The sequence below is a fragment of the Desmodus rotundus genome, chromosome 2, assembly GCF_022682495.2.
Source record: "Desmodus rotundus isolate HL8 chromosome 2, HLdesRot8A.1, whole genome shotgun sequence".
NCBI classification, from domain to species: domain Eukaryota; kingdom Metazoa; phylum Chordata; class Mammalia; order Chiroptera; family Phyllostomidae; genus Desmodus; species Desmodus rotundus.
The window spans coordinates 161,021,028-161,309,385 of NC_071388.1; the positions used below are offsets into that span (position 1 = coordinate 161,021,028).

At 39.5% G+C, this 288,358-nt stretch overlaps 4 protein-coding genes and 1 long non-coding RNA gene across 12 annotated transcripts in view; 2 read left to right on the top strand and 3 right to left on the bottom strand.

Annotated features, from left to right (window-relative positions):
* Positions 1-1,898: 1,898 nt before the first annotated feature.
* CIR1 (corepressor interacting with RBPJ, CIR1) lies at positions 1,899-46,087 on the bottom strand. The gene is made up of 10 exons (XM_024561464.4): positions 45,840-46,087; positions 40,081-40,175; positions 36,873-36,946; positions 35,589-35,599; positions 35,435-35,499; positions 32,764-32,812; positions 31,808-31,925; positions 5,313-5,419; positions 4,091-4,176; positions 1,899-2,923 (listed from the first exon to the last, which is right to left on the bottom strand). The coding sequence occupies exons 1-10, from the start codon at positions 45,909-45,911 to the stop codon at positions 2,236-2,238; spliced, it is 1,365 nt and encodes a 454-aa protein (XP_024417232.2). The 5' UTR covers positions 45,912-46,087; the 3' UTR covers positions 1,899-2,235.
* On the top strand, positions 46,006-79,433 carry SCRN3 (secernin 3). 2 transcript variants are annotated; one of them, XM_024561465.4, is made up of 8 exons: positions 46,006-46,103; positions 48,431-48,596; positions 50,002-50,183; positions 50,629-50,828; positions 52,921-53,133; positions 73,002-73,164; positions 74,143-74,323; positions 77,082-79,433. In XM_024561465.4, the coding sequence occupies exons 2-8, from the start codon at positions 48,438-48,440 to the stop codon at positions 77,250-77,252; spliced, it is 1,269 nt and encodes a 422-aa protein (XP_024417233.1). In that variant the 5' UTR covers positions 46,006-46,103; positions 48,431-48,437; the 3' UTR covers positions 77,253-79,433. The 2 variants fall into 2 exon arrangements, with proteins under 2 accessions (XP_024417233.1, XP_045052210.1); XM_045196275.3 differs by having other exon boundaries at positions 46,025-46,108.
* GPR155 (G protein-coupled receptor 155) lies at positions 71,099-130,575 on the bottom strand. Of its 4 annotated transcripts, none has more exons than XM_045196272.3 (17): positions 130,367-130,575; positions 128,327-128,406; positions 125,981-126,477; positions 117,816-118,215; positions 115,861-116,026; positions 114,788-114,943; positions 113,174-113,257; positions 112,480-112,597; positions 109,169-109,253; positions 108,416-108,506; positions 107,281-107,491; positions 103,204-103,308; positions 98,319-98,455; positions 96,747-96,842; positions 94,367-94,431; positions 92,736-92,873; positions 71,099-72,285 (listed from the first exon to the last, which is right to left on the bottom strand). In XM_045196272.3, the coding sequence occupies exons 3-17, from the start codon at positions 126,444-126,446 to the stop codon at positions 72,210-72,212; spliced, it is 2,394 nt and encodes a 797-aa protein (XP_045052207.2). In that variant the 5' UTR covers positions 126,447-126,477; positions 128,327-128,406; positions 130,367-130,575; the 3' UTR covers positions 71,099-72,209. The 4 variants fall into 4 exon arrangements, with proteins under 4 accessions (XP_045052207.2, XP_045052209.2, XP_045052208.2 ...); XM_045196274.3 differs by lacking the exon at positions 71,099-72,285 and adding an exon at positions 74,318-75,815; XM_045196273.3 differs by lacking the exon at positions 71,099-72,285 and adding an exon at positions 77,213-77,298.
* A 22,580-nt stretch (positions 130,576-153,155) lies between these two features.
* LOC123479826 (uncharacterized) lies at positions 153,156-165,000 on the top strand. Its single transcript, XR_006655581.2, has 3 exons — positions 153,156-153,269; positions 163,557-163,687; positions 164,573-165,000. It is a non-coding gene; the product is annotated as an uncharacterized lncRNA (long non-coding RNA).
* Positions 165,001-182,773: 17,773 nt separating this feature from the next.
* WIPF1 (WAS/WASL interacting protein family member 1) overlaps positions 182,774-288,358 on the bottom strand; it is a 118,824-nt gene continuing 13,239 nt past the window's right edge. Inside the window, exons 1-9 of one of the 4 annotated variants that reach the window (XM_045196282.3) lie at positions 256,992-257,127; positions 239,616-239,800; positions 207,944-208,032; positions 200,204-200,333; positions 195,515-195,712; positions 192,831-193,592; positions 188,728-188,940; positions 187,657-187,770; positions 182,774-183,879 (exon numbers count right to left, since the gene is read on the bottom strand). In XM_045196282.3, coding sequence (XP_045052217.1) covers positions 183,824-183,879; positions 187,657-187,770; positions 188,728-188,940; positions 192,831-193,592; positions 195,515-195,712; positions 200,204-200,333; positions 207,944-207,994 — 1,524 coding nt within the window. In that variant the 5' untranslated portion in view covers positions 207,995-208,032; positions 239,616-239,800; positions 256,992-257,127 and the 3' untranslated portion in view covers positions 182,774-183,823. Of the gene's footprint in view, positions 183,880-187,656; positions 187,771-188,727; positions 188,941-192,830; positions 193,593-195,514; positions 195,713-200,203; positions 200,334-207,943; positions 208,033-219,707; positions 219,929-239,615; positions 239,801-256,991; positions 257,128-288,358 lie in introns of those variants that run through there. The other 3 variants (XM_045196284.3, XM_045196281.3, XM_053918790.2) reach the window with 3 other exon arrangements.

Genomic DNA, 288,358 nt, shown 5'->3' on the forward strand with positions numbered 1-288,358 from the left:
TTAAAGTTCACTTTAAATTACAGGATGCACTTCAACATTGCTCTTCATTAACACTGTACTGGTTCAGAAATCTTACTTTAAAGATTTTATTTATTTATTTTTAGAGAGAGAGGGAGGGAAACAGAGAGGGAAACATTGGTCACACCCTCAGCCCAGGCATGTGCTGCCCTGGCTGGGAATCGAACTGGCAACCTTTCAGTTTGCAGGCCCATGCTCAACCCACTGAGCCACATCAACCTCTCAGGAAATCTTTTAAGGCAGTAGATACTGCATAGGTTTTGACATTATAAAAATTATAAAGTCTAAAAAGGTATAAGATAGAAAATAATTAATGCAACACTGATGAACTCAAGGTGTAAATTAGCCTTTATCAATTTCAAATGCATGTTTTTTATTTTAAATGAAGGAATCTTTTAGGTGCACTGTAAGTTATTAAAGAATACTGTAAAAGGAATTCAAATTCTTCCACACTAATTCTCTGAAAAATCTAAATAATCAAAGAGTTGCTTACACCTTTCCCTCTAAATCAAGAGGGTGTTTGTGTGCATATATGAGACAAAGACATACATATCCTATATGGAGTGCTTTTGTTTACTTCTTCTTTTACTTATTTACTTTCTTACAGAATTTACAAAATTACGACTGCCAACCCTCAAAACAATCTAATCGATATTTGTACTGTAGCCCTGGCTGGTGTGGCTCAGTGAATTGAGTTCCGGACTGCAAAGATGTCATGGGTTCGATTCCCAATCAGGGCAAATACCTGGGTTTTGGGCCAGGTCTCCAACTAGGGAGCGTGCAAGAGGCAACCACACATTGATGTTTTTCTCCCTCTCTCCCCTCCCCCAAAATAAATAGATGAATAATCTCAAAAATATTTGTACTGTATTACATAACAGATGTTTAAAAAATGTGGAACCCTGATAAAAATACTTGTGTCCATGATGTTCAGTACATAGTTTTTGGCATTGAATGTTACTTGTAATTTGTACTGATTTTTTCTATAGTTTCTTATTACCAGATCCTTTGAAACACAAGGGAAAAATTTGCAGCTAAGTTTAAATATGCTTTATATACTTATACTCATGAAATATATGAGTAATTTATATTGGTCTATTTGTGACATTACATAAATGCTTACCCTTTAGAAGTAAATTCTTTAATAGCTGTAGGCCAGTAGTAGAAAGACCATCTGTGGTAGGTAGAATAATGGTTCTTTAAAGATATACACATCTTAATCCTTGGAACCTGTGAACATGTTAGATTACATGGCAAAAGGGACTTAAGGTTACAAATCAGCTGATTTTAAAATAGGGTGATTCTCCTGGTGGGACCATTATAATCACAAGGGTCCTTACAAGTAGAAGAGGAATGCAGAATGTCAGTGATTATAGATGTGAGGCTTGACTTGCCTTTGTTAGCTTTGAAGATGGACGGGGCCAGGAGCCAAGCAACGCAGGCAGCCTCTGGAAGCTGGAAGAGGTGAGCAAATGGTTTTTCTTTAGGGCTTCCAGAAAGAACCAACCCTGCCGACACCTTGATCTTACTCTGGTGAGAATAATTTTAGACTTCTGATCTCTAGGAACTGTAGAATATTTTTTTGTATTGTTGTAAGTTTGAGGTAATTTGTTATGGTGGCATAGAAAATTAGTATTTCACCCACATGTAAAGAGCTTACTCTGTAGAACAAAACACCTGAAAGGTGCTCAGGTGACTGGAGCGCCAGTTCCAATTCGCCAAGGTTGCAGGTTTGAACTGTAGTCAGGGCACATACAAGAATCAACCAATGAATGCATAAATAAGTGGAACAACAAATGGATGTTTTTCTCTTTTTCTCTAAAATCAGTAACTAAAAAATAAAAACTTTAAAAAAGTTTTAAAGAAATAAATTATACCCATTCAACTGTACTACCATTCTTTTAATGATGTTTCAGAACAAAGAAAAGGTCACAGAGTTATATGGGGTTTTTATCTGGTATAGAGGGCACAAGAAACACTTATGAGCAGAAAATATTTTTATAGCTCCAAAATAATTACTTACACATATTTGCAAAGTTCATTCTTATGAGATTCATGTAGTTTTGTACTTGATATGACAGTTCACAGACATGGAGAATTAAAATAGAGCTTTTTTTTATTAGGAAGACAATAGTACATATTAGCCCTTGCTAAAGGTATTGAATAAGGAAGTGGAGATATTTTTATTCCCAGGTAATTGTCACATGCAGTCTCTCTTTACTCTCTACTCCTGCTTCGTTCTCTCTGCATTTTCCCTTTTCTGTGTGTATCTGTGCTGTGGCTTCTGGTGTCATCTCTTCTATTCCGCTCTTCACCGGGACTTCGCTGTGGCCGTTTTCTTATTTCCCTCTGCTTGTAACTACTGTGACTTCTGCTCCGGCTTCTCCTGCTCCTCTCATCTCTGCTCCGGCTTCTCCTGCTCCTCTCATCTCTGTTCTGGCTCCTGCTGCTCCTCTCATTTCTTTCAGACCCTCTCTTCTCTGGGCTGTGGTTATGGCTTCTGGACTTTCTGTCAAAATCAGAATGACTCCATTTGCTAGTCTCCCTAGAACTCTGTTGTTTTAAAAATCTAGGCTCTTCCTTGGCTTTTTCCTTGTTACAGTGATTGCTAGAAAGTTCTTCACAAAGTTTTCTCTTCCTCGGCTTGTCCTTTTCTTCTATATCACTGTTGTTATTCCTTGAACATTTGTTTTTCTTTCTTTTCTTTTGTATTTTTTTTTCTTTGTTATCACTCTCACTGCTGCTTTCTGAAGTCTCATTGCAGGAAGAGGAGGAAGAGGAGGAGGAAGAGGAGGAGGAGGAGGATTTTTTATGTTTTTTGTGTTTATTTCTGCTCTTCTGAAGCTTTTTCTTTTTTCTATCTTTTTTCTTTTTCTTTTTTTTCTTCTCAAGTCGATCCAATTTCCTGTTATTGGGAAAAACAGTAAAATATAGTCCTTTCATAGACTAGCGTAAAATTTTGAATAGACAATATATTTTCTTAGTAGCTATTAAAGTGGTATTAAATATAAACACAAATAACTTTTTAAACTATTCATGTCACATATACATTAAATTTAAATTAAAAAATCAAATGCATCAGGCCAATTCTCTCACTATACTTTGCTTAACAGTAATGTCTATTTAAAAAAAATTCTTACGGAATCAGAATTTAAAATTATATAGCAATTTAAATAAATGGTCATCATGACTTAAAGAAGGTTTGGAACATGCATTAATTGTATATACTGCAAATTCAAGTATAGAGCTATAATCAGATGAAAAATTAATTTCTTGTATGTACTATTTTAAACTATGTAAATACTAATCAATATTACATGATCAAAATTCAAGAGCGTATTCTCCAGAAATTCTGAATGAGAACACCCTTTACATTTTTTATGCTGTTGTTTAGTTATATAAAATTAAATAATCACATACTGGTTTTCAACAATTGTTTAGATTTATAAATAATGGAATAATTTTATTAAGGCATTCTAAATTTCTAAAGAGTACTTCACATCCTCAGAAGAGTAGCTCGTTTACATGATTTGTCTGAATTACTCTGAAATAAAAATGTCTTTCACTGGGTTCTGTCCAGCCGTTCTTAAAACTCCACATACAGAAACATCATGAGCTCCCTCTATTGGACTCAGCAGACACTTCTTGGATTCTTTAATCCAGACGTAGCATGATTAACAAGATTCATTTTTAACTTAAATTTAAGCATTTTTTTAGCATTCCTTATAAAATCTTACAAAATATAAAAAGAGAAATACATGGCCAAAAATATTTTCTAAGAATAACCTGCAGATATATACAAATCTATTAATAACAAGTAAAACCTACAAATAAATCTATTTCCAAATTAAATGTTTTGGAAAGTGCCATGTTTTCTCTGTGGTACAATCTGAGTATATAATCTTAGATTCATTTTCATATTATTGAAAGAAAGAATTATGTTACTATAGCTGAATGTGATACATGGTTTCAGTACCTTCATAAGCTCTTAGGTCAGAGTTAAATATGACACTAAGATGAAACAAGGAAAAAAACTGTAACTGAATCCATTAAGTATATACTTTTTTATTACCTGAGAAGTTTCTGTTTTTGTTTGGTTGTTAGTGACTTTAAAAATTCGACTTCTGGATCTTCTTCACCCTCACTTGCAACATATTCCTGAGTCAACAAAGATCATTAAATTGCTAGATTGTAAGAGAAGTTAGTTCTTGGACAGGAAAGAAAACATTTACAAATAAGAAATTCTGTACTGGGGACATGCTGTAGACAAGCGTGGCCTTTTGGACCGGAATGTGGGGAGGGAGTAAGTTAAGGAGTATCATCAGACACTGAGAGGTTAGGACGACAGCTTTGCCAGCATTAACAAACTGTACTCAGGAAGAGTATGTCACAGAAACAGATCAAACATTTATAACATGGCTTCTCCTTTCTATCTCTTGAGTTTGAGTGTAAATATCAATATTTATGAGTTTAAATGTTTTGTTTTAAATTTAATGAAATATTAAAACCAAGATCATTAACATTTGGGGAACATGAAAACATCCATAATTTCAGCCTTTGTAAATTCAACAGTACATTATCAAATATATGATTAGCAAATTCAAATCAAATATATCAAACAATACAAATATATAATTAAAAAACAAAAAACATAATTATTTAGGTTATGTGAACAATCCCTAGTAACGTTTGAAAAGTAATGGGCCTCTTTTCAGAACAGCACAAGTTTACGCCAGTGGGAGGCTGGGTTTTGGTTTCAGCTCTGTCTCCAAACAGACACATGACTTTAGAGAAACCACTTTATTTCTATGGGCTCCAGTTTCCTCATTAAATAAAATAAATGGTTCGCATTAGGATATATATCTACAACTCTTTAAACTCAACCATTTTCTGGATCTATGTACAGTTAAATAAATTAATGTTTAAAATATTTTCTGTAATTTTTTGGAGTTTTCTTTTATACACTTCTTCCCATTGGTTCTATTTAATGCCACTTGAGGAGTAAGTTAGCAGGAAGGAAAAAATAGCAACCCTTATCACCAGTTTAGTTAGATATTTCATCCACATAAACCCAGAGGAGCAGTTTCATTTATTAAAATATAGGTTTAAAAACAATTTCTCATTTAAGTTAAAATAATAAAGAAGCAAAATCAAAAATACATTTTAGGCATTTTCTTTGCTCTATCTTGCTTTCCTATGGATATATGCATATTGGAAAACATTAAGAAGCAATTCACAAGCAATCATATTTAGACTTATAGACATTTTCAGCTTACTGATAAAAAGATCATTACCTGTGATGGATCATTTGCGGTCAAGTTTCTCCCCAGTACATTTCGTTTCAGTGCAAACCCACTGTTTCTCATCTCCGCTATTAGCTCCGAGGGGTGCATCGACGGCCCTGTTCACAAAAATCACAGTTTGAATGTGTCATTTATCTCTCTCTACCTTTTTCGGACTCCACAGTAGGAATGCAGTTGAAGCTTTGTTAAGTAAAATCACAGCTAAATCAACTCAATAATCTTCTGCTGAGCAAATAATCAGATATGATTTTCTAAAACAGCAGTCTGGAGATTCAGAATAGAAAATAATTGCATTTTTCTTTACGTGCTAGGGGATTCTCTTATGTAACTTTGTCAGAGAGAAAAAGATACATTTAGATGCTATCTGTGTGGTAGTTTTTAGTATAAAATTAAAGCAAAATAACAAAAACTGCAATTAAACTTTTAATAATTATTTTAGTAAGAACTCAATTTAAAAGAGATACTTTTAAAGGTACATGACCAATTTATTATTCTGTCCAATTCAAAGCTCCTCACCATTATTTATCAAGTATCGATACTGAGAACATTGCCCCGTGGTTGCTAACAAAACACATTCTCTCTCTCTCTCTCACGCAAGCACTATGGGTATGGTTTCTATTTCAGTTAATCCCACGTGTGTACTTGTGTGTGTGCACTCACACCTGTGTGTATACGTCCAGAGCTGGAAATTTCTAGTTATTAGTGTGGTGTTGGTGACAAGCAGTTTTAGACGGGCTATAGGTTTGTATGTGTCATATTTTTCACAGGCTGCCTTTTCCACCATTGCAACATCCCAAACTGAAAAGTAAGTTTCTTTTTGGTCACATAATATATACTAAAGATAAATAATATGGAATAAATGTAGATACAATTAAAAACCAAAAAATTTTAAACATCTGAGACCTTCCCTCAAACATTACTAGGTTTACATAAGGTAGATGAGACTCTTTCCAGTTTCATTTTGTTTTCCCTGCAGGTGGTATGTAACGACAATAGTTCACGGAAGCTAGTAAAGTTTCTGGCGTCAATAAACGATACTGAGAGATGTATCTGGAATACAAGCAAGAATAAGACAATTTCTGCAAACAAGAAATTCATGAAGGAGGTGGGGAATAGAGAAACATCCAGAAACTGATTCTCTAGTTTGAATTAAGTACTTCATCTATTTGTCTTTTTACTGCTTTATTGAGGTTAAACTGCTTTACTGTTTTATTGAGGTTACTAGAGGTTACTAATTTCATCAGAAGATGGGTGATTTTAATAAGATGATTTAGAAAACATGCTTTTTTACATTTTTTGTTTATTGTTGGCTTTTTATCTTGTTTTACATTTTCATTACAGTGCTTTCAATTACTTCAAGAAATTTATCTCTTTTCCCGATCTGATAGAGTACACAGATACGAAAGAAACACCTGTCTCCTAGCATTTGTATTTCTTCAAAACCTCAACTGATGTCTGTGTAGTACATACGCTTAGCATAGACATCCACATTGTAAGACTGTAAAATACCGTGCTTATTGAAATACCTGGCAAATAGTACTCAACAAATAGTAACCATTAGTTTTGCCAGTAGCTATAGAACTTTTATGATTATCTTACAATATATCCTTCATAATTAAAAAATACTCTTGGTGGTAACATTTTTAAAAAAGATTTTATTTATTCTTAGCGAGAGGGGACGGGAAGGATAGAGTGAAGGGGAGAACATCAATATGTGAGAGAAACACCATTTGCTTGCCCCTTTCATGTGCCCAGACTGGGGACCAGGCTGCAACCCAGGCATGTGCCCGGACCAGGAATTGAACTGGCGCTGTGCAAGACGATACCCAACCAAATGAGCCATACTGGTCAGGGCAGTAGTAACATTTCTCAAAATCCTGTCTTATTGACATACATTACTTTTGTACTGAAAACTTCTCCTATCATCAAAATTTCTGGATTTAGAAGATGTGACAAGTCAGATTTAATTAAGATATATTTAGTAAGATGTCTTTATATTTCCGTGTTATTGCGACAGTGGCTAGGTAGAGTTAATTTGGTAAAAATGACTCCTAAAGAACTAAAAATTGCTTGATATAATAGATTATATAGATATACTGAAAAAACATTTTACAAACATGTTTAAATGCAAAACCACTACTTTTATGTATTATACTCAATACTTTACATTACAGCTGGAGTTTGGACTCAGGAATGTTTGGTTTGCTCTTAAATTTGCTATGGCAGGATAATTCTAAGTAATCCAGAAAAAGGACACTTATTTTAAAATGTTGACTTTGCGAGGGCTCCTTTCTAGATCCTGTAAGCCAGGACAAGTTAAGCCTCTTTACCATGAAAAGTAATGTTTCAACTTACAAAATCAGGCCCACTGAAGAAAATGTTTTCAACGCTCATGAATTTTGCAAACTTTCTTTGCTGTGATCTGGGTAAGCACCAAAGTACTGATTGTGACTATGGTATCCAGTTCTGTGTCCTGATTAATCCAACTATCTTCTGATAGAAAAATGCCAAGAAGTCAGTGTTTCAGGGGAAAAAAATTCCCCAAAAGGTGAATTATGTTGTACAAAATTATGTTTGTAAAGGCTTTAATCTACTCATTGAGAGAATTCACTTTTATAGAACTAAGCAACAGCAACTGAAGGTAAAAAAAGGTTCTGTAGTAAAACAGGTGTTTATCTAAGGATAAATGGGAGGTTTTGGCCATCAGGCCATATCACTGACTTCGCAATTAAGAGGATAGCAGCCCCACGTTAATCCCACAAATAGCACAGGAGGAAGACTAACGCTACGGGCAAAGGTGCTTTCTGTGTCTCAGTGCAAGCACAAGGACAGATGTGTCTTCCACTCAAAGTTTATCACTCCTTTCAAATGCAGAACTACCTTCCACAATTTTACGGTGTTCAGTGGGAGAAGAGAGGGCACTGAGTTGTAGGTGAGGTAAGGCTGCATAAGAAATGACTTTCCCTCCTTCATCAAATTTAAAACATTAATTTATAGGACGGGTACTGTTTGCTGAAACTAAATGGCTACCCCTAAAATGAATATAGTTTTGTTTGCTATTACAGTGGTGATCAATTTTTGCTTCTCATTGTGAATGTGTGTGTATATGTACTTTAATAACTTTATATTATGAAAAATTTCCAACCTAGAGAAGACAATGTAATGAGCCTTATGCACTCATCACACATCGTCAACAATTATCAATATGTTGCCATTCTCATTTTTTATCTATTAACCCCAACTTTCTATTTCCTTTCTGATTAGAGTATTTTTAATAAATGTGAGATATATAAATCACTAACAAATAAGGATTATGTCTTAAAGAATAAAACCCCAACATCTTTAATACACCTATCAATAGTTTTAAAATACCATCAAATATCCAGTCAACATTCAGATTCCCCTCATAGTCTCAAAAGTATTTTTTTTTTTTTAATCTTCACCTGAGGACATGTTTATTGATTTTTAGAGAGAGGGAGAAACATCGATGTGAGAGAAAAACATCAATCCCATACGCGCCTGCGCCAGGGATCAACCTTGCAACCTTTTGGTGTACAGGATGGTGCTCCAACCAACCAAGCCACCTGGCCTGGGCTCAAAAGCATCTTTTTATAAATGTTCAGATTAGGATCCAAACAAGGTCCATATGCTGCTTCATGTATCTTTTAAGTCTCTCTCTTTTTTATTGATGTATAACTTACACACACTTTAGGTCTCTATTAATTTAAAAAATTTAGCCACCTTTCCCTCTCTCCCCCATTACTATTGCACTATTTATTTGTTGAAGAATCTAGGTCATTTATCCTGTAGAATTCCCAAAATTCTGAATAGTAACACCATTTAATGTGTTCTTCTAGCACTTGTATTTTCTGTAAATTTATAGTTAGATCTAGAGGCTTATTACTAAATTGTTGTGGTATTTATACCACATATTTTGGGGGAATATATAGGAAGTCCTCTGAAGTTTGAATTCAGGAAACTATACGTGAAAATGCATACGCTTCTGGCTAATGGACCAAACTATGGAAAACAGGCTGAGACTTCAACCTGCTAGGCTGCGGCTTTCACCATGTATTACTTATAAGTATTACTATACTTATAAGAACAGTGGTATAAGCTTAAAAATGTGTTTGAAAAGAAACACCTCAGCATTCCCAAATAAAATGCATTACAATTCTGATCACCACGAGAGTGCAACCTTCGTTCCTAACCCTAAAGCTGAACTGGCTGAATTTAGTCAAAAAGCCACTCCTTGTCCCTAAGTGTAGAAAGGACACTGAAGAGACACTAGTCCTAGTACATGATCAAGCAAGAGATCTGTGTCTAGTAGGAATTATCAATAATTATCTTATATTATCTTACAATATCCTAATGTTACCTAACCTTTTTGCTTTTAAGAAAGCTTAGAGAAAGTTATCTTTCAAAAAAGACTAAAAAAGGGGGCACAGTAGGAACATGCAGCACAAGTCCCAGGGAAAAAGTGAACAAAGCTATTAATAAAGTGTGTGGGTGATTTTTATTTATATAGATGAGAATGTTTTATGTATGATTTTCTAAAGGTTATGCAAGAACCAATTGTACTGAATTGTAATAAAACTGCTCCATACTGGGAATTTTCCTGACACACTGCCAGTTCATCTCAGTGGAGGCTGGAAGCAATAGGGTTTCTTAGTGCCCTTATCCCAAGTTCATACTGAAGACAGCTAATTTGATCTGTATTAAAACATACAATGTAAAAGAAAAATTAAACATTTCATTTAGTCTCTGTGTCTGGAAAATACACCAAAGCAAGGAAAGATAAAACTGCTCTTACTGTATGCTAATAGAAAACACTGTTTATTAAAAATGATATTGCTTTACAGAATAAATACAGTTAAAGATATATGACTTATATTTGATTATGTCTTTAAACTCATATTTCAACTTAATTTATATGCAGATATTTTAGTGATGATACATCCAGCAATAATAAAGTGAATTTACAGCCCTAGAAGACTCACAAAAATCATTTGTTACATGATGACAGAGGGACACTAGACTTTGGGTGGTGAGCAAACACCACAACATACAAATGATGTATCATAGAATTGTGTATGTGAAACTTTTATTTATCCACTTTTATAGAGAGGGGGAAAGGGAGAGAGAAAGAGAGGAAGAAGGACATCGACATGCGAGAGAAACACTGGCTGTACCCCCCGCAGGACCCTCAACCAGGGACATGCCCCAACCGGGAATCGAACTGGCAACCTCTTGGTTTGCAGGCTGGTGCTCAACCCACTGAACCATACCATCCAGGGCAGCACTATGTTTAAATAAGTTACGAGAAATATTTATGAGAATATTAATGCTCTTGAAAAGTTATGCATCTACAGACCTCAAAAACAGTATGTTAAGTCACAGAAGTCAGGCACAAAAGAATATATACTGTATGACTCCATTTACACAAAGATCATGAACAAGGAAAACTAATACATGGGATCAAATATTAGAATAGTGGTTGTGGATGCAGGAGGCCAACTGGGAAGGGATATGGGTGTTTTCTAGGGTGACCGTAGTGCTCTCTATCTTGTCAGAGACATTGGTTACATGGGTGCATACATTTGTCTTACTCAAACTCTACACAAAGACCAGTGTGTTTTATGTAAAAAAGAAAAAGTTACACATGATATTTTAAATCAGTCACGAATAATTACTGATTATAAGACAAAGAATCCAAGATGGCAGAGGAGGAAGTAAAAGCTACATTAACTTCCTCCTGGGACCAATCTGGAATTACAACTAAATTGTACAGTAATCATCCTGAATAACCAACTGAACACTAGCTGGAGAGAAGGCTTATAACCAGGACAGACAGAAGATACCACTTCAACACAACCAGACCAGTAGGGAGTATGAAGGAGGAGCGAGGGCTGGCTGGGCTTGGAGGGCGGCAGCTGAAGTCCTGGAAGGATATTATCAGCTGCTGAGGGGTTTCCCCTGAAAAGTGGGAGGTCTAAACCCCAAGCTGGGCTCCCCATCCTATGGCACCAGAGCTGGAAAGGAACCCAGGTAGCAACCAGCTGTGAAAAGCAGCAAGGTTTCTGTCTGCCAGGGAGAGACTGCTGGAGATGCAGAGAGCCTCAAAATTTTGTTTGCAGTCATTTATCCTGGGCTCTGAGAGAGGGAGAGCAGAGTGGACTAGAGATGCTTGAGGAGAGAGTCTGGGGATGGTGGCTCTGGAGAGAGAACTGAAGGGACAGCTGCCAGGATCCCTATGCTGAGTCATTCCCTGTACTGCAGGAACCATCTTTCTTAGGCAGAGCACTTCCCTCCAAGTGGCACTAGCCTGAGGGGTAGCAATGGCCCCCGCTCACAGGAATTACTCTGCCCCACCCAGTGAAGCTTAAACCAGGCTGGAGATTACAGCCTGAGGCTGTATCAAGGTTTGGTGTGACAATTAAGGTGGAAAATACAAAGAAGCAGCCAAAATGGGAAGACAATGAAACAGACCCCATATGAAAGAACAGGAGAATTCTCCAGAAGAAGAACTAGATGAAATGGAGGCAAACAATTTATCAGATAGATAACTTAGAGTAATGATTATAAGGATACTCAACAGCATGAAAAAGGACACAGAAATCATAAAAAAGGACCAGTCAGAAATAAAGGATGCAATATCTAAAATAAATAATACACTGGAAGGAATAAAATGTAGCTTAGATGAAGGAGATGATCAAATTAGTTATTTGGAAGATGAGGTAGAAAAAAACACTCAGCAGAGGAGCAAAAAGAATTTTAAAAAGATAAGGAGAGCTTAAGAAACATTTTGGACAACATGAAGCATAACAATATCCACATCATGGGAGACCAGATGGAGAAGAGAGCAAACAAGGAATCATGAACTTTTGAAGATATAATGACTGAAAACTTCCCTAATCTGGTGAGGGAAAAAGACATACAAGTTAAGGAAGCTCAGAGGGTCCCAAACAAGTCAGACTCAAAAAGGCCCACACTGAGACACATCATAATTAAAATGACAAGGCTTAAAGACAAGGAGAGAATCCGAAAAGTCACAGCAGAAAAGTTACATACAAGGGAGCAGCAACTAGACTGTCATCTTATTTCTCAACAGAAACATTTCAGGCCAGAAGGGAGTGGCATGAAATAGTCAAGGTAGTGAAAAGCAAGGGCCTACAACCAAGCCTACTTTACCCAGCAAGACTATCATTCAAAATTGAATGAGATATAAAGAGTTTCCAAGAGAAGAAAAAGCTTAAGGAGTTTGTTAACACCAAACCAGTACTGAAACAAATATTAAAGGGCTGGCTTTAAGAAGAAGAAAATGAGAAAGAAAGAAAGAAAAAAACACAGAGGAAACTAGTCTTACAATAAAATGGCACTAAATATGTATCTATCAATACTCACCTTAAATGTAAATGGTTTAAATGCTCCAAGAAAAAGACATATGATAGCTGAATGGATAAGAAAACAAGTACCATATATATCTGCCTCCAAGAGACCCATCTCAGATGGAAACATACACACAGATTAAAAGTAAAGGGATGGAAAAAGATATTTCTTGCAAATGGAAAAGAAGGAAAAGCTGGGGTAGCATATTTATATCTGACAAAACAAACTTTAAAACCGAGGCTATAGTAAGAGACAAAGGAGGACACTACATAATGATAAAGTGAACAATACAACAAGAGGACATAACCATAGCAAACATTATGCACCCAACATAGGAGCACCTAAATATGTGAAGCAAATCTTGATGGACATAAAGGGAGAGATCGACAGAAATTCAATCACAGTTGGGGATTTCAACAGCCCATTGACTTCAATGGATAGATCCTCCAGACTGAAAATCAATGATGAGACGGCAGCCTTAAACAACATGCTAGATGAAATGGACTTGATATCTTCAGAGCATTTCACCCCAAAGCAGCAGAAAATACATACTTTTCAAGGGCACATGGAACGTTTTCTAAGCTAGACCACATGTTAGGACACAAAACAAATCTCAATAAATTTAAGAAGACTGAAACCATATCAAGCATCTTCTCTGACCACAGTGCCACAAAACTAGAAATCAATCACAAGAAGAACACTGAAAAACACACAAAGACATGAAAGCTAAATACCATGTTATTAAACAGTGAATGGGTCAACGAGATCAAGGAAGAAATTAAAAGATACCTTGAAACAAATGAAAACGAGGACACAACAATCCAAAATCTATGGGTCAATGGGAAAGCAATTCTAAGAGGGGAATTCATAGCATTATAGGCCTGTCTCAAAAAAAAAAACAAGAAAAAGCTCCAATAAACAATCCAACTTCACACTAAAGGAATTTGAAAAAGAAAAAAACACCAAAGTTCAAAGTGAGTAGAAGAAAGGAGATAATAAAGATATAAGCAGAAATAAATGAAACAGAGTCTAAAGAAAGGTACAGAAGATCAATGAATCCAAGAACTGGCTTTTTAAAAAGATAAACAAGGTTGACAAACCTTTAACCAGACTCATCAAGAAAAAATAAGAAAGGACCCAAATAAATAAAATCACAAATGAAAGAGGAGAAATAACAACTGACACCAAAGAAATGTAAAGGATTTTAAGAAAATATTATGAACTACATGCCACCAAAATGGACAACCTGAACAAAATGGATAAATTCCTAGAAACATACAATCTTCAATTGGGAAGAATCATAGATTCTGAATAGACAGATTACACCTAATGAAACTGAAGCAGTAATCAAAAACTCCCAACAAACAATAGCCCTGGACCAGATGGCTTCACAGGTGAATTTTACCACACATTCTGAGAAGAACTAACACCTCTCCTTCTCAAACTATTTCATAAAATTCAAGAGGAGGGAAGGCTCCCACACTTATTTTACGAGACCAGTATTATCCTAATTCCAAAACCAGATAAAGACACTACAAAGAAAAAAATTATAGACCAATATCGCCGATGAACACAGAAGCTAAAACCCTGAACAAAATATTAGCAAACTGAATACGGCAATGCATCAAAAAGATCATACACAATGATTAAGTGGGATTTATTCTGGGACTGTAAGGTTGGTACAACATTTGTAAATCAATAAATGTGATTCACCACATACGAAATGAAGGATAAAAACCACACGATAATAATAATAGATGCAGAAAAAACATTCCATAAAATCCAGTACCCACTTATGATAAAAACTCTCAGCAAATTGGGATTAGAGAGAATATACTTAAACATAATAAAGGCCATATATAACAAACCCACTGCCAGCATCATACTCAATGGACAAAAACTACAAGCATTCCCCTTAAGATAGATCAAGAACAAGATAGGGATGTTCACTTTTACCTCTTATTCAACATAGTACTGGAAGTCCTAGCCACAGCATTCAAACAAGAAGAAAAAATAAAAGACATCCAAATTAAAAGGAAGAAGTAAAACTGTCATTATTTGCAGATGACATGAAATTGTACATAGAGAAACACAAATATTCCACCAAGAAACTAGTAGAACTGATAAATGAATTCAGCAAAGTAGCAGGGTACAAAACTAATATCCAGAAATCAGTTGCATTTTTATATACCAATAATGAACAGAAAAGGAAATTAGGAAAACAATCCCATTCACAATTGCTACAAAAAGAATAAAATACCTACAAATAAACCTAACCAAGGATGTAAAAGACCTTTACTCAGAAAATTAAAAGACACTGAAGAAATTGAAGAAGATACAAGTAAGTGGAAGCATGTACCATGTTCATGGACAGGAAGAATCAACCTCATTAAAATGTCCATACTACCCAAAGTAATCTATAGATGCAATACCATTCCTCTTAAGATTCCAATGACATATTTCACAGAGCTAGAACAAATATTTCAAAAATTTATATGGAACCACAAAAGGCTTGGCATAGCCACAGAAGAAAGAAGAACAAAGTTGGAGGAATCATGCTACTTAATATCAAACTATACTATAAGGCCATAGTAATCAAAACATCATGGTACTGGCATAAAAACAGACACATAGATCAATGGAGCAGAATAGAGAGCCCAGAAATAAACCCACACCTTTACAGTCAATTAATATTCAACAGAGAAAGCAAGCACATACAATGGGCTAAAAATAGTCTATTCAATAAATGGCGTTGGGAAAATTGGACAGATACATGTAGAAAAATGAAACTAGACCACATTCCTACACCACACACTAGAATAAAATCAACATGGATCAAAGGCTTAAATGTTAGACCCGAAACTGTAAAAATCCTAGAATAAAACACAGGCAGCAAAATCTCGGATATTGCTTGTAGCAATATTTTATTGTATGTATCTTCCCAGGCAAAGGAAACAAAAGAAAAAAATAAACAAATGAGACTACATCAAACTAAAAAGTTTTTGCACAGCATAGGAAATCACCAACAAAATAAAAAGACAACCCACAGAACAGAAGAACATATTCACTGATACATCTGATAAGGGGTTTATATCCAGAATTCATAATGAACTTACAAAACTCAACACAAAACTCCAAACAACTCAACTAAAAAATGGGCAAAGGATCTGAACAGACACTTCTCCAAAGTGGACACACAGATGGCTAATAGACATATGAAAAGATGTTCAATGTCACCAATCACCAGAGAAATGCAAATTAAAACCACAATGAGATATAATCTCACACCTGTCACAATGGCTATCATCAATAAATCAACAAACAACAAGTGCTGGTCAGGATGTGGAGAAAGGGGAACCCTTTTGAGCTGCTAGTGGGAATGCATATTGGTGCAGCCACTTTGGAAAGCAGTGTGGAGATACTTTAAAAAATTAAAAATGGATCTGCCTTTTGACCTAGTGATCCCAATGCTGGGATATATTTGAAGGATCCCAAAGCATTTAACTAAGTGACTTTGAAAGGACATAAGAACCCCTATGTTCACTGCCGTGTTACTTACAATCACCAATATATGGAAGCAGCCCAAGTGTCCATCAGTAGATGAGTGGATAAAACTACCACAGGACATTTACATAATGGAATAGTACTTGGCCTTAAAAAAGAAAGTTTTACCCTTTGAGACAGTATATACTAAGTGAAATAAGCCAGTCAGAGAAAGACAAATACCCTATGATTTCACTCATATGTGGAATCTAATGAACTGAACTAACAAGAAAATGGGGACAGACTCGTAGATTGAGAGCAGGATGACAGCTAGTGGTGGGGAGGAGAAGGCGGTGGAGGGATTGAGCAAAAAGGAAAAGGACTCATAGAAATGGACAACAGTGTGGTGATTGCTGGGGGGGAGGGGGACATAAGGGGGCTAAATGGTAATAGAAAAAATACAATAAATATTAAATTAAAAATAATGACTATGTTAGGGATAGTCATTATAATGACTATGTTACAGACTCTCACATTTCTATTATATCTGTAACTATGGAGAGGGTCCTGCATAGGAAATTCTAACTTATTTGCCCCTAGAACATAACACAGAAAGTGATTTTAAAACTCAGTATGTATTACTGAAGGCTTACTATTGTATCTCACGAGGTACTTGAGAGATAAGGAATAGAGAGATCTTGGTTTCTGCCTTTAAGGTGATAATCTTTTTTTGGAAAATTAGTTTATATGAAAGAACAGGAAAAATGTAAATTATAAATCTGTGTTATAAGACATATGCAGAAAAGTTGGTAAACAGTGATGTTTAGAATAGTTAGCAAAGCTTTTCTATTTAGTCACTTACTAAGCATGTAGACCAGGGTGTCTAACCTGTGGGCTGCATGTGGCCCAGGATGGCTATGAATGCGGCCCAACACAAAATCATAAATTTACTTAAAACATTATATTTAATTTTATTACTAAGTTTTATTACTTAAATATGTGCATTTTCTATATGAGTGATAATAAACTTGGGACCTGCTTGATGATTTTAAAAGGTTATTGAAAGGACCGCTGCATAATAAGGGGTATTATGTGAGGACTTTCTTGCTTATCTGTGGCGGCAGATATCACGAAAATTATGCAGAGACCTATTTTTTTGCTCATAGGTTTTCGTTAGTGTTTGTATATTTAGTGTGTGGTCCAAGACAAGTCTTCTTCCCTTGTGGCCCAGAGACACCAAAAGGTTGGACACCCCTGTACAAGATGTTGTGGATACAAAGGTAAATAAGACACAGTCCCTATCTCAGAAAAGCTTATATATGCCAGGAAAGAACTAGAAACTGAATGTGATTTTCAAACTCTCATAGGATTTAGGGAAAGGTAAAAAGTAGGGCATTCTGAGTGAGTGGGACATGATGAGGCTCATGTTAACTTCATTAGTTTGATTTGAATAGAAGAATTAATATTTACTAGACAGACTACATTTCATTCACTCTCCTTTTCCTAGGTAATCACTGGCTAATTTCCTTTGCTTGAAGCTGGCAGACCTTGAGTAGATGAACGATGTTAATATGAAAAAAGAGAGTCATGTAAAAGAGAGTTATGGCTGTGATCTGAGAATCATAATACCCCTTTGAGATTATGGGAGGTGTAGCTTCTGCTAGTCCCCCACATGCCTTTAAGACAGAGCAGTCATTTACTGATAGAACAGGATTGCAATTAGTTTGTTAATGTCAATGGAATTTCAAGGCATAGCCACTCTAACAAATTTAATCACTGAATTATAATAGTGCTTATAGTTTGAAATGACTTAATCATTGGTAATCACTTAAAATAAAACAGCCAAAATATAAAACACCAATCAAGAGCATCATTTTGACCTTTGAAGCACTATGACTTAATAAGTTTACTAAATAATAATCTCTTTTATAAGTCAAAATTTCTTTTCGGTTAATTAGCTTCCTCATGCATTAAAAAAAAAATTGGGTTCCTGAATGATCAACTACATGTTATAAAGGACAGAAATGGTGCCTAACTTCACTTAGTTACTTTATTTATTAGTTTTAATATCTGCTTATTTTAAATTTTTATTTATTTACAAGGGGGGCCCCGATAAACGCAGAATTTACTCATTAAAAATTGTGTATTTATTCTTACATGTTTAAACTTTAGTCACCTTCAAAACACTCTCCATTGGATGCAATACAACTACTGAGACGTTATTTCCACGGTTCAAAACAGTTTTGAACTTGTTGAATTTGATGACTTTTAGCACTTCTGCAATATTTTGTTTCACCCTTTTGACATTGGCAAAGCATTTCCCTTTGAGGACTTTTTTCATCCAGGGAGGTAAACAAAAAAAAAGTCGCTTGGGGTGAGATCAGGTGAATAGAAAGGTGAGGCATGGGGGAAGACATGCTGCTTTTGGTCAAAAACGGGTGAATGGTATGGGCAGGTGTGCTTGTAGATCACCCATCATGAAATGAGCAAATGTGTTGAGCCTTCAAAAAATTTCACTGAAGCTGAACGTTGCTTCACAACAATGCCAGCCGGTACTCTGATACAGATGGGTTTCTAGAACACTCACCTTGCAGGGGAAGCCTGCATTTCAAGGGGCCCACTCTCCAGAAGATAATTCTGGTTTTTGAGTGGGGTCCCCTGTATGTATTTATTTAATGAGAGGGAGAGAGGTGAAACATCGATTGGTTGCCTCCTGTACACACCCCAACTGAGGACCGATCCCTGCAACCTGTGTGTGCCCTGACTGGGAGTCGAACTTGTGACCAACTGAGACATACTGACCACCAGGGCCATATCTGCTTATTTTAGGAGTTAAGCTTTAAGGACATTCTGGTAACACAAATACTTCTTCTGCAGTAAAATTACATTGGAGGATTTATATTTTTATTTCATCTTTTACTTTTTTTAGTTTTATTTTTTTATTGTATTTTTTTTCCCAACACTGAAGGATTTTTTAAAAATTCTGCCATCAGATATAGGCAGTAGCTATGCTGGTAGAATTGAACTTCTTCAAGGATTTGCGTAAGAAAATCTATGACAGATTCAGAGGGATCTGCCAGAAGGGCAACCGAGTTTACCATCTTTCTTTCTACAGAAAGTCCTTCCAGTATGCTCCTATGTGTCTTTCTAGCAAAGCTTGTGATCTGACAGTTACTTTGTTAAATTTCCCAAACATATTCTCAAGTAACAAAAATGCCTTCAACATGAAAGGCTGATGAAAAGACAGAGAAGCAGCATGTGGGAGCTCTGCTGCAGAATACTTCTATCAGTTTTATGGCTTAGTGTAAAATTCTTCAAGAAAAATTAGACCAAGAGTTAGGGAAAATTAACAAGGGAAAGAACACTGATATGCAAATATTTCAACAAGAGTAGAATAATACCTTCCTTAATTTAGCTATTTATTCCTTTTCATATTGTTTAAACACACTAAAAACTAAGATGTAAACAAGACTGGATAGAGACACTTGAAATATTAAGTACCTACTGATATCATTTTACCATTTATGGTGTTACTGGATCTAACACTGAGGCATTATAAAGAAAAAGAAATATTGTACATGGTCACGAATATCCAATAACATCATTTGGAACCTGAAATTTACTTTTATTAAAAATGTGAAACTTTCCATGTTACCATGAGACAATTCCAAATATTTAAAAAATTATAGCTAAATTGAAAAAAATAGCAAAATAATTTTAAGCATATAGTAACTTAAGCCTGAAAAACCTTAAGTCAAATAATTAGTACAAAGTGAAACTGATGTTAACAAATTTGACTCAATGTTTATTCACTTTTATGTTGCTTGTACAACTTTCGGGCTTCAATGCAATACACACGGCACTTGAAAGTCCTTCTATCCTCACAACAAGAAAAAAGCTGAAAATATTGAAAATCAACAAATTCTCTTAGATCTATCACAGAATTGAGGTCACAGGGCAAATTACTACCCCCAAAATGGGAAAGGAGAGTGACAGAGCACCAGTTTACCAGAACCAGAAACCACCAATGGAGCCAGCACCTGGTAGGATCACTGAAAAGATAACTGACTATTGTTGGAAACTGAGCAAGAATTAGCTAACTAATTAGCCAATTTCATTAGGAGAAATGAAAACTCCTGAAGGCCCAACCTTAATGGGACTCCCACTGGTTTGTGAGTTTTGCCTCCAGGAGCCCCACCAGGTTTTCACTATGAACAACAAAGAACAATCCCCTTCTACTTCCCTTCCAACAGTAAAAAGGAAAAAGTAACCATTTGGAAATAAACCCAGAGCATTCTGTTGTCCTGAACAAATGCTTACCCTTAATGGAAGCTACTTTATCAGAGCCTAACCTACAGGGGGAGAAAACGCAGAGGAGCACTTGTGAAGGTTACAGCCCAGGAGAACAGGCTCAGTAAAAGAGTGAGACCTGCGCAGAGCATTATAGAATGCTTTGCTTCCCCCCATATCTTACCACCACATCAGTAGGGCTCCTGTATACTATCAAGGGATTACAATCGAAAGAAGGCTCAGACTCTATTAAAGAAGGAGTCTTGAGACAAAAACAAGAACACTTGAGGAAATGTTAGCCTCTGACATCTAGCTACAACAGAGAGTAAACCCAACCTAACAGCTAGCCAGATAAACATACAACCTCACACTAAAGGCATATTTACCTCAGTTCTGTCTACCTGATACATGATGTCTGGCTTTCAACAAAATTTTGCAAGCACACTAAAAGGCAAAACCACAGTCTGGAGAGACAAAACAAGCATCAGAATCGGACAGCATGATGGAGATTCTGGAATTATCATACTTGGAATTTAAAATAGCTACGATTATATGTTAAGGGCTTTACTGGAAAAAGTGAACATGAAAGAACAGAAGGATAATGTAAGCAGAGAGATGGGAACTCTAAGAAAGAATCTAAAGAAAATGCTAGAAATATGAAACACTAATGGAAATGAAGAATGCCTCTGATGAACTCATTAGTAGACTAGACATGGCTAAAGAAAGAATCAGTGAGCTTTCAGGTATGTCGATATAACATTCCCAAACGAAAAACAAAGGGAAAGAAAATGGAAAAAAATAAAAATAAAAGGATATCAGAATATCCAAGAACTGTTGGACAATTATAAAAGGTGTAGCATATGTACAACAGGAATACCGGAAGAAAAGAACAGAAGAAATATTTGAAATAATAATGCCTGAGATTTCTCAAGACTAATGATAGACACCAAGCCACAGATCCAGGAAGCTCAGAGATCACCAAGCAGAAAAATACAAAACACACACACACCCCTGGATATATCATATTCAAACAGCAGAAAATCAAAGATGAAGACAAAATCTTGAAAGATGCTGAGGGTAGGGAAGTGGGGAAATCCATTACCTAGAGAGGGCCAAGGATAAGAATTAAATCGGACTTCTCTTAAACCATGCAAGAGGAGAGTGGAATGAAATATTTAAACTATTAAAGAAAAAATCACCAACATAGAATTTTGTATCCAGTGAAATGATCCTTCAAAAATGAAGGAGAAATAAAGACTTTCTCAAAAAAAACTGAGGAATCTGTCACCAGTAAATCTATCTTATAAGGAATATTGACAGAAGTTCTTCAGAGAAAAGGAAAATGATGTTGATCAAAAACTCAGATTACCCTGGCTGGTGTGGCTCCGTTGGAATGTTGTCCCATGAACTAAAAGGTCTGGGGCTCAATTCCTGGTCAGGGCACATGCCTTGGTTGGGGGTTCGATCCCCAGTTGGGGCATGTGTAAGAGGCAGCTGATCATTGTTTCTCTCCCCACCTTTCCTTCTCTCTACAATAAGCATGTCCTCCAGTGAGGATTAAAAAAAACAAAACTCAGATTTACATAAAGAGCATTTGAGAAGGAATAAATGAAAGTAAAATAAAATAGTTTATTTTCCTTACTCTTCACTAATCTAACAGGTAACATCTTGTTCCAAATGACAATAGTAACAACATATTGGATGATTGTTGCTTATGGTAAATGAAATGCATGACAGCAAAGGGACAGGAGGGAGGAACTGGTTTATGTAAAAGGAACTGGTTTACTCCGTTTTAAGATACTGGCATAGTGTTATCTGAAAGTGAACTTAGACTCGCTGTAAATTTCTACTGCAATTTCTAGGGTAACCAGTAAATTAAAAATAGGTATAACTGATATGCTAAGAGAAAAAAGAAAGTGGAAACATATAAAATACTCAATTAAAATCAGAGAAAGCAGAAGAGTGGAAGACCAAAAGCAAAGAATGAAGGCAAAAAATAAAAACAATTGTAAATATGGAAGGTCTTAATCCAGTTACATCAACAGTAGACTAAAAAAATAAGATCCAACTGCATGTGGTATATAATAAAGCCACTTTAAATATAAAGACAGATGAAGTAAAAGTAAAGGATGGAGAAAGAGATACCATGCTAACAGTAATCAAACAAAGCTGGAGTATCTATATTAATTAATTTCAGACAAGGCAGATTTCAGATCAAGGAAATTTTATCAAGGATTTAAAGAGAGCCAATTACATAATGAAAAGAGATTCATTCTCCAAGAAGACACAACAATCTCATATGTCTATGGACATAACAAAATATGTGAAGCAAGAACTGATAGAAATGTTTTTAGAAGTAGACAAATACACTATTATGGCTGAGACTTTAATGCCCCTCTAACAGAAATGGACAGATCCAGGAGACAGAAAATCAACAGGACAGAGTTAAACTGAAGAGCACCATCCATCAACTGGATCTACCTGACATTTATAAGGTACTTCATCCAACAACAGCATAATACACTTTCTTCTCAAGCTCATATTCACCAAGACAGACCACATTCTGGGCCATATAATACAATTTAACAAACGTAGAAGAAGAGAAACCACACAAAGAATGGTCTCAGACCATAATGTAATTGAACTAGAAATCAGTAACAGAAAGATAGCCAGAACAATCCTAAAATATTTGGAGATGAAACAATATACTTCGAAACAACATGTATTGAAGGAGTCTCAAGAGAAATTTAAAAATATTTAAACTAAGTGAAATCGAAAATACAACTGCTGTGTAATAAAAAATTTGGCAGGCCTGTGTCCCCAGTTTCTGGGAATGAGCCTCTAAGTCCTCAAAATTGCCTGAGGGACAGGAGTATCTTTGTTATTCATGGTGGGATCTAATAGTTTATATTAACAAGGTGACTCACGGTGAGCCCGTAGATAGGTCATATTAAGGAGATGACTCAGGATGGCAGTGGCTATACCAGAAAGGCCAACCATGTGATTCTAGAGGGCTGGTCCTTTGAGCCACATGATTACCAGTCTGACCTGCAGGAAAGGCACAGGGACTAGAGACTGAGTTCACCCACACGGCCAAAGATCCCATCATTCATGCCTATATAATTAAACCCTAATAAAAGCTCTGGACAGCTTGAGTGAAGTTCCCTGGTTAACAATACATAGTCTGTGCATATTGTTGCACATCAGTGTCCAGATTCCACGGGAAGAAAGAGGATGCTGGGAAGTATGTATTTTGGGTGTGGGTCGGGGAGAAGCAATGCAATTTTCATTGTGTTAAAGGGTAAAATTTAAAGGCAAAGAAAGAGATATTAAAACAACTTTCTTTACAATATACTGTATGATTCCATTTATATAAAATGTCCCAATAGGGGCATTTTATAGGGAGACTAGGGAGTGTGAAGTTTCCTACTGGAGCAATGAAAATGTTCTAAAACTGTGGTGATGAACATACGATTCTGTGAATATACAAACTAAAAGCCACTGAATTCAAAGCTACTGAATTGTACACTTTAAACAGGTGAACTGTATGGTGTATAAACTATAACTTAATAAAGCTGTTTTAAAAACACTTGCTCAAGAAAAAAGATCTAACAGCCTTAACAGACACCTCACCAAGAAGATATACAGATGGCAAATAAGCATATGAAAAGATGAGCTGTCAATGGTATACTACTTGGCTGCAAAAAAGAAGAAACTTTTACCCTTTGCAACAACATGGATGGAACTGGAAACTATTATGCTAAGTGAAATAAGCCAGTCAGACAAAGACAATTACCATATGATTTCACTCATATGTGGAACCTAATGAACAAACTGAACAAACAAGCAAAATAGAGACAAGATTTGCCTTGATCAGTGTGGCTCAGGGGGTTGGGTGTCATTCTGAAAGGTGAACAGTTACTGGTTCAACTCCCAGTCAGGGTACATGCATGGGTTGTGGGCCTTGTCCCCAGTTGGGGCACATGGGAGAGGCAATGGATTGATGTTTCTCTCACACATCAGTGTTCCTCTCCCTCTCTTTCTCCCTCCCTTCTTCTCTCTCTAAAAATAATAGAGACACGCTCATAGAGAGCAGGCTAACAGCTGGAGGCCTGTTAGGGGGAATGGAGGGACTGAGCAAAAAAGAGAAAAAAAGAGAAAGAACTCATGGAACTGACAGCAGTGTGGTGACTGCAGTGGGAAGAGGGGTGAGTGGAAGTAGAAGAGGGTATGGGGGGATAAATGGTAATGGAAAAATAAATTTAAAAAAAGATGTGCTTCATCATGTCATCGGGGAAATGCAAAATGGGATACCACTACAGATCTATTAGCCAAAATTCCTAACGCTGACAATGCAAAATGCTGGCGAGGATGTACAGGAGCAATGGGAACTCCCATTCATTGCTGGTGGGCATGCAAAATGGTATAGCCATTTTGGAAGACAGTCTGCAATTTCTTATAAAACTAAACATACTCTTACCACACAATCCAGAAATCATACTCATTGGTATTGACCCAAAGGAGCTGAAAACTTATGACCACATGAAAACCTGCATATAGCAGTTTTATTCATAATTGCCAAAACTTGAAAGTAACTAAGATGCTCTTCAGTAGGTGAATGGATCAATAAACTGTAACACATCCAGACAATGAAATTCAGCACTGAGAAAAAATGACTTATGAAGCCATGAAAAACATGGAGGAAACTTAAATGCATATAGCTAAGTGAAAGAAGCCAATATGAAAAGGCCACACACTATATTATTCCAACTATATGACTTTCAAGAAAAGGCAAAACTATGGAGACAGGAAAAAGATCAATTGTTGGTGGGGAGAGAAGGATAAACAGGCAGAACAAAGAGGATTTTTAGGGCAGTGAAACCACTCTGTATGGTACTATAGTGGTGGATACATGTCATCATACATTTGTCCAAACCCATAGAACGCACAACACAAAGAGTGAGCCCTTAGGTGGACTAGGCACTTTGGGTCACAATAATGTGTCAATGTAGGTTCACCAACTGTAACAAAGATACTACTCTCTTAGGTTGATAATGAGGGAGGCTATGCATTTGTGGGGTGTAGGGTATATAGGAAATCTCTGTACTTTCCTCTCAATATTGTTGTGAACCTAAAACTGCTGTAAAAAAAAGTACTAAGAAAAAACACAAACAAGATTAAAACAAAAAGATTAGAAGTATACAGACATATGTAACTATGAAATCTATGAAGAAAGCAAAAATACAAACAACCCCCCTCCCCAAAGAAACCCACTTGCTTTGTTGAAAACCCCACTGCAAATTTAAAAATGTTTAACTTTGACATACATTGAAAACATGAATCACAATGGTAACAGTCTATGATAAGAATAAGGGCCGCAGAAAAAAGCCAGGTGGGAGGGCCATTTAATTATGTTATAATATAAAAATATTTCATAAAAATTCAGTCACCACTGAAGCTTGCAAGTTTTGCATATAATTTGGATGTATCTAGAATGGATGAAAACTTACAAAGTTCAGATGATCTTGTCAATAGAAGAGATTCTAAACCAGCTTAGCCAAAAGAAGCATTTTGATTGCCTAATTTTACTTTGTAAAGGAGAAGGAAATCTTATAGCTGGTCTCTGTAAACCTCACAGCTGGAACATTCTAACAGCACCTTGCCGTTTCCAGTGATCAAAGTAAGTTACTTTATACACTAAACTAAGAATTTCATAATAGAAATAATGCAACACCAGGGGGTATGGTTATCATGAAATAATTACACTCCTGGGAGATTACAGGCAAAAGGCTATATACCCCAGGGGTGTGATTATCCCATGATAACCACGTCCACTGAAATTGCCTTATTGCAAAAATAATCTCTCTTCACTGGTGAGACATTATTCAATAGGTGATTTTTTTTAAATGAAAAGATTTTTTTTTTAGCTTGAATCAGCAAGTGGATTAGAAAATTGGGAGTTTGTTTTTAACTGCAAACTCAGAATACAACATCATTATTATCTGCTTTCCTATTTGATATAGTAGAATTTTTATTTTGTTTTTGAGAAACCTTTAAGAGTTTCTGTTAGAGTTAAGTGACCCTATTAAATTCAGGTCAAACTTTAAAGGTATTAATTGAGCAATACAATTTAAAATAACATATTTCTATCTATAATTTTAAATTCTTCTAAAATAACATTCACTGAAAAATTATAAATGTACAACTGCTGTTAATATTTTGGGAAATCACCTTCCAGGCATTTTTCTAAAAGTATCTGTCTATATGTTACCTAAAGATAAAAAAAAGAAACTCCAATGGATAACTACTTTGTTTTAAAATCTGCTTTTTTAAGCTTCTGCATGGCTAAAGAAAACAGCATTAAAATAAAAAGAGAACCAACCGTATGGGAAAACATATTTGCCATGATACATCAGACAAGGGCCCGATCTCCAAAATATATAAAGAACTCACACGATGCCACTCCAGGAAGACAAACAACCCAATTAAAAAATGGGCAAAGGACTCAAAACAGACACTTCTCCAAGGAGAACACACAGAGGGCCCAGAGACACATGGAAAGATGCTCAGCTTCACTAGCCATCAGAGAGATGCAAATTGAAACCACAATGAGGTACCATCTCACACCAGTCAGAGTGGCCAACATAAACAAATCAACAAACAAATGTTGGAGAGGATGCAGAGAAAAGGGAACCCTAGTACATTGTTGGTGGGAATGCAGACTGGTGAGGCCACTGTGGAAAACAGTATGGAATTTCCTCAGAAAACTAAAAATGGAACTGCCTTTTGACCCAGCAATTCTGCTGCCGGGATGATAGCCTAAGAATCCTGAAACACCAATCCAAAAGAACCTATGCACCCCAATGTTCATAGCAGCACAATTTACAATAGCCAAGTGCTGGAAGCAACCTAAGTGCCCATCAGCAAATGAGTGGATCCAAAAACTATGGTACATTTACACAATGGAATTCTGTGCAGCAGAGAGAAAGAAGGAGCTTATACCCTTTGCAACAGCATGGATGGAACTGGAGAGCATTATGCTAAGTGAAATAAGCCAGGCAGTGAGGGACAAATACCATATGATCTCACCTTTAACTGGAACATAATCAACAGAAGAAAAAAGCAAACAAAATATAACCAGAGACATTGAAGTTAAGAACAATCTAACAATAGCCAGAGGGGAGTGGGGAGGGGACAGTGAGGAGAAGGGTTTTCAGGAACTACTCTAAAGGACACATGGACAAAACCAAGGGGGAGGGTGGAAGCAGGGGAGGGAGGTGGGTTTGGATGGGGTGGGGGGGGGGAGAAAATGCAGACAACTGTAATTGAACAACAATAAAATAATTTAAAAAATAAAAATAAAAAAAGATTAAATAAAATCTGTTTTTAATTTGACCAATGTTAAAAACAACATGCATACCATTAAGCAGTCTTCATATCATTTTTAATGGCTGCACAGTAGCATTCCTTTGTTAACATCTCGTAATTATTCACCTAATATCCTTTTATTAGGTATTTAGGTTCTCTCTTTCTTTTACTATTAGACTCATACTTTGCATAAAATCTTTGGGCATATCCATGATTATTCTTTTAGGATAAATTCATGACTGTGTAATATTAATAAAACACAATTTAAACAAATAAAAGAACAGATAAATAAAAGTACTGTTTCCCATATATTCAATTGTTCCTACATAAAGCTGAAGCTGATGGGTCTCAACTGTGATGGTACATCAGAAATACATGGTACATCGTCTTACATGGTATCAGCGACGGTAAAAGTTACTGATTTGTTTTTATCATAATTTTATCATACAGTTCAGTGCTTTTCAGATATTCTCAGATATTTACCAGTACCTGTTCTCACACTTACACCTCACAGAGTGGTTAAGCAGTCTGTTTAAAGTTACATGGCTGCTAAGCAGCAGATCAGGGGTTCTAGATCAGGCATTTAGTACCTCCATTGCTCCACAGTCTGTGCTCTTAGCCACTAAGTACACTACTTCTCTGAATTTATGGTTCCCTGTGTGTGGAAGGCTGTTCTTTCTGTCTGAGATGCCACATGCTCTCCTCTCAGATCTTGCATAGCTGCATTTTTCCTGTCATTTAGAGATCTCAGTTTAATGTCACTTACTCCAAAAAGGCCTTCCTGACCACTTAATCAAACGTTACTCCCCACTGCCCTGACTAGTGTGGCTCAGTTGGTTGGGCATTGCCCCATGAAGTGGAAGGTCACCAGCTAATTTCTGCCCAGGGCACATGCCTGGGTTGTGGGCTGGGTCTCTGGTTGGGGTGTGTATGAGAGTCAATGGATAGATGCTTCTCTCTCACATCGATGTTTCTTTTTTTTTTAAATTATTTTATTGTTCAATTACAGTTGTCTGAATCTACCCCCCCACTCACATCGATGTTTCTTTCCCTCTTTTTCCCTCCCTTCCCCTCTCTCTAAAAATAAAATCTTTTAAAAAATCCTTCCTAGGATTTTAGAAAAAAATTTGTGTCATTTCCCATATAATGAAAGTAAGGGCCTTTTCTGTCTTGACATTGTTTTCCCAGAGCCTAGAAAAATACCTGCCACAGAGTTAAGTGCGCCATAAATAACTGTTGAACAAGGGAGTTTATTTTACCTTCACTGATGAACATTTAGGGTTGTTTCTAACATTTCATCACTATAAACCTTTGAGCATCTGCTTTACCACTTTCTTATTATAAATCCCTGGAAGTGGAATTTGTAGGTAAAAATATGCATGTTTTTAAGGCTTTTGATACATATCATCAAATGACTCTTGGGCTGCTTCAATTTATCAACAGCGGATTAAAATGTTAATTTTACCATATTTGCTTTAACACTGGACATATAGTTGTTTTAAATCTTTACCAATTTGATGGGCAAAAAGATAATATATTACTTTAGTTTTCATTTCTTTGGTTATTAATGTTGTTGAAAATATTGTCATAGATTTTATGACTACTTGGATTCCTCCTTTTATAAACCACCAATATTTATGTCCTTTGCTATTTTGCTCTCTTTCATATTGACTTGAAAGGACATTTTATGTATGCCCTTTCAAGTCAGTATGTAAAATGTCCTTTCAAGGACATATGTGAGGGCTAAGTCTGGAGTCTATCTTCCTCATTCTCTCGGAGTAGGATCCAAGATGAGGCCAAGGAACAGACAGCTACCACCACTGCCCGCCCCTCGCCAACACAGGAGTCATGCAATTGAAAGGGCACCACGAGGTTGGAGTGAAGGAAAAAATGAGAAAGACACAACTCCTTCCAGAAAACAGAACATAACTTTCATATGTAATAACAGATCCCTGTGACTAAAACTAATGGTCGGAAATATCTGAGCCAATGGGTTCTTCATATATGACCTACTCCACCCCTATGTCCTTTGGGGCTTTATTTCTTTAAAGCCTCTCACCCTTCTTTCACCAACTGGGTAGTAGCAGGGGAGTAAGGATCATAGTATGTGGGCTTGGAGGTACTGCATTGTGGCATCCATGGGATGTTCTTTTTGTCAGAGGTGGTCAGACCAAGGTCTGTATCAATACTCTCTCACCACTGAGTAAATAGTTTTCTCTTACTTAAAATGTGGCTTCTATGTTTTTTTAGAGCAATAAGGATTTAAAAAACTCAATGTAATATTCTATTTGTGTACTTCCTCTACTCATTCTGACATCTATTAACACTATTAAAGAAATAATGTCAAACGTGATAATGGATCAAATTGTTAAACTCCTAATAAGAGAACTGGCATCTTGAATCCTACAGCTTGGATTTGGCTTGCTGGAAGGAAGCAGGATCTCTAGCTACAGAAGAGAGGCTGGAAGTCATATGCTGACTGAGGGTGACCCTTGGGCTCAGAGGTGGCAGTGGATGGATGACACAGGGAGTGTAAAGAGGTGCATCAGAGGCCTAGATGAACTGAGGATTGGGCTCATGACCAGAATATTTGCTTAAATAGAGCAGCTCTGCCTTTATATGTTCTATATACTGGGTTTCAAATTAGATTATCTTAAAAAAAAAGTTAAAGACAGAAAAAATACTGGGTTTCAAATTACATATCTTTAAAAAAAAATTAAAGACACACACACAAAAAATGTTTTATAGCTGTTTAAAAAATGCTAAAAACCCCTAGTTATACTATCAAATCCCTATTTAAAATTTTTTATTTATTAATTTTAGAGAGAAAGCAAGGGAGAGACAGAGAAACATTGATTTATTGTTTCACCTATCCGTGCATTCATTGGTTGCTTCTTGTATGTGCCCCAAGCAGGGATTGAACCCACAACCTTAGCATATTGGGACGATACTCTAACCAACTGAGATGCCCAGCTAGGGCTCAAATCTTCATGTTACAATGAAGAGTTGAAGCTGATAAAAGTGAAATAACTTGTGTAATATTATAGGGTTAAGCAGGTTATTTCTACTATACTTTATCATGAGTTATGGTTGGACTAGTGTGGCTGTCGCAGTAATATACTAACAAGGCACTGATAAATTTAACTTAAACTTCTCAGTTTTAATATCTTTTTATAAAGAGAACCCAAATAATACAAACCAAATTAGACCAATTTTTCTTAGATACATAATAATATGCAGGAAGGTAAATAATTTTCAAGTAAACATCAATTTTAACATAGTTAACATCTTTTATTTATTTTTTAATATACTCTTTTTTTTTTAAAGATTTTATTTATTTACTTTTAGAGGGAGGAGAAGGGAGGGGAAAAAGGGAGGAAGAGAAACATCAATATGAAAGAGATACATGGATCGGTTGCCTCTCACCTGCCTTCAACTGGGGACCTGGCTGACAACCCAGGCATGTACCCGGACTGGGAATCGAACCAGTTATGTATCGGTTCACAGGCTGGCGTTCAATCCACTGTGCCACACCACCCAGGGCTAGTTAACATCTTTAAAACTCAATTTTCATTTTATCTCTGAACTAAAGAGTGGTGATTTCTGAGGCTTCTAGATCAACCTACTTTTACAATTCAGGAGGACATAAAAATGAGAACCATTTCTTCCTGCTATATTTAGGCTAGTAGCCTAATAAACTATGTTTAATATATCTTGCATAGGGGCCGTTGGCTAGAAACATTAAACTTAATTCTGATATACTGCCTTTCAGATTCAAAACATGATCAGAGTTTCCCATTGACTATATTTTGAGAATGTGCCTTAGTCCAAAAAACCCAACCCAACCCTACTGAAACAATACCCAGAGAGATTAGAGGAAAATGTTATTTTATTTTTCCTTATTTTTCGTTGATGTATATTCTAAAACACACAAATAAATTGTGTCTAGTGCCTACCTGAGCCATCAGTAGGAACTGAACTTGCATTGATTCCAGAAAGGCCAAACAAAGGACATTCTCGATCTGTGTTGACATGACCCCATTTGTGACACTTAATGCACCTCACATTTCGAACCTGAGAAACAGTGAAAGTGATTTTGGTTATTAAAATACTAAGAATCTAACCAATGTTCAATTCTCTACTCCTTGACAGAATTTAAGTTAAATTATTCTAATTTTTAAAAGATCTCCAGAGAAAGACACTTCATAACCATATTTTATAATTTAATACAAATACAAAAATCTTTTACTATAAATTCTGCCTAAAAGCTAAGCTAAATTATATCTATTTCTTTTTGACTCTTATTTTACGGCAATAAAATAATGTCATCCAAAAAGAAATGGTAAAATTCCAAAAAAGAATTATGTTATGGCTTAATCTTAAATTCTCTAATTTTAAAAAGTTTCCTTTGAAATTTCAATTTCTTGAACCAGGGGTTGGCAAACTTTTCATAAAGGGCTAGGTAGTAAATACTTTAAGCTTTATGAGCCAGAGGTCTCTGTTGCAACTATTCAACTGCCACTGTAGCTGGAAAGCAGCCACAAGACAATCAGTAAACGAGTATGGCAGCGTTCCAAAAAATGTTATCTGTAACGAGGATATAGTCCTCTGATGACAGCTTGTCCCAGTTCAAGACAAACAGTTTTGCATCTTTTCTGGACCTTGAGCTAATTTTCCAAATTCCTTGAAAACTGCAGAAACCATTTCATTACAAACTTTACTACAAAACTTGGATTTCTATCTTTCAAGAATGTGTCTACTACATTTAACATTTTCTCCCCTAGTCCTCCTATTGTCTGATACAAAGAGAAACCACAGAGCCCCTGCGCATCTTCAATACCTTTCGGGCAACAACATAAAGAAGTACTTATTAAATAAAAATTATTTTTAGAGTAAAATATGTGTCACTTGCCTGAATGCCAAAGGGCTGATCTCGGATGTTCATGTCATCTTTGGCATATCTATTAAGTAGAGAAATATGTACAAACACAATATTAAGAATAACTTAATAAACAGCAGTTATTCTGAAAAAGTTTTATAGTTCTAGATACATTACAAAAAATGTAACTGAAATATATAGAATTAAAAAAATTATTTAGTATTTTCAAATACCACTTAGTTATTAAGTGTCCAGGCTAATGATAATAATTTTAAAAAATGAAAAAATAAAACTAATACTATATCAAGAAAATTGTGTAAGACAAATTATTGAAAATACTTTCATATTAGATGCCTTTTTGTAAAAATATGTTATTGATTATGCTATTACATTGTTCCCAATTTTCCTCCCTTTGCCCCCCTCCACCCAGTAACCCCCATTCCCTCTGGCAATCCCCCCCCTTAGTTCATGATCATGGGTCATGCATATAAGTTCCTTGGCTACTCCATTTCCTATACTGTTCTTAACATCCCCATCTATTCTGTGCCTATCAGTTAATACTGCTTAATCCTTTTACCTTTCCCCCATTCTCCTTCCCACTCCCAACTGATAACCCTCCAAATGATCTCCATATCTATGACTCTCTTTCTGTGGTTTGCTTAGTTTGTTTTTTAGACTCAAATGTTGATAGTTGTGAATTTGTTGCCATTTAAATGTTCATAGTTTTGATCTTCTTTTTCTTAAGTAAGTCCCTTTAACATTTCATGGAATAATGGCTTCGTGATGAGGAACTCCTTTAGCTTTATCTTGTCTAGGAAGCACTTTATGTGTCCTTCCATTCTAAATGATAGCTTTGCTGGATAGAGTAATCTTGGATGTAGGTCCTTGGTTTTCATCACTTTGAATATTTCTTGCCAGTCCCTTCTTGTCTGCAAAGTTTCTTTTGAGAAATCTGCTGATAATCTTATGGGAACTCCTTTGTAGGTAACTCTGCTTTTTTCTTGCTGCTTTTAAGATTCTTAATCTTTAACCTTTGGCATTTTAATTTTGATATGTCTTGGTGGTGCTCTGTGTCCACTTTGTTTGAGACTCGGTGTGCTTCCTGTACTTGCATGTCTATTTCCTTCACTAAATTAGGGAAGTTTTCTTTCATTATTTTTCAAATAAGTTTTCCATTTCTTGCTCTTTCTCTTCTCCTTCCAGCATCCCTATGATTCAAATGTTAGTATGTTTGAAGTTGTCCCAGAGGTTCCTTAGCCAAACCTTGTGTTTTTGGACTCTTTTTTTCTTTTTGTTTTTCTGATTTAATGTTTTTTTCCTCCTTCTGTTCCAAATAATCAGTTTTATTCTCAGCTTCATCCACTCCACTGTGATTCCCTATAAATTTTTATTTCACTTAGCATAACCTTCATTTCAGACTGGGTCTTTTTTATGCTGTTGAAGTGCCCATGAGTTCCTTGAGCATCCTAATAACTAGTGTTTTAAACTCTGCATCTGATATCTTATCTCCATTTTGTTTACTTTTTTTTCTGGAGTTTTGTTCTATTCTTTCATTTGGGCCATATTTCTTTGCCTCCTTGTTTTGGTAGCTTCCCTTGTGTTTGTTTTTATGTATTAGGTAGAGCTGCTTTGACTCCGTCTTAGTAAAGCGCTCTACTGTAGAAAAGTGGACCAGTAAGTTGGATGGGGTGGAGCCTTAGGTAATTGCCAGGGCACGGAAACCCACATGAACCAGGCTGATGGAGTCTCTGATATGGTGTTGCTGCTCTGTGGCTCTGTGTGGGGGTGGCCTCGGAAAAGGGACAGTGGTTGCTGCCTGGCCTCTGGAATTTTTTTCTGGGGTGGAGCTGTCCACCAGCATTCACCCTGATGGCAGACACTTCGGTTTCTCCCCATATATTTCTGGTGCCCTTCAAGCTGCTGCCCTGGTGCTGGAGCTCTGAGAGAGTGAATCTGCCTAAGTCCACTGTGGGTCCCTTAAAAAAGACGCCTGAGAATCCTGCAGTTTCTTCTGCCACCCCAACCCCCAGTGACTTTTACAGTCAGAAGTTATGGGGACTTATCTTCCTGGCACTGGAACCCTGGGCTGGGTGGTCTAGTGTGGGGCTAGGATCCCTCATTCCCAAGGTATCCCTCCCAATTTTTATCCACCACATATGGGTGTGGGACCACCCATTCCAAATCTCTGCCCCTTCCACCCATGTGGATGAACGTGACTTCTTTAATTCTTCGGTTGTCGGACTTTCATACAGCTCGATTTTTGACAATTCTGGGTGACAGATGTTTTACAGTTTAGTTGTAATTTTTGCTGTGGTTGTGTAAGGAGGTGAGCGGTGTTTACCTACGCCTCTACCTTGACTGGAAGTCTAGATGCCTTCTTTAGTGAATGAAAAGGCAACACAAGATAGAACATCAGATAAAAAAATTTTTTTTTTAATCTTCACCCAAAGATATGCTTATTGATTTTAGAGAGAGGGGAAGGGTAGGGAGGAAAGAGGGGAAGGAACAACGATTAGTTTCTTTTTGTACGTACCCCAACTAGGGATCAAACCCACAACCTAGGCATGTGTCCTGACCAGGAATCAAACCCTGCAACCTTCTGGTCTACAGACGACATTCTAACCAACTGAGCCACATGGCCAGGGCAGATAGCAGATAAAATTAATCACATATATTTTATTTTAAAAGAAAAAACAGTTCTTACTTTTCTCGTGGGGCTCCTTTCTGCCATTCAAATTTGTATTCAGTCTCTCCTTCTGTTTCTTCTTTCTAAAAACATTCATTAAAAAGTCTTTCAATTTTTTCATAAAATTAAAATCTACTGCAAGTAAACTCAAACATAGAATATAGTGCTTTACCTCTTTGTTTTCTTGATTGCATATCAAAAACATGGGGAAAAAAGGAAGATCAAGTTAGAAACCTCAAAAAAGTCTATCATGTACTATACTATGATATCATGATATTTAATTATTATATGTAAGAATTCATTGGTTTAACTTTTTTCTTCACAAGACAGATTTCAAATCATTGGAGAATAAGATAAAATATTAAATAAGAGATCATATTCAATAAGCATGTAATTCCTAATTTTTAAACTTTTATATTATTCATTGACAGTGAATATTATGCCTTCTATTTCTAAGTTCATTCAGTAAAGAGTAAAAATATATACAAAAATTGTAAAAAAGAAATGCAATTCTGTTGATGTTGAGATTTTTTTTTCCTCCTCAAAGGACAAGTCATGAAATATTACTGTTAGACAAATACTTTTAGTATTTACTCTAGTGATTATAGCACTTTCAAAGGTTATTTTTATAAAACAATAGCAATTTTAAAAGATAAAGAGCAACTTAAAAAAATGTCATGTTTAGTTACCTCAAAGAATTATAAATGGGACTGCCTTATGACTCAGCAATTTCACTTCTGGGAATTTATCTGAAGAAACTCAAAACACGAATTCAAAAGAATATATGCACCCCTATGTTCGTTGCAGCACTATTTACAATAGCTAAGATTTGGAAGTAGCCCACATGTCCATCAGTAGATGAATGGATAAAGAAGCTGTGGTACATTTACACAATGGAATACTACTTGGTCGTAAAAAAGGAGGGAATTTTACCCTTTGCAACAGCATGGATAGACCTGGAGAACATTATGCTAAGTAAAATAAGCCAGTCAGAGAAAGACAAATACCACGTGATCTCACTCGCAAGTGGAATCTAATGAACAAAATGAACTAACAAGCAAAACAGAGACAGACTCATAGACAGAGAGCAGGCTGAAAGCTCAGGGCATGGGTGGGCTGGGTAGGGGGGGTTGGAGGGACTGGGAAAAAGAGAAAAAAAATGAGAAAGAACTCATGGACACTGACAGCAGTGTGGTGACTGACAGGGTAAGAGGGGTGGAAGGGAGATGGAGGAGGGCGTGAGGGAGATAAATGGTGAGAGCCGGAGACCTGACCTGGGTGGTGAGCACACAGTACAGTGCACAGATGTGTTGTAGAACCGTGCACCTAAAACCTGAATAATTTTGGTAACCAGTGTCACCCCAATTAACTCACTTAAAAAAATGTTTGTCATAACAGTTCTTAAACTTTAGTTGCAAACATATCAAAGACTAAAAAATAGAAATAAGGTAAGTACCTTTTTTAGCTCCTGGTGGGGCCTCATACATGAAGTTAAGGCCATTCTTTACACGTTCATCTCCCATAAGCAATCTGCATAAAAAAGACATAAGGTTAACAATTTTATGTAGGAGGAAAAACTTACAGAATAACTGTCCCCCCAACCTCTAAAAACCCTAAGGGAATTAAGGTATTTTTGTCAGAAATAAAGTTCTAAAACTTTACTCCACTCATTAGATGACATCTGAAATATCTGATGAGACCACATTGATAGACATAAATGACTAAATAATAAGTAAATGAGACACAGGGAAAATTTTCTTTCCAGAGGAATTCAAATGAAAAAATGTAGCAGGAACAAGAGAAATAGAAAATCACTGTTAGAAAACCACAGTAGTAACTGATGCGAGTGAGATCCACCAATAAATGGTAAAATTAATGGGCAGAGAAGTTCCAGGAGAAACAGCTTCAATATTTATTAATTATTAAGGCAAAAAAGTAACTCTTTTTAAAAGATAAAGAATAAACACACTACAATGTGTTGCAAACCTACTCTCCCACCTACACTATCTCTTTATCAGTCTAACTCAATTATTGACTGTTTCCTGAATACCCTCTCTACTTCCCCACGGTGCTGATATTTAACAAGCTTTTACTGCATGTAAATCAGGGCTTCTCAATGGTGGTACTACTGACATTTTGGACTAGATCACTCTTTGAGTGGGGCTGTTCTGTGCATTATAAGCTGTTTTTCAGCATCCCTAGTTTTTACCTACTAGATGCTGGTAGCACCCAATCCGAGTTGTGAAAATCAAAAATGTGTCCCAACATTGCCACGTGTCCCCCGTGGGGCAAAAATGGTCCTCAGTTGAGAACCACTAATATAAATCCTTATTATTCTTTATAGTTCAGCTTAAACATCACCTCTTTCTTGAAGTCTTACCTTGTTATATCCCACATGGAATTACTCTGTCCTATATTAGCATGCTATAGTTTTAAAGCAGTGCCTTTTCAATACATCGGTTATGATATTCACCATTGAAAACCACATCCATCCCTTTCTAGGTTTTTTTGAGGCTAGAGAGGAATTATGTTATCACTTTTATAGGCCCTTACAACACCACTTGTTGTCGTCTTGCATAAAGTAGGTACTCAATAAAAGTTAACCAGACTAAATAAAAATAGTGAGAAAAGTAATTAATTGAACTAAGTTTTATTTTTCAAGTTTTGTTCTCAATATACAATATATTTTAAAGAGAGTATTTAGCAGTAATAGTTTAGTACTACTTTGCTTAAGTTCTGTATTTTGATAAAAAGCAGGACAGAGTAGAAGTGAGAGCATGATCCAGGTAACTGAAGCACCACCATTCACTTGCCCCATTAACCAAGAGAAACCAGCTTCAGAGTTAGACTTGCCAATATACATATAAAATGACAACAGCTAAAGGGTAAGTACTTTGCTGGAACAAACCAATGAAGAACCCCAGCCAGGATCCTGCCACTAACAGAACAATGACATACAGGTCAAGTAAAGACACTTCACTTTATTTTCTGAAGTTGTCCTTGCATCTTTTTATTTCAGTGTATTTTAAAGAAATATCTTTGTGAGAGGTCTCAGTAGTCTGTATATACACTTTTCTTGTTCTTCTAAGCTTTGCCTAAGTTGGAACTTGATCATAGACTGTATGTAGAGTCGCATAAATATATTTTATGTAAATTATGAGTAGTGGCCACCTACAAATATAAGAGTAAAGATGGTTCACAGGGAATAGAATCCTATCATCAAGACATTCCATTCAAAAGGCTAATTTAATGTACAAGGTCTGTCTAGAAAAAGTACAGTCATTGTTAATATGATGAGAACGGTCTGTGCACACTGATGTAACCTGGCAGCCAAGGAGCGTGGACTGGAATGTGCATGCGTGAACAATGACGACTTCATTGTACCAGTCAGTGGGGGTGGGAGAACCCATTCAGTGAGCAAGTGTACTGTATGGCCGTCACATTCAAAATGACTGAGCGAGTAGAGAAATGAATCTGTGCCAAATTTTGCGTTAAGCTTGAATATTCCTTTGCAGAAACTATTCAGATGATTCAGAAGACTTTCAGGGACAATGCAATAAGTGCAGTACAAATACAATGTGGCACAAACGCTTCAAAGGTGGTCAAGAATCCATTGAAAGTGATCCATATTCTCGAAGGCCTGCAACATGCAGAACCCGAGAATGCTGAATGTGAACGGGCTGCAATCAACAAAGATTGGCAACTGACAGGGTGAGAATCAGCAGCTGATCTGGGGACTCCAAAATCTACTGTGTCCGAGATTTTGACACAGGATCTTGGCATGAAATGTGTCATGGCAAAATTTGTTACATGGCTTCTACAACCAGAGAAGAAGGAACATTGAGCTGCAGTTGATAATAACTTCATTCAAACCGCTACCAATGAACCAGATTTCCTCAAGAAGGAAATGAGATGATCGTGGGTCTACGGCTATGATTTGGAAATGAAGGCCCAGTAGACCCAATGGAAGTTACCTGGGTTCTCCACGCCTGAAGAAGTGTGGCAAAGTCACAGCAAGATCAAGACCATATTAACCGTGTTTTTTCATTGGGAAGGTGTTGTCCATCTTGGGTATGCCCCTCCAGGCCAAACAATTAAAAAGGAGTACTACCTCAAAGTTCTTTGTTGGTTGAGAGATGCAATAAGACAAAAATGGCTGCAGTTAAGGACAACTGGTGATTGGTAGCTTCATCCCGAAAGGGCACCTGCTCATGAATCACATCTCATGCAGAGTTTTTTAATAAAACATCAAATCACCAAGGTGACTCCGCCTCTCCCGCCATCCCCCAAAGCCCAGATTTGGTACCCTGCAACTTCTGGCTTTTCCCAAAACTTAAATAACCTTTGAAAGGGAAGAGATTTCAGACCATTGATGAGATTCAGGAAAATAAGACAGCACACCTAGTGGTGATTCCAACAAGGGATTTTGCAGAGTTTTGAACAGTGGAAGAGACTCTGGGAGAACTGTGTAAGGTCGTCCCAAAGTGCCTGATTTGAAGGGGACTGAGGCATTATCATCCTGTGTACTATGTTTCTTGTATCTTCTTCAATAAATGTGTCTTTTTCATAGTACGTGGCAGGATACTTTCATAGTATGAGTCAGTTAGGGATCATTCTCATGTAATTGATTATTCTAAAATCACTAGCATAGTGGAATTTCTTACCTATTATCATATGATTCTTGTTCTTTAAGATATTGCTGCATTAATTCTTCCTGCTTCTTCTTATCATATGATATTTTCTGTTCTGCCATCCATACCTAAATTAATGAAGTGAAAAATTCAAATTAAATGGGAGATTTGCTTTCCTTTATAAAACATAAAATGCTATTGTATATAGTTCACAACATAATTCATTTTGGTCAAAATGACACCATCACAGAATACAGCTGAAGCCTGATTTGTGGTTTTTGTACAAGTTGTTCAAGCCAACCACTCAAAAGAGCTACACTTCTAAGCAAAAATGTCAAACTGAGAACCACTCTGAGCACCTGTGGTACAACAGAATTTTGCATTCAGTCCCTGTGTTAACAGAGAACCACCACCTCTCTACATGTAGTAAGTCTAGAGTAGAAAACACACAGGGTACAACCAGTAGAGTCAAATAGTGTCCATGGGTACAAATCGGTGTCACTGACACTGAAGAGAGGACAAATGGGGGACAAGGAAGAGGAAAATAAGGAAAGGAAAAAGAGTTGTATAAAAAAGGGAAGAGACAGAGAGGAAACAAAGAGATGAGAGAGGTGTATCAGATATTTCAAAGGCACCAACACCAGAGGCTGAATGTGTCCCTACGTAAAATTCTCAAAACCATAAATGTGGTGAAGGTAAAAAGCCCACACAACTTATGTAAGGATATTTATCGTGTCACTTCCAGGTTTAAAAGCCTCCCTACCACCTTTAGGATAAAGGACAAAGTATTTGACTTCCATTCAACAAAAACAAGTCAAAACTTTTTCTCTAAACATGCTAAGTTTTAAGAAGGTAAATTGGAGGACATTTACACTGATAAAATTATAATTATTAACTGTGTCCAGATGAGTGTAGGGAGAAGGGTGTGGGACAAGACTGCCATTACTCAATTTCAGAAGCAAAAAAAAAAGGGTAGTTGTTAGTACTTTGGTAGTGCTGAGATAGGAAGGTTCTATGGGGACAGAGTTGAGATGTGGAAAGATTAATATGGAGATAAAAGCAGATATTGAAATGAACAGAGAATGCTCCATAGACAGAAACCAGAAATTTATTTTGGTGTAAGTTCCTGAAAGTTTCTTCCACTGACTTTATACTCACCAATGTAATGTTATAATAGAAGAAAAACCTACACTTGGGATAGGCAATAAAAGGCACCTGTTTGGAATTTTCACTGTAGCTTAAATTACAAACTGTCATAACAGAGAAATGCTTGGCAGAATAATATTAATAACATTCTAATGAATAACATATTACTTCTAACAGAATAACTACCACCTATTTGCTTTAGCTTTTATAAAGTTATTTTACTTGTCTCAATTGCTCGAGAGCTTAAATGCATATTGAATATCACAGACTGGGATAAAAATAAAACATATTCTTGTCTTAAAGTGCTAAGAAATCTGCCGATAGAAAATCATACTAACTTTTCTGTAGTTTTAAGCTATTTGTAATAAAAGAAGAAGGTGTGAATATATAAATAACAATAAAGTTTGATATTTGGATAACAGAAATACATACAACACAACAAAATAAAGCAAGACAGTGATTAACTAACTTTAGGGAACACGATGGAAGGCTGGTATAATGGGATACTTTACAGGAACTTTGGGTTTTAAAAAGTTATTTATTTTTAAAAATTAAGTAACTATATTCACAGTTGCCAATGTTATCCATTTCTTGTGTGTGTGTGTGTGTGTGTGTGTGTGTATATTTTGAAAGGAGATATATATATATCTCCTTTCAAAACTGTTATAATGCATATATACATAAAAGAATATACAGGGTGGGGCAAGAGTAGGTTTACAGTTGTGAGTACATGAAACACAGAGTTTATTCCTGCGTCATTTTTTAATTATTGTATTTTCCATATGAACAAATGTAAACCTACTTTTGCCCCACCCTGTGTAGTAAAACATACACATGTACTCTTTTCTCACTCTTTTCATATATTGGTAACATTTATTGCATACAAATACACATATATCCACACAGAGAACATGTACATGATTCTATACCATGGAGATCATCCCCAGATCACTAAACAAAAAGCCTTCTTGTATTTGGGTAAGGGGGCAGAGAGCTGACTATCATTCTATTGTGGGGCTATAGCATCATTTATTTAACCAATCTCTTGCTGTACTAGTGGGCATTTAAGAAATTTCCAATCTTATGCTATTAAAAACTCCGCTGCAATAAATAACCCTGTACACAAGTAACTTCATACATGTTAAATAAGGTTTTAAAGAGAATCAAAATGTTGCCAAGGAAAAAACAGGGTAAGATATTATCAGTAGAGGGAACAACTCAGTTGAAGGCCCAAAGATATAAAACTGAATTAAGTAGTTTGATATTGCTGGCATATAAAATCTGAGGTGGGAGAATGGCAGTAGGGGATGAAGAAGGAAAAATAAACTGGAGCCAGATTACTTGGACTTAATCCTGTGATATATTAATAAGAAGAGGGAAGAGATCCGATTTGTTCTTTAAAAAGACTACTCTACGGAAACAACCCAAATATTCACCAACTGATGAATGAACAAATAAAATGTGCTATATACACACGATCAAATATTCAACAATAAAAAGAAATGTAGTACTGATACACTGAACATGGATAAACTTTGAAAACATTATGCTAAGCAAATTAAGCTAGTACTTCACAAAAGACCACATATTTTTTCATTTATATGCAATGTCTAGGACAGAAAATCCATAGAAACATAAAGCAGATTAGTGGTTGCCTAGGGCTGAAGAGGAGGGAGGGTTAAAGACAAATTGGGGAGAACTGCTAACAGATACGGGTTTTGGGGTCGGTGGTGATGAAAACCTACACTTGGGTTATATCTCAGCAAAGCTGCTAAATAAAATAGTTATTCTGATAGCTATGTAGAGAACAGATTTGAGAAGGGTCAAGACCGGGAGGCAGAAAACCCAGTTAGAAAACATAACAGTCCAGGTGAAACATGGTGAATCTAAGATAAGACACAGGCAGCAGTGACAAAGAGGAGATAAGGATTCAAGAGATATTTGGGAGGTGAGACCAGTAGAATTTATTTGCCATCTAGATAAAGGGGTGATGGGAAAGGGATGAATCTTGCGAATCTGGCTTGGGTGATTGTTACTGTTAGGTAGCAACTAGGAATGAGCAGCCAGAGGGGAAACAAAGGCAGGGCCCTCACTATTACAATCTAACAGAGAACTTAATACAGGAGGCTGGAAGCAAAAGGAAAACAAGTCTAATCAATTAACTCAGCAGTCCTGAGCTTGGTTTGGTAAGACTGCCAGGTGTCCCAAGTATTGCAAGGAAAATAGCACAGGAGAAGGGGAGAGTCCTTGAGACCATGCTGAGAAAAGGGGCTTCTGTGACAATCTTACCAAGATTGCCAGGCGTTCTGAACATCACAAGTGGGAATTACACAGGAGGAAGATGGGGGCCTATGCTGGGAAAGGGACCTCTGCAACAATTTCACTAAGACAAAAAGCCTTTACTAACTGGGAAAGCAAGCCTTTGTAGTTGTACATTATTCCCAAAGGGGGGAAGGATGGGGGAACCTAGAAGCCAGCAGAGTTGTATAACCCCAGAACCCTAATAGTCGGTGTACTTAGATTAGCTAAGTACTCACTTATAGCCTTGGCTCAAGTGTATAGAATAAATTTACTAACAATTTTATGGGTGCCTGCCTGCAGCTTTGTGCTCGTGTGTTTCATAAATGTACTTGCTATCTCATTTCTACTTGTCTCTCACTTTAATTCATGTCTTGTGAGTGAGGCAAGAACAGAGACGGGGAAAGAGCCCCTTGACTCGGGTCTCTCCCATCCCACCCATAAGATTACTACCTACAGGTCCGGCCGAAGTAATGCTTGCATGAGTGTGGTTGGTAGGGTACTATATGGGTGTACTAATTTATAGTTTTAATTTGAACAAGTCACCTAAAATGTCATATGGTGTGTTTGAGTGTGATATTGTTATGTTACAGAATTACATTCTTATGATTTTGTAAAAAAAAGGGGGTGCTATTTGTGCCAGACTCTATATTTACTACTCATCTTAGACAGTAAGTAAAAAAAGAAGAGCAGATATTGGATGAAAGATAAGTTCCATTTCAGATATGCTGAGTTTGAAATGCCGGTGGGGTATCAAGATGAAACTGTTTAGTATATACTTGTTTATGAGGTGTCCGGAGCTAGAGGGAGAGACCTGGGGCTTTAGCTTTGAGAGTCAATAGTGAAGAAGGGATAATTAAAAATACGAAATTGGATACAATTGCTAGAGAAAACATACAGAGTAAGCAAGACATAGGCCAAGAATGAAACCCTGGGTAACACCAATATTTCGGGAGCAGGCTAAGAATAAGTACACGTGTAGGGGCAACTAACATTTTACTGAGCACCCATGGTGGGCACAGTACTAGGTGGTATGTTGTTTCAAAGCCTTTATCTAACTAGGTGTGTCCAACCTATTGGCCACACTGGAAGAAGAACTGTCTTGGGCCACACATCAAATACACAAACACTAACGAAAACGAAGTTTTAAGTAAATTTATGATATTGTGTTGGGCCGTATTCATAGGCATCCTGGGCCACATGCTGTCTGTAAGCCGCAGGTTGGACACCCCTGCAAGAGTGAACTGTTTCGTTGTTTAAGGAACACCCTGAAATAATTGATGTACAAATACGCAACATTTTTTTTAAAACAGGAAAAGTAGAAAAACTCACAGAAAGCCTCACAGGCATGCCACAGAATCAATGTTGATCTTTATCTCTTAAAGCTATTTTAAAATGCCACTTATTACTACTTAAGGAAATAAGTAACTCATTCTAGGTTAAAAACTGTTATGGTTAGTGGGCTTCAAACACAATGTCCTGTGTAAGCTTATGAAATATAAGCTTACAATATAATATAATCAGATTATATATAAGCCAATATAATCAGAAGCTAACTGCTTGAACTATCACTTAAAACCGTTTATTAAACCATCTTATTTAATCCTCATTTTCACCAATTTCACCAGTCAAGACAGCTGATAGTGATCATCCTTAATTTATAGACTTGGAGATGGGAATACTAACTATTTTGTGCAAGGTATCAGGGCTAAAAGTGACTGTGCGTAATAACTAGAATCCAGGACTGATTCCAACGCTCAGATTCTTCCTATTTCACTTCCACTTTCCACTTCTATAGTATTGAGCACAGTTTTTCTTTACCGAACCTAGTACATATAGACATATAACTGATTACTTAAAAAGCCAAACTAAAGAGGTCATCAGAAAGGCGCTATTTATCGGGTAGAATAAGAAGAGGGAGCAAGGGGGTGATTTTACTTCCGTTTTGAGATTTACCTTATCTTAAATAAACAGGAAGTTTTAGTTTGTACAAAATAGCAGCGCTCCGAAACAGTGATCCCTGGGATTCGAAAAGGCTAACCCAGAAGCTGCAGAGTGAAGTAATGAGGAATCCCTATTACCAGTTTTCCTGTTAGGGACTTAAAATCTTGCTGCCGGAATCGACAGAGCAGACCAGGACCGCCTGTTTCCGGGCTGATGCAGGATGAACGTCGATGACCAGCTTTGTCGACGAGTTTCTCAGTGAGGAAGAAAGTGCGAGAACACTAGGGCTTCAGGCCTGGAGAACAGGCGACTAACTCAGGGATCCTAGAGACACCACCACTCTCATTTCCAGCACCCTTTGGGAACCCAAAGGGCCAGCACCCTCCCCGGCTCCCCTTACTCACTTTTTTGATATTGGATTTGGAGGCGGGATGAAAGTCCTTCTTGCACATGAAATTAGCGAAGGATTTCCCCATCTTGGAGAGTAATACAGAGAAAGCAGCCGCTAAATCTGAGAGCAACGTAAACAAACTCTGCCGCCTAACCGGAACTGCGCCTGCCTTGCCCTGAGGGCTTCCGGTTGAAAGGTAACAGCTTCCGACAGCTAACACCGATACGTGCCTAAGTTCGCCTCTTTCCCTTTTCACTTTGGGTTGCTCTGAGGCCAGGTGAGGTGCGCGCACAGGGGAGGGGTGTGCGTAGTTGAGGTAGGAAAATGGGAAGTGCAGCGCGATCCGACCCAGGGGCCGCTGGGAGGGGTTCCGGGTCACTCCTGCGCGGGCTGCCGTTTGAACGCACCAAATGGGGTGCAGTGTGCGGCCTGGGCATCGGCCCTTCTGCAAGACTTGTTTGAAGTTCGAGCCCTTTACCCTGTGAACTCTGACTCGAGTTACATAAACTGTTCTACACCGATTTTCTCATCTGTGTTATGAAAGTAGCAATTCTCGCAATTGTAGCACGTTTGTGAAGATGTTTATGAAAGCGGTTGGTGATAAAGCATATAAAATAGAATGTCAGCTCTACAAGCGTGAGAGCTTTCCATTTTGTTACCAGCTGTACGGTGCCTGGTGCGGAAAGATGTTCAAACATTTGTGGAATGATAAGTGCACAGTAGGTGTTAGTAAACGCTCTCAAGGCTTCCCCTCCGAAATGGGCTTAGGTACCCTCCTAATCAGGCTGCTTGTTTCCTTTGCTTCCTCTACGACCTGTTAGAGAGGTCAGATCACCTAGTGAAACGTGCGTCCCTGAGACTCCAAGGTTTTGAGTGGACGTGGCTGCTGTAGGAGATCCATCAATCAACTATTGTGTGTGTGTGTGTGTGTGTGGTGCCTTTTGTAAGAAATTTACACCGGCTGCCAAATGATAACAATAGCTTTCATTCGGGTGTCTTCTATGTAATGCAAAACGCTTTACCCATTGTCTTATTAAGTTCTCATAACAGCCCTGTGAGATAATTACCAATGAGGCAGGAGCCAGAGAGAGAATAAATAATCTTCTTTGGAACCCAAATGGAAGGCTATCCAAGAAATAAAGGTTGAAATAAACACACACAAAAAGAACAGAAGTAATTGTGACCTCTCTGTTTCCATCACTGAGGAAAAGAGGAGTTTCAGGCTGAAGTTCTTTCCTATTTGAATCATTTTGTCTTTCTAATGAAACGTTTATTAAATTTACATTTTGTTTTAAGATGTCTGCCTAAAACCATTTTAACTTTTGGGCATTATACAATAAAGGAAGGAAACTATAAAACAATGTGTTCATTCCAGAAGCATAGTAAAAACTATGAGACACTTAAGTGTTCTAAAATTTAGGATTTAAGACTTTTCTGAATTACAAATGAACACATAATCTTTTTCTTAAAAAATATTTTATTGTTATTCTGTTACAGTTGACCCCATTTTCCCCCCTTTGCCCTCCTCTGCCCAGGGCCATCCCCCACAGGAAATCCCTACCCAGTTGTCCATGTCCATGGGTCACTCATACATGTTCCTTGACTAGTCCCTTTCCCTTCTTTCCACCCTTATCACCCTCCACTCTCTCCTCTGGTCATGGTCAGTCTTGAACACATAATCTTGATATTAAATTCTGCAAACAGGGTTTACAAGTTATGGCGGAGAAATTCCTCGTGGAAACTTGAAATTTTATTGACATCTCTTTGTATTTGTCTGATTTAGTGAGTCTGTTTCAAAGTGTCAGCCTTACCAGTTATAATCTGTGTATTCTTCTCCAGTTCAAAAGAAACTCTTGAAAGGAGACCCCTTCCTCCTTCCTTTGAGGAAATAGTGGGTACACAATACTGGGACTTTTCTATAAGTTCCAGTGATGAAAATACAAAGTTAATAAGACATAGTCTCAGCCCTCAAGGATCTCCTAGTTCATTAAGGACTCATATATGTACATAAATATAGTAAAGTCTGGTCTTGACAACAGTAGAACTAGGTATAGTTCTATAGGGATTCCCAAATATGGAAATAGTCAAAGGTGAATCAGGGAAGACTTCAGGAGAAAAAGATCTTAGAGAGTACATTTGACCTATAAATAGATTAGAAGAAGGTACTTGTCAATGCCATTTCCTTTTTTAAATTTTTTTTTAATTTTTAAATTGATTTGAGAGAGAAAGGGAGGGAGGGAAAGGAGAGAGAGAGAGAAAGAGACATCGATTTGTTCCACTTATTTATGTATTCACTGGCTGATTCTTGTATGTGCCCTGACAGGGGATCCAAAGGACAGCCTTGGCCTTTTAGGACAATGCTCTAACCAGCTGATGCATTGGCTAGGCTCAATGCATTTTCTTCTGATTCTTGTGCTACAAGATTCATTCCTGAGTCATTTTCTTGCTGATTTTTGTACTACAGTATATGAAGTCTAAAACGGCAACTAACAGCTTTTACTAGTTTGGTAGTAATATCCCTCAGTCACTAAGTAAACTTTTTGTTTTGTATACACTTAAAAATGCTTTTCTCTTTTTATTTTGAATCTTTTATATGATTTTCAGTTAAATAATGGAACCTTGTTCCTGTGACACTTTCGTGGCATTACCTCCAGCAACTGTTGAAAATAGGATTATTTTTGGAAAAAATTCAGATAGACTCTGTGATGAAGTACAAGAGGTCGTTTATTTTCCTGCAGCAGTTCATGATAACCTGAGAGGACATCTTAAGGTAGGTGAAATACATATTTTGTTAGTAATATGCTTATTTAAAAATATCATAAAGTTTTTTTTCTATTATTAGCTAGCTATTTGGCAGATATAAAAGTTAGAAATTCAAGAATCTAAACTGGAAAAATAATTTAAATTAGAAGTAGACTCTAGTCTTTTATGATTGAGAGGATGGTAAAATGACAATAATAATAATAGTTAGTTCTTTGATCAAATATTTGAATACTTACTATATGTGAGCATGTTAAATAGAGCAGGGTTTAAAAACCGGCAGTCAAGCTTAGAGTTTAGTAGAGGAATTGATGCGAGTGCAGCTAACCCCATTATAAAGTGTGATGGTCTGAATGCGAAATTTCAGAGCAGCAAGCTGAGACAGCAGTGCAGAAGGAAAAATTAGTTCAGACTAGGGATGCAGGAAGGCTTCACCAGGAGTTTGGGTTTCACCTGGGGTTTAGTGGACAAAAAGGATTCTGATTGGTGTAGCATAGAAAAAGTCATTCCAGTTTCTGGAATCACAGTTTTATTATCTGGGAATAAAATTTTTATTGGGCGCAGTGATAACACTATCAACATGAATTTTATGTAGCCATTTGGTAGAATTAAAGAATTCTTTAAATTTTTTAATTAAAATTCCACTTAACATGAAAATTAAAGTTTTGTATTATAGGTTAATTGCTAACATATTTTTTCAGATTTCATTGATATTCTAATATATTAAATACTAGATGTTTTCTGTATACTAGGCCAGTTTTTCTTTGGTTATGACTATTTATTCATCTTAGGTCTCTTTCCACTTTTGTCTCTTTATCTTTAAATCTAGCCTATCCTGAAAAGCAGTGGTTCTCATTCTTTTCACTGTTGTGGACATACCAGATGGATGGGCTTCTGTGACAATACCCTGTGTTTAAGGGCTACCATGTGGAACTGATGTCACTAACCAAGAAATACTGGACTTTGAGATTGAGAACTGCTTCTTTAAGCTTCAACTCACATATATCTTCCTTTACAAAATGTTTCAAAATTTCACAATTAGAAACCATCTCTCTCCTTGAGCTTCTGTTAGCTCATCTGCGTTTTCTTCGTGGCCCTTATACTTTGTTTTGTTGTATCTTAGTTAATGTACAAATGTTAGTTTGTTAAAAGCAAGATCTGTATCTGATTTTATCCCTTAGCAGAGTGCTTTATAATAGGAGATGCTCAGCAAATATTTGACTTGAATAAATGCTTCAGGGTCAATTCTGAGTATGTTTTGTGGGTAATGACTTTATTATTGAAAATTTCACTTTAGTTTTATATTCATTCATCTCTTTCGTAATGGTTATGCTTTCTGATTGATTTTTAAGATTCCAGACTTCGACAACTTTTATTTTTTGGTTTTATGGTTGTTGCTATGACTTTCTTTACAGTGCACTTACATAGAAATTGATCAAGTTCCTGAAACATATGCTGTTGTTCTCAGTCGCCCAGCTTGGTTATGGGGAGCAGAAATGGGAGCCAATGAGCATGGAGTTTGCATTGGGAATGAAGCTGTTTGGGGAAGAGAAGAAGTTTCTGATGCAGAGGCGCTACTGGGCATGGACCTTGTCAGGTTATTTTTCTGTTATGTTTTTTGCACTATAGAACTTATCTAATTTTAAATTTTGGTGTGACTCTCACATATTTCATTTTTCTTTTTTCTTGGACTTTGATACTTTATAGTTTGTGTGAAAAATGCTTGAAAGTACTGGCATGCAATGTAAAGATTTTCAAATATCATTAATTGGGAGAGGCTACCTGAAGGTCAGAGATAAAGTAACTTGCCAATAAATTACCATGTTTGAACTTGAACATTGATCTATTTGGCTCCAAAATCTCTGTTTTCAGTTGCAAACTGACTTCAGGAAGAACAGTTTTGAAGTTGGATTTTAGTTTATCTGTTAACTTGAAGGAATATTTATTTCGAATGTAAATACAAAATCTCGTGTGCATGAAATTATTTAAGCAATATAATGGGAATTTATTTTTAATTGAGAACTTTAATATTTTTATTTTAGACTTGGCCTTGAAAGAGCTGATACAGCTGAAAAAGCCCTTGATGTCATTGTTGATTTATTAGAAAAATACGGCCAGGGTGGAAATTGTTCAGAGGGTGGTATGGCATTTAGCTATCACAACAGTTTCCTGATAGCTGATAGGAATGAGGCCTGGATTCTGGAGACTGCAGGGAAGTACTGGGCAGCAGAAAAAGTACAAGGTATGGACAACTTTCCATCATTTGTTTTATAATTAATAAATACCCCCTTAATTGCAGACATTGCATTTAATTGTCTTTCAAGATTTGTAATTCAGTGTAATGAAGGTTGAGCTACAGGGGAAATGAAAAAATTTTAAAGAACATACAATGAGAGCACTATAAAGAGCTTTCTTGAAAAGGAGGCATTATCTCTTTTTCATATCTTTAATGTAAATTTTAAAAACCTGTATATATTTTCTATACAGTAGCTGTTGGCTGTTTTATAGTGCTTTCCCACTTTTTAATAATTCCTTACCATTTCTTTCTCTTTTTAACTTTGGGCTGACGTGCAAAATTTCATCATGTGTGGGGATGGCAGTAAGAAAGGGGGGTGGTGTTGGGTGGAGATGGATGTTTGTGGGGTTAGTGGTTGGAAACCGTATGTTGATACAGTGGTAAAGCATACAAAATTGGTAATTGGTATGAGAGTAAAATAACACAATTTGATTGTTTTAGAATGCTTTGCTTTGCTTTCCACGGTTTCTTTGTGATCACATATTCCTCTTATTTTTCAAGTGAGAAAATCCATATACGTGAAGTGAGTTACTCAAGGCAGTGAGTGAAAGACTTAGAATTTAAATCTTTCTGTCTTGACTCTCAGTTCCGTGTTCTTTCACTAGAGTGCAGTCTTGTGCTCAAGCACGATCACGTACTTCTTGTACGTGCCTCCTGGGTCTCCTGGTTTCACAAGGGAGATGAGATACACGTGTGAAAATATTAAATGACATGTGAATGATACACATAGATGCTGTAAACATTCGGAGAAGTAAAAGTCATCGTGAGCCAGAGGAATTCAGAAAGGCTTCATGAGGTAGCCTTGAGTTTGGAGGATTCGGATGTTATTTTTCACAAATATTGCCAGTTGTTTTGGTGGACATTTTATATTTTTGCATATATGTTTACTAATATAACGGTAAAAAAATACATTTAATTAAATTTAGACTATTTTTATTATGATTATTGCCCTGCTTGTATCATTAGCACTTTTTGTTTTATGAAATGTGCCACATGTAAGAGAAATGAATGAATGTATTCTTTCAAAAAAGACAGGCCCAATCCTGATGGGAGTTGGTTGGGCATCATTCTGCAAAGTGAGGGGTCAGCATCGTTAACCACTAGGGAAAATCAAACTGAAATCACAATGAGGTGTCACTATACTTCTCTCAGAATGGTTAAGATAAAAAATGACAGCACCAAATGCTTGTAAGAATGTGGAGACTGGATCAGTGATACAAGAGCTGTAACAATGCACAGCTACTCTGATAACAGTTGGGCAATTTTTCAAAAAACTAAACATGCAACTACCATAAAACCTAGCAATTGCAATATTGTGCATTTGCCCCAGAGAAATAAAAGCTTACATTCTCACAAGAATCTGTACATGAATATTTATCGCAGCTTTTTCCATGATGGCCCAAAACTGGAAGCAACTCAGATGTCCTTTAACCTGTGAATGGCTAAACAAACTATTGTACATACATACTATAGAATACTACTCAGCAATAAAAAGGAATGAACTGCTGACACATGTAATAACCTGAATGAATCTTTAGAGAATTATACTGAATGAAAAAAGCCAAAAGGTTATGCACTGCATGATCCTATTTATATAACATTCTTAAATGACAGTTGTAGAAATGGATAACAGATTAGTGGTTGCCTGGGTTTCATAAGGGGCTTGGGGTGGAAGCCAAGTGAGTGTACCTATAAAATGGCAACCTGAATGATTCTACATCTTAACTATATCAACACCAGTATTGCGTTTGTGATATTACACAAGGTGTTACCATTGGAGGGAACTGGGTAGAGTGTACACAAGATCTCTCTATTACTTCTTAAAACTGCATGTGAATCTATATCAAAATAAAGAAGTTTAATTTAAAAAGCAATTCATTTATCTTCTTGAATATGTAAAAGATGCATATGATATACAATTTAGAAGTCTATGTTCACATTTAAATAGTGATCATAATGTACAGAATCATAATGTACAGATAGCTACATTATGTTAAATATCACTTTTCTTCTCCCTTTACCTCTTCTTTGAAAACAGAGGGAGTTCGTAATATTTCTAATCAGCTTTCAATAACAACAAAGATTGATCGGGAACACCCAGACATGAGAAACTATGCTAAACAGAAAGGGTGGTGGGACGGTACAAAGGAGTTTGATTTTGCAGCAACATACTCTTATATCGACACAGCCAAGATGATGATTTCACCAGGCAGATACTGTGAAGGCTACAAACTCCTGAATAAACACAAAGGTAATCATTTAAATAATATCAAAAATGAAAAATTATGTTTTGTGTAGATATAATATGGGTATGGTCAAAGTGTTTTTGAGGAATTATTCTTAGTAAAGACATAGTTTTATTTAAACTGTAAACATTGTGATATTGTAAGCTATTTTTTAAGATGACTGAAGTGCTGTATAATTATGAGAAGGTAATGATTCTTTTTTCAAGGACAAGTTCGAATTTATAATTCTCAGACCCTTTTTCAAATTCTTACTAATGTTCTTAAATCCAAATTGGGATTGCTTTTCTTCTCAAAGTTCATTGGGACATGAAAACAGAGTTCTTGGACTATAGCTGTTGCTTCTTTCATTTATCTTTGATAACACAATTATTGGTTATTTTTTTATAAAAGTTGTATGTAGACCTGGTCAAAAAGGCAAACTGAGCAGATTAAGAATTTCCACTTTCCACTGCAAAACTCTAGAAATGCTCAACAAAATATTTGAACATTGAAGACATATGTAGTTAAGTTCGGACATAAGAGGAAATCACTAGGTAGCAAATGTGAGAACCCATAGTGTTAGCAAGATTTGAGATGTCTTCTTCCCACTCAGTCCTCTTTCTCTGTGTCAGAGTGTGTGCGGGTGGAGGGGAGGTGATTTGGGACCACATATAAGGTTTAGAGGCTCATTTTAAGGCATGTATGAGAATATAGGTGTCTAGGTGAAAGACTCATTTGGGGAGCAGGAACTGGACTCCCTACCAAGATTACAGTATGAAAAATGTTACTCTGCTCCCTGCCCAGAGTTCCAGCCTGGAATTGGGTTGTCTGCTGTCTCAGGCTTTGGGTCCAGAAGTCACTTGTGAGAGACTGACCTCTGAGCTACACATATTTTGTAGGCACAGCTGGGGCCACCCGTGCTTTTCTGAGAAACAACACTGGTTTGGAACCAGTAAACCACATAGGTTCCCAGCATCCCTGCAACCACTATGAGAATATTTGATATGATAAATATGTAGATTTTTTACTCAAACTTTCTATCCAAATAGTAAACATGCTATAATGAATCTGTATGTAACTGCCACTGAAAATATTTAAGTTTCATGGACATTCAGATGAAAGGTTGTAGTTTCTACATTTACTATGGGTAATTTCTACTGTTGTGTTCTGAAGTTAACTGATATTTTCCCTACATTATCTAACATGCTGTTAATCTCACTTAGTGACATTTTCATTTCAGTTATTATAATTTCATTTCTACATGTTTCATTTGGTTCTTTTTATATATCTCCCATTATTTTATTCATTATCTTCAGGTTTTTCTTTAATTCCTTGAACATATTCAGCATATTTAAAATAGCTGTTTTAGCATCTTGGTCTGCAGACTCCTTTATATCTATAATTTCTGGGTCTGTTTCTGTTGTTTTAATTTTCTTCTGTTTTGGGGTCACATTTTCCTGCTTGCTCATGTATCTAATTTCTTTCTTTCTTTATTGTTGTTCAGTTACAGTTGTTCTGTCTTTTTCTGTCTTGTACAGCCCAGCCCAGTCTGTCCCCTGGTGTATCTAATTTTTGATCAGATGGTTGACATTGTAGATTTTATTTGTTGAGTGCTAGATTTTGTTTTATCCCTTTAAACAGTGTTGGACTGTGTTTTATCATTTAGTTAAGTTACTTATAAAACAGTTTCATCTCTCTTGGGCTGGTTTTTAAGCTTTATAGGGTAGCTCTAGAGTAACCTTTACTTTAGGACTGGTTTATTCCCACTATTTAGGAATGTCATCCTTCTGGAATCTCCAATGAATGCCCTGTGTATTAAAGATCTCTGTACTCCACTCCAGCTGATGGGAACTCAATAGATTCCCAGCCCTGTGTTAAATTTATGAGCTTTTTTATTCATAGTTCCTGGTAATTGCTCTTTCCTTAAAATTTGTTTTTTGGCTTTGTGAAGTTTTACTGTGTATGTGTGTGTATGCAAATTGGTATTCAGGCTTATTATACAGATTTTAAAAACTTTTTTGGGGGTAGCTCCTTCCTCTCCAGTGCTGTGCTCTGCAAATTCTAGCCAATAGTGTCTCCCCGAACTTCGATCTTTGTTTCCTCAGCTTAGAGTGATCTTTGGCTAGTCTGCTTTCCTCCTCCCTACACTGTGCTCCGCAAATTGCCTCCAACAACACTGAACTGGATTCAGTATGATGGTGGAGCTTGCCTTGTTTGGTTCCTGTCTTTCAGGAATCATAAATCTTACTCCACCTGTTGTCCAGTGTCCAAAACCAGTTTTCTATATTTTGCCTAGTTTTCCGGTTTTATTTTTCTAGAGTAGGAGGGTAATTCTGGACCCTGTTCTTCCTTCACGGTTGCTAGCAGAAGTCCTGCTTACATTATAGTAAGTGTTTCTTTGCAGTATAGAAGGGAAATACAGTTCTTATCCAGTAATATACATTGTTATTATGAACTGCACATGAGTACAATTACTGTAAAGTCCATTAGAGTTAAATAAATAGGTAATAAGTGTTTTGCATTCTTTCTGTTATACAGATATTCTTTTATATTGTTATATAGGTTTTAAAAGTGTTTTAGTAATATTTGGGGAAATTGAGTTTTTAAATATGGGCTAGTAATACATTATTATTTTTCCCATATAAAACAATAGACTCTAGACTCTTGCTATTTCATGTCTTTACAAATATTTTAGATTTAGGTAAGGAGGATGTATGTTTTATAATAACCACCTATATGGGGCCTCTATTACCTATGGGCTACTGGGACTCTACCAGAAGAAAACTCCCTTTGAAGATGATTACAAAGAAAAATATTATAAGCACATGAGCAAATTCAGTACTAAGAGAAAAACAATTCATAGATCCAAGAAATGTAGGAAATTCACAAACAAGGGACAATTAGAGCTAACAGAAAGAAGTTTAAAACAGTATGGTTAAAATTTTCAAAGCTATTTGATTATATTAAGGAATTATTATTAAAAAGTTCAGGTGTGATCATTGCATTTGGTTGTTTCTAAAGTTTCTTTTTACAGATATATACTGAACTATTATAGATGAAATATATGACTGGGGTTTCCTTCAAAATATTTTGGTGGGAGGGATATTTGATAACTGTTGAAGCAGTGACAATAGATGAGGATTCATTGTATAATTTTGCTAGATTTTTACCTATTTGAAAGTTTCTGTGATAAAAAGTTAAAAATAAAATAAAAATGGTCAAAGACATAAAGAAAGGAATAAAATCTATAAAGCAAAAGTAGATTATGAAAAACACCATATGAACTTAAAAATTCTAAAATGTATAGAAATTCTAAAAATAAAAATGTAATCATTGAAACAAAAGTAACAACTATTAAAAGTTAAGCATTTAGAAACTGCAGGTGACCAAAAAGGAAAAAAAATCACTCCTAATGAGCACTCAGACTCACTTAATATTAAAATTTTTTAATTGCAAAAGTAAAATGTGTCATTGTTAGCAGTTCTTTGTAGCCATATTTTTATAAACATACACAGCTTATTTTTAAAAATAAAAATAGATCAATATTGTATATGTTCTATTTTATTTTACTTGAGTCATTTTTAAAAATTATATTTTATTAATTATGCTATTACAGTTGTCATGATTTTTCCCCCTCTGCCCCCTCCACCCAGCACCCCCCACTCCCTCAGACAATCTCCCGACCATTGTTCATGTCCATGGGTCATGCGTGTAAGTTCTTTGGCTACTCCATTTCCTATACTGTACTTCACATCCCATGGCTATTCTGTAACTACCTATTTGTATTTCTTAATCCCCTTAAAGCCTCCTCATCCATTCTTCTACACCCTCCTCCCATCTGGCAACCATCAAAATGTTCACCGTATCTATGATTCTGTCTCTGTTCATTTTCATTTATAAAAATCTCTGCATCTCCCTTTTATTAATTCTGTCAGGTTTTGCTTCATGTTTTTTGAAGCTCATATATTTAGATGCATATATATTTATAATATTTCTGTTTTAGAGAGAGAGATACAGAGAGAAACACAGACTTGTTTTTCCACTTATTTATGCATTCATTAGTTTACTCTTGCATGTGTCCTGACTGGGGATCAAATCCACAACCTTAGCATATTGCGATGAAGTTCTAACCAACTGAGCTACCCAGCCGGGCCACATTTATAATTGTAATGCCTTTCTGTTGAATTGGCCCTTTTACCATTAGGAAATATTATTTCTCAGTGGTAATACTCTTCATGTTGAAGTCAATTTTAGCATATCCTTCTTCTGCTTATTGTTTACATGATATATGTTTACTGATTCATTTGCTTTCAAACTATCTGTGTCTTTATATTTAAAATGCATTTCTTGTAAAAAGCATATAGTTTGGTCTTTTTGAAAAAAACATTTTGACAAGTTCTGCTTTTAATTATATATAATTCATTAACGTTTAGTGTAAGCTAGTTCTGTTTCTAGATAAGATGGTATAAATACGTTCCATTTTGTCTCTTCCTCTGAATGTAATCAAAAAAAGGGAAATACTCCATGGAGCAGCTATCTGAGGATTCTTGCAAATAAAAGGGAGCAAGAAATAAGAGAAAGAAACCAAAACTCAAAATAGGAATGATCTAACAGTGAATTTCATAGTTTTTCCTTCCATATCACTCAGCCCGGCTTCAAATAGTGTGAATCCTGGAAATGCACACTTGGTGTGAACAGAAAATGGAAACAAAGTCGCATAACATAATGCTGTAATCCAAATGACACAATCCCAAATTAGTCAGTACAGGCTGGGGCAAAAGTAGGCTTACAGTTGTGAGTATGCAAAACAGAGTTTATTCTTGTATTATTATTTATTATTGTATTATTTGGCATGTGAACAGCTGTACACCTACTTTTGCCCCACACTGTATATGAAAAATCAAAACATTAACAACTCATAAGGAAAAAGACTATTAACAAGTACTAACACGTACCAACCAGTTGACCTAGGCGATGAAATCATTAGACAAAGACTTTGGAGCAGCTATTTTTAAGGGTGATATGAATGGAAAGGTAGAGCCTCTCAGTGGAGAAATAAAGCTATAAAAAAGAACTGAGTGGAAATTTTATAATTGAAAGACACAATAACAAGTAAAAAATTCATTGTTGGGTTCAATAGAAGAATTGAGATGATAGAGGACAGAATCAGTGAACCTGAAGGTAGATCAGCAAAGAGAAAAAATGGAAACAAACCAAAACAACAGAGACATGTGGGATATACCCAAATGTCTAAAAATTCACACCATTAGGGCCTCAGAAGGAGAGAAGAGTGTGATACAAATACATTTTTGAATACATAATGGATGAAAACTTCTCAAAATGGCAAAAAATTTAAACTAACAGATTCAGGATAGTTAGTGAACCCCGAACAAGACAAACTCATACCCATGCCTGAATGCGCACACCCCTGAAAGAAAAAGGGAAACAATCTTGAAAGCAGCTAAGAAAACAACACATAATATATAGGTTCATTACAAACCATTATGATGTAGGGCAGTGAAACAATATTTTTAAAGTTCTGAAAGAAAAGATCTATCAACCCAGTATTCTATATCCAGCCAAAATATTCTTCAGGAATGAAGGGGAAAGAAAAATATCCTGACATGTAGGAAAATTAGGTGGCTACTTTGTTGCCAGTAGTCCTGTGCTAAAGGAAACGCTGGAGAAGTGTTTTTTATAGAAGGGATGTGCTACCACAGGAAAACATGGAACTTCAGGAGTGAAAGAACAACAGAAATGGTAAATATTGGGGTAAATATTACTAAGTTTCTCCTCTTAAGATCTTAAAAAATATGTCTGACAGTTATACCAAATTTACATTTCTTTCTTTCTTTTTTACAATTTAACCTACTTTTTAAAAAAGATTTTATTTACTTTTTAGAGAGGGGAAGGGAGGGAAAGAGAGGGAGAGAAAGATCAATGTGTGGTTGCCTCTCGTGCACCCCTGACTGGGAACCTGGCCTGCAACCCAGGCATGTGCCCTAATCTGGGAATCGAACCTGTGACCCCCTGGTTCTCAGGCTGATGCTCAATCCACTGAGCTACACCAGCCAGGTCAGTCTGCATTATTTTTATATCTTTAGTAGTGAACAATAGATTCACCATGTTTTCATTGTTGACTTAACATATCACACAAACACTTGGAAATAAATCTACAGTTGACCCTTGAACAACACAAGTTTGAACTGTGCTCTTTTCCCATTTTTATATTCAGTTACTACTAACTCTTAAAAATAATTTTTAATGTATCTTTGTCCCTTTGTTTCCAAATAATTACAGAAAAAAAAACTTTTATTTAAGAAGATGACTAATTTGCAGATAACTGCTAAAATGGTCAGTCCACTAACAAAAAAATATCACATAACCTCCTTCACTTGAAGGATAAAATAATTCTTTAAATGAATCAGAAAGCAACTACTCAGATCAGTCAATGATTGATACTTGCTTCCCAGGAATTCATTAAACAAATTATGATATGTTAGTTATTTGGTATGGGAGAAAAAAAAGTTTGTGACTGTTTTTAGAATGGCCTAACATCATTGTTTTTGATGTATTTAGCATCTTACTTATATTTTGACTTCCAGAAGAATGTCATATCACTTGAAAAATTTGCTATAAAGTTTTTTAAAGATTTTATTTATTCTTAGAGAGGGGGTAAGGTAAGGAGAAAGAGAGGGAGAGAAACATCAATGTGTGGTTGCCTCTTGTGCAACCCCCAACTGGGGACCTGGCCCACAGCCCAGGCATGTGCCCTGACTGGGAACCCAACCAGCAACCCTTTGGTTCGCAGGCCTGTACTCAGTGCACTGAGCTACACCAGCCAGGGCTCTATAAAGTTTCTTAGTGTTACCCTAGTTTATCATTTTATAAATAGGTTATTTAAACTATATTTTTCTCATGTGGATAGGTATATAAAAAATGCTGAAATATGTTATTCTAAGGATTTTAGTTTTAGACTAATTATTGGAAAAGTAAAGACAGGAGTAGCAGTTGCAGCAATATCTACTTCCATTTATTAAAAGCATGTCAAGGGCTAGACATTGTGTTAAATGATTACATTTCATCTTCAAACAACCATGTGAAGCAGGTGTTATCTTCATTTTACAAATTAGGAAATTGTGCTCTTCATTTACCTCCTCTATGAAACTGAAAAACAAAGTGGACTCTCTTGTCTTTGTATTTCTCTCAGCACCTAGTCTTGCACTAGTGTGTTGTGTGTACTCAATAAGTGTTTTTGATTAAAATTTAAAAGGACTGCTTTAAATTGTAATTTGCTCGCAGTTTAACAAAGATTACTGTTGTGTACTTTTTTTGGCAATAAACTTAAGTCCTCAGGACATAAAATTAGCAGGCCTTCTTAAAAAATGAGAACAACACATAATTAAAGTGGAAGGAAAATGCCAAGAATCCTAAGGTTTATGGTAATTAAACAAAAGGAAGAAAAATAGAAATGATTACAATTTAATTAGGTACTGCATCATAATAATTAATTCTATTTTATTTAACTACAAAATAATTGAATAATATATTTGAAATGCACATATGATTATAGTAATAGATGTACCTGATGAAACTTATTTTTCCCCCAAGTTTAAAGTACATCCAGCTTTTTGTTCTTTGCCAAAAGAATAAATGCCTTTCCAGTACTTTTACAGAAAATTGTCTACTAGTACATTATGGTTAATTTTTTTCTATGATTTTCTAGATGGAAGAGCTTAGCTCTTCCTTCCAACTATCCCTGTCTGATAGCTATTAACTGTGCTGCATGTATATCCAAATTGTATCTATATTCACTCATGTATTTTAAACAACTAGTTTAAATTGCAATGAAATTGCACCCTGTGTTTTGCATTCATTTTAGTAAACCCTGCCACTGCAGTCTCAGTACTTATCCAATGCTTGCGAGTGGATTACTTATAGCTGTCCTCCTCAAGTGATCATATAAATCCTCCTTTCATTTTGAGAATTGTAGGTTTTGAATACAGGAAACATTTTCATAATACCTATATTATTGCAGTGTTATGGTTCTGACACTGTTTTCATTTAAACTTGCCATTTACAGGAATTTAGATTTGAATCATTTTAAAATCTCACTGGGTGCAGAAGCTATGTGTCTGTTAGGTGTGGATGGTAGGCTTTTGCTTTAATGTTTAGTTTTAATATTAAGGCTTGTTTTCAGTTGCACTTTTTTTCCCCTCCTGTATTTTTTTCAAATTTAACAGAAAGATATTACTCCTGTAACAAGCTAGTTATAAATTACTTTTCTTGCATTTGAAGTCATAGCTATACTATGGAGGAAATGAAAATTTGCTGTTAACATAAAACAGTTGATAGCTTGCATGATTAACTGTGGGTGGAACAATAGATTATTTTATATGAAAGTCAATTTTATTTTAATTTGAAATGTCAAAAATTCACTATTTGGGTAGACTTGCTGTAAGCCTTTTTCTTTTAATTTTTCCCACATATCAAGGGAATAGGGGAAATTGTTGCTTTTCACACTCTCTTTGTCTTTGTGAATTATTTTACTTTCTTATTCCTTTACTGTCATTGTAATAGGATTTTGGGAGAGAGGAAGCAAACACCTGTGGTCAACCAGCTATGTTAAATGAAAATTATTTGTTTCTTTAGATTTAATTTTAATGTAATAATTAAACATTTCCACATAAAGTATCTGAAAATATCTGATCACAAGACTATATGGTTTTTTAGAAAACTGTACTTGTTACAGTGTGGGTCTCCTACATGCATTACTGTTACAGGCATACCTTGGGCGCATCACAGGTTTGATTCCATAGCAACTCAAGAAAGTGAATATCGCAGTAAACTGATTCACACCAATTTTTGGTTTCCCAGTACATATAAAAGTTATGTTTACATTATACTGTAGTCTATTAAGTGTGCAATAGCATTATGTCTAAAAATCAATGTATATACTTTAATTAAAAATATTTTATTGCTAAAAAATGTAAGTATCACTTGAGCCTTCAGAGAGTCATAATCTTTTTTTCTGGTGGTTGCCACAAATCTTCAGTCTGTAGAAAAGCAAAACATTTGCAAAGTGCAATAAAACAAGGTATGCCTGTATTAAGAAATTGTTACTACTTGAGGGTAACAATTGATACCTCAAGACTGGAATATTTGATAAATGGGGGGCATAATAGTAAAGTGGTTAAAAGCATAGAGCTGGACTTCTGCTTCTGGTTTTGAAGGAGTTGCTAGTAGTAGTCTAATCCCGCCCCCCAAGAATAACTATAAAAAGTGGAGGAATAAAATCTACTGTTTGAAGGCATGAGTGAACACCCAAAGTAGGACATGAGAGGCCTAGATCCAGGAGATTGAGACAGGACTGTCTCTACGTTGAATAGAGCCTGACTTACTAGTCACAATTTCTCCTTAAAGCAGTCGTTGACTTCTAAATAGCACATATATAGGAGCAGATACTGAGAAACCAAGCAGAAAGCAGTCGGTAAGAGCCTACAAAGCTAAGTAGAGATTTTGGCAGTCTCACAATGCTTTAGGGACAAAAATTGAATTTGATTGCCTACCAAGAAGAGGCCTGGAAATACCCCAGGTTTTTAGACCCCAGAAAGGATACATCTTAGAAATAAGAACAAACAGGGAATAGACCAGTCTTAACTCGATCAATAGGTACTATGCCTATATTCTATCTGCTTGCCAGAAGACAGTTAAATCTGTTGTGGAGGAAAATATCATGCAGAGTCTCTACAATTTTCATATACAGTGTCCAACAACCAATGACAAATTATGAGACATTCCAAGAAACAGTTCCAAATGACTGAAAACCAAGAGAAAGCATACAGTAGAAACTGACCCACGGGTTATCCACACATTAGCTTTATCGAACACAGACTTTCAAATGGGTATGTTTTGTATGTTCAAGAAAATTAGATAAGGAGAACCAAGATGGCGGCGTAGGTGGACACACTGCGCCTCCTCGCACAACCAGAACTGACAGAGAATCGAACGGCAAGGAAGTCCGACACCAAGGAAATAAAAAATAAACATTCATCCACACCAGTAGGAGGGGCGGAGACGGGCACTGGGGCGTAGAGGACTCGCATTGCTGTGGCGGGACCGAGGCTGGCGGAGTGTGGGACAAACGGGGCAGGCAGTCTGACCACTAGCAGACCCTGTGGCCCCACATTCGCGCACAGATAAATTGGACAAACGGTGGGGAGCAAAGCAGACCGTGTAACCCAGGGCTCCAGCTCGGGGAAATAAAGCCTCAGACCTCTGATTGAAAACACCCGTGGGGGTTGGGGCAGCAGCAGGAGAGACTCCCAGACTCATGGGAGAGGTTGCTGGAGAGACCCACAGGGGCCTAGAGTGTGCACAAGCCCACCCACTCGGGAACCAGCACCAGAGGGGCCCAGTTTGATTGTGGGTAGCGGAGTGAAAGATTGAAATCCGGAAGAGAGTGAAGCGGGTGCCATTGCTCCCTTTTGCCCCTTCCCACACGTACAGCGTCACAGCGCAGCAACCAGTGTTACCCCTCCCCCGTGAACACCTAAGGCTCCGCCCCCTAAAGTAACAGAAGCGCCAAGACAAAAAAAAAATGGCCCAAATGACAGAACACTTCAAAGCTCCAGAAAAAATACAACTAAGCGAGGAAGAGACAGCCAACCTATTGGATGCACAGTTCAAAACACTGGTTATTAAGACACTCACGGAATTGGTTGAATTTGTTTGAAAACTAGATGAAAAAATGAAGCCTATGCTAAGAGAAACAAAAGAAAATGTACAGGGAACCAATAGTGATGCGAAGGAAACTGGGACTCAGATCAACGGTGTGGACCAGAAGGAAGAAAGAAACATCCAACCAGAAAAGAATGAAGAAACAAGAACTCGGAAAAATGAGAGGCTTAGGAACCTCCAGGACATCTTGAAACGTTGCAACATCCGAATGATAGGGGTGCCAGAAGGAGAAGAGGAAGAACAAAAAATTGAAAACTTATTTGAACAAATAATGAAGGAGAACTTCCCTCATCTGGCAAAGGAAATAGACTTCCAGGAAGTCCAGGAAGCTCAGAGAGTCCCAAAGAAGCTGGACCCAAGGAGGAACACACCAAGGCACATTATAATTATATTACCCAAGATTAAACGCAAGGACCTACGTCCAAGATTACTGTATCCAGCAAAGCTATCATTTAGAATGGAAGGGAAGATAAAGTGCTTCTCAGATAAGGTCAAGTTAAAGAAGTTCATCATCACCAAGCCCTTATTATAGGAAATGTTAAAGGGAGTTACCTAAGAAAAAGAAGATAAAAAATAGGAACAGTAAAAATGACAGCAAACCCATAGTTATTAACGACCACACCTAAAACAAAAACAAGAGCAAACTAGGCAAACAACTAGAACAGGAACAGAACCATAGAGATGGAGATCACATGGAGGGTTGTCAATAGGGGAGTGGGAGGGGGAGAGGGGGGGAAAGGTACAGAGAATAAGTAGCATAGACGATAGGTGGAAAATAGACAGGGGGAGGGTAAGAATAGTGTAGGAAATGTAGAAGCCAAAGAACTTACAAGTATGACCCATGGACATGAACTATAGGGGGGGAATGTGGGAGGGAGGGGGTGGGCAGGATGGAGTGGAGTGAGGGGGGGGGAAATGGGACAACTGTAATAGCATAATCAATAAATATATTAATAAAAAATTTAAAAAAATTAGATAAAAGATGGAGAATTTCAACAGTAATCTATAAAAGAGAACCAAGTGGAAATAATAGAACTGTAAAATCATAGTAAATGAAATTAGGAACTCAACAGATTGATTTAATAACAGATTAGACATAGCAGAAGAAAAAAAAGAGTGAACCAGAAGATCAGTAGAAAAGATCCTGATTAAAATAGATATATAAAAGTTTAGAGAGCATCGACAAGGGTGTGAGAGGCGTATGGGACTCAGTGCAAAGGCTTCACATGTGTGTAGTTGAAGTCCCAGCAGGAAAGAGAGAGAGAATACAGAGGGGCAAAAGCAATATTTGAAGAGATAGTGGCCAAGAACTTCCCCAAAATAAAAAACATCATTAAGCCACAGCTTCAAGAAGTTCTACAAATCCCAAGAAGGATGAATAAAAAGAAACCATACCTGGTATATCATAGTGAGATTGCTAAAGGGGGAAAAACAGAAAATCTTCAAAACAGCAGAGGAAAAAATGTATCTTCAATGAAGCAAATATGACTGACAGCTAATTTTTCAACAGAAGGTAAGAGAATCCAGGAGACTAAAATGACACTTTTAAAGTGATGGAGAGAAAATAACTATCAATTTAAGATTTTATACCCAGGGTAAACATCCTCCAAAACATGAATTTGAAATATAACTGAGAGAATTCTTCACTAGGTAATTGGCACTAAAATACTAAGGGTCATTTTTCAGGCAGGAGAAATTATCTCAGAAAGAAGCAAGGTAAGCAAGAGTGCATGAAAAGCAACAAAAACAGTAAACCCATGGGTAAAACTAAATGAATATTGACTGTTTAAAATAATAATATTGTCTGACCAATGGTCACAGCTGCAGTGTTCAAAATCTGTTGTGCATGGATTTTATGTAGTACCGAGATTATGCTTCCTACAGGCTGCTCCTGGCCGGTGACGAAGTATCAGGGAGACCAAGGCAGGCCCATTACTGCGATGCACGAGGCTCCTCTGGTGGCTGACTTTGGGTCAAGATCTCTGATAGCCTTGCCAAGCTCTCCTTAGATGGGATGGCAGTCTAGGATATTTCCACCTGACCTTCATTCCCTCTCTACTAAACCCGGGTTCAGACTTGTATCAGTTTCTTGCACAGGCATTTTCCCTAATAAAATCTTTGTTATTTAATAACGTGTGGTGGTATCTGCTTTTCAGAAGACCCAGATGAATACAGTAGAGTTAAGTGTGTGAGAATAGCACAAAAGATAGGTGACGATGATTAAAGTGCTGTAAGATCTTGGTGTTAACTGATGATAAATGGTGAAGAACTGATTTAAGGCAGACTGTAATAAGTTAAGAGAAATTAATGAAACAAATGAATGTATAAATAATAAGCTAAAGCATAGAAATAGAATAATAAATACTTGAAAAATTCAAGGGGAAGAAACGAGAAAAAGGGACAAAGTACAAGTATAGTTGGAATGAATAGCAACTAATAATAAAATGGTTGACCTTGTTCCATGTGGAACTTTTTCTTACACGGTTTCTAGCACTGATATTGTGCTTTTAGAAAGGTCATTTTACTGTACCAGAAATGTATCAACATCTCATATTTATAGTTTTATTTCGTAAATTAAAATGTTGATTCATCTGGAATTATTTTAAAATAATGTATGAATTAGGACTCCAACTTTTTCCCCACCCCTCAAATGATTTGCCAGTGATCTCAGCACCACTTAGTAAATAAATTATCTTTTCCCTACTAATTTGAAATGCCAACCAACTTTATCAAATATGAATACCTAAGTATACCCAAGTATAAATTAGATTACGGTGTTTTGTCCAGTTTTGTTTAGAACAGTATACGTGTACATAGTAAGTGTTCAATGCTTGTTGAGCCAAAGAACAATGAGTGAATTTACAATACTGTTTTTTTATCTTTTGTTTATTTTTTTAAAGATTTTATTTATTTATTTTTAGCGAGGGGGAAAGCAGGGCAAAAGACAAGGAGAGAAACATCTATGTGTGGCTGCCTCTCACGCGCCCCCTATTGGGGACCTGACCTGGCCTGCAACCCATGCACGTATCCTGACCTGGAATCAAACCAGCGGCCCTTCAGTTCTCAGGCTGGCACTCAATCCACTGAGCCACAGCAGCCAGGGCCTGTTTTGTAAAATATGGTGAAACAAATACCTCATATTACTGTTTTTTGTTTGGTTTTGTTTTGTTTCAGACTTTTCCTGGCAATCCTTGAATATTCGTTTTTCCAGATGAACTTTACCATAAATTTTTTCAACTCTTTCCCCCTCCCTCAAATCTTTTTGAAATTTGTTTGGAATTGAATTAAAACTCTAGATTATTTTTACAGAATTGATATGTAGTGATCTGCCTTCCTATTCAAGAATAAGATATGGTTGTTCATTTATTGAAAATTTCCTTTGTGCTCCAGAGTAGACTTTTATAGTTTTATTTATTTAGGTTTTCTATATTGACTTATTTTTCATTAGAGAAATCTTTTTGTGAGAACTTACTCTGTACGAGGCATGGGGCCACACAGCAGCAGACATGTTTGATGTGGTCTGTGGCCTTTTGGAACATATTGACTGGTAGAGGGGAGGACACAGGCAAGTAACAAATGGTATTGTTTGCTATTTAGTTGCTTCTAAGTTTTGCCACTGTAAGTCATGTTGCAGTGAACGTCTTTGCTTGTTAAGTTTGTCTGCATTTCAATGTCTCTAGTAACAATGTTTCTATTTCTCTTCTACAGACCTTAAATAAATTGTTCCTAATGAGGACTTTTTCCAAAATTTCAAATTGTTTTAATTATTTTTTTTGTATGTAGATCTTGTATTCTGTGACCTTGCTAAACTAACTTACTTCTAGAGGGGTTTTTTTGTTGTTGTTGTTTTGGGTTTTTTTGCAGATTCCTTGGGACTTTCTAAGTAGACAATCATGTCGTCTGCAAATAGAGACAGTTTTAGTTCTTCCTATCCAATCTGTGTGGGTTTTTTTCTTGCCTTATTGTGCTGCTATGACTTCTAGTAATATACTAAGAATGGTGAGACCAGGTATCCTTGCCATGTTCTGAGTCTTGGGGGGAAAGCATTTAGTCTTTTACTACTAAGTAGAGTGTTAGCTGTAGCTTTTTGTAGATGCATGTTATCAACTTTATTTAGTTGAAGAAGTTTCCCTCTATTTCTTGTTTGCTCAGAGTTTTTATCATTAATAGATGTTGAAGTTTGTCCAGTGTTTTGTTGTTGTCAATTAATATGATTTTTTTTCTCCTTAAATCTAGTAATGTGTGAGGTTACATTGATCTTTAATACTGAACTAACCTTGCGGTCTTGGAATAAATCCAGCTTGGTCTGGTATATAATTTTTTCTATATTGCTGGGTCCTATTAATAATGTTTTGTTGGGGATTTTATATCTATATTTATGACAGATATAGGTCTGTTGTGTAGGTTTGTTTTGTTTGTATTATCTTTGTTTGGTTTTGGTATCAGGGTAATATTTGCTTCATAAAATGAGTCAAGAACTGTCCCCTCCTTTTTTACTTTCTGGAAGAGATTTGTAAACTGGTTATTATTCCTTAAATGTTTGATAGATCTCTGCAGTGAAACCATCTGGGCCTGCAGGTTTCTTTCCTGGGAATTTTATTTCTTTTTTCTTTTCATTTTTAAATATATTTTATTGATTATGCTATTTCAGTTGTCCCAATTCTTCGCCCTTCCCTCCCTCTCCCCCGTACTTCCCTTCCCTCCAGCAATCTGCCACCCTAGTTTATGTCCAGGGGTATATGTGCATATAAGTTCTTTGGCTTCTCCATTTCCTATACTGTTGTGAACCTCCCCCTGTGTATTTTGTATCTACAAATTATGCTTCTTAATCCCTGCACCATTTCCCCCATTCTCCCCTTCAAATGATGACCCTCCAAATGATATCCACATCTATGATTCTGTTTCTGTTCTGGTTGTTTGCTTAGTTTGTTTTTTTACATTCAGTTGTTGATAGTTGTGAGTTTGTTTTGCCATTTTAATGTTCGTAGTTTTTAACTTCTTTTTCTTAAATAAGTCCCTTTAACATTTCATGTAATAATGGCTTGGTGATGATGTACTTCCTTTAGCTTTACCTTGTCTGGAAAGCACTTTATCTGCCCTTCCATTCTAAATGATAGCTTTGCTAGGTAGAGTAATCTAGGTTGTAGGTCTGCTTTTCATCACTTTGAATACTTCTTGCCAGTCCCTTCTTGCTTGCAAAGTTTCTTTTGAGAAACCAGCTGATAGTCTTATGGGAACTCCTTTGTAGATAAGTCTCTGCTTTTCTCTCGCTGCTTTTAAGATTCTTTATCTTAATCTTTAACCTCTGGCATTTTAATTATGAAGTGTCTTAGTGTGGTCCTCTTTGGGTCCAACTTGTTTGGGACTCTCTGTGCTTCCTGGACTTGTATGTCTGTTTCCTTCACCAGATTGGGGATGTTTTCCTTCATTATTTTTTCAAATAAGTTTTTAATTTCTTGCTTTTCTTCTTCTCTTTCTGGCATCCCTATAATTCAGATGTTGGTACATTTGGAGATGTCCCAGAGGTTCTTTATATTATCCTTGTTTTTTTTTTTTAATTGTTGTTTCTTCTTGCTGTTCTGGTTGAGTGCTTATTTCTTCCTTATATTCCTAATTGTTGATTTGAATCCCAGCTTCCTCCCCTTCACTGTTGCTTCCCTTTAGATTTTTCTTTATTTCATTTAGTGTAACCTTCATTTCTTCTTTTATGTTGTTGCCATACTCAGTGAATTCTTTGAGCATCCTGATCCACCAGTGTTCTGAACTCTGCATCTGATAGGTTAGTTATTGCTGTTCATTTAGTTCTTTTTCTGGGCTTTTATTCTGTTCTTTTCTTTGTAGCATATTTCTTTGTTTCCTGTTGAATGAGTTTTGGTAGTATGTGCTTTTCAAAGAATTGGTGCCTTTCTTCTAAGTTGTCAGTGTATGCGTATGTATAGAGTTCTTTATAGTATTTTCTCATTATGCTTTTAATATCAGCAGGGTCTGTCCTGATATTCCTGATATTGATAATGTAATTTGTGTCTTCTCTGTTTTTCTATTAGTCTATCTAATAGAGGTTTGTCAATTTTATTGATCTCTTCAAAGAACCAGATTTTTGTTTCATTGCTTTTTCTCTATTATTGCTTTCAATTTATTTGATTTATGCTTTTATCTTTATTATTTCCTTTTTCTACTTGCTTTAGGCTTATTTTGCTCTTTTTCTAGTTTATTAAGGTGGGATCTTAGGCTACTGATTTCCACACCGACTTTTAAGTTTTTCCCTGGAGAAATATATATATCTTTTGCTGGTAATGTGAATGGGATATTTTTCTATTAAATTTGTTAATTGGTTGTTTTTGATCTCTGAGAAAACTGTTGAGTGTTTTCATTTACTTAATGAAACACTTTATTGATATCCTGTTGCTTTTATAGTTTTACTATCTATTCTCTTGGGTTTTTCAGATAGGTAATTATGTCTGTGGTCCTGTTAATTTTCTAATAGAATTATACTTTTAGAAATATAAACTTTGCACAAACATATAAAATTAGGCCATATAAGAAAAGTGGGAAAATGTACTTTCTAAAAAATGACCTCATTTTATTCGTATGTCAGCTGGCTAATGAAGCAAAGATTGTAGAAAGCTGTGATGAATAGAAGGAGGGATGTCTGTTTTATCTGAGTTTTCAGTTTGATGCCCCAAAATTACAAGGGTTGCCTAGGAAAGAAAAAGTTCTAAACATAAAGATGATCACTGATGAACTACTTATAAAATTAGTCCTCATTCAAACATCTTACCCTACTTAATACTATTTTTCTTCTACTTCACTGTCTGCACTTTTGTTTGTTAATGATTATTCAGCAATACAAAATAAAATGCAACTGAAAATCTTGTAAAAAAGGCAAGATTTCAAGAAGTCCGTGAAAGTAATTTTGGATAACCACTTAAGTCAAATACAAAGCTATTGACAAAAAACGAGCAGAGTTATACCTAAGAACTGAAGAAAAAACTGAGTACAGTAACATGACAGAGTGCTTCAACATAAAATGATTTGAATATTAAAGAGTTAAGACAGGAACTTGAGAAATGTGATGAAGTCCTCCAATGTTTTTGTAAAAATTATCTTTATGATCATGCTACAATAGTTTTTTTAAAAATTTTTATTGTTATTCAATTATAGTTGTCTGCCTTTTCTCCCTATCCCTCCACCCCACCCCAGCTGAACCCACCTCCCTCCCCCACCTCCACCCTCCCCCTTGATTTTGTCCATGTGTCCTTTATAGTAGTTCCTTAATAGTTAAATCAAGTCACATCCTTTACCATTTTGTTGGAAAAATATACTTGAGCCTTGGCTTGTATGGCTCAGTGGATTGAGTGCTGGCCTGAGAACCAAAGGGTTGCTGGTTCGACTCCCAATCAGGGCACATTCCTGGATTGTAGGCCAGGTCCCCAGTGGGGGGCATGCAAGGGGCAACCACACATTGAGGTTTCTCTGCCTCTCTTCTCCTTCCTTTCCCCTCTCTCTAAAAATAAATAAGTAGAATCTTAAAAAAAAAGAAAAATATACTTGTTTCTTTGTTCTATGACTTAACATATTAAAAATTTAACCTAAATTTTGTCAACTATAAGCTTATATAAATTCATTTTTGTAATATGTTTGTTTCATTTTAAAGACTTCATCCTTTGCCTCCATTATTTACCATGAAATTTTGGTTCTCATTTTAAATATGTTGCTTTAAGTGGCTATTTTCTGGTACCAATTTTTTTTTCTGGTAATGAGAATTTCTTGTATTTATTGAAAGGAAAGCTTTTAAACCTGTTCTGAAACTCTTGAGGAAGGAATCTTTTTGAATTGTTAACTGTACTTACCTCAGCTGAAATTTGAATCAAGGGACCTTCACTCTTTATATTGACAAATCTATAAATCTATGCTTGTGTTTTATCAGTATCTCTCTGTCTGCTTATTTTTCTCTTCATTGCCTAGAACAGTTTCTAGCATTAAAAGGGACTCAATAAATATTTGTTGAATTAATGAAAAGTAAACAGAAAAATCCCATTCTTGTATTTAGAGACTATAATCTAACGGCAGAGCTAGGACCAATAGAGACAAATGATCAGGAATGCCTACAGATGGAGAGGAAAAGGTCATTTAAGGTGCGCTTAGTAGTAAGTTTGCCTCTGAAGGAGTTTTAATTCGATTCAGGAGGAATTGAGAGCCATAAATTTTAGAGAAGATAATTATGACATGAGAAGTTTTGGCTACTTTTGGAGGACTGCATTGTATAGGGGTAAGAGTATTCATATTATCACGATGTAGTTCTACATCTTTGACTACAGATATGAGTAGCGAGGAGCAGACCGTCGGAAGGCTTGAGAGGCTTTCAAATGTTTTTGATAGAAATGTCTTCCAAATACGGAATTCTGAGGCTCTCGGTAACCATGGACATGTTATGTTGGCTAAAGAAAAAAACAGATTTAAAAATTTTTTATTAAAATCTTCTTAAGTATCAAACTTTACTTAGGAAATCAGAAAGCAGAATATAATACTATCTGTTTTTTGATCATACACAATAGATGTAAACTTTTATAGTCTAGCATAATTATACACATACAAATTCCATTAACCATTAACGTCTTTCACAAGTCTCCATTCCTACAACTCACACTTTTAAATAAGAGTGTTAATTTCAGGAACAGAAATAACTACAGGAAAAAAATAATTTTTTTTTTGTGAAGAACATCTTGAATAATAGTACTGGAAACTAAGGGCAATATTCTCTTAATAGTTGGTTCCCAGAATGGATAAACTCATAATATTGGTATCATCAGTTCATTGCCAACTAAATACACCTTAAAATTTTTTGTAAGACAGTGAGACTGAATGTAATTTTGCATTATTGATTCCTTCTTCTTACGAAGTTACATAGATTTTTTATGTGCTATAATGGTTTTGAGAGTGTATATTTCATATTTAAAATAATACTTTTCTTGCAATAGTGGAATAGTCTAACCGAGCAGTTATGATGCCAGGTTTGTTTACAGTCAGTCTCGTAATTTATACCTAGACCAGTATCTCATGTTATATATTACCAGTAGAGAAAGCAGTTCATATTTGCAGGACACTAACTTGTAAATTTATGTATATTTGATGCTTTTAAAAAATATTTCCCTAGGAAACATAACTTTTGAAACAATGATGGAAATTCTCCGAGATAAACCAAGTGGCATTAACATGGAGGGAGAGTTCCTGACCACTGCAAGTATGGTTTCCATTTTACCTCAGGATTCCAGCCTTCCCTGCATTCACTTCTTTACTGGGACTCCTGATCCCGAGAGGTAAAGTCACAAAATACTATAAACCAGCAAGGGGTCAGGAGGTAGTGTTGAGTCTTTAGTCTGTTGATTGTGTCAGGTTAAATTTTTGTCACACAAATACAAAAATAATTTTTGGATGCTTTTTCTGTTCAGGTTTTAGTCTGCCATTTCCATTTATGCATAATTGCCATAACTATTCTTATTTTTGCTGGAAGAAATGTTAATAGTTTCTTGTATCCCTACAAGAAAGTAATCCCTACATCCTCTTTTCCTAAGTATATTTAACATTGTCAAGAAAAGAAAGTAGATAGATTTTCTTATGCAGATTTCTGTATTATATTAGGTGACTAATCAGAGTTAATAAAAAGAGTGAATGATGTGCTAGATTTAGATGTTGCTTATGCATTCATATCTAGAAAATACATGCATGTAAAACTTAAAAATATCAATAGTTCAAGTTTAGTAGGATTTGCATAGACTGTCATGATTTAAGTCATTAGCATCTCACAAAACTTAATGCACATTATATTCAGAAATGATCTTATATGCACTATCTTTCAGTGTTATATTCTTTCATATTATTAAAGACATTTTCAAGAAAATGGAATGAACCCTGTGAACCCCCTATTAATACTGCTGCTGATGTTCATCCAAAATCTTAATCCTCAATCCATAACGTTGAGAACTGTTTTTACCCTCCAATTCTGACGTTTGCAGCAGAAAATGATGAACTATAATTTCACTTGACACTGTTTATATGCCAGGCCTTTTGTTAGGTTGGTGGAAATACAAGGCTTAATAAAGCGTGGTTTCCTGCCCCAAAGGAGATTCCAGTGTACCGGGGAAGACAGGCATGTCTATAACTAGTATGACAGAAACGTGTTAGTATGTAACAATTAATAGAAACTTCTAACTAGAGGGAACCTTACAAGATTTAGAATAATGTTGAATATTTGTATACCCCCACATGACAATCTAATAAAAGATGTTTTCTTCTAGATCTGTTTTTAAGCCTTTCATATTTGTGCCAAATATTTCACAACTATTGGATACAAGTTCACCAACAATTGAATTTGAAGATCCAGTTAAAAAGAAGCCACATTTTAAGACTAAACCTGACAGAAGACACCCACTTTACCAAGAACAGCAACAGGCATTGAAAGTAATAGATAATAAAGAGGTATGATTACATCCTATGTTTTATCATTAGAATAGTTTAAAATGTGAATCAATCCATATTTTGAATTTTAGTTTTCTTTCCCTCCACATACAAATAGGTTAAAAAATAGTTTAGATGCTTAGACTACGGTAGAGCTCTATTATTTCTTATCTTTACTTTAGAAATGGTTAAGAATATGTTGTGAATCTTCTAGAGGGATGTAGTATATTAAACATAGTATCAATAGCTTCTTGTTACTGAGCATTTATCATACACCGAGCACCATGGTACTATTACATGGAATATTTCATTCCTCTTATGAGGTAGGTACTACTATCATCTCCATTTCACTGATAAGGAATCTGAGACTTGGGGAGTTTAAGTAGCTTGCTTAATATATATCTCACACCAAAAATTACAGAGCCGCTGGAGGGCAGTTGACCTGGTCTCTTACACAATGTTCTTAAACATGCAGCTTCAACGTAATTTAATTGAAAGTACTTTAAGAATTCACCTTCTTAAAATAATGAGTTGGAGTTTTAAAAAAGTATGAATACTTATCATTTAAAAATGTAAGCATTATAGAAGATTAATATATCACCCAGAATCTGATCTCCAGAAATAAGGAGAGGTACTTAGGGGGTGCAGATAGATAGATGGATAGACAAATAATTTTGTACGATCCACACCTCTTCTGCCCTCTTCCCTCTCTTCCCCAGAGATAAAAAATAGATTAGAAGGAAATGAAAGGGCTGCCTAAAGGCTTTTGACAGAACCATCACCCGATTCCCTGCAATAAAGGAAAAGATGGGCCATTTCACACATTTTCTCACCTGTTTCTACCAACTTCTCACTTTTATTGCCTATAATATCTTTCACTTCATCACGGCATATGCATTTACATTCTATCTACATTAAATGATCACATGCTTTTTCCTCTGGGGAGTTGGGCGTTTACTTTTGTCTTCAGTATGTTTGCAGAGTTGACATCCCTCCCCCGCCTCATTCTTGCTTATGCTTAAAGTGGCGAGCTCTCTCCAGACCTCCTATTTGCTATGAATTCTTGCTTTATCCGGGCCCAGTTTGTTTTCACTCCTGATCTACAGTATAAACACTTTCTGGAGCCTGGTGGCATGGAGTGAGCGGCAGGTGTTTTGTTGCAAGAGTCCACTATGTGCTGACAAGGGCCCAGGCTATTGGGCCAGAGAGGTGCCATCCACTCCCTGGGCTTGGTTTGTCCTCCAGGCTCAGCATAGTGCTATGAAACAGGTGAGCTCCCTGGTTCTTCTTGCCTTTGCTCCAGTTCCTCGGCGATGTGTTTCTAGAGCACCTGCTCTGGAGGGATTTTCCCTCACTCCTGGCTGAGTGGCCACCCCACTGTGCACTTTGCTTATGATAGCTCTCTAGAGTTGTCAGCTTCTTTTCTTCCTCAGTACTGCTTCTGGAGATGAGTTTTGTAGACTTTTGAAAGTTTGTTAAATGAAATTGCTGATTGGCTTTCTTCTAAGTAATGCTGAAATAAAAATTTTAAAGCTGTTACTCCTTTAGGCTTTCTTTAATGGGCATGAAATATTGATTGACAACATAAAGTAGTGGAAGGACAGTAGAATTTGAGGGTACAAGTGACAAAAAGCTGGGTTCTAGTCCTGGTTCAGCAAATAACTACTTTTGTGTTGGAGGGACAGTCAATCCTACTTGCAGTTTTAATTTACATTTCCTGATTACTAAGGAGGTTGAAATTTTGTTTATTGGCCATTGTTATTTCCTCCTAAGACTTGCCTGTTCTTTTCCTTAGCCTATTTTTAATTGATTATTAGTTGTTTTTGTCTTTTGCCTCAAAGAGGCAAACTGTGTGAATAGTCTTTGTTATATTTCAAATTTTTAATATCACTTTGATTTTGTCAAAAATTTTTAAGTTAGTCAATTACACTTTTTAGCATCTTGTTTTCCTTTACAGCCTCTTGCTATCATGCTGCAGGAGGCCTGCCTGACCTCCAGATCACCATAACTTTTGTATTTTCTGCCAGAGTGTATATATGTGTTTGAAAAAAAAATTTAGTTCTTTAATTCATCTGGAATTTATTTTGGTGTATGGTATGAAGTAGGGATGCTAACTTTGTTTTCCAAAGAGGTGAACAATTATTCCAATACCATTTATAGGCAAAATGTATTTTTTTCCACTGACATGAAATGCAATTTCTTCAGAAAAAAAAATGCATACAGTTTCATACTGAAGTCCATGTTATGGTTCAGTATCTTTGTTTTGTGGAGGTCTGCCCCATAATGGTTCAAATTTTTAAAATTATGCTCACTTTGTAGTAACTTTCTTATCTTTTAGTTGCTCCTTCCCTTGAATATCACTGTTCTATTTCCTTTGTTTAATTTGATAATACGGTTTTTAAATATAGAAAATCCATATTCATAAAAATACCTCAGCCTCAATTTTTAGCAGCATTTCCATACATAATTAATATCAGATTTTCAACTGCCCTGTTTTTCTTTCTTTTAGTTTTCTTGCTTATAGACTAATCCTACATAGTTATTCTTGTCTTTCTATTAAAAGTAAGTAATAATTTGGGGTTAATACATTGACTCAATCCAGAGCAATGATTTTTTTCCAAAAGAGTTTTATTCCTTCTATATCTAAAGAATAGGAGGAGGGGAACCAAATCAGAAGTCAAGAACAGAATGAACAAAACTTGTCTGTAGAGGTTGTTTGGAATTTGGTTGGAGTTGTGTGTTCGTGTGTGTTTATTTATTTTTCTTTTTAATTGTTCAGGAAAAAGCCAAAACAATGTTGGACAACATGAAGAAACTGGAAAAACAACTGTTCAAAGAGATGGAATCAATCCTTCAAAACAAACATCTTGATGTGGATAAAATTGTTAATCTTTTTCCTCAGAGTGCAAAAGATGAAATTCAGATTTATAAGTCACATACGAGTTCTTAATGATCATATAAATGGTCAGCAATCTTCCTCAAAGTCAGAATCAATCCTGTTGGTAAATGATATAAGCCTAGTGTGAGCAAATATGATATTCTTTAATAGCATTCAAGTGATAGCTTGATTATGAAAACTGCATGTAATTGCTGAAATACTGAGACAGAAAATAACATTGGAATTAGACACATATATCATGGGATAGCCAGTTATTACATCAGGTACTGGCTTCTGTTATTTTGTTTGTAGCTGTAGTAACTTTTTACAAATCACACATATTCAATTCTGCATAAAGTATGAAGCATTAAAATAATGCATGGTTTTGTTTATTATAATTATGCACTACCCTCCCAATTATGAGAAAGATTTTCTTTAGTAATGAACAATATTGTCTCATGTAGTGAGTTTTGTGTGTGTGTGTGCTTTAGGCAAATATTAACCAGTTCTAACAAAGTATTCTAGTTTACACATTAAATCTTATTATAGTGTGTTAATTCTACAAATGTGCTTTTATTAAACTCAAACATACTCTTTGTTAAGACTTGGGTGACCAGTAAGCCTTTAGCTCTAATTATCTAGTTTTTGTGTTGTTTTTTTTTTTGGCCATACTCTTTAGTAGGCTTTTATGTTAATATTTTTAGAAGAGCTTATCTGGGAGATTAGGAAATAGGAGAGGGAACCAAGACCGTAGGAGATACCATTTCTGTCTCAAATTTCTCTCATCTTTTACTTCTGTTCATGCAGTGAAAACAGAAACAGAAAGGAGATAGTAACGATAAAATCAAATTGTTAGTGTATTATGGACATTAAGAACATTTTAATATATAATGTATTGTGAACATTATAAATGAATAATAATATTTACCCAAAGCTTACAAAACTTTGTTAAAGTACATAGAGATTACTAGGTAAGACTCAAAGTTGCAAATATAGACAAAAGAAAAATCCAACATAAAATAACACTATATACAATATTTATTGGTTTCTAGAAGTGTCTGTCTTATATATTTGATTACATCATCATATTTATTAATTGCTATCACTGCAACTAGGATTATTACTAAGGTAGTGGATCATTATATTTAAAGAGTGCCTGGGAAATTATTTTTAAAACTTCTCTCATCAAAAACTATAATCTCACTGATTTTGCTCCTCTTTAATACAGGGCTGCCCTTAAAGAAAAGATATCTGTCTCGAGTCCTCAGTTAATTCTGTTTGCCTCACATGTGATTCAGTGACAGGTTTTCCCTAAATCATGAAGGCCATTGGCCAACCCCTTGTACCTCCTCCCTCTCTCTTTTTTAGTGTGTGAGGAGCTAAGGGTAAGCAGTGTACTGATTTATCCAGGGACACATACTCGTATCTTATTTCTCCCTCTAAGGCTAGCATGTTTTCACTTGCTATTTCGACACCACCTGAGACCAAACTAGCACCATCTTTCACTTGGACAGCTACGGTTAACTGTTCTTCTACACCTATATTTGGTCTTTATCTCCATCCATGTGAATCTGTGTAGCCAGAGTGATGATCTATTAAAAATGTGAATTTGATCATGAATTTTTCATCCGAAAACTTAAAAATAAGACCTTAGTTTTTGGAGCAGTTTAGGTTTAGAGCAAAACTAAGCAGAAAGTTCAGAGTTCTTGTACCCCCTGTACCATTCCCTCCGCCCACCCCCCACTGTCAACATCACACGCCAGAGCGGTACATTTGTTCCAACTGGGGAACCTACACTGACACGTCATCGTCACTGCAAGTCCATAGTTTACATTAGGGTTCCCTCGTACTTTCTGTGGGTCTGGGCAAATGTGTAATGGTACGTGTCCATAATTATAGTAGCATACAGAGCAGTTTCATTGCTCTAAATATCCTCTGTGCTCCACCTGCTCATCCCTCCCTCTCCCTGACCCCTAGCAAACACTGTTCTTTTTATTGTCTCCAGTTTTGCCTTTTCCAGAATGTCATATAGTTGGAATCATACAGTATATAGCCTTTTCAGATTGTTGGCCTTTTCACTTAGTAATATGCATTTAAATTCCTCCATGTCTTTTCATGGAGTGATAGTTCTTTTCAAGTGCTGAATAGTATTCCATTGTCTGGATAGCTTGCCTGCTGATATCCACTACTGAAAGACATCTTGGTTGCATCCGTCTTTCAGCAATTATGAATAAAGCTGCTATAAACATCTGCCTTCATGTTTTTGTGTAGACATAAGTTTTCAACCCATTTGGGTAAATATACCCAGGAAGATGAGTGCTAAGTGGTATGGTAAAAGCAGGTGTAGTTCTGTAAGAAACTGCCAAACTCTCTTCTAAAGTGACTACCATATTGCATTCCATCAGTAATGAGTGAGTGTTCCTGTTGCTCCACATCCTTGCCAGCCGTTGGAGCTGCCAGTGTTTTGGAGTTTGGCCATTCTCATAGGTGTGTAAAACAATCTCATTGTTTTCATTTGCATTTACCTGATGACGTGATGAGAACGTCTTTTGATATGCTTATTTGCCATCTGTATAATTGTTAAGATCTTTTTTCATTTTAAAATCAGGTTGTTCATTTTCTTATTGTTGAGTCTGAAACTCTTTTTCATAGCGTCATTGAGATAAGTACAAATTCTTAATGACTATCAACAAGATCTTACTGATCTGCCCCCATCTTATTACACATTCACCATTTTAAAAATTATTTTTCAATTACAGTTCACATACAATATTATATTAGTTTCAGGTGTACACCCCAGTGATTAGACATTATATAACTTATTAAGTGATCATCCCAATAAATCTCATACCCATCTGACACCATATGTAGTTATTAGAATATTATTGACTATACAGTGGAACCTCGGTTCTTGAATTTAATTTGTTCCAAAAACTGAGAAGCGATTTGTCCAAAAACCAAATCTCCTTTGTAGCCTGAGAGACATGTGACTGATCATAAATGTATCAGCATGAAAGATGGTTGGGTAGAGAATTGAGACTCAAAGTTTTGTTTCTCAAACCGAGACATTTTTGCCATGAACAACTTGGTTGAGAACCAAATTGCTCAAGAACCAAGACGTTCAAGAACTGAGGTTTTGACTGTATTCTGTATGCTGAACTTTACATCCCAATAAATATTTGGTAACAACCAATTTGTATTTCTAAATCCCTTCACCATTTTCGCTCATTCCCCCAACCCCTTTCCATCTGGCAACCATTAAAATGTTCTCTGTGTCTATGAATGTGTTTCTGTTCTGCGTGTTTATTTTGTTTTTTAGATTCAATTGTTGATAGGTACATATTTTTTGCCATTTTATTGTTCATATCCTTTATATTTTTTTCCTTTTTCTTAAAGAAGACCCTTTAACATTTCATTTAATATTGGTTTGGTGGCGATGAACTCCTTTAGCTTTTCCTTGTCTATCTGTCCTTTGATTCTAAATGATAGCTTTGCTGGGTAATCTTGGTTGTAGGTCCCTGCTTTTCATAATTATGAATATTTCTTGCTAGTCCTTTGCAGTCTGCAAAGTTTGTTGATAAATCAGCTGACAATCTTTTGGGAGGTCCCTTGTAGGTAACTAACTGCTTTTCTCTTGCTGCTTTTAAGATTCTTTGTCTTTAACCTTTGGCATTTTAATTATGATGTGACTTGGTGTGGGCCTCTTTTGGTTTATCTTGTTTGTGACTCCTTGTGCTTCCTGGACTTGTATGTCTATTTCCTTCATCAGGTTAGGAAAGTTTGCGGTCATAATTTTTTCAAATAGGTTTTCAATTTCTTGCTCTACCTCTTCTGCTTCCGGCACTTCCATGATGAGAATGTTGTGCTACCCTTGGAGTTGTCCAGGGGTGCCTTTCTCGATCCTCATTTTTTTTTTAATTCTTTTTCCTTTTTGCTGTTCTTATTGTTTTTTTACTTCCTTATATTCCAAATCACTGAATTCTCGACTTTATCTACTCTACTATTGATTCCCTATAAATTGTTCATTTCAGTTAGTGTATTCTTCATTTCTCACTGGTTCTGAATGGTTTCTATATCCTTTATAGGCTTCCTATCTCTTAGTGAAGTTCTCACTAAGTTCATTGAGCATCCTTGTAACCAGTGTTTGGAACTCTACATCTAGTAGATTGCTTGTCTTTATTTTGTTCTTTTTTGGGAGTTTTGTTCTGTTCTTTTATTTGGGCCATGTTCCTTTGTTTCTTCATTTTGGTAGCCTCCCTGTGATTGTTTCTATGTATTAGGTTGAGCTGCTATGTCTTTTGGGCTTGGTAGAGTGGCCTTATGTAGTAGGGGTTCTGCAGGGTCCAGTGGCACAGCCTCTGGCCCCCAATCACCTGAATTGGGCACTCCAGGTGTGGTCCCCATGTGGGCTGTGTGCACCCTCCTGTTGTAGTTGAGCCTTGGCTGCTGTTGGGACCTCAGTGGGCGGGATTTACCTTCAGGTCGATTGGCTGCAAGGACTGGCTGCAACCAGTGACCACTGTGAGGATCAGTTATGTAGTGGCTTACTCCACAGAGCAGGACTGACTTTGGCAGTGCTCTGGTGCCTGCTGAGCCCCCTCACTCGAGTGTGTTGCTTGTGGAGGTGGTTGGGTGGTGCTTAGATGTGGTCTGAAGCTATTCACTGGGTGTGCTGGTTCTAGGACCTCCCGGAGAGACTGTCAGCCGCTGCCTCTGTTCTGCCCAGGGCCACCAGCATGAGCAACAAAGTGATCTGCAATACCTGCTACTTGTGTTGGGCTTAGAGGAGCCTAGGCAAGGTCAACCTGAGAATCAAGGACAGCTGCTAGTGCTAGGTTTGGGACAGCTTAGGGAGAGGTATGGGGGCATGCCAATGCCAGATGCTGCTTATATGAGATTTTAGGAACGTCTGAAGCATTAGCCAAGACAGCCTATTCATTATGTAAAAGCAACTGGAATCAACTTGGGCCTGCAAGTTCGGTGGGGCGGGGTCTCAAGGAATCACCAGGGCATGGCAAACAGTGTGAGTCAGGTTGATGGAGACTCAGATATGGTGCCCACCTGCCACCTCTGTATTGGGTGAGGGGTCTCAGAAAAGGAACTTTATGCCTAGCACTTTTGTCTGGCATAAAGCTGCCCCCTACCCCTGCCACCTCCAGCTCTCACCCTGATGCTAGACAGTTCCTCCCTGTGTGTCCCTGGTGCTTTTTGAGCTGCTGCCCCAGTGCTGGAACTTGGAGTGAGTCTAAGGCTGTGCATGGGCCCTTCAAGAGGAACCACCTGGAACTCCAGAAGCCCTCCATCCAAATCAGCTACAATCCATGCTGACTTTACAGCCCAAAGTTATGGGGACTTCTCTTCCTGGCACGGGAAACCAGGGCTGGGCAACCTGGTGTCATACTGAGACCCCTTGCTCCTTGGGGGCACCTCTACAGCAGAGATATCCCTCCCAATTTTTATCCCCCACACATGGGAATGGGACTAGCCCATTCAGCATCTCTATCCCTTCCACCAGTCTTGATGTGGCTTTAAATCCCTAGTTGTAGGACTTCCATTCAGGTAGATTTTAGGCAGTTCTGAATGATGGTTGTTCTATAATTTAGTTGTAGTTTTGATGTGGTTGTGGGAGGACTAAAGCACTACATTTACCCATGCTGACGTCCTGACTGGAAGCCACCATTGCGTTGGTTTTTTTTTTTTTTTTTTTTTTTTTTTTTTTTTAATATCTACTATGCTGCTTTTTCAATCCCTTGAATGTGCCCCGTTTCTTCATGTCTGCACTCTCTGCTTGTACCACTCATTTCATTTGCTCCTTTTTATTTAAGCAAATCTTTCATCCTTTAGAATTTTCCTGAAATATCACTTCCTCAGGGAAGTTTACCCCACACCATGAGGTCAAGTTTCTAGTTACATACATTCAGCCACGTGTGGTCCTGACCAAAAGTGTAATTCATATATGTTTACCATCTGTCTTTCACAGTAAAGAGAAGCTCTGTGAGGATAGGAATCGTATTTTTTCCCTTTGTTGTGTGCTCAGTGTTCAACCTTGTGTCTGCACAAGTTCAATAAATATTTTGTTCAATGGGCATTCAAGTACTTCTGGAAGGAATTTTTACAGTTCTCTATCTGCAAAGTTAAGAAAGCTAGACAATAAATCTGTACAACTTGGTAACCTTTGATAAGTCTCAGGTCAACCTGTCGCTTTTTTCCATATTCAAAATGGGAATAAAAACTCCAGAGATAAAGATAGGGGTCATAAACAACCCAATTAAAAACTGGGCAAAGGACTTGAACAGACGCTTATCCAAGAAGACATACAGAGGGCCCAGAGACATATGAAAAGATGCTCAGCATCACTAGCCATCAGAGAGATGCAAATTGAAACCACAATGAGGTACCATCTCACACCGATCAGAGTGGCCACCATAAACAAATCAACAGACAAATGTTGGAGAGGATGCAGAGAAAAGGGAACCCTAGTGCACTGTTGGTGGGAATGCAGACTGGTGAGGCCACTGTGGAAAACAGTATGGAATTTCCTCAGAAAACTAAAAATGGAACTGCCCTTTGACCCAGCAATTCCGCTGCTGGGATTATACCCTAAGAACCCTGAAACACCAATCCAAAAGAACCTATACACCCCAATGTTCATAGCAGCACAATTTACAATAGCCAAGTACTGGAAGCAACCTAAGTGCCCATCAGCAAATTAGTGGATCAAAAAACTATGGTACATTTACACAATGGAATTCTATGCAGCAGGGAGAAAGGAGGAGCTTACAACCTTTGCAACAGCATGGATGGAACTGGAGAGCATTATGCTAAGTGAAATAAGCCAGGCAGTGAGGGACAAATACCATATGATCTCACCTTTAACTGGAACATAATCAACAGAAGAAAAAAGCAAACAAAATATAACCAGAGACATCAAAGTTAAGAACAATCTAACAATAGCCAGAGGGGAGTGGGGAGGGGACAGTGAGGAGAACGGTTTTCGGGAACTACTATAAAGGACACATGGACAAAACCAAGGGGGAGGGTCGCGGTGGGAGAGGGAGGTGGGTTTGGATGGGGTGGGTGGGGAGGGGTGGGGAGAAAATGCAGACAACTGTAATTGAATAACAATAAAAATTTAAAAAATAGAAAAAAAGATAGGGGTTATAAGGATATGTAAATTAATTTATTAAACAGTTTAGGAAACTTTCACTGTATAAATTCAATATGATACTTGGGCTTTGGTCCTTGTGTGAGCATTTAATGCTTTGTGGTACATTTTAGAAAATTTATAATTTTCTTAAATTTCATGTATTTCTTAAAAGTAAAATATGTAGTAGCTGCCCAGAAATAAACCCAAGTCTCTATGGTCAATTAATATTTGACAAAGGAAGCAGGAGCATAAAATGGAGCAAAAATAGCCTCTTCAACAAATGGTGTTGGGAGATCTGGACAGGTACGTGCAACAAAATGAAACTCGATCACCAACTTACACCATACACAAAAATAAATTCAAGGTGGATAAAAGACTTATTATAAGTTGTAACACCATAAAAGTCCTAGAGGAAAACATTGGCAGGAAAATCTCAGACATTCCACACAGCAACATCCTCACAGACACATCCCCTAAAGCAAGGGGCATAAAGGAAAGAATAAACAAATGGGACCTCATCAAGATAAAAAGCTTCTGCATGGCTAAAGAAAACAGCATTAAAATGAAAAGAGAACCAACTGTATGGGAAAACATATTTGCCAATGATACCTCAGACAAGGGCCTGATCTCCAAAATATATAAAGAACTCACATGACTCCACTCCAGGAAGACAAATAACCCAATTAAAAACTGGGCAAAGGACTTGAACAGACACTTCTCCAAGGAAGACATACAGAGGGCCCAGAGACATATGAAAAGATGCTCAGCATCACTAGCCATCAGAGAGATGCAAATTAAAACCACAATGAGGTACCATCTCATACCAGTCAGAGTGGCCAACATAAACACATCCACAAACAAATGTTGGAGAAGATGCAGAGAAAAGGGAACCCTAGTGCGCTGTTGGTGGGAATGCAGACTGGTGAGGCCACTGTGGAAAACAGTATGGAATTTCCTCAGAAAACTAAAAATGGAACTGCCCTTTGACCCAGCAATTTCGCTGCTGGGATTATACCCTAAGAACCCTGAAACACCAATCCAAAAGAACCTGTGCACCCCAATGTTCATAGCAGCACAATTTACAATAGCCAAGTACTGGAAGCAACCTAAGTGCCCATCAGCAAATTAGTGGATCAAAAAACTATGGTACATTTACACAATGGAATTCTATGCAGCAGAGAGAAAGGAGGAGCTTATACCCTTTGCAACAGCATGGATGGAACTGGAGAGCATTATGCTAAGTGAAATAAGCCAGGCGGTGAGGGACAAATACCATATGATCTCACCTTTAACTGGAACATAATCAACAGAAGAAAAAAGCAAACAAAATATAACCAGAGACATCAAAGTTAAGAACAATCTAACAATAGCCAGCGGGGAGTGGGGAGGGGACAGTGAAGAGAAGGGTTTTCAGGAACTACTATAAAGGACACATGGACAAAACCAAGGGGGAGGGTCGCGGTGGGAGAGGGAGGTGGGTTTGGATGGGGTGGGGGGGGGAAGAAAATGCAGACAACTGTAATTGAACAACAATAAAATAATTTAAAAAATAAAAATAAAAAAAGATTAAATAAAATCTGTTTTTTATTTGACCAATGTTAAAAACAACATGCATACCATTAAGCAGTCTTCATATCATTTTTAATGGCTGCACAGTAGCATTCCTTTGTTAACATCTCGTAATTATTCACCTAATATCCTTTTATTAGGTATTTAGGTTCTCTCTTTCTTTTACTATTAGACTCATACTTTGCATAAAATCTTTGGGCATATCCATGATTATTCTTTTAGGATAAATTCATGACTGTGTAATATTAATAAAACATAATTTAAACAAATAAAAGAACAGATAAATAAAAGTATTGTTTCCCAACAATAACATAATTTTAAAAATAAATAAATAAAAAGCAAAATGTGTATACAAAAAATATATGTAGTAGCTGAAATTAAGCTTTTTGGGGGTCAACCCTTAAATGATTTTATTACTTATCATTACACAATAAACCAAAGAAATAATGTAATAAACTGTTTTAGAGAAAGCTAGTTTGTTTGATCTTTGATGAAACATTAATATATTAGTCTTCAACCAAATGTTTTGCCCTAGAAATAATTATACAGCCTTGAATTTTGGAAATTTAGTGACTACTTATAAAATTTGCCAAAAACAGGCAAATTTTCTGTTACAGAATGAATGTTTTCTCTTTTGAATTAATTACTTCAGGCTTTTATCATACCACTTGTAGAAATTTACCATCCTATCTTTTCCTGAAGGACGGTGGTAACATTTCTGATCCTGAACTGTGTTTCCAGCCGTCTTTCATCACCTGACTGCCTATGTTCAGTGGTCTAAAGTAATATAATATTTTACATGGTATGACCTATGAAGGGATAAACCCTAAGAGTTGTATTTTGCTGAACAGAAAACATATTAAATAATAGTTTTGCATTTTTCTAACTTTTAGACACTTACTGATCATTAATCACTATTCTTAAAATTCCAAGCACGCTTCACCTTATTGTAAAAATGTTGAAGTTTAAGCACAAGCTAGGCACGGAAATGCTCACTGAGAACAAAGAACAATTGATCGAGCTGAAGATTAGTACAAAAGTAGATTTTTTTTCAAAATTGTATCAGGTAATTTTCCCAGCTGACCCTGCATATTAAAAATTATGAAATATGTGGAAAGGACTCTCTGTTACACTGAATCATTAACGAAAAGTGTTTACTGAATGCATAACTGAGCAAGACCCTGTGCAGAGATCCCACAGGCTCACGAAGAAGAGAACAATCGCAGGAGACCCATTTAAGAAAACATTGAAAACTTACAGGGAAGACGTGTCTATGATGGCTTCTGCACTATTCAGACTACTCAAAGAAAAGATTTTGGCAATGCAATTTAAAATAGGTATTTTATTGAGAAAGTTGCTTTGTCAGTGAGAGAGTAGAAGTTACAAATATTTTCATTTAATAAAATTAGCATATCCTTACTCCTAAAAACATCTCTTAAAAGCCTTCATTTTCAGAAACTGCAGATCATTCCAACCCAGGATTTTCTTTTAATATCTCCCATGGAAAAAGACACTGCTGATTCCCTTCGTGCAAACAACAGAACATGTATAATATGACTTGTTCACAAACACGATAAATCCTCCACTTGAGTGAGTTGCCTGCATGCATGTGAGTTCATATCTCTAGTGCTGCAGCTATGAAGGTCTCCTGGCACAGCAGTGAGGTTTTATGCTGTCGCCTGAGCACTCTGAGAATTACACTGTGGCCATATTTAAGAAAAAAAAAGTTCTGCAGCAAGACAGTTCTGCTGAAAAACATCGCAATTCTCTAATCATAAAATCAGTACAGGTTAATACTACATACACGCTAAAGTATAATTTACAGGCATACCTTGTTTTTCTGAGCTTTGCTTTATTGCACTTCACAGATACTGCGGTTTTTACAAATTGAAGGTAAGACCCTCCATTAAAAAGGTTATGACTCGCTGAAGGCTCAGATGATGGTTAACATTTTATAGCAATCAAGTATGTTTTAATGAAGGTATGTGCATTGTTTTTCAGACATAATGCTATTGCACACCTACTAGACCATAGTGTAGGGTAAACATAACTTTTATATGCACTGGGAAACCAAAAATTTATGTGACTCACTTTGCTGCGATACTTGCTCTATTATGGTGGTCTGGAACCAAACCCATAATATCTCCAAGGTGTGCCTGTACTTGTTAAGTACACTAGGCTTCCATGCAGGTTTTAAGAAAATTACATATTAAATTATTTAACCCTATAAATTATTTTCTAAATGACTTTTATATGAGACACTAAAAGTATGAGATAAATATTTAAAACATGTTTTAAATAAGTTAAACCAAAACTGACACCTATTCAGTACAGACTCAAAGTTCATGTGGATCTCTCTTCAATTTACTGAAGAACGTAAAGCTTATCTGAGGGCAACATTTAGTAATTTTCAAGTTAATTGATTTTTATACGTGGACACAAGAAGGACTCAATTCCAAATGTAAAAGTAGGGCGTTAGGCTTAGGATTTTAAATCTTGGCTGAAATATGTAATTTTTTCTTCTTTCTAACCGTGAGGAATAAGGTAGCAAGGTTACCCTTCTGCACCATGACACTTCTGTGCAACCGTCAGAGATGATACGTCACACGGCAATAATTTTGTTGATAAAATTTAAACAAATCTGCTCGAATTACTATTTTTAGCACAAAAGTTAAAGGTGAGACTATACTTCTGTTGATGGATTTTGTAGGTGATAAAATTTGTAGATGTTCTTATTCTCCTCCTAATGGCACAGATTAGTACTCTGGAGAGAAAAGCCAGAAAACATGAACCTTAAAAAAATCATGTTTCCAGTTATTAATGATTACTGTTTGTCAAGGAAATGGGAAAATGTAATAACAAGGCCTCTTATTAGAATCAGTGAAATTCTTTATTAGGAGGTGTTATCAATAGGTGCAAAGTTGTCATAATTTAAGGTCCATTTTCTTCCAGCAATAAAGCTGCCGAATTTGGCAATTTAAAGGAGTAGTAAACTGGATGCTGATTTTGAATTACAGCAAACAGGTGCAAGAGGCAATGTTTTAAAATGTTGGCATAATTGGTTTTAATTATTTATTTAACAATTAGTAATTATTATATTCATTCAGAATTTTTAATTTTGATTTGTTTTCCTTTTTCCTAAGTCAGTTTCCTGTGGGTTTTACATACACATAAAGTCACAGAATGTTAGCATGGGATGGGAGTGCATCTCATCGAATTTTACAGAAGAGGCACCTGAGGGTCAGAGAGGTCGTGATTTTGCCCGAGGTTACTTACTAAAGTAACAGATCCAGGGCTAGAATATGACTTCATGTGGGATTCTCTCCTTCATAATTCACATCTTAGGGGATAGGGATGGATGCTCAATTTCTTTATCTTTCCTGGGGGGAGTGGTTGCATTAATAGCAGGAGGACTCTGCTCAGGACTCTTTTGAAGAAATCTGTAAAACAAGTACTCATCCCGAAATTCGTAGTCATTGGTGATGTGTTGGATGACTCCCCCTTGCACCAGTCTGTCTCCATATATCACAGCTTCGCCACGGTCAGAGGCAAGGCCAACTTCAATTAGCCAGTTCACCAGGTCACAGCCACAGAAGGTCCCGGCAGAAGTCTTTGCACCACACCTGTATGTCAAAGGAATGATTCACCCATATGGTCTGTAAATCTGGTATCAGCACTCCATGACAGAGGACGAGCAAGGAAAAACAGGAGACAGGGAAAAATAGCATGATAGTTAAAAGCGTGCAGGAATGATACTGTTCTGAATTTAAAGGGTTTACCTCACCAGACCCTAGAAAGACCCACTGGAGAAGAAGAAAAATATGCCAATAATGCCTGTGAAGACAGAAATGCTTAAGCCAAAACAAAAAACCAAAAAAACCTCAGATGGTGTAAATTCACCTACAAAGAGATACTCTTTTTATAGTAGATGTACTTTTATGTCAGATACATTGTGTAGATAGCTGAATGTTATATATTTTGAAAGTTATACTCAAAGTTAAAATAAGTAATTTATCTAAGGAAGGTTAAATAATATTTTTACAAGCTCTTAAGAAGGACAATTTTAAGTAAGTTTCAAATCAAACTTTGTATTTTCTGCTTATCACAGTGCCCATGAACAACAGCCTTTCTTCTTGTCATCAGCAGCCAAGACAATTTACCTTATGATATGTTAGCAATTTGCTGCCTTAGGAAGTGAGGGAAGAATAAGTGAGACCTCTTCTGTTACAAATCTAAGATTTTGAAAATGTACTTTATGATTCTACTTCTTGATTATTAAAATTTTCTTCCTAATGCAACTGTGGGTTGCCTTCGGTATCAACAAATAAACAAGGGACAGAGAAATGTAAATAAGAAACAAACGAGCTCTGTACACTTTCATACAAGTACACAATGACTACATGAGTCTGTTCAGAAGCATCAGTCAAGGTAAGACCCCAAGTGCTTGACACTAGGAAACAGTGGGCGAAAGTCAAGATAAAATGAGAAATAAGTGACAAAAATTTTAAGACATTTAACCACAAATGAATATACATTGTATTTTCACATAAAAATTAGAAAAGAGGTTAACATACATGAAAATTTTCCTGAAGTACATAAAATTACAATATTTTAACGTTGGTATTTTACTTAAGGAGTAAGATATCTTAATTTATGCTTTGCCACTAAAAACATCACTTTCAACAAGAAGCCTGAATATTATAGCCTAAGTTTGAGCCTTCTTCCTGCTTGCTGATTTTTAACTTATACCCCAACATCATCTATTCAACACCAAGGGAATAATATTTGCTTCCCAAAGACTGATCAGACAGCTCCAGCCACAACTCCCGGAACTGTGCAGAGAGGCACGGAATGTGCCACTGTGCAGGCTGCAGGGCGGCACCACTACCAGCCAGGGCCCGGTCAGCTGCCTGGGATCCCACCTGGGACGCAGGAAGCCTGCCCGCCCTGCAAACGGCAAGAGCTGTGCTTCCTGACAGTAGGCAATCACAGTGGGCCTGGCGGACCTAACCTGGCGTTCCCTTTTTTAATTTTAAAAAACAGGTTTTTGAAATAATCATGTTGGTCCCTTTAAAGGTGGGAAACTAACTTTTCTTCATAGTTTCCCATTTCCAGAAACTGACTTTGAATAACCCTGAGACCCAGATATTTTTTAAAAGAGGAAAACCAAGGTTTGGAAAATTGAACTTGCTCAGTGTCACACAGCTGGTGAGTGGCAGATCCAGGAGCTGAGTTCTAGTATCAGTCCCCACACAGTGAGTCCTCTTTCCACCAGCCTACCGCGCTACCTTCGAGCACTGAGAAAATGGTAATTGTATTGTACTCAATTTTCATAAATTTTTAAATTTTCATAGGCATCAAAGTATTTGGTTTTTTAAAGATGTTTTGTTTTTTCTTTTCAGCTGACAATATTGGTAACAGTTGTTTTTGGTTTCCTGCTGCATACTCCATTATCTTGAGTATGAGAAGAAAAAATGTGATGTCACAGACTGAAGATTAGGACTTGAGGTGAAAAATAAGCAGAATTATTTTTTCTCAGTTTTAAATATAAGTTCATTAAACGTAAGAACTACAAGTAGATAGTCAGTTACTCCATCACACTAGCCCCATTTCAAGAGCTCAACAGCTGCAAGTGGTCACACTACTGGAAAGCACAGATCAAGGTCAAGAGTGGTTTTTATTGTCCTCCACATGGTAACTTAAACTGTGGTACAAATGGTAAAAAATTGTTTTATGTGCTGAGGAAGACAGAGGATTCTGAAATTAGATGAGAATAAAAAATGTTTAGTTGAATTCTTTTCTACTTTCCTCTTAATTTTGCTGTGAACCTAAAACTTTTTTAAAAAGTAAAGCTTTCTAATTTTTTTAATTTTCACTTTTCAATTACAGTATACATTCAGTACTATTTTGGGTTAGTTTCAGGTGTACAGCATCGTGGTTTAGACAGTCATATGCTTCACAAAGTGAGCCCCTGGTACTTCAATACCCACTTAGCACCATGCATAGTTACAACATTACTGAGTGTACTCGTATTCCCTATGCTATCCTTCACATCCTGTGACTGTTTTGTAACTACCAATTTGTATTTCACAATCCCTTCACCTTTTTCACCCAGTCCCCCAGGACTGCTTGCCGCTGGCAACCATCAGTCTGCAACTGAGTCTGCTTCTGTTTTGTTTGTTTATTTTGTCCTTTAGATTCCACACATAAATGAAGTCATAGGGTATTTGTCTTCTCTGTCTGACTTATTTCACCCTCTAGGTCCATACATGCTGTTGCAAATGGTAAGATTTCATTCTCTGTTATGACCAAATAATATTCTACTGTTTACATGCACCACCTTTTTTATCTGCTCATCTCTTGATGGGCACTTGGGTTGCTTCCATATCTTGGCTATTGTAAATAACAAGCAGCAGAATTAATGAAGAGGCAGAAATTGCATTTTCTTGACAATGCCATTAGTAATACGAAACAACATACCACTAGGAGATGGGGAACACAAAATCACTTCTACACCCAATGTGTCTCAGGGTTCGTGAGAGACACTAGGAGTCACCACGAAGTGAATGTTAATATTCAAGTACGTTTTGGTCCCTCTAAAGTTTTCATAGTTTACATGAAAATCAGAAGTTACAGGACATTTAAAAATATAAAAAACAAGTGGTAATGGCTCTTATATATGTGCTGTTTCTTAAAATACAAACCGACCCATAGCTATTTTAACTTTTACATGTGTATTTAATATTTAAAAATCATGTAGTAAGTCACAACCATATTAGTTAACCTGTTATAAACCAAAATTATCATCTAAAATATAATTATCTGGAACCTATACTTACCTTCTTTCTTTGACAATATTTCGGATACAGAGGTCACGGTGATAATGGATAAATTGTTGACAGGTCATTTTTATTTCCTCAGGAACAGGAGAATCCCTGTTTTCTGCTGTTTCTTTATTGTTCCATAGAAATCCAAGTCTGAAAATCAAAATTTAAGGAGACTGTTTTTAAGGAAAGAAAAGCACTGAGAGAGCCCTTCCTGCTTATTACCCCATCACCATGGCTGTTCCAAAGCTGTCAGTTACCAAAGCTGTCATCTACAACACCCAGACATTATCCATGCCTGCAGCAGAAACATACTTAGCCTGCATTTGGTTTCCTATTCAAAGCAGGCTAGGGTTGGGGGGGGAGAGGGGGGATATTTTATAAAATTGTTCTGGACATTTTATCGAACACCCTTCACACATGTGTGACCCATTTCAGTTTCTATCATAAATGAAATTCCTTATTCTGCATTCTACTCTTTGAAATGCAAAAGTAACTTACAAAGATCAGTTATTTTACTTAATCCTTTTCCAACGGCAGTACCCAAGAGACACAATGGGATCTGGAATTCAGAACAATTCTGTTTCTGCCAGCCCAGACAATAAATCGGTTGACAGTTTTTTAAAAAGATTTTATTTATTTATTTACTTTAAGAGAGAGAAGGGAAGGAGAAAGAGAGGGAGAGAAACAATGTGCAAGAGAAACATCTATTGGTTGCCTCTTGCACACCCGCAACCACAATCCAGGCATGTGCCCTGACCAGGGATCGAACCAGCAACCTTTCAGTTCACAGGCCAGTGCTCAAACCACTGAACCACACCAGCCAGGGCAAATCTGTCAACTATTATAATTTATCAACATTATGAAGCTGGTAACTAAGTTCAGTGACTTTCCTATTATGCTTTTCCTCTCTGATAAAAGGATTATGGCCCTAGAAACTATATCTTAATGATGATAATGATGATGATGATGATGATGATGAAAAAGAAGAAGGAGAAGAAAGAACAGTTACCATTTACTGGGCACTTTTGATATCATTAGTAGGAGAAATTCCATTAGCACTTCTAGTTGCTACTAATTTTGACTTCGAAAACAAATGAAGAAGTTCAAGGCTTTGTAACCCTTCCACCCTACCTATTTCTCTCTCCCTCACATTGTAGTATCCCCACTTCATTATTTTTCATAAAGAAATTCCTGAGCTGAATTCAAAGCTAATGCATTAGCTTCACCAAGCTAAGGAAAACCCCAAAATTTACAAAGAAAATGAGTTTTCTATAAATTGTCAGTTTGATAAAGAAATCTGGTTGTCAAAGGAGAAAGATAATCAAATAGAGACCTTTGGGGGCACATCACCTATTTCATTTCTAAATAAATTTTCAAGTTTCATTTTACTTTATGTAGTTAATGGCACAGATAGAAGCCAGTATCCATCATTTCTTGTTAAAATGCAAATTACAATGTTGGACTGGTAACAGTTCCCATATCTTCTCTGCAATTATTTACAACAAATACGTGAATCAACACATAACCTTTTTGTGGTGTTAAGCTTACCCTTTCTGTGGTCTCCTAGCAGTTACTAACTAAAGGTTTAAAAATGGCTTTCTCATTACTGTTACAGGTACGTATTTTTTTCCAAATAAATTTACCTTCTTTTGAAAGGTCGGATGATTAAATGTTTGTCCAATCCAAAGATGCCAAAGGAAATAAATCCCTATGGAAGAAAAAAAAGTTAGACTTTATGAATACAAGAGTAAAATTTCAAGACAGAGAAATTATGGAAGCCTCCAAATTTAGTGCTGGGGAAGCAAACCTGTAAGATCAGAGCAACATTTTAGATGGAACACACTGGCAGGCTTCTATGTAAAATTCAGTGCCTGTAGGCAGGTATGACACTTGGCTGTCTCTTCCCAGTCATACATCCTACTAATTACGATGGGCGATACAAACCAGTGCTGAGCAACCACGTGTGTGTGCTAGGTTACTGAAGAAAATGAAAACCAAAAACGTTTAGGGCTCTATGTCTTTGTTTTTCCCTTTTTCAAAAGAACATATTTCACATTGTACTTAAGTATTTACTGATTATTTTTCTGCCAAAACTTCAGAAATTACAGAATTTAAAAATGCTGCAGTATCTGAATGTAATGCAGCAACTGAACAAAATGTATGTGAAATGAAACTGGCTAGTGCTTAGGGAGAGGGCTGGAAAGGGGGTGATGAGGCAAACTGGCACCAGATATCACCAGCCACAGGTCAGGGCGAAGATGGAGACAGGAGGTTGGGAACTGCCATTTGTCAGGCACAGTGGGATAAGGCTGTAAGTGCGGGGCGGCAGGCGGAGGTGGGATGGCGAATGCAATATATTATATGAAGGACATACCCTTCTTTACCTGGAACTAAAAATAACCAAAAGGAAATCATCTGACTACCACCTCAATACCTCCCCAAGAGAAAAAATGGGGTGTGAGTGTGTGTGTGGGGGGGTGTTGTGGTATCTCTCCCTCCCTCCTTTGAGCACTTGAGCCATAGCTGTGGAGGGGGCATTGCAAATGCAACATCCCTGGTATTGCTTTTGTTTGTGACGCTTTCTCAGTCCCCATTCTGAGAAGGCTCAGCTTGGAGTGGGCTTTAAAAATGCAAAATGCTGTGCCCTGGCCAGTGTGGCATAGTTGAAGTTGACGCTTCATCCCATGAAACAAACAAAAGGTTGTGGGTTTGATTCCTGGCCAAAGCACAAGCCTAGGTCGCGGATATGGTCCCCAGTTGGGGTGTGTACATGAGAGGCAACCTTTGATGTTTCCCTCTTTCTCTCTCTCTCCGCCTCTCCCACTCTTCCCCCTCCCCTTCTCCTTTCTCTAAAATCAATAAGCATGTCCTCAGGCAAAGATAAAAAAATGTAAAATGCTGAGTGAGACTATGATTTTTCAACCTAGTATTTTGTACTTCTTAAGCACAAAATCTCACCTTAAACAGTATCCCAAAATAAGTTGGGCATCACGTAGCCCTTGGGTGCACATGTCTGTCTGTAATAAATTGACTGAGGTCACTTGTCTACCTAGACATGGCCATTTTTGCTCCCACAATTATGGCAAAACAAACTCAAAATATTTCAAAAAATTAATGTTAGGGAAAAACTTGCAGGAACATCTGATAAATGTTAATGAACTCATATGAACAATTATTTTAGATTTAATAGGCAAACCCAATAATTTCAAACAGTACTTTTCAACCTGATAATCAAGGGACAACTATTGTCTAATTAAAAAGGGATTGAATATAGAATCAAATTTCAAAATTTGCACATAAAAACATTTTCCCAATATGTAAAATGCCATTTATCCTTAAATACCCATTTTAAAAGTGACATAAAGATAACAGCACTATTGTATTAGTTCTTCATAGAATTTGAGTTTCTAATCTTTAAACTAGGGATGATAATGTCCACTTTGCCAGTACTGTGATATTTAATGAGACAGTGAATGTAAAATGCCTAACAATGGGCAGTACAGCGCATCCGCTCAAGGAATGATGAGTGATAACTATACCTGGCTGAAATTTACTCATACACCGATTTATAATTTTTAGAAAAAATTTAAGTACCTATTGGTCAAGAAATATCAAAACCTTTATCAAAATGTAAATAAAAGAGTGTAAACCAATTTAAGTGACTAAACTAACTAAAGGCTCACAGAAGATAAATCATTTTTCCAAAGTGACTTAGTAAGACCACAACGAAGTTTAGAAAGTGCTTGGAACATCTTGTCACGGCTTACATTATCATTATCTTAAAACCAAAGCAAAAAAAAACCTATTTCTGACTATAACACTCAGTGTGCATTCTGATGACTTGAACCAATATAATAATTCATCTCTACTTGGAGACAGGCAGCAGCTGTCAGCTGTCATGCACACCAGCAGCTGGCAAACAAACTGAACCCTTCTGATTTAAAAGAAAACAACATCCGCACTTGCCCCAATCAACCCATCCAAGCAAACAAAAACCCCTCAGAGTTCTCAGTAAATAAATACCTGGCCAAAGTTAAACACGGCACAGAAAAACTGTAGCTCAACATACAGTCTTCCAGGCTCTTGGTTAAATAGCCACCATAAACAACTGGAAAGATTCTGTAATGGAAGGAGAAAATAGTATTTTTAAATGAAACAAGCTAATCACTTCTCTAACAGAACAATAACTTACCTACTTAATAATTAGGAAGAAGAACACTAAAGGGGGAAAACACCAAGAATACAGAGGCTTTGTCTTTCAAACAAGAGGTTTCAACTTCTCCTCTTGACAGATGTCACTCAAACATCATCTATTCTGATCAGATTTGAAGAAGACATAAGCCATAATACAGAAGCTTACATAACGTATCAGGACTGCCGACTAGCCTAAGACAGGACTGATTTTAAAATTAGTTTTACACAATGAAAACAATCACATCACTAAGCAACAATTCTTGGCAGCATTTCTTTTTGATTTTTGTTCTTAAACAGCAGTTACAATGGTGCTGGCTGATACCATCCTGTGTAGGTAGCATCCCAGTGTGAAAACGTTAAGAGGGGTTCCTCATGGATTATATGGTCCATTTCCTACCTTGGGGCAAGTTACTCTTGAACCTTCTCAAAGAATTATATAAAAATAACTGACAATTCACAAAAGAGGATATAAAAGCATTTAAAACCCCCTTTAGTAGTAAAAAAATACATTTAAAAAAAGTGCTATGTTTTACCTACAAAATTATCAAATTAAAATATAATAGTCAATGTTGGTGAGAATACTTCACAAATCTGTATTTCTCCTTTGGAAAACAATTTAGTAAAATGCCTCCAAAGGCACAGAAACATTTACATATATTCTTTGATCCAGTTTTCCCAACTTTGAGAATCAATCGTAAGAAAATATACTGTATAGAGATGTGTATTAGAGCATTTTTAAAAACTAGGAACAATCCATAAGGAATTGGTTAACTATATAATACATGTCCCCTATGGTTTATTGAGGAGCCATTTAAAGTAATGGTTATGCACAACTATGTAGCAACATGAAAATGCTTGACTTAAGTGACAAAGCAGGATATAAATCTGTATGTATGATTAGAACCATGAAAAATGAACTAAAAAATAGAAGATAGTGGTATGATGGATATTTTTTCTCTTTTCTTTATTTTGTAAGCATTATATGAAGTGGTTATATTATTTTGATAATTTAAAAAATATTTTTTAAAGTTGACTGATCTGAGCAATATCTTCTGAGAGACCACATAGGCATTCCCCCGAGGTCAGTCAAGGAATCCATTAGGAATAAGTGGCCCTGCACACATCACAGAAACACCTCGCCTTACCAAATTCCAGGGTCAGAGTATAGAATGAGAAAGTGATTCGAAGTGAAATAAGCTATTGGAACATTTAGGCAACAGAGTAATGTGAATTATTCATTCTTCTTTCCCCCAAAAACATTTAGCTCAAGATTAGGATTCAGACAGCCTAACTGCCACCCCCCTGGGAAGTAGTAACTAAGTTTCTCCCAGATGCCTGAATAAAACCTTTGCCAAACATTTAAAGAAATGGCCCCAAAACAAAATCAGAAGAAACATTTACAGCAAACAGGCCAATAATGAGAAGTAAACACAGCAACACATGTCGAGTCAGTTGCTGGTCTCCACTCTGTAGATAGTGCTCTTCTTCCTGGGCTAATATGCAGCTCTGGGAGTTACAGCGACTCACACAATGATCATCTGTGAAACAGTAAGTGCAACAATTTGTAATCAGAGCTTTTTATTTGAATGCACTTGAAATTCATAATGACTTCCTAAGCAAACCACCACATATGCACATTCAGCTCAGAATCAGTATATTATTTTAGAGGAAATCTGAGGAAGACTCCTTCATGTAGTTTCAGGAGAGTTCTACTTGTAGGGCATTTTTAGTCTGAAAAAACATGAGTAGTATGCAATAATTCCCTTCTACACTACTCAACAATGTAATATGTATATACGTTTTTAAGGCTAAATTAGTAAATCAAGTTTCACCTGTAATAAATCTACATATTGGTCACGAATACCCTATTTTGGCCAATGGGTAACAAATTTACTACTACCACTTGCCTTTCATTAAAGAGTTTAAAATTTGCCTTAGGAAAGATGTTTAAGGCATCAAACAAAAAATATACACATTATTTACATATGGAACCAAATCAAATCACAGGCATGATTCTTCTCTGGCCTGAAAGGGACGTTAGGGGTCTTTCCCAAGCAACCTGCTTTCCCACCTTTCTTCCACTATATATGGCACCAAAAGCTGGGGAAAACATTTTTACAAAATAGATGTTACGCAGTCTTTATTTTTTAAGATTTTATTTATTTTTTTGGAGAGAGGGGAAGGGAGGGAGAAAGAGAGGGAGAGAAACATCAATGTGCTGTGAGTTACATCAATCAGTTACCTCTCGAGTGCCCCCAACTGGTGACCTTGCCCACAAACCAGGCATGTGCCCTGACTGGGAATCAAACTGGCAAGCTTTCAGTTCCCAGGCTGGAGCTCAATCCACTGAGCCACACCAGCCAGTGCTAACATACAGTCTTGTTTCAAAAAGTCAATAACTAAAACACAGTTTTAAAGCTCTTAACCTCAAGCTAACAATTAAAATTTTATTTCCTAAAGCCATTTTTTAGAAAAAGACATATGTTCTCAAAGCATTACACATGGAATAGTATAATAGCTAATGGCATGGGGGAAGGTCACAATGTTGCTAGGTGAAAAGAATGTGGGCTGCCAAACTACCTCTGTAGTGTGGTCCTATTTTAGTAAAAATTATAAATTTGTGTCTGTCTTGGCGTAGGAAAAATTCTGCAGTACATATAATAACCTGGTCTTAAAATATATGTACGAATATTATAAGATGGATAAAAATAAATTTCAGTATCTTGTATTTGCCTTTTTTAGACATTGTAATATTTATTTTGTCTTTGTGCTGTGCCAGTGTTTAGGGATGAGCAATTAATTATATTATTGAATTCTAAAATTTGTCTTTCATTCATGGTTTGATTTCCCTTAGACTTCATGTTAGGCTTAGGAAGGATACTAAATTGTGTGAGCAGACAAAGTCCATTTATGATGGCTTCCATTCTATATTTTCGCAAAATATGGTAAGAGAATCTAAGAAGTTCCTGGTGTTTTCAACAATCAGATTATTAATGAAGAAAAGGACAGAGAAGTACAGCATAAGGAGATTTCTAGAGGCAAAAAAAAAAAAAAACCATGTTAAAGTACATGTCAAATTTGTCAATAGGCTTTACTATTAGGTATTTTGTATAGGGAGGAAAAAATAAGACGGAAAGCCTTGGAAATTCCAACATAAAGAAACTTTAGTTTAGAATAGGGGTATACATGTAAAAACTGAAAGACAGTTTTAACTGAATGCCCAAATCAGTTTCCCCACAGAAAGTCACTGAAGGTCCAACATCTGATAAACTTTTACTTCTTTCTATGGAAACGCAAAGTGTACTATTTAAGATTCATTTCTAGTCAGCAAATGACGGCCAAATTTGAACACTGCCTGATAATAACTACTCCTGCTACTACGGTGTTTAGTGAGCATTTACTTTGAACACCACTCGCTGTGCTAAGTGATTTGCATACATTATTTCTTACAACCCTCACAACATTTGTTGTATAAAAACATAATGCCTTTGGCAACAATACAGTTGACATATGCTTCATTTAAAAAGAGGACTTTCTGAGCTTCCAGCCAAGATGGAGGCGTAGGTAGACAAACTGTGCCTCCTTGCACAACCAAAAGAAGAACAACAACAATTTAAAAAGAAAAAACAACCAGAACTGACAGAAAATCGAACTGTATGGAAGTCCAACAACAAATGAGATAAAGAAGAAACATTCATCCAGACCGGTAGGAAAGGCAGAGACTGGTAGCGGGGGTGGAGAGGACTCACGGCAAGGCAGCAGCTAGAGGACTCAGCGAGGTGGCGAATTGTGGAGTGCGGCAGGCCAGGCTGCAGCTGGCAGACCCCACGGCCCCACATTCGTGCGTAGATAAACCGGGAGGAACAGCTGGGGAGCGAAGCAGACCATGCAACCCAGGGCTCCAGCACGGGAAAATAAAGCCTCAAACCTCTGATTGAAAACACCCGTGGGCGCTGAGGCGGCAGCAGGAGAAACTCCCAGCCTCATAGGAGAGTTCGTTGGAGAGACTCAAAGGGGCCTAGAGCATGCACAAGCCCACCCACTTGGGAATCAGCACCAGAGGGGCCCAGTTTGATTGTGGGTAGCAGAGGGAGTGACTGCAATCCGGCAGAGAGTGGAGCAGGTACCATTGCTCCCTCTCCGCCCCTCCCTCACATACAGCATCACAGCATAGCAATCAGCGTTACCCTGCCCCCGTGAACACCTAAGGCTCCGCCCCTTTACTTAACAGGAGTGCCAAGACAAAAAAAATGGCGCCAATGAAAGAACAGATCAAAGCTAAGCAACAAAGAGATAGCCAACCTATCAGATGCATAGTTCAAAACACTGGTAATCAGGACACTCACAGAATTGGTTGAATTTGGTCGCAAATTAGATGAAAAAATGAAGCCTATGCTAAGAGAAACAAAGGAACATGTATAGGGAACTGATAGTGATGGGAAGGAAACTGGGACTCAAATCAATGCTGTGGACCAGAAGGAAGAAAGAAACATCCAACCAGAAAAGAATGAAGAAAAAAGAATTCCAAAAAATGACGAGAGGCTTAGGAACCTCTAGGACATCTTTAAACGTTCTAACATCCGAATTATAGGGGTACCAGAAGGAGAAGAGGAAGAACAAAAAATTGAAAACTTATTTGAACAAATAATGAAGGAGAACTTCCCTAATCTGGCAAAGGTAATAGACTTCCAGGAAGTCCAGGAAGGTCAGAGAGTCCCAAAGAAGCTGGACCCAAGGAGAAACACACCAAGGCACATCATAATTACATTACCCCAGATTACACAGAAGGAGAGAATCTTAGAAGCAGCAAGAGAAAAGGACACAGTTACCTACAAAGGTCTTCCCATAAGACTGTCAGCTGATTTCTCCAAAGAGACCTTACAGGCAAGAAGGGGCTGGCAAGAAGTATTCCAAGCCATGAAAGGCAAGGACCTACATCCAAGATTACTGTACCCAGCAGAGCTATCATTTAGAATGGAAGGGCAGAAAAAGTGCTTCTCAGATAAGGTCAAGTTCAAGGAGTTCATCATCACCAAGCCCTTATTATAGGAAATGTTAAAGGGATTTATCTAAGAAAAAGAAGATAAAAAACATGAACAGTAAAAATGACAGCAAACTCAGTTATTAACGACCACACCTAAAACAAAAACAAAAGCAAACTAAGCAAACAACTAGAACAGGAACAGAACCACAGAAATGGAGATCACATGGAGGATTATCAATAGGGGAGTGGGAAGGGGAGAGAAGGGGTAAGGTACTGAGAATAAGTAGCATAAATGGTAGGTAGAAAATAGACAGGGGGAGGGTAAGAATAGTATAGGAAATGTAGAAGCCAAAGAACTTGTATGTATGACCCATGGACATGAACTAAAGGGGGGTAATGTGGGAGGGAGGGGGTGGGCAGGATGGAGTGGAGTGAAGGAGGGGAAATGGGACAACTGTAATAACATAATCAATAAATATATTTTTTTAAAAAGAGGACTTTCTGTGATTTACCTTTCAAACTTAATTATAAGGAAGTATAATCAACTAAAAGTGCATTGTAACTTCACATAAGTGTATTCTAAATAATTGTTCTAAATAATTAGAAATTCAGACCACAAATGTGATTCAGTCGCTTTGTATGCCAAAAAGTTATTACTTTTAAAGATTTTTCTTTTTATAAGAAAGGATATATTTTAAGTATATGGATTCAAAATGTAATTAAGCCCTAATTAATAAGCCCTAGCCCTGGGGAAGGAGAGCAGGGGGTAAGGGGAAATCTCAGCTTCTAAAATAAGAAAAAAGACCAAAAAAATAATGGTGCTTAGGGCAAACTCCCTGGAATTATCACTTGGGTTAAACTTATTGGAAAAATTGATGTGTGGGTGTGTAATACTCCCTATTACTACATCATAAGAACTTTATTTTTTTAACTGAGTATTCTATGTATGCATGATTATTCTATTAGTACTTCCCCCCATCTTTTTTGAGAACACATATCTTAAAACAGTATGCTTCTACAGAAATTCTATGTAGAGTTCTTTTAAAAAAATTTATTTGTTAATTGATTTTAGAGAGAGGAAGGGAGAGACAGACATCGATTTATTGTCCCCCTTATTTATGCATTCAGTAGTTGCTTCTTGTATGTGTCTGGACTGGGGATCGAACCTGCATCTTTGGCAGGCTGGGATGCTGCTCTAACCAGCTGAGCTATCTGGCCAGAGCTCTGCTGTATTCTTGTAAGGCAAAAGGATAAGGAAACATCTGTTCCTTAGGCCTATCCTCATAGCCCAGAGGTACTTACTTTTCTCAAACGAAGGAGTCCCAGGTCTACTAGGGCTTATGTTTCTTACTGACTCTGTGGATATGCAGCAGGACCCTCCATTTCCCATGGAGCAGGAGCAGCAACCTGTGTAGACAACATAACATGTGAGGATCGAGCCCAATCATAACAGAAATGGGCAATGTCAAGACATGCTAAACAGAACAAACCAAAACCAAAAGCCAAACAACCTACCAAACATAGAATACAAACAAATCCATTTATATACACACAAATGTCACATGGTATCTATCAAAAAAAGTATTCCAAAGTCCTTATACAGAAAAGTCAACATTTAGAGTGGCAGACAGAGGATCAGCTCCTTTACATATTGTCCCCTCACTGTTAGGAGACAAGGAAAAATGTTTTTATCCTTGCTGTTTGGCTAGTTTCCACTGTGCTTTGGGAACTAAGAATTTGAACACTTTCCTAAAGTGTTCTATTGCTTATAATAGTTCATTTAAACTCCTCTGCTTGAATTTGAAAGCTCTCAAGGGCTTGGCTCCTCTCTCCCTATCTAACCACTCCCGCTATTCAGCAAACTCCCTTCCCTTCTTTCACAACAATTCTCCTTAAAAAAATGTATATTTATTTATTAGAGATAGGGTAAGGGAGGGAGAAAGAGAGAGAGAGAGAAACAGTGACGTGCTCGAGAGATACATCGACCGGTTGCCTCTCGCAGGTCTGCAACCCAAGCATGTGCCTTGACCGGGAATCAAACTAGCAACCTTTCAGTTCACAGGCTGGTTGGTGCTCAACCCACTGAGCAACACCAGCCAGGGCTCACAACGATCCTCTCCTGGCCTCCACAAACCCCATACTTATTTGGTCTCCCGGCCTCGTTTGACAGGGACTTACCACTTTTGTTAATTCATCTAAACACTCTCCTCCTCTAGGTTTAGCTCAAAACTCTCTGCTTTCAAGAATGTGTTTCCTACTAGTTCAGAAGATGTAGTAAAAACAATTATATTCTTTTCAAAAACACACTGCTGAAAAATCTCTTGCTGGTTTATAGGTAGATTGGTTTATAGAAGTCACACTGAGACATCTGCTCCAGAGCTGTAAATTTTCCTTTGTTTAGCCACAGAAGTGCACGCAGTGTCCTTTAAAACATTTCACACACATATAGACACGGTGTTTCTTGACATGGATTATAACAGAACCTCAGGAATCTACAATATTAAATATGCCGGAAAAAATAGTTCCTGTGCTGAACCTTTCACTGATAATGTGCTTTAATTCTTCAATAGTGTTCTTAAAAACAAACAAAAACAGATTGCACAAGCATGAAAACTATAATCTATAATAAGCTATTACAAAATGTCTTCATAAATTTCAGATGATGTTATCTCAAGGTTTAAAAATAGAGCCACAGAATAATAGAAAAGAAAATACAGAGATCACCTGGCCCAGCCCTCTTATCTTCAGAAACTCGAAGGCTTAAAGCAGCTACGACAAAATTATTAGCAGATGTAAAGCCAGCCCACTCCAATGACGCAGAATAGGGAAAACACACACAGATTATGGCCACCATGACAACTGCTGTACTAAGGCAGTTTTTCCTTCAGACGTAAGTTGGATATATAAGTAGCCCACTAGCCTTCTCTTCAACTAATTGAAACTTTGATTTTATATTAAAATGGGTTAATTTTCCTTTCAATCATAATTCCACACCATAACATGCGAAAACCATGGGTCTCTGATAAATGTGTACCAAGGGGCAGAGGTGAGTGAACTATCTCGGATTACTGAGGTTTGCGGGGGCCATCCTGGACATCTAAAGTGTTATCTGCCTAGCAAAGCAGAGTAGAGCAGGAGTTAGGAAAGGAAAATAACCTGACAGGTTGAAAGACCTTTACCTTAGGAACACAGGTGAATAGGCAAGTAAACAAGAATTTTGCCATGGCAGTTTCTAGGGTAGCTTCACAAAATCATGGCCTAACTCATCCACCCCCATCCATCTATCCTCCATTTAGCACATATTTAGAACACGTACAGTAAGCCAGACACTACGCTAGGTGCTAAGGCCATGACAGGCAAGTCAGTCCCAGCACTTACAGTCCAGTGGGCTATACGGATAATGTGAAAAGCAATTATGAAAGTGACATGAGAGGAGAGGAAAATATAAACATTGCAGAGGGTTTCCTCTGGAGGTGACATATGTCTGCTGGTTCTCCATTCATATATGCTGAAGGTGCCAACTAGTTTGCCTGATGGGGATGATGGCGCAGCATTTAAAGAACATCTATAGCACAGATTTTTGCTATTTTTAAGACATGTAAAGAGGTAGCAGCAAAAGCCTGTGGGCTTAAGACACTTAGTTTAGGGATCCCCACAGATGTTCTCAGGCCTTCTATAGCCTGTTCTGAAACACCTGTGGGAAAGGAAGGCCCAGAGAACCAGCTGGAAATGGGGGTCTTCAAGCCCTGACTGAAAGCAGACAGTACACGGGTTTATAGGATGAATGTACGAGTCCACAAAAAAAGTGAGGAAGGAGAGGGCGCTGGGCATGACCAGCAAAGTACTCTAGACTTAGGAAAAGTGGCTTTTAAATTTTAGTGAAAACATAAATGTACTTCTTGAACTCCTGTTTTAAAAGGGAAAATGGCCAAGAGGGCTCAAAAGGATGAAATTCTGATATAATCACAAAAGCTCTAACAAATCAGTGAGCACCATCAATAAAGTAAATTAACGGAGACCTGACTGAAGCAGGGTTAATGGTGTAGTCAGGACTTGGCAAACCGCAGCTCTACGCAGAAGGACACAGCAGTCTATGAAGGAGGTGTTATCAGCATCGGAAATGGAAACCAAGGCAGAGGGAGCTTGCCCAAGTTCAAAGAGCAGTAAACTGCCGAGTTAGGGTGTGAACCCAGGCAGCCTGGCTTCCATTCCCAGTTTTTAATCACGAGGCTATATATTTCTGATTTGAGACAGAGACAAAGAGAGAGAGGGGGAGAAGGAAGGCAATATAAAATGCCTTATTAGATTTGTGGGATTTTTTTCCTTTTAAGATAAAATGCAGACAACTGTAATTGAACAAAAGTAATTAAAAAAAAACATAAAAACAGTTAAAAAAATTTAAAATCGTTTCTCCCTTTTTGCTCTCTTTCTTTCTAGCTTTTACTTATTGATAGTAACAACTAATGGTTTTGAGATTAGTCATCTCTTGACTCCACAAAACCTCTAATCAAAGTATGTACCATCATTTATACTTCCTAACACGATATTTTGTCTGTGAATCCAAAATGTGTATTCTATCGCTGAGTTCCCTTCATGAACTGAAGCAAACCCTACAACAATCATTAACACTTATTAACAAAGTCACTAGTGAGGGTCATATTTTCACTTATACCAAGGACTGCTAAACATTTTCTATAAAGGGCCAGATGATAAATATTTTTGTGGACGACTGAGTCCTTGTTCAATGACTCATCTCCACCAATGTAGCATGAAAGCAGCCTTAGACCATCATATACAAATGAATGAGCATGACTATCTTCCAATAAAACATTATGGACACTGAAATTTAAATTTCATATGACTTTCAAGTGGCACAAAATATATGCCTTTAAATTTTTTTTCTTCAACCCTTAAAAAATGTACAAACTATTCTTACCTCTTGAACCTGTACAAAAAGAGGTGACTGACCAGTCTTGGCCTGTAGACAGAAGGTTGCCAACTCCTAACTGGCACCATCAACCCCGCTTCAGTCAGGCCTCCTTGGGCATTTTATCCAGGGTGCTCGCCTGACGCAAGTTGTTACATTAACAAACGTAGGCGCTTAGTTTCCTAAAAAGGGCCTTCCTTTGGTTGTTACTTTTTTCTAAAACACTAAGGCTGAGGAAGTTTAGGGTTGAACAAAAGATTATCCTCACACAAAAAATTATAAACAAGAATCGAATGAATGAACTTGTAAGCTCTTTCGATTATTGACTTTAAGTTCCTCATCTGACAAATACATGTGATATTCAAGATTGTTCAAGGACATTCGCTTAAACCACACATTTAGGACGCATGCTATACAGGCATGTAAGAGTTTCTTTATATTAAGGATCATACTTGTTTCTGGGATAGAACTTGTAAAAGGTAAGGGTTCATTTATTGGCACCGGACTCTCCTCAAAAGCAGTGTTCCCGGATTCCACGGCTTTGCGGTTCTGAGACTGGGTGAAACATTCGTAGCGCCCCGCTTGGGTGTTGCGGTTCATGCACATGAGTGATATGCTGGCTGTCGCAATGCTGCAGAACAGGGTGACTGACGTGACGATCATCTGCCAACATTGCAAAAAGACATTAAGCCACTTTTCACAATTCCATCTTCCTAATCTGAGCAGGGTAAGTTAGGGGTAATTGTTTTGGTGGAAAATGCAGTATCTTCACAGCTATAAATGCTCCAGAACAGTGGTTCTTAAAAAAGAGGAGGTATATGGAAGGACTGTAAGTTACTTGTAGAAAAATTAAGACTTTGCTTATAATCATATGAGATTTCTAAACTCTTCTTTTGCTATACATCAATCCCATGGTTTTGTCTGCAATTTAAATAACTGTTTACAGACCTTTATCTTCAAAGTTTTTGCTTGCTTTCATACAGAGTTTAACCATACTTCAACTAGAGATTCTTTCATGGTAATAATACCAAAAATAAATAATTATAAGTAATACTTACTGATTAGTAAGATTAGTAAAAAAAGGTAAGAAATCAAAATCATTTGAGGAAGTTTTTAAATAAACACATCCATGGGCCTACCCCCTGGAGAATTTCTGATTCAGCAGGTCCCAAAAGCCGCTTTCTCTATAGCTTTCAAGCACACTTTCACAGATACTCTTTGTTCTGAAATTTACATTTATTACAGGATTTAAAGTCAATAACCTGGCTTTTATTACTACTGCTAACTCATTAAATAGCTTTAAATGAATCACTCTTCCCTACAGCAGAGGAAATATAATTCATAAGTATGTTTAAGAAGACTCAGTGAGTTTCAAACATATGGAAATCCTCAGCTAAAAATGAACTTACATAAGATCTTTACCACATTTTGAGGTGTGACTGGACAAAGGGATGTAGGATCACCAGTATGATATGTAGTAAGTTGGAATCGATTTTCAAAATTCATTTCAAGGTAAGCACAGCAAAACACATTAGCAGCTAAAAAGGGGCATTCTCAAAAACGGAAGTGTCAGCACACTCTTCTCACCTGCTCTTTGCCATAAAAGAAGGCTGAGTCAATGCTATCTCCATTATGTTTTCCAGTTATCAAAAGAACACCAACAAGGACAGCAGGAATTCTGGAATCATAAGGGTTTAGAGAAAAAAAGAAAGTGAAAAGTAACTACTGACAAGAAGAAAATTCTTACATGTTCTGAACTACAGCAGCTGGAGAGTGAGAGAAAGAGACAGAACTGTTAGTCTATTAATGGCTGTGGGCCAGCTAACAAAAGACTGCTCACATTCCTATGTATCTGCTGGAACTTTGGGCTGATTTCCAGGTGGCTATTTCCACAGGTTATTTTTTAGCCATCAAACTCCTGGAGTCTCTGCTTTCTGGTTACAAATGGGCTTACTGGACTGCTGCCCACAGCCAATCCACAGGAGTGGGCATTTCTTTTTGTAGACTCCGTGCCTATCCCAGAGCTGGCATGCTTCACTTTCTCCCACCCCTTTGCCTACAGCTAATATAAATTACTTCAACACCTTACATCTTTCTTCCCCCTTTCCCTCACCTAATGCATAAAAGCTTTTGCAAACTCCAAGACGATGGACATGCGGTCTTTCCTACCTAGCCATGCAGCTGCTGGTTCGGACTCCAGGCCCCAAGACGGGTCTTCTCTTTTGCTAACCATGGCCTAATAAACCCTTTCTTTTAAAAATACTTTCAGCTGTGGAAGTCAAAAACTTTTAACACTGTATACACAGAAACACGTAAGTGAACAGAAAACTACCAACTTACCCCCAGCCACATATTATGATGATTCCAACTGGAATTTGTATCCTCTCTTTCTTTTTCAAAAGAAACAAGGAAATTGCTAGAAGTCCTAAGAACAAGAAATAGAGGTGGAAAGATACATAATTACTTGATGTTGATCAGACTTCATGGACTTTATTTCATCAAGCTTCTTTTAGTAGCAGTCTACAGTTTTTGCCCTAAAATTTACTCCAAGTAAACACTGTCCCCAATAATTTGAAGCAAGTTTTCTTAATTCAAAATCATTTGTGTTTTCCCTCCTATATTGTATCTTTACTCAAATCTTCTGTTTTATACATGAGGATTTTTATCAAAAGCCCAAAATCATCTTATTCTTTTGACTGATGTCTCTGAAATCTAAGTATATTTGGAAAAAGAAAAATTTTAAGTGGCTACAGAACAATTCTAAGAATGAAAACACTCCCATTCTGTTGGTGCTAAGAAAGTACAGGCAATTCTTACACCAGTTTTGTTTTTGGAAAATGCCCCAAGTCTAAATGATCTATGTTAGTACAAATACAATATGAATTTACTAAAAAAAACAAATGTTTTAAAGTTCTTTAGCTTTCTTATACCATATATCCAATTATTCATACAAGTAATGTCTTATTTAACAAATTCTACATAGCTATAGAATCTTAGAACTTTAGGGTTGGAAGGGATCACTGCTGTAAATTCACACCTTCATTTCACAGATCTGGGAAACAAGGGTCAGCCAACCCACACAGCCAGCAGAGGGCAGAGCAGGACTGGGAACCCGGCCACGGGATCTGAGGCAAGTCCACTGGATGTTTCTAAAACTCAGATCGATGGACCCAGATGGTTCCTCAGACATAGTCGTCAGAATCTCGAGATTCTGAGAAATTTTAAATCTTTCTGGTATATTTTCAATGACAATCACCTAATTGCCTATCTCATAACTAAAGTACAGTCTTACGATTTCAGGGCTTACATTTGCTTTTATATTCAGTTTGAGCCAAATGAAGGCAAGCACATGGTCCAAATGAAGGTTCTATGGCAGTTTAAAGAGAGAAAAGAGATGAGAAAACCAGATCTGAAATCCACACATGGAAATAAAGGCAGGGCAAATTAAAAAAAACGCACACAAAACCCTAACCACAGACGTAATTTCCATTTCACATTTCAAGCTATGATTCAGATTAGTAAACAAGATCCTTTGTCATGTCAATAAATGTTGCTAATTAGAATTATTGAGTTTATAGTTTTGTTTGAATCTCATCTGTGATGCTTTGGTTTTAAGGTTATATATTAGCTGTATATAAGGAATTCATACCTAGATTTAAGGTTGTACAGATTAAGGTCATGTGCTAAAAATAATATAAATTAACACCAACATCCTCGAGAATTACTTTTCTTTATAGGGACCACACATTCATTACTCAAGGTCAAAAAGATACTATAACATCCACTGCTCTTCTCTAAATGCATTTGCACACTCTGTAGTTTCAGGTTTTCCAAGGCCCAGGGAAACAAGTAACCAATCATGAAAGTGTGCCAACTGTGTTACAGTCCCAAGGACGCTCTTCAAAATTCCAATGTTCATTATTTCTTCTTTGTGAAAAGACTGACACAGGAACAGATCCAGTCTGGCCCCGGATCTCTCACTGACAAAGTTGTGAGAGCTCCTGCCTGAAGCAGTTAAACTCTTTGGGCCTTATTTTCCTCATTTGCAAAAAGATAGACTTAAACCAGACCAGTGTTTCCGAAGTGTAGAGATAAAAGGTGGCAGAAGGGTGAAAATATTTTGACTAGTTATGTCTTTAATATGTGCTTCAAAAATTTTTAACTAGCACATGAAGCCTGGGATTTTACTGATACAAGTGAAAAAAAAGTGAGTCAATTTTCAGGAAAAAACAAAGACACGGCTGGCTATGCAGATATGGCAAAAATCATAAGGATGGTATGCAAATGAGTGAGATTAAAAATGGCTGAATGGGATGATTTAAAATGACACTTGAGGTCTAAAATTCTGTTTTATCATAATAATCTCAAGGTTAAAGGGTCTCTTTAACCTTGATCTATTCCCTTAATCGGGGTTAGGGAATTCAGAATGTTTTCGCATAGATTTTGGCATACATGCATGGAGTGTTTCAGGGAGACTTGGGGCTTTTGGATACATTGATCTATTTGCTGGTTTCTTATTCTTATAAATTTAGCCTTAATAAATCCAGGTATTAGAGAAATTATTTGGAAATAAAGGCTTTAGGTTGTTTTAATTTGATATCTCATGAAATCTCTTATGCTATCCAAGGTGTACTTGCCCTTAAAAAGCTCAACTTTCTCTTTGCACTGAACTTTTCACTGTAATTCCTCACTACATTGTTGCTTCATTTCAAAAGGCTGTTGACTTAGTTTGGGCACTGCTTTTGGTGGTGAAGGCACGAAATCAAAGGCCTGTGCCTCACAGCCACATCCTGACACTTGCCTCTTAACAGTGGCTATCACCAGCCCTAACATTCTACAATTTCCTTTTACATGCCGTTTTTTAGGTTCACATTTGGGGTATGAATACAAAATAGCCAGACAGGATGTTTCAAAAACATCAGAATACATTCAAATAAATATTATACTTCAAAATAGCAATGTGCTAAATCATTCTGAATATCTTTGCTGGAGCCAGTTGAACTGAGAAATAGTCTTTCTTACTGGGTGCTCTTCTATTGCCATACCTTCTTAGTCCTTACTTTACTTGTTTTCATATTACCGTTTTTCCCTCTATGTAATACTTTAGTTCTATTTGTTGAGTGCCTACCATATACCAGGTATAAATACCCATATTCATTTAATTCTCAAAATAACTCTGTAAGGTACAATGACTCAGGTACAGATGGGGAAACATAGACTGCAAAAGCTAAGTCGTTTGCTTAAAGCAGAGCCAGAGTTTTTTTATTCATCCAGCTGGACTCTGGTAGTGAGCTCTGGGACACTCCTTACATGCCTCATACTTCTCTGCCCATTCCCTACACCCTCTACCTGCCTCCAGTGCCTGTCCTCTTAGGGTCTCCAAAGGAGAGCTGTGCTGCTGACTGTGGCCTAGAGCCAAAGATCCTGAGGAAAAGGGCCACATGAGGGGAAACTGCCCAAACCCTGGTGGAAATAGAGCACATCAACAAATGGAACTCAGTTTTACGGACGGTCTATGTTAGCAGGTGTAAATGCCAAGAGAATACCTTACTCCTGTACTAGTAGGAGACTTCAAAAAGATCAGTAGAAGCTGAGGGCTTATAGTGATGGAGAGAGGACACACCTAAATTTCCACTCATGATCCAACTTACCTGTCCATAGGTAGGTGCTATAGAGGGAGCTGTACAATAGAACAAACACCAGAATTTGTCCAATAAAATTTTTTTCTTTAACAAAATTCCATATTATCATTGCAGCACAGACAACAGACTAAAGAAAGAAATAGAAAAATACAAAGTCATATTCACATGAGTCATACTCATGTTTTATTCACAGTAAATACATTGTAATTATTCAGTTTAAATTGTTGCTGAATAATTATCAAGTATAGCATTCTAGTTATACTAAAACCTCAAGTTTTATGGTAAAAACCTTTCTTATACAGATTCATTAACAATGTACATATTCAATTAAAACAGATGAGAACATTCTAAATATTAACCTTATATTTAATAATGGTTTACATTGAAATGCTAACCTTTACATTATAATTTGAGACATGCAAAGACTTAACTAGAAGAGTAAGACTGTGAGGGTTCAGTTTTTAAAAGTGCAATTATTTCTATTAAAAATGCAAAATTATCATCAAATGCCATTATGAACCTCAACTTTGTATAGTTCAAGACTCATTACAATATTTAATAAATTAGGTATAATTTAATTGTAATCAAATTGTAATTGATTGCATTTGGTAAAAAAATATTTTTGACTATAAGTAATTTTCTTCTCTGTAGTGGTATAATCAATGAGAAAGCCATAGTTCTAAATATCTATAGGTTTACTAACCTGAGCAATGAGTAAATTAGTCGTAAGCATATGAGGAAGCTGTTTATATTTTTTACTCAAAAGAAGAACAGCCAGAGACCAGATCTTAAAGACAAAAGGTTCAAAAGTTATTCAGGTTTCTTAATCTTTATAATCTTTATAATTCAGTTACTTATTGAATTCATTGATTAGCCTCTTTAAAGAATACACTTTATCCTGGTTCAGAAAAAAAACTCCAACATTGTATTTACTTTAATCTGTCTTATTCCCCAAATGATATCAAAGTAAATTACTATATCCAAGGTAAAATAAAAAGCATGGACAGGTCCTATCATAAACTAACTCTCCAAAAATGACAGGCTCTTTGAGAACTAATGCCTTTCCCTGGGCCATGTTCTAACTTCCCCTACACTTGGTGGCTGGAGTGGGACACGGGTTCATAGCCAACTATTCAGGGAGAGAGCTTTAGTGGGAGATACGGCTATAGTGCACCAAGTTCTCCCATGTTTTTTTAAGAGTTTTACTTTTAGAGCAAGGGAAAGGGAGGAAGAAAGAGAGGGACAGAAACATTGATGTGAGAGAGAAACATTGATCAGTTGCCTCTCGTACATGCCCCAACAGGGGATGAACCCGCAACCCAAGCATGGGCTTTGACTGGGAATTGAACCAGTGACCTTTTGCTTTCCAGGATGATGCCCAACCACCTTAGCCACATCAGTCAGGGATACATTCTCCCTTTTTGATTCCATTAACTCATGTGGTATCTAAATTCCAGGCTATCTTACTTCAAACAATATACACTGCCTACCTTAAGATTTTCTTGCATTCCTTACAGTGAAAAAAATTGGGTTTCTATTCTACTTATACAGTGGCCAGCCAAGTATGCTGGTTACTTTCCTTCTTTCTGCTCCCCTCATTGTCCATCAAAACTTACATTGTCTCTCTCCCCAAACTGCCCTCTTACCAATGGGCATAGATTAAGAATATGTAAGAGAAGTGATATTTCCTAAAAATTACATTTATTACACATTTGTTACCAATATATCTATTCATCCCCACTTCCTTTCCTTTAACAGTAAAAGTTGTCTTTTTTCAACCAAAATGCTGCTTGAATTCAACAGACAATTTATAAACTACTCTAGCTGTAAAACGTGTAAGTATTTAACTGGAGCAAGATATATTCAAAAAGTTTCATTAGCATGAACGGGTGAATGGATGTGATCCTGAGGACCCCTCAACCCCATGATGCTGCAACAGCCAGTATTTGTATAGTGATCCACCATGTACAGAATGCTTTCCACACATACTGTCTCATGTGATCCTTAGAGCAACCTGTAACTGAGAAAACTGAAGCTTAGAGAAGTCAAGGTAACTCCACAGAGATATACAGCTAGTTTGTGATAGAGCCAAAGTCAAGTTCAGGTCTGACTAAATTTCATGCCTTGTCTGCTATACAACTCTTACTCCCAGTTTGAAAGACGAATCTCATTAAGACTGATATTGTATTTTATGGGTAGGCTTTAGCACTCTTTACTGCCTACAAAATTAGATTTTTAAATTCCTAAATTTCAGTTACCGAGCTATTTGTAAACTCATTCTGTGGTTTCATTCATTTTTACACTGAAACCTACTTACCAAGGACACCAGGCTGATAATACTTATATCAAAACTAACATTCTGTATGGCATAGGCCAATGGCTTAGGGTCCATTGAGGGAAAGGTCAGTAACCAGGCAGAAACGTACATGATTGGTGCAGACACGAATGTGCTTATTACCATCCCTGAGGTTATCTGCAAAAATAAAATCAAATTGAGTAAAGGGTCACAGTCACACTTAAAATAATTACCTTAAACTTTAAATAGCCACAGCACACTAAGGCATTCTAAAATAAAAGCAAGAGTCAGTGAAAAGACATCACAGGATCCAGCATGTTATCTAATACCATATTCCCCCTTTCTGAGAGCTCTTTTTAAAAGAAAACACCATTAAGTCCCCTTGGCTCCTTTTCCAATCTATGCTCAGTTTATATTTTCACATAACAAATAGCACACATCCCATGGCTGATGGTTATCTTCTAGGTTCTAAGAAGTAAACCATATTAGTGATCTAATTAAACTGATGACCAATTTCCTTTCATACTACTTTGCAATAAAAGCAAGTTAAAAAAGCATAAAATTACTATGCAAACATTTTATAGGCTAAAGATGGAAGTGACCTTTGTTAAACAATTTAGTACCTTAATATTACATTTCAAACACATTTACTCTACTGCTGTAGAGAATGTGTACAATATGCTTGCACACTGATAACAATTTGGTTTTAAATGATTTTAGCTATTTACTGCAGTTGATTATGTGGTGCTTTGCATTTGGAGGCTGAATTATCAATGAGTGAAACAGAATCTTTTTCCCTCGAAATTTCAAAAGTTACCCTTCCACAAATAACCTTTAGACTTAAGTGTAAGTACAGAAATAAAATACTTGAAACTAAAAAAGACTAATGAAAAATGTACTGGCTGAATGAAGACCCCAGATTAAAAACTTGTTAAAATGATGTCACAGGATGCCTCCTTATATATATATATATATATACCATGAAGTAACTTATAGACATCAAGTTCTCATAAAAAAACGCTGACTTGTTTTTTGAAAATTCACTTTCTACCAACCACACGAACAATCAAACTTAGAACGTGGGGTATACATACAATCTCTACTTCCATGTTGAACTGTGTCGCAAAGATGGCCACTCCTGGTGCTACAGGAAAGACACCATACAAAAATGCGTAATTTGACAAACTTGTATGGTTCACTACACTGTCGCCCTTGTCCAAGACTTCCACCATTTCTCTGCACAGAAGTGGCAACACCAGGCTGAAGAAACAAGAAATGCACCATAATTCGATATCCAAGCACGCTGGTCCCCAAGTGGTAAACTGCTCTGGTGAACTTTGCATTAGGGTGTTGTTCTTCTTCCTAGAAGGCATATTTGTTTGCATGCACACATTCTCTGTATGCTTACTCATGGACGTTTTATTCAAAGACTCAAGAATTCAACCTAGAGCCATTTAAAGTGCAACAATAGTCTAAAAATACTTCAAACATTAGTAATTAGGAAGAAGAAAATCAGACTTTTGTTCTACAAATAATTTTCTTGCAAAAAGCTTGTAAAAGTTGTAATAATAGGTGCTGTTTCTTGTTTCCTCTATTAGTTCATTGCAATGTTAAAAGAAAAAAGATTGACAATCTAAGTAAGATTTTAAAAAGAAAATTACTAAACTCCTTTTTGAAAAACAAAGCTGCTTTTTAAAAAATCATGATTAGGGGTTTAGAGGGGCATGCAAGAGGCAACCAATCAATGTTTTGCTCGCACATCGATGTTTCTCTCCCTTGCTTTCTCCCTCCTTTCCCCTCTTTCTAAAATTAAATAAATAAAAATTTAAAAATAGATGAAAATATTAAATAGGGATCCAAGACCCAGAAAAAAGGTGTTGAAAAATGAGAATATTTATCCCTGGCTGGGTGGCTCGGTTGGCTGGAGCGTCATCCCGTACACCAAGAGGTTGCAGGTTTGATCTTCGGCCAGGGCACATACCTAGGCTGCAGGTTCAATCCCCAATGGGGTGCATCCAGGAGGCAATCAATTGATGCTTCTCTCTCACATCAATGTTTCTTTCTCTCTCTCTCCCTTTCTCTCTCTCTAAAATTAATAAACATATCCTCAGGCGAGGATTTAAACCATTTTTTAAAAGTGAGAATATTTAAATTCTACTTATAAGCTGATAATACTATTACTGTTAGAACCATATCTATTATTGTGCCAATACTAATTAATATTTTACTTCTAAGGAGCATTATACCATCATAAATAATATTCTTATTATTATTGAGAATATTATAATATTATAGGTAGAATTTGTACTCATTTGTATTATTTTGAAGATAGAGATATTATTTTATATTGCACTGGTCTCAGAAATTTAACTGTCAATACAAGAGTTGAACTCAATAGCTAAGAATGCCCCAAGTACCCTGGGATACTCTGGCTGTAAAACTGATGTCACTGGCACCATGAAGTGTAAGTCCATGGCTAAGGGGCTAAGTAAGCTGAAGAACTATTAACTGAGGGGCTGAGAACTCTGACAGGTTAGGATCAGACAGTTGATAATAATCATTCATATTAACTTACTTCTATTTAGAAATTTCAACCACCCTCAGTATTACAGAAGATTTCCCCCAAATTCATGATTATATGCATTTGAAAAAGTTTATATTAAAAATTATTGTTCTTTTTATGACTAAGATGCTTTGGACTTTAGGATTTTAACAGATTTAGAAAACTCAGAAATCCTGCAAAATTCCTTAAAAAATATTATTACACTTGGACATTAGGAGATATCAAGTGAAATTATATAAAAGCTGAAGGAAAATGAATAGTCTTTATTCTCTAACAGTAAAACAGAAAGGATAACCTACATGAAATAAGAAAATGACTTTCCACAATACACCAACATCACATTTTCCTTTAAATCACAAGTATTCAGTCAGGAGCAATTATTATTATCAAACTTTTTAAAGGGAAAATAGTTACAGACATTTCAATGAGCTGGCTAAATAAGACTTTCATAAAATATAATCCCCAAGTTAAATAAGTGAAACTTACAGTTTAGCTGTGATGAGAAGAATTAGAACAACAAATGCTGACTTCTTCAGTTTCTTTATTTTTCCTACCATTGTAAGACCAAGATAAAATAGAGCTGATCCGGAAAAAGAATTTGCAAGTCCATCAAGAAAATTTTCCATATATTCGGGCACCTTTTGGTCAAGAATAAAATTGAAGGCAATGCCAATGAAGACCATAAATACTATTGGGTTCTGTAATACTCGCAGAAGTCCAAGTCCCACAATTTTTACTTTGTTTTGAGAGGCATTTTGACTGTCTTTCCACTTCTGGATTTCACAGAAAATGAACCCTATTGGGTTTAACATCATAAGAGAGATTGGTGCCACCAAATAAATGTACTGGAGATATTGTGGGTATGTAGTTTGATATAAAGCTTCGACTGTAAAACAAGAATTAAAATTGATTTTAAAATGATTACTATAGAAATTCATTAATAAATTATGTGTATAATGTTTTCTATGCACAATTATACCATATTGTAAATTAAACCTAAATAGTGCAGAATGACCTCATTAGCCTTGTTTTGTAAATAGAACATCTTAGTAGGAAAGTTGAAAAAAAGAAAAACGTAACATGTTAATAATTAGCTCATAATAATCAACTTTTACAAATTCTTACTAATACCCCCTAAATTTTACTTAGTAGAGGCTTAGACTAGTCACAACAAAATGGAAGAGTTGTAGAATTCTTTTTTAAAAATGCTTATTGATTTTGGAGAGGAAGGGAGAGACAGAAAATCAATGTGAGAAAGAAACATTGATTGGTTTTTCCCCCATACATGCCCCAACCCGGGATCAAACCCATAACTTAGGTATGTGCCCTGATCAGGAATTGAACCCACCACCTTTTGGTGTACAGGATGATGCTCCACCTGAGTCACACCAGCCAGGGTGAATTGTAGAATTCTTAAAAGAAACAATTCAAAGTAAAATTCTTACAACAAAACATTTAAGTAGCAATAGCAACAGGTGGCTGGCTGTTGGTTCCTGTGAGAGAGAGGTCTCACTAGAGTGGCGAGGCAGAAGTCTGGGTACAGTGGACAGATGAGCAAGTAGCAGACAACAAACTCGGAAACGAACGAAGTCCAAGCGATACAGGAGAAGTGGAGATGGGTAATGGTTGACAGAAAAGAGAACTGGAGTTTCCTATGAAGTCTAAGAATTAGATGTAGTGGGAAGTTTAGGACTTCAGAGTAGTCAGATAATAAGCTTCTGAATTTAATATTGCACAGTTGAGTAGGTCCAGGATAACCTAGGATGGCCACGTTAGTTGGTGGCTGAAATGCAGTAGAAAAAAACATCACTGGTGATGAGGTGGTCAAGGAACTAAGAGGGCAGAAAATTTGATAGGTAATTCACATGGATGCTAAAGTCAAGCAAGATAATGGCAAAACTTGGCAGCAGAAAAGATAACAGTGAGCCAGATATTCCAGTCTTCAATGAATGAGGAATGACTACAATGAGGTCAGTAGATGAGAGCAGTGAGGCTGCGCCTGAACCTCAAAGAGGCAATTTTTACAAAGAGCAAATAATAATGGCCTAGCAGTGGTACAAGGTGGCTATGAGGAAGCCAGTCCCATCTACCATTGCTCACGCAGTATGCAGGCGTTGAGAAAATGGGCAGCCTCCACTTGAGGGGAATGAAAGGCAATGCAGGGCTTCAAGGAAGACCAGTGAAGATGCTGAAGAATTAGGGATGGAAAGATGGATAAGAAATGTTTGGAAGGGTGGAGTCATGGGACGCACATTTAACTAACACAAATTCAACTACTCTCTCAAGGAAAACAAAAGCTTTTTTTTCCTTTTCCATAAAGCAAGTTTCCATACGCAAATGAATTACTTAACTTGTTCTCTGAAGAACAATGCTAGCAAAAAAAATCGGGCTGTGTTAGACTTGGGAGTATACACAGAGTACGTGTGCTGTATTCTGTAGGTGACTGAAGGGATTTTTCAAGGGTTTGATTGTACGTGACGACTTTAGAACCTAATCACTGCATAAGTTAAGTCTCCTTAGAAAGGGGTATGGTGGGTTGGACCAGACTTACAGCAGTTTCTTGTTGAAAGTGAGGGTTGGTGACGTGGTTGTGGACCGATGAGGGCGATTTAGAGCCTTGAAGTAAGCAACTTGGTCTCTAGGCACATTTTTGGCAATGAGTTCTGAAATTATTCAACCTAATATTTAAAGGCTGATTCATAAGTGATTTGATGTTAAGAAAGACAAAAGAACAACCATAGTCACTCACAAGGAGAGAGGCAATCATGTGAAAAAATGTAAAAGATTAGCTTTCTCAGTTTACATTGAAAGTGACACAGGTGGGAAAATATATTTGTTTACTTACTCAGGGTATGTAAGCTTCATTTAATGGCATGCAAGTGTCCTGTTAACGTTATGTAACTAGATTATACAACCTGTAGAAGTTCACCTTGTTCTCATTAGCTAAAAACTACTTTTTATAAGAATCAATTTCCTTCTTTTCAGTTAAGCACATATAGAGGTCTATGTCCCTGAAATGAAGCAGTGGTTAAACAAAACACATTTGATTACATAAAATTTCACAAATTCTTTCTGATTTCCAAAGTAGATATACTAGCTTATAACATGTTTCATAAGGTTTTATCTTTTAAGTAAAAAAAAAAAAAAAAAGCAGTACTTTTGATTACTATTTCAAGGTAGTGACACTTTTTCTGATCAGATATTCTATCTCTAAGACATCCATATCTGCCCACCACTCAATTTTAAAAATAGAGATTATATTTTGGAAAAGCCTTGTGTTTTCAATCTGAGCACAAGAATTTTCCCAAATGGCCAAGATAAAACACGTAAACTTTGATAAAATGTATAAACTTACAGCCCTTAAGTTAATGCCTTTTCCAGAATTTACGTTTTTTGCTGTGTATAATATGCACTTTTTTTGCCCAAATTTTTGAGGGAAAAATAAGGATGCGTGTTATACATGGGTATAATGATTACAGGCCATGGTATAATGGGTATAATAATCCTGTGTATAACATGCACAAAACATGGGTGTGCATTATACACAGGAGTGCACCCTACATGGCAAAACACAATACTTTCCTGGCACGCTAGCATTTAATAGACTTTAGATTGTTTTAAAGCCAATACAAATTTGGGCAACAGTCTTTATTATCTGTGGCTAGCCAATTACCAAGTACTTTTCTCTTTTTTTAGGATCTTTTGTATCTTCTCCTCTTGATTCCTACTACTACCACTGGTCCAAAATTTCAAAACTGGGTTACTTAATGTGTGTCCAACCAATATCCTTTTGGTTTTTCTTGGTCACCCCCTTCATCCATTTTATTCACTGCTGACAATATCATCTAAATCTTAACTTTCAAAAAATAAGACTTTTCCAAAGTTCTCACGGCCCACAAGAACAGCTATGAAACCTTCCTTTTGACATTCACAGTCTGGTCTCCACAACTGGTCCCTTACCTCCACAGCTCATCTCTCTGGAAATACCCATTCCTCAGTGCAAAGCCTCCATCAGCCAGTTTAATATCATAGTTAGACTGGACAAATACCAGGTTCATAACTAGTCCTGCATACTGATCATCATCACCCAACTTCTTGAAGTCTCTCCTTTCTTATCTAAACCTTGTCTACTGTTTAAGGCCTGTCGCAGGTACTACTACTTCCACCAAGTCTTCAATCTATATCACGGATATCCTCTTCTCTGGTGACTTGTTTCGTATTAGTGCCACCTCAACTAATTCTACGTTCTTTGAAGGCATCATATTATAACTGTCAAGCGCCAGCACAGCACTGAGCAAATCTGAAAATAGCTGCTGAATGGAATTAACACATCAATGAAGGTTAAAGGTTTCAGACAGAATAAAAATGTACTTTGTAACACACAGTAATTTATACCTAATTGTTGTTTGTTAACATGTTTTCTTTTTTTATCCAAATTTTCTTCTTTTTTAGTATTCTGAATATTTACAAAGTAGGTTATTACTGGGGTGTTTTTAAGTTGGTTGAACAGGTATTTGAAGGCAAAAGTAGTCTAGTGGGACAGAAAAACATTGGGAATAAGTAAATACTTGTTAAATTACTATAAGAATATGGTGAAACATGGAAATTTCAATCCCCTTCTGCCATTCATTTGCATAATTACTTAACATTGTCTTTAAAAAGATTTTATTTATTTATTTTTAGAGGGAGGGGAAGGGAGAAAGAAAGAGAGGGAGAGAAACATCAATTTATGAGAGAAACATCAATCGGTTGCCTTTCACACATGTCCCAACCAGGGACCTGGCCTGCAACCCAGGCATGTACCCTGACACGTAATCAAACCAGTGACCTTTCACATTGTGGGACAACCTTCAACCAAGCCACATTGGTCAGAGCTTAACATTATGTCTTTATAAATTGGTAGTGCTATTCTTTTGCTACCAATCTGAAGATGGTTTTTAAAACTGAAAAAATATACATAATATATAAAAGCAGTGACCCCTAGTTAACAAATTAATTTAGAGTCATTATATAAACTATTAAGTTCTAATTAATTAATACTTAGAAATAAGGCTCTTGAGGAGGAGGAGAGAATTCCACTTTGAGGAATTACTATACAGCTTTGAAAACTAAGAGACAAAATTAGCCACCCACTGTGGCTCCTATTTTGATTCTGGCAGGTTTTCAATCCCTAGCAAATAACACAGAGACACAGACAAGATCATTCTATTACTTAATGGCATATAGTTAAATGCTTCATTTCCTTTTTGTTTACAGCTCAAGCACTACAGCATAATTATGATTAGTCAGGGTACTTATGTTATCAGCATCATTTGAGGAATAAATTATAGGATTTAACTGTGCCCTATTAGTATCTTTTAATGACCAAGGCAGGGAACCATTCTGGTTTGCTGAAATCAACATTTCACCTTGGTTTCTTCTCACGCTCAAATTTCTTTAAGTACCTTTGAAAAGAATTGTTCTAAAAAATAAAAAATAAAGTCTGTAATAAGGCACTACAGTTTTCTGTCACTTCAGTGTAGACAAATGATTTTAACGTCGTCTTATAGACTGTTATAATTGTCATAGGAAAGGAACCATGACTATCCTTTCTCTTTATTCATGATCTGCCTTCTCCTGAGTCACCTGTAAACTGGACTCATGCTGTAAAACAAATACAGTCTTCAAAAGATCAGTTCTTATAAGCTATGTTGTATATCTGTGAACAAGAGAGTGGGAATTCCTGGGAGAGGCCACATAACAAACTGAAAGGGTCTTCTCTCAGGAGACAAAGTCTCCTCTGTTCACACTGAATGAGGCCAGAAGGCAGAGGGGCATGGACAGCAGTAATAAATCACCTCACTGGAGCAGACACATGGCCCTGCAGTTCTATATCACACCTTCCAATCTGCAGGTACATGGAAAAGCACTTCAGTCTGTTCTACTGGATTGTGGTAGTTATTTTCTATAATCTAATGTTATAATAGCTCTTATATTATTTTTGATTTAAAAATTAAAAAAAAAAACAAATATTACAGCTCAAAATCTATGAGCATAGCCCTGGCCAGGGGGCTCAGTTGGTTGGAGCGCTAACCTGTGCACCAAGGGTCATGGGTTCAATCCCAGGTCAGGGCACATACCTAGGTTGCGAATTCAACCCCCACTTGGGGTGCATACAGGAAACAAACAATTGATGTTTCTCTTTCACATTGTTTCCTTCTCCTTCTCTCTCACCCTTCCTCTCTCTCCAAAATCAATAAACATATCCTCAGGCGAGGACTTAAAAAAAAATCTATGAGCATAATCATCAGGGAAATTGGGCTGGAACACTGCTGGAAACATGATTGTTAACAGATTCACTGATGTAACGTGGGACATAAGAAAAGCAATGATGAATATGGCTGACTGCCTTTTTTAGTTGGAGATTCTGCCTTGATATGAAAATGGATAAACTCATTTAATAGGTCTTTTTTCACTACTACTTATTTCATGAAATATTTTAGATTAACATAAGGATAATAAAATGTTGATTATCTATGAAAGTAATGTATTACAAGGGCTACTTGGTCTTTGGAAGATTAAATGGGCATGTTATATAACTCTGTAGTGTCAGGATGGGCGGGGTAGGACAAAACGGTAGCCAAACTACAACCGGGAAGAGGCGGCTGATGTCAAACCAGGGAACCACCAATGATAGATTGCCACCTGGTTTAAAGAGACCAATCCCTAGCCCCCGCAAAGTGAGCCAACTAGAATTTGGTGCATAAAACCCCGCCATATTCCCTGCTTGGGCGCGACTTCCTCGGCCCTGCTCTGTGGACTGGAGAATCTCGCCCGGGTGTGCAAACTCCAATAAAGCTCTGTACTGCCTAATTCTGTGGCTGATTGGCATTTCTTCCTTGGCAGAGCCTAAGAAAACCTTTCATGTAGCATAAGAGAATGCCCAGCATTTAGAACCAGAAGACCTACATTTGGATCTCAGGCACCTGTAAGCTATATGACCTGGGATAAGGCAATTAAATCTCTGTAAGCCTGTCTCCTTATTTAAAAATGAGGATAATATTATTTGCCCTACGTCAAATGGGAAGTAAATGAGAAAAAACTCTATAAAGTTTAAAATGTTAGTGCTATTTAGTTATGACTTAAAATTAAGATATAGTAATATTCATTAAATATTTAATACTATGATGCTAAACCACTTCTTAGGTCCTTATATCATAAACACCTTGATAAATTTACATTATTAATGCCTCTGAAGAGATGGATAAGTCTTTATTTAAAATGCTTGGTTCATTCTTAATTTTAAAATTCGCTAACCTTAAAGAAACACTTACCTAGTTTCTGACTATTTATAGCTTAGTTACCTAACAGCCTAGTTTGTCCTCTCTCATAAACCTCCTGCTTTACTCAGTTATTTAATTTTTCAGATATATCTCTGTTTCTGGTAAAAGAGATGGAGAAGTGTCAAAGGAGGAAAGAGATGAAAAAGGATAGCCCACCAGAATCCTTTGGGTGCCAGTGGTGAAATAATCAGTTGGGGAAAATTTGAAAGTTAGTGGTAGTTTTCAATAGTCATTTTATTACAGTTTTTTGTCTCTGCTCAGGAGCTATACCATCAGAAAGGCCTTTACTGACTCCCTACCTTAAGTTGTACCTCCTCATTCCTATCCCTCTATACTACTTTATTTATTTTTATGGCCCTTGTCATTACTTGCTATTATTTTAATTTTATTTTCCCATTAAAATGTAAATTCAATAGGTATAAGAATGTTGTTCACAGGTGCATTCCCACAGCTAACACAGTCACTGGTATATAAGGGGTCCCTATGAATGAGTGAATGAATGAATGAATGAATGTATGTATCCATAATTTTCAGGTCCTCTCATTACGATAGATGATCAAAGCACAACATAAACATTAATCTAAAAATAAAAATATAAAAAGAGTAGTTACTAAGTACACATTTTCTTAGTGGCAGAGTGTCTGGAAAAAAAAGATCTTTCAAGATCTCTCAACACCGAAAACTGGTATTTTTATTGTTTCGTCAGAAAACATATACACTTAGAAACATAAAATTAGGCTGCTTAAAGGGTTGGAAAAGTGAAGAAGGGAAAGTTGGAAAGGTGAAAAAACCCTCCCCGTTTTTGTCCCTAACAAATTAACTTCAACAAAAGTACACTGATGTTTTTGAAGAACAAGCTCAGAAATGAGCATTAATGTAAAATAACATATATTCCAGATGGTAAGAAATATAAGACAGGAAAAAAGTCACTCATAAAATTCCACTGCTAACATTTAATAATGATGGTTTTTATAATATGCCTATGGTTTTTACATAATTTAAATCAGAATCTGATCTCTTCTGGGAATTAAAGTTCTTTCATATGTGATTATTAAGAAGAAAAAAATACTATTAGAAAGAAAATTCACAAAGTTTATTTGGATATGACCATTTGTTTTAGGAAGAACTTTCAAGGAACTCTGATATTGAGGAAAAATGTAATTCATCCTAGTTTAAGACATATTTAAGAAAAAACATGAAAGATCTCTTAGATATAAGAGTAAGTATTGATCACTAACAAATGCTTAGATAAATAAAAAGGCTTAAATTTTGATACTTCTAAAACACCTGAATTTTTTTTAAAACTTGGAAAATAAAAAAATAACTTACCTATAGGATATCCCAATGCAAAGTCATTACTTTGTGTAGCAAAAATAGGGAATAGTCCGGCTTTGCTAAATCGACTATCAGGGCTGGCAACTAATAAGGTTAGTACACAAACAACAAAAAACACAGAAGCTTTGGCAATTAAGATGCTATACAGGAAAGACCAGTCCACATTGGAAAAATTAAGCACAACCATGTTTTTGAATAACAAAGCTGGAAGTGCAAATCTGGAGACAAAATTTCCCAGTCCTTTGGCCTGTGTTGATGTTATGACATTGGCCCTTCCTGCTACGTAGCCACAAAAGACTATGCCAAAGCATTCTAGTAAGGCTGGAAAAAGCCTTGTTATTGACATTGAAGGTGGGTCATTGGTAGAATTAAATCCATGCATTACTGTTGAGGACAAAGTGTTAGTCACATTGACTGCTATGGTTAAGTTCTTGGCAGGTAAATCAGAAAAAGAATTCATTTTCTTTCACTCTCCAACTCCAATCAGATCTCTGCAAAGAAAGAAGATTCAGTGTAACAAGCAGTAGGAAGAATTCTAGTTGAAAGAATACACTGGTAAACCTAGACTTATTAAATGGCTAAATACACATACTTTTCTTCAACTACCATCAGACAAAAAATACAAGTTTAAAAAAAAAAGCATGGGAGTGTTTCCTTGCTAACAATAACCTCTTTACTCTCAAAGGTGGGTCAGTACAAAATATTTGTGTTGCTGTCCTGTGATCAGTATCAGACCAGAGTAACACAGCTACAGTGATGCACTGGGGTCCTCTCCAGTGACCCACCCGGAGCCCCACCTAATGATTAAGAGCATGGAGCTCAGAGTCTCTGCCGAATGTTCACCTGATCCAGATTCCCCTGAAATCTCAGAAGTTCTCAAGGTTATATCAAGGAGACACACTAGACACAAGGGGCCTTTCCAGCCTGTGGTCATACTTGACTATAGTATAGGAAAAACGATATACTAGAGTATCACTTGTCAACTTTGAACCAGTAACTTATTTTCTGTGTTTCACTTTCCTCATTTGTGTAATGGTAATAATAGTACTCACCTCATAGGAACTTGAGATTATTCAAGTAAAGTCCATACAATCACATCCGGCACAAAGTAATCATTTAACAAAGTTAAATATAATTTTGGTAGTATATTAAGAGAGGGAATGAAACAAAAAAAATAATGGCATCCCACCAACCTACTCTTAGTTCCTTTTACACCAGCCTCACATATTGGCCTTTTTGAATGTCCCACAGTCCCTTTGTGCTACATGGAGTTTGCACATGCAGTTAACTCTAAAAATGTTCTCTTTTCTACCCACCCACAACTCCCTACACATAACACCTACTTATCCTCCAAATCACAGGATTTAGGAGTCACTTCTATCAGATAAGGGCTTCTCTGACCCCACAGCCAGGCCAAGAGTCTTTCTCTATGTTCCTTACCTTTAGGCCACTTTTCTCATTTTATAATCACACTGTGCATTACAGTGACTATTTGTTTTATGTCTGTCTCCTACGCAAGACTTTAAGTGCTACACAAACTGGGTCTGTGGGTGTTTCTACTTACTGTTGTGTCCCTACCTCCTAGCACAGCACAGGGCACACAGAAGCCTCCATATGTGTATATTTATTTCACCTTTTAGTGAATCCACATTGTTGTCTTTTAGGAACTAGTTCATGGACAGAAATCTCTCTCTCTCTCTCTCTCTCTCTCTCTCTGGCTCTCTCCCTCTCTTTTCAATGATAAAGTATTCTAAGTTTTTCACTATAGCAACAGGCCCAAGACCACACAATGTGTTCTAAAATGTTCTAAAGCTGTTCATAAAATGTTAAGGAACACAAAATGTGTTGTAAATTGTTCTAAAGATGTTCAGAAAAATGCTAAAGCAAGAAAAAGTTCTTAATGCTATTATTACAATACTTATCAGGCTCCCCTCTTGCTGCCACAGATACATGAACATGAGGTTTAGACAACTGCAGATAACCAGCTCTTGCTAGTAACTTGAATTTAACATGGTGACAACTGCCCAGTTATAATTACTCTGGGTTAATCGTCTAAAGTGACCTTAAATAAGGCAGAAAGTGAAAAAGCTCGTTTCTGAAATGTACAATGCCCAGGTTAAGTTCTCAGACATGCACATCACATTAGTAGGACTCAGACGGCAGGCCAAGGACCAGCAACAACTGATACTCAGAGGTGTAAACAAGGTAATTTTCTCTGTACTACCCTGGTATTAACCGAACCATTTAAAAACTTACAATTAATCTGGATCAGGATGAGTATTTTTCTAGTAGGATTAGATAGGAGTGGTCAATACACAAAAACCTACAATATTCACATACCTGAAGTTTAGCAAGCAAGTGTCAAATTATATCCTGGGAAAGCTACCTGCTGGTACAGGTACCCATAGTTGAAGTAGGAGCTGTTAAACAATTAAACAAAGGTGTCAAACATTTGGAGTCCTTAAAGATGTGGACTTGAAAAGTCAGCGCTAAAGAGTAAGGTGATAAATTAGCCCAGTCTTGTTATTTTTTTTTCATAGTTTCCTATATTTCTTTGCCTGGAGATTTAATAAATAATACTGCTCACTACCCCTTATTTGTACCATTGAATTCCAATGCTTTTAAACCAACAGTTTAACTAAACTAGCAGTTGTTCAGTATAAAGAGTCAAAAAGCCCTGAACCCAATTTTGGGCCTTATCCCTTCCTTATCAACCCTCTTTGGGCAAGTTACCTAGCCTCTCAGGACCTTAGCTTCCTCAAGTATAAAATTAGAGGAAAAACCTCCTTCAAGGAATATTGTGAGGATTGGAGATTTTATACTAAGCTTATCTCAGTAGTTTATCACAAAGTAGGCTTTCAAGAAATAGTAGCAATTGCTGTTAGGAATTATAGCCCTCATAATAGTAAGAATGGTAACAAATTAAATATAATTCATTTTCTATGTCAGTTCTTCAAACAATACTTGGTAGTAAAGATCTTCCAACTAAAATAGACGAACAGGATGGGCCACAAGGTTATCATTTTTATTTTATACCAAACAATTAAGAGGAGTTCAATTCAATTTAGTTTGATCTTAAATAGTTTTAGCAGGGAAGAGAGAGGTCTTCATTTTATCAAGGTGATGGTCAAATAGTTGTCATAATGCCCAGGTTTAACTTTCAGTTACTTGAAAATTAAGAGAAAAATTGAAAAGTAATGTGCCCCTTTCCATGAGGTTTCTTTTAATGTTCCTCAATATTAGAAAAGCAATGCCTGCTAGTTGGGAGAAAGTCAAAATAACCAGAAGGGACTTGTCATCTTAATTCTCCCCACCCCCCACGGGAGGAAAAGATGCTTTCTAAAGCATTCTTTTAAAAAGAACAGGAGCCACAGCAACAGGAAGTTTTGGTGGGGCTTTTTTTTAAGTTACATCCAGTCTTTTCATCTCATCAAAACAAGGCTTGTTATGGAACAAACAAGCTGATCTGTCAGTTAAAAAACACTCACTGACCACTCGGGGTGGAGACATACAAACCACTTCGGGCTGCTTCATTTTTGGTTTAAATAACACAGAACAAGTGAAATTGTAAACAACGGATATTATTAAGTAAAAATGGGGAAGAGGGCTGCGATTATCTTCCAAGAGAAAGCTTTAAAGTCAGGCTATTTCTCAAACACCCAGTACCCTTTATCCGGTGGGAAAGCACTGTACAGTGCGGTACCGACCATTCAGTGCACCCTTCAACGTCAACAGTCACACCGTCCACCCACTCCCACCGACTTGTAGGGGACCGAGTGTCCTCCCTGGAGACCTAGGGTGGGGAGCCCTGACCTCGGCTCTTCCCTTGTCACCAGGGATAGACTTCGGCCCTCCAAGATAAGGGTGTGGAAAGTCGCCAACCACGGACGCCGCCCAGACAACAGCTACCACCCAGTCCCTGGACAGGCAGCAGTGAAGTGGAAAGGCAGAGTGGGGTCTGTGGCTGCGATAAAAAGTTGGTCCTTCAGCTTCCCCAGGGCAGGGGAGTCACTACATCAGAGTAACTGACATGCTCTAAAAGCGGGTAAGGAAGAAAATTTGGGGCAACTCTCCAAGTATATGGGCAGGAGCTCCCAGGAGGGCAGAGACTGAGACCACCCCTTGGGATGAGGGCAAGAGTCGGAGAAGGAGAGGGTTTAACGAGGTGTTCCTCAAACTAGGGAATGAATGGCAATCTGCCGCCGGAGGGGACAAGCGAGCCGCCTTCTCCGCTACGTAAGCCCACCCGGGGGGCCCCCACGCGTCCAAAAGGCGGGCACTGCGGGGAAGAGGCGGGCCGGCGCAGGCACGGGGCTGCCGGCCTGGGCGCTGCCCACCTACTCATATCCGGGAGGCGGGGGCCCCAGGGGCTCACCTCACCTGCTACGTCTGCAGCCTCGGGGCCGCGCGGTGAACGTAGTCGGTGCTCGCAGTGGGCCAAACGGGGAGGAAATCACCGTTAACTCCCACCAACAAACAGCCCTCCTAGCAGAGAGATGCCAGCTGCCGGCTGCAGCAGCTCAGTCACGTTCCGCGAAAGTGAGGTGCAGAGAAGTCGTGGCCGGGTCAGCTCCTTCAGGCGCCCGCCTTGCGGCTCCGCCCCACCTCCAGGCCCCACCCCCAGGCCCCGCCCTTCGCTGCCAGCCTCCGACCCGCATGGTCTCTGGGCCCTCCCTCCCCTTCAGCCGACGCCCTGGGTCCCGCCCTCGCCCCCAGCGAGCGGCCCAGTCTCCAGGCTCAGGCGGCGGGACTTCCGGCCACCCGGCTCTCCCAAGATGGCGGCTGTAGTCGGTAGTTGTAGTCTCGTTGGCCGTTAGTTTTTTTCCCAACCCAGCTTCGTGTGATCCGCCAATTTCTATTTTAGTTAAGCTAGTCTAGTTTATAGAACATAGTTTAAATGCACGGACTTAAGAGTCAGACCTGGGTCAGAATCTCACCTTTCACTTTCCCAAGGCAGTGTGACCTTGACTTTCCTAAATCAGAGATGAAAATGTCTGTGAAGCTTTAGCATTGTGTTTTATTTAGAATAGGCTCCCAGTCTATTCTAAATAAACTGGGAGACATACAAGACACGCAGTCCTGACTGCGTGTGTTTCTACTCTGGAGGAAACTATATAGTCTTGGTCTACCTAGAGGTAATTGGTTGTATTGTTGGAAAACTTCCAGAGCTGCTTGAAATAAAGGGATCCCAAATAAATAGGTCCTCCAATAACGCCTTTTCTTTCAATGTTATAACGTTGATGAGATGCCAAGAACTTAACTCTTGTTTATATTAACTAAGTCTAGGGTGAATTTGGTTTCCTTACACGTCGTTTCCCTTTAGTTCCAAGAACCTAACCGTAATGTCAAGTGAGGACTCAGTGTATAAACTTCCATTTTGAAACCAGGAGTCCTGTATTTGAATTAAGTCTTATGGACTTAAATTACTTCAAACTTAAAAATATTTATAAGCTGACCTCACTTAATATCTCCATACGCATCTCTCCTTTGTAAAGCCTCTAGTTTGCTTTGCATCTTTAATTGTTTTGTCTTGTAACTTCAGCGTCTTCCTGTCATCTTGGTAGTTTTAGTGTAAAGATACAAAAATTTAACTTGAAAAATCACAGTAAGCTAAGCATTGACGAAATCATCTGAAAACTAAGCAGGAGAAAAAGGCCAGGAACTGAAATTATGGAAAAGTCGTGTATTCTGCTCCTGTTTTCACTTCCCCTTTGTTCTCAATTGTTAAAAAGAAAACCACAGGCCCAAAATGGGGTCACTTATGCTAGGCCCCCTCACCAAACTCGGACTAATTTAATATAATTGCAGTTTCAGTTTCTAATTTTTTTCTGATTATGAATGGAATGATTAATTATAAAATATATTGTGAGACAAAAGTAGGTTTACAATTCTATGGGAAAATAATACAATAATAAATAATAATATATGGATAAACTCTGTGTTTGGCATACTCACAACTGTAAACTTCCTTTTGCTCCACCTGTATTCAGATAATATGAAAAACAATGAAGAAAGTGAAAATTAACACCTACTGATAGCATTTTACTATGTATACTATTTTTTCTATGTGTATATATGTATATAGACTAAGAAAGATTGCATCATAAAGTAGACATGATTTTCTATACACATGACTTTTAGTAACATTTTTCATTAAAAATATATAATGAACTTTTATCCATAAATGTAGATCTATATAATAATTTTTAATACCTGTCAAGAATTCCCTACTGATGTTTGAGAATAATTTTCCTTGAAAAAGTGGGAACTCTGAGTCATTCATAAAATCTAATGAAAGATGAGTAACTCAGAGGAAGATAAAGTAGTACAAGTGATTAGAGCGATTTAAAATTTGTTATTTGACTATGTCTAGTGCTTGCTTTAGCAGTACAGAAACAGTTCTAATATGATTTCAAATTTCTTTAAAATTATTTAGTTTCTTTAAACTCCCATCTCCTTCCCAATAGCACCAGTTTCTTTTTAGGGATCCATATTCCTTTAGAGAAGTTGACTTCACTCTGCCTTCAGAGATGATATAACTAACCTAGGTATCCCATCAGTAAAATTCATCCCTTTGGACTCAATGATTGAGTCAGGGTGGGCATTGGCTCTAAGGTAGTTTGATACAATGACTCAGGACTTTTGCTGAAAATGCTGAGGTTCTCTTTCTTGGTGGACAAGAGGAGGATGCTGGGAGCCATCCTGAGACCATGAGAGGGACCAGTCTTAGAAAGATGCAGACATCAAGGAAAGCACAGCAAAGAGAAGGAAATAAATGGATCCTTGATGACAGATTGAGTTGTAGAATCACCTGAAGCTAGTCAGCCTGTGGACTTCTCAGTTATGTGAGCCAATCAATATTTTAAAAAATTGTTATGAGTTTATTTGAGTCAAACTGACAACAGTTGCTGGGAAGCAAAATCTCAACAGATTGAGAAAATGCTCCAGAGCTTTTTGCAACTTATTGTATACGTTACTTACAAAAATGTATTGGCTCAATCAACTCAACAAGTTTGAGTTGAGTCTTCTGTTACTTGAAATCAAATTAATAGCAAAAAGTTTTGAAAGAAAATGCCAATAGTAATTATATGACTAGTAAAAATACATTTTTTCCTGTGTAGAAAAGTTCTCAAAATTTCTACCAAAAAGTGTGTATTAATTTTACCAGGATAAAGTCTGAGACAAGTTTTAAAGTGTCTATTTTTGCTTATATAGAAATGGTGAACAATACCTAATAGTAAATATTTTTCTATTTACTATTTCTGGTAGTTACAGGCAGGATGAATGCCGACTTTTCTGGTTTCAGGTATAGCTTCTTGGTACTTGTACTTTTGTTTTTTTGAAAGGGGTCAGACATTTGGGACATGAACATGAAAAATAAACAAAATAATCCCATTTTTACTTCTAGTTTGTTCACTTAAAAATGTGCTCAGACACAAGTTTATGTAATAGACAGTCTTTAAACAAAGCCTCTTATAAATGAGTGTGTAGAGCATTTTGTAATTTGAATAATCTCTAAAGTGAAACACTGTGAAACTAGTCAACTTTGTAAAATATAAAGAGGAAGTGGAGAAAATCTCAGATTTAATTTTGATTTTGGAGTAAGATTTTTAGCTTATTCTATTGGGTTGGCCAAAAAGTTCACTTGTGGTTGGTTTGTTTTTTTTTTTCTGTGAGGTGGTTCTAGTAGTGCTTAGTTGTCTTTAACTTCATTCAAAACAATTTTGTTAGCTTGTATTGTGACAGCTGTCACATCAGTGTGCATTTAAAAAAGACATCAAAATTGGTGATTTTTTACATGGCCATATTAATATTGAAGATGGTAGAAAATATACAACATTTTTGGCATATTATGCTTTTTTATTTAAAAAAGTAAAAACGACTGAAACCCAACAAAAAGATTTGTGCAATGTATGGAGAAGGTGATGTGACTGATCGAAAGCGTCAAAAGTGGTTTGCAAAATTTCATGCTGGAGATTTCTTTCTGGACAATGCTCCAGGGTTGGTTAAACCAGTTAAAGTTAATAGCTATCAAAATTGAGACATTAATTGAGAACAATCAAAGTTATACCATACAGGAGATAGCCAACATACTCAAAATATCCAAATAAATAAAATGTTTGGTGAATATAAAAAATGTGTCTTTTATTCTACTGAAAAAACTAAATGGACTTTTTGGCCAACCCATTAGTTAAAACATGGGTGGAACTTTTGAGTAAATAGATAGCTTTAAAAAAGCTATCACATCCCCCAGCACAAGAATTAACCACAGACCGCAGAAGCATTCGTTCAGTAGAGTATTTCAGGAGTTCCAGTCTCCTTCCCTCCTTGAAGGGGCAGGTACTTTAGTGATTTCCATAATATTTTCAGTGCCTGGACTATGCTTGGCACATAGTAGGCACTTAATAAATATTTGTTGATCTACTAACTCTTGGAATGCCAGCTAAACAAGTTTGTAAAGTTGCTATATTTAGAGAGTCACTTCAAATGGAAATACCTACCCCCTTTTTTGTATTTTTTCCCGCTACCACTTAGTTCCCTTATAACCACCTCCCACAATCACCACACTGTTGTCCATGAGTCCTTTTTCCTTCTACCCTCTTTTATTATGCTTCTTCAAGTATCAGCAAAAGTAACTGACCAAGAAGTATCAGAATGCTAGTCTCTCTGTGGCAGCAGAGGAATCAGATTGCTTTTTGTGACTGACAAGGGCTGAAACAGAATAAATTATGGGGGAGTCATCATTGGTTGTGACACAAGCTAAATATGGTAATAAATAGTGTCCCAACAGTTAATTCTACAAATATTAAAATGCTCCTAAAATTCCAAAAGTTATTTAGACTTTCCTGTTACCCTAACGTCCATATAAGCTTTCCCTCAACCATTCCAAAAGATTGAAACAGGAAAGGAAACATAAGACTTCTGAACTACAAGAGCGTTTGTCAGTCCAAGCTAGAAAGGCACAGGCACTAGGTTTTTGACATATTGTTCTTGGAGAATGAAATTTTAGAAAATATAGATTCCAGGGTCCCGTCAGACTTACTAAATCAATATCACTGGGATTGGGCCCAAGTTCTGTATGTTTTCCCGATTCTGCAGATAATTTTAATGCAAATTCCCAGGTAAGAGCTGTTCTAGGGAATGAGCTAGAAAGTATACATCTGCTTCAAGGGCAGACAGGAGTATTTGCCTTAGAGGACGGCAGAACATTTTTCATTTTTCTAGAGTCTCAGTGGTCTATGGGAAGAAACATGTTTCTCATAGGAAAAAGGGCACACTGCATCTGGCAACTTCCTTCAGAAATCCATTTCAATAGCTGTTTTCCTATCAGGGCATTCTTCCTCATGTGAAACCTATTTTTTTTTGTTTGGTTGTTTGCCCTTTATGGAGAAAAGCAAAACAAAATGGAACTGATCATTGTATTCATTTATTGGGTATATATACACCATGTCTTCACTATAGTGCCATTTTCAGGTCCAGTCAGAAAGTTCACATCGTGGGTGGAACTGGATGAAGTAATTTTCTGACACATTCAACAACGTAGCCAATACATCTACAGTATGGTGGATTATGTAGCACAACCCCAGTGCAGTCATTTCACCACCTCTTAAAGCTTCAACTTTTGAGAGAGATTATTTCCTAAGAAATAACTTTTTAAAAAATCTTTTTCTTTATAGTTTGTACATTTGGTGTCTTTAACAAAATCCTCTCTTGCATCAAGGTCATCATGATATTGCCTTGGCTGGTGTGGCTCAGTGGATTGAGTGCCGGCCTGCGAACCAAAGGGTCGCTGGTTCCATTCTCAGTCAGGGCACATGCCTGAGATACGGGCCAGGTCCTGGGGTGGGGGGGCACATGAGAGGCAACCACACATTGATGTTTCTCTCCCACTCTTTCTCCCTCCCAACCCCTCTGTCTAAAAATAAATTAATAAAATATATATTTTAAAAGGTTATGATATTTACCTATATTTTTTCTAAAAGTTAATTGTCTTTTAAAATTGTTATTCTTTGTACCATTTTTCAAATTCTTATATGTAATTAGAGCCCCATTCTAGACTCAGTGTGTAGAATGTTACTGTCCAGCACAGAGAAGAATACTTCTGTAGCTCCTCCAACCAATTCTAGATAATTTTTTTTTAAATCCTCAATGCAGAATACAATAAAATGAGACTGTACAAAGAGGTAAAAATCTATGGAATGTGTTCAAAGAAGATAGCAGAGCAGTATCAGCTAATGGAAATATAAATTATCTTAAAGTCAATGTATGTTGCCCCTGGAGATACTGAAGCAGTAAGAGTGAGCGAATGCAGGATGTGTGGACACAAGCTGCTGGTCATGCTGTGGATGTGCTTATCGCATGTTTGTCAAATGTCTAGGAGGATTACACTTATGTTTGTCAAATGTCTAGCAGGACCTTTAAGATGCCCTTGTGTAAAAGTCACCTTACAGCTCTATGTCAGGTCTAATTAAAAAAACAACAACACTTCAGGCAAAGTCATCTTTTGATTAAATTTCTAGGTGTCCCATTTCTGAACCCCTGCTCTGGCCTCCCAAACACACCTACTTTCTTAGGTTCTTGTCCCAACTATGGAACTGGGCTCCGTCTGCGCTGCTTTATGCATGTCTCTTACCTACTGTCCTCTGCCTGCCATGAGGATTGCGTCAGACACCCCGCTTTGCCTACATGTGACTGACTTGGCTCACTTGTATACCCTATCTAGTCAGGATTATAGGGCTTCCATGTAGGATCCTTAGTAGCATCTCAAGCTGATGAGAAATAAATTCCCAGCCATAGCTTTCCAACTGTTACCTGGTACAGGCAGTTATTTGCACTTGCAAAGCCAAACCTTAAGAAGATTCTTCATGTACGTGAGTAGTATGATTGACAATCATCCCAGCAAAGGATGCATTCCTATCTATATAAAATAATCTATATTCAAAGGTGTGACTTCTGTTAAGCTACCCTGGGCTTCATAAATAGCACCACCGTTTGTGGACAGACCTGTAATCCTCTCACCAAGTAAATCTGGTAGTTGGGTGGGCTCAAGGGATGATTCTGGTCCTCACCACTAACAGCTTCAGTTTTCCCCACCATCTACTATAAGAAGGTTACTGCTGACACTGTAAATTAGTCTTGGGTAGGATGGGCCTCTGAATGTGAGACAGAACCGATAGGATTGGCTTAGCTGCCTTGGCTTGCCCTTTCGTTCCTCACTACTTTCTGTTCTTTTCTGCAAGTCCACCTTCTTAGTCAAAAGGCACAGCCTGACATTCTTTCATTTCTTCCACTTCCAAATTCCCTTTGCCCTGGATAGCCCCCAAATCTGTGGCTTTTCCATCTTAGATTCCCCCATATCCCCTCCTCTCTTGTAGTAATTGCCTATAGATTCTCATCTCTGCCATGCAACACCCCCATTGGTTAGCATTCTAAATGGAAGCAGGGTTTGTGTCCGAGGAGCTCTCAGGCCACATGTAGATCTTATCTGTCACGAAAGCCTCTGCAAGCACCCTAGCTATCTTTAAGAATTGTAGACCTGGAGTTCTCTTCCATTTTCTTTACAGTCCCAGGTAAGCTATTACCACTCTCAGTGTCGCCTTTCTGCCGGTAAACCTCAACTCCATTAGCTTCTGAATTAGTTTCTTTGTAAGCTCCACAAAGTATTACAGTCACTTAGAGTTTATAGCTTTGTCATGGGCATGCCAACTAGATCACTTAGGAGTGGCACCATCACACCATGGGGTATATCCTCAGTAGCTCTCCCTATCCTATCCTAGGAATCAGCATGTGCCCATCACCAAGGTGAGGCTTAATGTGAGTGGAGCTTCCACCTCCCCAGCTATTCCCCAATTCTAGTAGACAGGCATTCACCGAGACTCCGTAGGTGATGTTCCTCCTGGGAGGAGCCTGGTCTTAGCATAACCTTTTATGTACACTTCAGAACCATGGAACACCTGTAGGCCTTTTGGGTCCGCACCATAATATGCACATTGTATTTTTTCCTATATTGCTATAACACATTACCACACACTCAGTGGCTTGAAACAGCGCAGACATTACTTTTTAAAATGCCCTTCATACTTTTATTTATTTTATTTTTTAATCTTCACCTGAAGATATGGTCATTGATTTTAGAAAGAGAGGAAGGGAGAGAGAAACATCAACGTGTAAGAGAAACATTGATTGGTTACCTCCCATATGCGCCACAACTGGGGATGAAACCTGCGAGGTAGGTATGTGCCTTGATTGGAATGAATGTGTAACCCTTTTGGTGTGCAGGACGATGCTCCAACCAACTGAGCCATCTGCCCAGAACAACAACACAGACTTATTATCTTACAGTTTGGGAGATCAAAAGTCCAAAATCTTTACTGGGTTAAAGTCAAGGCGTCAGCAGGGCTGGTTTCTCCTGGAGGCTCTAGGGAAGAACCTGTGTCCTTGCCTTTTCCAGGCTCCAGAGGCTACCCACATTCCTTGGCTTGTGACTCCCTTGTACCATATTCAGAAACAGCAATGCTGCATTTTTCTGACCCTCTTTCTATAGTCACATCTCCCTCTGACCACAGTTTGGAAAGGTTCTCCACTTTTAAAGACTCGTACAGTTAGATTGGGTCTGCACTTAATCACATTTGCTTTGCATACTTTTTTTTTCCAACCTCTTTGTCATGTAAGGTACATGTTAACAGGTTCTGTGGTTTAGGGCATGGATTTTGGAGGGCCACGATTCAGCCTACCACACATATTTTCATAGGAACACCAACAAACCAGATTATTCACAAACTAAATTAATGCCATCCTATAAAAGCGTAATTGCCTTTAGTGTATGTCTTCCCAACTAGGTTATAGAGACCCCTTTTTGGTCCCTAGCATTTAGCTTACTTCCTGGTATACAGTCAGTGCTCAGTAAGACTTGATAAGAATAAGGATGCTTGGTCTTGGGGGAAGGAGAACTAATTCTGTCTTTGTGTGTCTTGGGGATAAGGAAGGTACATGGTAGCAGAGGAGTAATACAGGATGTGGTCAGTTGTCAGAATTATCTTTGGACAAGCTGGTCTGACCGAGCATGGTGTCTGATAGAGGAAACAATGAACCAATATGCTGAAGTCAGCAAACTGATGGAGGAAGAGGGAAAGCTGAAGATTTGGTGGCAAAGTGCTAAGAGAGAGCAGCTGTACCACTAAAGTCGACCACTGATTTCTGTGCTCACTAGTCTTTCCTGAATCTGACTCCTCCCACGGTTGAACCCGGCAGTGGTGGTTCCTGTGCACAGACTCCAGAGCCAGACCGCCTGGATCTGACCCTGCGTGGTGTTTTTTGAGTCTCCTGGATCTGCAGTTTGGTGTCTGACATTAATTTGGGGAAATTCCTAGTCATTATTGTTTCAAATATTTTTTGTTTAATTTTTTCTTTCTTTTCCTCTGGTATTCCCATTATGCACGTGTTACACATTTTATAGTAGTTCCATCATTTTTGGATATTCTGTTCTGTTTTTATCAGTCTTTTTTTTTTTTTCTCTTGGCTTTTCAGTTTTGGAGGTTTCTATTGAAATATCCTCAAGCCCAGAGATTTTTTTTTTCCAGCTGTGTCTGGTCTAAGTCCATCAAAGGCATTCTTTATGTCCGTTATAGTCTTATTGCTAGCATTTCTTTTTTGGTTCTTAGAATTTTCATCTCTCTGCTTACATTGCCCATTGTTCTTGAATGCTGTGTACTTTATCCAGTAACGCCTTAGCATATTAATGATAGTTGTTTTTAATTGCTGGTCTGATAATTCCAACATCCCTGCCATATCTGAGTCTGGTTCTGAAGCTTGCTCTGTCTCTTCCATCTGTGATTTTTGCTTTTTACTATATCTTGTAATTTTTTTCTTGGTAGCCAGGCACGGTGTACTAAGTAAAAGGAATTACTGTAAATAGACCTTTAGTAATGTGGGGTAAGATAAAGGGGAAGGAAAGTGTTCTATAGTCCTGTGATTAGGGCTCAGTCTTTTAGTGTGCCTGTGCCTCTGGACTGTGAACTTCACCAGTGTTTCTCAGTTCCCCATACACTATACTCTTAGGTGGGCCTGAAGGTGGATATGTCCCTTTCCCAGGCCCATTAGGCTCTGATAAACCCCCTGCAAGTTAGGCTCTGGTTAATTAGTTTCTCTTGAAGGCAGACCTTAATAAGAACAGAATGCTTAATCTAATGTATTTCAGTATGGTTCCTTTTCCCTTCCCCCTGTAGGAAGCTCAGTGGGGAAGTGGGCGTGTGAGTATTTCTAGCATTTACCATGAGACTCTGGTAGATATCCAGGAGGTAAAACACAAATATGTGGGGCCTCCAATGACTTGGTCCCCTGGAGCTTTTAATGCTCAGAGTTGTCTACACTGTGCCCCCAGCAATTCATCAATTCCAGCTCAGGTTTTCCTTCCCTGGTGCTGGATCCCACCAAAGTTGCTCATCCAGTAAGGTGTGATTCTCTGTGTTTGTCTCTTGGTATCTCCAATTTCGGAAACAGGGTTTTGATCTCTGACCTCACTTCTCTTTTGGATCTAAGAAGAATTGTTGATTTTTCAGTTTGTTCAGCATTTTACTTGTTGTTAGGATGGAGAAGCAACTTCCGAGCTTCTTAAGTGCCCTACCAGAATCCAGAAGCCTCTTACGTTTTTATCACTGAGCTTTGAAAAGGCTAGGTAATTCTCTGTGAATTGTTGCTAGGTCTCTTTCCTCCAGCAGTTCTCATCTCTTTCCTGGGTTTACCCTGTTATTTCTTTGAGGCTCCCAGGAGCTATATGTCAATGGACTGCCGATTCTGTTGAGAGAGGGTTCCCTAGCCAGAACTATATATAAATGTCAGGGATGATCAGTCCTACCTTTCTAATAAGAGTTTCCCAGTTTGCCATCCAATCACCCTGCCCCTCTTCCTTTTGGTTTCTTAATCTGACCCCTTTTCCATTCCAAAATATAACCCAAAAGTTCTCACTAGCTTATCCTCTTTTCACAAATGTTTATTTTTTTTCTTTTTACCATACTTACGGTTTGGCACAGTTTTATCTTTTGGACTATGATTGGGCTGTGACTTCAAGTAAAAGTCTCCTTGATCTTTAACCTTTCAATAATCTTATGTTTTACATGTATTTTCTTGTGAGTGGGCTCAGATTCCTTACTTCCTGTATTCTTTAAGTGTTTTCCTTAGCCTTTTATTTAATGTGGGAATTCCTGACATATTAATATACATTAGCTTCACACAGTAATTCTGTCTTTTCAATGACTCTTCTCACTGCTGCCTTGTTGTTGGGAACCACCCTGCCCAGTTTCAGAAGCTGTAATCCCCCATGGTTAAGGCTGAGTCAGAGACCTTGGGACCATAAGCCATGAAGGAGACAAAGCTTATCTCCCTGGCAAGGGCGCTGCTTCTGCCCATTTTTACTTCACCCTGCCTGGCCCTGAGCCTGACCTGTTAACCAATGATGGGTAAGATTCCTCAAGGGAGGGACGACCTAAGACAGGCATGGTCACGAAAAAGGCCCACAGGGAAGGACTTGAGGGGCTGTAGAAGAAGGGGGTAATGAACCCTCACCCCTTGGCTTTGACATAGCCTGAGTCCTCATTCTGTCTGCAAGAAGTCTCCTAATCTCTTGGCTGCCTTACTTCCCCTGCCTGATTTAAGCCTGAAACAATGCCAGAGGGTGGTGCAGTCCTGTGCTGGAAAGGGCAGATTCCCCAGGGGCAATTACACCTAAGAAAGTACGCATAAAATCCTGTGAAACCTGCTTTGCTAATACCCTCATTTTAATGATAAGGGTCCAAGCCTGAAATGAGTTTGTTTCCCAAAGTCTTATGGCCCTTTAGCTAACTGACCCTGACTCAGAATAAGCCCTCAGAGTTCCTTGTATGTTATCTATTGTTTGAGCCTTACTGCCAGACAATGATTGATGAGCTTTACGTGTATTCCCGTGCAAATTAAACCCAATAAAAGCCCATTGAGGAAAAGGCTCTTGGTCCTTCTCCTTTGAGAGATCGGCCACCTTTCCTCCCCAAGCAGATCATATCTTGGTAGATTTATTTTCATCCGTGGCGGATGGGGGCTCTGCGGCAAAGCTCCCCTACACCTTGTGTTACTTCATGCCTGGTCTTTCACATAGCCTGATGCCTTTCATTGCTTCCTATTCCGTATTATTTTTCTGTGATAGTGGAATACTTTTAATCTCTAACAGAAAAACTCAGCTCAAACAGATTCAAGCAATGAAAGTGATTTGTTGGCTAACAGAACTAAAAAGTCCAGAGTAGGATAGGGGTCAGGGTTGGTTTTATTTAATAGACCAACCATGTCATCAAAGACCTGGCTTCTTTACCTTTCTCTGCTCTGCCTTCAGGCTCGTCAGCATTGTTCCAAATCTGGTTTCTCTCAGTGTGGCAAAATGAACTCATAAATCCAAGTTTCATATCTATAAACCACCCTGCCCAGAAAGGGAGACTGTATCCCTTTTGGTGGCTATTCCAAAGAAATGAGAAAGCTTCTTTGCAGGAGACCCCAGTACTATAGAGGGTATGTGTGTTACTGGCCAAAATTAGTCCAGATGCCCTTCCTGAACCCACATCCTGTGCCTTACGTGTGCATTACATGAATCAATCCTTGTGGAAAGAGGAATGGAATGACCTGATAATTTAGACCAAGCTGAGATCACTCCTAGAGGGGGAGTTCAACTGGCTTCTCCCTGAATACGTAAGAGAAGCTGATACCTGACTGGAAGTCTAGAAACTATAAGGAAGGAGAATGGGGGAGATGGATGCCAAGTAACTAAGTGATGCCCCCTATCCTTGTGTGTAGTTGCTTCAAAACTTAACAAAACCCCATTTTTATTTTATTTGCTCTGCTGCTCTAGTTCAAGGACCAAATCTGGCCTGCCGCCTGTTTTTACAAATAAAGTTTTATTGAAATACAGCCATACTTATTTAAAAAGTATCTATCATCTCTGGCTGCTTTCATACCACAGCAGAAGAGTTGAATAGTTGTGACAGAGACCATATGGCCTGTAAAACCTAAAGTATTTATTATTTGGTCCTTTCAGAAAATGTTTGCTGACCCTTAGCCTAGAAGATTAAATGTAAATTCATTCTGGATTTCAAAGCCCTCTATCGTCTATCCTCACTTCGCTGATGTAATTTAGTTGGCATTATTCGCTGTACACAAACTCTCTAATCCAGTGAGATTGGTTTGTTCACCTATCCCAAATAATGCACATTCATTCTCCGCTTATCCCTTTTGTTCATGCCTTATCCAACCTGAATGCTTGTCTTCAGTCTTATGTATCTTTGAACGCCCATCTGTTTCGTTTTTTGGGGGGGAGGAGGTGGTGAAGTTATACTCAGAGACTAATTAATTCTGTCTTTGCCAGCAATTTATTTATCATAGGTTTTCTGTGGGAATTATAATAATTTCATAAGCCAATAGCATACAGGATAATATCTCTTACTAAGCCAAATAAGGAAATAACATACTTCAAACAGCTGACAGATTAATCACACTATTGTTCCAGGCAAGAGGAGCTAAAAAGAATAAAGCCCAAATTTTCACTGAGGTGTACCTTTTTATATGTCTGGTTTCTCAGGAAAGCCAGCTTTACCAACTGAAAGCTGGTGTCCAGCTGTTAGTACAGAGGTAAAGGTCCCCTGTTGCTACACGGAGCTCATTGCTAAGGACTCGAGAAGCCGGTGTGGGCCGGCATCCTTCCTGGGGCCCCTGAGAGGTATCCACCACTGCTGAAAAGGGAGCAGTCCTAGGCCACGGGACCTGACGCCTCAGGGGTCCTCACGAGAGGTTTCTCGGTTAGCAGAGAGTTGCCCCGCCCAGACGGTAACTCTCAAACTAACCTCGGAAACTCTCAGTATTTATAGTCTAAGTGTCCTTTGGCCATAACTGCTTTTCTGCATTTTTCTTCTCCATAAAGCCCCCAGCATGGATCCTCAGCAGCTGGGCTTTATCAATCACAGATGAGATTATGACATTCTGACGAAGCTTACTTTATTCTTCTATCAAAGTAACTTTACTTGCCAAAACAACTTTTTTTGGTCTTTGTCATAAACAAGTAGATTAAAACAACTTAAGTCATAAACAAGTGGATTTGAAATCATACTGAATCAATACATAACAGTCTGTCCTGTGGTTTTAAATCACTCGCACACCAATTAATCCTAAGGGCCTAATATCCTGTACAAATCTAATTTCACAAAAATATCAATCCACCCTGTCATTCTACATCACTTATGATCTAATCACAATCATAATTTTGTGCATAGTTTTCTTTTGATACACATTCTTTTATGCCATAGTTGAATGACCAATTTAAGTAGCCACATTCCTAATATTATCAGTGTGAGCACAGTAAAGAACTCTTTAACGTGATGCAATATGCAATTGTGAAAAGACCAAATATTAAAGTCCTTAAACCACTCAGTTAAGCTTCCTTGGCCATTGTTTCCGTGTAAAGGCCAGTTTTGTAAAACTCCAGAGGACACAACCTTGCACAGCAGTATCAAGCATGTGTTTGATTGCCATACCTCAGACTTTAAGGCTGTCATTTTTTTTTTGAAAATGCATGTTTCTCTTCTCTTTTCACTTCCTGAAGTTATTTTGACTTTCTTAGTCTCATCTTGCAGGTGTTCTTCTACTTGTCTTAAGTGTTCTAATGTATGATTTATACTTAATAGATTAATTTTAGGAGGTTCAGTGTAGAATATTTCTATGGTTATTGTAATGGTTTCTTTATCTGCCATTGACCTTGAATAATGTCTTTTTCCTTCTTTTGTCACATTCATTACCTGTTCTATTTTTACACAACCCATCTTGTTGAGTTCCTTATTTTTCCCTTGACTCCAACACGTTAGGGTAAGGTTTGGGTTAGAGTACACTGTCACGGGCCCATTTCTCATGTTATATATTCTGACTGAGGAGGCACCAAGACCATAGTCATGGGTACTTGTACCACAGGTATATCCAAAGGTCTAACAGTAAAAAAAATATTGTTGTTCCAATCCACTAACACCTCCTTAGGCGCATGTTTTCCTTTTATCATAAGGAGATATTTCTGTGGCTTATAGGGTCCACTCTCCCTTTTGATATTGGGGAACCACAAAAGGTCAGTCACCCAATGTCACGTTTTCCCTTTTAAATGCCAATAGTCTAACTTCACAGTTACCTAAGGAATGACAGCCATTGGGGTTGTGTGGTGTCTTCTTGTGATTGGGTTGTTGTCTGCTATCTCAGGTGACCAGTATTGCCCTGAGGTTATAGCTGTGCTAAGAGTGTTCCACATATTAACCAATCTTACCTGAAACAGTTGACCATCTACCCTTACAGAAACATCTTTTATGTCATTTTTAGCACTTCATTATTTTTTAAGCATTTTCTCTGACTGCTTTATGTAGAATTTCCCTTGCTCTATTTACTTACATGTGAAATTCATTCACATTTGGTAATGTATTACTAATTTAACCCATCTGTGTACCCAGCAATGATAAAGCTCCCATTGCATATGTTAAATTGAGAATTTTTTTTTGTTTCAAAGTTTTAAAAATCTGATGTGATTTGATCAATTTGGAATTGGAAAGAAGTGGCTGCCATTGCTCCTCCCATTAAACCACCTACCAGTTCAAAAAGGAGCTACAAGGGTGTTCTTCCTTCCAGTGAATGGATCTTTGGCATAGGTTGCAAAGTGGGCATAAAAGAAGATGGATAAAACTGAGCAGAATTTGAGGATCTATACCTGGCTTGAAAGTCTTGTGTATATTAAATGTCAAGGTAGGGATGGGGAGAAAATGCATACAACTGTAATTGAATGACAATAAAATTTTTTTTAAAAATGTCAAGGTATAAGCTACTATTATAGCTTCCAATATGACTGTGAGAGGTTTTGTTAGCATTCTGTTACCAATCTTGTATTAGCTTTCTTACAAAATGGGTGCCCTGATCTAATTCTATAATAGTCGGGATAACTGTAGCAAGCAATCCATATTTTCAGTGCCCCGATGGTGAGTTTTTTATCACTCTTCCTGCAGGTATAGGGTAATCCTATTACAGACCATGTATCTACAATGGTGTATGCATATAACTTATTTTCTGATATAAACAAGGGTCCTGTATAATCAATTTGTATAATTTGGGAGGGTCTGTCTGCTTTAATATTACCTAAAGTATTCATTAATAACTTTCAAGCTTTAAACTTTCCGCAATTCTAACATTTGTTAATACACATTTCTTTGCTCTAACCACGGTCTGGAGCCCTGTGCGCCAGCGTGACCTGCTCGGGGACGTGCGCATGCAGAGATTCTGTCATCGGCATATCTGTGTGTGGGTTTTATGTTCCGTTGTCCTTCCTGGTTAAGCATGGTTATAGAGCCACTCCAGAACAGGCTACTGGAGTTTAAGAATAATTGGTTTATTTTCTTCTAGTGGCTCTGTATTTTGTATGGCCTCATAGAGTGCCCAGGTAAGCCTTTTGATTGGTTGGTATGTTCTCAGACCTTGGGAACTTCTTAGTGTAAAACCCATTTGGGTAAATTTGGAGTCCTGTGGTTTTAGTTTATAGTGACCATGTTGCAAACCCTTGTGAATATAGGCATTCTAGTTTATGGTTAGAGTGCACATTATCCAGTGTTTTAAAAGTTCAAATAGTGTGTTTCAAATAAGTAAGGGCTGCCTCTTCATTCTGTGCACATCTAAATTTCCTACTCTTTCTAGTCGTTTCATAGATGGGTTTTAATATTTTTCTCATATGTAATATGTGCTGTTTCAATATCCAAACAATACTATCAGTTTCTGAGCTGCTGTGTTAGTGGTAGGAATTGCAACCTATCTTGTTTACGAGTGGGCCTGGTGTTTTCCTACCTTCAGAGGACCAAATTATGCTTAGAAATTTTACTGTAGTTTGAGCTCCTTGGGCTTTACCTGGGTTGTCCATCCTCTGAGTATAAGAAATTCAATGAAGTCTATTTTGACTCTAGTTTGTTCTTCTAAGTTATCACCATAAATAAGGATGTCATCGACCGAAGAAATAATGGTTTGTGTATGTGTTGTTCATTCTTGAGAGGCCTGGATATCTGTGTTAGAAGGTTGTGGGCTATCACTTGGGCTGTTAAGATAGCCTTGTGGTAACCCAATAAACTGATATTGTCTACCTGCCCATGTGAATGTGTGGGTTGGCTCTTTTTATCAGTAGGTATAGGAAAGGACATGTCAGATACGTCTGCCACTGTGTTATAAGTTGCAGATCCAGTGCAATGTTATCTATGTTAGTGGCTGCATCTGGGGGTGTTCCCTCAGTTTTGGGAGAGTGTTTGTTTAAATTCCTATAATCTACTCTAAAACTGTATGATTCATCTGGCTTTTTAACAGGCCAGATTGGATGATTATATGGCAAAATAGTAGTAGGCACAATAATTTGTTCCTTTAGGAATTCTGGAATATTTTCCTTAATAGGAGTATGTTCTCCATTAAAATAGTATTGGGGTATATTTGCTATTTTAGGTGGGACAGGCAATTTAGTTGCAGTCCTTTTTGCTATAGCCAAATTAGTTTTAGGAATTGTTACATCTTTCTTTGTGACATGATGTCCTATTCTTTCACTCCAGGAATTTTTTCTATATTGGGACTTATAAAACATTTAGCATTAATGGGTGGCCTATATCAATTGTTAGGACTCTATGTACCCACGTACTTGGGGTTAATTTTCCCTCTAATCTTTTGATTAGTTCTATTTTATTTTTAAAGTTTTCTAATTATTAGGGGGTGGAGGTGGGCAAAAGGGAGGAAAATGGGAACATCTGTAAATAGATATAAACATAGTGTAAACAATAAAATAATGTAAAAAATAATTAGTAGGATATCCTCGTATCATTCTTACTTGGGATCCTGTATGTAAGAACATAGTAGTATGCATAGTGTTTTTAGTCATAAAAGGTGTTTCTATTGAAATGGTCACGGTAACAAATGGATGATTGTCTCTGGCTTGGGCCAGGAGACTGCCAGGTTCCTAAAGGGGACTCATTGGATTTCCTCTCCTTTCTCTATTAGTGGCTTGTCTATTAATGGGATTAGGTTTTATAAAGGGGGTTTTATTTATAATAAATAGGTTATTAAATCTATTTTCTGTAGGTGTACTTCCTCTAAAAGACTGGCTGTTTTTATGTCTCTGCCACTATAAATAGTTCCTGGGGTTTCTATCTGGGTATTTGTTTTTATAATTTGGATTAAAGGGTGGTGGTCTAAGTTGCTTAGATGGCCAAAAGGGCCTTGTAAATTTAGTTCTAAATAGTCTATGTTGATTTGGTTTATTTACAGTAGGTATAGCCTGTTTTGTCTGTATGCTTTAGCATTAAAGTTATAGCTTTTACCTTGACCTAGTTCTGAAGTCAGTGAGCTCTCCTGTGTTCCTGGTGCCTGCAAATAATGTAAATAATGCTGTCCGGTCCTGCAGAGGTGCATCTTTTAAGATGACTTTTAAAATTTGTTCTGTTGCTTCTGCATGTGGTGATGAGGGTGTCTGTCCCCTATCATAGGTCATAGTCAATGTTCCTAATTTAATTATTATATTAGTAGTATTCCCCTGCTGTTTCCCATGGAGATGTATCAGGTATTATCTTAATTACCAGGATGCTGCTACTCAGTCAAACCAAGACCTTTGTAAATTAATATTATATTCTCCACATGCTCTAAGGCACTGATTAAATTTAGCATCAGTGCTAATAGGTCAGAGTTGCATAATTATATATATTGTCTAATCTGGCCAATTAAATGCAAAACTCCTGGATACTAGAGTCTTGGTAATATAATATTTTGGCTGTCTTGTAGAATTTTAAGCATTGCTGGACCAAGAGAAGACACTTAACTAATACTACTAGTCCTCTGAAACTCTGCCTCACACATATCCAGTGGACCCACTATACCACCCTAGTCTAGCTTATTGCTTCAGTTTCCCAAGTGCCTCCTGCTTCTTCTGGCGCCCTGCAATCCTTTTTCCCACACACCAATGTTGAAACGTTTAAATCAGATTATGTCACTCTCCTACTTAAAATCCTCCACTTCTGTGGCATATCTTAGATTAGAGGTTGTGATCTGTCTCTGCCTAAATCTCCCCATTCATCCCCCTTCACTTGTCAGAGGTGACTCAGCTCTGCTTTCTCCTCATTCCCTCTTTCTGGAATATTCTTTCCCACATCATGAGTGTCTGGCTCCTTCTCATCATGCAGGTGTCAGTTCTCTCTTTCTTGCTTGACCACCCAGTCTACTCTTGTTCCCCAATTCCTGTATGTGACGCTAGATCACATCATCTAATTTCACTTCTCAACAGAATAAGTCTTGTTCAACTCTTTTCTTCTAAATGCAGGCTTTGTGAGCCTACCTGAGGTGGTCACTGAACTACTTTCAGCCCCTGGAACACTGCCCAGTGCCTAAGAGGTAATCAATAGCTTTGTGTGGAATAAATAACCAAAACCCATTTACAGACTTATTTTCTTTTGAAATTGAAAAATGAATTTTTATTCACTCCCATAAAAATGCATTTACTAAGCTCCTGCTTTCCTGGTATTACCACTTAGGACTGCTATAACAAGTAATCACAAAATGAGCGGCTTAAAACAACAGACATTTATTCTCTCACCATTCAGGAGGCCAGAAGCCTGAAATCAAGTGTGGCAGGATTGACTCCTTCTGGAGACTCTGAGGGAGAACCCAGCTCATGCCTCATCCCTAGCTTTTCCCGCAGTCCTCAGTGCTCCGTGACTTGCAGAATCCCCACTCCAAGCTCTGCCTCCATCTTTGCGTCACCTCCTTTGTGTGTTCGTGTGTGTCCTCTTGCTTATAAGGACACTGTCACTGAATTTAGAGCCCACCCTAATCCAGTAAGGTCCCATCTTGATCTTTAACTAATTACATCTGCAGTGACGCTACTTCCAAAAGCGTTCAGATTCTGAGGTTCTGTGTGGACGTGAATTTTGGGGGACACTACTCAACCCACTGCAGGGGTTCACAACACAACATGGAAATGAACAACCTATTCCTGCCGTAGTGTAGTGACATGGATTGATTTTTCATGTCCAGCAACCATTCTCCCTTCCTGGGAACACCCCAGTTTCCTGTTGGTAAATTACCTCTCCAGTTGTAGGCAGTCTTGGTAGAGGTGTAAGTTAATACTCCTTATTCCACTGTAACCAAGGGGCCATATGTGACCCAAGGGAAGACAACTGGATCCTGGGATATTTTATTTTTCAAAATTATCTTTCTTTATATTTTGGGAAGCTTTCAGGATTCGAACTTGTATTCCATACTGGATTTCCCATGATTGTAGCACAGAAATCTGTGAAAGCACGGAACACATTAAACAGTCTGGGCTTGTAGAACTTTTAATCTTGAACAGAGGCACACAGGACGGGAAGCCCCGTGACGAGATCTGTCAAGTCCTTCACACTGCCTGGACTCCAGGAGCTGCCCGTATTCCTGCCTCATGCCTAGGCCAGGCCTGTAGCCTCCTGCCCATCCCGTGAGCTCCTGGCTAGCGTTCTGCCCCTTTATGCTTAGGTTAGCCAGAATCCATTCCCATCATTCTCGACAAAAGAGACTCAACTGTTACTCTGAGAGCCAAGATTTTTTTCAATACTGGTGCAGGTTTGCATGTTTAGCTCTGAGTTCTGACCTGAGTTTATTACTGCATGAGATACAACCTTCAATGTGTCAGTTTCGTCCAAAACCTACAAATTAGGGCTATTACAAGACAGCATATTAACATTATTATTAACTTATTTATAACCCATTTTGTTCCAAGAGGATTTCATTGTGTTAACTTATCCTACAAAGGTATAGCAAAAAACAAAAACAAAAACACACATTTAAAATAAGAAACAAAAGTAAGACAAAGTGAGAATAAGGGTAAAAAAGTAAAAGGGAGCCACAAGTGACCCTAGTCCATGAGATGATGGCCGCGAAGGCCTAGACGATGGGTAAAGGTGCAATTCATGAGAGGGTGTACAGGCGATGGTATTTGGCAACAATATTTTCTCCTGGAAATGGACCTTCTCAACCTGCATCTCTGTTAAAAGAGCTGGCAATCTCTCCATGGTAAAGTGGGTCCATGAGACATGTAAGCCTCTTGTTACACAGGAGGAACTGCCTAACCAATAACAGAATAGATAATACATTTGCTGTAAGTCATTATGTTATCCCTTAGGTAAGTAAATCCCAAGACATCTGCTTTAAATTTCTTTTCTTTTTTGGTTACTATTATTAAAAAAAAAAAACTTTAAGCTCTAGCGTCTTATTTTAAATTAATGACAACTTATTTTGCTTTACACAATAGACAGGCTTGAAAACTAATTTTATAATCTATTTTTACAAATTGAAATATTTTAAATAAAATAGAGGAACTGACTATTTAAAAGAACACCTGTAGTCAATCCTCTTGCAAATCAAACATTACTTTCTTATTTATTATTTTAGTGATGTGGAGTTTACACCTATTGTAGAAATACTGGTTTCTCTCTTGCAGTTTTTATAAAGGAAGTAAAGCCCAGATTTTAAATGCAAGCATTGCATAAAGATATTGCTCATCATAGTAAGATGGTAAACACAATCATAAGTACTGAGCTTCATTATTGTAATGAAGATTTCCCCGTTTTAATATTTATTGCCTTTTTTTCTACCAAACCTTTTCCAGAAAGAATCTGAGTTAACTATTGAATACATCACAAGTGCCACCTAGAGCTCTCTTTGAAAATAACATTTTTTATCTTCAGAAACAAGAACAAAACAACATATACAAGGCCCATAGTCTTAGGGTAGGGCTTGTTTAAATAGCTCTGCTTCCTAAAAAAGTCTGTTTATTTTCAGCCAAAAAAGGATATGAAATAAGAATTTGGAAGTAAGTTTACCTGACTTGGGGCAGACCTCCCAATACTGCTTGGTTTTAATTCTACATAGCTATAGATGGCATTAAGTAAAGGATATTAAATAGAAAGGAAAAATCAAGCCATTTCACTAAAGAAGTAACAGCAAAATTTTCAAAAAATATTTTCTTCTAACTCCCAATAGGAGCTGGTATCTCACTCAAGCTCTCATAACATTATCAATTATTTATGTACCAAACACCGCTCCTTCCAATTTTCTTATCTTTAAAGCATTGACACCTTGTTGTCGTCACCATCATCACCACCACTACCTCCCCCCCCCCCCCCCCCCCCCCCCCCCCCGTAGTCACCGTCACAGCAGAGCGAGTAGCTCTCACAGTAGGACCTGGTGCTGGTGTCAAGGAAACAAACACAGGCTTAGTATCTGCCGTCAACGAGGTCAGCACCAACTTAGAGAAAAAGGAGAAGAGAAAGGGGGAGGAGGAGAAGAAGAATGAGGAGGGAGAGTGGGAGGAGGAGGAGGGGGGAGAGTATGTGTGTCGTAATAAAACAGCAATACTAGATAAAAAGCCGTCACCATTTTTCCAGTTCACAGACCAGAAAACATTAGAGTGACCCCCGTCCCTTTGTCTAGTTCTGGTACCCGAGTCCTGTCGTCCTCCTCTGAAATGCCTTTCGGATGTGCTCTCTTTCCCTTCTCTCTTGTCTGTTTATTCCTTTACCCCATGCCTGAAAAATCGCAACAGACTTATCCTTCAGCTTCCTGCCTCTTCTCCTGCCAGGTTAATGTTACTGAAATGCTGCCTTTAGCTTTCCATTCTTTCCCTCCAGAACTAGTTATGGCTTTCTTGTGCTTGTCAGACCATGGGCACAGCTCTCTGAGCCTAGCTTTGCAGGCCTTCTATAATTTACGCTGACTTTATCCCTTCCGTTTGATGGCCCACTACACTTCAACACCAAATTTTCAACCCTGAAGGGCAGGTCTCTCTATACTTTGAACTAAGGGGCACAGTATACTTTCATTTCTTTTTATAAATTGTGTGGGGTTTTCTGGTATTTCTACTTGCTTTTTTCCCTTTTTTTTTCTTTTTGGTCTATTGTGCCATTTGCCTTTATAATTATAATAGTTTCAACTTCCCCCCAGACATCTCTAATTGTGTTAGTTATTCTATCCCTTACTCCCCACCTCCTCACCCCGCCCCATGCCCTCCCTCCTGGACATCACATTCTCCTCCGGTCTATCCTGGTTGCTCTTTCATCTTGCTCCACAGCAAGTCTTGTTTGAACTTCCCTTTGCTCAGGGGGTTTGTCTCACCATTTCCAGAGACACTGGTCTTCCCCTTTCATTTCTCCTTGTTTACTGCGGAATATTTTCAGGCAACCACACCGAAATGAGCATGTAGGAGGTAAGTGTTCCAAGCCCTTACATGTCTCATAGGTCTTCAGTGATTCCACTGTCACACCTAATTGTGTTTGTCTGGATACCATATTCTGGTTTATAATCATGTTGCCAAGGAACTTGGTGTTTATATCCTCATGTTTAATCCTCAAATACCTTGGTGTTTACTGCTGAGAAGCCTGAGCCCCATAGATGTGCATTCTGCTTTTAATGTAACTAATGAAATTTGAGAGCCTGGTTCTGAAAATACAGAACTTGAAATAAAAAGTCTAGTAAAGAAGTGAAAAACATATCTCTTCTTTACTGAAGCACAAAGGGAGGTATCCCTTCTCATCTTAAAACTTACAGGATCTGATGAGGTAAGATCTTAAATTTGAACTCTCATAGGGACTTAGTCTTTTTTCCTATGCAATATGAATATTTGTGCAAATATTCACAACTGCTACCAGGTTGTTCCTTCTCTCTAAAATAAACCTAACACTGGAGTGATTATTTGAACAAAGGAGTCTTGTCTATGCTAGAGATTTTAGAAATTGCTGCCATGTTATAGGAACATAACCTTCAATGACACCTGTAATTCTGTCTTCTTGTTAAGACTTGTTCAAATGGTTTTATTTGTTACTCTGGTGCTAATGCTGTAATTGACACCAGGTGATATAAACATTGTCAGAGTTGCCCTGTCCAATTAGAAGATGATCCTTGGCTCTCTCCTATTTGCATAGTGAAAAAACTAAGAGTTTGAGTCGGTCCTGTTTATATTTCCACATGGATATCCAGTTGCTTTAGCACCAAGGACCAGAATGACAATTTCTCAAAGCAAAAGCTGGTTTTATAAGATACTTCATTTCTGATACCTGAGTGCTATTCACATGTTACCATCTCAGTGTGATTTGCAACATGAATCATTTCAATGTCCTTCAGAATCTTTGGGAGGGGAAAGGAATATTTGATAACAGTATAAAAAGGCAAAGTGGCAGTTCCTTTAATTAAAAAAAAATTTTTATTTCCCCCTTCCAAACACACACCAAGGCCCAGAAAGACAATGTCCCAGAATTTTCTCCTAAATATGGTGAAAATCTTCTTACCCAAACCAAAAGTATTCTCTACATTACCATAGTATTGAATTTTTACTAAATCTATTTTTGTATAATCAGTTCTAGGACATAGAACAGTAGAAAAAATAATATTGTGGAAAGGAAACTTTCCTTGGATTCATATGAATCTCTGCATTACCCTTGAAAGCAATCAAATAGACAATAGATAAAAAGGACAATATAACAGAGTCCAGAAATAGGTCTACGCACAGAGGAGCACTTGATTTATCACAGCGGGGCCAATGAGATTAATGGGGTAAGGGAGGCCTTTCCAATACATGGTACTGGTTCAAAGGATACTTGCTTTTTAAAATTAGATAGATATTATCAAATTATTCACCAGAGAGCTTATACTCATTTATACTCTCACCAACATTGTTGAAGAACACTTCATGGTCTGTTCACATAAATGTTCAAGGATGTTTCAAAAGAATGGGTATTATATTTATTGAGCACAAGATCCTCTTACTATGTGTGGGTATATAATGAAATCCATTTATAGCTCAAGTAACAAGTATTTATTGAATGCCTCATACATTCTAGGTACTGCTCTGGGCCCTGGGGATTTGGCTGAAGGCAAAGTACCCACTTTCTTAGAGCTTGCATTCTTATGGGGGCAAGACATAATAAACAGAAAAATAATGTAATGCTATAGGGTTTTAAGGGGTTTTTTTGGTATCAGTTTAGATTTATTTTTGTCTGTGCTGTAAGAATGTAGACAAGGTTTATTGCATGTATAAATTTTGTTTTTCTAAGACCAGTTTTTGAAAAGTCTGTCAACTCTTCAGTGTATGTTTTTACCGTCTCTCTCATAGATTAGTTGTTGGTGTAAGAGGGTTTAATTCTAGGCTCTCTATGCTCTTTCACTGATGTAGGTGTCTGTTTTGTGCCAATACCCTTCTGTGTTGATTATTATATGGGTTTTAAGTTTTAAGAGGGAAAAACCCAGCAGCATAAAGGGTTAGAGAGAAACTAGGGGGAGGGTGACTCTAGTTCAGATTGGAGAGTCAGGGGAGGCCCCTGTGCTGGGGAGAAGCTGAGCAAAGCTTGAGGGAAGGCGTGCGTTCCGGCAGAGGCCCTGGAAGAGGTGTGGCAGAGGCTCAGAGACAGGCCAGTATGGCTGGAGACTGTAGGAGTGATGCTCAGGGAGGCAGGCAGGGGCTAGATCATGCTGAGCTTGCTAGCCACAGCCAGACATTTAGATTTTATTCCAATGAAATGGGAGCCATTGAAGGATCTTCAGCACTGATGTAACATAATTGAATTTATATTTATAAAAGGTTAATTTTGATTGCTGTGGGGTAATGAATTGGAGGGGGAAGGAAGGAAGCAAAAAGACCTGTGTCCAGAGAAATAGTAGCTTAGATTAATTAGGTGGTAGCTGGGTAGGGGGTGAAATGTGACCGAAATTGGGACATATCTGGTTAATGTAACAAGACTTGCTGATGTTTGGATGTCAGATGTGACTCCTAGGTTTGGGGCCAAAACAACTGCATCAATGTTAGCACCACCAACTGAGATAGAGATGACTGGTGAGGGAGACATGGGTGGGGGCAATGGAAGAAAGACGTCAGTATATAACTGGAACAACCCAATGTCCATTAACAGACGAATGGATGAACAAAGTGAAGTGCATCCACACAATGAAATCTTACAGCCATGAAGAGCAATGAGATACTGATACATGTTACAGTGTGGCCAGGGTGGGAAGGAGTAATGGGGACTGACTGCTTAATGGGGGTTTCCATTAGGAGTGATGAAAAAGTTCTGGAGCGAGACAGTAGAAATGGTTGCACAACATTATGAATGTATTAAATGCCATGGAATTACAGACTTCAAAATGGATACAGTGGTAAATGTTATGTTACATGCATTTACCACAATAAAAAAACTTGAGACAACAACAAAAATTTTAGAATGTACGTAGGGAAACTTAAGAGTTTAGTTTGGAACACATTAAAACTGAAGTGCCTAGGAGACATTCAATAGAGCTGGATGGAGGGATCTGGAGCTCAGGGGAAAATTCAGGACTGGAGACACAAATCTGGGTGTCACAATAGTAGGTGTGGCATTTACAGACTGAGGAGGACTGGATGAGACCACCTAGGGAGGCACTGTAAAGAGAGAAGAAAAAGACTGAGTCCTGGACTACCTCGGTACTGGAGGACAGGAATGGGAGGAGCCAGCAGAGCTGAGTGGGTACACAAAGCAGGAGGAAAGTAAGGAAGACGCGGCCTCTCTGGAGCCCCGGGGAGAGAACGTTTTTGGGAAAAGGAGTGGCAAATGTGTCAGTCGTCGCTGAGAGATGGAGTAAGATGAAGACCGTTCTATTTTGGGCAATGGAAGTCCCTGTGATCTTTACAAAGTTGTTCCCAGTGGATAAAGGTATCACTGTACTCAAATACAGTGTTACCTCAAATACTTGCTTGAATTTTTTTTGATTTATCAATTTCTGAAACACATATATTAAAATTTTCCACTCTCATTATAGATGAAACAATTTTAATTTTTTGTATTTCTAATATCTTTTGCTTTCTAAATGATAAAGTTATGTATTAAGTGAATAATGACTCCCATGTCTTGTAGGTGAATTGTGACTTTTTGAAAAAATTTGGATATAGGCATCTTTCCCTTTAATGTTTTAGGAGTCTCTTTTGCGAATGGCATGTAGCTGGATTTTATTTTTTTTTACTAACAAATCAAAACTCATTTTAAAAAAATGAGAACTTAAGTATTCACATTTTTACTGTTAATATCTTTAAATATATTTGTCATCTGGATTTACGTTTTCTATTGAGATTGCTTTTTTTTTTTTTTTGCTGTTTCTTCTTTCTCCTTTTCTTGCCTTTTGCTAGCTTGATCAAGCTCTCTTTGTTCCATCCGTTTTCCTTGAAGGTTGGCAAAGTTGTGTATTTAGTTTCAATTATTTAAATGGTCAACTTAAAAGTTGAACTCTCATGGTTATACATGCTTTCTTACCAGCATCTAGAATTAATTCATCGTTATTCCCACTAAGCAAGAAATTTATATTCTGTCTCCTCCTGCCACAATTACTTCTACATGTGAAAGCAATTTTACCAAATTAGTTTTATTCTAGTTAAAGTAGTACTGTTTGTTTTTTCCTGACTCACCTTTTTTCTTTATCCAACATTATCTTTTTCCTTTGGATTACTTTTGTCATTATTTTGCTCAAGTGCATTTTTGAGCACTGCAATTATTTTAGAGAAAGTGTATTTGTAGCAACACTTCTGAGTCATTGGGCATTAAAAAATGTTTCCAGTTTGCTCTCACACTCGATTGTTAGTTTGCCTTGCTTTGTAGGTTCAAAATTATTTCCCTTCAGGATTTTGGAGATATTGCTCCCGTGTCTTTGGCACCAGGGTTGCTGATGAGAAATCTGATGCTACTCTGCTTCTTGTTCCTTTGTAGATTTTATTCACGGGGAATTGTTCAGTATCACGTTCTTTATCTCTGGGTTTCTTAAATTTCACCAGGACTTGTCAGCAGGCCCTTTCAATTTGTAAGTTGTGCTTTCTTCAGCTCAGGGAAATTTTATTTAAATTTTTTTCTTGATGATTTCTTCTTTCATTTTTTCTGTATTTTCTTTCTGGAGCTTCTATTATATGGATTTTAGAGTACGTTGGTTAGTTTTCCATATTGCTTAAGTTCTTTCTGATACTTTACATTCATTATGCCTTTTTTATTTCAAATTTCGGGAGATTTACCTTTATCTTTTGGATTACTAATTTGATTTTCCGTTGTACAGTTTCCATTGATTATTCATTCCTTCAACAAATATTTAATGAGCTCCTACTATGTGCCAGGCATTATTTTAAATGCTGACATTCAGTGGTGAATGAAGTCCTCTTACTGGCCTTTTATTTTCCAATAATTCTTACTCTCTGAATGCTCTCGTATGTAGGCTGTAGGGGAAAGGGAGTCAGTCAGGGTCCCTCACCCGGATGTCCAGGCAACTAAGAGAAGCAGTATTCCCATAACCTTGAGAAAGGGCTCACATGTGCAGAATCACGCTTTGTTATATCATATGTTGGCACCCTGCCTGCCTTCTGTGCATTTAGTAGTATGTAAAGTCAGCGCGACATACGGCTTGCGCATGCGTGGATCATCCCACCCCTGAATAAAGGCAAGTCAGGCATCCCCACTGACTCCCCAAATTTTCTTGTGTCTGCCTGAATCCCGTGTTAACCTGTCTGGCCTTGAAAGGCTGCGACAAATAGGTAAAACATTTTCAAACATCTCTGAATATACCAAACACACTCTTTTTGGGGGGGGGGGAGTCTAAGATGAACATTTTATTCTGAACTCTTTTTCGTGCAGGTCAGGTCTATTTGTTCCTTTTTGTCTATGTGCCTCTCATGTTGTTGTTGTTTTTCATGTCCGGTGATCCTTTTACAAGTGAAGAACCAGGTTGGTTATTACAGGTAAGTGGCATTGGTTTTATCTGCTTTTGTGTAGGTGTGCTGACAGGCATCTCTTCTGAATGCAAAATCCAAGTTCTTTGTAGGTGTGTGGGGAGTGTCCCCAGGAAGCATTTAGGTAAAGATATATGGGTATAGAGTAGGTAGGTGGGTAGAATGTTTTATACCAGTTAGAATTCTTGATTATAAATAACAGAAACTGGGTCTGGCTAATTTATGCAGAAAAATAACTTAGTAGCAGGCTATTGGGTGGTTCACAGAATTGCCCAGAAGGCTGAAAATCAGGCTTGGAAAACCAGCAGGAGCCAAGGGGTCAGTGCCAAGTATGCTCTGCAGAAGTAGTTTGGTTAGGTCGTTGCTTAACCTTTGTGGGTATCACTCCAGATTCAGGTCCTGGGTGGGACAGCTAGCACTCCAGTTGCCAAACCAGAAAGCAGGGTTATCTGCCAGGTATTCACATGTGGCAGGCAGGAGAAATGGCCCTGAAGAAGCCCACAGCCTACTCCCTGGAACCTATGAACATATTCCCACACATGGCAAAAGGGACTTTGCAACTGTGATTAAGTTAGACAATTTGAGAAAGTGTGATCAGCCTGGATTGTCCAGGTGGGCCCAACTATAGGATTCCTTGACAGTGGAGAAACTTCCCCAGCTTTGATGAGAGGGAGATGAGAAAGGCCAGAGAGATGCAAGGTTGCTGTTACTGAGGATGGAGGAAGGGGGCCATGAGCTAAGGAATGTGGTGGCCCTGAGTAGCTAGCTGGGCAATGCCAAAAGCAGTCTTCTGTAGACTCCAGCAAGGAATGCTGACCTTGATTTTAGCCCCAGGTTTCTGGCCTACGGAACCGTAGAACAATAAATTTGTGTTCTTTACAGCCACTAAGTTTGTGGAAATTTGTTTTGGCAGCAGTGGAAAACCAATACACCACACATTTACAGTAGTTCCCTGCCACGATGCTGAAGTAAGGAAGGTTTCACTCTGGTGGCAGACTGCATATTCTCTTCCTTGCAGAACTGCCTTGTCATCTCCTAACAAGGCCTCCTGTGCACCCCCTGTCCCCAACCTCCACTCCCGTCTCCCTTGCCCAGGCCAAGCACTGCTGATGTTTTCTTTCTGCAGTTGAGGGGTAGGGGAAGCTCAATGGGCCCCATGTTCTGGATACAGTTCAGGTTCATATCTGGTATTAACCTGATATTTATTAAAGGTACCAGAGTACCAGGTACCTTTTTCAGGTGCCAGGGTACATTCCTGGGACACTATAGCTGTGTTCTGGGTAGCCTTCTCTTGTATAGCTGTTTTCATTCCAGTAATTTCCATGGCTGCCTAAAAATACTGGACATAATGTCTTGTGGAGTCATTGGCTCCTTTTTGGTAGTCTTGGCTGTTGACAGTAACATGTATATAGGCCTTTCTTACATCATTTTGCATGTACTCAAGAGAGTACCTTCTATTTCTGTGGTTCCCCAGGAATCAGGTTTTAGGATGGGACAACTGCCTAACTTCGCTTGAGGGTAGCACATGCTTTGCCCTTTTGCAGCTGTAGTGCAGCAGAAGATGCTGAACTGTTCTACACACTTGGGTGCAGGAAATGTCCACGCCTGTGAACCCATCTTCCCAGAACAGAGACATATCTCTCCTTCCTGTGAAACATTGCCTTCCATTTCCTCCCTTTTCAGGATAATTCTGGCATCTTTTCTGGAAGAGCTAAGAACTCTCAAAAAGTCCTGGTTGGGGCTTTTTCCAGAATAGCTTTTGAAACACAAATAAGCTCTTAAACCTCTTGCACCTGAGCCTAAGAGGATCCCCTGTCTTAGAACAAAAAGCTGTTTTCCTTTTAGAGAGAGAAAAAAAGGAGAAAAATTATCCTTTTGTTCTGCCAAATGAGTCTCCAATAGAAATAAGAACAGGGCATAAATGACTTCATCAATCATATATCCTGTCCCACTGGGTTCTGTGTCTCCTCTCTGTGATTTTGCAAGGTTTTCCCCTGGCAAAATCATACTACAGTGGCATCAGCCCCAGTTTCGACCATAAAAGGGGGCTGATGCCAACTGTACAAGGACATTGTCATCAGTAAATGAAAATAGCTGTTTGCAAAATTTGATATTTAGAGTTCTAATAAGTGTATTTCCTTTTCTTCTTTTTCTACAGGAGGGATCACCTGCTTGTATGAAGGCTGAGCATCTGGGTTGGGTGGCCCAGGTTCCAGGGCTCTGAGAACAGAGAAGTGATGCATTTTGCCACATCGGTGGGAAGCAGGCTGGCACCCATGTAGCCGTTTCTTCCCTTCTCTTTATAGTTCTGAGCAGGGGGGTGGTATGACTTAGAAGACACTGGGTGGTACATCCATGCTCTCAAGAGTAGTGCCCAAACCTGACTGTCTGTTAGAATTACACGGAGAGTTTAAAAACTCTTCTACAGCCCTGGCTGGTGTGACTCAGTGGATTGAGCACGGGCCTATGAACCAAAGAGTCACCGGTTCGATTCCCGGTCTAGGGCACATGCCTGGGTTGCGGCCTGGGTCCCTGGTGGGGAGCGCGCAAGAGGCAACCACACATTGTTGTTTCTCTTCCTCTCTTTCTCCCTCCCTTCCCCTCTCTCTATAAATAAAATCTTTTAAAAAACAAACAAAACAACAACAACAAAAACCCCTTCTACCCTAGCTCCTTACTTTCTACTACACTGGCTAAGAGTCTGATTCAGTACGGATGGGGGAGATGAAAATATTTATTAAAAAAATATCTTCAGGTGAGTCTGATGAGCAGTATGTTTAGAGAATAAAGCACAGATGCTCACAGACACAGTTCAGAGCTACACTGAGATGCTGAAAGTGGTTTCCCAGGAAGGAGCTGGTGGTACCACTCTCGCTGCTCAGGATAAGTGCTGCCTCTGTAACGGCTCGCTGCAAAACAAATGCTGAATGCTATTTTGGCCTTTTTTCCACAAAAGTGAAAATCCCTTTCAGATTTCTCCCTGTTAGCAAAAACTTGTACTAATGCAGGTCTTTTGTAAAAGCAGAGTGGTGTAATGTTAACTTTTGAAAAGCGGAGTCCACTATGATTTCCTGCAGGCCCTTGTTGTTCACTGGGCAATTCCCACCCCAGTTGCTCCCCACCTCTGGTCACTGTTTCATCCTGATAGAAGTGAGAGCCAGACCAGTTTCTTGAGCTAGTTTCAAAATGACTCAAGTAGAAATCTAGGAGATTCTAGTGTATATTCAGGAAAATACCTAGATGTATCATATATATTGTTTAGATACCTTATTGGGGGCCATCCTCATAGATCTTTTGCAAACAGTCTGGAGCTTGGAGAGTGTCTTTCTCACTCATATTTTTGAGAAAAGTTGAATATTGAGCATCTGTGCTGTTTTGTATATGTGTTGCATTTGTTTTTGTTTTGGGGGGTTTTTTTTTGGAGGGTTTGAATAATGAAGTCATAATGGAGGAAAACTGGCTTACTGCTCTTAAGACGTTTGATTTTTGGGGTTTTTTTGCTATCATTTATAGGAAGCAAACAAAATTTAACAATTAAGTTTTTTTTTGTTCTAAGTGCACCAGGTTTATACCTTTTCAAAATGAATAGAGCCTTCACATGAAAGTGAATAAATGACTGTAAGTCTTTATATCCTGTCATTCCCTCATCTTTCCCCCTACAAACACTTCCACTAGAGTATTTTGAGGCATATGAAGTAAATTTCAGAAGTTATATCATTTCTGCTATAAATATTTCAGTATGGACTCTTGCCTTGGCTGGGTGGCTCAGTTGGTTGGAGCATCATCTACACCAAAAGTTTGCAGGTTCAATTCCTGGTCAGGGCGCACATGGGAGGCAACCAACCAATGTTTCTCTCTCCCATCGATGTTTCTCTCTCTCTCTCTCTCTCTCTCTCTCTCTCTCTCTCTCTCTCTCTCCCCCTCCCACTCCCTCCCTCCCTCTCCCTTCCTCTCTCTCTTTAAAATCAATAAAACATATCCTAGGGTGAGTGGATGAGGGTAAAAAAAAGATATGGACTCTTAGAAAACATAAGTGTGTATTTGGATTCAACAACTCTAGCAAAATAAAGAAGTGTAGTCTCAAAAAAAGGAAAGAAAAGAAAGAACCATAACCACAATACTAACAATTTTGACAAAGATTCCTTAATATCATTAAATATCCAGTCAGGTTAAATTTCCTACATCATTTCTGAATTTTGCTGATTAGTTCCCTATGTTGTAAGTTTTTTCTGTTCTCTGTACTCCTATAAACTGAGTGTTAGATCTGGAGGTTTAATCTGATTTGGTTTGGTATTTTGCCAAGAACACTTCATAGGTGGCACTGTACAATGCCATAGCAAGGCAAAAGCTTTAGCAGGCACTAATTATCATTGCTGAAAGAATTTCTTCTTCATTTTTGACTACCCCAACCCATCCATCAAGCTCCTCCCAGACACACCTCACTCAAACTGGCTCCTTTGTACAGTTTTAACTGATTAGAAAATGGTTACTTGGTTGTAAGCTTGTTTCAAAGACATAATTTCCTTGGAAAATAATCAGAAGGTTCCATTAACCTTCAGCATAGGTAAATGGAATTTTTCTCAGTTCATACCTATGGCAACATCGTTGCTAATCTGTTCAAATGCCATCCTTCCCACCCTTATAATGTGCTGGCATAGTCCACTTCCCACTTAAGAGACTGACTAGCTCTTTACTTTTCAAAGCCTGACTGGGTTCTGGGAAACGCTTTCCCTCTCAGTGAGGATATTCTTGTCTTTTGGCCTTTAGATGATGTATGAGGTTATTATTTGGTGCCACCGTGGCCATCTTCTGACCGTGGGGGCAAGTTTGAGGATTAACATCAATGTGCCCGGTGATGGGGTGATGTGCTGGAAACAGGGGAAGAGCCCAGGTCTTCGGTAAGTCACTGAGCCATTGAAATAGCCAACCCTGCAAATGCTAAACCTCTAGACTTATTATGTGAGATTATAAACTTAATCTACTGTTAGTTGACCATTTGAAAGTATAAACAACCTAACCAACATACAAGGTATATTCAAATACATCTCTTTTATAGTTCTGCTTACTATTTAAAGTATTGATGTAGAGAAACAGAAGTTATAGACCTTGACCTTGAGTTTCCTATAAAATTAGTCTTTCTTATCCACTCTAATAGAGCTAAAATGATACAGAGAGCACACAATAGTAAATCATCCAAATTAACTTATTATGATGGCTTACTTTTAAAAATACCAGCTTTTGATAAGATATAAGTTGAAAACGCGTACAGCAACTTTAAACTGGAAATGGAGGCCTATGGACTTCCATGTAGGTGATAAGAATTGGAGTGAAAATATTTTCCAAGGGCCATTCTCAAAGGACATAACTAAGAGTTGACTTTGAGTGTTGGTGACAAAGGGAAACTTTTCTCCTATTACCTTATGCTGGACTGAAACATTCTTATTAAGCAGTGGAATTGGAATTTATGAATCTCCTTCTTTGCAGCAAAACAATTCCCAAGTTTTAAATTGAATGCATAAGATTAACAGGCAGAGTGATGAGGATTTAATTAAAAAATAGTATGGTTTTAAGAAGCAGTTATAGAACTGAAAAAGTAAAGGATAGCTGATGGTCTGTCCTGTACTTTTTCCTAGTTTTTAAAAAAATTGAGATATAATTGACATTGTAACATTATGCTCCTGCTTCTTGTAATTTTGCATTCCCAGACTGTGTTGTTTAGAAGCAAAGCTTCATTGTTTTTGTTTTGTTTGTTTGGTCAGTAGATTGCACCTTTGTCCTTGCAGGCAAGGTGACGGCAGCGGTTCCAGGAAGCCCTCAGTAACAAGCCCTCTTTGTGTAGTGTGAGGAAACCCTGGCTCATAGATGAATGACATCAGCAGGCTTCCCACCCTCTCCTCTGGATCTTTCCATGTACAGAGACTAATTGTTAATGACCTTCACTGAACAGCTGCTGGCTGTTGCTAGCTTCATTCTCTGTGAACGTGGTGATCACACATCCCAGATTTAAAAAAAATAAGCTGTCCTGTTTCAGACTGTGTATCAAGCCATCTGCCCTGGTGTATGATTAGGAAAATATGATCACCTTAATTATGGCACAACCCCTTGCAACCTCCCTGCTGCTTGGAGGTTTCCCTCACATGTCTCATTGTTTTTGGCACCTCTTTAGGTGATATCCCTTGTTCTTTGCCCAATAAACAAAATTCCCCATGTGTCTTCAGTGGAAATACCCTCTTTTCAGAGATCCTGCCTAGAAGGGATTTCAACATAGTCAATACTAAAATTAGACAAGGTAAGGCAGGAGCCTATCTCCCTATGAAAAGCAACCTGATCAAATTCTGAGTGAGTTAAATGTCTATTATTACAATAAAGTTCAAAGCCTTTAAAAATATGTAAGGTAGGGGCCTCTGGCCAAGATGGAGGCATAGGTAGACACACTGTGCCTCCTCATACAACCAAAAGAAGGACAACAATTTAAAAACCAACAACAACCAGAAGTGACAGAAAATCGAACTGTATGGAAGTCCGACAACCAAGGAGATAAAGAAGAAACATTCATCCAGACTGGTAGGAGGGGTGGAGACGGGCAGCGGGGGCAGAGAGGACTCACAGCAAGGCAGCACCTGGCAGACTCCACATGATGGTGTCTGGAGGACCCCGCACCCCCACACTCATGCATAGATAAACCGGGAGGAACAGCTGGGGAGCGAAGCAGACCACACAACCCAGGGCTCCAGCGCGGGGAAATAAAGCCTCAAACCTCTGATTGAAAACACCCATGGGGGGTGAGGTGGCAGCAGGAGAAACTCCCATCCTCACAGGAGAGGTTGTTGGAGAGACCACAGGGTCCTAGAACATACACAAACCCACCCACTCGATAATCAGCACTAGAGGGGCCCAATTTGATTGTGGGTAGCAGAGGGAGTGACTGAAACCCTGCAAAGAGTGGAGCAAGCGCCATTGCTCCCTCTTGGCCCCTCCCCCACATATAGCGTCACAGTACAGCGACCAGCATTACCCCGCCCTGGGAAACACCTAAGGCTCCCACCCCTTTACGTAACAGGAGTGCCAAGACAAAAAAAAAATGGCCCCAATGAAAGAACAGATCAAAGCTCCAGAAAAAATACAACTAAGCAACGAAGAGAGAGCCAACCTATCAGATGCACAGTTCAAAACAGGTAATCAGGAAGCTCACAGAATTGGTTGAATTTGGTTGCAAATTAGATGAAAAAATGAAGGCTATGCTAACAGAAACAAAGGAAAATGTACAGGGAACCAATAGTAATGGGAAGGAAACTGGTACTCAAATCAACAGTGTGGACCAGAAGGAAGGAAGAAACATCCAACCAGAAAAGAATGAAGAAACAAGAATTCAGAAAAACGAGGAGAGGCTTAGGAACCTCCAGGACATCTTTAAACGTTCCAACATCTGAATTATAGGGGTACCAGAAGGAGAAGAGGAAGAACAAAAAATTGAAAACTTATTTGAACAAATAATGAAGGAGAACTTCCCTAATCTGGCAAAGGAAATAGACTTCCAGGAAGTCCAGGAAGCTCAGAGAGTCCCAAAGAAGCTGGACCCAAGGAGGAACACACCAAGGCACATCATAATTACATTACCCCAGATGAAACAGAAGGAGAGAATCTTAGAAGCAGCAAGAGAAAAGGACACAGTTACCTACAAAGGAGTGCCCATAAGACTCAGCTGATTTCTCAAAAGAGACCTTACAGGCAAGAAGGGGCTGGCAAGAAGTATTTGAAGTCATGAAAAGCAAGGACCTACATCCAAGATTACTGTACCCAGCAAAGCTATCATTTAGAATGGAAGGGCAGAAAAAGTGCTTCTCAGATAAGGTCAAGTTCAAGGAGTTCATCATCATCAAGCCCTTATTATAGGAAATGTTAAAGGGATTTATCTAAGAAAAAGAAGATCAAAAATATGAAGAGTAAAAATGACAGCAAACTCACAGTTATTAACAACCACACCTAAAACAAAAACAAAAGGAAACTAAGCAAACAACTAGAACAGGAACAGAACCACAGAGATGGAGATCACATGGAGGGTTATCAACAGGGGAGTGGGAGGGGGAGAGAGGGGGTAAGGTACAGAGAATAAGTAGCATAAATGGTAGGTAGAAAATAGACAGGGTGAGGGTAAGAATAGTATAGAAAATGTAGAAGCCAAAGAACTTGTATGTATGACCCATGGACATGAACTATAGGGGGGTAATGTGGGAGGGAGGGGGTGGGGAGGATGGAGTGGAGTGAAGGGGGGGAATGGGACAACTGTAATAGCATAATCAACAAATATATTAAAAAATAAAAAATAAAACCATCTCAAAAAAATCCTAAAAAAAAAAAAAATATATATATATATATATGTAAGGTAATGCATTTGAGCTGGTAAACATAAAACTTACCTTGGAAAAGTCACTGAAGGGAAAGGCAGAGTTAGAATTTGGCTTTGGAGATCAGATTAGAGCAAACAACAACCTTCAAGCCCACTTTGGGGCAGAATTGCTGTCAACAGGATGTGAGTCAGGCATTGGGCTCACCATTAACTGTGACGCCATGGCTTGGAGAACATACTAAAATCTCTATTATCTTCTAAGTCCTTAGTGCAGTGAGCCACGTACACCAAAAGTGCTTAGGAGATGCTTGCTGACCTACAATGACAAGTCACTTTGATTGCATTTGCGTTTGCCACACCGGACACACTCATTGTTACAATCTTTCTAGTTTAGAGGGTCAAAGAATACCTGAAAGGCCATGAAGAATGTTTGTACTTGAAGACAGTTTTTCAGGGAAGGAGAGCTTTGATTTTCCAGATTTTTTTTTTTACCTGACCATGAAGCAAGAATATTACAAATAAAATTTAAGAGAGGACAGGCAATCCTTAGGTGTAAGGAGATTGGTAATGGCTTGGAACAGCTGAATAAATAACATATATATTTATTTGGCTCCTTGGGCCTTTACCCAAGCTTTTTACAACTACCAGGTGTTTTATAGACACATTTTTATATGAAGTAGTCAAACCGTAAACAGTGAATGTCACTGTCTTACAAAAAAAGAGAGAAGAGAAGCACCTCCATTTTCCTGATGGCGATGTCTCTTGTCTCTGTCCTTGGAAGCACAGGACCAAGGGCGTGAGGGCAGATATTGGGCTGTGAACCTTCACGTGGTCTCTGCTCTACTTCCAGCCACCCTGACTACAGCTGCGAGTCAGTCTGTTTGCACGTGTGACCCTGGTGCTCTGGGAAGAGGGGGCCTACCCACTGCACCCGGAGCACAGTCCCACAGCGTTTTGTACGGTAGTTCCTCCTGACCCGCAGTTTTGTTTTCCAAGGTTTCAGTCACCTGCAGTCAACTGCAGTCCAAAAATCTTCAAGGGAAAATTCCAGAAATAAGCAACTGATAAGTTTTAAATTGTGTGACATTCTGAGTAGTGTGATGAAATCTCATGCTGTGCTGTTGCATCCTGCCCGGAATGTGAACCGTCTCCTTGCCCAGCAACTCCACGCTGTATGTACAAAACAATAAGGTATTTTGAGAGAGAGAGAGAGAGACCATATTCACATAACTTTTATTACAGCACATTGTTTTAATTGTTCTATTTTATTATTGGTTACTGTTGTTAATCTGTTGCTGTGCCTGATTTATAAATTAAACTTCATCATAGGTATGTAGGTATAGGAAAAAACATAGTATATATAGGATTTGGTACTCTCCACAGTTTCAGATATCCACTGGGGGTCTTGGAACATCTCCCGTGCAGATAAAGGGGGGACTACTGTACACAGAATGGTAGGTGCTCAGTAAATGTTTGCTGGGTAAATAAGCATGTATTGTTAAGCATTCTTTGTGAACAGGGTAGCTTGTTCATAAGTTCCTTAGACAAAGGATTAATCTTATGCACCCAAATATCTCTTAGTAATCAAATGTGTGCACTTCATAAGTGTTTCTGTCTAATCGAGTGGGGGAAGGACCACATTTGTGAATACCATGCGGAGCCTGCATTATTAACCTTCATGCCTGTATCGCCGGCATTGCCTGTTAAGCAAGAGAAATGTTCTCCCACATCCTTCCAGGGTCTCAAAAAAATCATAGTAAGCATTTGAAAAGGACCTGAGAGATATTTAGGTCAAACTCTTTATTTTTTAAATGAAAAAATTAGGATCTGGAGAGATGGAGTGATTTCCCCAAGGTCATATAGCTAGTTTTTGGCAAAGCCAAGAAAAAAATTGAGTATCCTTGAAAGTCATTTTTTTCTTCCTCAAACATTTAAAAATTTTATCTAAAATATCTTCATTTCACCATCATGTGTGTGTATATATGTATATGTACATATATACACACACATATATATCTAGTCTTTCCAGAAGGTATCCAGCCATATAATATGGAAAATAGACATTCATTGAAGAAGATAGAAAATACAAGAAACATTGTATGTAGGACAATAATGCCTCAGTCCCTTCAAAGTAGGCACCTTGGGACCTCACACAGTTCTTCCAATCATCATCAGCTACCCTGTCATATTTTCCTGAATCTCATCAACAGTTTGAAATCTCTTCCCTTTCAAAGGTGATTTTAGTTTTGGGAAAAGTGAGAAGTCGCAGGACACCAAATCTGGGTTGTAGGAGGGCTGAGTCAGCTGGGTGATTTGATGTTTTGCCAAAAACTGCATGAGATGTGATGTATTAGCTGGTACATAGTCGTGATGGAGCTGCCAATCATCAGTTGCCCATAGCTGCGGCCTTCTGAATCATCCGAATAGTTTCTGGGGAGGAACGTTCAAGCTTAATGCAAAATTTGATGCAGATTCATTGCTCTACTCACTCAGTCATTTTGAATGCGATGGCCACACAGTACACGTGCTCACTCAATGGTGTCTACCACCCCCACTGACTAGCACAGTGAAGTCATCATTGTTCATGCATGTGCATTCCAGTCCACTCTCCTTGGCTGCCAGCTTACATTGATGTCAAGCAAATCATTTTTTTTATATTAACAATGGTTGTACTTTTTCTGGACAGACCTCGAATAGTTGCTATAATCAATTACTTCTTAAGAAAATTCTAAAAGCTTTTAGCTACTTATTTTGCACATGACACATTTCAGGAGTTAAATAAGAAGTTCTGCATAAAAGTCCTAGAAGAAAACATTGGCAGGAAAATCTCAGACATTCCATACAGCAACATCCTCACAGGCATATCCCCTAAAGCAAGGGACATAAAGGAAAGAATAAACAAATGGGACCTCATCAAAATGAAAAGCTTCTGCAGGGCTAAAGAAAACAGCATTAAAATGAAAAGAGAACCAACAGTATGGGAAAACATACTGGCCAATGATACCTCAGACAAGGGCCTGATCTCCAAAATATATAAAGAACTCACATGACTCCACTCCAGGAAGACAACCCAATTAAAAAATGGGCAAAGGATTTGAACAGACATTTCTCCAAGGAAGACATACAGAGGGCCCAGAGACTTATGAAAAAATGCTCAGCATCACTAGCCATCAGAGAGATGCAAATTAAAACCACAATGAGGTACCATCTCACACCGGTCAGAGTGGCCAACATAAACAAATCAACAAACAAATGTTGGAGAGGATGCAGAGAAAAGGGAACCCTAGTACATTGTTGGAGGGAATGCAGACTGGTGAGGCCACTGTGGAAAACAGTATGGAATTTCCTCAGAAAATAAAACTGGAACTGCCCTTTGACCCAGCAATTCCGCTGCTGGGATTATACCCTAAGAACCCTGAAACACCAATCCAAAAGAACCTATGCACCCCAATGTTCATAGCAGCACAATTTACAATAGCCAAGTACTGGAAGCAACCTAAGTGCCCATCAGCAAATGAGTGGATCCAAAAACTATGGTATATTTACACAATGGAATTCTATGCAGCAGAGAAAAAGAAGGAGCTTATACCCTTTGCAACAGCATGGATGGAACTGGAGAGCATTATGCTAAGTGAAATAAGTCAGGCAGTGAGGGACAAATACCATATGATCTCACCTTTAACTGGAACATAATCAACAAAAGAAAAAAGCAAACAAAATATAACCAGAGACATTGAAGTTAAGAACAATCTAACAATAGCCAGGGGGGAGTGGGGAGGGGACAGTGAAGAGAAGGGTTTTCAGGAACTACTATAAAGGACACATGGACAAAATCAAGGGGGAGGGTGGAGATGGGGGAGGGAGGTGGGTTTGGATGGGGTGGGGTGGAGAGACGGGGAGAAAATGCAGACAACTGCAATTGAATAACAATGAAAATTAAAAAATATAAATATACCAAAAAAAAAAGGTCTGACCAAGACATCAAATAGAAGAGACCTAAAAAGAAAACTTCAAGGGGGTTAGCCAAAAAGTGGTAACATGACTCAAGTCCTTGCTCACATTCAAGGTAAAAAAGATGTTGAGGCTTTGAGGGGGCTCAAAAAATAGCACATGTCTTCCCTACCCAGGTTCTCAACAAACTGAGAAACAAAATGAAAAGTAGAAGATGAAGTCTAAAATGTCACCTTCATTACTACAAAAGGCTGAGCTGGAAGGCAGGGTTAGTGTGGCAGCCAAGTGGGGCTGTTCACAGAACCCCAGGTTTAGGCCAACCTTCTTAGCAGAACAGGTGCATACCTGAGGGCAGCACCACTACCAAGAGGAAGAAAGGGGACCAGGCTAAGCTTTCCCACTGTGTGAAGAATGATGGTAAGTGGTGCCAGGAAGACCCCTGAGCGCTACAGCTAGTGCAGGACTCTCCACAGGAGTAGGGACAGCCATTCCCTGTAAGAAACAGAGGGTTTGAAGATTGTGAGGGAAAATTTGTGAAGAGGATTTCTCTGGAGGAGAGTCGTCTGAAAGCCCCTCCCATCTCAAAGTCACTTTCCTGCTGAAAAGGCTTCATTCGGAGAGCTTTACATACATCTCCTGAGGATTGGTTATGCCTGCGGAGGATGCTGAGGACTGGTGTTAGGTTCTCACCTGGAAATTTTAAAAGAAAAGAGAATTCTAACAGTGGGAGTGAAGGAGAGGTGGTTGGACTGGGTGGGCCAGGGTTGTGGGGGGAGAGAGAGAGAGAGGAGAGGAGAGGAGAGGAGGAGAGGGAAGGGAAGGGAAGGGGATGGGAGGGGAGGGGTGGGGAGGGGAGGGAAAGGAAGGGAGGGGAAGAGAAGAGAAAAGAGGAGAAAAGAGGAGAAGAGGAAAAGAGAAACTTGTCCAACAGGGCCACCTAGAGGATCTCTTAGGGTTCAGCAGGGAGAAGCTGGCGTTTCCACACACAGCTGAGGAGGTTTAGGTGATGAAGGGAACTCCAGGTGAGACGGCCCCCGGCAATGGGGGATGGGGGGTCTCTGAAGAACCCATGAAAGCATCCTACATTAAGAACAGGTGGCTTTCAATATTGTAGCTTAGCCCAGAAAGACAGAAGCCACCTAGTGGGACAACTGGACAAGAATTTTTCTTTCTCTTTCCCCTTTACTTCTCTTCCCTCTTCCTGCTTTGATTCTGGAAAAAACCATGGTTAGTAAAACGGGGGCTGACAGTCGGGAACATTAGGAGAGGAAAGGAAGACAGACCCTGTCCCCTTCCCTGGTTTCTCGGCTGCAGACGCCCCCAGATGGGTGAAGGGAAAAGTTTCACCTTTAAATCTGATTGCAAAAGTTGATTATTACATAAGACTGGCTATTCTGATTTTGAAATTGAGACTGTATTGGAGACTTAAAGTGTCTATAGGACCTTTTTATTACATAAGAGTATTTAAAAACCAGTCATAGGCTTACGAAGGTTTTCATCTAGTGGCGGGGAAAAGACTTTCTCCCACTGAATAATTTTAAAACATCAAAAACAAGATTGCTCTTTGAATAGATCATTTTCTTCTTCACATTGAACAGCCTGTTGACTTTATTTCATTGGTTTTTACTCCTGTAGCCCACCAACATGGGATTTTTTGTGGTATCTCCATATTTATTAAGCATGCTGCCTAGACCAGCATTTGGGATATTAACAATACTGGAGACTCGAACTGACCAAGGGCTGAATCCCACTGATGGGCTTGCTACTACCTTTTTCCAGGTAGCACGGTGCACAGCAACTCTGGGGCTGTTCCTCCAGCCAGTTATAAATTCAAGAAGGAAAATGATAAATGCATTCTAGTTAGTGACAGTGAACTTCCTGGATTTCTTTCTTAAAACACTCACTCTCCTAACAAACCGGCACTGCTGTTGAACTTGCTGGTGAGTAAACTGAACGCCATATGTTAAAAGGCCCCGTGCAGTCTGCCCAAAGCCTGGCAGAGGAGGCCAACTGGAGTTCTCATCAGCATCTCCTAACGCCCTCTGCTGTTTGATCTGCATAGTTCCCCCCGTAAGATATTAATGATCCCAAAGACTGCTTTAAGAAATTTATTATACATGAAGTGATTGAAAACTGCCAATCATGAATCTGGCAATCCCCTCTCATGAGCTTAAAAACTGTTCTGATTACGATAATTACATTTTTATGAATATCCTACCTAGAGAGTAACAATTTTACTATGTCAGACTACACCACACAAAGATGCATCAATTTCATCTGCAATGAAAAATAGAGCCTAATAGCACCGTTATATTTATATGATAGTCAAACAGCAAGATGCAACATAAGTACTTCAGCTGAAAGAATTCTGATCATTATTTAACCTCGAGATGATGATTAAGGGTGAAGGCTTGTCAGCTTCCATGAATTATTTTCTTTTTATGATTTGGCTGTTTTGATTTGATTTTTAAAACTCCATAATTAACACTTATTAACATGTGGATCCCCTCCCCCCCCATGACATGTGGGCAAGGTAAAAACAACAAAAAATATTAATAGATATGATCGATGGTCAAAGAGAGAGTATTAGGTAATTATAAGACATAATCATGTTTCAGATACAACGGTGCCATGTCCACTGGTTTTCTACTTCAATCAGCTAAGTTTCTTCAACCATACTGCAAAGAATGGACACAGTATTTAGGTTTGATGCTATGAATACACATCGGTTTAATGCAAGGGAAATTGTTCAATTACTACAGATAGTGTTTGGTGCCAAATTGTGGTCTGAGAACCAGCAGCATTAAGCATCACCTAGAATATGCAAATTCTCAGGCCCTACCCCAGACTTGTTAAATCAGAATCTCTAGCAGTGGGACACAGGACTCTCTTAACAAGCCCTCCAGATGGTTCTCTCAGGCTTGAGAACCACTACTCTAACATCTTATAACTATTTCCATTGGCTACAGTGAAGCATTGGCAAGTATGGAGCATGTGGTGGCAACAACACTGTGAGCACCCCTGGTAACTGCAGGGTGTGCGTTCCAGTGAACAGGCTCCTTTGGCCAACTCTTTGAGTCCAAGGGTTCGTCTTCAGTAGATTTTGTTTTTAAATATCCAGAGCTCACAAGGCATAGTTTCTTCCCATTACCACTCATAATTGTTGGTTCAATTCTTCCTGGTAGAAGGGATGTTTACGACACCCTCCATAATGTCCCAAGATTTGTGCCAGCCTGAATGTCTACTGCTCGCTCCCCTGTTACAGCCATTTCCTTGAAGTCATCTTGAGCTGCTTAAAAAAATCTAACATCCAACATGATACTCTTCTATGTTTCTTTATGGCAGAACGATGTTCTTTTGCCTATAGGTCACAATTATTTACCGGAACTCACCAGAAAACGGTATTGGAGATTGCAAGCACACTTACTTCAGGATAACACAGTAGAACAAACACTTAATACAGAGAGCTGAAGCTCACTGGCTAGGACTGTGTGATGTTGTTATTACATCACACAGTAATGTCTTATTTTGACATTTGATAATAGAGTTTGGTAATAGACTCCTAGATAGATAGAGATAATTTTTTAGGGAAAGTATTTTTTTAATTTTATTGTATGGTATATTTATATTAAATACTGGGAAACCAATCCTGTAAATTTGATGCTTATAATGCTTTAGCCAATGAGAGCACGATGATATCAAGGTAAGTGAATGCTTTTAAGACAAATAACATTCTAATGAATCAGCATGCATGGGGTAGTGTTAAATGAAGTCGATGGGTATGTTAAACAATAAATGCTATCTTGTGATTTAATCTTCATGGTATTTCATATATTCTGTGTTTCAATATATTCTTTTTAAAGCCCCATATGCAAGAGCAAACATTTAGAACAGTGGATCTGAATCCTGAATGTGCATCAGAATGAACTTTAAGCTTGTTAAAAATACAAATTCCCTGGATTCCAAGAGATTTTTATATTGGTAGGTCTGAGGTGGAGCCCAGGAACCTGTTTTTAACAAGCATTCCAGGTAATTCTTGTGCAGGTCATCCTTACCCTTCATTTTGAGGAACGCTGAAAGGCCAACTCAGGAAGAGGAGGGGACTCCCAGCCAAGACGGAAGTGTAGGTAGATATACTTTGCCTCCTCGCACAACCAAAAGAAGGACAACAACAAATTTAAAAACAGAAAATAACTAGAACTGCCAGAAAATTGAACTGTATGGAAGTTAGACAACCAAGGAGTTAAAGAAGAAACATTCATCCAGACCGGTAGGAGGGTGAAGATGGGCAGCCGGGGCAGAGAGGACTTGCAGCAAGTCGGTAGCTGTGGAACCAGGTGGGTGAGGTGGTGACTGGTGGAGTGGGCAGTCCCACACTTGTGTGCAGATAAACCAGGAGGAACAACTGGGGAGCAAGACAGATAGAGCAACCCAGGGTTCCAGCATGGGGAAATAAAGTCTCAAAGCCTCTGGCTATAAAAGCTGATGGGAATTGCAGTGGGGGGAGAAACTCCCAGCCTCACAAGAGAGTTTGTTGGAGAGACCCACAGGGTCCTAGAACATACATAAACCCACCAACCCAGGAATCAGCACCAGAAGGGCCCAATTAACTTGTGGGTAGTAGGGAAAGTGACTGAAAGTGAGGTGAGAGCCGAGCAAGCGGCATTGTTCCCTCTTAGACCCCCTCCCCTATATACAGTGACACAATGCAGTGACATGGGTTGCCCGGCCCTGGCGAATACCTAAGGCTCTGCCCCTTACTACATAACAGGTGCGCTGAGACAAAGAAATATGGCCCAAATGAAAACAGATCAAAGCTCCAAAAATACAACCAAGCGATGAAAAGGTAGCTAACCTATCAGATGCAGAGTTCAAATCACTGGTAATCAGGATGCTCACAGAAATGATTGAGTATGGTTGCAAAATAGAGGATGAAGTGAAGGCTATGCAAAGTGAAATAAAGGAAAATGTACAGGGAACCAACAGTGTAGGGAAGGAAAACAGGACTCAAATTAACAATTTCGAGCAGAAGGAAAAAGTAAACATTCAACCAGAACAAAATGAAAAAACAAGAATTCAAAAAATGAGGAGACGCTTAGGAACCTCTAGGATGACTTTAAATGTTGCAACATCTGAATCATAGAGGTGCCAGAAGGAGAAGAGGAAGAGCAAGAAATTGAAAACTTATTTGAAAAAATAATGGAAACAAAGTTCCCCAAATTGGCAAAGGAAATAGATTTCCAGGAAGTCCAGGAAGATCAGACTCTCAAAGAAGTTGGACCCAAGGAAGCACACACCACGGAACATCATAATTACATTACCCAAAATGAAAGATAAGGAGAGAATCTTCAAAGTGGCAAGAGAAAAGGAGACAGCTACCTACAAAGGAGTTCCCATAAGACTCTCAGCTGATTTCTCAAAAGAAACCTTGCAGTCAAGAAGGGTCTGGAAAGACTTATTCCAAGTTATGAAAGGCAAGGATGCAAGGACCTACATCCAAGGTTACCTACATCCAGCAAAGCTATCATTTAGAATGGAAGGGCAGATAAAGTGCTTCCCAGATAAGGTCAAGTTAAAGGAGTTCATCATTGCCAAGCCCTTATTATATGAAATGTTAAAGGGACTTATCTAAGAAAAAAAAGATGAGCAAAAATATGAACAGTAAAATGACAACAAACTCACAGCTGTCAACAACCGAATCTAAAAAAGACAAAAACAAACCAAGCAAACAACTAGAACAGGAATGGAATTACAGAAATGGAGATCACATGGAGGGTTATCAGTAGGGAGGGGGAGAGAGGGGAAAAGGTACAGGGAATAAGAAGTATAAATGGTAGGTACAAAATAGACAGGGGGAGGTTAAGAATAGTATAGGAAATGGAGAAGCCAAAGAACTTATATGTACGACCCATGGACATGAACTAAGGAGGTGGGGGGTCCTGGGGGGGGGCAGTGCAGGGCAGAGAGGAAAAAGGGGAGAAAAAATGGGACTGTAATAACATAATCAATAAAATATATTTAAAAAATGACTAGAAACAAAAAAAGATTTTGTAGTAACTTATGTAAACCTACACAAAATTGCTAGCACAGGCCCTGGCACATTTTATTGTATATGATTATTAAAATAAAATTATGTGATTATGCACAAAAAAAGGAAAAGGAGGAAAATGCATGAGTGTGAGATGGTAAAGTTCACAGGAATTGTACCTGTTTTGGAACCGTGTAATGCACTATTTCAAGCTTTTGAATAGCACATATATTCTGCCTAGTTTTAGAGTTATTTGTGTATTTGCCTTAGTTTCCCCAAAGACTGTAAGCTCCCTGAAATATAGGAATTATGTGGCATACTCACCTTTGTATATTCAGCTGGGTTTACCCTGGGCCTTCTCATTATTGAGAAGGTGCTCAGTAATACCTGTCAAATGAAGGAAGGCAATAAGGGTAGAAATGAAATTTAAAGAGTGTGATTGAAACAGTCAGAGAGAGTTTAGTTTTAGCCCCTTATACCCACCAGCTGTGAGACCTTTGCGTCTCGTCATCATCTCTCAGTGCCCGAGTCCAGCTTTTGTAACATGAGTGATAAGTTTCTTCTTCTTTCATAGGGCTGCTGAGGGGTTAAAAATGAGGTAATATATGAGAAAATGCTTTAAAATTGTAAAACCACTTATTTCAATTTTTTAAAATATGACTGTCATTTTGCTCTAACTCCGTTTCTCCTGTGAATGAGTGCTAGGTTGTATAACTGAGGCAAAGAACACAAACTTTACTTCTGGCCATTATGGAAAAGCAAATGCTATTATTTGGAATTTAAAAGAACCACATGGCTTTTCCAACTTCCAGGACAGTCAATAATAAATTAAATACTAAAAATTTATAATATGAATGGAAGAGATACCCCACAGATAATGAAGGGAGATACACAGGAGAGTGAAGTAACTATTCACACTGCAGTTTTGACTCTGAGATGGGCACTTTCAGAAGTCTGCAGGTGTTTAGTGAAATGACCTCTGAATTTTAGAGGCGTCCTCGAGATCACTTAAAAGGCAGCAGGTGTTTGATGAGATGAGAAGTGCAAGTATGTAGCATTTCTTTAAAAAACTCAAGGTGGGTATTATGACTATCCCTCAAGCTGTCAAGAACTGAAGAACTGAGAGAAATTAGATCACCTACAAGTGGCAACATGCCCGGGTGGGGTGGTAATGTCTGGGCCAGGCCTAGAGCCAGTCCATAGCTCAATGCGGAAAATAAGGACAATGTACGTACAGTGAGTTTTCCATGAAGCTGTATTTACTCAATTGAGCCTACTGTGTTTTATTCTAAGATTTGGTATTTCCTTGTTTTGGCCTTTTTAAAATGTCTTTGCTTTTACAAAATGTCAGTATATTTTTAAACTGGGAAATGAAAAGTTGACAATGATATTATGACTCTCCATTCAAATTTATTTGCTCAGCCTTAAGTTTGAATTCTACATCGATTCAAGGCAAGTGGCTTCAATCAAATTTCTGATCCATTCAGACTTTGATTTCTCCATGTGTAAAGTCACAAAGATTTACAATAACATGTGCAATGATACCTGCAAAGACCTTAGCACAATTTGTTGTACATAGTAGGTGATTAATAAACAGTGGTGGTTAGATGAAGAATCAAGGCAATACATGGGGGTTGCCATCTAGATAAGTAAATCTGATAGAATGTTGATGGAATAAATTTGTGTTTTCACTCGTTTGATATTTCTTTTCATTTATTCCGTGGCCTCATTTGGGACCTATCCACACCTTTGTTCCGAGAGTAATTCTCAGCAGAAAGCATTACGGCACTTTCCCTCTCATGCATACAGCCAACCTGAGAGCCCTGGGTCAGTCGGTAGGAGCACTCCAGAATCAGTGATAGAGTGGGGTTGTACCTACTGGCTGAAGTTCCTCTTGAATCTACAATTTAAACGCACACTCTTGGTTCTAGGACTAGTAGTTCCCTCCTGTGTAATGTGTATCTTTGCATTTCCAATGCTTAAATCATAATCAGTGTTTGTTGATGATTTGAATAGATGTAAAACAAGGAATACAATCGCTCCATAAAGCATCGAGGTTTCCTCAATTATCTATGTTTCCCAATTAACTGTCTGAAATAGACGGCATTCCAACAGGTAATCTTTAACTTACTTGCTAATAAGAAAGGCAGCAAACAGGAAAAGAATGGGAGTTCCTTATTACTAAAACACATTTAAGTCTCTGGTGGGTATAGTCTAGGTGTTCTGGCTGGCACCGTCCTCATCAAGATATAAGCTAAATTTCAGCTCACTGTGTAATAACATCCAGACTTGTTTCCCTAGGAATCTTTAGATTTCTATAATTAAATTTTATCAGACTCCTTTGAATGCACTGAAACATTTTTTCTGAATATGGCCTAGTCTGATGACGAGGGAATTAGGAAATAGAATGGAACTTTCATTGAATGCCTGACATATGCCAAATATTTTATGTATTTACTTAAGCTTTGTAACCATTTTGCAGTTGAGAGAACTAGAGATCAGAGGCCTTAAATAACTTTTCTGTGGTCTTATGGGGAGCATGTGGCAGGGCCAGGATTCAGTTCAGGGTTGTGTGTCCAGGGCTCATTCTGACTCTGTAACTTGTCATTTCCCCCTTTCTTTCCAGCAAATGTGAAAGACACATGAAACAGACTTTAGCTAGAGGTGGGAGGGATGAAAAGAACTGAGTGCAGGTGTGGAGAAAAGTCACACTGCTTGTCTATCAGTAGTATGTGATTTGGCGCCTTAAGTCACCCAACTGTAAGGCCACAGAGTTGGACTAGATGACCTCTGAGTGGAGTGACCACATGGCCCAATTTGCCAGGACAGCCCTGATTTATACCAATTGCACCAAGGCAGTTATTAGCGCCCCCTTCCACTTTTAAAAGTGTCCCACTGTGGATCATGAATTCTAAGGCTGCCCTATATGTATGGCTGTTTCCAGGTCTCAATATCTATGATTTCAAGTTGAATCTAATAATTTATTTGCTGACTGAAGCAACATGGATTTTCACTTTCTAGGCCTGGGAAGTGTAAGGGACGGAAAGTCAGCACGTGAGGTGACTGCTGTCTGGAGTTGCTTTGTAGTTCCAGTAGGGATATTTGCCTGCTCTTACTGCTTCCCGTTGAAAGTGCACTGGCAAATCCCCTCCAGTCGGTTCGCTTCCAGTGAACACTAACAGTGGCTGCCACTCCCCGAGCACTTACAGAAGTCAGACTGAGTGCATCATCTTATTTACTGCACTTAGGAATGCTGCAAGATAGCCCACTTTCTACATGAGGAAACAGGCTCTGAGAAGTGACTTGCAAGTGAAGATGGAGCCAGGTCTTCCTAACCTGTCAACCATTATACTGTATTGAGACATGTACATAGGCCCCTCACACATACGCAGCTGATGATTTAAAAAATTATCAGGCCTCCTCAATTCCTATTGGCCTTTCCTAAATTTATCCACGTCAATGCTACTCTTTCTAATTTTATCTTCCACTGCTTACACCATCCATCTTCACCTTAGGGTAGAAACATCTGCCTCAAATAAACCATCGACAGATTCTGATGAAGAGACAGGTTCTCAGGAAAAAGAAACAACGCGTTAGAACGTAGATGCAATGACTATTTACTTACGTATACAGACCTCCTTCTTTCTTCTTCTTTTCTTTGAGAATGTCTTTCTTTACCAGAGTATAAAACAGAAAACAGACACTTGCTTTTCTGTCCATATTTACATAGACAATACTGAAATGAAAACCACCAGTTGACACTCATATCGTTCTGCTTTTATTTATTGTCTGGCTAACTTACAAAGAGGCAGATGTCTCAGTAGACTCTCCCTCCATTTAAACTATCCCGATAACACAGATACGAAAATGTGCATGTTTACATAGTGCAGTGGTATGAAAAACATCTTTTTCTGCCTTTACAGTCCCTGACTATAAACAGGGAAAAATTAACTTCATGCCAAAAATTTTGGGGCACTTTAACAATCATCCCATTTTTGCTACTAAGGTAACAAAATTTGTATTACAAGTTAAAATATAAAGGCCTAATAAGTTTTACAAATATGCAAATAATCTACTTAGACATAAAAAGTTGATTTCTTTCAAATCACAAAGTAAGGCACCATTGGATTAAACATTTTTTTCAGCTTTTACTAAATAAAATGCATAGTGAAATAAATACTGAACACTGAATTTTAATACTGTAATACATTTCCATATAAAATGATATGTGAATGTTAAAATACTGTATTGCATCTTGAATACATTTACCTGGAAGTTTTATGGAAAAAAAAAAACCACACATAAGCTCTGATTTCAGGGAAGAAAATTATTCATTTTTGTGATTTACCATAGTTAAAAATATTAGCATAGAACTTATTTAAAGTTTTGGATGCAATTAGGTTGCTAACTTTCAAGCAAGAGTATAAGTGTATTAATGAAACATTCACTTAAAAAACACATTCTAAAAACATCTCCCTTCTGGATGAACAGCAACTGTAAGCTGCGGCCCTGTCTCAAACTGTAGGATGGTACCTGCGGAGTTGGGGTAGGTAAGGAAATTGGCCATTCTTGCTCTCCCCTATAAAACTCCCACCCACTTTCCTCGGCCGAGACTTTTCTTTGCCATATTTGCCAGCAAGGCCCGTTTTCTGAGGTGGGTCATTAGGCTTTCCTGACAGGAGTTTTAATCAACAGTCGATTAAAGAATGATATCTGATTAAAGAGTCCAATAATAAAGTGATGCTGCTATGTTACCAAAATATGAACATTTTTTTGAAAATACTTTGCCAAGGTGGTTATACCTTTATATTTCTTGATTCTTTGGGTAAAGGCCCCCAAGTTCCTGAAAGACAAATGAATGGCAGAGGAGGGGGAAACCCAAGATCTGTAATGTGCTAAGCCTGGGACTTTGGCAAGACAAGGTATAAAAATACAATATACTCAATGGGTAATATCATAATTTATTAGACATCCCATTTACTAGAACTCTACGTTCATTTGCTTTTATATAAATGCAACAATTATTTCTTCTATAAATAGGAATGCTTCTTTCAAAATTTTCTTTGGATTGGTTTCTTGTTAGCATCTTCCAGTAATACATGAACCAGACACGGAAACCATGATACAAAGTTTACGTAGGTATATATATACATACATATGTGGCCATGTGGTTTAAAAAAAATAAGTAATGGTCATTTCAAACATAATCAACCGTATAAAATATCTAAATGGAAATATTTTTCTTCCAATTACATAGTTAGATTTAAAAGTCCTAGTGAAGTCTGTAAACAAAATCATACCAAAAAAGGCAAGGCTGGCTCTTCCCTGTGGTCCGTTTGGGAGCTTTATTTGCATAGATCCAAGGCAAATGATTCCTTTTCCTGGACAGTTTCAAATTCCCTCCGATTCTAGTAACAATCTCTCTCAACCTCATATGTATCAGATTTAGATTTTTACAGTTTTGCCCATCAACCAAAATCTGGCCTCTTTTTCTGTGTTTCTGATTTGCTACGTTTCCCCTCTGCTACTGCGCCTCCCCACCCCAAGGAGCAAGCTGGGAGGCCGCCTCAAATGCGCAAGGCAGAAGTGCAGCTGACAGGTGAGCTCCAGGCAGCTGGTTTGGAGCCTGGAAGCCCCAACAAGCTTTCCGTTCCTTCCCAATGGCTTTATTCCACGTGACTGTGAATCCTGTTAGACCAATTTCTGATCTTGATACTCTGAAGCAACACTTGTATACAGGTATTAAGGGAAGAGAGAAAATAAGGGACAAAATCTAAGGTCAAGCTGTCTGCCAGACATGGTGTTGGGTCCTAACTTTATTCTTAGTTACTTCTTGAATTGCTAAAGCTCATCTTTCATTTTTTGTTTTTTAAACAAGAGGTTTTGTGCTATCCTCTGTCTTCCAGATCTGCACTGTCCAATATGGCAGCCACCAGCCGCATGTGGCCGCTGAGCCCTTGAAATGTGACGAGTCCAAATAGAGATGTGCTTTAAGTGCAAACCACAAAACCAGATTTTGAAACTTAGTACCAAATAAAAAATAATGTAAAATACCTCATTAATAATTATTATTTTAATTGCAGGCCAGATGGTATTTTGGATAAAATATATTAAAATTAATTTCACCTATTTCTTTTTTAATGTGGCTACTAGAGATATTTAAATTGTATATGTGGCTCACACTATATTTCTATTGGACAGCTCTGTCCTAGAGCCTACCTCGGACTGCCACAGATTATAATCTACAACCACAAAAATTTCACGTGAGCCCTGCTCAGCAACTTGCTTAGGTGGCCCGTGGTTCATGGAAGCAGACAGGAGGCCAAGCATGCAAAAAAGGCATGGAAGCAAGCAGCTCTCAGGGACTTTAATATTATCTGTAGCAAATTTACGATGAATGTTTGAATTTGGTTGGTCGAAACCTGGGACACAATTCATCTCTGCCTACTTGCCAAGAAAGCCAGTGGACCCCTAAGTGGTACACACTGTTGGGCTGTAGCTGAAGCAAGCAATAGCTTTGAGAATATACACAATAAAAATCTAGGTGCATGTCTTTCTCGGATTCCCACCCCTCACACACATATTCCCATATCACCTTCCCTTCTTCCCTACTCCTTATATGAAGGGGACAAGGGAGGAGGGTGTACAACTCTTGATGGCGACAATAGAAGTCGCTCTGGGGCTCGGGTGGAGAAGAGCAGTCAAGGATCACCTCAGGGGGGGCGGCAGAGGTGGGGCACCCCTTTCTCTTCGGTTGGATCCACCTTGGTGAAGAAAATAGACAAAAGATAAATTTTGGTTAGAAAGCTTGTGTTCTCACTGTAGGAACCCGGAAGTGTTTGCAAAGGTATACACAACCCTACACCCTATGCCTGGCACACGTGGGTGAGAAGCAAGTAAGGATCGGGACAAATGTTACTAGTGGATGATCCACCACTGGCTGCCAAGTACTTGCAACAAGTTAAGAAAGTTAAAAGAATTGTTTTTCTTCTTATCACAAACATGGTATGTGTTTATTATAGGTTTAGAAAAATAGATAAGTGAAAACAAAACAAAAAATTCACCCAAGCTTGCACCACCCAGAGATAACCAGAAAACACCAATTGTGTATTTTCTCTATATAAGCAGTTCCCTTGACTTCCAAAACTTGGATTATATATAGTCATTTGGAACATCTTTCAAAGTCATTACTCTTTATACATATCATTATTAATGACACACTGCATTCTATTATATAGGCATATTATGGTTTATTCATCTAATCCCCCTTTTTGGGGCATTTAGCATATTCTAATTTCTAACCAATGTGTTTTTTATAGTAGCCATCCTCACGGCTGTGACGTGGTATTCTGCTGTAGTTTTATTTGTATTTCCCTAATGATTAGTGATACTGAATATCTTTTCATGTGCTTATTGATCATCGGTAGATGTTCTTCAGAGAAAAGTCTATTCAAGTATTCAACCCATTTTAAAAATTGGGTTGTTTGTTTTTTGTTGTTGTTGTACCGGAGGAATTCTTTATATACTCTCATATTAATTCTTTATCAGCTATATGATTTACAAATATTTTTTCACATTTCAGGGGTTGCCTTTTCATTCTGTTGATAGTGTTCTTTTAAAAACTATACTTATTTGTGAGCTATCCAGGTTTAATCCATTCACAATTTTTGAAATTCATCTGTCCCACACGCACTTTTCCGAGGATCTTACCATTGTTAGGCACAGGGGCGGGGGCTCAGGTGCTTAAGCCTCCTCAGGGGCGCATGCCAACTGAGTGTGCCCGCTAGTGCGCTCTGAGACCCAGGCGGGCTGGCACCACCAGGCTCCTCAGCAGGCACCTTGACAGCAGCCCTTGTAGCCCACTTCAGGGTTTCTGAGATAGAAGCGAACCTCTGAGAAAGGAGAGGGGCAGAGGAAAACACTGGCATTCCATTACCTTGCCTGTTCCTCTTACCATCCCAACCAAGTCTTTTATTGGGCAGGCATCTGAGGAAAGACTCATCTGGATATAAACCAGCCATCTGTCATGGGGCCTGGGCCAGCAGCTGCCATACCACAACTGGTTAGCAAACAAGGGCTGGCCTCTGCACGGATTTCATTAGGTGGCCCTGCTCAGGGCTGTGGGCCTAGAGGCCAAGGTAGCTATAGGTGCGGAATAAAACCATTTGTCATACTTTATGTATTTTTTAGAGAGATTATCCATTATCAGTATAAAATATTAGAATACACAATGCTAGAACTTTAAAGTAAACCTACAAAAGGTTTTTGGGGGCAGTGGAAATAATTCACCAGTTCAAGAAAGAGTTTTAAGTGCCTACCATGTTTCAGCCTCTGTGACACTCGAGGAAGATGCAAGAGTGAGCAGGACATAGCTCCAGCCTGCGAACTTCACAAAGTCTTAAAGACAGGCGGATGGGGCGGGGAATGTGGTCAGCTATTCAATTAAAAATCTAGAGGGGCTGGGGAATATGATTCTGCTACTGACATGTATATAGGCATATACGTGCATATGTACACACATATATATACATATACATAGACACACACACACACACATACGGGTGGGCAAAAGAAAGTGCACTGTACCATTGTGACTCTTCAAAGTTAATAAAGCTATTTAACAATCGTAACCTGCATGTCTTTTTCCATACAAAGGACTGTAAACTCACTTTTGCCCACCCCTGCATATACATACATATATATAATATTTACAGTAGTTAAGAACGCATATAAGAAATCAGGAAGACATACTTAGAGTCCTAAAAGGGAAGAAAAACAAGCTGTACTCCTATCAGCTAGAAGCCCTGCTTATGACATAATCACACATGGACGCAGAGGTATTTGTCCCATGTGACGCCTGCCACCACCTCCTCTATGATAGTTTTCACTATAGTTACACCTTTTTTATCAGGCATCCTCTAGGAATACATCATTCCACATAAATGAGTTTTCCCAGAAATTAAACTTCTTTTGAAAAAAATTCTATTTATTTATTTTTAGAGAGAAGGGAAGGGCAGGAGAAACAGAGAGAGAAACATCGATGTGCAAGAGATACATCGATTGGTTGTTTCTCACGTGCCCCCCACGAGGGACCCAGCCCGAAACCCAGGCATGTGCCCTGACTGGGGATCGAACCAGTGACCTTTCTGTTCGCAGGCAAGTGCTCAATCCACTGAGCCACACCAGCCACGGGTAAACTTCTTCTTTTAAGCAGCAATATTCCATCTATTTCTGTCATTTGTTCATGGAAATTTTCCTAAAATATTTCTGAATTCTTTGAAATCTTCAACAGAGGCACAAAGCACAACTTGACCCATCCTTGGTGACCTGTGCTGTGCTGCAGTACATAGCACAGCTCTGTGTCCCCATCTCCCCTTCCTGCCACCTATCAGTCTCCCTGAAGCCCAGAATTTTGCTTCTAACCAGCCTCAAGTTCAGTTGATACTAATCTGCTCTGAGGTTGGGAACAAACTGAGAATTAAGAACTGTGTACCAAGAAAGTTGGCAGGCTCTCGGGATGTGTACGGAGCTCTGCCTAGGGAGCGAGGACAAGGCTTGGGACACAAGGGCAGGTGTGTGACACGCTCAAACACCTTTTCTCCACACACTTCTGCTTTGGGAGTTTGTTTCTGAAGCTAAGGCTCTTACAAGTTATCAGTGATATATGTTTATTTCATGATAATTCTTTCTTAGTTCTATGCATTTATTATTGTAAAATATTAGTTTTTCCATTTCCTCTTCTTGTTCACATTCTTTTCCAATGGTGGAAAAGTGATTCACTTCTTATGGTAACATTACATTTATTAGGCAAAAACCCCCAGAAACAACTTAAGTGTCTAATAATAGTAAACTAAGTTATTAAATGCTGACTTGATGGAAACTGGCATAATAAAAACCATGTGATAAAATAGGGAACTGTTTACTAAGCAATGTTATATAAACTTCACCACCAAAAAACTGTACTCTATAATTATAACCATATAAATTAATCAGAATTCAATGGATAAAAATTAGATAAGAACATTATAAAATGAAAATATCTGTATGTGGAGATATTATGGGCTCACTGAAAATGTCTGTACAATGCTCTGTAAAGCGATGATTATATATATTTAAAAGATCAAGGCAGTTACAGTCAGTTTTTGTTATAATTAAATATGACATGTGCCAGTCTCAAAACTAGTAGGAATAGAAAGAAGATGGTTTTGTTTGTGCCATCTGAGGAAGATCAAAATGGGGGAAGATTCTCTAAATAAGCGAAATGATAAAATTTAATCTACTAGCACCCCAAAAGTATTTTGGGCTTGTAATGACACATTAAAATAATCTCTTCTCATATGCATTCTGGGTTACCTCCGTTTTCCTCACTGGCTGCAGAAGGGGAGTTTACCAGAATTCAGATGGCTTCAAATCCAGAAGTGGCTTCGCTAAAGTCTCCCCACTCCGGGCAAGAGGATTGGATTTCCCGTGCACCCCCCAGTTCTCTATAACCCAGGCTACTCAAGTGAGAATCTGCCAAAAGCCCTTGCAGAAATACTCACTCCGGCTTTCATTTCTCGCCAATTTACTGGGATATGTTTTGGTTGTTGGCACGTATGGCTCCGGAGCTGGCAAATCAGAAACTGGATGGAAGTAGAACCTGCTTTCCCACTCATCTGAGGGAGAGACAAACGGTATCTTCAGTAACAGACAGTCTACTATGAAAAGATGTAATGAAAGGTGTATCATGAAATAGAACTGAAGAGACAACTTCTAGGTTTATGTCTAGAAGTTAAGAAAAAAGCAGGAAGTGCTAGACGTGTCACTGATATCTCACATCAATAAAATATCTCACATCAATCAAACCAAGGCCAGACCCAAGTGATTTTGATTAGAGTGACTGGGACCCAGCCAGTCCCTCTCAGGAGCTGAGGGCTAAGGCTTGGACACCTTTCTTAATTATTTCTCCTACTAGTGGAAGGAATCCCTGGGGCCCTCTGATACACAGAGGCAGAGGTAAGCTGCTTAATATCTGCAGGCCATTGTGCCTCTATCTACAGCAAACTGTTTAGAAAGATAGGCAATGAAGTAAGCTATAAAAACGTTTCTTTTTAGAATTATGGCATCTCTAGAAAGTTAACCAAAATGAGACTCAAACAAGGAACAGAGAAACATAATCTGCCTTTTTGAAAAGTGGAGAAGGGGGCATTACTATTTTTAATTTGAAGTCATGGTGGGCCCTAAAATGGTTCTATCAGTGATTTTCAACCGGTGTGCTGCAAGAATTTTTAAAACATGCAGTATCTGACTATTTAATCAGGGGCACTGACCTCTTTTCCCTTAGGTTGTCAAATAAAAAATAGCACAACAATAGCCATTCAGTGTGAATGAATCAAAATTAAACCTAATTTTTTAAATCAGATCGGCCTAAAATATGGGTTGTGGTATGCTGCAGAATTTTAGTAATTAGTTTGTATGTGCCATGATATGAAAAAGGTTGAAAATCACTGAGCAGCGTGATAAGGAGGGTCTTGCAAAGAATATATGTAAACATACTAACAAAAGCAAACAAATTTCTCATTCAACTGCTGCTCGATAGCTCGTGTTTCCAAGGACCTGGGACCACACCTCACCTTCACATGAAGAGTCTTGGAAGCCATTTCTAATTGACGTTGATGGTGGAGGTGGAGGAGGGGCCCCAGCACCAGGCCTGTCTGGAGGAAGGGGAGGCCGGGGCCCAGCCCTTGCACTGTCTACACCTCCTCTGGACGGCAACTGCGGGGTGGCAGGCAGGGCCCTAGACGTGCTGCCATTTCTGTTTATTGGAGGAGGCGGTGGGAGAGGGCCTGGAGCAAAAGAAAAGACAACAATTAAGGGCAATACCTTACCATGGCCATCACCAACGTGCAATTATTGAGTGCCTGACGGATACATGCCCTTTTACTAGAGAACATGGAGAAATGGTGGAGACTTCCTAGGAGATTCAGACGAGAAAGGAGTAGGCACATGCAAACTCAGAAATGCTCATGTGTACACGCAGGTGTGAAACGAGTGCATATTGGGAGCTGAATGGCTGTTTGGGCTCTGAGTTAGTATTGAGATTGGAGATGAGGGTTAAATCGAGAACAGGTGATAATCTGTTTATACTGACAACCTACATACATACTTAAAACACATTTTCATATCCTTTTAAACAGCTGTTGAACTAATTACTGTGACATACTTATTAAATGCTGTTTTATAAAAGAATTTTTAAAAGTAGATAGTTAAGTTGTTTTAGATCTTCAGAGGAATTAAGTTCTTTAAATCCACAGCACTATTGCTAATTCCACAGGCATGTTTCTGTGAAGCACACAATCTGTTTCTAGACAGAAGTGGGATCCGGAAACTCAGTGTTAGTCATCCTGAGAAGAGTAGAAGTTCCTTCTTGGTTCTTCCTCTTTTGGTGTGTGTGTGTGTGTGTGTGTGTGTGCGCGCATTTTAAAAAGCCTGAAGGAATACACAAAAATATTATCAACGATCATTTCTGGGTGGTGGTGGTGGCAGGATTATAGATGGTATTTATTTTCGTCCTACTTTTCCGTACTTTCTTATTCTCTAATACCAGGGAGTGACAAATAGCTAATCGATGGGCATGGTTATAAATGCTGCTGGCACAGGATCCTGACCCTGAGCAGGCTGCTTACCCCACGGAGCTTGGGTTCCTCTCTACAAAGAGCACCAAAGAGTCACCTTTCCCATAGCACTACTGCCAGGAATACTTAGTCAAAAGCAAATAAGAAGGGCTACATAAGTATTTGAAACCACTTCTTAAAAAAATGCAGTCGTATGGTACAATCAGAAATTTTTAAGTTCCTAGAAAATAATTCAAAGTATATTATTTTTGATAATACACAGGAACCTATCTTGCTTTTCCCATTCTCCAAATGCAGAGGCTATTTGGGTCACGAATAAATTTAAAAAAAGAAAGAAAAGGGAACTTAAGCATTTTTTCACGTAAACCAAAATGACCTTAGTAACTATTCCTGATCTTCAGCAGTGTACTCCACTTGCCAGAGGCTGACATTTTATGTAACACAATGTCTTGAATTGCTATAAATATAATCTCTTGTTAATTGCAGATTCAGAATCCAACTAGAGGACCTTAAAAGGAACGACTTGCCCATCACAGACAGCTGGGCCTGGAAGTCCTGGCTCAGACACTTGGTGAAGGCAGGAGGCATGCCCTGCCCTGGTGGGTCTCTCACGGTGTCTTACTTATTGTCCCATCTGCTTGTCACTCCGGAGTCACTGGCTGGAGTCCCAGTCAGTAGGAGTAGATTTATTATGGTGAGGAGTGTCTCTCATGCTGTGGGCTTAACCTCACTGGTACTCCCACCACATAACTGTCACCCAATGTCAACTAGACTTCCAATGTTCTTGGGCCTGGTACTACATAACTTGATCGACTGGATCTTTCCCTCTTTAAGTGACTGTTCATGTTCCTTCTTCTCCAACATTCCGGCCCTCTCCTCCAAACCTGGGCAAGCATAACAGAACACATTTCTATTTCCCACTGGCAGCACAGTAATAAAAGTGGTCATTGATGATGGGAAATAAGATAATCACTACACACCCTTATCTCATTTGATTTTTACAACAGCCCTGAGAGGTGTGGAGACAGCAGAAGCCCCGGAAGTGTTGGAAAGTTAAAAAGACCAAGTCAGTTAGCTAATGAGAGGAAGAACCAAGATTTGATTACAAATATGTCAAATTCGAAAGCCCATTCTCCCAACAATGAAGATGAGCCATCTCTCAAAATCCAGGTGGCACCAGATGACCTGTCATACGTTCCTTGTGGGGATGTATGTTGGTAGGAATTTTCTAGAGGCCAGTTTGGCAGTACCTATAAATCCATAGATTACTGTGCATAATCATGACCTAGAAATTCCATTTCTAGGCATTCACCTGGAGGAAATACATAGAGAAGTGCATAAATGTTTGACTATAAGAATGTATTCCTGCATTATCAGCAAAAGCAAAAATCTGGAGATGTCTTATATAACCAAGTGAGGAATTAAGTAACCAAGGTATTTTGGAGGAGTTAATATTATGCAGTCACTAAAAGTCAGATTGTGTCATATCAGGATATGTTAACAATATATTAAGTAGAAAGCAAATTGCCAACCAATGTTTGTAGTGTGATACTAACTTCGTAAACGTGTGTATATGTGTATATGTATTTTGTGTGTGTGTGTATGTGCATTTTAAAAAGCCTGAAAGAATACACAAAAACATTATCAATCATCATTTCTGGATGGTGGTGGTGGCAGGACTATAGATGATATCTATTTTCATCCTACTTTTCTGTACTTTCTTATTCTATAATAAACAGGTATGACTTGTATAATGAAAAGGAACAAAAATGTTACAATTATGTCCCTGCCTACCCTATTTGGAGGAAGATTTACTAATCTGTTGATTCACCTATTTAGTAGAGCCATGCAAACAGCTCCTCAGCCACTTTAGGGAAAAATCCATAGCTTTTGTGCACAAAGAAAACACTGCGTTTCATTCATCTGACTACTTATTAACTCACTGAAGAATACTTAATGAGATGGCGCACGTCAGGGGCTGGACTGGAGGGACTGGTGACTTTCTACGTTTGTGGCCCACTCTCCGTGGCAGGACAGTGTGCGGCAGTGTTTCTCAAACGATTCTGCACCTTATAGTCCCTGGGACATTACAATCCCGATGTCCCGTCTAAAACCCAGAGCAACAAAATCAGAAACCCTGGGAAGGGCCCGTCGTGGTTTTTAAAGCTCCCCAGGGGTTCCAGTATGGGGTCAAGTTTGAGGACTACTGGTTTAAAGAATGGTGTTTATTAGGTTCCTGAGGTCACCGGGTCAAAGGTCAGTTAACTTCGCAGGGAGAAAAAAAATACCCTATTTCCAAACATCTTGTATGCATAAGGTTAAAATTTAAAAGTAGTTTAGTTTCTCTGACTCCATCAATAGCCGTCAATAATTAATAGAGTACAAACCCTGGGGAATCTGCACATTTCATTTCATATTTTGAAAGTAATTATTCCCTCACATTCAGGTTCCCCAACCCTGGGCAGGGGCCACAGATGTGCTCCCGCAGGTGCTTCGATGCATGAAACAGCACGCATAGCTCCAGTTGGTACTTTCGAGCGTTTCTGTGAAGCGAAGGCCTGTACTTTTATCTGATTCTCCAAGGGGTCTAAGTGTCAGAGATGTCAACAGACAGCAAAGCGGGTGCTAACATGTCTTTAACAAGCAGGGCAGTGGCCCGAAAGCTTGACAAGAGAGAAGTGCAGGAGAAGCTCATTAGCTCTGAAATAACTGCCCTTTTTGTTGAAATAACGGGGCCCTCCTACAGGCGATGGGAATTTAGTTCCCTAATTAAGACATCTGAAATCCCTTTAGGGAGGCAGGGTTGTAAACTGGTGACTTGGATGATGAAATGCTAGCCTCTTCTCTATTACGTAGTTTGTGATCATTGAACTTTATCAGTTCCTCGGTCTCCTCATCTCTGACACAGAGGGAAATGTCAGTCGCTTCCTCAGCATTTTACATGAGGTCAGGATGAAATCACGCAGCGCTAGGTGTCAGGTAACAGATGAAAGCATTTTGAGGGGTCACTTGAGCTTCCTGTCGGACTCTGTGTATGACCATTAGTGACATGTGGGCAGGCTGGGTTTCAGGGAGACAACCCAGCCCGTGTCTTGCCATACCTGATCTGCCTGGCGGGTCCCTCACTGGAGGAGGGGGTCTCTCACTGGGCGGGGGAGGAAGAGGGCCCGAACGTCCAGGTGAAGGTAAGGGAGGTGCAGATGAAGATAAGGACAAGTTCCGCTGTGGGAGCCTTGGGATTTCATCACTGCCACTGGAACCTGGAGTCAGGTGGGGAGGGCCAGGCCTGCTGGGGGGCGGGGGCGGAGGTGGGGCCTGTGACAAGGAGGAAGGCCGTGGGGTGGAAGGCACTGGGGGTTTGCTGTTCTGGGGGAGTGGAGGTGGGATGGCTTCCCTGTGGATGGAGGGCCTGTTGCCCATTGGGGGAGGAGGTGGAGGGGGCTTGTCATCCAAGGCCCTGCCCGGGGTAGGGGGCAGAGGAGGCCTGTTGGAGGATGAGGCTGAGGGGGTCTGACGGATGGAGCCTCCTCCAAAAGCAGCACCTCGGTTTCCGGGGAAAGGGGGAGGAGTCGGCCCAGGGCCAGGTTGCCTGGGGTTCCCTGGCACTGGCAGGGACCCCCGGTTGTGCAGACTTGACTGAATGGGTCTTGGCGTATTAGGTACTGGAGGGGGCACATTATCGGGCTTCGAGCCCACATCAGGCCTCGGGGGAGGCATTCGGTTCCTCTGGGGCTCTGGGGGTCCGCTTCTCTGGCCCGGAGAAGGTACGGGGAACCTCCCCAGGCCACTTGGGGGTGAGAAAGGTTTGGCAGATGTGGCTCTTCCTCCTGGTGGCAAAATCGGGGGTCGGCTTCCTCCAGAATCTGAAGAACAGAGGGAAAAATTAAGTTCAAAAATTAGGAATCTTAAAAGAAACCAGGGAACTAGAATATCTTTCCAGCTACTGCAAGTCCTTTCCTAGATGCTATAAATATAGGGAACCATTATTTATTTAAATCAGGTTTGTGCGGTCTTTCCCGGAGGAGGAGGAATAGATCACCATCCCTAGCCCTTGTACCTCTTAGGCCTAAAAAAATAACAGCCATTTAAGGTGAAAAGATTAGTTATCCCAGTATAAATCTTCACATGGAGGGGTTACCTAGTGCCTTCGAAGAGAAATTCTCAAGAGAAGGTGCAAAAGTATAATGGGAGAGTAATGACTGCAATAAGAAGGAACTAAGAAACAGAAAAAAAACCCAAACTGTCAAAGTTTAATTGAAAGAGTCAATGCCAATGGATGGACTTAATCTGCAAAGAAGTGAACCACGACACTCTAGGCAACGGACTGGCAGGTGCGAAGACCCTGACGTGGGAATGAGCTTCAGAGGAAGAAACCAAACTGCAAGGCCTGTGTGCCTGGGGCACAGTGAGCACGAGAATGCTGGCCACGGAACCTGGGTGGCCATCATGCAGGGGCCACCTGTGGGGCCTGCTCACAAAGAGCCTTGCAGGCCAGAGCAGTTCAGATTTTATCCAAGGCACAATGGCAGACATTTGGGTAGATGTATACACTGGAGTACTGTGAACTCTAGAATTTATTTTTTGACCTGAGTACTAGAAAAAAGATATATTGTCCTATGCTGTGGTATATTTCTATGACCCCAATGTGTAATAAGTTGTATTTTCCAGGTTCAGATTAAAACTGCAGTTACATCACATGGATAGAATCTATTACGTGGATAGTACTATGAACACATATACTTCTGGTATAGCATTTATGCACCGATTTGAATTCCATCTTCACTTAATTATTTTACTTCCAGTTGTCTTTTGCCTTGATTTCTTCACTTTTTGTTAAAGTACTAAATGTATGCATTTGTCGGCTACCACAAATCCTTTGGGTGGGTTTTAAATAAATAAATTAAAATTTAAATGCAGGTCTAGCAAGATAGAATCTCTCATATTACTGAGTCTCTTTCTAGATTTTGACCATCCAATGCTAAAATAGTCAGCTAACCCTGAGGATTCAGTGCCTTTATCTTTGTATCGATGTGAGAATTTCATACTTTTCCCAGTGAACACCTTACAAGATCACAGAATTAGAAATAAAATTCTTCTAACAATAACCATGAAAAAAAGAAAGTTCCATGGTACAATTTCATGAGCGTCTGCAATAGTCTGGAGAGCACCTCATGCCCTCTGTAAGGTTTTTATTTAGGCACAACCAGGTTCAACTTCCCCCTCTTCCGTCAGGCCCACAGGCAGTCCTGGGGGACTCATTTCCCAGGCTCCCTGCAGAGAAGACTTAGAATCACGGGTCCTGAAATGCCAAGTGTCTGTCACGCAATACACCTTTTTAGATTTAGTGAGATAGGTAATTCTATTCCACATGAATCTCCACAGTGTGTGTGAAAAGTGGCTCCCAAGTGTGTACTACACTGGACAGCTGAGTCAGGCTACCTCACAAGGAAAGCTGGATTTGCCAGGTCACCAGGCAGAGTTTCCAGGGGTGGCAAGTTCCATTTGTTCCTTTCTGTTCTTCCCACTCTAGCTCACCCTTTAGAAAAGTACAAAAAAGTACAAGTTACCCCAAGGGCAATGGACAAATATATAACGTCTCAGTGGAGCTGTCAGATACTGATTTAACTTTTAAAAGATGCTAAATAGAGTCTCTCTTATAAAACTGTTAACAATTTTGAGCAATCTAAAATGTTTTAAAGGGCACAGTGCCTAAGAGGGGATGCCAAGCCTCCGAACCACCAAACGCTGGTCTCCAGTAACCGAGAGAGAAGGAAACCCTCCTTACCATTATCCCTGTTGGCTGTGGATCTCAACTTCGGCATTCCGGCCTGGAACAGTCCTCCCAAACCATGTGGTCCACCTCCTCCAAAGCTGCCACCACCACCACCGCCACCACTTCCACCTCCACTGCCACCTCCTCCGCCAAATCCGCCACCTCCGCCAAAGCCACCACCACCGCCACCACCACCGGCTCCTTTAGGTTCTGCAGAGGAAGAAAACAGTCTTTACACAGGTTTGAAAACTCTGCAAGAGTACTTCACCAGTTCTAGCCCAAGTAAAGAATAATGGTAAAACCTGGACCCATGACAGACAACTGGAATTTCATTAACACGCGGGACAGTAAGGATTCACCCACCCTACCCAGGAAAGGAGGGGATTCTTTCCTCTCTGGGGCAGTCACTGGCCCAGTGGTGGAAGAAGCGATGACAGGGGGTGACTTGCTGCCAGACCCCCACTTGGCTACCTGCCATATGAGTTGATACCTATTTGCTAAATGTAAGGATCGTCAAAGAAAGTCTCAAGGGAGGGGAAGATGTGGTAAAAGGTGAGGAGAAAGGAAATAGTAAAAATTAAAAATTAAAAAAATAAAATATCTCGTAATTTTACTCCTTGGAAATAACCAATGTTTTAGTATATTTTTTTCCCTTGCCAGTATCTTTTCATTTATATACATATTTTTCCTAAAATTAAGACTAAAATTCACTGGACAGTTTTTAGCCAGCTTTTTTTCACTTAACACTATTGTTAGTATTTCCCAAGCCATTAAATATTCCTTAAAAGCATGAGTTTAAAGGACTGCATAGTGTTTTAGAACATGACCGTATCGTAATTTATTTAACCATCTACTTATTTAATGGTCTTTTAGGTTGATTTTAATTTTTTAATATCATTAAGCCCAACAGTAGGCTTTCACACTTTAAAAATTCTTTGCAATTTGAGACAGTGCAAAGATTTTGTTTTATTTTGCATTTATTTCCAAAATATTGTGAAAGCTTTTGAAATGGGCAAAGAATGGAAGAAAGAAAAAGATTACTAATTCTAGCTTTCTGTATTATTTCCCATTGCCTTTAAGCTATTTTACCACTCTGTACATTTTAGAAAAATGATAATAACACAGATAATATTTGTCCACAGAAATGCAAATTGGTTGTGTTCCGTGGAATGCAATTGATATTGACCCGTTCAGCGCCTATTTGCAAGTCACTTCAGCACTTACCTGCCTGGATATGGGTGGTGCTTTGAATTCTCTTTGGAACTGAGAACATCATACTGGTAACATTATTTCTCATTAATTAATAAGCAAAATAAAATCTTTGATATATGTTCATTTTATATCTGTATGAGAGCCATGATTATGCCCTCTTTAAAAAACTGTCTCATGTATGTATGTTTTCTGAGGTTAAGCATTGTTTAAAGTTCCACCCCTGGAAAGCCTTTGTTGAGTCTTTGATGAGTGTTACATGATATCTACAGATTAATCCAGGAGACCTGACAATTTATAATATTTAGACTTTATGGAAACATGGTTTATTTTCCATGTCTTCTGAGTTATTAAGTACAGTTTTGTAATTTTCTTGATACGGGTCACACAGGCCTTTTGTTAGGGTTACTTCGAATACATTTTTGTTTTTTAAAATTGTGAAAGGAATGTTTTTTTCCTACTAAATTTTGTTATTGGTTATTATTTCTGGCACCAGGAAATTTCATTTGCTATCTAATAAAACACTTTGCTATCTTTTTTAACTTAAAATTTACCAAAAAAGTTATCTTGGATTTTCTAGTAGACATATGATTTTCAAATAATAAAGGTTTTGCCTGCTCTTTTTAAATAGTTGTGTGTCTTATTTCTGTTTTATATAAGTTATAACTTCCATGACTGAACTTCCAGAATAATGTAAATTATTAATGTTGCTAAAGGAAAACATTTTGATTTTAATGAGAAGGCCTCTAATGTTTCAAAGTTACATGGTTTTTCTTATGTGCTATGAATTTATAGACTTTCTAACATTAAAAATGAGATAGACCATGGTTTTGGTGAATTTTTTAACATACATATTGAATTAGATTTCTTGATTTTATTTTTTAGTTAGTACTCTCTCATCTATGATCATAAGTGGTCGATCTATTGTAGGGTTTCTCACCCTTGGAACAACCGACATTTGGGTCAGGTAAATCTTTCTTGTGGGTGGCTGTCTTGTTCTCTGTGGAATGTTGACAGCATCCCTGACCTCTAGCCACTAGATGTCAGTGGGAACGTCCAGCTCACCAGTTGTGATGACTAAAAAAGCCTCCAGACATCGCCACAGGCCCCCTGACACACTGACATATAAGCCTTCTTTCTGTTCATATGCTGCTGGTGTCACACTGTGTAACACGGTTATGCCAGTCTCTCTGCCCCTACCAGGTAGCTTTCAGTCTCTTCCTGTGTTTGGGAATTCATACAGCTTTTGAATTAGCTGTTTCTTAAAATCTGAAAGAATTCACCGATAAAATCATCCAGCTCTAAAGTTTTTGGAGGGAAAGTAATATGATAAAGGTTACAACTTTTTCCTTGCTCATTGAGGCTTCATAGGGGAATATTGGTAAATTTATGCTTTTCTTAGAAAATTAATTTAAGATTTCAAAATAATTTTGCATATAACTTCATTGTGGCATCCTTAATTTAAAAAAATCTGCTTCAAATCTCTTAGTTTATCTGCTTCTTGAGTTCTAATTTTATTGATTTGTGTTTTCTTTTTTCTGGATTAGATTTATCATACCTTTGTCAGTTCTGTATCTTTTCTAGGTATAGAGCCTTTGGGATACTTATGGGAGCTCTGATAGAAGAAATTTGGAATTTTTACTGATTTCAATTATTGTCAGTAATCATTTATTAATGAATGATACATTTTGGAATGTTTCATTTTCATAGGACACCTTTAAATGGTGCTGAACATTCAAAGCGACCCATGCACTATCAGACAGCATCCATGAGTGGATCTTTCAGCAGAGAAGCTGAAGCAGTTAAAGACAGCTCACTGGCACAGGTCACTTAGTCATCAGACTGTAGAGCAAGGCTGACTTTGAGTGTTATGTCATGCATAACCACGGTCGACATTTTCATAATGAGCCCAGGGAGGTTTCACCTGCAAACAAATACAAAGCCATAGATGGACTTTGTCACTGGCGCAGAGCTTGTCACAACAGTCTTGGTGTCCAATTACTTGCATGGATAACAAGGGCATGCACTGGGTTACATTTTGTGTCCACCAAGCAAAGTAAGGAGTTGGAAGAGAGAAGAAATAACATGCATTTCCATTTAATGGGAGAAGTGGATCTTGAAGAATATGAGTTTCCACTAGTGGATTCAGGACTGGGCCCCAGACTGTCCAGTCTCCTTTAGCATCTGGGGAACTCACACCTCCCTCCCTGGGGCCTAGCCTCCCGATCATGGTGGGGAGAACCACTGGGCTCTGTCCCAGAGGCTGGCTACGAGCGGAGCTGCCCTGGCCCCATACCAGACACCATGACTTGGGAGTTGTTGGGCCAAGGCTCCCCTTATATAAGTGACTGTGCTGGGACTCCCTTTGGGAGAGTCTTGTGACATGGATCAGGGGGACTAAGACAGTGATTATCCATTAACCACATCAGTTTTGATCTAAAGGTAAAACTGTATCAAGAGTCGAAGACCCCACAGTTTCTTTTTGAGGTGTGCTGTGTTCTCACTTGCACCACATTGCCCGTTAACAGAACAACATTCAGAGGCCTTTGTCTTGGTCTTCCTCTTTTCCAGTTACCCCACAGCAATGTTCTCATCTAACTCTGATCCTCCTCTTATTAGGCACTTTTCCTAGAAATTCTTCCTAAGCCCCTCTTATCCTCCACTTGGCTATAATCTTACATCATTATTCACCTGTCTATTTCCTATTGAGTCCAAATGGGACCTATGGTCCAGGATGAATTCTGGGGACATCTGGCTGGCAGTGGTAACATCTAGGGATGTGAGGAGATAGTCTCGAGGCCTCGTTACTGTCACTAGATTCTAGTCATGGATAACTTTTCATTCTGTTGTGAATGTTAGTAAGTAACCCTGTGTGGTGGGTAACTGTTTGTTAACACACGCCATACCTTGTTCCAGAGGGTATCTCAGACTTATGATGGGCAGATAAGTGAGGTTATGGTCTCATTTCCTCTTTTTCCAAGCTTCTAATAATCATGTCTTACACTTGAATTTCACTTTGCAGGCAACAAAACACTACAAGCATTGTCCCATCTGATGCTCACAATGAACTTGTGAGGACAGTAGAATAGTATTATCTCCATTTAACAAATGAGGACAATAGGCTTGGAGATGGTATGTGATGGATGTGCCAGGACTTGAACCCACATTCTTTGATTCCAAGTCTAGGGCTCTTTCCCTATTTCATCCTTCCTTTTGATTTGTGGTGCAAGGAGCAAAGAGTTAATTTCCAGAAAGCGTTTCAATAATTTAGAGAATTGCTGCTGTGTGTGACTTAGACAAAGAATTATTATACTGGCTTCCTGCAGCATTAGAGGAACCCAAGCTGAAGCCTTGGCCTACAATGAGTGAGACAGTCCCTTATTCTGCTAGCTTTGCAGCTGTTGTTGACCAAAAAAAAAAAAAAAAAAGGATAGGGTGGATTGTTAGGCCATAAACCATTTATCTCCATGGAAAATAACTTTTTTCACTTACTGTCCAGTACCGGCGCACTTCTGTCATTGGTGACTGTCTTCTTTAGTTTCTTCCCTTTGCTGATGTCAGAGAGAAGAGCATTTCTCCCAGCCTGCTCTGACTTATTCAAGGCAGGCTTTTCTGTATTGGCCTGAAAGGAAACCATGCAAACTCATATTCATCTCCTGAATTAAAATCATGTACTGCCACACTCAGAGGGGACAACTAGAGTATTGAAGCTTGTTATTCAGGTTGTTGGTGACAGGTTGTAAATTCTCCACAAGCTTTAGAGCCAATGTCATTCTTTTAAAGACCTGGACATTTGGGAGCAGATGCAGAAATAAATTGCATTTATTTTTAATGCAGGAAGAGTCAGTTCCCATTAAAAGTCTCTGAAAATTCAGACCATTGTCTGGCTGTAACCAACAAAGCCAGGGTTGGATGGCTAGAAATGAGAAGGGAATTTTAAGTCTGAGAAGATTCTGCAGGATACCACAAGGCTTCATTCTCCAAAATGTGTTCTGCAGAACAGCTTCTCTTTCTTATCTTTCAGAACTAACCTGCTGCAAGGAGAAAGTTCTCTCCAGCACACTGTAGTTTTTTTTAATCTACCGTTTGAGAAAAATAATTCCCTCTGTTTACATTGCTAAAGTTTTTTTGTTTCTTTTTAATTTAAGAGAGACTTGAGGTATAACTTGTAAATAGTAAAATCACCCTCTCGGTGCATATAGTTCTAGGAGTTCTGACAAACAGACAACCATGTAGACACCACTCAAGCAAGACCTGGAACACTTCCACTGCCCCAAACCCTTGCTCATGTCCCTTTGGCTTAAGGTGTTTCTTTGGAAGCTTAGCTCACAGAGGCTGCAGAGCCAACCAAAGTGCTGCTTTAAAATATTTGAGTGTTCCTTGAGGAAAACATTGGCAGGAAAATCTCAGACATTCCACGCAGCAACATCCTCACAGACATGTCCCCTAAAGCAAGGGACATAAAGGAAAGAATAAACAAATGGGACCTCATCAAAATAAAAAGCTTCTGCAAGGCTAAAGAAAATAGCACCAAATTACAAAGAGAACCAACAGTATGGGAAAACATACTGTGAGGAGATAGTCTCGAGGCCTCGTTACTGTCACTAGATTCTAGTCATGGATAACTGGCCAATGATACCTCAGACAAGGGCCTGATCTCCAAAATATATAAAGAACTCACATGACTCCACTCCAGGAAGACAAACAACCCAATTAAAAAATGGGCAAAGGACTTGAACAGACCCTTCTCCAAGGAAGACATACAGAGGGCCCAGAGACATATGAAAAGATGCTCAGCATCACTAGCCATCAGAGAGATGCAAATTAAAACCACAATGAGGTACCATCTCACACCGGTCAGAGTGGCCAGCATAAACAAATCCACAAACAAATGTTGGAGAGGATGCGAAGAAAAGGGAACCCTAGTACACTGTTGGTGGGAATGCAGACTGGTGAGGCCACTGTGGAAAACAGTATGGAATTTCCTCAGAAAACTAAAAATGGAACTGCCCTTTGACCCAGCAATTCCGCTGCTGGGATTATACCCTAAGAACCCTGAAACACCAATCCAAAAGAACCTATGCACCCCAATGTTCATAGCAGCACAATTTACAATAGCCAAGTACTGGAAGCAACCTAAGTGCCCATCAGCAAACGAGTGGATCCAAAAACTATGGTATATTTACACAATGGAATTCTACGCAGCAGAGAGAAAGAAGGAGCTTATACCCTTTGCAACAGCATGGATGAAACTGGAGAGCATTATGCTAAGGGAAATAAGCCAGGTGGTGAGGGACAAATACCACATGATCTCACCTTTAACTGGAACATAATCAACAAAAGAAAAAAGCAAACAAAATACAACCAGAGACATTGAGGGGGGGAACAGTCTAGCAGTGGCCAGGGAGGAGTGGGGTGGGGACAGTGGGAAGAGGGGATTGCAGGAACTATTATAAAGGACACATGGACAAAATCAGGGGGGATGGTGGGGGTGGGGGAGGGAGGTGGGTTCAGCTGGGGTGGGGGAAGGGAAGGGGAGAAAAGGCATACAACTGTAATTGAATAACAATAAAAAATAAATTAAAAAAAATAAAATAAAATATTTGAGTGTTTTCTATGTTTTTGGAATTCCTGGGAAAGATCCTTACTATGAAACTGGGCTCTTGCTTCTTCAGGATTATTGCAGGGAGTGGGTACATGAAGAGCCCAGCGTACGAACCTGGAAGCTGGCGCAGTCAGTCACACTTGGAAGTGGTTTGGCCTGGCCTGGTCCCTGGGGGAGTCCTCTGGCAGTCCTGAGAGCCCTTCTAGCCCAGCCCCAGCCCTTTAGAAAGGGTCTGATTTTTGGAGGTGCCAGTGAGGGTCACAGGAGGTAAACCAGGGAAGTTTAGCTCGATACTTCATCCTGCTACTCATTATAGTTAGAGGCAGTTAGAGGCAGAGGGAGAGCTAGGAAAAACCCTTGAGCAGGCTACATAGAATCTCTGTGTGTTAAGCTACATGGGTCTTAAGTTATAAAGTATTATTTGTTCAAGATAATAACCATTAACATTTATATAACTTTTTACAATGGGTCAGGCACTGTTTTAGCACTTCACGTGTATTAATTCATTTAGTCCCTATCACCCCCGTGAGTCATTGTTTTCATTTCAGAACCAAGGAAACTAAGGCACAGATTAGACCATCTGCCCCAGTCACCCAGCTAGTACGAGCGGGGGCTAGGATTTAAACTCTGGCTGTCTGACTCCAGAGCCTTCCCTATAATCTGCTGGAAGGGCAAATGTGGGATCGAAAATGCCCCTTCCCCAAACTGGGGAGATGTTGTTAAAGGGTATAAACTCGCACCTGGAAGAAGAAGTTCTGGAGCTCTAATGCACAGCACAGTAATTACAGTCAACAATGTTGTGTTATAATCTGGCTAAGAAAACAAATCTTAAATGTTCTCACCACAAGAAATAACTATGTACTTCTGGCCAAGATGGAAGTGTAGGTAGATATACTTTGCCTCCTCCCACAACCAAAAGAAGGACAACAAATTGAAAAACAAAAAACAAACAGAAATGCCAGAAAGTTGAACTGTATGGCAGTTAGACAATCAAAGAGTTAAAGAAGAAACATTCATCAAGACTGGTGGGAGGGGTGAAGATGAGCAGCCGGGGTGGAAGGGACTCACGGCAAGGCAGAGGCTGGAGGACTGGGAGGAACAACTGGGGAATGAGACAGAGAGTGCAACCCAGGGATCCAGCATGGGGAAATAAACCTCTAACTGAAAAAACCTGTGGGGGTTGCAGCAGTGGGAGAAACTCCCAGCCTCACAAGAGAGATCATTGGGGAGATCCACAGGGTCCTAGAATATACACAAACCTACCTACCCAGAAATCAGCACCAGAAGGGCCCAATTAGCTTGTGGGTATCAGGGAAAGTGACTGAAAGCCAGACCAGAGAGCCAAGTAAGTAGCATTGTTCCCTCTTGGACCCCTCCCCCACATACAGTGACACAATGCAGTGACATGGGTTGCCCTGCCCTGGCGAATACCTAAGGCTCTGCCCCTTACTACATAACAGGTGTGCTGAGACAAAGAAATATGGCCCAAATGAAAGAACAGATCAAAGCTCCAAAAATACAACCAAGCGATGAAGAGACAGCCAACCTATCAGATGCAGAGTTCAAAACACTGGTAGTCAGGATGCTCACAGAAATGGTTGAGTATGGTCATAAAATAGAGGAAGAAGTGAAGGTCATGTAAAGTGAAATAAAGGAAAATGTACAGGGAACCAACAGTGACAGGAAGGAAACCAGGACTCAAATCAACGATTTGGACGAGAAGGAAGAAATAAACATTCAACCAGAACAGATCGAAGAAACAAGAATTCAAAAAAATGAGGAGAGGCTTAGGAACCTCCAGGACAACTTTAAACGTTCCAACATCCGAATCATAGGGGAGCCAGAAGGAGAAGAGGAAGAGCAAGAAATTGAAAACTTATTTGAAGAAATAAAGGAGAAGAACTTCCCTAACATGGCAAAGGAAACAGACTTTCAGGAAGTCCAGGAAGCTCAGAGAGTCCCAAAGAAGTTGGACCCAAGGAAGCATACACGAAGGCACATCATAATTACATTACCCAAAATGAAAGATAAGGAGAGAATCTTAAAAGCAGCAACAGAAAAGGAGAGAGATACCTACAAAGGAGTGCCCATAAGACTGTCAGCTGATTTCTCAAAAGAAACCTGGAGGGCAAGGAGCTGGAAAGAAGTATTCCAAGTCATGAAAGGCAAGGACCTACATCCAAGATTGCTCTATCCAGCAAAGCTATTATTTAGAGTGGAAGGGCAGATAAAGTGCTTCCCAGGTAAGGTCAAGTTAAAGGAGTTCATCATTGCCAAGCCCTTATTATATGAAATGTTAAAGGGACTTATCTAAGAAAAAAAAGATGATCAAAAATATGAACAGTAAAATGACAACAAACTCACAATTATCAACAACTGAACCTAAAAAATACAAAACCATAAAACTCAGCAAACAACTAGAACAGGAACAGAATCAGAGAAATGGAGATCACATGGAGGGTTATCAGCCTGGAAGGGGGAGGAGGAGAGAGGGGGGGAAGGTACAGGGAATAAGAAGCATAAATGGTAGGTACAAAATAGATGGGGGGAGGTTAAGAATAGTATGGGAAATGGAGAAGCCAAACAACTTATACATACACCCATGGACATGAACTAAGGTCGGGGGTGGGTGGGTGTGTGCAGGGTGGAGGGAAATAAAGGAAAGGAAAAAAATGGGTCAACTGTCATAGCACAATCAATAAAATATATTAAAAAATTAAATTAAAAAAATTTAAAGGAAATAATTATGCAAGATAATAGAGGTGTTAGCTAAAGCTATGGTGCTAATTATAATATATAAATGTTTCAAATCAACACATTGTATGGCTTAAATTTATACAACATTATATGTGAATTATATTTAAATGGAAAAAGTTAATAAATAGAGAAAAGGGAACCCTAGTGCACTGTTGGTGGGAATGCAGACTGGTGAGGCCACTGTGGAAAACAGTATGGAATTTCCTCAGAAAACTAAAAATGGAACTGCCCTTTGACCCAGCAATTCCGCTGCTGGGATTATACCCTAAGAACCCAGAAACACCAATCCAAAAGAACCTATGCACCCCAATGTTCATAGCAGCACAATTTACAATAGCCAAGTGCTGGAAGCAACCTAAGTGCCCATCAACAAATGAGTGGATCCAAAAACTATGGTACATTTACACAATGGAATTCTGTGCAGCAGAGAGAAAGGAGGAACTTATACCCTTTGCAACAGCATGGATGGAACTGGAGAGCATTATGCTAAGTGAAATAAGCCAGGTGGTGAGGGACAAATACCATATGATCTCACCTTTAACTGGAACATAATCAACAGAAGAAAAAAGCAAACAAAATATAACCAGAGACATTGAAGTTAAGAACAATCTAACAATAGCCAGAGGGGAGTGGGGAGGGGACAGTGAGGAGAAGGGTTTTCAGGAACTACTATAAAGGACACATGGACAAAATCAAGGGGGAGGGTGGGGGTGGGGGAGGGAGGTGGGTTCAGCTGGGGTGGGGTTGAAGGATGGGGAGAAAAGGCATACAACTGTAATTGAATAACAATAAAAATTAAAAAAAAAAAAGAAAAGTTAATAAATAAAACGTCCCTTCCCCAGAGGCTCCAAACACTCCCCAATAGCAAGCCTGTTAAGAGTGTCTTAGCAGTCAGTTCCAGAAAAGCTTTCTGTATGTATAGTTCACATTTACTAATGGGATCATCCTTTATTGCTCTGAAACTTGTTTCTATAACTTAACAACATACCTTGGAGATCTTGGAAAGAGCTTTTAAAATGACCTATTGTCTTCATTTTGAGGATGAAAATATCCCTGAGGACCAGAGGGGTTAAGTGATGTGCCCACACTAGATTTCCTACTGGTTTTGGGTCAGCAACCCTCAATGGCCTCCCCTTCTGTCTAAAAATTTATGTTGACACGTGACCCCTTTGGGTGCTGACTTCTCCCATGTGGCAGTCCAGGTTCCTTAATTGCACTATCCCACTAAACTGTGTCCTATGAGGGCCACCAACTCTTCTTTCCCTTTACTCACCTCTATAACCTACTTCTCTCAGATGTTACTTTGAGTGAAGTGATAGTGGACAGAAATGGGTTGGTGGGATAAAGCAGGGTTTCCCAAACTTCAATCATTCTGGCACAGCTTTCCTGACTCTGGTCATTTTCTCGTGCTACCTGTTATTTATTTTATATTTTTCATTAAGTCTATTCACTATATAATTTACTATGCTACTTTTCAGCATTTTCTTTTAAATTAACTCCTTATTAAATTGCATATGCTAGTTATAATTTTCAGAACATGAATAAAAACAAGCATATAAACATTAAAATAAAACAAAAATTAAGGCACATACTATCCAGCAGTGGTATACAACCTACATTTTGGGGGAAATATAAACTAAATGCAGTTTGTATTTGCAATTGCAAATGCCATTTATATTTGCAACATAGCAGGAATATGTTGGCCAGATCAGAGCTTTTCAAACTTATCTAAGTGAAAGACTATTTTTTTAAAAGGAAAATTTTCCAATCTATCATGGGCTGATATTTTTGTAAAATAATAATTATTAGAAAAATTAACTTACAAAAAAAGACATGCAAAATGCAATCTTAAAAACAATAGGCAAACACTACCATCAGGTTGCTGTGTTTCTAAATGCTTACTGTCAATTTCTGTACTTGTTCCTTGGTGACTCTAACCAGCAGTTGGGGACCATGCCTGAAATAGCAGTGAGCTACTTAACTGCCCGTTCTTCCAGCTAGGTTCCAGCCTTAGATGGGCTGTATAGAAATGTGTTCCATGGAAACTTGGGCAAGAGGCTCTTCCTCTTTGAGCCTCAGTTTCCTCAAATGAAAAATGAAGGGCCCATCACTGGCAGGCTTTTTAGCAACAAAGGCTTCACATGCTGGGGAGGCCTTTGTCACCCGGCAGGTCTGGGAGCCTCCATAAGGCCACGTGGAGGGCTGCCGGCTTCCTAGAAGAGGGTGCGCTGACTTGTGGGGACGGGTCTCTCAAGGACCAGGATGAGCCCAGAGAGCAGAAATTCCTTTGGAAAGTAGACATCTAAATGCAAGGACAGATTTAAAGGGGGATATAAGTGTGTGAGGGGAACTTGGGGTAATGGTGGGAGTGGGGGTTATTTGTCAGAAACAGAGAGTGGGAAGAAAGAGGGCAAAAGGCAGAGAAAAAAAGGAGCGAGTCTGGAGGACACTTGAATGGATGCAGTCGCAGACAGAGGCCTGGGTTTCTGGACGGTCCTGCCCGGAAGTTAAAGGCAAGAAGTTGAGCCCACTTGAATGGAAACAGTTCAGAACTGCCCTTGCAAACCTGCCTTGGGCCAGCACACGGGATGAACAGGACGCTTCCCTTCCCAGACACAGCTGAGGAAACCTAACACCCCGCCCTCCACGTGTGTACTGTGCACTGCATGAAGCCTCAGGCAGCAAACCCTCCAGGTGCACCTGCCCCACCTCAGGCTCTGGCTGGCTCTGGCTTACTCCGGCACCTGGAAAGCTCACCATGTCATATTTAGGCCAGAATGCAGAGACGTGTGAAACAAACACATGGATGCTAGGCTCGACTTCATTCGGCTGCTTTATGCTTGGATGACAGAGGATGAGGAACCACTCACCAGAGCAAACGTGGGCGGCGGCGGGGGCGCTGGAGGGGGTGGGACGGGCATCTCGGACGGTTAAGCTTTCAACAGTCTTGCTGATAAACCTGTAAAAACAAAACAAATAGAAACAAAACATGGTCATGTATAGACTTCTTAGTAATACTCTGTCCTCCTCCTCCCCCTTTCCCACCAAAGTGACAGCCATCCACACAGGCCAACTCTTGTAAGAGGTGGAATTACCTTCACGACATTGCTGAGATATGACTGTTCTGGAAGGACCCTAGTGGGGAGGTGTCTCAGACTAAGTGCCTGACGAAACCGGAAGCAAAATCCAGCACCCATGCTGCTCAACTCCACCACCCACCTCAGCAGGTCAGGGGACCGACCCATGCAAGGGCGCTGGGCCTTCGGCTGGGTAGCTGGAAGTTATGATACTGCTGTGCGTATATCCTGGCAGCATCTCATGTTCAAGTGGCTCCTCTTCCTCACTCATCTCCATGACAAAATCCTTTCTTGCTCTCCCACTCCCCTTCCATCTCATGCCTCGCTGTTTTCTTTTCTGTGCAGATTCCTGACATTTGCCTGGGTCTGGGTGCACACTCTATGAATGCAAAAATGAATGTTTCTGCTCTGGCCTCACAGGTCTAGTCCTCCAGGGAAAGGAGACGGAGACAAGGTAAGGTAAGCAGGTAAGGTGATGGGTGAGGCGGCTCGATTCCTAGATTGTGCTCCTTGACATTTCCTTGTAGGACTGAAGTGGGAAAAAAGAGGGTGAAAAGACACAGGGACTTAAGCTGATGATCCCCGGGCTGTTTACTAGAAGTGGGCTTCATTAGGAAAGCTTTGTGCATAGTGTGAGTGCCCTGGGAACACAGGAAAGGCTGGACTCTGTGGCTGGGTGGGAGAGTTTAGGGCGACCCTGGTGGGTAGCAGCGGTGAAGGGGGCAGCAGGCAAACATCAGGGGCTGAAGAAACAGTGCTGAGGAAGCCCCAGGAGTTACACCAGCCACAAATCCCATCTCCCCGTCCCTCAGTCCTTGGAGTCCCATCCCTGCGTTTCCTCCTGCCAGACCCAGTCCCAGCAGCACCTCCCCCACTTTCTCACCCAAAGCACTCCCAACTTCTTCTGCCCAGCCCCTACCACTGCTCCCAGTGGGGTCCCTGACCAGCAGCACAGGCATCACGCAGAGCTGTTAGAAACATCAAATCTCAGCCCCTCTCCCCACAACTGAGTCTGCTTCAGCATTTGAACAAGATCCCCTAGTGATTCATCTTATTTCAGAAGCCTGTCTGCAGAGTTTGAGCCTTAAACCAGTTGGCAGCCTGGGACGCCAGCCACTTGAGTTAATGCTGTTTCTATTGAATGTATGCCCACAGTTTTGAACAGCAGAATTATCTTTCTTTCATTCTTAAGAGTTTCCTATTGCAGAAAATAATTTGTTAGAATTTAAATTGAGTTAACCACTAAAAATTAATGTGGAAAACTTATACCTTGAAACAAATATGTTATATTAAAGCAGGTGCTTTTCAACTGGTGTGCTGCAAGAATGTTTAAAACATGCAGTACCTGACTAATGAGTCAGGGGCACTGGCCTCTTTTCCCTTAGATTGTCAAATTAAAAAATGACAACAGCCAACAGAACAATAGCCATCTAGTGTGACTGAGTCAAAATTATACGTATCTTTTTGCCAGACAGGCAAAAAAAAATTTTTTTTTGGCATGCCTTAGAACTTTAGTACTTAGTTGACGTGTGCCACGGGGTGATAAAAGGTTGAAAATCTTTTAGCAATACTGAGGTAGTGCTGGATGGCTTGCTTTCTGCTAACAGAAATGTATGGAAAAGCTAGAAGGAGGTGGCCGGATGTGCAAAGCCACTGGAGAAAGGAATGAGGGCAGTTTGGAATAATTCTGTTCCAAGAGGGCCACCTAGAAAATAAAAACTTAAAAGCTCCATGGCAGCAACGGCAGGTCTCACTTACTGACGGGTGATTGGGTCCAGGGCATGTTATTTACATTGTCTCTAACTTTTACAGACATTGCAAATGAGCACGATTCTGCTAGTTCCACGGAGAACACTGAGACTCCGAGAAGTTAAGGAACTCACAAAAAGACCCACACAATTCGTTCCAATCGAGTCCTTTCACCCCTGCTCTTTTTAGATAAGCATTTTTAGGCAGGCAAAGGGCTAGCCAACACTTAGTGCTGCCGCTCACCTGTAAACTGCATGAGAACCTGTTTTTCAATAAGAGATTGTCTCAGATGAGGATTCTTTTAAAATGTGTTCCTTAAATTGGTTTTTCCATGATGCCAATTATACGCCCATGAGGCCAAGCGGGCGGTGTAAGCAGGGTGGGCGCCTGTGCTCGGAGGTCTACAAGGGGCTCTCCAGCTGCAGAAGGCACCTTTGGAGACCGTGGAGTCAGACACATCCTAGGTTTAGGAGGAAGGACAGGGACCTGGAACTGGATTTGGGTCCAAATGACTGTGAAGCACACTGCAGCCAAAGCAATGGTATTATCAGAGCTGGAGAAGGCAGCTCAATAAGGGGGTAGTTTGGCTGGGACCACCCAGAGGGCCAAAAAGGTGGGCTTCATGGAACAGACCACCCGTGTGCTTGGTGGATGGAACGCCCCTCAACACTCGAATTCATTGTGTCAGATCCCAGGTTCCCCAGCTAACCTGTTATCCTAATCCTGAGAAGGATGGATTCACATCACCAGGAACCCCCTATGGGTTTGGCCCTCATGAGTCAGTCTCTGGTTGCAAAGACCAAATTGGACTTCTGACCTGTCATCTTAGAGGCCAAACTGTGGTAAATGGACTCTTTCAGGGGACTGCTAGCCTACAAGTCCAGTTTAATTATTTTACAATCTTCCTTTGTTGCTATTACGGTTCTCACTATACACCAACTGACATAAATAAACCCCTGTACCACAGAAGCCTGGCCTTCCCCTCCTAACCCACTCAGATGCACAACAGGGAGAAGTTCTATGGGGGAGGCTCTCAACTCTCCGAGGCTGATGCAGACCTGAGTTCACTGAACAACACTGGGTGTCAGGGATGCTGACCCCACCCATCTGTATGCAACCTCTGACTCCGCCAAAACTGAACTAACAGCCTACTGTTGACTGAAAGCTTTACTGATAACAGTCAATTAACACATACATGTATTATATACTGTATTCTTACAATAAAGTAAGCTAGAAAAAAGAAAATGTTATTAAGAAAATTGTAAGGAAGAGAAAGTACATTCATAATATTTTCTGGAAAAAAAAAATCTGCATGTAAGTAGACCCACGCAGTCCAAACCAGCATGGTTGAAGGGTAACTGTAGTCTTTTCCCTCGGCTGCCGCGGCTTTCCCGGCCCCCAATTTCTCACTCTCTTCCTGATACACCCCTCCTCAATGCTGACAGGTGATTGATTGCAGAGGCTTCCTTGGTCTCTTTGCTCCTGCCTAGCTGAACAGCTGCTTGGGTGGACTTGTCTAAGTTTGTGAGAACCTTCAGACTCAATCCGGCCACCTCACCACGTGGGTCAAAGAAGACCAATCCCACCTCCCCCATGCTGGGCCCACACCAGGCCCACTTCTTGGCTGTGTTCCCACCAGACTGTGAACTTCTCTAGGTCTCCCTAATACCTGGCACAAAGCAGGGCTCTCATTAAATATGTGTTGAGTGGAAGAGCCAGGTGTCACACAAGTAAGCCGTGTGCTGGCCATTGGAATGGCTTCCAGCATCAGCCCTTGCATTCTGAGGTCTGGGCAAAGAATCAGCCCTGTGTCAGAGGGGCTTGGTAGCATTAAGTACGGGATTTGCTTTCCTGTCAGTTCCTGACTTGGCCAGTGGAGCAGAACCCAAGGCCATGGGAGTGCCCTGGCTTCCCTCCTCCTGGCATTAACAGCTCATATCAGAACCAGAACTGGGCCTTACCAAAGGGCCTCAAAAAGCAGCCTAGATCCTAATGGACCAGGCATTCCCAACCTCGATCCTTACACCTTCAGGTCTGTGGATCTAATTCAGGGGTTCATGAACTTGGATGGAAAAAAAGGGACATGTTTATATCTCCTAAGTTCTAACAAAAAACTAGCATTTCCTTTAATTATGACGGTAAGCCATAGATCACAGTACCTGAAACTTTTTCACCAATAGATTTTCACATGATGTTTTCACATCATATTACAACAGTTTCAGATTTGTCTTGAAATTATGGCACTGTTTAGATCTGCTGTCAGATCTTGTACACATTTCTAACTAGTTCCTTAGTAATCCTCTGTATTTTGTTTTATGCATTTAACAACAGCCCAAGGAGGCGTCCTTTGGGCTTTGCCGGACACTGGTGTGGTCTATGGAATGAAAAGGGTTAGAATCCCTTTGAGAACATGAGACCTGGGCCAGGAGTCTATGGTTTGGAATCTTTGCTCTGCTACCTAGTAACCTGAGGTAAGATGTAACCTCTCACAGCCTCCCATTCCCACCTGTTAAATCGGGGTCACTGGGAGGACGGCCTGCTCTCAGCTGGCTGGTAGAGTAAGCAGTCAATAGGCGGCCCTAGATCTCTCTGCCTTGAGGGTGAGCACGACTCCTTCTGGTGTGAGTGCCACTTGAGAACTTGGCAGAGGAGGGACCAAGCTGGCCACTTGGCTGAGGCCCTTGCTCAGCCTGGAGGCCTGTGTGGGGGGAGTTGCACAGGTGGGAATGAGGCAGCCTGAAGACTCGGCCTTGCTGCGCATGGTTCCTCCCTTGGGAGACAGGAACTCGGCAGGAAAGGCAGCCCTCATGCAAGGCAAAGGACTAGGGTAGGGGTTCCTGGAGTGTGGGCTATCTCGTGTATCAGGATCGGCTGCGTACTTTGAGACCCCTGTGTCCTGCCTTCCCCTCAGCGAGGCTCCCTAACATTGGAGGATCTCTGATCCACCCTTTGCTGATCCTTGCCCTCCACCCCACCCTCACCCCAGGCATTACATTTGTAAGAACATTCACTTTTGAGAATTAATTTATTTTGAAGAATCATCTCACTGTTTAAATAACTTTCATCATGGGGAGAAAAGCCAGAGTTTTCTGAAATGTTCACCTTGTGTGTTGAATTCTATGTGCACAAAGAAAACCACAAGGATGGAAGACTTTTCTGTTTTCAGACACAGTGCTATGGGTTGAACTGTGCCCCTCCCAAATTCACGTGTTGAAGCCTGAACCCCCTAGCACCTCAGAATTGGAGATAACATGTCTAGAGAGGTGATCAGGTCAAATGAGACCCTAAAATCCAACATGACTGGGGTCCTTACCAGAAGAGGAAGAGGCACTGGCGCTGCATGAGCATAAAGAAAAGGCCATGTGAGGACACAGGGAGAAGGTGCCCAGAAGACAGTCCTCGGGAAAAACCGAACCTTTGCTACCGTGACCTCGGACTTCTTTCTAGCCTCCAGAACTGCGAGATGATAAATTCTGCTGTTTGAGCCACCCAGTCTGAGGTTTTGTTATGGCAGCCCTTGCAAGCTAACAAGCACAGTTTTAACAATTCTTGTCTGTCTATTATCCATTATGGAAATTATAAAATAATGGATTTTGAATAAAATATCCATCAATTGATTTCTTACCCAAAATATCTCTGGATTGTCATATGTTAAAGATATAAAAATAAAAAAATCATCCCAAACCCTAGGGTATGTGAGTGATTGCAAAAATTTTATTTAATAATTGAATACACCATTCAAAAATCATCAAACTTTAGGTGAAAAAGTGTTACAGTGAGGGGAGGGATCTACTAACACACCTTTTTTAAAGGGGCTGGCTCTGTGGGTTGAGAGAACAGAGCAGGATATTTTGCATAAATGACTTAAAAATTCATTAGCCGGTTTTTCTTTGTTGCCCACACACAGGCATGTACACACACACAATATACATCAATATTTCGAAATGCGGGGATTACCTCGTTCTGGGAAAGAAATGGTTGGCTTTGTTGGTTTTATTACAATGCCACTAGGTCAACATCATGGGGTAATGCTCCCCCAAGACAGCAGCACACTCTGACCCTAGACCAACCGGGGCATCTTGGGGTCCAGAGCCCTTTCCTCCATATGCGACACTGCTTGTGAGCGACACTTGTGAGGAAGACTGAATTGCTCAGCACACTCCTCACCCTGTAACACATTTTCTCCCTGATAGGCCAATTAGAGGTTCAACTACAGCCTACAGTTCAGTCAGGAAACTTATGGCTTCTTCTTCAAGGTGCTCATCTAAGAAAGATGAATTATTTCTGAGATAAAATGATCTGCCTTCTTAGAATCAAGAGAACTGCCTAGTTATTTAAATAAACAGTTCCTTAGTTTCTCAAAGCCAACTTTAAATGCATGCCTATCATTCCAGATCATGCTGTGTGAGGCCCACAGTACAGAACGATGTGAAGAGGGGGGAGATGTCCAACACTGTCCAATGAAAACATCTGATAACCCTCAGAAGGCTGCCTCTAATCCTGTGGGGGGGGGAGGGGGGCGCTGGATCAGCCACATTCTACTAGAGATGGTAAGAAGCAGGTTTATCCAGTTATGCTTTATCACCATTTTGGACTATTCAACAATATAAAGCATCTTACTATATAAATTCTTGCCAAAAGTCACCCCTAAATGCTATACTACAAATGGGAGAAAATTAAACTTTTTTTTCAAAAAGGTTGAATCAACAGAGGAGTATTTAATTCGCTGTGTGTGAGGGGCGTTAAGGTGAGGACGCACCATAACAGAACCTATTTTGTCTCTAATATTTTCTGTGTACTGTTGAAAAAACCAGTCAATTCTTTTGTCCTCAGTTTTTTCTTTCTGTAAAAATGAGCAAAATCCACTTTTTGAGGTATTACGGGAATAAAGTAGGAACATGTAGCCCATTGTACGAGTTACTTACATTTAAATAATCTTTCCCTTCTAAACTTTTTCTTTCTACTTAACACATATTTAGGGAATGTCTCATATGGTTCTGGAGCCATTCTCATAAATATTTAGTCTTCCATCAGACCTTTTTTTAAAACCTAAGTTTCAGGTCTTTTCTCAGTTAAAAGCCATTTGTTTGAACTTCACTGAGATCGGAGACCAGCAGGTTACCTTTTTTGTAATATTACTCAATAAATAGGAAGTGTGCTGCATTGTCCGACATCTTCGGATGCTGTCTACAAAACTATGAGTTATGTATCTTGTGCTCAGCCTGTCTGCAGGGAAGAGAGTTGAACTCTGGTGAAAGCACTTACGTGGACACCACTCCAGGTGCAAAGCGCACTTGCGTAGCTCAAACTGTTAGGCACATGTGTTGTTAAAAAATAAACTTGCATGTGATTGTACTTCTGCTGGACCCTGTATGCCCTTCTAGCTTAGAAATACACAGACACACACTCTATCTATACACACATATATACACACAATCGTTCCACCAATAAACACTAATAGAAGGAAATTTATAATACATATAACTCAACCGTGTTTTAGTAAGAAAAGTCTCTTAAATTTATAGTTATTATAACCATAAAAAAAGATTGCAAAGGCATTCACTATAAAGCCAATGGATCCACTTCAAGTTATACTGTAAAAATAAAGTCATTTAGCCAGCTCAAACTGTTGCTAAACTCCTGAATTTTAAAAAGCTTGTAGTTTTGGGATTCCTGCTCAATTGTTCTTGAATCTATTCTTTAGAGGCTCCTCCATGATGCAAGCTTAGTGGGATGTGTTTAAGATCTGCAAACCATTAGTACTAATTAAGATGAAGGTGGCTTTGTTCTTCAACTTCCTGTAACAAATGCTCAACAGGAAAATTGATGCTCACAGCAAACCACAGCCATCCTGTTTCTTTAGCACAATCTTTTCACAGCTGCACTCGCCTGTAGCTTCTGTTTTACCGTATCCGTCACAGTGCAACATCTCTGTGCCCCAACCCTTACCCCCACCAGCCCAGCCTGTCCTTTGGCCATTTTAGAAAATTTGACATCTTTGCATAAAGTTTGTTTCTATTATTGTTACGCTTCCTCTTCTCAGGTCCAAGCTCAGAGGGCTGCAGGCAATGAGGCAATCAACACAAGAGAGACAGAGAAGGCTGCTCAACCCGAGAGGAAGCAAAATGTAGAGGACAGAAGGCGAGGGTTCCTTCACGATAAGCAAAGTGACAGCCTCGCCTAGTTGGTTATCATTGTTATTCTCAATTTGAGCTGAATGTGGAACCCGAGCTTTCTGACCATGGAACCCCTCATTTCTCAGAACGTACTTGCTCCTTTCTCGGTCGAATATCATTTAAAATGATAGCTTAAGTTTATTTTGCTTCTAGGCCGTCTTCTCTGAGGTGAGGGTCTGTGTCTCACCTGTACTTAGGGGGTCATTGGCTATTTTAGAAATACTTCTTTTTGACTTTAATTAGATAAGAGTTTAGTATTTAGATAAGCTACTTTAGAAATACTTCTTTTAGAACTTATTTAGATAACAGTTGATTAATATGAGGAGGTTAGCAAGGCATTTTTCAGAGAACATGTTTTGAAACATCTACAATGTCATAACAATTACTATGACGCCAACTCACAATTTTACCTTAAGAGTAACTGCTAGGGAAATAAAGGCTGCTATGAAATAAAATTATTTTTTTTAACCTGCTGTCATATGTTTAATTTAAAGACGAATGCAGATTCAGCTCTGGCTAAGTAGCTCAGCTGGTTAGAGTGTTGTCCTGCAATGTCGAGCTTGTGGGTTTGATCCCCAGTCAAGGCACACACAAGAAGCAACCAATGAATGCATAAATAAGTGGAACAACAAGTCTCTCTCTCTCTCAAAATGAAAAAAAAACTAATGCAAATTCATAGACATCAAACCTTTCAAAAGCGAGAAAATGAAGGTAAGTAGAATGATCCACCTACCTGTCGTTGGTTAACTGTGGAAAAGGGAAGGGAAACTTCTCTACTTCACCCCCTTAACTGAAAAGTCTTGCTCTCCTCACACTGCTTTCCATCTCTGCCAGGCATGAAGGGGCCCGAACCTCAGCGCTGAAGCTTTCCTAAACCCTCAGCACCACATTTAGCTTTATCATGGAATTAAGATCTACTCCTGTCCCTGCCAAACACACACATGCACACATTCACACACATGCGTGCACCCTCACACACACTCACTGCATTATGTTAACACACTTGATGTATTTTATTTATTTTATTGTTGAAAGTGGAGCCTTCTTATATAAGTTAGAAGTGTTACCAAACTTACTTCTGAAAAGGTCAAAAGACTCAGAAAGGAAAATGTCTCATTCGCTTAAAAGATATTTACTGTTGCTGTGACATTTATAATGGAGCATGTGTATAATCCCAAACTCCCAGGGCTGGAAAAAGTCATCTCGGTGTGTCTCAACTGCACTTAGGAAAAAGGCTCTTGAAATTACAGAGCACTTCCTACACACCTGGTAGTTAGGTGGCCGTGGGCACACTACTTAGCTCCTCTAACTAAGTCCAGTTCCCACAATAAAATGGGGAAATAGTACTTACTAAATAGGATTATTAAATGAGGCAAGTGCTTAATAACTGTGGCCATTTTTTCCTTTTTATTGAATTTATTGGGGTAACACTGGTTAATGAAACTTTACAGGTTTCAGGTGCACAGTTCTACAACACATCATCTTACGCTGTGTTGTGTGTTCACCCCGCAAGTTGGGTCTCCGTGCATCACCCTTTATCCCCCCACCCCCTTCCACCTTCCCCCACCCCTCTGCCCCACCGGCGATCACCACACTGTTGTCAGAGTCCATAAACTTTTTCTCTCTCTTCTCTCTTTTCTCAATCCCTCCACTCTCCCCCACCAACCTTCCCCAACTCAACAGCTGTCAGCCTGCTCTCTGTCTGAGTCTGTCTCTATTTTGCTTGTTAGTTCATTTTGTTAGCCGTTTTTTTAAAAAAACAAAATAAGCAAAAGTAAAGAGACTAATACATAGTAAGTGCTCAATAAATGTCACTGTCTCCCTTCCCATTTTACCGTGAGAGGGAGAAACCAGAGTTGATTAAGCCTTAATCCACATGTCCACTCCCCTGTAAACCTCCGCATTACAAATGAATGGTGAAGGGAAGCATGCCTAAAGGGCATTTTAAATTTCTCAGAACAGTGTACTAATTAAGGCATTCCTCATTCTAGTATTTTTTTCAGTTTTAATTTTCACAAGTGAGGGTTGCAAAATACAGACAGGTATTTATGACAGGGAGGCGAAATGCTCTTTCCAACAAGAAGTGAATGTATGAAAACTTGGTAAAACAAAAATGAGTCAAACCTTAAGCAGCCAGAAACTTCCAAAGTAAATGACGTATTCATGAAATGATAAGCAAGCCTTCAAAAGGGCATACGACTTAAAAGGTCCAGGCATTAGGTAGCTCACTTCCGCTTACATTTTATCGTAGACCGGGGAATTTCCAGCCTATAGGCCACATCTGGAATTTGGTATCATTAGTGGTCAGGGTGAAATTGCTGTTGGACCTGAGGACGGTTTTCAGCACGGGGATTTCTCTAACTACTGCAATTCACTCCAGCAGGCGCAGTCCTTAAAGAGTTTAGATACTAAAGCAATTGAAGAGCTGTGAACAACTGACTTATGAATGAACTTTCCAAAGAGCATTAGAAAACCTGACTGTGACTTTAAGTAAATCATTTAAACCTCTTTAGACTATAAAAGGAAGCATTTTAACTAGATGATGTTCCAGTTCAGAAGCAATATAAGCCTCTGACATGAACCTATAGTACTTAAAACTCACAATCCAAGTGAATAGTCAGGGTATTTTCCACACGAATTGACCTCAAAACCTTCCCCAGGCTTCTATTGTCTTCTGTTACTGTGCCGTTTTATTCTTCCTCCTGCCTTCCCACCCATCTTTATCTCTATCAACTGTTCTACTTTCCTTAATTAGATCTTCCTGCAGCCTTTTCCTCATTTGACCACTTCTCCATTTCCTACTCTGTACACTGTTTCCTACTCTGTACCCTCAGTTATGCCATTGAATTATTTAAAAGAACTTGTACTTACTGACTAAACTGCCATGTGCCCCAGAGGGAAAAAAAAACTTTTTTGATACAAAAAAAAATTTCCTTTTCTGCTCTGTAGGTCTCTAGGTACATGGCTCGAAATTTTAAAACGATGACATTTTATGCCAAAGCATTAATCATACTAAATGAAAATAGTTCTTCTGAATGCTACAGAATTGATTAGCAGTAGTCGCTGCGCACTGCGCCGTCTGCATGCGGAACAGAACGATTCCACAGAGACACTGGCTTCTGAAAAGACTCTGCTTAGAAATGGGTTAGTTTAGGATTGGCACTTAAGTAACAGGTCTGTAGCAATAGATGGCAACAGTTTGTTCTGTGGTGATTTCCTCTGAAGCTTCCAGTGACTCCACTTACTTTAAAAGCATTTCCTATTGCTGGCGAAAGCGACAATTCAAAGGCAACTGTGTGGACAAGCACCGTACATGGAAAGGATATACTTCCTGACTGACATAAGCCCCAATTTTAATTGGGGGACAAAATTCCTGCGGATCCAAACTATCCAGTGGTCAGGAAAAATTCTACTGATAATCTTGCTTACATATTAACTCAAAACACAATTTAGGAATCACCCGCAATCAACATACTGGTGAAACTGGCATTCTGTGCCACAGGAATAGACATGGTCGTCTACGGAAAAATTAAACTGTATCTCAACATACTAAATGGCCCCTTAAAAACCATTTAGTTCTTCTCTCTAGCTGACAAAGAAAATACATTGAGTTTAAATATAATTTTTCTTACCGTTAAAGGATACTGTAGGAAGGCATGATCAGGGACACAAGCAGACAGAGAGCAAGTGAGATATGAGCCCAGAGAGAAAACTGTCCCTGAAAAAGGCATCATCTTCTAACGCAAATGTGGGGTCGTTTTTGGACAGCCATTTTGGACAAGCTCTGGCCTCCTATCAAATGTGACATACTGAGTCAGAGGCAGACGTTCTTCTGCGGTTATTCGCTTCCTGTATGATTAATTTGTTGTTTGTTCCTCCTTTGCTGCAGAAAAAGAAACTAGATTGGTTTTACTTAAGAAGCAAGCAAAAAAAAAAAACAAAAAAAACCCTAAACTAAACTTAAAAAAAAATTAAATGTTTCTCTTTCCCCCAAGGTGAAACCTACCTGTTTGGTACAGTTGCTGGAGGAGATCAGAACCTCTATCCAGTTAACAGCACAACTTTATTTTAAATACCTCCACAAAAATAATTGTTCATGGAACCTGCAATTCCTTCATGAAAATTCCATTTGAAAGTACTACTCTCAGTATTAACTCTACCATTTAGTATTAAGGAAAAGAGTCACTCAAGAACTAAAAGCACTCTGCCCTGGCTGGTGTGACTCAGTGGATTGAGCACCACCTTGTGAACCAAAGGATGGCTGGTTCAATTCCCAGCCCGGGCACATGCCTGGGTTGCAGTCCAGGTCCCCAGTAGGGGGCACGCAAGAGACAACCACACACTGATGTTTCTCTCCCTCTCTTTCTCCAACCTTTCCCCTCTGTTTAAAAATAAATAGATAAAATCTTAAAAAAAAAGGACTAAAAGCTCTCAAATACATTAATAATTAAGATAAATGATTTTTCCTCATCTACAGAGCATTCAAGTGTATAAGGAGAAAGTCACAAATACAGGTGAAGAGAACTGGTCAGGTGTATGAATGCAAATGAGTTTTGAAATGTGATTTGGTGCCCAAGTCAGGATGAATGATATAGAGCTCAGGGCATATGAAGACCAGGAGCTTTCTATACCAGAATGTTGTTTCTGTCCTTCATATTTAACGGAGTAACAATAACTCTCCCAGGAGATGCTTGACAAAAGCACAGAGATGATGAATGTGGAAGGAAAGTCAGATTTCTCACTAAAGCACTCAAAGAGGTAGATGGGCAATGGAGTATACTAGAAAATATTACACTAAAACTTTAAATATATATGAACAACCTGAAAATGTCTGTAATTTTTTTCTAGGTCCATCTAAAAGGATCAGACTTAATGTTCACAACATATACCATGTAACTCTGATAAAATAATAAAAGTAATAATAAAAGTTGAAAGAATGAAAAACAAGAATATTTAAGTAAGTAACTTTATTGTAAAATCTGAACTTTGGGTCCTGATTTTAATGGCCTCTAAGGAAAATGGCATGAAAACACAAGTTGCCTATCATCTCCCTTACCTGTAAAATGATAGGACTGGGTAGACCAGTGGTTCTCAATTCAAGAGGCTGCTGGAAATGCGTGGAGGAATTTTTAGTTGAGAGTGGGGGACAGTGGGTTGGAATGGTGGAGTGCGGGGCCTGTAGGATTCATGGGTGGAGCCAGGAATACAAAAATGTCCTGTGTTACTAAAGACAGTCTCACCCAAAGTAGCAGAAGTGCTCCTACTGAAAGATACTGAGATAGCTGATGTCTAAGTTCTTTCAAACTCTAAATTCTTGGAAATATGAGTCCAGCTGCACGAGCAGAGTTATCATGATGCCAGGCCATGGCAGGATTCCTGGATATAGAGCAAGGAAGGATTAGTGACTGAGAGTCCTCTCCTTTGCCTGGAGCCTCTTGAAGGCATGACTGTATTCCTCTTGCCTGGCATGGGGTCTGGAGTCCAAGGGACACCCAATACATGAATAATACATGCAGGCGTGGGGCTGCATGGAGGTGAAGGCCTGCAGCTATCATCTCCTTCCCCTACTAACCTCAGGAAAACAGAAAACTTGACAAACTACCAAGTAAATGCCTGAGTGAATTTATGCGGAAGTCTAACTATAGTTGGGTCTAAAAAGAGAACATGGGCAATATGATGATTTCTCCACGTAGTTTCAAAATTATTTTTAAGTTCTCTAAGTAAGGCACCCCAAACACACACAAACACACACACACAGACATATGCACACTCAGTATGCCTATGGTTCCTGGCTATTCCTATCCACCAGACAGCACAGTTAGAAGAGAGCACGTCACAGAAGGCTGAAGCCTCTGAGACAGGCAAGGGGGTAGTTGCCTAGAGTTTGGGTCTGTTTCATCTTTAATGAAAACTTGTAAATACAGTCAACCTTGGACATATTTATGGTGTCTACCATGCATCACAGGACCTAAATCTGATAATGTTTCCTCCCCTGCTGGAAACCCTCCAGTGGCATCTCATTTCACTTAAAAAGTCCAAACTCTCTGCCTAGACTCACACAGACCCACAATATCCGGCCCCTCCCAGTCCTCTGACCTCATCTCAAGTAATATTCCTTCTTGCTAATTAATCTTCTAGCCCTTTCTCTTCCTTAAATGCACCAAGCTCATTTGCATTTTGGGACCTCACTCTTGTCAGCCCTCTCATTGGGTACACTTGTCACCCGGTTCTTTCTTATTCTTCAGTTGTCAGCAAAAATGTCCTCATTCACACCCCATCTCTGCTCCTGCATTCTTTTGTGCATAGCACATGTCACTATTTGATATTTTTTCATTTATTTAGTGGTTTATTTACTGGTATGTCTCTACCCACTAGAATTCAAGCTCCATGAGTGCAGGGACCTTCCTTCCCGCTATCGCCTCAGCAACTGGACCAGCATCTGACACCTGCTAGGTGCTCAATTAATATTGTTTGTTGAATAACAAAGAAAATCAATAACTCCTAAAAATTCTACCAAAATATAATATTCCCTTAAAAGCTTAAGATTATTCCCCCTGGCACAGTGAATAAGGAATGTCAAGACTAGACTTGAACCTTCTTGAGAAGGCTTAAGTTAGCGGGAATTTTTCCAGAAGGAAGATGCCACAGATCAGCAGGTGAGCCCACCAGGGGTCTTGGCAGATTCTTATGCAGTGCAGGTAGCTTATGCCATTGGGCAGTGGGGAGGAAAAAATGGATTAAGAAAGATGAAAACACTTACAGCCAAGATGGAGGCATAGGTAGACATGCTTTGCTTCCTCACATAACCAAAAGAAGGAAAACAAATTTAAAGACAAAAAATAACCAGAACTGCCAGAAAAATGTATGGAAGTCTGATAACCAAGGAGTTAAAGAAGAAACATTCATCAAGACTGGTGCACTGAGACAAATATGGCTCAAATGAAAGAACAGATCAAAACTCTAGAAAAAAAACTAAGTGATGAAGAGATAGCCAACCTATCAGATGCACAGTTCAAAACACTGGTAGTCAGGATGTTCCCCAAAATGATTGAGCATGGATGCAAAATAGAGGAAGAAGTGCAGGCTATGCAAAGTGATGTAAAGAAAAATATACAGGAAACCAACAGTGACAAGAAGGAAAACAGGACTCAAATCAACAATTTGGACGAGAAGGAAGAAATAAACATTCAACCAGAACAGATCGAAGAAACAAGAATTCAAAAAAATGAGGAGAGGCTTAGGAACCTCCAGGACAACTTTAAACATTCCAACATCCAAATCATAAGGATGCCAGAAGGAGAAGAGGAAGAGCAAAAAATTGGAAACTTACTTGAAAAAATAATGCAGGAAAAATTCCCTAACATGGCAAAGGAAATAGACTTCCAGGAAGTCCAGGAAGCTCAGAGAGTCCCAAAGAAGCAGAATCCAAGGAAGCACACACCAGGGCACATCATAATGACATTACCTAAGATGAAAGAGAAGGAGAGAATCTTAAAAGCAACAATAGAAAAGGACACAGTTACCTACAAAGGAGTTCCCATAAGACTCTCAGCTGATTTCTCAAAAGAAACCTTTCAGGCCAGAAGGAGATGGAAAGAAGCATTCAAAGTCATGAAAAGCAAGGACCTACATCCAAGATTACTCTATCCAGCAAAGCTATCATTTAGAATGGAAAGGCAGATAAAGTGCTTCCCAGATAAGGTCAAGTTAAAGGAGTTCATCATTGCCAAGCCCTTATTATATGAAATGTTAAAGGGACTTGTCTAAGAAAAAGAAGATGATCAAAAATATGAACAGTAAAATGACAACAAACTCACAACTATCATCAACTGAACCTAAAAAACAAAAACAAACTAAGCAAACAACTAGAACAGGAACAGAATCACAGAAATGAAGATCACATGGAAGGTTGTCAGCCTGGAAGGGGAGGGAGGAGAATGGGGGAAAAGGTACAGAGAATAAGAAGCATAAATGACAGGCACAAAATAGACAGGGGGAAGTTAAGAATAGTATAGGAAATGGAGAAGCCAAAGAACTTATATGTACGACCCATGGACATGAACTAAGGGGGGGGGCGCGGATCCTGGTGGGATGGGGGGTGGAGGGAGATAGATGGTAGGAAAAAATGGGACAACTGTAATAGCATAATCAATAAAATATACTAAAAAAAATAAAGCTGAAAAGAATCCCATCGGAAAGAAATGGGGGCAATAAAAAGATAAAGGAAATGGGGCAGGAAAAGAGGGAGTCACGGGATAGATGATGTGCTGGGTGGAGAGAGTTCCAACTACATGGATGCAGGGGCCTTGGAGGCCATGCTCTGCTGTGGATGACACACAGGTGCTGGACCTAAAAGTGCCTTCTGCCCTTCCTCTGTGATGAGGCGTTCCCGATCAGCATCAGACTTTTACTATTAGGAACTTTAAAACTACAGAGATCAAAGTCCACGCCACCATTTACAGATGAGGAAATGGGAGTCCAGAGGGACCACACGACCTGTTCATGCCACACAGCAGGCAGCAGCCACACTGGGTCAGAAGCCCAGTCTCCTGCTCCAATGTTATTATTACCTTAACCCTCACTTTAGGTTTAGACGAGAATGTCACTTAATTCTTTTCTATAAGCATAAGAAGAGGCAGAAGGAAAAGGTAAGAAGAAGCAGAAGAAACAGAGGTAGGGAGGGGGCTGTGATGTGGAGGGGAGAAGCTGAGGCTGAAGTATGTGTATTGATTGCTGATTGGGCTGTTATTATTGGGTTGGCCAAAAAGTTCGTTTCATTTTTTCCATAAGATGGCTCTATATTGTTTACTTGTCTTTAAGTTCATTTGAAACAATTTTGTTAGATTGTATTGTAACAGCCTGTAATATTAGTGTGTATTTAAAAAAGCTTATTAAAATTGGTGAATTTTTGTGTAGCCATTTTAATATTGAAGATGGAAGGAAATAGGCAACATTTTCAGCATATTATGCTTTATTATTTCAAGAAGGGTAAAAACACAACTGAAATGCAAGAAAAAGATTTCTGCAGCATATGGAGTAGCCGCTGTGACTGACTGAACGTGTCTACCGTGGTTTGAGAAGTTTTATGCTGGAGATTTCTTGTTGGACAAGCTCCATGGTCGAGCAGACTAGCTGACATAGATAGTGATTAAATCAAAGCATTAATTGAGAATAATCAATGTTATTCCACACAGGAGATAGATGACATACTCAAAATGTCCAAATCAATAAGTTTTGGTGAAAATGAAAAACATGACTTTTACAGAAAAAAACTAAATGGACTTTTTTGGCTAACCAAATACAATCAAAGGCCAAAAATAAGTGGATTGAGAACTTGAGGTAAATAAAGACAATCAGAATTCTGGTCTTCAAAGAGAATTTAACTCAATACACAGACTAGCCTGAGCTCAATGATAGAGTAAAGCAATAATCTGTAGGCCCTCGGACCAATCAGGCAAAGAATCCTCCATATTAGCCTGCAGAAATAAAAACTAAGAGCAAACAGAAGACTATAGAACAGCAGCATGTCTTGGAAACACCAGTCTTGGAAAGCAGTAAAGAGTCAGTCACAGCCAATGACCCTCCTGTGGTGACCCCAAACCAACAGAGACTGAATCCGGGCAACAGCGACATGTATATAACATGAGCAGTTTTCAGAGAAAAATAACTCTGGTTTTTCAAGTTGTGTTTCCACAGTTATATTGTGAGTATCTGCCTTGGTTGAAAGGTGTTTTAGAATACTGTCCTCCCTCAATTCTCACACCTTCATTTAGCAGAATGCCCCCCTTTATAACTTTTCAGGGGAATAAGAAATAGTACCAGATTAAATGTATGCATTTACTGTGAGAAGAATTCTACTTTCGAAATATTAAAATTGGGAGATTATGTGATTTAAAAGAAACAAAGGAATTTCCCTCTGCCCCATAAAATTATCAGCACACTTACAGAGAGGGATAATCATTTAAAAAGAATCTCAAAAATAGAGAAATAAAAAACAAGTTCTATACTATACTATGCTCTGTTAATATAGATTAGTATAATCTCACTTGAGGAAAAACTTGGAATATATTTCTTTGTTCTGGCAGCTCAGCATCCATTTACCTCACTTGTAATGATGACCTTCTGTCTGTGCGGAGACTCATCTCTCCCTCACTCTCAGACCCTGTGGGCCCAGAGACATTCGCTCCAACTCCAGAGACAAGGAGAGTGGGCCCTTGTATTTATTTGGTCCCAGAGGCTTTTTTGGTGTAGCCTGTGACCTCATCAGAACCATGGGAACTTGTGGCCAGGGGTAAAGATTCTCCCCGCAGGATGAATCTGGAGTTGAATATGTGAGGATGTAGGGGCTGGAATGGCCACACGCAACCTCTGACCACATGACACTGTCTGACCCTGAGGCCAGTGAAGTGGGGACTTGGGGGTAGAGAAAAACCAGCTACTGACTTTGTTGGTTGAATCTATCTATACCTGAGGCTAGCCTTATTTCTGGACTTTGAATGTATGCTAGTAAATGAATTTTCCACTTTGTTTGAACTAGGTGTGGTCAGGTTTCCTATCTTAAGTGATATAGGAATTGGTACTAGAAGTGAGTGTTGAATGTGACTAACCCTAAACTGTACAATGACTGTACCATTAAAGGATTTGGAGAAAGTAGAATGTTGGAATGTGTTGGCTATTTTGTATAGCCTTCAGTCAGATCCACAGGAAAGAGATTAACATAGGCTGAACCTGCCTCGAAGCAACCAAGAAAGTTGAGTCAAGTAATCTGGAGCCTTGTGGATTGGAAAAGCCAGTTTCTCTACGTTACGCTCATGTTAGATGGAGTAGCTTCAGAAGGTAAGAACAATATCAGGAAATATTATGGAAGCCCAATTCTCCACTGTCCCTTCAAAGACATTCTATTATGTTCTCTCATCTGAGCAACAGGCCAGTTACTTTCATTGGAATGTACTGGGGTCCATCTCAGGAGCGAGAAGTAAGTTATCAGTGGTTCCACCACCTCAGGCCATTGTTCCTTTAAAAAAATATACCTTTTATTTATTTATTTTTAGAAGGAGAAAGAAAGGGAGAGAAACATCAATGTGTGGTTGCCTCTTGCTCACCCCCTACTGGGGACCTGGCCCACAAATCAGGCATGTGCCCTGACTGGGAATTGAATCAGCAACCCTTTGGTTCATAGGCTGGCGCTCAATCCACTGAGCCACACCAGCCAGGGCCATTGTTTCAAATTGTACCTAATCAGAGATCAAGATAGAGGCCACGAAACTAGGTTGTGGAGGTTGGTTCATCTGCTAGGAGATAGAAATCTCCAGGTTTGGCATTCGAAGACTAGACACAACACATTCTTGAGTTTTGGTGACTAGTCCATGGGGCTTGGGGATTGGATATTACAGGATGAAGCCCAAGACTTGTTAAAAACAGTGTATGATGGCGCAGACACTAAGGCAATCCCAAGATCCCTGAAACCAGGAGAACAAGAAGCAGGCTGTGGAATAGGGGCAGCCCTGCTCTTATATATGGTTCTGGAAGATAACAGGTAAGGATGATCCTCCCAGCGAGCAGAAGCAGGGTGAGCCTCTGGCTGACTGAAGTTCTCATCGGCAGCACAAGTGGAGTTTGTTCAATGGGCTATAAATATGCCAAAGACTGGTGACCAATGTCTGGTGATCAGTGTCTTACTCTCTCCTTTCCCAAATGGAAATTTAATCACAAAATTCCTCTGCTGTTTTACCAGTGTAAACTGGGTATTAAACTTAGAATTCACCATTTGGATACAAGGGACACTACTATGTCTAGTGCTGACAACAAGACTATGGGGAGTTTGGACTTGGTGCTGGACTTGGACCTGAATCCGCTGTCTCTCTTTGGGAGAAAGGTAAGTGGAATGTATTACGTGGGGTTGTTTTTGAAATTGGATCGTGGGCAGATATGTGTCTGTGTGGATGTTGGATAGGTAAAAAGAGCACACATTGGTTGGTTTCAGGCTGCCCAGCGTCCATTCTCTTGAATTAGAGTAATAACCTCAGATGTCTGGGAGAGAGAGAACCACTCATCTCCTACTCTTGCTCTTCTGACTTCAGCTGGGCTAGCTCTACCCTGACTCCAAGAATGTAAAGTGACCTCCCCTGGCCAGTCAGGCTCTGTGGTTCTCTGGCTACAGTGATTGGTTCAGAGAAGAGCACTGACTGCTTCTGTACCAAGGAGACTCAACAAGACTTTCGGTAAGACATCTGTGGCTGGGACTGGCGGCATTACAACCACATTGTAAACATACAGAGGCTGAGAATGAAGCCAATGCAGGAAAGAGCTCTGTGGGGAGCCTGAGACTCAAGAGATATAGCAATCAGATGCAACACGGTACTTGGATCCTAATACAAATGAACTAAAAAATATGAGGCAACCAGAAATTTGAATACTAATCGATATTTAATATTAGATTGCTGCTAAATTTTACTTGTGATAATGTCATTGAGGTAAGTTGTTTTTTACAAAGAAGCCTTAAATTTGTAGAGACAACACTGAAACATGGTGGAGGACATGGTCGATGTCTGGGTTTGCTCCAAGGACTGTGGAAATGTGGGGGGAATGGGTAGGGGTGTAAATGAAATGAAAAGGCCTGAGAGGATTATCCTCGAAGCTGGGCAAGGTGTGCACGGCAGTTTGTTATAATGTTCTGACTACTTTTCATGTACATTTGAAATGTTTCCATAACAAAAAGTTAAAAAAAAATGCCTTGCAGCTCATTCCTCTCTTCATCCACTAGAGGCTGTTCAAGAGGTTCGCTCACTCTAACATACACGTGCTCAGACCTGGGAGCTACAGAAGTTACATTTTATTTCTCAAATGATCTCTTTGGCTCATGGATGAATTGGGACAGAGGCTGAGTACTCCCCCGGAACAGTTTAGAACTCACCTATAAGTGGAACCTAGTCAACAAAGCAAACAAGCAAGCAAAATATAACCAGAGACATTGAAATAAAGAACAAACTGAGAGCAACCAGAGGGCAGGAGGGAGGAGAGGAAGGGGGAAGAAGGGGAAGGGTTGTCAAGGAACATGTATAAAGGACTCATGGACAAAGACAACGGTGGGGAGGGGAGGATTGAATGTGGGAGGTGGGGGTGGGTAGGGTGGGGGAGAGTAATGGGGGAAAATGAGGACAACTGTAATTGAATAACAATAAAAAAGGAAAAAAAAGAACTCAAATAATTCTTCCCCACAAAAGTATTAAACTCTCAAAATCTGAGACTCTCTTAATGGCAACAAAAAAGCAAAAATGAAAATTCCAACTGACCAAAGAACAAAAGAAAACCCTTCAACTAGATCAGCAACCCTTCAACTAGGTTACTAGAAATATGATTTGGGTCATATGTGCAGGTCTGTATTTTCTGCTAGCTGCATTAAAAAGAGTAAAAAATAAAATTATAATACATTTTATTTAATACACTATGTATTTGAAAAGTATTATTATTCATGTGCTCAGAATAAAAAACATTAACTAGGTACTCTGCTTCTTTTAATCGCACTATCTTTTCAAAACCAGGTGTGTATTTTACTGCCGGCAACACAGAGCCACCACCACACTGGGCCGCACAACCCTGGAAGCCGAGGGCCTGGTGGGAAGCAGCCCTGTCTTACTCATCCTCTTCCTTGGCAGGGTGCCCGGGTGACACCTGACAGACAGTCAGCAGGAGTCCTGGGGAAGTCTAGGGCCACCTTTGGCTGCCGAGAGCCCCTCAGGGCTATAGCTTCAGGACTAAAGAGTTCATCACGCTTGGAGTCTTCTCTTAGAACAGGGCGTTGACTAGGTGTTCTTGGGTGTGTGTTCAGTGGAATTTTTGAGCAAAATTGGCATCTCCCTCCCGGAGTCTTCGTGCTGACAACCCTAGTACAGGACTTGACTCCCCAGCCGAGACACTGGATATAGAACCCTCCTAAAACTGGGGCCTCAGAAGCCTCAGTGGCTTTCCTCTCTACACCGAGGAAGATCTGAAGTCCTTGGTGTGACTAGCCACGACTGCAGATCGGACACTCCCTACTTATCCTCTGCAGATGTTTTCCACCTCTCCCCCCCACCCCCGCCCCCATCTCTTTGTTTCAGGGCTTTTGTGCTGCCACTGTTCTCCAGGTGACAGGTTTCTTCCCCTCACTCCAGTCATGTCTGCACTGTCTGCGCTCGTCCGCTCTTCCCACTTGAGGGGGAGCCCCATGAGGGCAGAAAGCTTATCTTGTCCTCTGCTGCCTGCCTAGCGGCTTAAACTTTAGTAACTGGCATATCACAGGGACTTCGCAAAGATTTGTGAACAGATTTTAAAAGCTCCCAACTCCAAGTTTAGTTTCATCCTTCATTTGACGGAAGGCTGAGATGAGGCTGCCGCACGCTGGGCTCCAGGAAAGGAGGTCCCAGGGTGGGGCAGAGCTGTGCTGAATTCGCTCCTCCAGAGAGACCTGGGGGCTCTGGCCTCTCCAGATGGGCTGCGGCACAGGACAGCCATGGAAAAAGCCAACACGGGGACCTGCCGACATAGTTAACCACCCTCTTTTTCAAGCAGGGCTATTTGCCAGTGTCAGGGATGTGACAGGATCCCTTAATTTAATTAAAAGGCAAAAATTTCCCAGTTGGTCACCAACATCCATTGCCAGTGGCCCACAGGGGAAAACCCACGTGAGATATAGAGAGAAGTTTCTTACAACTCAAGGGGCACACTGGCGGAAAGCCCCATCTTCACATCCTGCCCTGTACATGCTGTGCACACGCAGGGAGAAGCTACTGGCACTTGGAGAGCTATGTGTTCCTTCTGGTGGCCAATCATTAGTTACGAAGCCGGATGCGGTTTTTACAATCATTTCTGGGGTGGGGACAATAGCCATACTGTTCCTTTTTCAGACTTCTCTCCAGCTCTGTGGCTACACAGCGTCTCGCCCTGGAGGATAGAACCACGTGCACACGAAGGCAGTTCCCTGGGGTATGGAGGAAACAAGGGCCTATCGGCTCTGCACCTTTGGGCCCAATGTCACTCGCCTGAACACTGCAGCGAGGGCTCAGTGACCCGACACTTCCCCTGGGACCTCCGACTGCACAGAAGCCAGGCCTGGCTGGTGCAGCTGCTACCTAGGAGAGACGAACACCACCACTCTGCATGGGGACATTTGTGGATATCACAACCATGGAGGGCCCTCCTGGGACTCAGACCTGGGGACCAGGGGTGCTAGACGACATACAATGTACCAGACTGCCCTGCTCAGTAAACTACCTTCCCACGTGACCTTCAAAGGTCCTGCTAGCCCTTGATATGGGTGGGAAAACTGTTTCTAGTTATCTGAGTTTAGACCTTATCTCCATTTTACATATAAACTTAAAGTAATTACAGTACTCCTGTATCAGTTCCTGAATTTTCTAGTAATGCAACTGTTATATAAATGAAATACTATGTTTTGCTTGGATTTTTACCAAGAGTTGTTCACCCCTTCTGCAAAATCACGGGCCCAAAGACACTGCCACTTGAGGTAAAAGTCTTTAACTCTTACCCAGGTTAGTCTGAACTTAAAGCCATTGCATTTATGGTGATTCAGGGGATCCAACCTTTTGGCGTCTCTGGGTCACACTGGAAGAAGAAGAGCCGTCTTGGGCCACATATTAAATACATAAACACTAACGAAAACTGATGAGCAAAAAAAAGGTTTTAAGTAAATTTATGACTTTGTGTTGGGCCGCATTCACAGCCATTCTGGGTCACAAATGGCCCACAGGCCGTGGGTTGGACACCCCTGGTGCAAACACCTGACCACTTCCAAATTGAAGTCACTTTTATAATAAATTATGTTCCTCTCATTTCTCCCTTTTTAAAATATATCGATTATTATTATTTTTTTAATCCTCAACTGAGGATGCTTTTTATTGCTTGTAAAGAGAGAGAAAGGGAGAGCAGAAGGAGAGAGAAACACCAATGTGAGAGAGAAACACCAACTGGTTGCCTCCTGCATGTGCACAGACTGGGAACTGTACATGTCTGGACTGGGGATCAAACCCTCAACCTAGATATGTGCCCTGACTGGGAATCAAACTCGCAACCTTTTCATTACCGGAGGATGCTCCAACCAACTGAGGCACACTGGCCAGGGCCGTTTCTCTTTTTAATTACAGATAAAATTTACGTGGATTTTGGAGGAAATTATGTGTGAGGTCAGATGATTTCATCAATGAAGGTTCATGGAAGCCTGTGAAGGGGACATTAGAAAATGTTGTTATTAGAGGTGGGCACGGGGTCAGACAAGGCTGACAGCCACTGCTTCTGGTGCTGTGCAGATGCCTGCATGTCCCTGGGCTCTGTTAAAGTCATGGACAGAGTCTGACAGCTCTGCTCATGCAGCCTGGGAAGAAGTGAGAGTAGCCTGTGGGGACCACCACTGCTCCCCTACAGTCCTGGGAGGGAACCTTGATCACACTTTATTCCAAATGATTACAGACTTCTGAGGTACTTCCTTAGCAGGCCCTGCTTTCCCCCCCAATACAGAATTTGTTCTACCCCGGGTTCCCTTCCAACTTTGCTACTTTAAGAACTTTCTGCCTCCCATCTAGCTTCTCTAATTCCCCAGATGACTGGAAAACAGACGGTTGGAAAGCACTACGAGGTCGTCCCTACGGGGATGGCAACCCCTTCAGCCAGAGGAAAGACAACGAAGAGTCCTACTGGACCAAATGCACAGACGCTGTTCCCTCAAGTCCAGGTAGGGCTGCAGGGGCAATGGGATCAGCTTCAGCGTTGTGTGTGTGTGTGTGTGCCTCCTTAACGCTGACTTTCCCTGCTTCGTGGAAGCCGCTTCATGCAGTCTTGGACCATTTCCTTCTGTTTCCGAACCATTCCAACAGAATGATCAGTTGGTGGCTTGTGTGAAAACAATCCCATGACTATATTTAAATATTGACTAGTTTGAGAGAAACCAACCACAAACATCTGAGGTATGAAAACCACATGTGGTTTATGTTTTGTAGGGTACCCTCAGGAAGATAAATGGGCAGTTAAAAAAACCTAAATGGTCTCTCCCTGCCTCACTTACCATCATTAAACAAACAAGCAAGCAAGCAAACAAACAAAAAAACAACACTAAGCAACAATTAAACAGAACCCAACCCGGATGTTCTCCTTAGCTTTTGGATGAAAGCCGTGTCTTAGCAGAGCAAATACGTAGCTGTCTGCGTACTGTGGCTCTAAGGTCAAGAATAACCTGTTAGCAGCCTGACCCGTGTGGCTCGGTGGGCTGGGTGTTGTCCCACAAAGCGTAACATCGCTGGTTCGGTTCCTGATCAGGGCACATGCCCAGGTTGTAGGTTTGGTCCCCGGTTGGAGTGTGCATAAGAGGCAACCGATAGACATTTCTCTGGTGCATCGATGTTTCTCTCCCTCTCTTTCTCCCTCCCTTGCCCTCTCTCTAAAACATAAATAAATAAATATTAAAAATAGAATAACCTGTTAGCATAACCTCCACTTCGGCCAACATCCCCTCCCACCCCTGCCCACCACCCCCTTTCCATCCCCACAGCTGCCTCCTTCCAGACGAGCTTCTCAAGGCCCAGGCTCCGCCATGGATGCCCTTCCTGGCCTCACACTTGACCTCTCAGCCCTCTTCCCCAGCCAAAAAGAAAAACACACAAAGAAAGTAACTGTCTAGTAACAAAAATATCTTGTGATCTTTTTAACTGCCCTCTGTATGTCTGACTGCGTGACTAATCAGTGGGCGGGGCGCTGTTAGAGCCCCTACGCAGAGCAGTCGCCCAATGCGCGCTGCTGTTTTCGTGTGGGGGAGGCTGCAGCGCGATCAAACACACAAAATTCTCAACCCTCACGGAGCTTACATTTATATTCGAGTTGATGCTGTTAAAATAAAAAGCAAAGACCAACCTTGAAAATTCCCTGAGCGGACAAAACCAGTTTAGTCATACAAGCAAAGCTTAGTTTAGCTTATTTTGCAAGACTAACTTGACCTGAGTCATTTCTTGCTTTTATAACTCTGGAAATAATAAGCAAAACTTGACCTGTTTCCCAAGGTGATATAAGGTAACTGCTGACCAATTCTCTATCATTTAAAAAAAATTCTAGTATCATAACCAATCACTGTGAAGAATAAACAGTCACTGCTTTCTCACTCTATTAGCTGCTTTAGAACAACATGCCCTGAGCCTCATTCCATGTTTTGATTTTCATGCTTCCGGTTCGCAAACCGTCTTTTTGGTGTGTGCACCATAAACTTTTACTAATTACTAACTTTGGTGACTCATTGGTTTTACTTTTGCTATTTCTGCACATCTGACATGTGATGGAAGGAACACACATCTATCCCCGCTCTGTGCAGTGCGGGTGTTCACGTTCACTCAGCTCATCTGATGGACACTCTCACTAGTCACCCCAGAAGAAAGGCTAACTCAGGCCAATTCCAATGTGAATGTAAAGTGCTCCACAGTCTTTGCAGGGTAGTCATTTTACTTTGAGAACCAGTCCATACAAATACCCCTTGAGGGTATGCTGACAGGCCAGCCCACAAAAGTGACCACATTGTAATGTGACCAAACTGAACCTTCATTTCCAAGGCTTCAAAGGAAAGGACTGAGAGGTGGCAGAGGGAAGAGAGGTTCATTTCTCTCTGGAGTGCTCCAGCCTCAGCCTCTGTCCCCTTCTCTGAGCCAGCCCTACATTTTCCCTTGACCCCACTCAGGACGGTAAGGGGCTCCTGCCACAAAGTTATTCTTATGCATAGGTCATAATTCCCCTTCCCAGGACAATGAGATCTCATCGAGATATAGGGGGGAAATCAAGTTGTTGCTTCTTATTTTTAAAGAGAGCAATTGTTAACCCAAATAATGTTGAATTAGTGGTCTTTTTGTTGAGAGAAAAGAAGACATTTGGTTGGAGGGAGACACCATATAGAGGAGTCACATTGTCTAGGGTTAACTTCCTTAAGTTTCTCCCACTTTTTATAGTTAACTTCCTTCACATAGGAACATTTTTTATTACAAAGTCATACATGGAAAACTTTGGAAAATTTAAGTAATATAATTTTTATATGACCCATTAGTACTCAGAGAAGAAATTTCCTTCTAGTCTTTTACTCTCTGTGTATGTATCTAAAATGGGACCCTATATATATATGTACATATACATACACATATGTATACATATATAAATGGTTTAATATCCTTATTTTTCACATTTTCCCATATTATTAAATATTATCCTAACATAATTTTAATAGGTACATATTCTATTTCATGGATGTTCTATTACCTAAATATTTTTCATTGTTAGACATTTAAATTGCATCTGATTTTATTATTATGAATCCTCCTATAATTAATATACTTGTATCTAAATGTTTGTAGTCATTTCAGATTATTTCCTTAGGATGAATTTATTAGAGTACAAATACTGCAATAGAAGATGTGAAGTTTTTCTCATCTTGATATATATTGTTAAATTTCTCAAAGTTTTAGCATGCATACTTTCATTTCTTTTCAACATGTACTATTATCACTTTTGAAAATTTATGCCAGTTTGACAAAAATTTTATATACGCGTAGTTTTAATTTTAATTTCTTTGAGTATTAGGTTGGTAATGTTTCAGACATGTATTGTCTTCTCCATTACTGGTATATCTTTCTCCATTAATTGTTATCTGGATTTTTTAAAATCACAGGGCTTTAGTGTTTTCCATATTTCTTTCACTTTTGAACCTAAAGATTACCTAAAAGCTCCATGACTTTTCATTTTCATAGACAAAATAAAATGTTGTAATCATTAAGGGGCTGGGTGGTTAGCAGTGACCATTTCTGTATGTTTATAAAGCAAATTTCATAAATCAAGGATGGCCTCCACCCCAACACATACACACTTACGAAAGAATTCTCTTAGATTGCCAATGTGGCTGCTTTGTGCAGCCTATGAGAATTTTCACTACTCTAGGAAATATTTCCACCCAGCGTGGAATATTTCCATTCCATGCAGAATGTCCAGGCACATCTTGCCACAGTTCTTTCTACCTCAGACGCAGAAGTGGGAATGCCTTGATTTACAGTACACATGTGCAGACCTGTGTAACCCCCTGAAGTTTCAGTATAGAAAGCAACCATTATGACCCCGAGTCAGCTTGTTCCATCTTCCACAAGGCCAAGTTCCCAGCAACTAAGCAGTAATTTAGACTGATGTAATGAGTATCCAAGCTTCCTTTATTTTCGCCATCTTTATTAGCCATTATGCAAACATTTTAGAAAAAGTAATATTTAATTTAGATTTTTTTTCTAATTTTTGAAAACTTGGCAATAAAAACCTCTTTCTGAGCATAGATCATTCAAAATAAATGCAGTTATCTACTTAATGATCCATCCAAGAACCTGGGCTGGAATGACACCCCCTGGTCTCCTTTTCATCTGTCTTCCCAACTCAAGGGCTGTTCCTCACTTTCTACAGTTCTCTCCTGGACTTGGAAGATATCCATTATGTCTAAATGAGACAGGCAAGTGTTTTGGGGTGAAGCGCCTGGAGCATATAAACACTTAACAGTGCTGGCTATCATTACTATTATTAAGTGAGCTAAACTTCTTCCCAGTTAGTGCTACTTGGTAAAGGAGGGAACAGAGCAGGCAAAGTGGCTCCTTCTGTTTATAGAGGGATAGTTCAAGCAATGTAAGAATGAAGAATTTACTCCATTCGATACTGAAAAAAACCTGGGTACTTGTAATTCAGAGTCTCCATTTTGTATCAGTTCTACAACTAGTTTTCAAATCTTCTGAAGCCTCTTTCAAAAAGCTGGCATTGGTCCACTCAACCTGTGCTGGTTCCTATCTCATTCACGAATGCCTCTGCATTTTTGTGCAAGTTCAAATATCACTAAACTCAATGAACACAAATTCAGGAAAAATGCCCTAGGAACTTCCTAAAGATAGTTTCTCCTAAAAGGTAAGGAGAAATAGGGGTTAGTACATTGATTTTATGCTCACTGCCTTATTTCCATTTCACTTGGAGGGGTCCAATTGGGAGGTGAAAGCTCCAGGCGGAGGGTGGGAGCCGCTTGTCCCAGAGCCCTCCACGGCAGAGAGCAGGCTTCTCTTCGGTGCACTAGGAAAATGTCCACAAGCTCTTTGCGGTGGTCTCAGCCAGCTGGGAACTGGAAGACAGAGTTTATTTTCAAGGCTGCTTTTTCTTTTTTATGGATTGAGGAGTAAAGAGAGAGAACAGTAATGGTCCGTGAATGTTTTCAGAGGTGGCATATATTGAACTGAGAGAAAACAGGTCTTGAGGCAAGATCTGACTTCTCTGAGCAAGTGAGAAAACAAACCACATTCCTATCATTATGCCCAAGTTCAGCCACCACAGGATGATGGCACTCTGATGTGAAAGACGCTAGTGCCAAGGACCAAATAGAGCTTCAGCAAAATTCAGTGCCACACAGAAAACACGTTCAGTATCCAACTCCCGTTGGCAGAGAATTTATGGAAAACCAATGTGAAGATCACTGATGTAGAATTTTATTTTCCAAAGGACAAAGGCGTCTGTGCACAGGACTTTCTTTCTGTCTAGACTACTCCTAGTGCAGACTACCCTGTGGAGGCACATTTCTCACAATTCTTCACTAGAGGTGTCTCTGAATTCCCTTCTACCTCTAACTGCACAGATGTGGAGCTACGGCTGTCTTCTCTTGCTTTCCCTCCCTTTGTATCTTGAAAATATAGGTGAGAGTTTCTCAAATATGCTGAGAGATACACAAAGCTGAGGTATTGCACAAAATCTTTATAGGCATAAGCAACATGAGAAGTGTATAAGTAATGGAGACCAGCAGAAACACATCGCATTCTACTCTGAATTCTTTCAAGATGACCATCTGTGATATGTATATCAGTCTTAAAAAAAAGTTCTAAAATTATAATACATTCTAAAGTGTCCAAAACAATGTAAAACACAGTGTGCACTATATTGCTCCGTGAAGTACAATAACTGATACCTGTTACCACTTTGCTAACAGCTGGGCTTTTACAAAAATAAAGTCCATAAAAGGACTGGGTCAACTCAGCGGTGAATTTTCGTAAGTGTAACTCCCACCCCCCAACTTTTCTCCACAATAGAAAGCAGTAACACTTTCAAAAATGTAAAACCATGGACTTATGGATACAGACAACAGTGAGGTGAAGGAGGGGGGTGCGGTGGAGGTGGAAGGGGGATAAATGGTGATGGAAAAAATAAAATAAAAATAAACTATTAAAAATAGCATAAAAATAAAAATAATGTAAAATCAGAGTGTGATGAAAGTCAAGTCGGTCTTTTAAATGCATAAATCCGGGAGTATAAGAACCACTATGAACTTATTAAGGTTATATATTTTAATTGCCAGTTTTCTTTTCTTTTCTTTTTTTAAAGATTTTATTTCTTTATTTTTAGAGAGGGGAAGAGAGGAAGAGAAACAACAATGTGTGGTTGCCTCTCACACCCCCCCCCACTGGGGACGGGCCCCCAACCCAGGCATGTGCCCTGATTAGGAATCGAACCAGCGACCTTTCGGTTCACAGGCCAGCACTCAATCCACTGAGCCACACCAGCCAGGGCCAGTTTTATTTTCTTTAGCATATGCATAAGAGTACTTACAAATTTAGAATTTACTCTTGAGATACTTTAAAACATCACTAGCTTCATGACAAAAGAAATATATGAATATGGAAAAGAATAAAATTTATAAAATGTATTAGTAAAAGTACTGTATATGTTTGTATAATACTGTTCAAAGGTCATTGCTAAAAAGATTTAAAGTATAATAAAAGAAAAGTTAAAAATGGCTTTACTTAAATTTCAGTTGCTAAAATTTAACAGAACCAGAGAATCTGGAAGCATCAAAGTTTAAGTAGAAATCCACATTCAAAAGAGTTCCATGGAATTCTTGGGGAGGGAGAGAGAATGAGCGAGCAAGCAGAGGGTCATCTGAGGACATTATTTTAGCCTCAACTTGAGTATCATTCAAGTGGGGAGCCAACGCCTGTTATTACAAAATGCAGCTTTCTACTGCTAAGCTCAGATGACATCCCCCCCATCTGCCAAAATTAGTGGATGAGAAATCATTTCATGAAGTCATGCACAAACATGAAATACATTGTAAAAGTTTGCTGCCATCCCTCAATCATCACTTTGCTTGGCTAGGCTGGTGGCCAGCAGAAATATCTCCCTCTGCAAAACTGTTCAAAGTAATGACTCGGAGGAAGTGGTGTGCTGATACTATGAAAAAATCTCTCAAACACAAAGATAGTTCAAAAAGCATCTGCATATGGCTCAGAGGAAACAAACAACTCAGCTAATTTAACTCCAGATAAACCCCAGAGACTGGTTTACCTTGGCCATAGCTGTACACACATGCAGGAAATTGAAGCATGGCAATTGTGCAGTGATTTCATTCTGTGCAAGGGGATAAGAGGGCAGGGTTACCCATCCTGGGGTCAGGAGGAAGAGAAGCTGTCCCACCCCTCACGGCTTCAGACAGAGAATCACATATATGTAAGAGGACTTCAGACCTTTTTATGAGACAGGTGGACCCTGGACCACTGCTGAAATGGTAAATCCGATGTCCTTTCCTGAAGCCACTGGTAGACCACCAGAAGCTAATGTTCAGCGGCTAACACACGGTATCTCCACTGCCGAAGCCTTTGAGTGGGCCATTCCACAATGTCCTTACAGAGCCAGGAAGAGAGCAGGACACCTAAAACAGTTGTTTCGTTTGTCAACCTTGGGCTGAAATACACTTACAATCTTTAAAATTACCAATATTGAATTTTCAGGTTCTGAGCATTTCAAAATATTCTTCATATTAAACAAGCACATCAGCAATAAAGATCACAAAATAGTTGGCTTTGAAAACCATTTGGACTTTTCTGAAAATGCAGTGGCTTTTCTGAGAGAACAGGTGGAGATTGCTACCCACATCTTAAGAAAGTCCTTATTTTTATTTTCAAATAACTTTTATTTGAGATCATTAGATATGTTAGCAAAAGTCTTTAAACTGTTTTTTCAATCCAGGGTCTGTATTGCTATTTTGAAGTCTTTATTGCTAATGGGGTTAAGGAAGCTCAAAAAGCCTCTTGGTTTTGATCATTTGAGGAAATTAATTTCACGGCTGAAAGCCTATTTTCTTTTCTTCCTTCCTTCCTTTTTTTTTTTGTGAGGGGGAGACAGAAAAAAGGGATTAATCTTCAATATCAGAAATGTGTGACACTGACCTTCCACTGGGTAGTGAGGTTTTTTTAGTTCAAAACATTTAGTACCCAGATCACATGTGGGGACAATTAGAATGTTTTAAATGCTGCTCTCCCTTCTTCAAGGGTTGGCCATAATATTCAGGCTGGGCACAGGAAGCAGAGATTTTTGTCTCACTAAGTAGCCAACTCAAAGGGCAGCTCCAAGCTCTGTAATTTTTGCAGTTTGTCTTTCTAGGTGGTACACCCATCAGCGGTCCTTTGCAGCCCATAAAACCTAGCATAACCCCTTGGGCTGCTCTGGAAAAAAACACGTTCAGTAATAAGGGATAGAATGCTTTCTATTCAGTGTATCCAGTGGTATTGTCTGGCCAGAAGAAATACCAAGTCACAGGCATCTGGGCCGAAGAGATGGCCCAGAAAGAACAATGATCTTAGACGGTACTGACCCCTCATGTTCAACATTTCCTCCTGTCTGCTTCATGCTGAGCTACAGGCATTGCAGCCAACAGCCATTTCTATCAGACATGACTCCAGCTCTCAGGTGGATTTAAAGTGGCAATGGCTAACTCCCAGGTGGTGAGATGTTGTTCTGATTCCAGGGAAAACACAGGGAGCAGTGAAAAGATACGGGTCCATGGCAGTGACATTGAAAGGGGTGTGGTCTTATGAGAATGTGCACCATGTGATATTAACATTCTCCAAAAGAGCTTTCGCAAAGGTAGCATTCATTCAACTATAGAAAATAATTAGAAAGCCCACTGGCATCTCTATGTGTAGTCTATACATTATAGTATGTGTTTTTGGCTGGCCCACGTGATGGAAAAAATTGAGTAAGACACCAGAAAGTAGACTGGGTGCAGTGTAAACCTATGCAAAGGTGGAAAGGGCATGGCCTACAAAAAGGCAGAGGTTCAAAAAAGCCCTCTGAGGTTTTGTTTCACTGCCACAGTTCTTAGTCACATAATTTCCTTTGTGGATCTCACCAGTAACAAATGGGCCTTAGAAAATGAATCAGTATGCTAGTTGGAAAATGCCAAAAGTCATTTTGTTGTTTCAACTGTTAAGTTTTCTTGTTTTTTACCCTTTCTTTATCCTATGAGTCCTCTTTTCAGAATAATTAAAAATCCCATAATTACAAGAGCTCCCTTGGTGCCTACGTCCCCCTTCTCTGAGATCAACTGCAGCTGGACCCACCCCGGTCACAGCTGACTGGGCAAGAGCAGGCCCCTGGCCAACAGGTGGCCAGTCTTCAGGCCACTGAGCACACTGTGAGCTGGCTGGGCACGAGAAACTCTGCTCAGGCAAGGCAGTCAGGTAGGTTCCTTGAATATGAACTGGGAATCATGGACATGAGCAGCCTGTGAGTTGCAACAGAGGCTGAGAAGAGGCAGAAAAGAACAGCTGTGCCAGATTAACTGGGGGACCCGAGAGAGATGATCCATCTCCTGGGACTGCAGGAAAATCACAGTTTTTCAGGTACCTAAGCTGAATCCTAGTTTTGAATAATTCTAATAGGGTTAATATTAACAATAATGACAACTATAATAGCTAACATCTACTGTACCCCTTACTGTGTACTAAAAAGCATTCTAGGCAGTTTTACAAGTATTAATTAATTCAGCTTTCACTATATCTCTCTGAGGAAGATAATCATGATGGTGGTGGTGGTAGTGGCACTGAAGCACAGAGAAGCTAAGTAGCTTGACTAAGGCTGCACAGCTCCTAAGTGGCAGAGACACAACTGCTCCAGAGTCCGTATTTCCAACTAGTATGTGCCTCCCTGTGGGGATCATTCTGGGTTTCCCATCTTCTTTATTGTCCATCCTTACAATAAAGCCCCTTTATTAAGGGGGCCTGACAGTCTATTTCTTGCCCCCTCGACTGCCTCACAGTTAGCATTTTTCTTGGATCTACTCATGATGAATCACAGTAACATAGGTATATATTTATTAATTCAAGAACTATTTAATGCTTACTGTGTACCAGGAACTGCTCTAAGCTTTGGAAGCTAACGAAGAGGCAGCACTGTTCTCTCTCTCAGAACCCTTCTACACTACCATGACCTTATGCATATATGCAGTATAGCCTATCCGTGTACATACTGTACCCTATTTTTGCATAAGAATATATTGTATCCTGAGCTCACTGATAAAATAATGTCTAAAAAAGCACATTTAAAAAAATCACTATATTCCAGCCAACATGGAGGCATAGGGTAGATACACTTTGCTTCCTTGCACCACCAAAAGAAGGATAACAAAAACAAAAACCAACCAGAACTGCCAGAAAATCAAACTGTATGGAAGTCCAACAACCAAGGAGTTTAAGAAGAACAATCATCTAGACTGGAAGAGGGGCGTAGAGGACTCGTGGCAAGGAGGCGGCTTGCAGACCCAGCGGTCCCACATTCATGTGAGGATAAACCGGGAAGAATAACTGGAGAGCAAGGCACACTATGCAACCCAGGGTTCCAGCACAGGGACACAAAGCCTCAAACCTCTGGCTGTAAAAACCTGTGGGGGTTGTGGCAGCAGAAGAAACTGCCAGTCTCACAGGAGAGTCTGTTAGAGAGGCCCACAGGGTCCTAGAATGTACACAAGCCCATCCACCTGGGAATCAGCACCAGGCCAGCACCTGAAAGGGCAAAATACACTTGTGGGTAGCAGGGGAAATGACTGAAAGCAGGGCAAGAGCCGAGCAAGTGGCATTGTTCCCTCTGTGACCCCTCCCCCACATACAGCACTACAATTCAGCAATGTGAGTTTCCCCACTCTGATGAATACCTAAAGCTCCAGCCCTTATAACATAATAGGTACACTGAGACAAAGAAATATGGCCCAAATGAAAGAACAGATCAAAACTCCAGAAAAAGATAGCCAACCTATCAGATGCAGAGTTCAAAATACTGGTAATCAGGATGCTCACTTAAATGACTGAGTATGGCCACAAAATAAAGGAAGAAGTGAAGGCTATAAAAAGTGAAATAAAGGAAAATATACAGGGAACCAACAGTGAAGGGAAGGAAACCAGCACTCAAATCAACAATTTGGACCAGAAGGAAGAAATAAACATTCAACCAGAACAGAATGAAGAAACAAGAATTCAAAAAAATGAGGACAGGCTTAGGAATCTCTGGGACAACTTTAAACATTCCAACATCCAAATCATAGGGGTGCCAGAAGGAGATGAAGAGCAAGAAATTGAAAACTTATTTGAAAAAATAATGAAGGAGAACTTCCCCAATTTGGCAAGGGAAATAGACATGCAAATTCAGGAAGCCCAGAGAGTCCCAAAGAAATTGGACCCAAGGAGGAGCACACCAAGACATATCATAATTAAATTACCCAAGATTAAAGATAAGGAATCTTAAAAGCAGCAAGAGAAAAGGAGACAGTTACCTACAAAGGAGCTCCTTTGACTGGGTGGTGACATGTGCACGAGGTGCTGTGGGACCAGCAGAGCAATGGATATGGAGGCTTCACAGAGGAGGCGACTCAGGAGCTGTGTCTGAGCTTGAAAGCAGTCTACTGGGCAGAGAGGGAAAAGAGCACCCCAGGCGGTGAGACAGGAAGACTGCTTATTAGTTGTGGGTGAAACATGGTAGCCAAAGAGGATGAGCGCTGGTGGGAGACGAGGCTGAAAAGGTACTCTGGGGTCAGCAGTATTTAGGAACTTGGACTTCTGCCTGGAGCTGTTGGGGCCCCATGAGATGTTTAAGCCGTGCTACCATGGTACAACATGTGCTTTACCAAGCTCACTCTGATGACAGCATGGGGAAGAACCAAAGACTTTGAAGGCAAGAGATTTATCTGTATCAGATCAGCCCAAAGGCTTTGAAGGTCTAAATTAGGGAAGAGGCAGGGGAAATATAAAAGAGAAGATGGATTTGAGCAATATTTAATAAAAAGAAATAGGACACGGAAATTGATTAGACATGGGTGGTATTCATGAGATGGGGAAGGAAGGCGGAGCTCCGGGTTTTGGGGAGAAGGGATTTGCATACACTGAGCTTGAGATCAGGCAAGATATCAGGCATATTCAGAAAGCAAATGGAAATACAAATTTGGATGGATAGAGTCTATGACTTCTGTTGGTGATGATGTCACAAGTGCTGCTAATCTTACTGCAGTTTGTTTGCTACATTCATTATTGAAGGAAATGCAAGTTTTCAGGTAGATGTTAGTGAAAATAAAGATATATTATTTTCCCCATACAGTTCACAACGTTCAAGTTAAAAACCCCCATGTTAAAGGACTCAGCATATCTAGACTTGCACCATCTAAAACTCAGTTTAATGCTTTAAGGATGGGCACAAGGGTTCCTCACATACCCCTGACATCCACCACTGTGTTTGTGAAAGATTCCTTTAAAAAAAAAAAAAACTATGTCCTACTGCTAGTCCAGCTCAGAAATAAATCAACTTTGAAAACTGATCTCACAGCTGCAAAAGGCAAGTGTTTGGCACTAATAAATCAGGGTTCGTGGAGATTGGCTTATAATGAAACTTTCACCTCCTCTGTGCAGGTGGTCACCAGCTGATCTATGGAAGGAAACAAGTCATGTTTCAAAGTAGTAACCATTTCTCTAGCAACAGGTAGGACTGGAGTAGAAAGCAAGTAGAGAGATGTTGTATGCCTGCAAAATTCAACCTTCTCAAACTTGGGGTCTCTGAAAACATGAATCAAAATTATGTTTCCTAGGTTCTGCTTGAGCTCTGCTTATTACCTTTCCAGTTAAAACCACTGCAGGTATTTTCTTTCTAGACAGTGAAGAACAGCTTGGGATTCTATCAACAGGTCCTTATCAGAGAACCAGGAAACTTGCAATACAATTATAGGTTTAAATTTTGCCCTCCTGGCCCCCAATCAAGGTTTGCCGTTACCTGCTCACAGAAATGCCTTCACTGTTTCATTTTATTGGGGGTGAGACAGTTATATTCAAAATATTTAGCAGCCAATAAAGCACAGGCATTAACCAATCAGAACAATGCCTGATGCTGGAGCAGGGTCCTAGGGCACCCCACACTGTGCCAGGTACTAAACCTTAGTTGTTCAAATTATAAGAGGTCTTTGGGGTCCTGGGAGTGAATAGGGGTGACTGAGATTTAACAACTACTTTTGAAGCACCCCAATATTTTAGTAACCAGCAAGGCTACGCCCCTGCGAAATGCTGAGGTGAGAGCTCTTCCTCCCAAGGGTCCCCACGGAGGGTTATTGGTGTGGGAGCTGACCCTGTTGCTCCTCAGCACTCCATCTGGCTTGTACTATAAGGACAGAGTCCAGTCCTCCCTTCTGAGCCTTGAACTGCGGTCAGTGCCTCCAGGTCCTGACCCACTTTCAAGGCTTTCAGAACCCCCCATTCAGGTCTCCCCGGGGCTGGCTGGCTGCAGTCTTCTGGCTCCCAGGTGTATTCTTGGAGCAGCCTGGGACAGCTGCTGCCAGCTGGCACCAATAGACTTCTATGCAAAAGATGGTCAGGTGTTTCCTTGAGGGTTTGATTGAGGGGCAGGTTTTCAGTCCATAAGTTCATACCACCCAAAGTAGCCCCACTGCTCTAAGAGGTAGAGGCAAAAAAAAAAAAAAAAAAAAAAGCCTCTTTTCACAAACCCTCTTCATATCAAGGATTGGTTTAGCAACTACCTGAAATTTTTGACTGGAGCCCCCTGTTGCAGGTTTATCATGAAATAGGTCATTCTGCTTTGCCCCTTGGTCTACATTACTTAACTGAAATGCTCTAGTTGGTTTTACTTTGCTCCATGCTTCTGGGAATTAGAGTAGGTCAGGCTTTGCATACAGATAGTCCTGGGTCTGAATTCTGGCTCTGTGAACTGTGATCCAGTCACCCCGTCCCTCTGAGGCAATGTCCATGCCTGCAAATGGGGCTTGTGTAGTGCCTGCCTCGTAGGCTGGTAGAGGGTCTAATGAGATAAAGACAAGTTTGATAGGTGCTCTTCTTATAAACTGATTATAAGATTGAGAATAAAAACTTATAGTTTCTGTTTGGGGTAGGAACTGCCAGTGTTATTCCAGTGTACCAATTTAGGTATTTAAAAAATATATCCCTTTTGGTTACTTATGCTAACTAAAAAGTAGACAGAAAGTGAATTAAAAGGTCAAAGGTTAAGTTTTGCCCAGACTCAGATCCAACCCATAAGAACTCTGAGTTCTACTTATTGAATGAAGATAGCATACCTCCTTTCCCCAAGAAAATAGCTAGCATGGATTAATTCATTAATATTTTTATAACTAGCTAACTCTGTTTCAATGACAATAAATGAAATTTTCATTATTAAGATAATATTTACATAAACATTAAAAGATAAAAGCAGGGCTCCCAGTCAAGATGGAGGCATAGGTTTCACCTCATTGCACAACCACAGAAGGAACACAACTAACTTAAAAACGAAAAACACCCAGACTGCCAGAAAGCCACTCAAAAACACCCAGAACTGTACAGAAGTTCCCAAACCAAGGATTTAAAGAAGCTATATTCGCCGAAACAGGCAGGAGGGGTGGAGAAGCAGAGTCCGGGCAGAGAGGACGCCGGGCTGCAGCAGTGAGCCAGGGCAGCGGCCAGCTGGGAATGGCAGGGTGGCAGCGGGCAGAATGGCGGTCCCACATGCACTTGTGGTGGGTAAAAATCAGGGGGACACCTTGTGAGTACGTGATCCCAGCTCCAGGCCAGATTGCGCTGCCCAGGGTTCCGGTGCTGGGAACATAAAGCCTCATAACTTCAGGCTATAAACCCAGTGGGGGTTGGGGTGGCAGAAGAAACTCTCAGTTTCACAGCCTCACTGTACCTAAGGCAGAATGTACGCACGCAAACCCACCCACTCTGGGAACCACAACCAAGACAGCAACTGGAGGGGTGCCAGTCCCATACAGGAATAAGTGAAGTGACTAGAAAAGGGGCAAGTGCCAGGCAAGCCCCCAGAAGTCAGCCAGCAGCGGCACTGGCCTCTCTTTGCCCCCTCCCCCAGCCATAAAGATGCAAAACAGGTTGCCCTGCCCTGGTGAATACCCAAGAGTCCAACCCATACAACTTACCAAGTATGCTAAGACAGGATAGCCAAGTGGCTCTTCCTAGTACAGACGCAAGGAGGCTGCCAAATGAGGAGACAAAGAAATATGGCGGAAACAAGAGAACAGAACCTCAGAAAAAGAACTAAGTGATGAGACAGCCAACCTATCAGATGCAGAGTTCAAAACACCGGTGGTTAGAATGCTCAAATATCTCACTGAATATGGCAAAAGCATAAGGGAAGAAATGAAGGCTATATTAAAGGAAATAAAGAAAAATCCACAGGAAACTAACAGTGAAGGGAAGGAAGCCAGGCTTAATTCAAATCAATGATTTGGAACATAAGGAAGAAATAAACAATCAACCATAACAAAATGAAGAAACAAGAATTGAAGAAAAAATTGAGGACAGTTTAAGAAGACTCTGGGATGTCTCCCAAAAGGCCAATATCTGAATCATAAGGATGCCAGAAGGAAAAGAGGAATAGTAAGAAATTGAAAACTTATTTGAAAAAATAATGAAAGAGAACTTCCCTAATTTGGTGAAGGAAATAGACATACCAGTCCAGAGAGCACAGAGAGTCCCAAACAAGTTGAACCCCAAAAGGTCCACACCAAGACATATCATAATTAAAAGGCTAAAGGTTAAAGATAAAGAGAGAATCTTAAAAGCAGCAAGAGAAGGCAGAGTTACCTACAAAGGAGTTCCCACAAGACTATCAGCTGATTTCTCAAAAGAAACTTTGCAGGCAAGAAGGGACTAGCAAGAAATATTCGAAGTGATGAAAAGCAAGGACCTGCAAACAAGATTAATCTATCCAGAAAAGTTATCATTTAGAATTGAAGGACAGATAAAGTGCTTCCTAGACAAGGTAAAGCTAAATGAGTTCATCATCACCAAGCCCTTATTATATGAAATGTTAAAGGGTCTTATTTAAGAAAAAGAAGATCTAAACTATGAACAGTAAAATGACAACAAACTCACAACTATCAACAACTAAATCTAAAAAATAAAAACAAAAACAAACTAAGCAAACAACTAGAACAGGAATAGCATCATAGATATGGAGATCATTTGGAGGGTTATCAGCTGGGGGGGGATGGGGAAGAAGGTATAGAAATTTAGAAGCATAACTGGGTAGGTACAAAATAGACAGGGGGATATTAAGAACAGTATAGGCAACGGAGAAGCCAAAGAACTTATATGCATGACTCATGGACATTAACTAAGTGGCGGCGGGGGCGGGGGGGGGGGAATCCCTGTAAGGAAGGGGGGGGTGCCAGGCTGGGGTGGGGGGCAAAGGGGGAAAATTGGGACAACTGTAATAGCATAATCAATAAAATATATTTTAAAAAGATGAGAACTTCATAATATTTTCTTCAATTGCCTTGATTATTTTTTTTTCTTAAAATAAGAAATGATGGAATCACTGGGGCTTAAACAGTGAAAGGCAAGGCCTAAAACAAAAATCCTCACCCTTCTCATTTACCCAAGTGAACACAACAGTGAATAAGTCCTTATACAGAGGCCCATCCCATTTACTTCTATAGGAGTTTTACAAGCTATAGATGTATTCAGGAATAATATTAAACCATTAAAACCATTAAGAAAAATTAGCTTCTGCTAGGATTCTAACTCGTATGTTTAGACACATATATGCAACTGCCTACTCAATATTTCCACATGATGTCTAACAGACAGCTCAGATTCAATATATCCCAAACTAAATTCCATATATCTCTCCTCCACCCACTTGCTCTATTTGCATCCTTCCCAATCCCAGTTTGATGGCATTTCCATTTTTTCTTTGCTTAGGCCACTATCCTTGGGGTCTTCCTTGACTCCCTCTTCTATTTATTATTGTTCAAGCCAACAGTTAATTTTGTTGTTTCTACCTTCAAAATAAACAGGCTCTTTACTCCTCACCACCTCTGGTGCTGTCACCTCGTCCAAGGCACCATCATCTCTCACCTGAGTACTGCGACAGCCTCCTGACTGGTCTCTCTCTTCTCTTTCTCTCCTACAGATAGATCCTTTAAGGTGTGAGGCCAGGTTATTGTCGCTCCTTTGCTTAATGTCCTCCCAAAGCTTCCTGTCACTCTGAGGTTAAGTCAGTCCTACAATGGCCTACAAGGCCCTCTAGGATCTTGCCTCCTACTTGTATCCTCTTCACTTACTCTGCCCTACTCACACTGGCTCCTTGTCATTCCTTTGCTATGCCAGGCATGCTCCTGCCTCAGGCCCTTGTGTTTTCCCCCAGGTACCTGCAAGGAGAATGCTCTTACCTTTTCCAAGTCTTCACTCAAATGCCACCCTGTCCACAACAGTCACCCTAAGCACTCCACTTAAATCCATACACCTGCCACTGCACTCCTGGTCTTCCTTACTCTGCTGTACTTCTTTCTCCATAGTACTTACTACTTTCTAACCTTGTCATATACTACCTAACATACTTTCATTAGGTTTATTGTCATGTCCAAATCCTCCAGCTAAAATTTAAGATCCACATGGAAGGCAATCAATAAATATTTCTGAATTAAGAGGAAATGCCAAAAAATAAGTAAATAAATAAAACATCCATTGTCCAAAAGGGGCCTTGTGATGTCCAATAGTAGGACTCACATATTATATCATTTTCTTTGTATAATGCTTGTGGTATTTTGAAGAGGAGTGACAAAGACTTTGAGAAGAGGCTGCTGTTTGCCCGGGAAAGACCCCCTAAGAGTGGCATTACCAGGGAGCGGCAGATCACTATACTTCCAGCACAGGGACTTTGTCCTAGAAGTCCCAAAACCTCCTTTTTATCTGGTCAGCCTGAGGAATCAGACTCAGAATGACTGACCTACATTACAAATTCACAAGGGGGCTGCTGGGCACACAAATATTCATAAATCATGTCATTTCTTTCTAGTGACCATGTCCACTGTCCAGAATACACTCTTCTGAGATAATGGTACCCAGACAGCAGATTTAGTGTTCAGAAGGTAGTTCAAAAATCTTGAATCAGAGCTAAGGACGAATAAGCCGCTTGCAGGGTACTTAATCTAGACCGTGATGAGCCCTGATCTTCCCCACACTTCACGATGGACCACCCCTCTTAGTCCATATTCACGGCCACAAGACTCAGGGTGTCTCCTTCTGGCTGGCCAATCCTGGAGAGCCACTGGGAAGTTCTCTTTTCTGGGCCGTCCTCTTTTTTGCTCCCTGGGGGACCATCACTATTCACTGCACACAAACTTTCTCCAGGTAGGATGGAGTAGGTGTCTATTTGAATCCAGGAGTGGGGCACAAGTAGGTTTACAGTTGTGAGTACGTAAAACAGTTTATTCTTATGTTACCATTTATTACTTGTTGTATTGTTTTCCATATGAACAACTGTAAACCTACTTTTGCCAACCCTGTATTTACTCATTGCTGTGCTGTCCTCTCGGCATTGAGTAGAGATCACTTAGCTGGAGTGTTGGGAGTTCATAAACTCCTCAGTCTCTTGGTTTACTCCCAGTAGGCATGGATCTAGCCTGTGTAGATACCCAAGGGGCACCTGGATGCAGATTCCAAGTCCCTGAGAACCCTCGACATTGTAGCTGGTGATCCATGTTGCAGTTAGAAGCCTTGGTCTACACTCACTACTCCGACTAATTAGTTATTTTGACCAAGATAAATCACCTAACCTTTCTAAGCCTCAGTTTACAAATCTAAAAATAAGGGGATTTAACTCTTGAAAGTCCCTTCTACTTCTAAAAATCCAGGATTCTATTTTTTATCTACCTCTTTAAGTTTTAAATAATGAAAACAGCATCTGAGAGCCTCTGCCCTAAATTTTCCCCAAAGCCAGATGTTCCTGGCACTGAAGTAGGAGAAAAAAATATTTTTTGAATAACTTAACATTTTTGTCTTTTAGAGCAAATTATCCTTTTGCCTTTTCAATTCCCTTTTCCCTACCACTACCTCCTTATAAATCCTTTAAAAGTGTTTTAAAAAGTAAACTATCCACCCTTCCTGATTTGTCAAGATCTATCTTACAATACCATTTTTTTTCAAATTATTTTTCCTACATAAAACCTCTAAAATATTTTTATATTGGTAATTATGCTCATCGGCCTTGATTTGTCCCTGTTTCACAAGGAAGGTTATTTAATGCTTGGGAGAAGAGGAATCACAAGCTTAGAGACCAGGTTGCTACAGAAAGCATGCTGTCCAAGCAGGTGGATTCTGGTCCAATATTTTCAAGAGGCGATGGGCAGGAAATAGTAGGAGAATTGAGAGCAGAAATAGAAAACACAAAGGGAAGGAGAAAAAAAAGTGAAGGTACATGTTGTTTGCTTTGAAAGAGGTTTTAGGCAAAGCCCTGGTGGTAGTTCATCAAGAATGTTCATTTAGTTGAATGACTGCTGGAATTGGGACTTTCCTAAGAAGTCCTACCGCAGTGAGGAGGCAGAGTTGGAACACTCATTCCTCTCTCCCCGTAGGCTTCTGTGTAGCAAGCTACTGCAGGTACTGGGCAGACCCTCGGTTGGTCCCACAGCCAGTTTTCAGGAGTCAGGATTATTCTACAGGACTCTAAAGCCTTTGAAGAAAACCAAACCTTTCCACAGATGGCCTGGAAATTGAAGAAGATGCTCTAAATCACCATTTGATAAATCAGTGATTTACTGAAGAACAGCAGTTCACAGGCAAACCCTCCAAATGAATCTACAGGTATAGTATACACATAACCTCTTACTCTGAAGTTAGCAGCATATTCCAAATAATGGTAGGTTCCAAGATATCATCTAATGACCTTTAATTGAGGAGACAAATGCCCTAAAGAATTTTCCCTATTAAAAGATATACATATATTTGTGTGTGTACATATGCATGTGTGTGCAAACATATATTCTACTATTTAAAAAACTTTGTTTTTCAGTCACACAGGATTATAAATCAACACAATTAGTGACCTGAAAAAATGACATATTATTAAAATCCAGACACAGACAAAAGTAGAAAGGAAGCCTAATTCATACCAGAAAGTATCAAAACAGATACCTGGGTAAGTAGCTAGCTGGTTAGACAGTCTCAAAGCAGTAACTTTAATTAGTATTGAGAAATTACAATGCTAGTGGTATACGAATACCTCGAGGTGAGACTCACTAGGTGTCTCTTAACTCGTTTTTTTGTACCATAACGGTTTCACTTTAAGGACTCATCTTTTCCCAGTTTATTATTTTCAAGGAAAAGCTTTTCTCTGTCCTTTCACAAAAGAACAAGCGAACAAAAAAATGCAACCATTCTTATAATTTCTGATGTCCCCTTATTTTGTCGGGGGAGACACTAAGATGGAGTTGTTTTGGGGTTTTGGGGGATTTTTTTTTGAAAGAACAAACAAATTTCTGAAGAAATGGAGGGAAGTTGAAAAGGCAGAGTGAAAAATCAATCAGACATAAGGCAATCTCTTCCCTGGAAGGGTAGTGGAGCATTAATAAGTGTAAATGGGCCTTAACGATATTTTATTCACAAGACAGCACCTCCAGCAAAAGAGCCACACCACACTGTATCAAACTTCCATCACATCTTCCCCACCACTTCCTTCCAGGAAGCCTGTAATCTAAACAAGTACCATGCCCACACTCCAGAGGAGTCACACTGTTCGTACTCCTTTTCCTAGGACAACAGCCCAAGTTCTCTTCCTCTTACAACCCAGAAGCAAAATTTTCTTTGAGGCGTTCACAAAGGAAAATGATAATGATCGTATGACCTGAGTTATCTTTAAGTCTGCGGTTTTGGATGGAGGGTGTTATAAGAAGACATAATTACTGAATGATTCTCAGAAAGTATGTTTAACCCTAACGGGGTCTGGTTTTAGTCAACAGAATCAGCATAAGGCTTTTTCCTGAAGTTTAGGTAACCAAAAAAGTATAAATTGTAGAGAGAATAAAAAGCATTACCCCAAGCTACCTCTTCTCTTTCTTTTCCTTCCCTTCACCTTTGTAAGCACTTGAAAACTGAACTGCTTCTAAGCTGAAGACGACAGATGTTGTGTAGCACTTCAGAATCAAGATAAAAATATATTGTTGAAAAAAGTCATATTATTGAAACTCATGCTCTGTGCCGAGGTTGTAAACCACAGGGGGCAACTGGCTCGTGATGTGGACGTTAGAACTGAACATACGATACTGAAAAAAAAAAAACCTACGGTTCCCTAATATCTAGATAAAGAACAACTACAGCTCTCAACAACAATAACAGCAACAGCAACAACAAACAATCTCCTTAAAAAAGGACAAAAGAGTTGAACAGACATTTCTCTAAAGATATGCAAATGGCCAACAGGCACATAAAAAGGCGCTCAACATCACTAATTGTTAGGGAAGTACAAGTAAAAGCGAGATATCGTCTTACCCCCATCAGGACGGCTGCTATGAAACAACAACAACACAGCAACGACAAGTACTGGCGAGGATGTGGGGGAACTGGAGCTTTCAGGCGTGTGGCTGGCAATGCAGACTGGTGTGGCTGCTATGGAAAACAGTACGGCAGTTCCTCAAAAAATTACAAATAGAATTCCCATACAATCCAGAAATTCCACTTCTGGGTACACACTCAGAAGAATAAAGCAGGGTCTCAGGGAGATATTCGTACACCCATGTTCACAGCAGCACTATTCACAATATCCAAAGGTAGAAGTAACTCAAATGTTATCCACAGATGAATGGATAAAGAAAATGTGCTATATACACATAGTGGAATACTATTCAGCCTTAAAAAGGAAGGAAATTCTGACACATGCTCCAATATGGGCGTACCCTGAGGACATTATACTAAGTGAAATAAAGCATTTACGAGAAGACAAGTATTCTACAGGGGTGGGCAAAAGTAGGTTTACAGTCGTTCATATGGAAAATAATATACTAATACATAATAACACAAGAATAACCTCTGTTGCATACGCACAACTGTGAACTTACTTTTGCCCACCCCGTAGGATTCCACTATATGAGGTACTTACAGTAGTCAAACTCATGACGAGAAAGTAGAACAGGTTGCCAGGGACTGGAGGAGGGAAAGGTAGAGTTGTCAAATGCCTATAGTTTCCATTTTGCAAAATGAAAAAGTTCTGGAGACTGGTTGTACCGCAATGTGAATACGTTTCACACTACTGAGCTACACACTTAATGGTTAAGATGGTAAATTTCATGTTATGTGTATTTAAAAAAACAACCTGTGACTCCCAGTATTTCCCAATATGATGGTGATGACAACACTAACACCTTAGACAGGCCCAGGAATGTCTCTCTGAGAAGCCCAGAGTGCTGGGCCTCCAGACTTGCTGATGTCAATGCAAAAAGATGACCCAGGATGATTTGATTGTAAAGGTCGCTCTCATCAGAGTGAATTTTCTTTTTCCCTCCTAGTGTGGATGTTTTATGTATCTGACCATATCATCTCTCTGAAATCCAGCCACCTAAACATTCATGGATGCTGACTCTGGGGTTCTGGGGAGGAGAGGCCTGCCTAAGTGTCAGGGTCCAGGGAAGAGGGATTTGCAAAGTCAGCCCCCTTCTTTCTTCTTATTTAGAGAATTCAGTAACATAAAATTCACCATTCTTTCTCCAGCAAAAAGGTGACCATTATATCTTTTAGACAGTAATTCCTGTGTAAAAATTACTTGCGAGATTAATACTCTAATTGCTCTCCACCATCCAACGTGCTCTACCACCTTCTGCCATTCGCTGTCTTCCTCCCCTTCCCCCGCCTTCTAGGTTTGGGAATCAGAGGCATTGTATAATAGTGACACTCTATGAACCCTTTTTCTTGAATCTCAGACACAAACAGAGGGAAGACAAGGGGGCAAGGAATGGACCAGAGAGAATGGATGCCCCCAGAAGAAATGCAACCAGCTTTTGGAAAGATATATTTACAAAAAAAGTCAGGTCCATCTGGAACATATTTTAACAAAATAAATGCCCTTTTCTACTATGAGCAGCAGATTAGCAAAACACAAAAGCCCCCAAACACCAAAGCTCTCTGACCAATGAAGAAAGCAAAACAAAACTGAAAGAGCAGCTCCTTCTAGGGATGACCAGTCTTTCTGGTGCTCAGGGGAGTTCCTGGTGCCATGTGCTAGAGTAGAGACCTGCCCACTGCAGCTCGCCTGTGCCTTTCCTCCAGGCGTTATTTGTACAAAGGCTCCACACACCAAAATATTCCAATCTCCCCTCTGCTCCCCTATCCCTGATGGGAAGGAACGTGTGCTGCTTCTGTCCAAGTGTGGAGTTTCTGAAACCACTTGGGCTGAGATCCCCAACTTAGAATCCCCCCTTATTCTGTCAGTTTCCTCTCCATTTTCTTACACAACATGGTAGTAACAAATGAAAAATGTGGCAATCTGAGGACAAAGTAAACAATGATTTTTCTCTTTCATCACTGTCCTGGTTATCTTGCATGACTGGGGTATAAACAACACGTGAGTCGACTCACCCCTCACCCCTCTGTCGTTTGTTTTTCAGCAGAGACACTGAAACGTTCTGGAATGAAGAGATCAAACAAGAAGATACCAATGCTGGTCTCTTCTCTTCATTCCTCTCCTTGCTTCTATTAATACATTCACAAAGCCAGAAAAGAACCCTACTATGTTTTCAGAAATGCCCAGAACATCTGGCTAACATGTTCTAGCCCTTAATAACAGTCCAAGAGAGTAGTAACTTCCTTCTTCTAACTCAAACATAAAACATTTTCCTTCTTCATAGAGGTCTGAAAGCAGCAGGTCTTTATGTAGGGACCTTCTATCGACTTGAAGTTATTAAACTGTCCCCCGTGGCCACAGGATGAATAATCCCGGGCCCCTTAGCTGTTTCTGCGCTCTAATTTCCAACCCTTTAACTATGTCTCTGGCTCTTCTCTAGACTCTTCAACTCCTCCTTGGCATTGGAAGCCAGGGCTGAAGACACAAAGCTCTAGTGATGGACGGACCTCATGGCTTCTTCAGCCCCTGCACAGCCACAGCCCCTGGCTGTGCCCCTTCTTCAACTCCAGGGCACCTCCTCATCTCACATTCAAGCTGCCCCCTACCTCTTCTTCTCTACTCCTGTTTTTATGTTAGTAAAAGAAGGAAAGAAAAAAAAAAAAGGAAGAAAGAGGGCAGAAAAAAATAGAAAAGGGAACTTAGTAATTTATAGAGATAGGAGAAAATTATTTTAACAGGAAATACAAGCCAAAAGATTTGTTTTACCAACTGAAAAGCACATACAAACAACAAACCTTTGCAGACAGCCTTGCAACATGTTTTTACACACAATATTCCTGTGTCTCCTACCGCCCTGTGGGCACCCTGCGTCTGCCTGCAAACACAGGCTGACTTGTCCCATTTCAGATTTATGCTAATAGGCGAAACACGAGGAGAAGCTTAGCTGAATTCCAAGAAATAAGTTATTTAATGCACATCTGAAGGTTTGTGCTTTAAAGTCAAAGAAGTTCTACACAGGGAAGTAAGAGATCCTAATTTCATTTTCACAATGGCTGGATGGGTGTCCCTCTAACCACGCACAGTTACCAGCTCTGCCCCGCGCTCACATTCAGAGCCAGAGCAATGACCTCGCACACAAAAGTAGTTAAAGACAGCTGAAGGAAAGAGAACCAGTTTGGTATTTTAGAGTAGCTATGAAAGATTTTTCAGGGGCGGGGGGGAGCACTAACCTGTGTTGTTTTAATCCGCTGAAACGACCGAGTTCTCCAGTTCCCCTGCTATCTTCTGCCCAGTTTCCTGTAAGTGTTGCATGTGACATTACACTTCCTCACTGCACCTTCTCTGACTCGCCTCTCTCCGAGGTCAGAGCCATGTGATAAAATCCTCTCGCTGTTTCACACTGGGGTAAGCCGTGTCTTCAAAAATGGTTGTGTACGGGGAGAGGTGATTTTAGGCATCCCTCAGGCACAGGTAGAGGAGCTAAGCCTGGCGGGGAGGCAGGGGAGAGGAATGTCCGGACCCCTGGCACTTCTGACTCCACAAGGAGGGAGAGAGGCAGAGGAAGAGAAGGACGCTCTCGAACTCTGGGGTCCCCCTTTTTGGGGTTGGGGAGGCAGCTGAGAAGGGGCGGACCCTCTCAGTGCAGCTGGGTGGTCTCCGGTCATTAGGCCAGCCCCGGCGCTCCCGCACTCCCCTCGGACTGCTGCAGAAGGGCGGCCATGGCACTGTGCCCAGGACGTCCCCTGGCTGCACTCTGGAGGGCGCCACCACCAAGGAGCACACCCAAGGGTCAGCACACACATTTCTGGATGCTGCAGCGACACCCTGAATTCCCTGGGACGGTCTCAAGTTCACATCCAGTCTATTCAGTCCTGCTGTCAGACAGTGTGCCCTAATTCTTGGTTCAGCAAAGTCACGACACTCTCTGCCTCTCAGGGCAAAATAACTGGCAGACATTTCCCTTCCGCTGGTCTCCAAAATACGCCAGGCTTTTGGTTCCCCCTTAAAGGGCTGACATTGACATCCCTTCCTGTGGGATGTTGGTGGGTTCCTGGTGGCATGTGAGCCCTGGAAGTGGGGGGCCCTGATACTGGCCTGGCCAGAGCACCAGGGGGCAGTGCCTGGATGTGCCCCTCGGAGTCCCCAGCCATGGAGAGACTGGAAAAGAGCTGAGGCAGGACCAAGCAAGAAGCACAGGGTGCCCTTTCTGGCTTTCTTGTTTCTGTGGTCAGTGCCTTCCTCTTCCTTGTGAAATTCCTCTAACTCTCTGGAAGCAGTGGATGTAGAAAGCGGTATGTGGGAGTAAAACGATGCCCTGGACCGAGGGGAATATTCTGTAATTTGTACAACTTGACCCAATGCAGAAACCCCAAAATTGTTTCTATCTGGCTACCCTGGCATAATTTATTTTTTCAAATGCTTTTAAAGAGATTTTTTGTTTATTTTTTAGAAAGGTAACTGTAGACGAGCCCACTCTTCCAAGTCTTAAAAATATCACCCTATAATTCCCCAGTGAAGTTTTCCATGTGAGAACACCGAGTAAGAAAATGAGTCCTGAGAGTCAGAACTTTGGACAACAGTAAAACCCTGAAGTCTCACCACATGATTGCATTTCTGGCTTTGAAAACATGTATAACTATTTTACCATTCTGACAATTGATGGCTGGTTTTCTGATTGAACTACACAGTTAGATTAGCCAGTAGAGTCAAGATGGATAGACGCATGGCCTTAGCTTTAAATTGGGAGTAATGGGAAAACCTCGCCATCTTGCAAAAACAAAATGCTACATAGATGATAAATAATAGGGACTCCATTTGAATGTATTTAGGAGTCGCATTCTGGGTTAAGCTGCCAGTTCTATTTTCAACTAAGCAGTTACATATGTTCTACTTTAAGCCATGCTCTGTGTGGAATTTTTAAAGGGTTTAACAAAATGTTTTATAATTTTCCTTTGAAATTCCTAACCTGGCATCCTGTCCATGAGGTTTTTCTTTTTTTTCCCCCTGTTTAGGCATTTAAAAAATTTTAATAGACTTTTTTTTTATCCTCACCAGAGGACTCTTTTTTTTTTCATTGTTTTTTAGAGAGAGAGGAAGGGAAAAAGGAAGAGAGAGAGAGAAACATCGATCTAGAGAGAAACATCAACTGGTTGCCTCCTGTACGCACCCAGGCTGGGGATTGAACCCGTAACTTTTTGGTTACAGGACAATGCTCCAACCAACTGAGTCACGCTGGCGAGGGCTAGACTTTTTAAAGAACGGTTTAAGATTTACAGAACAATCAAGAAGATAATACAGAGTTCCCACCTTTTATGCACAGTCTCCCCACTATTAAAATCTTACCTTTAGAATGATATATGAGTAACACTTTATAAACTGATATTGATACACTATTATGGACTAAAGCCCATAGTTTATTTAGGCTTTTCTTAGTCTTTCCCTAATGTCTTCTTTCTGTCCTAGGCCCTCATCCAGGACAACACATCACATTTAGTCATCATGTCTCCTTAGGCTCCTTTGGGTTGTGACCGTTTCTTAGCCTTTTCTGTTTCTGATCACCGTGACAGCTGAGAACTCGACAGGCATTTTGTAGAATGTCCCCCAATTGGAATTTGTCTTCTGATGTTTTCTTGTAAGACTGGAGTTATGGGTCATTTGGAGTAAAATTGCAGAGGAAAAGTGCCATTTTAATCACATTGTATCAAATATATACTTTTCCAACTAATTTCCTACTGCTGACGTTGGTACTAGTCTGTGTCGGGTTTCTTGGGAGGCAGGTAACCGGAGGCAGCCTGTGTCCGTTTCTCCACTGTAAAGCCGTCCCGCGCTTTCCACACTGCACAGCGGGGAAGGAAAACCGGAGGGTGGAGTGCCTCTGTGAAGTACTCGGGATTCTTCTGCTTGGAAGATTTGTCTCTTTTACCTCCTTATTAATTTACTCAATCTTTTATTTATATCAGTATGGCTTCATAGATATTAATTTTATATTTTGGGTTGTACTTCAACACTATTTTTTTGCTCAAATTTTTCCACCTTTGGCCATTGGGAGCTCTCTTGGTTGGTTTCAGTGCTCCTTTGACATACTTCTACCAATTTGGGGCTTTTTTGCCTTTTATTTTGGAGCACTTCCTTATTTTCTAGCACTACAAGATGCTGCAGGCTCATTGTGTATAGTACCTTCCCAACTGTCCATACTTTTGTCTGTCTCCCCAAGAGAATAAAAGAAAATAAATCTATGGGTCTGAGAATTTTTTCCTTTGCCTTTAATTTTTATTAGTTCTGCCATGTGTATTAGTAAAAACAAAAATTTTTATTGCTTTCATAAAATTAGTGCTAGCCTCTACCAGAGAGAAAACATCAAAATACCAACTGAGTGAAATTCTGAATTTTCTTAATTCCAAGATGCATGTTTTTGTGGGTGGTGGGCTTTTTTCTTCATAGTTTAACATTCCTGGAATCAGAGTGTACATTTAAAGTCATGCCCCCCCGCAATCTGTCATTAAGGTGATGGTGCACCTTACAGCTGATGGTGTAATACAACAGTTAATTAGTGCTTGTTTGGAGCAAAGGCATCAATTAACTACTTCCACTGATTTTTCCCCCCACTGAACACACATTTTGACTAAAGTGGTTTGATGTGTAGCATCCACAGACATTAAAACTCGTGGTTTTTGTCTACTCCCAGACATATTCTACCTTTACCACAAACCACAAATTCTCAAGTCCTAAATATAGATAAAAGAAGGGGCGTTAAATTCTTTTCAATTTTTTGTGTGTTCACTATCTGACTCCTTTTATGTTACCTTTTTGAGATCTCATGAATCCATCGTCATGCCTAGGAGACTAATACTGACATTGAAGGGCTTCAAGAATGATGTTTCGCTCATGTTAATGAGGAGTAAAAGCGTTTACAGATCAGGAAGGACACCTTGATTCTGTCTCTTCTATTTATAGAGGTCAGCAGACTGCAGACTGGCAGAACTGGCCATTCCTTTCTCTGTGGCCAGCATCTTCTCTCTACCTCACAAACCGCTGCTGCTTTGGAAGCATCATGTTTTATAGAAGTTTTCTTCTAACAGAGTCTTGTTCAACCATTCACTCTGGGTGTATTTCACAGTCACTGGTGTGATGCCCAACATTTTCATCCAGGCAGGCAGAACTTGGCCACTCTAAACACTGTTTTCTGTCTCCCTCCTGTGTAAAATGGACTAAGCTTCTGAGAGTGCCCTAATCATCACACCAACCTCCCGGAGAGACTGGAAGGAGATGCTCTGCTGACTTTCTTAGGAAACCATTGACCAAGCTCTTACCACATGTCAAGTACGGAGCTAAATGCTTACATACATACTCCCGTTTAATTCTCACTGTAATCCTGTGAGATAGGTACTGTGATCCCCACTTTACAGAAAAGGTAACCAAGTTAGAGAGGCTAAATAATCTATCCAGGGCTCCTCGAAAAGTTTAAAGCCAACATGCAAGCTCAGCTCTGCCTGACACCAGAGATGCAGGGCCTAATGTTGCTCTTTGTGGTCGATAGCTTTACCATCCATATCTCATAAACAGGCACTTTATTGAATGTAGTCCTGTTCTCTAATTACTTTCTGCACATGCTTTTCACCTCAACCAAAACTAAGTGGCAATTACGGGCAGGGATAGTTTCTTTCATCCCATTAACTCAGCTTTCCAACCTCATTCCAGCAGCTTTCTCACAAACCATGTACTTTTGCCTTACTGCCAATCTGTTTTTTCTAACTTATTAGAAAAAATCTGTAATTTTGCAAAAAAAGGTAAGTAATTTACCTTTATTATTTCCCTCCCCCATGTTGTTTTTTTTAATTTTTTTCATTTATTAGCTTCTTAAATTACAAATTTATTTTACTTTCAGTCTTTTTAAATAAAAGCCTTAACTTTTTATCTACATATATTTTAGTTCTATCCCACACATTTCAATGCATTGTATCCTCATTGTCAGTTATTAAATAGTCTTTCAGTAATGATTTCCTGTTTGACCCGAGAATGATTTTAAAGGGTCATATTTTGGTTTCCAGGTGGGGGAGGAGCTATCTTCTGTTCATTTGCAATGCTATGATATTGTCATATGTGGCCAATAGGTCTACTTTTTAGTTAATTTTTCTCTGTAATGTTTCTCTGTGGTCTAGTATTTCATCAATTTTTGTAAATGCTCTCTGTTCTTTTAAAAAATTGTATGTATTTCCTATTTCTTAGGTTAGGTCAATAACAAAAATTATGTTATTCAAAGCTCTGTTCCTGCTTAGTTTTGTCCACCTGATCAAATTCTGAAAGCATTTTGTTAAAGTCTCCCACCATAACTATAGGAGAATTTTCGCGTTTTTAAATTATTTATTTATTTATATTTTTATTTGTATTATTTTGCTTGCCTCTTTAAAAAATTTTGCTTTATCTAATCCGGTGCTAAGATGCTCAGTGCAAAAAGGTTCATTACTATTGAATCTTCCTGTCTGACCTAACTCTTTTATTCTTTTATGTCTTATTTAATTATTTCTCTTTACATTTACTCCTACACTTTTTAATATTAATATTATCATCCCTATTTTTATTTTGTTCGTTAGCATTTACCAACCTATCCCTTTCTCTTCTTCGTTTCTGTGTGATTTTGGGATGCATGTGACTCCAAAAGACAGCATACGGCTAGGTTATCTACTTAATCAATCTGAGAGTCATCGATTTTATTAGAGGAATTTAACCTAGACACATTTGTTGTTATGTGTCTATCTTATTCCTGCCATTTATCATATGTATGCTATTCTATTATTTTCTTCTTGTATCTCCCCCTTTCTTGACTTCTACTGATTGGCCATACTTTTATTATTGTAGTACCCTCTACCCTGGCTGTGTATGTGTTTTAATAGCTAATGGTTTCGAAATTCTACCTAGACTTTTTTCTAAAGATCAAATACACATGACCTTTCTTGGTGAATATCAGAGAACTACACAGTAGGACCCTGCTAATTGGTAAGATCAGTACATTGTTTTGGGGAAAAATTTTTTTTTAGTTTTTACTTATTTTCAGAGAGGGGGAAGGGAGGGAGAAAGAGAGAGAGAGAAATATTAATGTGTTGTTGCCTCTCATGTGGCCCACACTGGGGACCTGGCCTGTAACCCAGGCATATGCCCTGACTGGGAATCAAACCGGTGACCCTTTGGTTTGTAGTCTGTGCTCAATCAACTGAGCTACACCAGCCAGGGCTTGTTTTGGAAAATTTAATGGTAGGTTTATGTTAATAACAATAATAAATTGTGTATTAGGGGGAATGACATAACACAGGCATCAGAAACCCTTCTAAAAGAATATACTGCCTGGTCTCTATTCACTTCCCTCCCCCTTTCCAATGAAGAGGACTGGCTCTCACAAATCACATGGGTAAGTGTGGGGTAGAGGACCCAGTGGCTGCGGCACAGCCAGGAACATCCTGGGAATGTTTTGCAAATTTTGAACTCTGACACATGCAGAAGCTCTGGAGATCTGTAGATATATCTGCAGAAGGGAGCCTGGGAGGATGAGTTTCCTGCTATTTTACTTCATTTCCAGTCAGTAGAAGTCATCATCAGCTGAGGAATCTATTCGAGAATTAGGTATGAGCCTAACTGTGAAATCATAATAACATAAACATATCCTCTAAAGAGTCAAGGAATTCAAATGAGAAAATAACATTGCTAGACTTGCTCAGAGACTAGTATGCTGCGCTTCCTAACATCTAATAACAAAAGCACAGGACTCAAGAAGAATGTACACTTTTTTTTTTGCCCCCAAAATGAGGTGGTTTCCACCTTTCTAAAGCTTTGGTATCAGTGCATGGTGATGGGGAAAATTCTGGCCAAAAGACACCTAAGCAGGTATTGTTTGTGCATGTTTGTATGTATGTGTATGTGTTTGAATGAAAGTTTACATTAAAATTTCATATTTAATTTTTCATGGAGAATCCCAGGGTAGTGGAAAGGAGGATTTAGGGATAAAAGTGTAGCAACTATTTGAAGACCTGCTGGTTGTTTTCAGTTTACTGGACTAAGATCCTAGTTTGGACCACAAAGAAGTAATACACTACCTTAAATGAGTGTTTCTGTTCTAACATAACATTTAACAAAATTAACTTAGCTGCATAAATATTTTATGAGTTAAATATTATTTTTCAATCATTCTCATAATATAAAAGGGAAGACTAAAGTTCCAAGAGCTAAAGAGATTTGTTCAAAGTCAATAAGATAATGAATTGGGATTTTAAACCTCAAGCTTCTGACTACAAGTCTGGTGTCATTTCCAGTATACAGCAAAACCGTCTTCTTGTTGTTCTGTCTCCCAGAGAACCCTAAACCCATGCACCCCACATGCACACTGTGCAGGGAGGAACTGCAGTGAGGCCCGCCCTTGGCAGTCAGTGCTTCACAATGTAGGTCAAACAGTCCAGTCAGACCCCAGAGCAATTGTTTCTACACTGATCCTGGGAAATTTCTGCAGTATTAGGTCATGTTAAAGGCTTTCCTCATTAGCAATCCTGCAAAAAGACACCATGCACCACTTTTTGAGCCCTTGGAACAGCTAAAGGGAAGATGAAAGGTCAATAAAGTTCTCTCACTAATGCATCGCATTCTGGTACATTTGTTTATGCCATTGTAATGTGATCTAAGCCAGAATTATCAAGCCTTCTGGCTGGCTATCTTCAAAGCCAGAGCCCTCACAGAATCATTCTTCTTTGGCATACTACAGGCCTGATGCCAACAACCAAACTGACCCTTTCCAATATCATACAGTTGAATTCCAAATAACAAGGCCCCTCATTCATCTTTGTTGTTAATCAAAACACTGAAAGGATATGGCAAATTCCCTTGTTCATAAAAAGACTGACTAGGGACACACAGAAAGCTTTGCCATTCACCCAGTATGAGTTTTAAGATGACTCATAAATACAGAACTCCAGAGGTGGTAGACAGTACTAAGGACGAAGACACTCTCACACATATGTTGCCTCTTTCTGTTAAATGGAATAGAGAATAGAATACAAGTCAATGTAAATAATTCAAAAGTGTACCAAGGGTGCTTGGAGAGATCATGAATGTTAGTATACATATTTGCGGCTGTCATTCAGGATTTGTGTTTTCATCATATAAACACCTAACATGAAACCAAGAGAACACCTAATTAATTAACTGTCTATATATGCACAGTCTTCCTACTCAGATGCATCCCTCCTTTCCATATTTAAGAGCCCATAGAATAGAGTGGACTTGGCAAAGATATGTCTCTCCTAAAAGAAAAGCTTCTGGACTCAAACTACCTGGGTTCAAATCCCAAATCCATTACTTACTGGTGAATTATTTTATTCTTCTATAGCCACATCACCCACCATTCTGCACAATGAGTGTGCCCTCAGAGTATCCTGAGATGACAGACATGAATCTGAGGCTATCACCAGCATGCCACACCTGGTATGCTTCCAGTCTTTAAAAACACATATTTTTCAAATGCCAGGGCTCATAAATGGCAGCCAGACACTTCATCTGGTGGTCAAGCAAAGAAATAGCGATCACGAGTAATTCTGAATGGGTGCAATTTCTACCTTAGCCACAACTGTAAGCCCTAACTTCACAATAGCGCTGCACCAGATCAGTCTTTAATCTCGACTTGGCTCCTCCGGTACTGGCAACAGGAGCTCAGACACTCCACTGGTGCAGCGACTCTAAGGCTCAGTTACAAACCACCATTCTTTCTGGGCAGTCCCTCCCCCATATTCTCCTTCTACCAACTTGATGAAGTGAAGGTTTGAGACAGATTTTTTTTTTTAACAGAACCCTCTTATTGTTGTCCAGCACCCGTGACAGCTTCATATCTCTCTAAAGGAGACAGGAAGTTGGGAGCATTATTGGCCCTTTTAAAGGAAAACAGGAGTGGGTAGGCACCTCCAAAGATGAATATCTTCAAACTTGAGCATGTGCTACTAGGACAACCAAGCTCACCCCACAATCTGATTTACCATCCCTTTAAACATATCTGGAGGCCCTGGCTGGTAGCTCAGTTAGTTAGAATGACGTCCCAATACGCCAAGGTTGAAGGTTCTATCCCCAATCAGGGCACATACAAGAAGCAATCAATCAATACATAAATAAGTGGAACACTAAATGGACGTTCTCTCTCTCTCAATAAATAAAATTTTAAAAATATCTGTAACAATATGTAGCAAAACAAATAAATTACTTTTCATCTGTGAGTACATCTCTAAAATAAAGATCGACACTTATGGCAATAAGTACCTCAGAGAGAAGTGGTTTGTCTCCACAATGAAATCATGGCCTTGGTTCAGGGGTCAACCTCTTCCTTCCGGACCCCCCCAGGTAGAGCCGTGCCCCCTCACTTCACTGCAGGAGCGGTCCACTACACCACTCGTGTGCATGTCTATCTCCTCCTGGGAGGGTGAAAGGACCTGGCACCTTGCAGGTGTCTGCCGAATGCAACATAGGATGCCAGCAAGAAAGATTACTGTCTCCCGACGACAAAGAATGGAAGAATTCCTCATTTACAAATACACAGTCCAGTTCACCGGTTTTATAAATGCTCCACTCTGTGTATGCACATAGTATAATAGCTTCAAAATAAAAAATGCCGATTTAGATTCCAAATTAACCTGTCTAGTGACTTATAGATTTTAAGGTTGAAACTGGACATAAAACTCTCTTTGTCCCTCCTTCTACAATCTCCTGTATGCTAAGGTGTTTCCTGGACTTTCAACTTTCACTGAATCATAATGCCATCCCAACGGCTCTTCTCAAAAAGTATGAATTCTCTTTAGCTTTTCAGTTTTCCTTTTAGGATTCAACATAAACAGCACACCTCCTGACAATGTTTTTTAACAAGAATAGAAAGTCTTGGACAAATCGAAAGCACTCAACATCCCCATTCGTACCTGTGCTAGGGATCTGTGTTCTGGTTCGACATGCCTGTGGCCCGGCTGCCCTCTGAAGGATGGGCAGTGGGAAACGCCCCAATGCCACGAGACCTTGTGTGTAATCACCACACGACTTGGGTGAAACCAATACCATCGCGAACTTATGTCTCCCGAGACAGACTAATCGACTGATCACATGTGCTGTGGATGTGCTGCCCTGACCTCGGAATGTGACCTTTGACCAACAGGATGCTGGCATCCTGTGTTGCTGGCTGGATGAAAAAGCAGCGTTCAAAGAATAAAGATTTCCCCACACAGCCTCTCTGAAGGGATCTGCCCTGTGATCTGCCACACCCTGATTTTCAAAATTCAGATTGAATTATCTGTTCATAAAGAGACCATTAAACTGATTCCAAATGGAAGTACTAAGACCCTTAACACAGTTCAGCTGCTTCTACAGCATGAGCCGCCTCAGGCTCTAACAGCCTAATCTTCATGTATACGCTCATATTGCTTTACAAATGCTCTTAATAGCATACACTATTAGCATTATCCATTAACCTAAAATAATTATAACATTAAGTGTTTATGTGTCTCAACAGTATTATACATTTTTAAAAAAACCCTAAGTAGTCAAGATGGTGGCATAGGCAGACATGGCTCACCTCTTCCCACAACCATATCAAAATTACAACTAAAATATAGAACAACCATCACTCAGAACTGTCAAAAATCAAGTTGAATGAAAGACTGACTACTATGGAATTAAAGAAACCACATCCATCCACACTGGTAGGAGGGGCACAGACATGGAATGGGCTGGTCCCTCACATGTGGTGGATAAAAATTCGGGAAGGATATCTTGGGAACGAGGAGTCCAAGCCCTATACCAGGTCCCCCAACCCAGGGTTCCAGTGCCAGGAGGATAAGTCCCTACAACTTCTGGCTGCAAAAACCAGTGGGGATTGAGTCGGTGGAAGAAACTTCTGGGGCCCCAAGCAGTTCCTCTCAAAAAATCCTCACATGAACTTACCTACTCAGACGCACTCCCTCTGAGCTCCAGCACTGTGGTAGCAGCTTGAAAGGTTCCAGTAGTGTAGAGCGAGAGGCTGAAGTGTCTGGCATCCCTCCCCACAAAGAGCTGGCAGGCTGGTGCCATATCTGAGACTCCATCAAACTGGCTAACACTGTTTGACCCACCTTGGAAATCCCCTGAGACTCCACCCCACACAATTTATAGGCCCACCCAACCTGCTTTTCCATATGAATGGCTGATCTTGGCTCATGCTTCACAACTTCCTAAATCCTATCAAGCAAGCAACAGCTGGCCTCAGTGAGCCCCAGGCCCACCATTAGCAGCAGCCAGCCTAGATTCACAGCTTGGCTTCCCCTGGGAATCTCCGAGCCCAGCACAAGTAGCAGCCATCTCAGACTGATTTATAGCTCAGGCAGGGTGGCCCTGGGCAAAACATAGATCTAGGCTAACCTTGGCCTGCACTGCTCAGGAAACCCCAGGGTCAGCGCACCCAGTGGACAGCTACAGACCACGTCGGAGCATCTCCACCCTGCCCCCAGACAGCTGATCCTCCACGGAGTGTGGAGGTTGGTAGTCAATGGTCACAGCCCATCCCTGCCACTGACTGGCCTGGGTAAGTCCCTTCCATTGACCTGCCAACAGCAACCAAGGCTCAACTACAAGAGGAGGCTGTACTCAGCCCACTGGAAGGGCGTACCCTGAGTACCCAGCTTGGGTGAGAGGGGAGGCTGTGTCACTGGACCTTACAGGACACTTACTACATTAGGCCACACTACAAAAACACAGAGTCAAAGCAGCTCTACTGAATACATAGAAACAAACGCAAGGAGGCTGCCAAAATGAGGAGACAAAGAAACATGGCCCAAATGAAAGCATTGATCAAAACTCCAGGAAAAGAGCTAAAGAAAATGGAGATACGCATCTACATTTCAAAACACTGAGTTCAAAATACTGGTTATAAGGATGATCACGGAACTTAGTGGGGACCTCAACAGCACAAAAAAGAGTCAGAAATGAAGGATACACTAGTTAAAAAATAAAGAACAATTTTATAGAGAAGTAACAGTAGAGTGGATGAAGCTGAGAATCGAGTCAATGATTTGGAACATAAGGAGGAAAAAACAACCAAACAGGACAACAAGAAGAAAAAAAGAATCCAAAAAAATGAGGCCTCTGGGACAACTTCAAGAGGTCCAACATTCACATCATAGGGGTGCCAGAAGGAGAGGAGAAAGAACAAGAAATTGGAAATTTATTTTAAAAAATAATGAAAGAAAACTTCCCTAATTTGGTGAAGGAAATAAACATGCAAGTCCAGAAAGCACAGAAGGTTCCAAACAAGGTGGATGCGAAGAGGCCCACTCCGATACATCATATTTAAAATGCCAATATTTAAAGATAAAGAGAGAATCTTAAAAGCAGCAAGGGAAAGGAAGCTAGTTTCCTACAAAGGAGTTGTAGGAGTTGTCAGCTGATTGCTCAAAAGAAACTTTCCAGACTAGAAGGGACTGGTAAGAAATACTCAAAGTCATGAAAAGTAGGAACCTACAGCCAACAATGGTCTATCCAGGAAAGCCATCATTTAGAATCGAAGGACAGATAAAGAGCTTCTCAGACAAGAAAAAACTAAAGGAGTTCATCATCAGCAAACCATTATCCTATGAAATGTTAAAGGGACTTATTTAAGAAAAAGAAGAAGATCAAAACCATGAACAATAAAATGGCAAAAAACACAAATCTATCAACAATTGAATCTAAAAAACAAATTAAGCAAACAAGAAGAACGGAGACAGAATCATGGATACAGAGAATGTTTTGATAGTTACCAGGTGGGATGGGGGTGTGGGGGAATGGATGAAGAGGTGAGGAGATTAAGAAGTACAAATAGGTAATTACAGAATAGCCACGGGGATGTGAAGTATACGGTATAGGAAATGGAGTAGCCAAAGAACTTATACACGTGACCCATGGTCATGAACAATGGTGGGGGGATTGCCTGAAGGAGTGGGGGATACTGGGTGGTGGGGGGTGGGCAAATGGGGAAAACTCAGGACAACTGTAATAGCATAATAAAAAATATAATTTTTAAAAAACCTAAGTGCTTTTTAATGCATTGCTTAATTCATAATCATTGAGGAAAACTGTTATATCTACTTTAGAGGTGGTGACAGTTACTACAATATGAAAGGTAACAGCAACACACCCCTCCAAACAAACTATAAAATTGCAGAAGAGCTTGGTTTGTTGCCTTTCGTTATGGGTCTCAGTTCAATAAATATCTGTTAACTGATTAGCTAATCTACCATATTTATCTTGTATGGGAAAAAGAAACTAGCAGCAACATGGCATATTTTGATGGGACCAGATGGTTCTTACTGTCAAGATCTTATAAACACCTGTTATGTGGTAACCACCCAAGATCTAAAGCCAGGCAAGCCTGCTGGGTGAGTGCTCCAGTTATCTACTGCTGCATAACCAACAACCCCAAAACTTAGCTGCATAAAACAACCATTTTATTTTCTTCATGGATTATCTGGGTCAGGAATTCAAAAATGTCACGGTGGAGACAACTCTTCTCTGGTCCATAATGTCCGTGTGGTCTTAGCTAAGACCATTGGTAAACTGGGGACTGGAATACTAGGGCTGGAGAATCCACTTCCAAGATGGTTTCTTCTTTTATGTCTGATGCAAGGCTGGGAAGGCTGAGGATGCACTCAACCAAGACTGTCCACCAGAGCACTTACCTGTGGCCTTTCCAGCACCTAGCTGGACTTCGTTTTTTAAAATTATTTTTAGGAAGAGAGAGGAAGGGAGGGAGGGAAGGAAGGAGAGGAGGGAAGAGAGTGGGGACAGAGCGGGGAGAGAAGGGGATGGGGGAGAGAGAGAGAGATTGAGAATTTGTTGTTCCACCCATTTAGGCACTCATTGGTTGAGTCCTGCGTGTGACCTGACCGGGGATCAAACCCACAGACCTGGCACATTCGAATGACACTCTAACCAACTGAGCTACCTGGCCAGGGCCTAGCTGGACTTCTTACTTGGTGGCTCAAATCTCATAAAGCAAGCATTCCTATTGAACAAGGCAGAAGTGTGGCCTTTTGTGACCTAGCCTTGGAAGTCACATGGGGCCATTTTTGTAGTATTCTCTTTGTCAAAGTAGTACTCTCTTGGTCAAAGGGACACAGACCCACCTCTTAGTAGCAGAAATATAGATAGGCAGCCATGTTTCCAAACACTCACAGTGAGTCTTCAGTTTCCTGTGGTCTGGTGCACCAGACAATTTGAATTTGAACTTTTTAAAAAAGATTTCATTATTTGTTTTATTTTTAGCGAGGGGAAGGGAGGAAGAAAGAGAGGGAGAGAAACATCACTATGTGGTTGCCTCTCAAGGGCCCCCTACTGGGCACCTGGCCCACAACCCAGGCGTGTGCCCTGACTGGGAATTGAACCAGCGACCCTTTGGTTGGTAGTCTGGTGCTCAATCCACTGAGCCACACCAGCCAGGGCTGAATTTGAACTTTTATTGATATGTATGTGTGTTTATGTAATATCAACCATAAATGGCTACAGTTATATTTCTAGATAATCAGATTCTGAATTGTGAGTTTATAGTTCTGATATAATGCATATACATGGGTGTGAGATAAATATTAATTTGAAATAATGACAAAGTAAATAACTGGCAAAAGATCTACTGGCATATCTGGCATTTAGTTTTATCAAAATTATTCAGTTGGGAAAAAATAATTTTTTCCCCTATCTCCACTAAGGTTATCAGATGCCCCAAGTTAAAGTAAAACATTTCAGGAGCTAAGAAACTTAGGGGAAAACATTCTAACTTTATAGAACTAACTATTCAGCTTAAGGTGGTAAACTCAAACTCCTAACTGAACTAGGCAGGCAGAAGAGTAAAAGCAGGCTGGGTAAGCTAATGGAGATAATGGAGACTGGGGTTCACCGGAGCACCTTAAGCCTTTGCCCTTAAGGTATTTGAAATCAATTATTTAAAAAATACTTCACTTTCCAGAATTGGCTCTTAGACTACAGCTAATGATCTTTGATTTAGATTAGGTGACGGGTATTTCCTAGATTTAGGTTCTTTTTGCCTAATGCTCTTGGGCCATTTTGTACTCCTCTGAAATGGGAAAATAAACACCCACTATATAATTCTGTAGTTAATAATAAACACTTATTGAGCATTTACTATGTTCCAGACCCTGAGCTAAGCTATTAACATTTGTATCTTATTTAATGCTTAATGGTTCTTTGGGGGTATTGCTGAACCCATTTTACAAATCAGGAAATTGAGCTTCAGGGAGGTCAATTAATAACAAAGGTGACAAAACTAGTGAGTGGTAGAGTGGGTTCTCACCTAGACAAGTTTGACCTCTACACCTATGGTCTTAGCCACTGCATGGCATAATATCATGCTTTAGATGAATGTGGCTTCCCTAAACCACGGGTGAGCAGCCCCCAAGAAGGGAGAGGACGCCTTTGCCAACATTTCTTTGGTTGTAATCCGTCCACTCTAATTTTGGGATTGAAATGGGAGACTACCCAAGGCAGTGAATATGCATGGACAGTACCTCATACCCAGGAGCCCTGGAAGTTTAAGACTATATAAGAAACAGGGGCCACTGTACTCCTGTGACCTGACAAAGTTTCCCTGGACACTTGAAAGGAGATCTCGAGTCTCAGCCTTCTAGAGGATAGGCAGTGCTCCCACCACTGACCTCCTGATAGCACACAGTACTGTCCACCAGCAAGGCAATGCTCACGGGTTCATCAGAGAGGCACAAGATATGGCATTGTGGGAGTCAGAACTTCTGTGCTCAACAACCTGTCTTGGCAGACCACATTATGATTTTCCCTTTAAAAGCCTGTCTTTAAAAAAAATCCCCTTTAAAAATTCCTTCTCTATTTCCTTAAAGAGAAAATTCAAACAGAGTCCTCATGCATCAAACATATTACAGAGGCAGTTTTTAATCATTTAAATTATTTATCCTTCATTGTTTAATGCTTTATATCATTGCTCCATGCATAATTTATTATACCATTTGTTTATTAAAAATTGATCATGAGGACCTGCTCTTTCTCCATTCTCTCAGGCTACAGATATTTCTCCATTAGATCACTTGGAAATAGACATTTTTTAAAAAATTTACTTTAACAGTTTGTATAATCCTTTCTTAGGATTACTTGTCTCTGACAAAAGAACTAGAGGTTACCTTAATGTAGTAACTGCTTGTTTCCTTTATTATATAACTAGAAAGCTCATGTAAAGGCCCGCTGAGACTTTCAGGGGGATTTAAAAAAAGGCTTATTTTACTAATGCACATGTAAAAAGGAGGCATGGAAGGACAAGATTCTAGAATCTTCCATGACTAAGGTGTCTGTGGTGTCATCTCTCTCTCTTCCTTTTCTATTCTGTTCCTTTTTTCCTCCTCAGATGGATGACTCATTTTCCTTGCCTTCATTATGTCTTCAGTCACTTCTTAATTTTCTTCTAACTGGTTTAGTTTCTTTCTCTTCTTTTTCCATTTTTTTCCCCTCAAGCCTCTTGCCTTTGCATTTCTTACTCTGTGACCTGAGTTGTTCTCTGCAAGCCACCAAGCCAGATCCTATAACTCTCCATCAGCAGTATCTCCAATCCACTGCCCTCAAAGTGAAAGGTCCGGGAAGGTGGACACTCTTGCCTCAGATCTGGTCATTCTATTCTTTTCCATGGGAGGACAGAGGAGAAGCAGAAAGTGTGTGAGAGACATATGAGTTAAGCAGAAGCTAAGAAGCATCTAAGGATCTCACAACATGATAGTCAGAAAAATGTTTGCTGTGGACAAAACCTGAAGGAATCAAACTTGGTACATTCCAATTGGCTCTTCTTGGTGCTTCCAGCCCATTCCAATGGGATCTAACACTTCCCCTCTTCCAGGGTTTCCTACTGGAGTGGATGAGACTATCACTACCTGCCCAGGCCAAGAACCTGAGGATCAGCGTTGCCTCTTCCCTCTCTCTCAGACCCATAACCAACCAATCAATCACCAAGACTTGTAGATTCCACCTCCTAGTATCTTTGGAATCCATCCCCTGTGCTCCAAACCCTTGGCCATCCACCACTCCCCCTTGCCTGGCCCCTGAACACTTTCCTGGGGGTCTCCAGGCCCAGGTTCCTCCATTCACAGTCTGCTGTGGCTGTGATCTATCTGAAAGGCAGTCCTGCTTAAAATCTCTTCCCATTATGACTGAGATCAAATCTAATTTTCTTAACATGCTGTAGCAGGCCCTCAATATGTGAAGAGGGCCCTCCTATTTAACTCTCCAGTCTTCTGTTTTGGAAACCTTAGGTGTGACTCTCCCCACAACCAAACATACTCACATAGCTCTACTCTCTAGCCACGCAGCACTTCTTTTGGTTCCATGGAAGGGCTATGTTTTTGCTTGGTTCTTGGCCTAGGGTCATGCTGTCCTTCTGCTAGCAACCCTCTTTGCTCATCTCCACGGGATGACTCTTCCACCCTTCCATGAAGTCCAGGCATGCTTCCAGGGCATTAGCACTCCTCCCAGCCCCGTACATCTCACCCTGCACAGTAATTTTCTGATTCCTGACTTCCTGTGCTCCCCCAGACTATAAACTCCATAATGGCAGGGACCAAGCATTGTGTGTTCCCCACTGGATGTTTAATGCCTGGTGCATGACAAGCACTTGATAAGTATTTTATTGGAGAATGACTGTGGGGTGATCTGCTCCATTGGTGGCCTCCAATGAAGCATGCACGCTGGAATTTCATTGCTTGTTTAGTCTTCTCCCTTTGAATTGGGCTGTACCTATGACTTGCTTTAACCAAAAGAAAGCTGCAGAAATGACCCCATGCTAGTTCTGTGTGTGCACCTTAAGAAGACCTGGCAGTTTCTGCTTTTGTGATCCGAACCACCATGTAAAAAGTCCAGTGACCCTGCCGAAGAGATCACATGGAAAGAACACAGGGAGGCACTTGGAGAGTGAGAGGTCCTGACACCACATGGAGAAAAAAAGAAGCCTAGCCATCCCTGATTGCCAGCTTTCCTAGCTAACCTGCCCAGGTAGCCTGTCCTAGCTAACCTGCTGAATACAACCCCAGTCTGGTTAAAGCAAGAGCAGCAGCAGAGCTGCCCAGCTGATCCCAGCCCAGACTGCAGACCCATTAGTAATTAAGTGGTTGTTGTCTTAATCCACTAAGTTTTGAGCTCATTTGTTATATAGTAACATTTAACTAATAAACTAAATTTATGAGTAAAAGGGAATAAGAAATCATTTCAAAGGATAAATTTCATGCAAAGATGAGTCCAAGTTTCTAACAGGCAGATCCAAGAAAACAGCAACAGAATTAGAAGAATATAGAGGAACTCATACCACCAGCTTCGGTTTATAATACAGCACAATATTCCTCTGCCATTTTCTTTGGTTCTAAGACATTTTCCAATGAAAAGATTTTCCTACTTTATTTTTTAAGGATTCCTGGTCTGACATTAAAGTAAGAAGTCCAACAAGGCTATGTGAACATTACCACATAAATGGAAACTGGTCCCTGGACAACCCATACTGATGTTCCATTTCCTCTCTCTCCCAGCAGTGCAGATCCACAGCTGTGGATGAGGGCGTGGGCGCTGCTGTGTTCAGGGAGACCAACACTGGGGCTTCTGGCTTAGGTGGATCGTCCATCAAATATTCAGTTCTGTGTGAAAAATTACCTTAAGAATTGAATGGCCAAGTTTGACCAGTAGACTAAAATGACTAGTAGAAACAAACAGCTTCCCATGCCTCAGCCCAGGCATTCAATCAATCTCTCTCTCACACACACACACACACACACACACACACACACACACACACAATCGATGTTCCATGGAGACAGCTGACGCACACTGTTACATGATCCAGGATATGGCTAAACTATTTTAAAAACCCATGCACATTTGCAGAATGAGGAGAAAGGCTGCTAAATTTATAGTGGCTTGGTGAAACTTTGGATTGCTACTTCCAATAATTGCTGCTCTTTCAGAAAGGAAAAGCATCATTATATAAGAACTATGGTCTGAGCAAAATATCTGTCTTTTGTAAAAATCAAAAAATAGAATGCCAAGAATATTTCCTAACAGTTTATACTGGACTAATGCTTTGAATTTTCTGAGTGTTCTCTTACAGGTAAAATTATCAGTGTGTTTTTTTGAATATATCGTGTCTTCTAAAACTGTCTCCAATTAGTAAATTGTATGTGATGGAGATTAAAATAAAGAATGGGTTTAGGGAAAATCTAGCGGTATGAATGTTGCATGTTTAGGAAGAGAAGAATCGAGTTTCCAGTATTTGAAAGCTCCAGACACTAAGTAGGAGAAACAGAACCCTAAGCATAAACGTCAATGTCCTGTCAGTTGATGAAACAGAGCACGAACCTCTTTTAAACTGCTGAGAGCAAATTCTAGACTGAAAAAATGGAAATATTTCCCATTCATTTTTTCTTCCCTAGATAAGGGTGCTCTTTGAATAGATGCCAGTTGGCTGCTCCCTAAGACACAGCAGGCCCAGAAAGAATGGAGAACTTGTTCTCTAACTTTTCTTCTTCTGTAGAGCAACTTCTGGTGGAGGCAGAGGCTGTGCTTTGACTATGGGGAGAGGTCAGGGTGCACAGGCAGTGAGCATGAGCCAAGCACCCTGGGTTTACCTTCCAAGAACAGGCTGGCATAACAGCCAAGAGGCTTTTGCCATAGAAGAACCTGGGAGATTATCTTGGTGAAGTCAATCACCTCAGACACAAGGGAATAAAGGGGTGCTGTGCTTTGTAGGGGGATGGGGACTCATGCTCCTTATATGCTAGTGGCTAGGCTGGGCCTTTTCACACAGTTTTATTTGGTAGGAATTTAACAAGTGTTTATTGAGTGGGTGGATGAATGATGAAGGCAGGAAAGAAATACCCAGAAAGGAGACATGGTTCTGTTAATGGTAAGGGTGGAACTGGGTGAGATGGGAAAACAGGGTGGACAGGGTCATAGCTGAGCCTTGGGGATTAGGGGAGGGACAGGAAAAGGCAGGAGAAAAGCAAAGACCATGTGCATGCAACTCACATAAGCCCTGTGATAGTTTAACCAAGGGACTTAGAATCACAGTGAAGTTCATTAAATGCAACAAGTTCACATAGAACAGAATTATGCAGAATCTCATAAGCATCCTATATCCTTGAAGTGTGCAAAACAGTGTGAGCCACCTTAGAAGAGCGTAGAGTTGTTCCCACAGCGTTCTGCTGGAGGCAGAGGGGCGGTGGGTTTTACAGAGCCTTTCACAGAGCACTGCAGAAGGCAGGCACACCCTACTTCACCAGGAAAAGCTTTGCTTCTGTTTGAAAAAAATGAGTTATCTGCTTAAAAAACACAAACAACCCGAAAACTACCTGTGCAGCACAAAGACTATAGGAAAAGGACCTTGTAGACGTGAAAGGCGGCCCCACCATTAACTAGCTGTGTGCCCTCTACACATCAGGTCCTCCGTTTGAGCCTCTGTTTCAGTATCTGGAAACAAAGGTAATGACCCCCTCACATGGCCACACTGAGGATCTAGTGAGATAAGAGTGTGTGAAAACACTTTGAAATTATTTCAGAGATACAAGTTTTAGGAACTACAAAAGGTAATTTTTATAAAAGAAATTTCTCAATAAGTCAGGCTGTTTCCTGTTTCCTGTGTTTATATTGACAAAATCCGTGGCTGTGTCAGAGGAAAAGCATTATTTAAAGAGATACTTAGTGCTCAGCACAATTTCACAGACATCCCAAAAGCAGGCTACATCAGGGGATCTCACCGGCACTCTGAGAATTGACCTCTAGGGTTTGGCACATAATGCTAACACAAAAAAGTGATTAAAAATGCCAACTTCCAGCCCTGGCCAGGTGGCTCAGTTGGTTGGAGCACCGTCCCATACACCAAAAGTTGGGGGTTTGATTCCTGGTCAGGCCACATACCTAGGCTGTGATTTGATTACTGGTCAGTGTGCATATAGGAGGCAACCAGTTGATGTTTCTCTCACATTGATGTTTCTCTCTCTCTTTGTCTCTCTGTCTCTGTCTCTGTCTCCCCTGTCCTCTCTCTCTAAAATCAAAAACATATCCTTGGGTGAGGATTTAAAAAAATAATAATAATTTAAAAAAGAGAAAAATTCCAACTTCCATGTCCATGGCTTGAAAGTGAGGGGGTAGACTGCAGACCGTGTCAGGGAGGCTGACATGGGACCCGGGTTTGAGAACTGGAAGGGAATTCCACATTATCAACTCCTATTTCACAGACGAGAAAACCGAGAACTCAGGATGGGAGGTGACTCATCCAAGATCACAGTAGCAATTGTGGGACTCCACTATACGTCCAGCATTTTTCCACTGCAAGAAGTTTGACTAATGGCAGACTCCTAAAACCCAATTCCCATCAATTAAGAATCTGTGTAGAGCCCTGACTGGTATGGCTCAGTGGGTTGGGTGTCCTCCCACAGAGTGAAAGGTCGCCAGTTGGATGCCCACTCAGGGCACAGATGTGGGTTGCGGGCCAGGTCCCCAGCTGGGGGCATGTGAGAGGCAACTGATCGATGTGTCTCTCACACATTGATGTTTCTCTCAGTCTCCTTCTCCCTCCCCTCACCTCTCTCCAAAAGTAAATAAATAAAATCTTTAAAAACATGAAAAATAATAAACAATGAAAATAAATAAATAAATTCCTTAAAAAAAGAGAGAGAAACTATGTAGAGTTAGCTCGACTTCCCCAAAACCCACTTGGCCACAGCCTTCAGAAGACATTTGGAGCAGTGGCATTTCTACCGTGGCCTGGGGGTAGGGCGAGCCACGTTCTGGTCGGCCCAGGACAGGCTCTATTTATGCCTGTTGTCCCGGCATAATTATTAATAGTGCTCCCTTGCCTCTCACAAGTGTCTGCATTTGAATGGAAAATTATAAAGCACTCTTTGTGCTTTTCTGGGAGGAACTGGGAGACCTAGGACAGAACTGCTCCCTGAGAGCTTCGTGTGATCATTTGGAACCAAGACAGATGTGATAATTGTCTTCAAATATTTACAGGTTTATTCTGTGTTAATAAAATCAGACCATCCTGTGGCTACAAGGATTAGAACGTGAACTACCACACGGAAACCACGGGAGTGGAATTCTTCTTCAGTATTATAAAGCAGTGTGGCCTAAATCGTGTCTGGAGCCAGCCTGCCTGGATTCAAATTCTGGTTCTGCCATTTACTAGCTTTGTAACCTTAAGCTGCCTGCCTGCCTAAACTTTTTGTGCTTCAGTTTCTTCACTAGTAAAATAAAAGTAATAAAAAGAGATCCAGGTACATAGGAAGTGCTCCATAAACATTTGCTCTTACTGTTATTACTGTTGTTTGGCAGGAAGTGGATGTTTCCAGAGTAGAGGTTCTCACATGTGGATTAGAATAGGATTGTGGGGCTTGCCCTGGTGAGGACAGTCAGCCCTTGCTTAGCTGATGTCGGAGATGTTATCCCAACCTGGGGCACTTAATGGGCCTGCTCACTGCTTGAGGCAGAGTGTGACAGTGGTGGCGTCCGGGCCCCTGACGAGGGCTACACTCTGGTCTGAGCAATCTGGAAAAGGACCTTGTTTAGGACTATGAAGGCTGGGGCAAACAAAACAAAAAACAAAAAAATAACAAGCCGTGTCACAGGAGAATATAGTGATTTGGAGTATGAGGCTGTGAGACTGTCTGCTTTGAACCCTGGCTTAACCATGTTGTAGTCGGAGGCTCTGGACAAGTTACTTAACTTCTCTGTACCTCAGTCTCCTACACTGTGAAAGAGAGAGAACGATGGTGCCAATCCCATAGAGGAGGAAGTGTGCAGAGCAAGTGCCCGACAAACACTGTTACTATGACGATGGCACGGACCACTGAAGCTCACATCTGGAGAGCACCGGAATGGAGGTGGGAACTGAAGTCGGGAGGGCAAGGAGCCTGACCCAAGTCTCAGCCCAGTAAGCACCTCGCTCTCTGCTCTGTCTAGTGCTGCAGTCAGGCTCAGGGCAGATGGATTCACCCATCCTGTGAGCCCCTGGGCCTGGCTGCTGAAATGACAGACCTGAACTTGGGCAACCAGAATGGGAGGGTCAGGGTGCAGCAGGCAGAGCTGGGGGTAACCTGATGGGACAAGCAGATGTGAGTTAGGGTCAAGGCCATGAGCACAAAGCCAGGCAGAGGTGGGATGGAAGCAGGAGTAATTTGATTAACACACACATCAGACGAGGTCCACGGCTGAAACCCTATTAAGTCTCTACAGGGCCCTGGGCCCTGGCCTGGATCTCTGACTTTGTTTTACCCTTTTCCTCAAAGTGTGGAAACACACTCTCCCTCTTTCTTTTCCTGGATTTGTCCAGATGATTCTCACCTCAGGGCCTTTGCATTTGATAATCCCTTTGACTGATACAAGCTTCTCCCCAGACATTCATGTCTGGCTCCTTGTCATTTATATCTCAACTCTCATAAGCTTTCCTTCACTGCTGTATCTCAAGTAGTATCCCCATCATCTCATCCCATCTTCCTGTCAGCCTTTTCCTCGGCCCTTATCACTATTAATCATCTAAGTAAGTAATCTAAGTATTAAGTGAGTATGAATTAATTTGTCTAAGTAGTTATTCATTTGCTCGTTTACTATCTCTTCCTTTTAGAATGCAAGCAACTCTCAATAGTGAGCACTTAAGTGTTTGCGGAGTGAACGGATGAAGCAAGAGCAGGCTGCGAAGGGGTGAGGAAGTTTGGTGGTGACAGCCTTGGAAAGAAAGGGAGGTTCGCCCTGATTGGTCAGTTGGAGCCGGGTGTCTGTTGTCTGGGTGGGTGTGGCTGCAGCTGCTTTAGAGACCAGAGGCAGGATGTGCTGCCTAACCAGAAGAGGGGGGAGAGGCCCTGGAAGGAGAACAGAGGGAGTGAACAGTCTTCATCTTCCCCGCGGAGCAGGGAGCTGCATCGCCCTGGCTGGCACAGAGCACCTTACGGGGCCCCAAGTTAATGCTGTAGATACTCATGGCAGGAACAGGCCTGTGTTCAGTGACTCTTCTCTGGGACTGCTATTTCAGACTGTTCATACCTAGCAGATAGGAAGGGGGTTGGTGGAACTTTCTTTGACAAGTGTTGAAGAGAATCTCACATGGAGTTCCACAGAGATGGGACTTAAAATAAACATTCCCAATTATGGTTCTATAGGGTGGCAAAGTTTAGCTGCTTTAAAATAGTCCAGAAACCATAGGAGGAAAATCTATGCGTGGAATTACAACCACATTCATAGCCAAGGGGAGCTAATCTGAGTGTTCTAAAGTAGGGTAACCACACATGTGAGGGTCCGCTAAGTGTTTCTATCTTTACGTCTTTTGATTTCCAGCCCTCAACAGCAGCAACCCCAGATGAAGCAAACCAGAGCTGTAAACATATTCTCTCTGAAAGGAGTAACAGGGCCTTTTTGACCAAAGTGTCTGCACTGGAGACCCAGCAACAAAACAAAAAAAGAATGTGGTTCTGGCTAAAAAGTCTTTGGGCATTTATAAGCCTCCTGTCTTGATTTTGACAGATATTTTTCCAGAAAGTATTTGAAAGGGTACTCTGAATCCATGAGAACATTGATGAAACAGTTTTAATAAGCCTTGGTAAATGTTTATAGATCCCTAATTACTCAGGTTCCATTTCTATGAAAAATGTCTGTGCTTTACAAATTACTTTTTAAATTTTAATGTCAGTGGGGGATTAGAGAGTGGAGAAGTTAGAGACTGGTTGAAAGGAGAATAAAAAACAGTTCCCTATAAACACGCCCTTCTCAGTAACCTCCTTTTCCCAGAACTAAGGTCAGGAGAGAAGAGAGGGATGGAGGAAATCAGGTCCTCAGGACCACTGATGGGAACCGAGGCCACAGATGAGGCTTTGTGAAGGAGGTTGTGCTCTAGAAGAAGTCATTCTCCTGACCTGAATTTCGGAGTAAATGTCTCCAGTTCACAAGACTTATGGCTCAACTGCTACCAAAACCCCCCAGGAGTGCAGAAGAGGAACATGAGTAAAGGGTTACCCTGGCAGAGAAGGAACTAATAAAACGTTTTCCCCTTCAAAGCACTTGGCTAATGTTTCCCAATTCAACTTTCAGCTGAAGGCAGCCATTAATAGTCCTCATTTTAACAGACCAGAGAGAAAGATTACAATAAATGTGGGAATAAAACTTAGGAATTCATGTTCCTCCCCAGCCCCACCCTTAAATCTTCCAGGGGAGAAAGGCAGAGTGGCCTTTGGCTTCAGCGGAGAGGCAGTGAGCTCAACACTTGTTTTACCCTTATCAGGATTTTACCTGTGAAACCCCTTAACCCACTGGCTCACCCCTGAGACAGCGTGGAAAGGCAGACTGCACAGGGGATTCCAGATCTGCGAGTGCATGGTGGTAAGAAAATGCAGGCAGTTTTTTGTCTTCTTCCACTTTCCACCACCGAGCTCCTCTGTTTGGTTGAGCTCAGCAGCACAAGTGCCTTGGATAATCCAGAAATTGCTTCCATATGTGGGCACAGGAAAGAATGTGCTCACTGGCTGCCTGAGAGAGCAGCTCTGGGCAGCCTCGCTTTCCTGCCAGAAAAATGTTTCTGAGGCTGAAAAGAGAGCCACAGGGTGTTTGAGCTGAGGTAGATCAGAGGGAACATCTCTAATCCCCCCAATTTATAGATGAGGAAACTGAGGCCCAAGGTCACAAAGTGACAGAGCTGCAGCTGGAACCTGGGGTTCCCTGCCTGCCTTTCTTATTTTAAATGCTCTTTGGCACTTACATTTGGTCTTATCCAAGAGTGTCCTTTATCTTAAGTAGGTGTAAACAACTAAGCAAATTATTAAGCACAGACAGGATCAGCTGGGTGGGCCCACCATCCACATAGCTGAGGTCCCAATGCCCATGTCCAGGCCTCAGAGCCAAAAGGCTACCTGTTCTTTGTGGCTGGAACCCAGTGGACCTTTTGAAGAGTGTAAATTATCCTCTGTCCCAAGTTGTCCCTAGCTATTTTCTTTGGGGTTGAACAAATGTCTAAAATGCACAGCAATCATCCTGAGGTTAAATGTGTCCACTTGTAGGTGTGTCTCCTTAGTACAAGTCTTGAAGTGATGTGACCTTCTTCTTTGGAAAACCATCCTATTTTTCTCAAGTTACACATTGTCTTTCCCTCTTCTCTTTGCAAACTCCTGCTTCCCCCACTCTCCCTCCCAATCCACCCACCGCTGCCCAGCCCCAAAACTGCTTGAAAGGACCTGTAGCTAACTTAGTTTAGTAGCAGGATGGCAAGTTGGGATCTGGACCGACAGGCCTTGGTGCTGAAGTCCAGCACTTGGGGCCAGACGCTCACAGGAAACTTGGCTTGGGGTTGCAGTGGGGCTACTTTCACTTTACACTGGGACCCAGGCCAGGTCTCCATGGCCCCAGACCACTTCTCAGCCTCAATGCCCTGTTAGTGCAGAGTTGGCCTGGAACTTGAAACAAAGGCTCCATTTAGGATCCAACAGAGAGTGGTCTGCAAGCATCCTCCTCTCTAAAGCAATCTCCCAGCCCCAAACTTGAATCACATCATCTTGAATTGCCTGACCCAGGAGGGTAGGGCAGGGCACTGAGCGCAGTGTCAGAAGCGCAGCGGAGGAAAGGCAGAATGCAAGCTCGAGTTCCCTGCTGCGCCAGGGCCAGCTCACCCCACACCACTTGGACTTCTCGTCTCCAAGCAAAGTGCCAGAGCAACTTGTCCCAAGGCTGACTTACAGGTCAAACCCGACAAATCTCAACTTTCTAAAGGCTTGCTTTGCAGAGGACCTGAAACCCAGACGGGGTTTAGCAATTCTGTTACATAACCCAAACTTTCTGGGCTCTTTCTTATCTGTTTTGTCCCTTCTTATGCTCCATGATAAATCAGGTGTGTTAAAGTGCCCTTCAAAAAGTGTTTTAATTAGGATTCTTACTACTCTAGTTGTATTAATCAGATAACATGGTCTTTCAGTAAGTGTTTATTGAATATTTATTATATACGAGACAGAGAAATAGGGATGTAACACTGAATATAACCCTATAACATGGCGCCTCCTCCTAGGGATCTCAGAGGACCTCAGGTTCTCTATGTCATCCTGTTTTCGCTTCCATTTCACTATAAACCGTGTTGGATGGAGTCACAGCACACTCACTCGACTGTGATCACCCTTGCACTATGAGCAGGGTCTGTGTCTTATTCGTGCCCGGACAGTGCATCATGGACACTCAAATGTTTTCTGTAGGAGCAGAATTAAAACTCAGCCTCCGACTCCCTCCATTGGCCATGACCTCTTCTTCCCTCCTTGGTCCTCCATTACCATCACTGTTCCACCAACTTTCAGTGATTGGAGGAGTGAGGAAAACCTCTTCTAGGACCATGAACCCTGTGCTACTGGATCTCCTTCTGCGGACTGGTTTCTACATGCCTGACATATTGCCCAGGTAAAAAATTTCATTTAGTTTTTTCTGTATAATGGCTCTAGTAGTGCTTAGTTGTCTTTAACTTCACTAGAAACAACTTTGCTAGACTGTATTGTGACAGCTGTCACATCAGTGTGCATTTATAAAAAACATCAAAATTGGTGAATTTTTGTGCAGCCATTTTAACATCGAAGATGGAAGAATATATGTAACATTTTTGGTATATTATGCTTTAGTTTTTTCAAGAAAGGTAAAAACACAACTGAAATGCAAAAAATGATTTATGCAGCATATGGAGAAGGTGCTGACTGATCAAACATGTCAAAAGTAGTTTGCGAAGTTTCTTGGTGCTATTGACATTTTGGCCAAATAATTCTTTGCTGTGGGGCTGTCTTATGCATTGGAAGGTGTTTGGCAGCACCCCTGGGCTCTACCCACTACAAGCCAATAGCAGGAGATAGCTGACATATGCAAAATATCCAAATCAATAAAGTTATTGGTGAAAATGAAAAATGTGTCTTTTATTTTATGGAAAAAACTAAATGGACTTTTTGGCCAGTGCAATATTCTAATCAGTAGTTTTCAAACTGCAAGTTGCTGCCTATTCTCTAACAGTCAAATCAATTTAGTGGGTTGCAACTAACTCGTTTAAAAAATATATATATATATAATAAAAAATGTACTGCATTTGATAAGAATGGGAATTGCTTTATAAAACTTCTGTTTCTTTTCTCTATCTACCTGCACTGGATCTCAATGAAAAACATATTTCTGTGGGTCATAGTCAAAGTCAAAAAAGTTTTTTTTTTAATTTTATAATTTTAATTTTTTATTGTTATTCAATTACAGTTGTGGGCCTTTTCTCCCCATCCCTCCACCCCACCCCAGCTGAACCCCCCTCCCCCACTCCACCCTCCCCCTTGATTTTGTCCATGTGTCCTTTATAGTAGTTCCTGTAATCCCCTCTCCTCACTGTCAAAAAAGTTTTTACAACGTTGGTTTAGACAATGCTTCTTTATATGGTGTACTCACTGTTCACAGAGATTCCTTTTCAAATATTGCCCAGATGCCGTCTCCCTTTCACATCTGTTATTCAAGTGTAGAAAAAGGACTCTACTCTGAGCATGCTTATTTTCGTTGTTGTTTTGTTTTAACTCTAAACAATTTGCAGCCTGTCAAATTTAAATTTTCTCTCTTAAAAATATTTGGCTCTGGAAAGGACTGAAGGGACCCATAACCCCCTGTTTCCCCAGACCCCAGAATCTACACTGCGAGGTTTTTCTATGTAGGTCTGAGCTTATTTGTGCAGTTCTTCGGCCTCGGGTCCTTCCAATGTACCTCAAGGGGAGAAAAGGAGGAACTCACTGTGTTGACTTATGCAATAGGGTTAGTTACAGCACACCCTGCCCTCTAGTTCCTCCAAGGAAGTAGGTCATTACTGGTTTCATGAGAGTTCATAACTTTACACCGCAGTTGAGACTGTAAGTTCAGGAGAAGCTGACGCCCATTTGCACCAGCCTGGAGCCGGCCCACAGCAGGAGCCTCCCTACTCCTTGACCACTCAGAGGGAACACCAAAGTCACTTTCTGTACCATCCAGGCTTAAGGAGGGCGGGAGGCAGCAACAGGTCAGAAGCCTGCATGTGCCAACAAGTCATCGCAGGAGGCTGGCTGACACTAGAACCGCACTCTCAAAGACAGGAGGTGTCACCAAAACCGTCATTCTAATAACGCACAGGCAGGGAGACCACAGACTTGGGAATCAGAAACTTTGACATTTGAATCCTAGCTCTCTGCCTGTGGTTCTTTGCTTAATTCTAAGAGGGTTCTGTGTCACACGAAAACAAGAGTTCCTCTTGCCCTCTGACCAAGAACAATGACTGTGGATTTGAGGTTGGAAGGCCCTGTGGGGTTGGTGAACAGCACCCGAAAATCTTCCCAGATCAGATCGGCCTTAAGAACCGAGTTGGTTTTGTTCTACCTTCTGCTCTCCTGTGAGCTTGTCTGTCTGTCCCTGGGCTTGAAAAGACAGCCAGATAAAGGGCCAGAGGAGAAATCACACGGGGGTTGACAGTACTGTGGGGCCTGAAGGGTGGGAAGGAGTAAAGCACCCTACCTAACCTTGGTAGCCCACAGGGAGGGTGCTGTGGGGGACTTCTAGTCAAGGTCCCTGCAGGGGTTACGGATGACGGCCCTCAAGTGTCTCCTCTGCCCTTGCAGTTTCAAGTCCCCTCAAATGCTCTTGCTGTGGGTGGAATCGCACAGGACCACGGCTGAAATCAGCCCAGCCAGTGATACGTTACAGCCCTCTTTGAGCCCACCTGGCGGCAGCAGAGCCCAGAGGTGGGGAAAATGGCTCGAGATGCTCTTCCCGCCCTCGGTTCCTGTCTTTATCTGATAAAAAGTTGACTTCTTTCCCATTCTTGTTTGTGGGGTTCATTGTTCTGCAGGTATAAGGTACCTGTAGTTGCCTTGTCAGCAGGAAGGTCTGCACTGACCCCAGATGAGTCCTGTGTTGACCCCAGACATTGGCAGTCCTACCCACGTGGCTGGTGAGGAAGAGCTCGCCAGGGAGGTCTCCATAGGCTGCCTGGGCCTCTTCCAGGAAGGACTTAGCCTCCTCCATCCCCGCAGTCCAGCCGGAGCCCTGCAGCTTGCAGGCTTCTCGAACGCCAACATGGCCAAAGCCTGGCTGAGGCCTGGCTACCTGACAATTACTCTCACCGGCAAGGTTTTGAGAAACATTTTTCTTCACAGAAAGGAAGCAACCATTTCCCTCTTTTCCCTCATCCCCCTCACTGAACTCTGCTATAAACTGAGTTATTTTGATTCCTTCACCTCCAAAACAAATGACTTAAGCAGAGAGTACTGGGACAGGTGTCTGTTGTCCTACTCAGGTCTGTCGAGAAAGCAGAGGCTCAGCGCTGCAAATTCCATGGGGACAGGTGCCGTGAACACTGCCTGGCCTTGTCCTCTCCTGGGCTTCCCGTGTGCTGTCTGGGAAGGAGATGTCCAGCTGCATCTCTGACATCTTTAAGGCAAAGTTAACCTGGTCTTGTCTAGTAAAGAAACAGACCATTCTATGCTTCACCTGTAATTTTTCTTTATATCCTCATCTGAGGATATGCTTATTGATTTTTAGAGAGAGAGGAAGGGAGAGGAAGGGAGAGGGAGGGAGGGAGGGAGGGAGAGAGAGAGAGAGAGAGAGTTAGAGAAAACAGCAATGTGAGAAAGAAACATCCATCCACTGCCTCCCTTAGGTACCCTGACCAGGAATCAAACCTGCAACCTTTTGGTGTATGAGACGACACTCCAACCAGCTGAGACACCCGGCTATGGCTTCACTTGTAATTTAATAAAAAAAGCTTTCATAGAATAATTTATGCCATCTCAAGCAAGGGAAAGAGAACTGAACTGGAACTCAGCAGGCCTGGCTCTTGTCTCACCTCTGTTACCAAATAGCAATTGGCCTTGGGAAAGTCATCTAACTTCTCTGCGATTCTGGGTCTTCACCTGTGAAATGGAGGTTGGGCAAAATTATCTCCATTTTTACTTTGCTTCCCAACTCTAACATTCTGGGATTTTATGAAAAGTTCTACATTCTATAATTGAGTATTATAGTCTTTCCCCACTGGCTGAACATAACTGATTCATTTATTCTTGTGAACATAATGTGATACAAGTCATTGACACCTGTCTTAATCAGGCAGCATCTGTGACACTTTAGGAAACTATTTTTCCTCATTAGAGACCGCTGAAGTCTCAGAGGGTCATTTACAATGTATGTGTGTGATGGGTGTCAGGCGCTGAAGTGGGTGATTCTGATACAAAGAGCAACTGGTTGATTACCTCCGCCGTCCTTTTTGCAGCGGGTTGGTGACCTTAACCCAGAACCATGCAGGAAAAACAGGAACAGAAAGCCTAGGTTACTTCCTGGAACACTGCACCAGTGGTCAGCTATCTGCTTGAAAAAAGCTGGGCCACCTAGGTCCTTTACAATTGGATGTCCCTTACTGGAAAAAAAACAGGGGTGCATCAGCATTCAGGGTGAGCTCTGAAACTGCCTGTCCTGGACTGAATCTCGACTCTGTCAAGTTAGCTGTGTGAACTTGGGCAAGGTGACTAACCCGAATTCCTCATCTCTAAAATGAAGATAACAGAGCCTGCCTCATAGA

What these genes read in the sequence shown, in the direction of transcription:
- GPR155 (XM_024561515.4), bottom strand. Translation starts at nt 126,446, where the DNA reads ATGAATTCTTTTTCTGATTTACCTGCCAAGAACTTAACCATAGCAGTC. An exon ending in TCTTTTATGGCAAAGAGCAG is followed by an intron (nt 107,492 to 108,415) that starts GTGAGAAGAGTG and finishes CAATGTTGGCAG; the next exon opens with ATGATCGTCACGTCAGTCAC. An exon ending in ATCCGACCTTTCAAAAGAAG is followed by an intron (nt 92,874 to 94,366) that starts GTAAATTTATTT and finishes TTTGATTTTCAG; the next exon opens with ACTTGGATTTCTATGGAACA.
- CIR1 (XM_024561464.4), bottom strand. Translation starts at nt 45,911, where the DNA reads ATGGGGAAATCCTTCGCTAATTTCATGTGCAAGAAGGACTTTCATCCC. An exon ending in AAAGGAGCCCCACGAGAAAA is followed by an intron (nt 32,813 to 35,434) that starts GTAAGAACTGTT and finishes TCTACTTAATAG; the next exon opens with ATATGCCAAAGATGACATGA. An exon ending in ATCAGCCCTTTGGCATTCAG is followed by an intron (nt 31,926 to 32,763) that starts GCAAGTGACACA and finishes ACTGTTTCTCAG; the next exon opens with GTTCGAAATGTGAGGTGCAT.
- SCRN3 (XM_024561465.4), top strand. Translation starts at nt 48,438, where the DNA reads ATGGAACCTTGTTCCTGTGACACTTTCGTGGCATTACCTCCAGCAACT. An exon ending in ACTCCTGAATAAACACAAAG is followed by an intron (nt 53,134 to 73,001) that starts GTAATCATTTAA and finishes ATATTTCCCTAG; the next exon opens with GAAACATAACTTTTGAAACA. An exon ending in AAGTAATAGATAATAAAGAG is followed by an intron (nt 74,324 to 77,081) that starts GTATGATTACAT and finishes TTAATTGTTCAG; the next exon opens with GAAAAAGCCAAAACAATGTT.